This window comes from Apodemus sylvaticus, chromosome 19 (genome assembly GCF_947179515.1).
Source record: "Apodemus sylvaticus chromosome 19, mApoSyl1.1, whole genome shotgun sequence".
In the NCBI taxonomy this organism is placed as follows: Eukaryota; Metazoa; Chordata; class Mammalia; order Rodentia; family Muridae; genus Apodemus; species Apodemus sylvaticus.
In genome coordinates this window covers 45,362,753-45,651,110 of record NC_067490.1, presented here as the reverse complement: position 1 = coordinate 45,651,110, position 288,358 = coordinate 45,362,753, and the positions used below count along the sequence as shown (strand labels likewise).

General features: G+C 45.8%; 3 protein-coding genes across 6 annotated transcripts; 2 read left to right on the top strand and 1 right to left on the bottom strand.

The window, feature by feature from the left end:
* Nucleotides 1-28,493: 28,493 nt before the first annotated feature.
* Nr2e1 (nuclear receptor subfamily 2 group E member 1) lies at nt 28,494-48,073 on the top strand. Its single transcript, XM_052164171.1, is given in 10 exon segments — nt 28,494-28,518; nt 32,909-33,054; nt 36,732-36,819; nt 38,186-38,421; nt 39,641-39,787; nt 42,914-43,010; nt 43,399-43,548; nt 43,777-43,818; nt 43,821-43,881; nt 47,911-48,073. Coding segments are annotated over 10 exon segments (1,155 nt in total).
* A 26,463-nt stretch (nt 48,074-74,536) lies between these two features.
* Snx3 (sorting nexin 3) lies at nt 74,537-106,421 on the bottom strand. 2 transcript variants are annotated; one of them, XM_052163668.1, is made up of 4 exons: nt 105,946-106,421; nt 84,394-84,489; nt 76,757-76,881; nt 74,537-75,185 (listed from the first exon to the last, which is right to left on the bottom strand). In XM_052163668.1, exons 1-4 carry the CDS (start codon nt 106,105-106,107, stop codon nt 75,173-75,175), a joined length of 396 nt encoding a protein of 131 aa, XP_052019628.1. In that variant the 5' UTR covers nt 106,108-106,421; the 3' UTR covers nt 74,537-75,172. The 2 variants fall into 2 exon arrangements, with proteins under 2 accessions (XP_052019628.1, XP_052019627.1); XM_052163667.1 differs by having other exon boundaries at nt 74,537-75,240; nt 105,946-106,418.
* Nucleotides 106,422-127,228: 20,807 nt separating this feature from the next.
* Afg1l (AFG1 like ATPase) lies at nt 127,229-284,701 on the top strand. Of its 3 annotated transcripts, XM_052163885.1 has the most exons (13): nt 127,234-127,519; nt 149,981-150,204; nt 164,931-164,982; nt 172,584-172,685; nt 174,044-174,174; nt 184,088-184,187; nt 201,087-201,145; nt 233,761-233,843; nt 257,131-257,201; nt 257,458-257,558; nt 277,778-277,918; nt 280,979-281,092; nt 283,553-284,701. In XM_052163885.1, the coding sequence occupies exons 1-13, from the start codon at nt 127,381-127,383 to the stop codon at nt 283,676-283,678; spliced, it is 1,443 nt and encodes a 480-aa protein (XP_052019845.1). In that variant the 5' UTR covers nt 127,234-127,380; the 3' UTR covers nt 283,679-284,701. The 3 variants fall into 3 exon arrangements, with proteins under 3 accessions (XP_052019846.1, XP_052019845.1, XP_052019847.1); XM_052163886.1 differs by lacking the exons at nt 280,979-281,092; nt 283,553-284,701 and adding an exon at nt 257,730-257,904 and having other exon boundaries at nt 127,229-127,519; nt 277,778-277,870; XM_052163887.1 differs by lacking the exons at nt 127,234-127,519; nt 164,931-164,982 and having other exon boundaries at nt 150,118-150,204.
* Nucleotides 284,702-288,358: the final 3,657 nt, after the last annotated feature.

Here is a 288,358-nt window from a genome sequence, read left to right as displayed (position 1 = left end):
ACACAAAGAGAAACACACATATATACCGTGGAACACACACACACACAATAAATAAACCTTTTTAAAAGAGAGAAGGACCCCCAGTCTCCAAGGCATCTGTGCATAGCTCAGCACAATTAATTAACAGGTGGCCAAACCCTAGGTATTTATAATATTACTAATGAATACAATACTGTATTTATAAGTAATTTGTTAGCAACTTCTCATGGTGTGACTGGAATAAAAGACCCCTAAAAATGGAAGGCACATAGTCATTTTCTCTTTCTGATCTTTAACAATTTTAAATGAAAACAAAATAACAGTCTCTTATTTAATTGTTGGAGAACAGACTCCACTAGCTGTTAAATCTGTACAAATACAACAGTACCCACCTTCTTCAGCGCGTGTTTGAGGCTGGGTACTTTAGCCTTTGCTGGAGGCTGGATATGCCTAGCATTTGAGACATTCAAAGAAAAAGAAAGAAGAATAAGCATCAGTTAAGATCTTGTATTATGCAAATTCTTCTCACCCGCAGGGGCCGGGTTTGCCGGTATCAATCACTCTGAGTGATTCACACTTCAGGAGCTGTCTTAAGTGACTGAACTAAACCTGGGACAAATACTATTTTCTCCCTGTCCCTTGATCCAATCTGTCTGTCTAAATGGCTCTGGGAATTACTAGGTTGAGCCATACGGGATTAGTGTTGTGTCAATGGTTCAAGGGAAGCAATTTTGAGACCCAACCTAATCTTTCTCTTCTCATGATGCTGTAGCCTGTATCGAAGACAGTGAACCCTGAACCAACAACATCCAGTTCCCTCTTCTGTTAGTAAAACAATCATCTGGTTCCTGCTGAAGGACATGGTAAGAAGTGGAAGTGTCTGTCTGGGTCACGTGACTCCGACTCTCAGGGTGGAGACTGTACAGAGGACTCAGCACAGTGACGTGGGGGGGGGCACTCGCATAGCTAGCTTTGGGGTGCTTCCTTAGTCTCTGCTGATCTTCACTTCAGTGAAAAGCACAGCAGAGAGCTCCCAGCGTCCCAGCTGACTCTGGCCACTCCCACTGACTAGTTCAGATCTGGCAGAGGCCTGGCTGCTTCTGCTACATCACACCCAAAGAACTACTTCTAAACAGGTCCACATCCCCTTGTCCCATTTACCATCTTTTCTCCCCTACCTTTGGACAGTGGGCTAGAAGGGGGGGTCGAAACATTTGGGTACCATTATTAAAAGTAGGTTTAAAAAAAATCAGAGCTGGGGCTGGAAAGATGGCTCAGTGGGTAAGAGCACTGACTGTTGCTCTTCCAAAGGTCCTGAGTTCAAATTCCAGCAACCACATGGTGGCTCACATCCATCCGTAATGAGATCTGATGCCCTTTTCTGGTGTCTGAAGACAGCACAGTGTACTTAGGTATAATAAATAAATAAATTTAAAAAAATCAAAGCCTACAGTGGTACATCTTACTCCAGGGTCAGGAATTACTATTTATTTTGCTAGTGATTAGATTAGATTAGATCCTAATCACTCCTAGGAGGGATTTTTCTCTCACTAGACATCGTCTGGTCCAGCTGGGCTGCCCAGAATTCCAGCAGCTACGTGACCGCTATGGAGCAGTAAATGCACAAACCAAACTATGCACACTTAGGCACCACAGCAAAGGGAGGAACTTGGATCTTGGTGACATTGTGGTGCCTTTGCATTGAAGAGTAATGGAACCTGGACATCTCACTGTGTAAAACAATGGGTTTCTATCCCAGGATATTTGATCATAGTGTGACTCCCCCAGACAGTAAAAGAACTTGTTTCTAGTTATGGTGTGGCTTAGCACACACCTTTAATTCCTCTGGCTGGAATACAGACACACCGTTAGTACACATTTTTAATCCCAAGCAATGACATAAAGTTAGTTTGCGGAAGGAAGCAGCCCCGTCTGAAAGTGATGTCTAATTGAGTGTCAGACAAAGTGACATGTTTGACAGAATCAGAGAAATTCTGTCAAAATCAGAGAAAGATTTAACACAATAGGATATGCCCAGCTCTTAAGACAGCAGAGAGGAGGCTGGGCGGTGGTGGCGCACGCCTGTAATCCCAGCACTCTGGGAGGCAGAGGCAGGCGGATTTCTGAGTTCGAGGCCAGCCTGGTCTACAGAGTGAGTTCCAGGACAGCCAGGGCTACACAGAGAAACCCTGTCTCCAAAAATCCAAATCCAAAAAACCTAAATAAATAAATAAGAGAGCAGAGAGGAAAGGGAGGCAACTTGAGGGCTTCTGCAGTGCAGAGAGAGGAGGGGGTTGTGCCCGGACAGTTGTACAGAGACAGGTTGCAGAGAGAGAACAAGCTAGACACAGGTGAAGAAAGAAAGAGCCAGAGATCACAACAGGTGGCCACAGTTAGGATGAGGCCAAGCACAGAACAATTCAGGAGAAGCTGAGAGAAACCAGATTGAACCAGTCAGCACGGAGAAGAGTTTGAGCCAGAAAGAACAAGAAAGGGGGAGCGAGGTTACTCAGTAGCAAGTCTCAGAGGCTGAAAGCCTTCCAGGCCTAGATTCAATTGTATGGGAGACTCGAAGCTTCCAGAACTGCTGGGGCATTGGTGGGCTTAGCTCAAGGCCCCCAGCTGAGCTGTTTGCACAGGTTTCCTGAGAGCCAGCACACACTCACTCTTCTGCTCAGCTTGATTTCTGTTTTCCCGCCTGGTGTGCTAGGGACCTCCCAGGTGCCTGACCTATGGCTATGATTGTTTTCTTCCTGTTGTTTTTCACCCAGCCTCAAGCATAAATTGCTGGTCCCTCAGTAAAGCTTCTGCATTCTCCTCACCAGAATGACTCCGGTCTGTGTTTTCTGTTAATCCCCTAGGCCTAACGGATATAGATTCATCCTGGGCGCTGTCACAGGGCTGGGTCTAGGTTAGCAGACTGGGGCGGTAAACCTTGAGACTGCAATTACACCATGAGAATTAAAGTTACGTTTACAGCTTTCCTTCCTCTTTGGGCCATTCTGAATTGTTCTTCTACCGCATTTGAAACCCCAGTGATGGGTCAACCAAACGCTTCCACCTTGCTGAGTGTGACCCAGGGAGCACACACAAACACCTCTCAAGGGATTCCACAGGGATCCTCTACTCAAGATGACTGTAAGTCACAACAAAGAAATTCCTTGGGGCTGGAGGGATGACCTGGCCCAGTAGACCACAACCATCTGTGACTCCAGTCCAGAGGAGTCCAGTGCCCGCTTCTGATCTCCTCGGGCTCTTGTAACTCGAGGCGCGCACAGACATGTGTGCAGGCAACACACACACACACAAGCTGAAATAAACAAATCTAAGTGAGTGTGTGTGTAGATGAAATCAGAGCTCTCCTCATGTCTCAGGGAAAATGCAAAGGACAACTACAGGAAAACCACCCTCCTCAGGAGCCAGAAGACAGGTGTGACAGGTGCTGGTGACGGTGGCCACTTACCATGCTCATGGTTTGCGGTTTGAAAATAGTTTGGCAGATGCCCCAAATGTTAAATAAAGGGTTTTCCTGGAACCAAGCAGCATGCCCAAGAGAATCTTTTACAAAGCACCCCTCACCCCATCGCCATGGAAACCATCAAGAGTGTTCAGAGGAGCATTGCTCTACAGAGTGAAAACAAGACATAGGAAGAAGAGCTGAAGATGGAATTCGTCCGTGAAGCACTGCCCCACCACATGCAAAAATCCGAAACGAAACCTCAGCGTTAATGGTTTTAGGAGCAGGGTGCCAAGCGCTGGAGAGATGGCTCGGCTCACCGGGTAAGAGCTAGTACCCCCACACCCACACTGGTGGCTCACAACTGCTGTAACTCCAGGGGACCCGACACGATCTTCTAGCTTCCAAGAGCATCTCCCTTTCCCCAGTGCACACTCACACATACCACACAGGGGAAACGATCTGGGGTCAGGTGTGACACCTGTTCTTTTCATGTCAGCACTCGGGAGGCAGGGGTGAGTGTATCTTGGAGTTCAAGGCCAGTCTGGTCTACATAGAAAAACTCTGACTCAAAAAAAAAAAATTCTGATTTTTTTTTAAGGTGTTGCCTCGAAAGATGGCTTGGTAATTAGCCGTGGGTGTAGCTCCATTGCTAGAGTTCTTGCTAGTGTGGTGGACATCTGTGGAGAGACCCCACCCCCGGAACTCCATAAACTGGGCAAGGCGACGGGTACAGGAGGGAATAGACACACGATGCTATCCAGGCTCAGCCTTTTGAATGATTGTGGACAATTTGATTAAAAAGATGTTTCATTTTGGGTTTTGGTTTTTTTTTTTAGATTTACTTACTTATTATATGTAAGTATACTGTAACTGTCTACTGACACACCAGAAGAGGGCATCAGATCTCATTACAGATGGTTGTGAGCCACTGTGTGGTTGCTGGGATTTGAACTCAGGACCTCCAGAAGGGCAGTCAGTGCTCTTAACTGCTGAGCTATCTCTCCAGCCCTGGGTTTTGGGTTTTTTTGTTTGTTTGTTTGTTTGTTTATTTAGTTAGTTAGTTGGTTTGGGTTTTTTTTGCCAACCATGGTGATGTGTGTCTGTGATCCAAGACAGGCGGAAAGATAGGGATTCTTTTGTTGTTGTTGTTGTTAGTTTATTCACTTTATATCCCAATCGCAGCCTCCCTCCTCCCAGTCTCCATCAACAGCCCCTCCTCCCATCCCTGCTTCCCCTCTCCTCTAAGAAAGCAGAGGTCCCCAACCCACCCTGGCACCCCAAGTCACTGCAGGACTAGGCACAGTCTCTCCCACTGAGGCCAGACAAGGCATCCCTGTTAGGGGAACAGGGACCACAGGCAGGCAACAGAGTCAGGGACACCCCCACTCCAGTGGTTAGGGGACCCACATAAGGACCAAGCTGCACATGTATGTGTGTACAGGTGACCTAGGTCCAGCCCATGTGTGAGAGCCCTCAAGGGTCCAGGCTGGTCTTCTTCTGGAGTCCATATCCTGAGAGGGGGATTACTAACTGAGGTCAGAACAACACAGCAGGATGCCCATCTCAGGAAGAAGAAGAGTTGAGCTTCTCAGGGAAAGTAGTTACCTATGTGCTGCAGGTAATCTGCAGGATCATTTTCCCAATGCCTTTCTCTGTATGTGCCAGACCCTGGATTTGAATCCCAAACACCACACACACACACACACACACACACACACGTTTTCCCCTAATTTGGTTTTCATGTATGGAGTCATTTAAGCAAAACTGAACAAAAAGATTCCACCCATCAACAGACTATGTGTCCCCTGAGAACAGTGATTGCCTCTGTTCGAGCATCCGACACATTTTGCACAGTAAGTGAACAGGTGAGTTGTGATGTGATATATCTGAGCGAGCACTCTGGGTGCAGTCTCCTACACAGGCTGCATTCTTTTATCTGTAAGTTGAAGTAGAAGAGCAGTTTCTTCCCGGGAGGATGTGTGGGTTTAGAGGACAACAGCTAGGATCTGGGCTGCTCCTAGCACACAGCAAGAATAGATAAAGAGACTGTGTTATGGCCCACATCTCGATTCCCAGCATTCAGTCGGAGGCAGGTGGATCTCTGCAAGTTGGGGGCCAACTTAGCTTACATAGGTAAGCTTGGGTTACATAAAAAACTTGGGTTTTTTGTTTTGTTTTGTTTTTGTTTGGTTTTGGGGGGGGGAATTTGTTTTTTTGTTTTTTGTTTTGTTTTTCTTTTTTGAGACAGAGTTCTCTGTATAACCCTGGCTGTCCGGGAACTCACTCTGTAGACCAGGCTGGCCTTGAACTCAGAAATCCGCCTGCCTCTGCCTCCCAAGTGCTGGGATTACAGGCGTGTGCCACCACCGCCCGACTAAGTACTTGTTTTATTACACAATTTTTTTTATATGAATGGGTGTTTGCCTGCATTTAAGTCTGTGTACCATTTGTGTGTAGTTCCCAGAGTGGCCGGAAGAGGGCGCTAGATTACCAAAACTGGAGACATGATTTCAAGCTGCCTGCCCATTGCTGCAAACAGAAGCCCAGCATTCTAGAAGAGCAGGTTATCCCTTCACAGAGTCACCTCTCTGGCCCCAATTATTATACTATTTTAAAAATGTAATAGCAACTTTCAGAACTTCATTTTTTTTGAAGATTTATTTATTTATTATTTGTAAGTACACTGTAGCTGTCTTCAGACACCCCAGAAGAGGGCGTCAGAGCCCATTACGGATGGTTGTGAGCCACCATGTAGTTGCTGGGATTTGAACTCAGGACCTTCAGAAGAGCAGTCAGTGCTCTTAACCGCTGAGTCATCTCTCCAGCCCCAACTTTCAGATTTTGATACAAAAAAGTTAGAAGAAGTTCAAATTCATCAGCCTGAAGACTTCAAAACAGTTTACAAGTTTATGAAAATGTATAAACTATCAGATTTTAATTTTTATATATAATTTAGTCTGCACTACCATAATTTTCCCAGAGCCTTCTCTTTTTAGTTACTCTACTAAGCTTAAAATACTAAAATCTGGGTCAATGAGATGGCTCAGTGGGTAACTGACAGAGTTTGGTGTCCAGGATGTATATGGTAGAAAGAAAAGGCTAGAAAGGCATGCTCTGACATGCATATGGGAAATAACACACACACACACACACACACACACACAATTAATTAACTAATTTTGAAAGTATTTAAAATTAAAATACTAAGATATTTAAGAATGATGTACTTTAAAACATTAAATTAAAAAACAGACTCAAGATACTTCCTATAATGACTGGACTGTAAACTACTATCTGATTAGTGCAACATCATTCATTTCAAGTGTAATAACTGTCAGTAATTAGAGCTGGACATAAAAATTAGTGAATATATATAGATTGTAAGAGAATCTTTAGAATGAAAAATTATGTCAATTTTTGATTATTACTTCTACTAACAGTGATGGTAATTCTGTTTAAACTCACAACCAGCAGGACCATGTAATCTATAGTGTTTAGTGGACAAGGATCTTCAGGTTGGGTAACTCTAGTACTCTTAATATACAATGTTCTCTTAGTTTATAAATCCTTTAATTTGGTTCCCCAGCGTGAGGCAGATTATCTGTCACAGATAATCTTGGTTGGCAACCTGACACACCTGGCAAGCAGGATTCTCAGCTGAGGAACTGACTCCACCACACTGGCTTATGGACATGAGCATGAAGGGTTTTCTTGGTTGCTAAGCGATGTAAGTGGGTCCCGCCCACTGTGGGCGGGGTCCTCCTTAGGCGGCAGCCAGGGCTGTACAAGAAAGGCAACTGAAGAGATCTTAAAAGCAAGCCAGTAAGCAGCATTCCTCCGTAGTCTGCGTCAGTTTCGGCCCGGGTTCCTGCTGATGAATACAGTAAGGTAAAATAATCTGTTTCCTCTCCAAGATGCCTTTTTAAAATGTAATCTTAGTGGTTCATCACCGCAACACGGCAGGAAGCTAACCAGAACACAGGCTCAACATTCTGAGGTGGAAAGGGCCTTCTTTAAACGCAGTAAGAGACTTTTTTTTAAACAACTGAGATGCAATGTCCTAGAGAATGAAGCAGAGCAGATTTAACTCTGTGTCTAAAGCATGTTCTCAAATATACCGTTTACTATAAATCATTTGGGGTAGTCATTATGGCTTTAGTGTCAGAATTAGGTGAAATCTTACAGAGAGTTTACCTCTTCTAATATTAATGTCTCCTGCATGTACGCAGCATGCCATAGACAAATGAGAAATAAAAAGAAATTTTAAGAAATTTAAATCAAAATATCAAGATAAGTGACTAGTTAAAAACTACTGAAATTTGTTTGAACAAAAATATTTACCTATAAAGAAGCAAACTATAATACTGAATTTGAATAGGAGAAGATTTAAAACAAATAAAAATTGTTGGAAGTTTTAAATATTGCTAACAGTCCTTTTATCCCTCTGTCACCCTCCATCCCGACTTAGGCGCTTAACAATGTACTTGATTTGAGTATAAAACTTTGCCTGTGAAATTTATCACTTACAGCATGACTCTGGATTAAGGCGACAGTTGGGGGGGGGGGGTAGGAAGAGTATGCCTCCGGCCAAAGCTCCCCCCTCCATACACACGCTCAGAGAACCATCCTGTAACCTGCTAATGGGCCTTTGAAAAGAAAGCCCAAGCCGGGCAGGGGTGACACACACCTTTAATCCCAGCACTTGGGAGGCAGAGGCAGGCAGATTTCTGAGTTCGGGGCCAGCCTGGTCTACAGGGTGAGTTCCAGGACAGCCAGGGCTACACAGAGAAACCCTGTCTTGAAAAATCAAAAAACAAACAAAAACAAAACAAAACCAGGAAGCCCAAACAATATGCAAAGCATGAATCTGACAGGGCAGGGAATAGAGAAAGTAACTTTGGAAAGCACTCTCCCAGGTTGGGGCCATTTGAATCGCTGTAGGTTTCTGGATCTATCAATGTGCTTGAATTGGCTTCCCTACTCGCTTTTAGGGGAAAATAGAATGCCCAGGAAAAGGTAGGATGAGCAGAGAGACCAGGACATCCGTGTTCGACCTGAGTCTAAGTATTCCCGCCATAACCAGCCCTCACCTCACTGTCTGTGACCGAGACCAGAAAACAGACATCAAAGGCTGAACTTCTAAGACGTCACCAAACATGCAGTGCCCGCGGAGGCCAAAGGAGGCGCTATATCCACCAGGACTGGAGTTACCCGAGGCTGTGAGCCAGCGCGCGTGCGTGCTGGGAATTTTACCTGCAAGAGCCATCAATGCTCTCTCCCTTTTTAAATGATTACTTATCCTTATTTCTCGTGTATTGGTGTTTTGTCTGCATGTTCCTCCATGTTCCTCCTCTCTTCTCCCTCTGCTTTTTACCTACTCATTCAGCAATCTCTTGTCACTGTCCGGGAACAGCCGGTCTAAAGGAGGAGGAAGATGAGGAGGAAACAGAACAAGAAGAAGAGAAAGGAGAAAGCCAGCCGAGTCCTAGGAGGTCTTAACACACACACACACACACACACACACACACACACACACACACACACACTGCTCTGCCGTCAGTTGTCACTCTTTGTGAAGTCACCTGTGTGTGGTGTGTCCAAGGCCGTACACACTTTTCTTCTGTGCTACTCTCCTGCAGCAAGAGCTGCCCACCTTGAGTCTCTGTCCCTGAACAAGTCCTTCTGACCTTGGATTGGTTACCCCAAAGAGCTCCCGTTTTCAGATGGCCCTGTCATTCCCAAAACCAGACTACAGCCAGCCTCTGTGAGGACAGCAGGGGCTTGAATAAAAGTGACGAAAGTTGCCTACAACGTTGTAGTGTGTGTGTGTGTGTGTGTGTGTGTGTGTGTATGTGTACCTATGTGTGTGAATGCATATGTGCCTGTTTGCACATGTGTGTGGTGTGTGCGTACATGTGCATCTATGCGTATGTGAATGTGAGTCTGTGTGATTATATGTGTGCATGTGTGTGTGTGCATGTATATGTGTACATGTGTGTGGTGATGTATATATGTGTTTATGTGCGTGTACATGTATATATGTGTATGAATGTGTATGTGGTACATGCATGCATGTACATGTATGTGTATGAGTGTGTTTGTGTGTATGTACATCTGTGTATGTGTGAGTGTGTGTGTCTGTGTGGTATATGTGTGTGGTATGTGTATGTATGTGTGTATAGGCCAAGAGGTCAGTTATCTTTCTCTTATTCTTGGAGGCAGTTTTTCACTGAACCTTGGGTTGAGTGCCTCAGCTAGCTGGGTAGCAAGCGCTAGGGTTTGCCCATCTCCCTGTATCCCTGTGTCCTGGAACTCACTATGTGGACCAAGCAGGCCTGGGATCCACAGAGATCTGACTGTGAGAGGCACGTATCTCTGTATCTGCTATAAGCTTTTTAAAAAATGTACTAAAAGGTGTAGAAACTCCTGGGTGCTTACCGACAGCGCCGGCTTTTTAATCGAGAGCCGGGATCCAAATTCAAGTCCCCATGCTTCTGAGGCAGGCGATTCACAGGAGCATCTTGTGTCTCTGTGAGTGCCTCCGACGGACAAGCAGACTACAGCTTAAATTAGGAACTTAAGTATTTTTAGCAAATTGTGATAGTTCAATGCGTGTATACATTACTTAACATTTCTGAAAGTATCTAAATTTGTTAACCTGAAAAACAGATTTTTTTGTTTTTGTTTGTGATTTTTCTGTCCTGGGCTGGGAACTGAACTCAAGGCATTGTGGGTACCAAGCAAAGATTCTACCTCTGAGCTGCGAGCTCTAGGCTGAATACAAGCTTATTTGTTGAAATGGAAATAATTTATCTGGATGTAATTTTATAAAAAAAAATAATGCCTAATTTTATAGAACATGCATAAGAAAAAATCTCATTTGTGCTTAAAATAAATATTTATCAGTGTTTAAGTTTTTGCCTTGTGAATTTAAAGAGAACCTAGGATTTAAGAAAACAAAAACAAAAACAAAAAAGGACAGGTTCTGAGCGATGGCTCACAGTCACGAGCACTCACTGCTCCTGCAGAGGACCAGACTCACAGCAGCTCACGACCGTCCTTCCTGCAGTTCCAGGGGATCCAGGGCTCTGACCAACTTAGGCACGAGTCCCACCGGTGGTGCACACATGGAGTCAAAACACTCAGACACACAAAATAAAACAAACCTCAAAAAGTAAAGATAGTTTATGATTATTATAAAAAAAGTTGAAAATCATGGAAAAATAATAAAGAAAAAAATAATCCTACACCATTTTTTTTTTGTTTTTGTTTTGGACATTCAGTTTTAAAGCAATGGCTCAGCCTTTTGGATTTTTGTTTGTTTTGTTTCTGTTTTTGAGACAGGATTTTTTTGTGTAACAGCCCTGGCTGTCCGCCATCTTGCTTTGTAGACCAGGCTGGCCTGAGGCTCACAGAGCTCTGCCTGCCTCTGCCTCCTGAGTGCTTGGATTAAAGGCTTGGACCACTAAGCTTGGTTTTGTCTGTTTATTTTGAGACATCACGTGTTCTCTCAGGCCCCTTTCCCTGGCTGCCTCCTAAAAGACACCGGCACACACATCTGCCTCAGCCAAAAACATCCTCTCCTAAGAGAGTTACCAGAAAATCATCACATGACACTACTGAGTCTCCAAAGAAACCAGAAATTTCCACTTCAAAGTGCCACCTGCTTAATAAAACAAAGTAGGAGCTTATAAATGTTACTAAGTAGAGCCAGCCGCCAGCCGAGGGGCTTACTGGGTAGATCTGCTGTGCAAGCCTGAGGACCCAGGTTCAATTCCCAGAACCAGCCCGAGGACCCAGGTTCAATTCCCAGATCCAGCCCAAGGACCCAGGTTCAATTCCCAGATCCAGCCCGAGGACCCAGGTTCAATTCCCAGAACCAGCCCGAGGACCCAGGTTCAATTCCCAGATCCAGCCCGAGGACCCAGGTTCAATTCCCAGATCCAGCCCGAGGACCCAGGTTCAATTCCCAGATCCAGCCCGAGGACCCAGGTTCAATTCCCAGATCCAGCCCGAGGACCCAGGTTCAATTCCCAGAACCAGCCCGAGGACCCAGGTTCAATTCCCAGAACCAGCCCGAGGACCCAGGTTCAATTCCCAGAACCAGCCCGAGGACCCAGGTTCAATTCCCAGAACCAGCCCGAGGACCCAGGTTCAATTCCCAGAACCAGCCTGAGGACCCAGGTTCAATTCCCAGATCCAGCCCGAGGACCCAGGTTCAATTCCCAGAACGAGCCATGTAAAGGCAGCAGGAGAAACTTGAAATCATAAAGCTGTCCTGTGAAACCCCGGGACACCACAGTATGCACGTTCCCACACACAATAACAACAACGACATTTAAACATTAGCAAGATGGAGCAGGAGAGATGGCTCAGCAGTTAAATTTCTCTTTGGAGACTTGGGTTCAGTTCCCAGCGCCCACCCACATGGCAGCTTACAACCTCCGCCCCCCCATTCAAGTTTCAAGTAATACGAAGCCCTCTTCTGGTCCCTGAGGGCACTCACACATACACGCATGATTCACATACAGGCACGCAGGCAATCGTAAATAGAAAATAAAATGTATACAGAGTGAGTTCCAGGACAGCCAGGTCTATACAGAGAAACCCTGTCTCAAAAAAAAACCAAATCCAAAAAAAACCAAAAAAACAAACAAACAAAAAAAAATAAACAAAAAACAAAAAACAAAAAAAGAAAAAGAAAAAAAGAAAAGAAAATGTAAAACGAGGGGGGGGGGAGCCTGAGAAATAGTTCAGCGGTTAAGAGCACTGACTGCTCTTCTAGAGGTCCTGAGTTCAATTCCCAACAACCACATGGTGGCTCACAACCATCTGTAATGAGATTTGATGCCCTCTTCTGGTGTGTCTGAAGAGAGCAATGGTGCATTACATTACATTAACAAACAAACAAATAAATAAGTAAATAAATAGAAAGAAAGAAAAAGAAAAAAAAGAAGGAAAGAAAGAAAGATGTTAGCAAGAAACAGTTTACAAGGAGCATTTTATCAGCTCTGGAATAGATCTGGAATCGCACTTCAGGAAGTAAAAATTTCAATGATTATAAAAATTTCAGTGATTCCTCTTTAATTTGGAAGTCATTTCCCATTTATACAGAAGAGAAAAATTAGTGAACTGGAAATAGGTACATTTCAGAATACAGTTCAGAAGCAAACAGTGCAAAAAAAATTTTTCTAGAAAGCAGTCAAATATAAAAATGTGAAGAAGGTGCTAAGTTTTAATCTAATCAGAGACCAGGGAGGATTAGTAAATTGGAGAGGAGGCATTTTTTCAAAGAGATAACAGTTGACACTTCCCCAAAGTTGTTGAAAGGTACCAGGTCTCAGACCCAAGAGGCCAGGCACACACCAGCCAGGGAAACAGGAAAAAAATGCTCACAGAGAGCTGTGATTGTAAAAACACAGAAGTCCAAAAGCAGAGGAAACCTAAACTCAGCACATGAGTACCTGTGTGTGCCGAATATAGTAATACATAAGTGATATAATAAATGAAAAATAAGAAAAAAAGAACAAGGTATGGTGGCATAGGCCTTTAACCCCAGCACTCATGAAGCAGGGACAGGCAGAGCTCTGTGAGTTCAAGGCCAGCCTGGACTATATGAGTTCTAGGAGCTAGCTCCAAAGGTAGCTGACTCGACCTTAACAATAAATGAATTAATTAATTAAAGAGAAGAGATCAAAGCGGTTGTATGAAAGAATTTAACGATATAAAAAACAGTATTTTTTAAAAGAAATCTGGTGTAGCTAAACGATTAAGCCATAGAATTACTAGAAATGAAAACAACTTTTTTACCTAATTCACTAAAAAGATCCACAAATTATACACCCATATGCATCCTCAATCCTCTACTCGTTAATGTCAAAGAAAACAGGGTTAGAGCTTCCCACTCTACGCAACACTGTATCCGAGTCCTAGCCTGAGACGCCAAACAGAAAACAAGTCAAATGTTAGAAGAAATGAGAAAGATACAAACGTTCCATATGCAAATGCTGGCACTGACCATGCGTGCAGAAAACCCCAAGGAAATGAAGGAAAATTTTTATGATCCATAAAAGAATTCATCAATCAGCATATATTTAAATACAGTAAGATTGTTGATAAGAAAGTGTAATGTTTAGAAAAATATCATTGATACTGAGTGGCGGTAGCACACGCCTTTGATCCCAGCACTTGGGAGCCAGAGGCTGGTGGATCTCTGTGAGTCAGGGCTAGCCTGGTCTGCAGAGTGGGCTCCCAGACAGCAGGAGTTACACAGTGAAACCCGTTCTCAAGAAACAAAAACAAAAACAGAAGAAGAGGGAAAAAAGGAAGAGGCGGAAAAGGAGGAAGAAGAGAAGGAGGAGGGGGAATCATTATAATGGCAAAATGTATCATTTAAGTCCAACAAAAGTTGTATGCTTGAGCTGAAGCTGGTGAGATGGCTCAGTGGTTAAGAGCATTGACTGCTCTTCCAGAGGTCCTGAGTTCAAATCCCAGCAAGCACATGGTGGCTCACAACCATCTGTGATGGGATCTGATGCTCTCTTCTGGTGTGTCAAATAAATAAATAAATAAATAGTTTAAAAAGTTGTATACTGCTGGTTTAGAGAAAAAATAAACGCCATTACAAATCACTGAAGATAGCATTTAATAGTCTGAACTGAGTCAGAGGAGATGGCTCAGTAAGCAAAGGAGGTTGCGACCAAGCCCGACAACATGAGTTCGATTCCCGCAGCCCACAGGGTTAAGACTTGAGCACCAAGTCGTGCAAGTGGTCTTCTGACCGCCACACCCCTGCTGTGGCATGCATGTGACACCCTAAAATAAACTCAATCATCGAGAAAAAAAATCCAATCATTATTACTGAGAAGACGCACTAACCGTGAACAAACACAGGCCCCGCTTCCCCACTTCACACCATTTGCAAAACCAAGTCTGATTAGGGCGAGGACTCGCAGGCAGAAGGGGAACTATGGAACTCAGTAAACGATTCCGGGACAAGAGAAACAAGACAAAGTTCCAGCACTGGGGAGGCGGAGACGGACAGATCTGGTCCCACCCCCACCCCACCCCCACCCCCACCCCCGTTCCCCCCCGCAAAGGGAGGAGAAGCAGAGCGAAGAGGAGACACTGGAGGAGGGGCAAGAAAAAGAAGCAGAGGGAAGAGGAGCTGCAGGTAGAGGTGAGGCCGGAGGATGACGAGGAGCTGGAGGAGGACTACCCGGTGCTCACTAACGGTGGTAGGATCAACACTCACACCCCCACCCCCACAGCAGACATCCCACGCCAATGAGAACCTCTGTGCCACACGGAGGGACTTGCCACAAAAAACTCAACACCAATATTAAACCTACTGAGGGAAGAAAGCACAAGTCACTGAAGACCACCTCATGTTTGCTTCTGTTCTTAGAAAGTTGATAAGAAGTAAACTTCGCAGTGCCCAGGTGTGTGTGTGTGTGGTTAAAACACAAGCAGTGTGTCACTGGGAAGGGGTGGGTGATGCTGTCTCAAAGGGGCCTCCTTGTGGATACTAAAATTGTCATTTTTAACGCAACTGCTCAGGTGTGAGCATGAGGTTCATTTCCTTCTCCCTGTGTGCTTTTGTTCTGTCCTTTTCTTGGGCAGATATCCAGAAAGCATGCTGTTGGCTGGATACAGTTCACCATCAAACGTTAACTACATCTTAACCCCTGACCTTGGCTAGGGCGCCTCCTCTCCTCCTCTGCTCTGCTTCTTGGAGGGCGAGCCTATGGTAGCTTCGCTCTAGGACAGGGTGAAGCTCAGAGTTAGAGGAACCGATTGCCTCAAAGTGCAAGGCTTTGGAAAATACAAACCTTCAAACCTTCAAGGTCTCACTCCTCTCTCCTCCCTTCCCTTTCTCTCACCCCTCTCTCCCTCCCTCTTTCCTTTTTCCTCTATCCCTCCCTCTCCCTCCCTTTGCCTCCCCCCACCCCACCCTGTCTTCCCCCTCTTCCTCCTCCCCTCTCTTCATCCTCCCCCTCTTCTCCTCTCTTTCCCTCCCCCTTCCTCCCCTCACTCTTCCTCCTCCCCCTCCCTTCCCCTCCTCCTCTCTTCCCCTTTCCTTTCCCCCCTCCCCCCACTCCCTCTCTTCTCCTCCCTTTCCTTTCCCCTCTCTTTCCCCTCCATCTCTTACCCTCCTCCTTCTCTCCCTCCCCTCTCTTCCTCCTCTCTCTTCCCCTCCCTCTCCCCCACTCCCTCTATTCTCCTCCCTCTTTTCTTCCCCCTCTCTTTTCCCTCCATCTCTTACCCTCCCCCTTCTCCCCCTCCTCTCTTCCTCCCCTCTCTCTTCCCCCTCCTCTCTCTTCCTCCCCTCTCTCTTCCCCCTCCTCTCTTCTTCCCCTCTCTCTTCCCCCCTCCTCTCTCTTCCTCCCCTCTCTCTTCCCCCCTCCTCTCTTCCCCTTTCCCTTCCCCCCCACTCCCTCCTCTTCACTCTTCTTTGTCTGTTTTCATACAGTAGACCAGGCTGCCCTCAGGATCTCTCTGGGTACTGAAGGTGACTGTGGACTGATGGTCCTCCTGCCTCTGCCTCCCAACTGCTAGGTTTACAGTCTGGCCCCACAACCACCTTTCCAGTCCGTACCTGACTGAATCCAGAGGATCTTGGGATTCAGGGCTTTCTTGTTAGCCCCTGACTTTGGATTCCCGATGTGGGGCTGTGCTCCTCCCCTACCATTTCTGCACGTTTCTGGCAACCTGAACCTGCGCTGCCTGGACCCTGCTTCTGTCTTTTCAGCTGGGTTCACACTTTGAGGACCTCTGACCTCTGTGTTCTAATGATGTCCACATTGAGTAATTCCAAAATTAAGTAATTTTTTTCTAAAAGACAAAGTACTTGAAAACTTGATTTGCAGGTTAACCAAGGAGAACTGGAGAGCTGGCTCAACTGGGGTGCACCAGGTGGTAGTGGCGGCCCACACTGTGGTGGCCGCACACAGCTTTACCCCAGCACACAGGAGGCAGAAGCAGGCAGATCTCTGAGTTCTTGGCTAGCCTTGTCTACACACTGAGCTCTAGAACAGCCAGGGCTACGCAGAGAAATCCTGTGGGGGGGGGGGATGGGGAGGAGGGGGAGGTTTGGGGGAAACCATCAACAAAATAAGCGCAGACCTCCACAGACCACAGACCACAGGGCAGTGGTGGCGCACACCTTTAATCCCAGCACTTGGGAAGCAGAGGCAGGCAGATTTCTGAGTTCGAGGCCAGCCTGGTCTACAGAGTGAGTTCCAGGACAGCCAGGGCTATACAGAGAAACCCTGTCTCGGGAAAAAAAAAAAACAAATCCAAATAATAATAATAGTAATAATAATAATAAAGTGAATTTTCAAAGGAAGGAAAATTAACCAGAGAGTCACAGGGAGACCTAGTACAGCCATCGCCCTCTGTGTGACTGGACCCCTCAGGAATGCTCTGCAGAACTCCATCTGTAAAATGTAATGTCAGCAGCTAAGCCGCCAGATGCTCTTAGAGGCTGCAGCTATGAACCTCCTGCTAGGAGTCATACCCACATCTTGAGGCACTCACCTCAGTTCCCGTGTCAGTTTCAGCAGTGGGCTCTTCGTGTATCCCATAATGCATGGCTGCAGGCTTGACACACAGCATCATGGCCATGCTTGCTGATAAAGGTCAAATTCTATATTAATTTTTTGGCAGGAGTTGACTTTCAAAATAACCTGAGGGTCTCAGCGTTTATTTATTTACACTTGCAAAAGGCACCAACAACCCAAAAGAAAGCAGACTGAGGGCTGGTGGAGGGAAACCGTGGATTCCCAAATTCTCTCTTCTGGGAATTCAAAATACACAATAGCCACAGCTGCTCCAGATTCCGACCAGAAATTAGCAGAGAAGTTATCATTGAAATTCAAAGTTGTGACATCTTTAGATAAATATTTGTCCTTGATTTCTCACAGCCTCAGATTCAACAGAAATCTGGAAGGGTTCACTGTCTGGCTCAGAGATCTTTTTAAATCGACAGCTTTAAAATGTGGTTGAAACGGAGCCTAGAGTGGGATCCGCCAGCGGGTCTGCCCACCAAACCCTCGCTCTGAGGCCACCAGGTCCAGGTCTCTGCCTTCTGCCCCACCTCCCCTGCAGTCTGTTCCTCAAGATTTCTTTTACCCCTTAATGCCAGGGGTTTGGTACCTGCTATGAGCACTCTCCCACTGTGCCCACCCAGGAGTGCCAAGTTGGTAGCAGGGTGCCCTAGGAAAGAATGGTTAAAGATTTCTAAACCAAAACAGTCATGGGAGAGCAGACACAGGGCAGGGAACAATTTCCTCAGATAACCCAAGCCCTCCTGTCAGCTGTTGGCTTCAGCTCTCTAGCCACTGCTCCCCGACCCCACACACACACACACACACACACACACACACAACACAGGTAGCTCCTGCCCAGCTGGAAGGTAGCTCTGGCTGGGGAATGAAGCCTTTGCCTCTTGGCCAGGACTGGGATATTTTGTAGGGAACACCCACCTTCGTAAGCTGGGGAAAGCGTCCATTGTTAAAGGAGCTTCTGCCTCATCTCAGTGTCAGCTCAAGAGGGCTCGGCACTGCTCCCTGCTCTCTCAGCCTGACGGGAGGATACAGACCCCACGGTCTGTGGTGTTTAGCTCGTGGACAATGATGAGTCCATAATTTATGTTTGTTTTAAATCATGATCACGTCTCCAAGCATGTGTGTCTACAGAGTAATTACACATCTTTTCCCATGTCACTTCTTCCAGTTAAGTGTCATTGGTTACAGAAGGTTATGCTTCCCAGTCAACATTCATACTCCTCCCCCCTCACCTCTCCCCCTTCTCCCCTTCTTCCCCCTCCTCTCCCTCCTCCCCCCCTTACTACTCCACTCTCTCTGTTTCCCTCAGAAGCTCAGGCTGGCTTTGAACTCTCAGGATGCTGTCAGCAGCCAGCTGTGGAAGTCTGTGGTCCCCGCCTCACCTCATAGACTAACATCCCCCTCCGTCCTCCAGTCAGAACTCGGTATGGTAGCCACAGGGGTGATCAAATCTGCCAGGGCTCGAGCACCAATTGGGGCGTTTCTGTGTGTTTCCCAAGTCACCTGCCTGTACTCCTCCCAACCTGGAGGACCCTTCCTCTACCGGGTCAGTGCCACTGCTCCACGCCTTTCCTCTCAAGACAGAGCATCAAGTCCCATCCCGCCTGGCGGGTGTGGTAAGAGGGGCGGGGACAGTGGTCTGGCAGCCACACCCACGGTCCCTCTCCATCCTTGGTCCCCTTTTTCCCAGTCCCCCGAGACCCCCTTTCCTCTTGCTCCCGGGGTTCACATCTCCTGTCTCTAGAGCTCCTGTCTCTCCGTGGTCCCGCCAAAGTGCCTTGGTGGTTCCCATCCTTCTAGGGTCTCCATTACTTTAGGGGTCCCCGTCCTTTCATGGTCTCGATTTCTCTTGGGTACCGGTCCTCCGGGATCCCCACCCCAGTCCCCATCCTTCCAGGATCCCCGCCCTTCCAAGCCCGGTCTCCCCCTCCCCCGAGCAGCTCCCCCCCCACCCACCCAAGCAAGGGCTCGGCGAGAAGCGGGTGGAGAATCTCGGCGGCCTCCCCCTCCCGCGCCTTATAAAAAAGAAATTGACTTTTGTTTGGAGTTTGTGAAAAGTGGGGCTCGGGGCCCAGTCAATGGGGCGCCCCGCGGCGCGGGCTGAGTGGGGCTGAGCGCCGCGCTCCGCCGCGGCCCCAATTAATCCGCCCTTTGTGCGGCCCGCGCCGCCCCCGGCGCTCAGCCCGCGGCATTGTTCGGCCGCGCCGGCCGCGGGATTTACCCTTTTCAAACAGCGGGTTTTGTCCAGCGCAGTTCGAGCGGAAGTTTCTCACTGACAATTTGCCCCAAATAGATAGATTTGTCAGCAGCGACCTTCGGGAAGGAAGCAAAAAGCCACCGGTCTGAAGGTTGCCTCCCCCCCAGACCAGGACTCGCTGCCCCACCGGGGACCCCCGCTCACCCGGGACCTGTGGCCGGGGTCCGCGCCGCGCCTTTACGCATCTGTGAAATGGGGCGGCGATCCGGCGATCCAGGGCTCGGCTCCGTGGGCGCCCAGCACCGGGGTTTCCTCTCCTTCTCCAGCTCCCCATTTCGCAACCGAGGGCTAAAGCCTCAGCCAGACCCGAGCCACCTCGCAGCAGCCCGAAAGGTGGGTCAGCATGGCCTGCTCCGAGTGTGCACGTGCGACCCCTCTCTGCCCTTCTTAACAGAGATGTCAACCGAGTTAAGTCACAGGTGGCGCCTTTGTATGACCAGCTATTGTCTCCTCATAAGTCAAGATAGAAACGCTTTGTACTGCCGGCCATGATCTGCAGCCCTTAACTGCCCGGCTGTTGGAATCCCCACCCCCGCCCACCAGAGCCATCCTCCTGCCGAACGACCTCACTTAATAAGCAAAATTTAAGTGCAGGTAGCACGCTGTTGGTGAGAAGAATAGTTGCTGATTTCTTTACTTAATGGCGAGTCTTAAAATACAGTCACACTACACAGATTTGCAAGTGTTCCGAAGGCCTGAGTTGTGTTAATTCGGGTCGTTCATTTTCTAGCTCCCTGTGGAACATACAGAAGGTGGGGTCTCCACAATATGTTTCAACTGTACCCCAGCGATTTCCCCTCCCTTTCAGACAACGTCTTGCTTGTTGCACACGAGGAAAAAAAAAATGAGACAAAAAAAAATCTGTTTTTTTGTTTACCCATCAGGTGAATGCACGCTCCGGCACCACGCCGAGGAAACCTAGGTGGTCTTCAACAACCTTTCAGCGGTTAAGAGCTACAATTTAGAGAGATGACAATACACACACAGTGTCAACAGTATTTAAACAAACATCCCAGACAACAGAATAATGGTTATTAACGATGGTGCTTTGAGCTCCTGACAAATTTCCCATGGCTGTCTGCAGCTCAACAGCTGCAAGCATCTCCCCCCTCCCCCCCCAAAAAAAACCCAAACCTGTTTAGGAGCATCACTTAAACATCTCATTAACACTCATATGCTCCAGAACAGCCCTTTTGAGTGCAAGCAGAGAGACAGCTCCTTAGCAGCGATGAAGCCAGAGGCACAATTGTCTTCCATGCCCAGAAGGCTGTATCCACTGTGCGAGAAAGAAACGCTATCAATCTCACTGTTGGTCTATGACCTTCAATACAGGTTGGCATAGCTTCGTAAAAGGAGCTTTACCCTGTTAACACTTGCACTGTGTTAACTGTGATGCTAGGCCCTGGGTTTGATCCTCCTGGAAATCAAGCAACGAAAACTACTTGGGATGGATGAGGGCCTTTGGGATGAACTCATACCTTGGACACCCTGATTGCACACATATAATTCGAGCTAGCACTTAACTACAGTACCTGGAAATGCCCGTGCGTATGGTTTCAAATATGTGATGCGAAATAAAATTGTGGCTAAGTACACATTATTCTACCTAAGCATAAATTCGGGATTGAAGTCTGTGTATCTTCCTTGTCTCCACTGTTCTTTCGGATAGTTACTGAACTTCAACCTTAAGAAAAGGGCCCCCGAACATGGAGATCCTATCTTGCAGAGATGCCCATGAAGTGTATCTGGTAAAGGTGGGAGTGGAGAGAACTGAACTGATTTAAATAGTCTGTTCGTTAATGCTCGGATCTGCTAGGAATGTCAGACTTCACATTTCATGCCCATTCCAAGTGAAATTTTCTGGACAGAGGAGAAATTCTTGCAACTTAGTTCTTGAGTTGTGAACTCCTGTACCTGAAAGGCCAGATCCTATGCTCCCAGCAAGCAATCATCCTACGCCCTGAAGCATGAGATCTGATTACCCCTATCATCATCTTAGCTTGTAGGGATACAGATGTTATTAACGGCTGTAGTTTATCCAACCCTTTTAAAAAACGCAGCTGCAGCGTTTGACTTAGGGACCTCCTGTGAATCCCACTGGTTGACTCTTTCTTACCCAAGCACTTGGGGTTGGGGAAGGGAGAGGAGAGGAGAGGGGAGGGGAGGGGAGGGGAGAGGGAGAGGGAGAGGAGGGAGAGGGAGAGGGAGAGGGGAGAGAGAGAGAGAGAGAGAGAGAGAGAGAGAGAGAGAGAGAGAGAGAGAGGAGGTTTGCTTTGTTTTGAAGGGTGGGTTGTTTTTGTTTTTTTTTTTTAAGTAGACTTCCTTAAATAGCCAGTCTGCATCTTTGTAAGTGATGTGAATTCTGAAATTACTGAGGACAACAGAGTACTGTGAGAACTACATCTCTTGGAAACAAAGCATACTAAGATGCTGGATGTTTCTTTCCCTGTACTGGCAGGAATGGATAGTATTCTCCAATGTGTTAGCCACAGTTAAATCAGAATACACGGTTTAACATTAACAATTACATCTGTTAGTGCTAAAATGATTTTTTTTTAAAGTTAAGAGGCCCAGTTTTGTCAATCCACGCTGATCTAATTTGGTGATTGATTGTTTATGCTAATCATTGGCCTTTCCCATGTATGGTACCTTTCAGTGGTTCTCCTGTAAATTTTATCAGTCCATCTACAAAACAGAAAAAGATCTCCCAGGTTTACTATCCCTTAGGACACAAGGAATTAAGCACTGGTAGAGAGGAAGTTTGAGGGAGTGTGAGGAAGGAGGCTGAGGCCACAGAGACAATGCACTGTCCCTTCAGAATGCACAGGGCACTGCTCCTAATGGGGCTTCAGTGGGAACTCAGTGAGGCTCCTTTAATTGGAGCTTCCAGAAGCCTTTTAGGTGATGGGGGGGGGGGGCTTCCTGCTATGCAATGGGAGCATCAAGAAACCAAGATTCTTTTTTTGTTTTTGCTTTTTTGATTGTTTTGTTTTTTGTTTGTTTGTTTTTCGAGACAGGGTTTCTCTGTGTAGCCCTGGCTGTCCTGGAACTCACTCTGTAGACCAGGCTGGCCTCGAACTCACTCAGAAATCCGCCTGCCTCTGCCTCCCAGAGTGCTGGGATTACAGGTGTGCGCCACCACTGCCCGGCAGAAACCAAGATTCTTGTGTGATCTGTATTTTCTGATGAGTGACTAAGGGGTTTTGTTTGTTTGTTGTTCGTTGAAGAGCCCCAGTGTTCTCATCAGTAAAATGTGTACTGTGGCCCTTTCTGATTTGTGTGCTCTGAGAGTGTAGGGGTTACAAGAAAACCAAACTGACTGGGTAACTTACAGGAGCTGAAGAGGCTAAAGGAGAAAGGTTGGCCAGTGTCTCCCGGGAAGGAGCCTCTTCTGTGCTCCCTTAGATAGTCATCTGCTTCAGAAAGTCAAACTCTGTTGTGCCTCCTCATGTGTATGTAAGCCTCACTAGTGCTAAGCTAAGCTCACAGTGGACTGGGCAGCAGCTGCTGAGGCTTCCTCTCCTCCCTCTTCCCCCTCCTTCCCTCCTCCCTCCCCCTCCTCCCCTCCTCCCCCCCTCCTCCCCTCCCTCTTCCCCCTCCTCCCCTCCCTCTTCCCCCTCCTCCCCCTCCAACCTCCTCTCTCCTCCTCCTCCCTCCTTCCTCCTCCTCATTTGTTTTTCAAGACAGGGTTTCTCTTCATAATGCTAGCTATCCTGAAACTTTCTCTGTAGACCAGGCTAGCCTCGAATTCAGAGATTCCCCTGCCTCTGCCTCCTGAGTGCTAAGATTAAAGGCATGCACCACCCAGCAGAGCAGACACCTGTTTGAGTATTGTCCGAGCAAGGTGCCGTGAGACTCTAGAAGTCTCTCCTCTTTAATTGATTCTAGAATTGAATTTCTTCTGTCAAGTGGTGTGTGTGTGTGTGTGTGTGTGTGTGTGAGAGAGAGAGAGAGAGAGAGAGAGAGAGAGAGAGAGAATACAGAGACAGGATTTATAACAGACAACTCTTAGCAGCACTGTCCTGCACTGTGCGGAGAAAAAAGGGTCTGCAGCGCCGTGCCCACTGTGTTCTGGAGGAGCTGGGATAGCTTTCTGGATTGTTCTCTGTGTTTCTTTGCTGAGTAGAGTTAGCAGCCAAGCAATGTGTGAAGAGGCCCTTGAAGAACTGAAGAATTGGAAGCAAGGCTGGTAACAGGTTTTTCAGTCTGCCGCTTAGCAGAACATTACTGGACACCTGCTACCTGTTGGACTCTGCCATTTGACCCACCTACTGGGCGAGCCACAGCCGGGGGCTGTGTGGTAACACACTTAGAAGTAACTGGAAATCGCCTTTCTCCCTCATGCAAACAAGTAAAGGGGGAAAGGCTGAGCTTCACACCACTTCAGCAGGGCTTGCTGCTTACAGCCTCTCTGCCTCCACTCTGTAGGTCTTCTCCACTTAGAAGCAAGTGAGAGGCAGGGAAAGGAGACTCTGGCATCCTGAGGGGAAGCCAGTGGATGACGTCACATGCAGCTGCTGCCCCATCCCACCCCCAGGGACTCAGGAGAATCCTCTCCCCTGCCCCTCACAGGAATGGAAGCAATGCTTTAAACTGGATGGACAGAGGAAAGATCTGTAAGAACCGCTCTCAGAAGCAGCACCATCCGAGCCTGCGCTCAGTCCAAGACGAACTTCCCAGGATCTGTGTGTATACTTTCCAAGTGTCTCCTGCATTTACCTCAATCTACAACACTGCTTTTAAAATGCTGTTTTAGCCGGGCGGTAGTGGAATACGCCTTTAATCCTAGCACTTGGGAAGCAGAGGCAGGCGGATTTCTGAGTTCAAGGCCAGCCTGGTCTACTGAGTGAGTTCCAGGATACGCAGAGAAACCCTGTCTCGAAAAACCAAATAAATAAAATTAAATAAAATGCTGTTTTACCCAGGCAGTGGTGACACACACCTCAGTCCCAGTGCTCAGGAGGCAGAAGCAGGCAGATCTCTGTAAGTTCGAGGCCAGCACAGATTACACAGAGCAAGTTCTGACACAGCCAAGGCTACACAGATAAACCCTGTCTCAAATTTTAAAATACTGGTTTGTGTGTGTGTGTGTGTGTGTGTGTGTGTGTGTGTTGCCTGCATATTCAGTGTGCACCACATGCACAGCTGGTGCGCATGGAGGCCAGAATAGGGAGTCAGCTCTCCAGGCTCTAGTCACAGATGGTTGTGAGCGTCAACATGCATTCAAGGACTCAAACTCAAATCCTCTGCTGCAGCAACAGGCACTCTTAACTGCTGAGCCAAACCGCTGGTCCTGCCCCCCCAAGCCACCATTTCCATATGTCTGTACCCCCCCAGTCTCTTTGAGTAAGAAGGGGGAGCATACCATTACACTGTATCCCCAGGGGTCACATGGTGGGTGCTAATTATTGTTGCATGAATTTTTCTCCTGAATCAAAATGGAGTCATCCTTCAATGAGACAAACCTGGCTAGGGTAGCGGGCTTTAGCTTAGGCTGAGGCAGCAGACTCAGAAGAGGTGTAGGAGGAAGTAGACATCTTTAAGCCCCACGCTAGGTATAGGGGGCAGAGGCAGGAGGATTTCTATGGGTAGGAAACCAGCCTGTTTTACTTAGAGTTCCAGGATAACCAGATACACAGTGAGATCGAGATCCTGTGGTGAAAACAGACAGAGGCAAGAGAGGAGATAAGGGGCTAACTTTGGACGAGGGCCTGGAGGACCTCTAGATTTGACTTTTCTCTTTTGCCAACCTAAAACTTTATCTTTGTGTCTGTTAAAGATGTTCCTGCGGTAGATTATCAATCGTTTTTTCCTTAAGAGTCTCATTGGGAAAACTTAGGAAACTGGAAGCGAAACAAAGGCAATTAAAAAAAAAATAACAGTCTAAGGGTCTGAGAGGTCTAGCCACTTGCCTAAGGTTACACTGCTAGATGGGCAGGATCTGATTTCCCATCTCCTGGTTTCCTCGCTGGGCCTCAAGCAGGCCCCCTCGGGACCTCTGCCAAGGACTCCTTTAGTTCCCACATTCTATGCACCTCCTCTGAGGCGGGCAGCGTGTTGAGGCCAGTGGATGGGAAATGAAGTCAGCCTTTGCTCTGCTAAAGATTTTTCCTTTGAGCCGTGTCCCAATTAGCTTCAGTTTTCCAAAGTGTAGAGCCAGGGTCCCTGTGGCCTTCAGCCGGTTGGCGCGAGCAGAGGCCAGCCAGCCCTTGGGCTTCTCCGCGGATCTAAGAGCTGTAGAATCCTCAGGCCGCCAGCCTATTCTGGAGCTAGCTGCTGCCTTTACCACCGAACCAATCATGCCAGAAAGTCATCACGATGATTTCAGAACTGTATTGTGAATTATGCAAAGCGCGCGGATAATTACAGTCGGGCGCCCAGAATACAGAACGCATATGCTGCGGGGTGGGTAGACCCTGTGGCTTTTGCCAGAATTGGATGGTTCTCTCAGTGTGGGGTGGGGGTGGGGCGTGCGCACCCGTGTCTGTTTAGTGGGCTTCTTGGCATCTAGTTCGATTAAGAGTTAGTTAGTGGCTGGAGAAAGAACATCCCGATTTTGATGGGGAGACAGTTGTGCCGAGTTTGGGAGTATTTTTCACAAGTTTCAGTGTCTGTAAATGAGTCAGCAGGCAATGCAAGGGGCGTCTGGAATGCACTGCAGCCACTTCCCTCTACCTTCCGGACTGGGCACCTGAAAAACCGCTAGTTCTCTTCCTGCCCACAAATCCTTAAACTTCACCCGGAAGACAAGCCCATGTTTAGTTCTCACCACCGCTTGCCCTCACCCTTGCCCGAGGCAAATTAGTTCCACTCCGTTGTCCTTGACCAAGCGCCCCCACCCACCCACCCCCCATCTGCCTCCACTTCGCGATGGCGGTGCTGCCTGCGGCGGCATCAACTGGATTTCTAGCAAGGGCTAGACCTGAGGCGAGCCTGGCACCTTGTCTTTAAAACCCTAGCCAGAAATGCCTCTCCTCTCTGCGCACCGAGTTCGGATTTAAGCTGTGCTTCTTGGTAGCCCAAATTGACTGTCAAAAAAAAATGTTAATTTTTCCCTCCTTGTCATCTAAAAATTCCCACCATACCCTATACTCGTCCTTAGTTTGAAAGATCATAAAGGAGAGGAGAGACCATCACCCGCCTCTCGGTTTTTCCGGGTGGCCTGGCCCTGCGCCCGGTAGGTGCGGTGTTTGGTGCTCGGGGTTCCTTGCCTTCCAGGCTCGGGCAATCCAGAGAAAGTTGCTTTCACGTGCTGCGGCCTGAGACACGAGCGTACAGCCCTTGCGGGTTGGGACCCAGGCCTTGGACCTGCAGGGCCAAGCGGGCACACGGGGGACGCCAGCAGGCACTGCGAGCACACTGCAGCCGGGTGAGGAGGGAGCTGCGGCGAGGGTGGGCTAGCGACGAAGAGGAGGGCTGGCCACCGCTCGCCAGCCCCCAGCCTCCGATTCGGTCTGGAGAGCCGGAGGCGTGACCTCTGACCCCTGGCCGGGCCCAGGCCCCGAGGAGAGGCTGGCAAGCTCTTGTTCAACAAGTTCAAGCGGCCGGGGGAGCTTAAATAGAATTAATCTCTTAGAGATCGGAGATCACCGCTCCCTCGGCGCGCGCTGTCCCCGCGCCGCGCTGCCGGAGAGCTCTAGGATTTCGGATTGGCGGCCCGGGTGGGAAGCAAGGTGGCGGAGCTCTCCAGAGTCCCCAAGGCCTGCAGGGGGGAAGCCAGCGACGCCCGCTGGGGACCAACCGCAGGAGGGAAGGCTTTGCCTTCCAGCCGCTCTGTGCACGTAATGGAGGCGAGAGGGACTCCGCCAGCTCCGGGTTGGCCGGTTGTGCCAGCAAGAAGCTGGCGGCGAAGCCCTCCCCGCGGCGGTGCCCAAAGCCGTCACGCCAAGGCCGAGGGACCCCAAGATCCCAGCCCAGTCCCCAAGTCCGCGCACCGCGACCTCAGCTCTGGCTTTCCACAGATAGTTGCAAAATGAATAAATTACTCACCTCGGGCCAGATCCAAGTTTTACCCAACAGAAGGGGCACGGGACCAACAATGAACCAACTCACATGGCCATGTCCGGGCGCGCACAATCATACACAGACACAGCTACCCAATCTCTTCCACGAATCTATCTGTCTGGCACTCTGGAGAGAGGGGAAAAGCGTTTTGAGAGAGCCCCGCCACCCGTCCCCTCCTCCCTTGCCGTGAAATATAAAAATTCATATTTTTTTTTTTTACAAGAGCGGCTCCGTCCTCACCATCACGCACGCACGGAGCCGCTCGCCCGTATTCACACTTCTTAACTCGTCAGCTCCGAGAGCGCTTGCATTTTCTTTGGAAGCCGCTTGGAGGTTCATTAATATCATTAGCATTTAACCCCCTCCCTCTTCCCACCTCCTCCCCGCACATGGCTGACGTCAGACCCCGCCAGGAGTTGGGGGAAAAGCTAAGTGGGCCAGGGACGCCCTATTCCCCTCCCCGCCGCTGCCTGTCAGAGCGCTACTGGAGATATTATCAGAGACCCGGCCCGCAGCGACAGGCACAAAGTCACAGGGTAATGAACTTCGGGGACCCTTCAGCCGCTGCGTGAGCGGCTGTCCCCCGGAAACTCGGATCCGGCCACCTCTCCCCTTGGAAGATCTCCCAGCCATCTAGTTTCCCCTCTCGCCGCCCGCCCGGGCTCCGGCAGCGAGGAGCTTAACTGCCTCTGAGACTGCGGCTGTGATTTTCGTCTTCCCAGAGAAGATCGGAGGTCTGCAGAGAGCTGTCCACTCCGCACGCCTGTGTGGAGCGGAGCGAGAGATTGGAACCAGTAACAGGCATGGGGAAAGAGGGGAAGTTCGCCCTCGTTACTCCGTAGGAGGACCATTTCCGCATCTCCATCTCTGTCCTTCAATATTCCCCTCGCGCTGCTGTCCTCCCTCTTCAGCCTGCCTGTCCACCTCTCCATCCGTCTCTTCAAGACACATCAAGCCGCATGCCCAGCAGCTGCAGTTTTGCTAGAGCCGGGAAAGAAACTTAAGGATGCTTACACTTCCACCGTGGAACGAATTCTAAGCGCCAGGGAGAACAGGGCAGCGCGCAGCCAGTAGCCACCTGTCTGTCCCGCTCGCTCGCTCGCTCGCTCCGGAGCCTCGCAGGCTGGAGGGCGGCTGGAGAGCGGCGGCGCCCGGCGGCGACCTGGGCGCCGTGGGCCGGGAATCCGGCAGTGCCCACCAACCGCTGCGCCCCGGGACCGCCAGCATGAGCAAGCCCGCCGGATCAACAAGTGGGTACCTCTCGGGCAGCCGCGGGGTCCCGGCGCGTGGCCTGGGGGAGGGCAGGCTGGGAGGCCGGGGTGGTCCTTCTGCCAGCACCCGGAGTGGGACTCTCTCGGGCTTGTGTGTCCGTTGGCCTAGCTCTCTTAGGACTGTTGCGTTGGAGCGTTTCGTACAACCAGGAGTGCAATTTCGTTGCTTCTGGATGCTAGCTCCTCCCGGTCTCCCTAGTGTAGCAGGAAGGTTGCGACCCGACCCGCGGCAGCCCACCGGTCCGGCGAGCGGTTTCTATTTAGCTGCAGGTGCTGAGGGTGGGAGGGGTGAGCCGGGGGCGGGAACTGGGGCCGCAGCTCCAGGCTGCGGCACAAAAAAACGCAGTCGCTCAAAAACTCGGAGCTCCAGCGCGCAAAAGCAACTCTGCGAAAAGCGGATTTCGAATGGAATGCTTTCGCACCCCGTTTCCAGCTATTTCAAATAATCCTGCAAAACCGGGAAGCACAAACCATTTAAAAGTCACATTTTCCTTAATCCTAAATCCGCGTAGGTCATAACTGGGGAATGTGAAGTATGGTGAGCCAGTCTAGCAAAGAGAGGAACAAATCCCTGATCCCGGGGACTTTCAGAGCCAGAGCCCAACACCCGCAGGAGTCTGCGGCCTGCTCACTCCAGGAGCTTCTTCTAGCTTCTCCTCCCACAGACCGCACTGCTGCAGCTGACCTCTGCTGATTTCTCAAAATAAGAGTTCAGGGCAGCCGTGCGTTTGCCAGCACAGGATCTGCAGAACCTGGGAGTGCGTAGGCCTAACCCGGTGTGGAAGGCGCCTACGCGGTGCTCCCATCTCCCCGGGGCTTCCCAGTTCCCGCCTTCCACTGGCCTGGGGCTGTGAGTTCTAGGCAATGCCTGTAGTGCGCACACCCTGGGCTCTCTGGCCACCGGTGTAACATTTTTGGCGCTCTCTGTGAGTTCCTTCCCGCCCCCTCCCCCTTCACTCGCCCTCATTGTCCAGGGTCTTTGAAAGTTGGAAGAGTCCTGGTTACTTCTGGGGACTGATAATGAAGTCTCACTTAGGATGGGTGCGGTTCCCGCCTCCGCCTCTCCCCACCCCCAAGAAGTAGCTTGTGTTTTCATCTTGTGCATTTGTTTCGATTTGGGTGCTGAGTTTAAAAATTAAAGTGAACGTCAACAAAACGAGACAGAAAAAAGAAAGAAAGAAAAAGAAAACATTCAGAGCGAAGGCTGAGGGAAGGAACCTTTCGCCACAGTTTCAGTGCTCAACCGACTCTTGGGCATCTTGGGCAGGACCAAGGCTCCCGTTAGTTAGCCTTGGCCTATCCTTGCCCTGGCTGATTGAAAAAAAAAAATCTGGCTGAGTGGCTTTCCCAAGGGGATCAGGAGGAGGCCACCCCCATTGCACCATTGCATTACAAACCTCCATTGCAAGAATCGAGGTTGAAGAGCCCGGGCAGGCCTCCTGGGACGTTCGCCTTGGAACAGCCAAACCTGTCTCTGAGATTTGGGAGAGCTTGAGCTCGAAGCTTCCAGCGAACTTGAAAAGTGGGGCCTCGTAAGCGAGGGAAGGGGTGGGTGCAAAGCTGAGCTTCGGCTCTGCACCCCGGTTCTGGGAACTGGACAGACGCTGGCAGACTCGGGATTTGGGAGTCAGAGTGGGTACGTGACACGCGAAGGAAAACTTGAGTTTTCTAACTTAACAAGCCTTAGATACTGGCCCTTGAAGGCCTTGAGACTCCAGTAGGTGCCCGGTAGCTCTGAAGAATTTGCTCTCTGAGTGAGGGAGTTAGACCCGCAAAAAGTGCCGCTTCATCCAGATTTTCAGATCCTGGCTGCGGCCGGCGGAAACTCTCTGGCCCTGCGGCCCAGGCAGTGAGAGGCTGGGGGGCGAGCAGCAGGGCAGGTCTGGAGTCTGCAGCGCAGGGAGGTCTTCGTCTTACTCGCCCGGCTGGAGAGCAGAGTCTTGTTACCCGGATCCCCGCCTGGGTGGTACCAAGACCCTGGCCAGTCACCCTTGCAGCCCAGACTAACTTCTTTCAACAGCCTCTGATGGTAATTACAGTAATCGAAGCTGCCATATATCTTTAGGCAATTATGACATACAAAAAGCCCCGAGGAGACCCCCTGGGGAGGGGAAGTTAAGAACCGTTTTCCAGCCTCAGGAAACTCGCTTGATTCACGTCTGAGCTCGCTCGGCTTGCTAAAAGAGAAGAGCTATGCCGCAGTCAACCAGCTTGTCTTGTGACCCCAAGTCACCTTAACGTGGCTGGGTGGCGGGGGTCTGAGGCGTCGACCCTCTATGCCCTGGAATTTTCGCTTCCCTCCCTCCTGTGCCCCGCCCCAGCTCTCCGGCTCTCCTCTGCCTGGCTGGGGGAAGCCAGCCCTTAAACGAGACCGAGCGGCAAGCCCGAGTGGTGACAGCCGGCATCCTGACCGGTGAGCCAGTCTTCTGGGTACACTCGGCTTCTCCAGAAATATGTGACCGTAGGCTTCGATCTGGATGGGAAACCTGGGTCAGAGGGCCCACCCCTGCTTCCCCGTCGGGTTCACCCTCAGCGCTGTTGGAAAGAGAAGGGCAGTTGGGGCGACAGTGCTACTGAGCCCTTAATAGGGGTCCCCAGCGACCAGAGGGAGGAGAATTTTGGAAGACCTGAGCTCCGCGTCCACTGTTTCCACAGGGAGTGCTGGGCAGCAGGTCTCGCGGCCACGCGGTCTGAGTTGTCTGGGGAGTCGTGACAGGCCCCAGGGGGTGAAGGACAGGACCCACACTTGATTCACTGCAGTCCCTCCCTTCCCCAACACAATCTCCGCTCTTGCCCTGCGGGAGAGGGGGCGCTGAAGCGGTGGCCTCCACGCCGAACGCCTCCCCCGCCAGCCTTTGTCGTCGTCCGAATTCCCATGCTACTTTTTTGACGGGTCACTGGTGGCTCTATAGGCAGGTGCTGCGGCGGGGTTGTAATTACCCCGGCTGAGCCGGGTCCTTACCGACCTCCCCCTGCCGGGTCCCCCGCACTCCCCCCTCCACCTGAGGAGGAGGCCAGGGCCCGGAGTGCCAGCCCTCTCAGGCGCCTCGGGGTTCCCTGGTTAAGTTCCTATTTGCCTGCATCGGCTGGCAGTGTCCTCCCCTCCCCAGCTCCGCGGGCTCAGCTCCCCACTGCTGCCTCTCCCGACCCCAATCGGGGTGCTCCCACAGCAGCTGTGGGGTTCCCACGAGGCCCGAGACCGCTTGGTCCCGGCTTGGAATGTCTTTGACCAGGAGCGATGGGAAAACCAGGTGTTCATTGTTGTTGACTGTATTTTTTTTAATGATAACGTTAACACTTTTATAATATTATGCTTCCGGAAATTTGTCTTCGACTGTAACTTGCTTCAGGCACTTGTTGGACTCAAGCCTGAGAGAAAACACGGACCCCTTCCTAGTGCTTCCTAACACACCCAGGGCCGCCAGGCTTGCAGAGTCCATCGAAGTTCTCCTGCGCCGGTAGCAATCCCAGACAAATTAGAGCCGTTCTACAAACAAAAACAACTCCCCCTTCCTCCAGCAGCAGGAAAAAACGCAGAAGACGCCACCACTACGAAGGGGGTTAAGGGAAGAGGCCAGTGCTCGGGCCGGATAGGACTGGGGGTACAGGGGGGGGAGGTGACTACCTCTGGCTTCCCCCAAGGAGAAAGCCACCAATTGGGCGTCTCTGCTGCTCGTGCTCAGACCGGCTACTTCCCTCCCCCTCAACTTTTTTTTCTCTGAAATAGAATAATTTCTCAAACTCGCAGCACTAAGCATTTTTTCCATAGGTAAAAAGAAAGTTGGGCAATTACCACTACCCTTATTATCATTAATAATCTGAGTATTAGCATCACAATAATAAACCCTAATAATAACAACCGCCGGGCTCAGCTCAGAGAAAGCCCGATAGCCTTCCAGCTGCCAAGCCCGGTTCCAGTCGTGTTTGTTTTTCTTCTTTTTTCCCTTTTACATTTCAAGTTTGTCTCCTTGCGCTCTCACTAACAACTTTTTTTCCCCCTGTTAAATGCAAGAGCCGGGGAAGGAGGCAGCAGCCAAAGTTTCGGCGGAGCAGAAAGGCAGCGGCGGGCCGAGCTGCTGCCCGGGCCTGCTGTAATCTTTTATTCCAAAATGGGTCTCGGCGATTAGAGGAGACCCAAATACATGTAGCGGTGCATGAATAATGCTCATTGTAGGAAGCTGACACTTGCTCGGGGAAAAAAAGTTTGGCTATAAAATCTCTTCATTATATGCTTTTACCGCAGCTCCGATGCTAATCCCCTCAGAGGTCAGATTGCTTAGCACCCCTCTCTCCCCCTCTCCCCTTTCCTCCATCTCCTCCTCCCCGCCGCTCCCCCTCTCACCCTTTCCCCTTCTCCCTGGTCTTTCAGGCCGCATTTTAGATATCCCTTGCAAAGTGTGTGGTGACCGCAGCTCCGGGAAGCACTACGGGGTCTATGCATGCGACGGCTGCTCTGGATTCTTTAAGAGGAGCATCCGAAGGAACAGGACCTACATCTGCAAATCAGGAAACCAGGTACAAGTCAGGGTTGAGCTGCGCAGTTCCCCTCTGCGTCCGCCACCACCCCTCGGGGCCCCAGTTCTACCAAGGCTGCCTCTGAATTCCCTGACCTCGGTCCTGTTCCCTCCTCCGCCTCAACTTTGGGTGGCCCTTTGGCTCTGGAAAGGCCAGATTAGGTTAGGGAAGGCAAATGAGTTCACAGGAGAGAGCCAGGACTCCCACGTTTTTTTCTTGGTCACATTTTAACACTAAGCAAGGCCCACATCTAGTCTGAAGGCCTGCCCCAGAGAATTCAAGGGAGCAGGCGGAAGCAGGCTGCCCGCCCTTGGCATTCCGGTTCTTAGCGGCAGTTAAGCTCAGTCTAAGACCCCTGGGCGAGCTAAGACTCCAAAGGGAACGCTGGGTAGTCAAAAGCAATGCAGCCTGCCAGACACGGAGGCTGTGCAGACCCCAGGCTGTTCTGGAAGTAGGCATGTGTAAGGACTCAGAAAAGTGCAGGGTTGACTAGAAGAGAAGGCTCAGAGGAAGTTAGGATCCCAATCAAGTCGCCCTCGCTTCTTCCCTTTTTTGCTGATAGGATGAACCTGCCGAGTTGCATTTCAGTCTGGCAGGGGCCGACCTATCTCACAGACACAGGGCACTTAGGAAATATAGCTTCCATCCAGAGCTAACTCCATCCCCAGGACAGAGGCTCAACCTAATGGGTCAGCCTTCTGGCTCCACATGTGGCTCACCCTCCACTTCTCCCAGACTCCCAAGAGTTCCTTAGTCAGGTGGCCGCCTCAGGCAACCAAAATGACGAACACCCACTAGTTACTGTATAGGAGACACTGTATAGGTCAACTCACATAGTCATCTGGTGCTAGTGCATTATTGTGAGTTCTAGTTCCGGTGGAACATTTGCTCGTACCCATTCCTGATAGATTTTGACTGACAGCACAGACAAGAAGACTTGTGCGAGTAGATAAGTTATTGTGACCTCTGCAGCCCCCTCGCCTGCTTCCTTGGGTTCTCAGTGTCTAGCTCACCAATATCACATTATACACACATGGGATGGTATCCCAGAAGCTCCATCGCTTTGAGAGTCTGTAGAGTGTCAGGCGTCTACGTAGAATACTGTTGCTGTTGTTGTCGTTGTTGTTGTTGTTGTTGTTGGGAGGTCTTGGTCTATAGCTTATGCTGGCTTGAAACTCAGTCTTCTTTTAACCTCAGGTGTGGGTCACAACGCCAGGCCACATTATCTTATACATCTTTTACGTGTATCTAACAGACAGAATTGGGAAATCTGAGGTGTTGTGCTTCCAAGGAGGTGGTCCTCAATTCAAAGACATTTCTATCAGTCCACAGTAGCTGCAAAGAGGTGATAGCGAACCCATCAGGCATGTGTCCTTTCCTTGGCAAAAGGAATAAAGGTGCCAAATTGAGGCTCCCCTGCCACCTCACCGACTCCAGAGCCTTCATACATTTGATGGGACTGAAAATCCACTCGAGACTTTTTGCCTTTACGTGTTTATCCAGATACTGGAGAAGATATCATTCCAATTGGACATTCAATCATACATTTAATAATAAGCCATTTGAGGGCCGGGCAGTGGTGGCACATGCATGCCTTTAATCCCAGCACTTGGGAGGCAGAGGCAGGCAGATTTCTGAGTTCGAGGCCAGCCTGGTCTATAGAGTGAGTTCCAGGACAGCCAGGGCTACACAGAGAAACCCTGTCTTGAAAAACCAAAAAGGTGTCGGGCAGTGGTGGTGCATGCCTGTGATCCCAGCACTCTGGGAAGCAGAGGCAGACAGATTTCTGAGTTCGAGGCCAGCCTGGTTGGTCTACAGAGTTAGTTCCAGGACAGCCAGGGCTATACAGAGAAACCCTGTCTCAAAAAACCAAATCCAAAAAAACACACAAGAAAGAAAGAAGAAAGAAAGAAAGAAAGAAAGAAAGAAAGAAAGAAAGAGGAAAAAAGTCATTTGAAACTCTTCACAGTGAGCTGTATTTTACTGCTGGCCAAAGATGCTCTAACGACTTCTAGGGACTAAAAATCCAAGTTCTTCCTCTCTTGTTCTAAGACTAAGTAAATACTGTTTCAATTTTTATCAACAGCACTGATGGCATTTAGAAGTCACTATGAACATCTATCTACCTTTACTTTAAACAAATCAACATATTTTGCTTTGGGATGGTTCAGTGTGTATTCATGCTGAGTATATATGCTGTGAATTATATCCGCAGCCCAAGTCAATGTACTTTAATTGGTGACGAAAATTAGATGAGTTGCTCTTGTGTGTAATTTTCCTTATGGATATTTCAAGATGGAAATATATTCATCCCCACTTTGGTGTTTATGAATATTTAAAATTGTGAGGCAAAATCAAAATATTTTTCTGTGTATAAAATACTTATGCAGAAGGCTGGGAGTCTCACCCAGTGGAAGAGCTCTCTCAGCCCTGGACTCCATGCGAAGCTTTTCAAAACAAAACGTGTACATGTTATGTGTCTATGTACATGTCCCCGAGTAATGACACTGACAAAAACAAACAAGCACTAAAGGAAACATTGTCTGAGCTGTGGTGGTGGCAAGAAGAAGCAGGAGGATCACAGACTCAAGGTCAGCCTAAGCTCCACAGAAAATTTCAGGTCATCCTGAACTGTAGAGCGGGAAGACTCTACATGATCTGGGGATGCAGCTCAATAGTAGACACAGGCCCTGCCCTGCATCCCAAACCAACACCAAATAACTAAACAGAGGAAGAAGAAACCTTACCTCTTAATGGTTTTTGGTTTTGTTGTTGTTGTTGTTTTGTTTTGTTTTGTTTTAGACAGGGTCTCACTATGTAGTACTGGTTACCTTTGTCTCACCAAGATCTATCTGTCTCTTCCCCCTGGGTGCTGGAATTAAAGTATGCATCACCACGCCCAGCTAAATCTTCTTTTTATATACTCTCCCTCCCCTCCCCACACATAGAAAATTACATAAGACATTTGTTTGCTAATCCCTGTCAGATAAATATTTGTAAAGCAGCAACTGTTTTCCCCATTATCTGGATAGTTCTCTGTCTTACCCTCTTCTTCTAGGGCACTGTCTCCAGCATCTTCCAGTCTCTCTGGTTGTCACCTCACATTCCAGGGATGGCTGTTCCCTGTGGATCCTAGGCTGAGACTAGTCCTTAGTACCTCAGGGTTGTCTCTGCTTTGTGGCTGTGTAAGGCTGGTTTAACTACAAAAGGCAAGGACATAAAGGTGTGAAGAATAAGTGGTCAAGGTTTACCTATCAGATCAATGGGCTCACTGAGAGGTTGGCAGCAAAGGTGACTGGCTATAGGGCCTAACGTACCTCAGCTTCTGGCTGAGTTCCTGACCAGGTCGCTGTCTTCGGTCCTGAAAAAGTCAACTGCACTCTGCACAGCTACTGCTACTGTTTCCTTCTTGACCTAGAAAATCAGGAAAAAAACTTTCTCTTTGTCCAACTCCTTGAGGTCGAGGACTGATCTTCTTGTCTCAACCCTGGGAATCCCAGACCCTTACTTACCTGGTAGTGCCCAAGGTTCTCCCATTTCACTGGGTCCGGACATCCGTCCTAAGTCGGGGGCTGGCCCGAGTCCCCACGCTGGGCCTCACACCCCAGGACCAGGGTTCTGTCCCCACCTGAGGGCTATGGGGGGGGCTCTGACTGCCTGTCTTCGGTCTGTTTCAGGGAGGATGCCCCGTAGACAAGACACACAGAAACCAATGCAGGGCGTGTCGACTGAAGAAGTGTTTGGAAGTCAACATGAACAAAGATGGTAATCAGTACATGCTTTTATTCTTCTAATTTTGATTGGGTAGTAAGTAAATTATATGTACAGAAAATAGATGGTACTCCTATGCATGTAAATCATTTCCCCCAACAGAACTCTCTTCTCCAGATGCTGGGGACTGGCCTCAGGCTGTCGGTTGTAGACTCTGCCGCAGTCCCCAGCTGACCCCACAGTATTCTAGGAAGCCCCACGCTCACATGGGGAAACTCGCACCCCAAGCCCACAGTCACCAAGACAGTGCTTGGGAGGCAGGAATCCCATACCCTGTTGTATATTTCCTGCTTAGGATCCAAACCCCATTTCAGCCTCTTCTTGCAGTCTTTTGTAACCTCCCTAAGATCTCTCCATGATTGATCGCTCAAGTCTTCTTCGTGGAATTCTCCAAGCACAGAGAGAGGAAAACGGGAGATTTCAGGTCCTCATTGGCAAATTTAGTATAGCCATGGAGCTGGCCCTACGCTTTCAAGAGCCTTTTCTAGGTGAACCAGAAGAGAGAAAGGGAGGCTTGGCTACCACACGGGTGTGGCCCACCAGGGGGCCCAAATTCAAGCCAGACCCGGGCCTTAAATAAGTTCAGGATTTAGATGAGGCTCCAAGCTGCATTTTCCGGCCCTCCTTAGGTCTGGGCTTTGCGAGGACATCCCTGGGCCTGGGAGAAGGTGGAGGAGAGGCTGGGGACTCGGTGCAGTGGACCTTGCTGTGGGGGCTGCCTGTCTGGAGTACCCTCTCTCTGGCTGCTCGGAAGCAGGAGGGAGCGTCCAACCTGTTGAACTTGTGTATTGACAACTTGTCATGCTCTGCGGGTGGAAGATTGCCCTGAATTAATTTGTTTGTTTAAACTGTTGGTGGTAATTGTCACGTCTCCCAAGCCTTCCTCCAGCACATTTGGAGACAGCTCACCCCTGCCCCATCCCCCCAGCGTTCCTTGGGCTCAAGTCCTTTTTCTTTTGGTGCCTTCGAGGCCCCAAAATTGTGGGGGAGACCTGGAGGTGGGGGAAATCCATCTCTGCGGCCCTGATTGCATGAGAGCCTCCCTTTCTTGTCAGTGGGAGCGAGGGCATCTTGTTATTTCGAAGACCCCGAGGGTCATAGGTTTCCCTGAGATCCCGGGGTGGGAAGGACCGATTAGCATCTATCTCCCTCACTCTTGTCCATCTCAGATCCCTCCTTCCCACCCGTGCCAGGAAAACGTGCCCAAGCGCCCTGCAACACGTGCCCTCTCTCCTCTCCACCTCTGCCCCTTTGGTAACCTTGCGGGTCCGTGAGTAACGATCCAGCCGCAGCCCGGCTGCATCCAAATGTCACCCGCGCCCATAATCCCAGGCCTGTGTCCATCTGCTTGTCTCTGTAGCTGTGCAGCACGAGCGGGGGCCTCGGACGTCCACCATCCGCAAACAGGTGGCCCTCTACTTCCGTGGCCACAAGGAAGACAATGGGGCCGCTGCACACTTCCCCTCCGCGGCCCTGCCGGCCCCCGCCTTCTTCACTGCCGTCACGCAGCTGGAGCCTCACGGTCTTGAGTTGGCCGCTGTGTCTGCCACTCCTGAACGGCAGACTCTCGTGAGCCTGGCTCAGCCCACGCCCAAGGTTAGTTAGTGGCTTTGCTGGGTCCAAAGAGTCTCCTCTTAAGCAAAGGGAGGGGGGTAGCCAGGCTCAATTCCGAGCTGAGTCTGGGAAAGATGGAGGGGTTCCCAGATGCTCCCTGTGAGGCTCCAGTTCCTTCTGTTGAGTAGACCACCCTCTGGGCGGCACACTCCTGGGGATGGGCGTGGTGGGGGTGGTGGAGGCCAGAAACCTGCACCTTTAGGGAATGCTAAATCGGTTGGTGAGTGGAGCTGTCTAATTCCAGAGCGCAGCCTCAAGTGCTCCCAGAGGCCAGAACTGACTAGAACAGAGGTTGGCTCAACCTGGGAGCAGGAGCCTCCTGAGAGGCCTCAGGATCTATCATCTTGGATGATTTCAGAGCAAGAGAGAAAATCATAGAAATCACTGTTGGAAAGGCTGTATTTTTGTTGTTGTTGTTCTTGTTGTAGTTGTTGTTGTTCTTGTTCTGCCCGTACCCACAATAAACATCTCCCAGGGTTGATCCTCTCGGCAGGGTCACAGCCTGAAGTACCTGGGAAGGCTGCCACCTAGGGACTGCACTTCAAGCCTGGAGTTGATTCCTCCCAAGGCCCCCACTGGAGGGAGAGAGAACCTAGGATTTCCCCCAGAGGAGGCCAGCTGTAGCTGACATTGCAGAGAAGCCAAACACCTGGGCACATACACACGCACAATATTTAATATTGCTTTCTTACCCTTGATGTGTATAATAAGCTCTGGAAAGTAGTGTTATGAATATGTTGTCAGTTATGAATGGGAATGCTCTGTGAATGATTAAGATGTCTAATTGAAATATTTCCATAATATACTAATCCTTTCTAAAAATACTCCCATGCATATTTGTGTTTGGGATGCCTATTAATTTATACTTTTTTTCTCATCTATTTTTATTTACACAAATGCAAGCAGTTCTTGTCTAAATTGGGAGCCAGGCCTGGAACTTGGCTCAGCCCAAGAAAATTTTGCTGCAGGGGACAGAATAGCCAGGGACCCCTTTGGAAGACGGAAACCCCCAAGAAAGCAAATATGCCTCCCCCAGTAGGCAAACATTCCCCAAATTCTGTAGATTGAAATGTTTTGAAGGCAACTGAATGTTTAACCAGAGCAGCCCAGCCTCTGCTTACCTAGAGCATTGAGATGTCAGCCGTTTCTGCAAAGCTGAGTTCCCTCACGTGTAGCATTTTGCCTTTCTTCCTCCTCTCAGTATCCCCATGAAGTGAACGGGACCCCAATGTATCTCTACGAAGTAGCCACCGAGTCGGTGTGTGAGTCCGCTGCTAGGCTTCTTTTCATGAGCATCAAGTGGGCAAAGAGTGTGCCAGCCTTTTCCACTTTGTCTTTGCAAGATCAGGTATGACCAACAGGGTACTGAGGGGTGGGAAAGGAGACTAGGGTGCTCAGCCTTGATGTCCCCAACGCATACCAGCAAGGCAAGCATGCTTTCTGAACAAGGAGGAAGCCATTTATCTTTAACAGTATCCTTCTAGAGTTTCAAAATATCTATGGAATAATTAGTTAGAAATGTAACTATGGCCAGGCAGTGGTGGCAGACACCTTCAACCCCAGCACTTAGGAGGCAGAGGCAGGTGGATCTTCTCTGAGTTCAAGGCCAGCCTGGTCTACAGAGCAAGTTCCAGGACAGCCAGAGTTCCACAGAGAAACTCTTGGCTTGAAAAAAGAAAGAAAGTGTAATTACATTATTTCAGGGTAGCTGGATGTGCTCTAGCTAAAACACATATAGAAACACATTGTATCTTTTTAAAAGTTTCATTGAAACATCAAAATTAAAATCTTAGTATTCTCTAACACCTGCGAGGAGCCAGGGGCGAGGAAGCACAGCTGAGACCTCACTCAGTCTCCCTCAGGAGGCTGAGGCAGGAGAGCCTTGAGTTTGCAGCCAGCTTGAGCTACGAGGAAAAGCATTGGTAAAGTGGTGTTTTCTTACACTCAAGCCGAGAGGGACAGAAGGCCGCAAGGCTGTTTATTCCCTGGTGAGAGTCTGTATCTTCAACTGTCTACTCCCCACTGCGCCCGCCAAGGACAGTTCTGGCTGCTGATTTATTACTCTGTGGAACCAAGAGGTGCGGTGCACATGTCCTGTGGTGCACATGTATCTCGTTTGGTTTGTTCCTGTTGGTCTGTTTGGAGGCCCTGCTGGAGCTCAGATCCAGGGTCTCGTGTGTGTGTGTGTGTGTGTGTGTGTGTGTGTGTGTGTGTGTGTGAGAGAGAGAGAGAGAGAGAGAGAGAGAGAGTAAAAGAGAGAGAGAGTAAAAGAGAGAGTAAAAGAGAGAGAGTAAAAGAAAGAGGGAATGAGAGAGAGAGAGAGAGACACGCGCGATATTGCTGGAAACACCCCCACCCCCCAACCCCCAACCCCCCCCACCCCACCCCCCACCCCCACCCCACCCCCACCCCCAACCCCCCGCTTTCTTTCTTGACTCTTTCACTGCTTTTAGAGCTTTTGGAAGCAAAGAAAGCAATTTTACATAATTCTTTAGTTATAAAGGATGTTCAGAAGTCAGAAAATTATGCACAAGAAAACCTTGCATTTTAGCAAATCCCATACATTTTGTTGTTGGGAATATAAAAAAATATTAGAAATGTCATTATGACATAATGACATTTTTTTCTTTGTTGTTGTTGTTGTTGGTGGTGGTTTCAGACAAGCTTTCTCTGTGTAACCCTCACCGTTCTGGAACTTGCTCTGTAGACCAGGCTAGCCTTGAATTCGGAGAGATCCACCTGCCTCTGCCAACCAAGGGCTGGACTAAAGGTGTTTGCCACCACCACCTGGCCATAATTATATTTCTAACTAATGACTCCATAGGTAGATACGTCTTTGTCAATATATTTTTAATCTTAAGAGAAAGAAAGAGGTGCTGGAGAGATGGTCCAGCAGTTAGGAGCACTGCCTGTTCCCAGCCCCCACATGGCAGCTCACTCCAGTTCCAGGGGATCTGACACCCTCACACAGACATACATGTAAACAAAACACCAATGCACATAAAATAAAATAGATTATTTTTTTAAAAAGAGGAAGAAAGAACAGGGTAACCACAATTACCGGCTCTTGAGGGTACTCACAGAAATTTAGTGACAATCCTTTCCCCAAAGGCTAATGCACTTTTTTTCCTTTTCTTTTCTTTTCTTTTTCGTTTTCTTTTTCTTCTTTTGGTCAAGCCTGGACCTTTCATGTGTCCAGCGAGGGTGCAGCAAATGCCCTGCCACTGTGCTACACACAGAGCGTTCATACACAGTTCTCAAAGCGGAGAGTTCAGCTGTTTTCATAGCTAACTAATCCTAAGTGGCTTCTCCCAGATGAGGAGGGCAAGCAGTGTGCCGAGCGCATGTGCTCTCCTGCCGTGAGACATGACCACAATTATTGTTTACCTGTAATTTAAAAAATATTCCCTGTGTTCGATGCAATAAAAAATTTAAAAAGCATTTAAAAATTAAGCATTTTGGTCTAGTTGTGAATTTAGTTACAAACCTTCATGAGTCTTAGCTTTCAGAAGTAAATTAATTATTTTATATAAATCACTGATTTTTTGACATATTTCTAAACATGGAGAATTTTTCCTTAAGGTTGTAGGTCCTATCTTTGACCAGATTTACTGGTTACATTTATTCTTAGCTTCCTTCCGTGTGTGTGTGTGTGTGTGTGTGTGTGTGTGTGTGTGCAAGTGCGCTTGCACGTGTATGTATAAATTGGCTATTTTTTTCTGAAAACAAGAATTTGTAGACTCTAATCCTAATAAATTCACTTTTTGTCTGCCACTTAGCCTTTTGCTAGAAACCCTTCAATGATACGCAAACCACAGTGAAGTGGAATTCAGTGTATTCATTTGGAAAAGGAGCCAGATTTTCATTTTAAATATTCAGTAGCACATTTTTATTAGAATGAAGACGTCGGGCACCTTGATGCTGTCCACTTATGAGTCTCAGAAAAATCAGGCAGGGAGATGAGGTAAACTCAGCAAAACCTGATTAACATAATTACACCCTGATTTTCCCTCCCGCCTCCTGGGAATTAGTGAATTCCCCCCTCCCTCTCCCAGCCCTCTCAACTCTCCAGGAAGATGGGAACCATGACCTAGGAGCTTTAGTCACACAGAGTTCAGTGCCTTCCACCAGAGCAGGCCACCTGCTCACTGCTGCTGGCATTTGGTGGAGAAGCCTGGGTCTCTAGACAGTTTCTGGGTGGCCAGCAGGTAGAAGCAAGGACATGAGGGGTTAACTCTTTCCTGGGGGGAATGAACTTTGACAAGCTGGAGAGCTGACTCTGAAATGCCTGTGTGTGTCTACAAGCACCGCTTCAAATAGCAAAATGTGGGAGATAAGGGGGAAATGGATTATTTGGGGGGAAAAAATGTACCAAGACAAGCATTTAAAACTTTAACGGAAATTTACATATGGAAATTGTTTATAAATTTATAAATTACACACTATATTATATTATACATCTATTGTATGGCAGCTGATACTTTTGGAAGACGCGTGGAGAGAACTGTTTGTTCTAGGAATAGCACAATGGTCCATCCCAGTCGATGCTAACACTCTGCTGGCTGTATCTGGTAAGAATTGCACAATTTAATGACTTTGTTGTAGAAATTACCATAAAAATACATTACTGAAAAAAGAACAACATGTAAAGAATAACAAATTCCCGCTGAACAATAGAGTATACCTGTCATTTATAAATCTATATTTAAATGCAAATAATGTTGTTTCGTTGTATTCATGACTGCTTGCATTGTTATTTAAATGCAAATTACTGTGTTTGTTATCATCCAAGAGAAGATTTTATATTAACTTTCATACAATATAGCCAGTTTACATGGAACCCAGATATCTCAGAGGGACAATTGGATAGATATTGATATGCAGGATTTTGTCAAAAATCAATATTAAAACATGAAAATGCCTTCATATTAGAGTATTTATCCCAGATTTCAATTCTAGGCATGAACAGTGACAACACAGACTCCCAGAAGCTGAACAAGATCATATCTGAAATACAGGCTCTGCAGGAGGTGGTGACTCGCTTCAGACAGCTCCGATTAGACGCCACCGAATTCGCCTGTCTGAAATGTATTGTCACTTTCAAAGCTGGTAAGCAGAGACACCCCTATCTCTTGTCACCCCATTCATGCAGCTACTTCAAAGCCGAGTTCTAGATTGACCTGTGGGGGGGGGGGGGAAAGAAGGAAAGGAAATGGGCAGAGGTGACATGGTGTTTTTCAAGCCTGGAGACTTGCACGCCCATCCACCTCCCAAGTCCTGTGCGCCCACGGTGCTCCCTATGCTGGTCTCTCACAGCTTTCTGGTCTCCGTTTCTAGTTCCTACACACAGTGGTTCTGAACTGAGAAGTTTCCGGAATGCTGCGCCATTGCAGCTCTCCAAGACGAGGCTCAGCTCACTCTCAACAGTTACATTCATACCAGGTGACCGAACCGCTATTTGCTGGGAACGTATACTTAAGAAAATCGCCTCCATTGTGAATGCTCCAGCAGGCAGTAAGAAGCCAGTTCAAACGTCCTGGCTAATTATCATGTTGCCCAGCCAGTTAATTCAGTTTAGAATCCATGTCCTCACCTGTCTCTAGAGGGAGGGTGAGAGGGGCAAATTGAATTAGGTGATGTGTGTGCATTTTGGAGCATACTGCTGGGCACAGTATTCTGTGTTGGCTGAACAGGCTGACCAACCCAAAGGATGCGCACATTTGTGAGTCTGGACATGGAGAGAGTTAGAAAGCACTGAAGTCCAAAACATTAGGCTGCTAGATTAGAAAAGACACAGATTGTCCTTAGAGAGGTGCACTTCTTCACAGGACAACCCCAGCTCAAGGAGCACAGAGCTTTCTGCAAAGGCCATTTTTGCTCTGGACATGACTGTTGCCTTCCTTTTAGAGGTTGGTGTCTGCTGAGTTTATCCAGGATTTCCACCACCCACAACTTTACCTTTTGTCTAAGCAGAGCCCGCTAACTCTGATATAGAAATTGGTAGAAACTTTCCAACATGGCGGATCAAGAAAGTTTCCCCAGGCCCAGCACCAATATGGTTTTTCTCAATCTATTTTTGAGGCACAAAAAAAGGCAGGCTTCAAAAAAAAAGTAATGATCTTTAGCTCCCTAAGCTGGGAGTGTGGTGGGTCTGAGGTTGGAATAGAACCAAGACTAAGAGATAATGTTCAGCATCTTAGCAGTAGCCATAGATACCTCCATGGAGACAAGCACATGGGCAGAGGCCATTAATGCCCTTACCTAAGGGGGGGGGGGTTGTCAGAGAAATCCTGATTCAGCAGTATCCACTTAAGTGCTGGGAGGTCCCTATTTATGTTATATAACACCCCTTCAAAGTTGAGGGAATAAAATTGTACTGCATTTATTTTTCTTTTCCTTTCTTTTGTTTTTTTGTTTTTGTTTTTGTTTTTGAGACAGGGTTTCTCTGTGTAGCCCTGGCTGTCCTGGAACTCACTCTGTAGACCAGGCTGGCCTCGAACTCAGAAATTCGCCTGCCTCTGCCTCCCAAGTGCTGGGATTAAAGGCGTGTGCCACCACAAGCCCAACTTGTACTGCATTTACTGAACAAACGAACAAACAAAAAACACTGTAATGACCTGGCTTGGTAGTTTATATATGTATGCTTTTCCACTGTAAAGTGCCACGGCTGGAGATTTAAAATCCACCTTGAACTGTAGAATATAAGTCATCAGTATTCGATTTTGTAATTCAGAATTACAAAACGGAACAGTACACAGTTTGAGCATATTTCCCCCATTAAACTCTGACTTGTGTGCTGAAACTAAGTGAGCTGGGAGTATATTCAGAACACTGTGTGGAGAACATGGAATTCAGTTACTGGTGCAGCCCAGCCTTTGCTAGGTAGTCACTCTGCATAGGTGGGGTGATGCAAATTATCACCAATGACAAGAGACTGCATTTACCATTGTGTGAAGCAGACAGAAACACCACCTTCCGTTCATACAGGAGAGGGGAGAGAGGGAGGAGTGGGAGGGAGAAAGTCAAGTCAGGGAAAGAATAAGGCAGACCCAAAAAGGTCGCTAAAGAGGAGGACACGTGAGAGGGGCTTCTCATGGTGAAGGAATTTCAGTAGGAAGTGTGGGTGCAGGCCCTGGGGCAGGGGGCTACCAGAGGTGGTATGTGAAGTGCTGAGGAAGGCTCTGTGCTCCAGGTAGGGTGGCCTGGGAGAATCCCACCCCAGGTTATCACAGTCTAACCCTGGGATTGGAGTTATAGATGGACGTGAGCTGCCATTGGGTGGTGGAAACTGATCCTGGGTTCTCTTGAAGAGCAGCCAGTGCTCTTAACCACTGAGCCATCTCTCCAGCCTCTCCCCCTCCCCATAGTCTTGTCTTCTGGGTGGGTCTCTGTAGTACAAGCATCACCTGGAAAAAGCGGCTCCCTGGTGAGGGCTGGGAGCTACACTAACTATGGGTAAACAAATAAGAATTAAGAGAGTAGTTTGATAGTGTCCATTATCAACATAACGCTCGGAGGTGCTTCTCTAAGGTGTCTGATGTACTCAGCCACAGGTTCTTAGCCCAGTTAACAGTACCAGGCGTGAGTTCATATTGTGGAGTGGCCCTTAAATCCACTACACCAGACACACTGGCGCATACATTGTTTTTGTTTCTAGGTGGTACTCTACTGCATATAGAACAGGCTGTTCTTACCGACCGAGTGACCAGCTCTTTCCCAGCTGGAGAATAAATAAAAGAAGTAGAGGGGCTGAGAGGCTAATCCACTTGCAGACAATCAGGAAATAACACTTGGCTTGGGCGCCGCTCAGTAACCGAGTACTTGATGTCTGAGCACACACAAGGCAGTGGAGTGTCTGTGGTTTCTGGGTCCACCCAGATCCATCCTTTCCAGAGCGTGTTGTTTTCTGCAGTAGCTTCTTGGTGGGGAAAGTTTAGCACGTTGGGCAGATGGCACAGTCTTAGTAGAGACTGTCTAGGTATCTCTGCTGCCCCAGCTGTGCAGAGCCCTCTCTGCCCAATCCTGGAGAAACAGAACCTCAGAAAAGAGAAGTGACCGAAACCAAAGGAACGCCTAGCAGATCGCTCAGCAAACAGGGCAAACAGTGAAACTTAGCTGTTTTGCTTTTCTGTTTGTTAATGTGGTTGTTTGGTATTTTTGTTAAGTGTGTTCTGGTACCCTGTTTAGAATTTCTATAAAACTCAATACAATGAGACCCAAGCAGGGGTCAGAGTGACTTACACGCTTTATGTCTGGCTGAACGGAGTTCTTCTTTGTTCAGAGCAAAGAGATGAACGTGGAAGTTGTACTCCTAGACTCTCCTCCCTGTAGCGTGGGGCTGTTGGGTAGTTAAACACAGTTAGCAAGGTCCTGTGAAGGGATTTGATGTCTCTCAGTTTCTGGCACCTGTGGCTGAGGTGGAACATGGCTCAGTCACACAAGTGTCTCTGGAGCTCAGTTTTAGGTAGCCTTTCCTTAGCAGAGGCATGCTTTTCTGCAGAGGGTATTGATGCCTGACTCCGAACTGCTGGCTGGAGTGGGAGCAGGGCTTGAGAGGTGACATACAAGCATCTAAAGACAGAGGGAAATTGAACATGCACATCTGAGTACAAATGTATGTTGGACATCAAGTAAGGACATTGTTAAGCAATTTTTCACATCTTTAATTATATGCCAATTTCATTGACATGAAAGTTGGGTGTCACTGCCACCCAACAGAACTTAGTCTTTAATTTGCAGTGTAATAAGGGTAGAATTATTCCTGAGAGTGACAAAGTATAATGCCGGAATGATAATTTGGAGAATTGCTTAGAAAAAGAAGCCATCTTATTTGAGAGAAATCGTCTGCTCAAGAGTGTTGAGAATTTAAAAATATGAATTCCACTGCCAACTTCATAATCAACCCTATGGTCATTCCATACAGTGATAGAATTGTGTTTATTATTTGGCTTAAAATTAGCATCAGGTGTTTTAAACCTGATTTTTCTAGAAATAAAATGTACTCCCTTTGCTAACATTGAGATAGATAGATACATAGATGATGGGTGGATAGGTGGATGGATGGGTGGGTGAGTGGGTGGATGGATGGGTGAGTGGGTGGATGGATGGGTGAGTGAGTGGGTGGATAGGTGGATGGATGGGTAGATGGGTGGATGGCTGGGTGGATGGCTGGGTAGATGGGTGGATGGGTGGATGGGTGGATGGATGGATGGATGGATGGATGGACAGACAGACAGATGGTGATCGAGCATGTGATTTGGGCAATGTTATTCCTGTTTTGGAGGATTCCAGTAGTCTACCTGTGAAACAGGGACAGAGGCACTTGTCCTGAAGTCTACTGCCTGGACAATCTGTTTCTGAAGAGGCCCAGGTCAGGAAGTTCCCCAGGGGATGATGTGTGTTCATGCGTAAGATGTGAGTCGCAGCTTCCATGGGGCTCTGACATCACTTTCCCGGCTTCTCCTGTTGCAGATACCCCACCCAACCCTGCCGATTCGGGAAACTCCTGTTGCTTTTACCAGCTTTACGGTCAATTAGCCCATCCACCATAGAAGAAGTGTTTTTCAAAAAAACCATCGGCAACGTGCCGATTACGAGACTACTTTCAGATATGTACAAATCCAGTGACATCTAAGGTCTCCAGCACCCATTTTCCAAGACGGGGCAGTAACAGCTGGAACAGTCTACCATGAAGGACAAGAGCCTCAAATAACAAGACTTTCTTTCTGGAAGGAGAAACCTGGGAGGGAGTGGCCTTCAGGAAAAAAATGCTGATAGACTCAAAACAATAGCTATGACCTGCTGCTCCCCCGAAACAGGACAGCTGGGAAGGCCAGGTGGTTACAACAGTTACTGTCGCCATGCCTGGGACGGGGTGAACTGAGGTCACCAGCACAGGCCGGGCTGGGCGTTCTGCCTCTGACCTGGGAGACCCAGCGGAATCATTCAAAGCTGAAGGACAAGTCATGCTTCCTTCTCCTCTGTGGCACGTAAAGTCAGTTCATCAGCAGTAACTGTTGGTGTGACATCATCACATACTGCGGCCTTCAGGACTCTGTTGGGTTGGAACGTTTACTTAAAAAAAAAAATAATGCTTAGGTTTTAAATCAAAAGTATTATCAAATGTTTTCCTTCTATCATAATACTTCATTAAGTGGCCTTCAGAACCAAGCGAGTAAGCAAAACATAGCTTATGCTGTGTGATTTGATTTCCTTTCCCTCCTCCCCACCTTTCTGGTTTTCTCTCTTTTCTCCTCTCCTCTCCTCTCCTCTCCTCTCCTCTCCTCTCCTCTCCTCTCCTCTCCTCTCCTCTCCTCTCCTCTCCTCTCCTCTCCTCTCCTCTTTCCTCTCCTCTTTCCTCTCCTCTTTCCTCTCCTCTTTCCTCTCCTCTTTCCTCTCCTCTTTCCTCTCTTCATTCCTCTCCTCTTTCCTCTCCTCTCCTCTTTTCTCTTCCCTAGGCCAGGCAACCTCATCAAAGGAACTGACGACAAAGGCACTTCTCAGCAAGACTTCAGGGTGAACAGCATGGTGAGACACAACAAACATCTCTACAGAAAGAACCTCAGTCTAGGGAGGAGGAGTCCAAACAGCAAAACCAAATGACTTGGAGCCAGGTGATTGGGTGAGGTGGTCGCTGTCCCGTCATCAAAGTGCTGAAGCCAAAGGCCATAGGGTCAGCGAGTCACACCAGACAGTGAACAGCAAGCCAGAAAGAACCTGGAGGAGATGCGTGCTCAACGGATTCCTGAACATGCCATTGCTAACCACCTGAGACTCTTGGATGCCTTTCAGAAGACTCTGGTTTCTAATAAAGCCTCACATGCATACATACACCCCCCCCCCCAGACCATCCTATACTCTTAAGCTGCTCCTTGGGTATGAATCTGTACTTATGGAAATATAGAAACAAACAGTTTTAAATAGCTGCTGTACTTTTCACGTTTTGATTTATTAGGTACTAGCACCGAGGGGGGAATTCATCACCGGCCTAGCATAGGATGAGTCAAACTTCTCTTGTACAAAGTGAATTAACTGATTTGTGAAGTTAAAAAGGTTGTACTCATTGTATTTACAAAGAATAAAAATATATTGAATTTAAGTAATCACCGCCTGATTTTTTTCCCCACCTCTCTGGCTTGTTCTGCCCCATCAGCTACAAGGTGGTAGCATCCCCAGTTGGTGTAAAAAAAAAAAAAAAAAAACCAAAGCTCAGAGCCCTCCAGCACAGAGCAGGAAGAACTGAGCAACAAAGGAAATTCCCATTCTACAGTAAATCCCATTTGTAAAATGGCGAATAAAGAAACAAAATACAGGGCTGGAGAGGTGGTCCAGCAGTTAAGAGCACTGAGTGCTCTTCTGAAGGTCCTGAGTTCAAATCCCAGCAACTGGGTGATGGCTTACAACCATTGTACCAAGATCTGACGCCCTCTTCTATAGTGTCTGAAGACAGCAACAGTGTACTTATATATAATAAATAAATAAATAAATAAATAAATCTTTTAATAAATAAAATATGCCCCACTCTCTATGGCTCTCAGATGTAATTTTTATCTGTTAGAGTTGCTGTGTGAGGAAGAACATGGCTGGCTAACAGTCTTCATTTCACTGGGTTTCCAGCCTCGCCAGTCCTAACCAGGAGTTTGCAATCACTGTACTGGTGAGTAATGTCTGAAGGGAACCACAGGGCCATGCAGCTGTCCCAAGAGTACCAGGAGCTCTGAGGGAAATGGTCCTCCCTGCAGCACAGGGGGAACAGTGTGGACTTGGGGGGGGTGGTAGGCTAAGCAAGAGCCGTTTGCCTCTGTTCTCGAGAGGCTGAAATGACCTTGCACAGATGCACAGAAGTTCAACCATCCACACCTTGTCTGCCCTCTCTACAGAGAATGGGGAGCCCGTCTTGCTCGGGTAGCATAGTGCTAGAAGATTCATCTGTGGTGCACAGGGCTCTGGGTTCTAGACTCAGTACCCTACATGAGCAAAAGGTACTCAACTAAGTACGCAAGAGCATCCCTTCGATTCTGTTTGTATTTCACAACTTAAATGCCCATCGACAGAGAACAGACACACTGCGGCAGATAGGGAGTGATTGGGTCCTTAGGTCTCAGTAAAGGGAAGTCAGACTTAGGGAGGAGGGAAAAATGAGTTACGTGGGATATATGTGACCTGGTACCACTTATATAGTTTTGCAACCTACGGACCAAATATTCTTTGTAAGCATTTAAATATTACAGGGAACATTTAATGCAACTGTGAGTGGTATAAATGCTTATCCTCATTGTAGACAGAGGTCAGGTCTGGGAAATGGTAATATTGGTGACAGGTGACAAGAAGAACTCCTTGTGTAATGGTTTAGTTATTAATAAACAAAACTGAAAAGCACCTGCGACATCATAGGCTAGAACTGATAATACCGGCTGATGGGTCCAGGGCTGTTTAACCACAGTCAGTCCAATTTTGCTTTGTTGTTGGAGGGTAGCAATTCCCTAAGCACAAATAAATCAAAGGCTCCACCTCCATCGCTGGGTGTAAGTAATATATTACCTTATTTTAATATAATAAAGAAATATAATAAAGTAATATATTATATTACTCCACCTCCATTGCTGGGAGAAAAAAAAAAACAACTTCCCAGATTTAGAAAGCCCATTTGTCAAACGAGAGTACTGCCTTGATTTGATTGGGGCTGTTTTTACTGTTTGTTTGTTTGTTTGTGACAAGGCTTTGCTGTGTAGCCCTGGCTAGCCTCAAACGCACAATCCTCCTGTCTCAGCGTCCCCAGTACTGTGTTTACAAGCATGTGCCACCATGCAGCAACAGCACAGAGAGGGTGGAGTCTGGGGCTCCGTTCATAGAGTGCTCACCGAGTATATATGAAGCCCCGGGTTTGACCCCCACCCTTGCATAAGCCAGAAGTGTTATCCATATAGCACATGGATAACCTCTGTACTGAAGGCAGGAGGAGAGTGGGGTCATTCTTGACACAGAGCGGATTAGAGGCCTGCCTGGGCTATGTGAGAAAACTGTTTCGGAGGTGGGGGGTGGGGGGGGAAGTATGTGTCTTAGTTAGGGTTTTACTGCTGTGAGTACACCATGACCAAGGCAACTCTTATAAGGGACATTTAATTGGGGCTGGCTTATAAGTTCAGAGGTTCAGTCCATTACCACCATGGTGGGAAGCTTGGTAGCCTCCAGGCAGTCATGGTGCTGGAGAAGGAGCTAAGAGTTCTGCATCTTCAAGGAGCTAAGAGTTCTGCATCTTCATCCCAAGGCAGCCAGGAAGAGATTATCCTGGGCACTGGCAGCGCGGAAGCATAGGACCTCAAGGCCCACCCCCACAGTGACGCACTTCCTCCAACAAGGCCACACCTCCTAAGAGTGTCACTCCCTGTGGTCCAAGCATTCAAACATAGGAGTCTGTGGGGGGCCAAACCCATTTAAACCACCACAGTGTGCAGAGAAGTTCGCTTTCCATCTCGAGGCTGGATCCTGTAGATACCGTTCTCTGCTAACTGATGTTTTGGTTTGGGACTTTTGTGAAAGTCGTGAGCCTGGGTTGATTCTCTTTTGTAAGAGCAGAGAGGACCAGCAAAGGCAGTCAGTCCGGTGAGAGCCTGTGTTCTGTGGTCCGTTGCAGCAAGTCATTCCCCTTTAATGTTACTGAGACGACTTAGGTAGATCAAGATAGATTACAGTTGTCCTTGGTATTATTATGGGTTAGTTAATCACCAGTCACCTCACCTGAGAGGGAACTCCTCCCCTGAGGTTAGAGTTGACCCTGGACCTAACTCTGGCCAGTGGCAAGTATCCTGGATTGAGATTCTCAAATTATTTCATTGATAGCTCAAGGTTTTTAACCTAATTTAGGCTTCAATGTATTGAACACATTAGCCAAGATTCCTTCCTCAATCTCTTTTTCTTTGTTTTCTTCTTCTTCTTCTTCTTCTTCTTCTTCTTCTTCTTCTTCTTCTTCTTCTTCTTCTTCTTCTTCTTCTTCTTCTTCTTCTTCTTCTTCTTCTTCTTCTTCTCCTCCTCCTCCTCCTCCTCCTCCTCCTCCTCCTCCTCCTCCTCCTCCTCCTCCTCCTCCTCTCTCTCTCTTCCTTCCTTCCTTTCTTTTTCTCTTTCTTTCTTTCTTTCTTTTTTTTCTTTTTCTTTTTTGTTTCTTTGTTTCTTTGTTTTGTTGTTTTGTTTTTCAAGACAGGGTTTCTCTGTGTAGCCCTGGCTGTCCTGGAACTCACTCTGTAGACCAGGCTGGCCTCGAACTCAGAAATCCTCCTGCCTCTGCCTCCCAAGTGCTGGGATTAAAAGTATGTGCCACCACTGCCTGGGTTTTTCTTTGTTTTCAAGAGGGGCTTCCTACGTAGCCCAGGCTGACCCTAATTTCTAATCCTTTTTCACCTTCTTGAATACTGGGACCCTGGGTTTGCCCTGCCATGCCTGGTCCTTAATTACTTTTATTAAAGTGGAAACACTTCACTTTTTCCATGTGCCTGGCTGTTGCCTGGCTATTGGGGATCAAACCCAGGGCTTCATGCACCCTAGGCAATACCAAGTTGGATCTCAGCGAGTGTAGTGCCTTAGGTTTCTATTGCTGTGAGAACCACCACCAGCAAAAGCAACTTGGGGGACACAGGGCTTATTTCACCTTATAAGTCTCAGGTTACGGTCCTTCACCAAAGGAAGTCAGAGCAGGAACTCAAGGCAGGAACTGAAGCGGAGACCACGTAAGAACTATGCTTCCTGGCGGCCAGAACTACCTGTCCAGGGGAGGCACCGCCCACGGTAAAAGAACCCTCCCACATCTATCACCAGTCAAGAAGATGCCCCACATGCCCTCTGGCAGGGGCATTTTCTCATCTGAGTCCCCTTCTTCCCAAGGGATGGCAGCTTGTGTCAGGTTGACATCAAGGGGCAAACAACCTGAGCATCTCACATCATCAAGGCTGGTTCTCTAACTACCTCTTGGTTGATTGACAACTTCTCACTCTACACCAAACTATACTGCAAAGAAACACACTTGTAGGTATACTTTTTATGGCCTTGTGGGGGTATTTCCGTAGGATAAAGTCTCCCAGTGGTGTTTCTGGGTCAAAGATTATATGCATTTTTAATTTCGATGGGTACAGCCAAATGGCTCTCCAAAAGGGTTGTATCAATTTGCACTCCTGCCAAGAGGGTCTGAGAGGGCCCATTTCACCGCTCAGAATTTAAAAGTGCTTAATCAGACAAAGGCTTGATGAACACTTCAGAGGCTGTTAGAGAAATACAGAGAATGCATATGTTCCCATCATTAATATGCCTCCCATACGATGCTCTGGCTCCGGGTGAGTAGGTCTCGCCCGGCCCCCATGGTCAGAACTGCATCTCGAGGCCACTTCTGTGAACCTGACGGATTTCCATGTCACAGTGAAGGTCAGGAGAAAGTGGGTGCGTGCAGATGGAGAAGCACTGTGGCTGATCTCCTGTATCGAGAAAGATCCTTCTATACAAGCCAAGGTACCTGGGGCTGGAGTGTCACTTAGAGGTAAAGTAAGTGCTTGCTGTGTGCAAGACCCTGAACTCTGGCCCTCAGCACTGCAATAGAAACAGCCAGCCCCAAAACATCAGAGAGACCAGACTCTCCTTTAAAAAGAACATTAGCAAAAATAATCACTTCTGAAGTAACAATCCCTCTCTCCCTCTCCCTTTTCCCTCCCCCCTCTCTCCCTCTTCCCTCTCCCTCCCTCTCTCCCTCTCTCCTTTCCCCTTCCTCTCTTTCCCCTCTCTTCCTCTCCCTCTCTCCCTCTCCCTCCCTCTCTCCCTCTCTCCCTCTCCCTCCCTCTCTCCCTCTCCCTCCCTTCCTTTCCTCCTCTTCCTCATCCTCTCCTTCTCTCATTCTCCCTTTCCCTCCCCCTCTCTCCCCCCACCAGGGTTGGGGAGGAGGCAGGAGAGAGGGAAAGGGAGGGAGAACAGAATTACTGGGTAGACTGCAGGACAGCGGGCTGGGCAGTAACTCTCCTTAAACTGAGTTAACTCCAGTACCCTTACCACAAATGACAAATGGCTTATTTCCCATGTGGTCTGCATTTTGAGTAGTGCTTGTAGGTTTTTGGAACATGGGCTAGCTCTTTTGCTCCAATTGCTGCTAACCTCCACAGGGCCCGCGTGGGGAAGGCCTCGAGCTCAGCTGCACACAGCCAGCTGGCCCATCAGCAGTGTGGCACCAGACAGACTCAGATAAGGAACCAGAGTGCAGTCACATGTCCTGGCATCTTTGTGTCTCGATGAAGTGATACAACGTTCTGATGTTCTAATTAGAATGTTACAACGTTCTAATTGAGGACACCAAGCTTTGCTCTTTAGACCAGCAGGGTGGCCTTACTTGGTTCCTGGTACCTCTGCCACATGTATCATCTGGTTTCTGTATCCCAGGATGCTTGAGCCAGGGTCAGGAGAGATCCAGATTCCTTCCTCATGGAGTAGAAGACAGACACAGTTCCCATCCATCCTGGTCAGTCTGGATGTTTCCTCAACCATGATCCTGGGGAAAGGGGCCCAGGCCAAGGTCAAGCAAGATCTCAGCTTGTAGTTCCAGCCATGATACCCTCAGTCTGGTCATCTGTTTCCCTTTCTGCTCCTCCGGATTTCATCTGTGAACTGGAGTATTCAGCTCAGCAAGGCCTGACTGCACTCTTTCCAGGCTAATATCCCACCATCATTATCTTCAAGTGGGCCTAGGAGGCCACAGGAGAAGTTCTCCTTGGGGATAGGACTAATCAGATTAAGTCCATTTCCAAACGTGTTTAACCTTGGCTAGCCCTCAAATCCTTCCACTTAGACAAGTCTGTCTCCATCTTGGCTGCTCATAAGATCACCTGGGGAGCTTCGAAAACTTAATAGCCAGGCTGTAGCCCAGGCTAATTATTTAAGTCCCTCTGGGGGAAGGGCCCAGGCTTCAGGTGTGTGGGTGGGATTATGTGGATATATGTTATGTGTGTTGTATATTAGTATGTGTGCTGTATGTGTGGTATGTATATGTATTTTTTGTATGTGTGTGGTATGTGTGTGTCATGTGTGTTATATGTTATGTGTGATGTGTGTGTGGTTTGTGTATGTTTCATGTATATTTATGTGGGGTGTGTGTATGTATGTGTTGTGAGTGTTATATGAGTTGTGTATATATTATGCATGTTGTGTGTATGGTGTGTTTAATGTATGTTTTGCTTGTATGTGTGGTATGTGTGTGGTGTGTGTATGTATGTGCTATGTATGTTATGTGTTGTGTGTTTGGTATGTGTGTGTGTGGTGTGTGTGGTGTGTGGTGTGTGTGTATGTGCTATGTGTATTATGTGTTATATGTAATGTGTGTGGTATGTGTATATGTGCTATGTATGTTATGTGTTATGTGTGGTGTGTGTGTAGTGTGTGTATTGCTATGTGTGTTATGTGTTATATTTAATGTGTGTGTAGTGTGTGTATATGTGCTATGTATGTTATGTGTTATGTGTGGTGTATATGTGGTGTGTGTATTGCTATGTGTGTTATGTGTTATACGTAATGTGTGTGTGGTGTGTGCATGAGTGTTTTGTTTGTATGTGGGTATGTGTGATTTGGGCTGAACCCAGGGCTTTGGGTCAGGTACCCAGTCACTGAGCGAGCCACCAGTCTGATACAACTGTCAAACTACCGAGTGACTCCCTGTAGCAAAGGCCGCAGGCCCAGCTCAGGAAAGTGAAGTTGTAAACTGTTGGTGAGCCTCGTCCCTTGTGCCTGGTTGCTCTCCCCCTGCTCCCTAGTGACCTTTTAAGAAGTTAATTCTTCCCTCTCTTCTCCTGCTCTGGCCTGTCATTGAGCTCACCCCGCTGATTGCAGAGCCTGTGATTGAGGACCTCTTCTGACCGATTCCCTTTCCCCCAAAATTAACGTGATCATTAAGGCTTATAATTTCACTCACCAGTGCTATCAATCAAGGGTCTGTGAAAACGGAGTTAAGAGTCCTTTTGTAATTGGCAGCAGCCTGGGATCCTGAGCAGAGAATTCATGGTCGGTCTGTGGGGAGGCTGGAGGAAAGGGGGGGGCTGGCATGCAGAATAGAGCTGCACCCATGAACTGACTCCCTGAGCTCGCCGCCCCCCCCCCCCCCCCGGAGCTAGTAAGCTTCAATCTCCATCTTCTGTGGATGTCAAAAGGAGGATTCCAGGTCTTCCCACCCCTGATGTCTCTCTGTAGCATAGCAGTCTCCCTGGAACCCCTAGAATCAGAAAAATGAGTGGATTCTTTATACAAAATGGAGAACTCATGTCTGGCTGGGGAAGAGCAGTTAGTCTGGATTATCCATAGTTCAAAGTGGCGCTGAGGCCCTCAGGTCCAAAAGGTGTTTGCACATTCTTGCCTGCTTTTGTTGTGTAGGGATACCTCAGGACCACAAAGGCTACAACTGATGATATAACAAAGCATGTTGTGGTACCTCCCCATAACCCAGGTGACCCTAAGATGCTTCTGCATGTAGGAAGTGATGGGTCAGACCAGCCCAAGGAGAAGAGCTTAATTCTTCAGGGGAGAGCTTGGGTGTCTGATTCTAATTCTAACCTACGCAGTGCCTCATGGAGCACGTGATACCTATGTAGTAGGTGGCACGTGGGCCAGAGGTGAGGGGATTGCTATTTCAAATACAGCATTATGCTGCAACAGGGAAGTAGAGGTAAGAAGATCTGGAGTTCAAGACCATCCTCAGTCACACAGCCACTTCAAGGTCAGTCTGAGCTACAGAGGACCTTGTCTCACGGAAGCAAACCAAGAATAGCAGCAATAAGAAATAAAATATGATGTTCTAACAGCATGCAAGGTCTTTTTTTTCTTCTTTCGCTTCCAAAGACAACAGCAGGAAATCCTGAAGGCAGAGAAAGCTGCTTCTAATTGCAGCTCCTCAAGATAGGCATTTCAGTTGTGCGCACACACCTATGTATTTACCGTAGCTGCAATCAGCAGACATGCTTTGCATGTTGATGTCCCCACTGTCCGAGCACTAGCCTTTCCTGTTTATAGCTGTGGACTCACAGAATTTCTTCCACGCTTTGCACGATAAGTCTGCTACTCAGAGTGGGCCAGGATGCATTTGTCGTTCATTGTTTAGATAATTAGGCTTAATGAAAATGCTTGATAAAATACATGCAGAATATAGGAAATACCATGAACAAATCCTAGCCTGAATAGCATTTGAATTGTGGATTCGGGATAGAGAGACAGCTCCAAAGCTAAGAACTCTGACCGCTCTTTCCTTCTTCTTGGGAGTCATTTGATATGTGAATTGTGTCTTGGGTATTCATAGTTTCTGAGCTAATATCCACTTATCAGTGACTGTATTCCCTGGTCCTGAAAATGCTTGTTCCAGCATTGTAGGGGAATACCAGGACAGAGAAGTAGGAGGGGGCTGATAGGAGAATGGGCAGAGGGAAGAGGGTTCAGGGAACTTATGGGGAGGGGGGAACCGGGAAAGGGAAAATAATTTTGATTGTAAATAAAGAATATTGAAAATAAAAAAATTATTTTTAAAAAAGGGGGGGGGGGCGGGCAGTGGTGGTGCACGCCTGTAATCCCAGCACTCTGGGAAGCAGAGGCAGGCGAATTTCTGAGTTCGAGGCCAGCCTGGTCTACAGAGTGAGTTCCAGGACAGCCAAGGCTATACAGAGGAACCCTGTCTGGAGGTGTGTGTGTGGGGGGGGGGGGGGGAAGAACACTGGCTGCTCCTCCCTAGGACTTGTGTTGGATTCCCAGCACCTTAATCAAACAATCAGTCAATGAAGTTCACAATCAATTGCAACTCCAGTTCCAAGAAGAGGTAAGTTTCCTCTGTCCTCCAGGGGTACCAGGTATGTTTATGGTAAACAGACACACACCCAGGCTGTGAAGAGCTTTGGGGGCCCCTTCTAGAAACTTGGCAAGAATTTGACTTTAGGCTAGGACACCGAAGTTGACTTTGGGCTAGGGTAAGGAAGCAAGCTCTGGCAGGGATGTGATTTGGGGCTAGGACAGGGAAGTAGGCTCAGATAAGAATGTTTTACATTGGGGACAACACAAAGCTCAAGGTAAACTCAGGTCATGTGACATTACTTTCAACTTGACCATCCGTATAAGCCTCGAGAAACAGCGATCACCGGACTTTGTTCACTGCCTTGTTTGTTCCTTCGCCTAGAACTTAAACCTAGCACTTAAAATGGTATAAAAGCAGACTGGGAAAAATTAAACCCGCTTCAGCCTCAGAACAGGCTGGGGTCATATTACAGTGCTGTCTCATTGTCTTTTTCTTTTTAATCCTTGATCCCTCCCTGGAGAACCTGTTGACTGACTGAGCTGGCTTGGTCACCAGGCAAAATACCCATACTCATAAAATAAAAATTAAAAAAGAAATCTTTAAAACAAGACCAGTAAACTCCTGGATCCTGGTTCCTACTTCCTGAGACAAGAACTCCAGCAGAAGGTGGGCTCTGGGGATCTGTGTTTAGCCACCCTCCGACAGCTGGCTCCAGTTCCGTGCACACCTAAAACAGTGCTTGGCACTTGGGGTGACTCTCTTCTGGGGCTGTAAGTGATATCAAGAGTCATCTCTTTCATTTAGAGCTCTTCCAATCAGTACTAAGGCTGGGCACAAGAGAATAACTCTTCCAAACAGCAGGTCATGGCTGGGGAGACCATTCTCCATGGCTGGGAAAAGCTCAGAGGGTAAAGGTGTTTGCCACGAAACCCAGCTGCCTAGGATCCACATGGTGGACCAATTCCCAGAGTTGTCTGCACACACGCACACCCGCACACCCGCACACCCGCATATCCACACCTCTGAGAAGACAGTATGGATCAAGCTGGGGGGTTGACTGTATAGACTTGGGGGAGTATAAACCTGTAGCCCCTCCACTTGAGAAGTGGAAGTAAGAGGATCAGGAGTTCCAGGCCAACCTAGGTTACATATATGGGGGGGGAAGGGAGGCTAGTCAGGACTCCAGGAGACCCTGCCTCAAAAGAACAAGAAGGAAAACAACCAGGAAGTGTGAGCTGTAATGGAAGTTCTTCACCACATCTGGCTGTTGGTAGGTGTCTGCTCTTCACTCATTGTCCTGGGAGGAAGTGTCATCTGAGATCGTGCTGCCATTGTGAAGGTTCTGTCCCACGCCTCAGGAACCAAGAGTGTCGCTCCTGGTTCCTGGGTGCAGGGACTCAGCACTCCTGGGACAGGCTAGTGGATGAGAGGTGTTTCCCCTCCATCTGCTTGGAGGAAGAGGTCTGAGCAGTCAGTCTGGTGAGGGTATCAGTGCAGAAGGGTTTGGCTCAATATGGATTTCATGCAAGATGAGAACACCCTCCCCCCAGGCTCATAGTGTCAATGCGTGCTCCTCAGTTGGTGGTAGAATGGTATAGGAAGGATTAGGAAGCGAATTTTTGTGGGACATGTGGCTTTTTTTTTTTTTTTTAAGATTTATTTATTACATGTAGGTACACTGTAGCTGTCTTCAGATACCAGAAGAGGGCATCAGATGTCTTTACAGATGGTTGTGAGCCACCATGTGGGTGCTGGGATTTGAACTCATGACCTCTGGGAAAGCAGTCAGTGCTCTTAACCACTGAGCCATCTCTCCAGCCCCTGGGACAGGTGTTATTGGGCGTGAGCTTTGGAGTTTCAAAAGACTGCTACATTCCCTGTGCTGTTTCCTGATTGCTGTTTGAGATGTGAGCTCTCTGCTGCTATTAAAGCAGTCTGCCGCCCCATTCCACCATTGTGGACTCTAAACCCCTGAAACCACAAGCCCCTTCAAAACCATTCCTCCTCCTCCCTCACCCTCTTCCTCCTCCTCCTCCTCCTCCTCCTCCTCCTCCTCCTCCTCCTCCTTGTTTGCCTGCATGTACATGTCTGTGTGAGAGTATTAGATCCCTTGGAAGTGGAGTTACAGATAGTTGTAAGCTGTTAAGTGGGGGGCTGGGAATTAAACCTGGGTCCTCTGGGAGAACAGTCAGTGCTCTTAACCTCCGAGCCCAGTGCCCAGCCCCCAAATTCTTTCTTCTATAAGATGTCTTGGTCATGATGTCTTACCACAGCAATAGAAAAGAACCTTACACCACTGTGGCTCCTGGAAACATATCCTTTCCCCGTGTCCACCAAGTTCTTCACGCCAGCTTCCTTCGTCGCTCGAGCCTCACTATGATGGCCTCCTATACTGTCTAGTTTTAGGTCAACATGACACGGGCTAGTCATCTGAGAGAAGGGAAACCCAGCTGAGAATAGGCCTCCATAAGATCAGGCTATAAGGAAGCCTACAGAGCTTTTTCCTATCTAGTGATCAATGGGGAAGGCCCCGCCCCCCACCCCTGTGGGCGGAGCTATCCCTGGGCAGGTGGTCCGGAAGTTCTGTTAGAAAGCAGACAGAGCAAGCCATGAGGAGCAAGCCAGAAGGCAACCCTTCTTCATAGCCTCTGCTTCAGCGCCTGCCTCCAGGTTCCTGCCCTGCTTGAGTTCCTGCCTTAGCTGCCCTTCATAGACGGTGATTCAAGATGCGGAAGCCAGCAAAGGAGAAGCCCCTTTCTCCCCAAGTTGCTTTAGTCACGGTGTTTTATCACAGCCATAGAAACCATAACTAAAGCATCTCCGCGTGGAGAGTTACTTTGCTTAGTAATGGGACCTGAGGGTCTAGAAGAAATGTCTGCCTCGTTTCCCAGTGTTTGCATGAAACGCAGTGTGAAGACTTTTTGCTGCTGTGGCAGAATGCTAGAAATAACTCGAGAGAAAGCGTTTATTGGGGACTTATCATTCATAGTCCTTGGACCGTGGGATGGTGGTGAGGCAGGACAACATGGTATTGAGAGTGTGTGACAAACAGGAAGGAAGGAAAGGGGGGAGGGAATAGATATCTGATATAATTTTCAAGAAGATGCTCCTCCGGATGGATTTTCACCATCAAATAGCGCCATGATCTGGAGGACCAAGCTTTCACCCCAAGAGGCTGTGGGGGACACGTCAGAGTCACTCCTTGACACCCCCCCAAGCCTGGAATTGGTGCATCTGTAAAACAAAAACAAAAACCAGTAATGAGGCTGGGTTCCAAAGTGCTGGCAAACGCAGACACAGAGTGAACAGTAGCGTGCCCACTCAAAGAATTGCTCTAATCCCGCCCTGCCTGACCAGGCACTTTCAGAAGAGGAGAGAGAGTCCCTGCCTCACATAGATCCTCTGAGAAAGTAAGGCAGTGACCAGGCCAGCTACCCATAATGGCTGTAGTGGTTTGAGTATGCTCAGCCCAGGGAGTGGCACTACTAGGAGGTGTGGCCTTGTTGGAGGAAGTGTGTCACTGTGGGGGTGAGCTTTGAGGTCCTATCATTAAGCTCTGCCCAGGGTGGAAGAGACCCTCTTCCTGGCTGTCCTCAGATGAATATGGAACGTGTAGAATTCTCAGCTCCTTCTCCGCCACGCCTGCCTGGATGCTGCCCTGCTCCCTGACATGATAACGGTCTAAACCTCTGAAACTCTGAGCCACCCCTAACTGAATGTTGTTCCTTATACGAGTTGCCTTGGTCATGGTGTCTCTTCACAGCAACAGAACCCTAACCAAGACAATGGCCTGCCCTGAATTTCCTTGGTCATTCAAGCCATAGAAACATTTATAGATGGCAAATGAACATTATCCCCAGGCTTCACACATGTGTATCAGCCGGTTTCTAAAGATAGGGAAGGAACCTGCTTCCCTCTCAGCGCCTGTGTCCCCCATATTGTCTTAAGTTTCACCTCCCTCAGTTCTCACTCTCTTTCAACGCTCATTACTGCAACTTGAAGGCACAGAGAGCTCAGTGACAGCTGTCACCTCTGAAAGCCTGCAACCAGACACACCTGATGAATAATTTCTCTGCAAGGGAAATGAGCCAACTCGAGCCAGATTGAATTATGTTACAGGCAGGTTTATTGGGAAGCGGCTCTCGGATGAGTTCACTGGCCCCAAGAACAGAGACCAGGGGAGTCCCTATGGGGAGAGGGGAGGGGAGGGGAGGGGAAAGAGAGAAAGGGGGTGTGCACACATGTACAGAGAGAGAGAGAGACAGACAGACAGACAGACAGACAGACAGACACAGAGAGAGACACAGAGAGAGAGAACCACAGGGAGATCAGAATGTCTGGCTTATATAGGGAAGAGCCTCTGTGGGGAGGGCAGCCCAGCCCCCCTGGCCTGAAAGGTCAGGGTTGGGGGCAGGGAATGCTAGGTAGGGACTGAGGGATGCTGGGAGATCCTGGAGAGATCTGCTTTAGTAAATAAGATATACATCTCAGTTCCCTGTCCCAGGGCCCGAAACCAAACAACACTTGTCTGAGAAAGTCACAGGATTTCTCTCTAGGACTTTGGGTCTTTTATCTTGGGTAGGATTTTCAAACGCATATTTTAACAAAACCATTAACTTGCCTAAAGTCTACACTTGCTTTGAGTAAAGTACAACATCAAGAGCCAGCGAGCTATGGGAGTGGGAGAGGCACCTGCTGCTTGAACATTGGATTCTTGGGACTCACGTGGTAGGAGGGAGCCTTCCTTCACGGCTTGTTCTCTGAGCGCTGCAAGCGCATCACGGCATGTGCACCCCCAGCAATAAGTAATAATAATGATGATGATAATAATAATAATATATAATAAAACATATACATGCTCACCTTTCTGAGGTGATCTGCTAGTCTCTGGGTGCTGGGCGTGTCTGTGATAACCCAGGGAAGCATCCCGAGAGAGCAGGAAGTTCTGGGGAAGCAGAGCTGGCCCTTTATTAGTATTTCCTTCCTCAGAAGGAAGGCAAGGTCACCAAGGCCTAAAGACAAGGCTTAGCCTGTCTGAATTTCGAGGAAAATCACCCTAATTTCTTTCCTTATGAGCTATGTAGGAGGAACTCTATGCAGCTGCTCTGCCGACACCAAGGTCTCTCTTGGTGTCACAGAGACCTTCAGACTCTGGTGCTGAGCAAGTTGGCTGCGTCCCCCAAACCCTTGCCAGCCCACACTGCCTCCAACTTCCAGACCAGGCCCTGTCACACCCAGCTCTGTCTCAGGCTCCTAAGTGTAGCTCTTACCCTCATCAGAGGAGCTCTTAGCAGTCTCCGTGTCTGAAGATGGAGTCCATTACGGAAATCCACAGCAGACGGTGGAGTATCTAGCCCCAGTTGATACATCTACAACACAACCCCTACAGCTTAGGCTCAGGAAGCACCTTGGAAGAGGAGGGTGTGGGTGTGCCTGTAGAGGCGGAGGAGCAGGAAGTCTTCTGTGAGATAACATCTTCTCTATGGTGGGGAAGCTGCTCCCATGAACCTTTAACATCACTGTCACCTAGATGTGACCTGAACAAGCCCAGCTGATGTGCCAGCATTGATTGATTGATTTTGTGTGTGTGTGTGTGTGTGTGTGTGTGTGTGTGTGTGTGTGTGTGAATAATGGTATTAATTAAAAGAGAGATCATGAATTTGGGAGGGAGTAGAAGGGACAAGGGAGGAATACATGATTTCATTCATACCCTGTCTACAGGAGACTGGCCTTCTTGGCTTCAGAGGTATTTCTGTTTGGATTGCATTCCTGTAGAAAACAAGATGGGCCACAGGAGAACACAGGGTTGGCTCTCCTATGGGTCTTTTCTTTCTTTTTAAAATTATTTTATTTTATGTGGATGAGAGTTTTGTCTGCATGTATGTCTGTACACCACTTGTATGCTTGGTACCTACAAAGGCCAGAAGAGGGTGTGAGAAATTGAACCCTGGTCCTCTGGAAGAGCAGCCAGGGCTCTTAACCACTGAGCCATCTCTCCAGTCCCAACCTACAGCTCATTTCTTGATGGCAGGTCACAGCTCTCATTCAGAACCTCCTTGTCCCTCCTTTGTGGCAATTGTCCCCACAGGTCCAGCCTCAGCATCCTATGCCTTCATCTTTTTTATATCTTTGTTTTGGTAGTTGGTCTTTTTCCTAAAACTCTCCTGAGATTCTACAGTTTGACTCTGAGTGGCCAGCTGTTTGCTGTTGGAACCTTTGACGGTTCTGAAAAAGAGTCAGTCCGGTTTAATGTTTCCGTGCCTTTCTGAGCATTGTGTTGTCATCATTGTGTGACCTGTGCATCTGTGGCTTATGTGCTCCCCATAAGCATAGGGCTTATTACAAAGAAGGCGAGGGGGAGGTCTGATTCTGACATCAAAAATTGGTTAGGAACAAGGAGACTGACTCAGTGGCCCAGGGAGTACTTAGCATGTACTTAGTACTTAGATAGGGTTGAATCCTATCTTACTTTTCTTTTCTTTTCTTTTCTCTTCTCTTCTCTTCTCTTCTCTTCTTTTCTTTTCTTTTTTTTGGATTTGGGTTTTTTTGGGACAGGGTTTCTCTGTATAGCCCCGGCTATCCTGGAACTCACTCTGTAGACCAGGCTAGCCTCAAACTCAGAAATCTGCCTGTCTCTGCCTCCCAGAGTGCTGGGATTACAGGCATGTGCCACCACCGCCTGGCCTTAGTTACTTTTCTATTGTTGTGACAAACCACCATGACGAGGGCAACTTAGAACAGGTTTCCTTCGACTATAGTTTCAGAGGGTTAGAGCCCTGATTGTATCAGGAATAGCTAAGAGCTCACATCTTGATCTGAAAGCAGGAGACAGAGCACTGAAAATTGCCAGAGCCCCTTAAAGGCTCAAAGTCCATATCTAGTGACACACCTTCAACAAGTCCACACCTCCTAATCCTTCCCAAACAGTTCCCCTAACAGAGACTCTCTTATTGTTGCTGCGATGACATACCATGGCCAAAAGGAACGTGGAGTTTATTTGGCTTTCCTGTTAGGGAACTCTGCTGTTACAGTCACAGCCCACCATGTCTGGATAGCTCTCCAAGCTTGGTGCAAAATGGAGGACTCTGTTTCTCAGCTGGGCTCCCCCTTCCCTTGCTTGACCTTGTCTGGAGAGTGTCTCAGAGCACAGATGCCTGGCCTTGTTTGGAGGATGACCTTGTGCAGAGCTCTCTGCATGACTCAGCACACAGGGCCCGCTCTAGCCTCCCTCCCATGTGATAATCAAGTGCTGTGTTGGGACCAATCAGCCCCCTCCACCACACCCCTAAGAGCCCTCATGTATGCAACCTACCACTGCAGCTGACTCGGGAAGTTCTTAATCATCCAGCCTTCCAAACCCTGCTTGCCACTTCTGCACACTCCATCCTCAAGGGCCAGTGGCCGTGACCTCCTGACCCCTGAGAAGGGAAACACACAATACCCCTACTCATAGTCCCCTGAGGGAAGCAAAGGCAAGAACTCACACTGGGGGCGGGGCACCTAGAGGATTGCTACTTAGTGGCTTGCTCTCCATGTCTTATCCAGCCTGCTTTCTCATAGAGCCCAGGACCACTAACCAAGGGCCGGCCCCACCTGCAATGGGCTGTGTTCTCTCCATCAATCACTAATTTAAAAATGTCCCACAGGCTTTTCTACAGCGTAATGCATTTTCTCAATGGAGGTTCCCTCCTCTCAAATGACTCTAGCCTGTGTCAAGTTGACACAAAACAGTCAGCACAGCAACCAAGAGTCACATCATATGAGCCTCTGGGAGCATCCCCAGCATCCACATACCCAGGGGACGGAGGGGGAGGTTGGCTTGAGAATCGTGACAGCACACACCCATAATTCCAGCACTCAGGAAACTGAAGTAGGAAGATAACAAGTTCAAAGCCAGCCCGGGCTACATAGTATGAGGCCTTGTCACAAACACAAAAAGGCTTAAACCTCCTGTGGTGGTTTGAATAGGTATGGCCTCCATAGATTCGTGTGTTTGAATGATTGGCCCTAGGGAGTGGCACTATTAGGAGCTGTGGCCTTATTTGAGAAGGTGTGGCCTTGTTAGAGGAAGTGCGTCCTTGTGAAGGTGGGCCTTTAAGGTCTTAAATGCTCAAGCTACATCCAATGTGACACACACCCAGTTTCCTCCTGGCTGCCGGCAGAGCAAACCTGTAGCACTCTCAGCTCCTCCAGCACTCTATCTGCCTGGACACCACCATGCTTCTTGCCATGATGATAATGGACTGAACCTCTGAAACTGAGGGCCAGGCCCAATTAAATGTTGTCCTTTATAAGAGTCGCCTTGGTCATGGTGGTGTCTTTTCACAGCAATGGAAACCCTAAGACTTAATCTAATACTATTAAGTTAGGCTGTTGTTTTAAAGCTCCGAATTCTTTTCCCATGTCTTTTCTCACAGACAGAACACAGAGACTCAACCTTTCTGAATTCTGTGGTGAAAACCACTGGTCTGTGACACTGGAGTTCAGGTTTGCTTCTGGGGGACATCGAGGAGAGGCTATACCAGGAAGTCCTTTCCTTCCTCATCTTTGCAGGAAATGCTGAGGTGCATCACAGACTGAATCAGGCCTTTGAATCAGGTGGAGCATGAAGCCACTTGCACACCTTCCTCAAACCCACACTATTCCTGGGGTGGCTGTGTAGACTGACCATACATACGGACAGACAAGCAAGGTGCTAAGGCTTGGTGCTCTTGAAGCTGTGTTACAGGTGCTAGGGTCAACGTGACAGCGTGGCGTGGCAGGCGTGGCAGCAGAGGTTGACTGCTGACTCTGCAGTCTTTAGGACCCAGCAGTCAGCAAGAGTTGAAGCAAGGTCCTGTCATCCAGGGCCACCACAGGCTCTGATGAAATGTGGCGAGCAAACCACCACTCAAGACTGGATGAGTGCCCAACTGCATGGTGGGCAATCCCCAGAGACGGGGACATCTTCCTAGGACCATGAAGTCAATGGTGCTATGCCTGAGGGCCTGACACTTTTTCCACAGCAGGGACACATCTACTGACTTATCCTCAATTGCAAAGGACACCTTGGGGATCCGGAGAGCAGGGGAAAGACAGAATTGGCCTCTGGAGACCTGTACGCCATCTAAAGGGCTGCTTAAATCGACCTTATAAGATGGGCTGGAAGTTGTATTTCTGGGACAGGATCTTGCTCAGTAGCCCTTAGCTGGTCTGGAGTCCCCTGTGGTCTAAGGCCAGAGTTAGCTCAAACTTATGGTTCACTTCCCACATGTGGGCATCGTAGGTGTGACTACTGTGTCTAGCTGAAGATGTGGCCCTGGATGCTCAAACTCATAATTCTCTTATTTGATCTTCCTTAGTATCTGTCTTTTGGCATGCGTCAGCACATGCCAGCAAAATGCATTCCTTTGTAGACTCGATTTATTTTGTGTTGGGGATTGAACCCAGGGTCATGAGCATGCTAGGCTCTACCGCTGAGCTATTTCCAACCACTTCCCTCCCCCCCCCCACACATTTACTTTATCTCTAAGTAAAATTTATGAAGACTGGGTAAACATGCAGATCACCTTAGAGGGCTGAATTTGCAATTTGAACTGCATGAGGGCATTATTTAGGCCTCTTACTTTAGCTCTAAAGTGCAGGGCAAGTCATCTGAATTGTGGAAAGACAGGCTTAAAAAATAAATATCACCAGCTGTGTGCAGAGGTGCACTCCTTTAATTCCAGCTCTTAGGAGGCAGAGGCAGGAAGATCTTGGGACTAACCTGGTCTACAGAGTGAGTTCAGGCCAGCCAGAGCTACAAAGTGAGCTCCTGTCTCAAACAAAAACAAAAGTAAAACAAACAGCCCCCCCCCCAACCAAAATAGATATTGCCAAATAAAAATGTAAAGGAAAAAGGGTAGGATCATGGGTAGGTTATTTCTTGTTTGTTTTTCAAACAATCTACCATGTGAAGGGAGCAGAAGGAGCGAAGTTCGAGTGAATTCCTGAGCAAATGAATTTTGCTGACATGGGCGTGACCACGTGGAGGACTGCGGTGCTTTGAATATGCTTGGCCCATGGGAAGTGGCACCATTAGGCGATGTGGCCTTGTTGGAACAGCTGTGGTTGTGTTGGAGGAAGTGTGTCACTGGGGAGGCGGGCTTTGAGGGTGCCTCGTGCTCAAGTTCTGGTCAGTGCAGAAGAGTCCCCACCTGGCTCCCTGCCGAGACCCTCCTCCTGGATGAAGAACACTGAACTCCCATTCCAGCACCATGTCTGTCTGTAGGGCCGCCATGCTTCCCGCCATGAGGAGAATGGACTGAACCTCTGAGACTGTAAGCCAGCCCCAATTAAATGTTTTCTTTATAAGAGTTGCCTTGGTCAGCCGGGCGGTGGTGGCACATGACTGTAATCCCAAGCACTCTGGGAGGCAGAGGCAGGCAGATTTCTGAGTTCGAGGCCAGCCTGGTCTACAGAGTGAGTAGAGTATAATTGCATTTATATTCATGAGAGAATTTATATTTTTAATAACTTAAAAGGCAGTCTATTTAAAATGTCTAAGGCTGAACCACTAGCTGCTTTCTTTAGTCTTGCATTTGGTGAACTTCCGGGTATTGGAGGGTCTCAGGACATTTGCACAGTCCTTGTTTGAGGCAAGAGGAGGCTCCTTCCTTCTCGGAATCCCAGTGCAAGTCCAAGTTCGAGGAAAAGCCATTTGTCCATAATAACTACCTACAAAGCATATTGTTTGGCAGCTAAAGAGAGGAGTCTAGGAGGGCGGAAGTGGGGGCAAAGACGCACTCAGACGCCACCAGTCCTGGCTTGTCAGGTGCGAGGTGCATTTATTGGTCCTCATCTTTAGAGCTGTCTTTGGGGGAAAATGAGGGGGGGTGTCCCCTCCCTGTGGCCACCCTCCACATCACCCCCATCCTCTCTGTCAGCAGCACCTGGGCTGCAGGACTAGGGGTGAAGCAAATGTTTATTTGGTGTGAACTCAAGAGCAGTGCTTGCCCGGAGAGTTAGTTGGCGGCTGCCACATCTCTGGACAAGCACACAGGACAGGTGGAGACATCACTCGCTCCTAGGACAGGTTTTAGGGCTTCATTCACCCTCCCACAAAGAACTGCTGGTTTTTCATTTGCTTTCCAATTTTTAAAAATAGATTTATTCTCAAATTATGTGTCTGTGTGTGGGTGTGTGAGTCTATGTGCCCACTGGGTCCAGGTGTCAGCTCCTTTGGAGCTGGAGTTGAAGAGGACTCTGAAATAGGCCACTCGAGATGGGTACTGGGAACTGAACCTGGGTCTCTGCAAGAGCTGTCTTCATCCTTAACCTCTGAGCCATCTCTCCAGCCCTTAACTGTGTGATTTGAAAAGCAAACTGCTGGTTTATACAAGATGGATGGATCTTAAAAGGCTATCTTAGGTGAAGCAATAGGTTGAATGGAAGAAGCCAGACAAAAGTAATCCTGAAAACAGCTAAACTCAAGCCTGTTGGTGGTAGTGGGGTGTGTGTGTGTGTGTGGGGGGGGGGGGTGTTGGAGGCCCGCCCCTTGGCCCTCCTGCCAATCTCCTTGGGGGAAGGTTGGAGGCCCGCCCCTTGGCCCTCCTGTCAATCTTCTTGGTTTCTAGCTAAGGTTCTGGGGCTGTTGGGGGTGGTGCTTTGAGAATTCCTTTTCATATCTGAGACACTTGGTTGGGTTGTTTCTAAGATTCCTTGTGGTTCTAATGAGACTTTTTTTTTTTTACTTGTTTTTGAATAGCTAATATTCACAGTACGAAGCTTCTGAGTCTCCACGTGTCGCTGATTACAGGACGCTAAAAAGACACCACCCTCACATAATGCAGGACTTGCAGTGGAATCTGGAACAAAGAAAGACTGTTAGAAAAACTATCCAAGCTCGGAATCGATACCAGTGCCGGTGTCCTTCTTTTAACAACCGTGCTGTACTCACACAGTGGCACAAGGGGAACTTGGTGAGGAGGCCTTTGGGAATTCTCTGTTGCAGCATCTATACAATGAAAAGTATCCTGTTGCTTTCTTTTCTTTTCCTTTCTTTTCTTCTCACCCCCCCTCCTCTTCCTTGTCCTCATCCTCCTTCTTTAGTTTTTCAAGATAGGTTTCTTTGTGTAGCCTTTTTGTCCCAGACCAAGTTCTGTAGACCAGGCTAGCCTCAAACTCTCAAACTCAGAGGTTTACCTGCCTCTTTTTCCTGAACTGGCACGTGTCTCCGCCTGCTGAGTCCTTAAAAGGTGAGATCCAATGGGCACACACACACCTTTTGTCTCAGCAGAGGTAATGGGGCAATGTGAGTTTGAGGCCAGCCTGGTCTACAGAGCTAGTTCTAGGACAGCCAGGGCTACAGTGAGACCCTATCCACAAAATTAAAATAAAAAAAAAAAGGTGAGCTGGTCTCCTCTCACTCCAGTCTCTGGACAACCAGGAGCCAGTGTGCCAGTATCTGACTTAACGCAGGGATAGTCAATTAAAACTCAGGAAAATGTGTCACTTGCAGAAAGCAGAAGCTACTAGCTGCAGTGGCAAAGAGAAAGGGAGTCCTGAAGAAGCGGCAGCTACACGATTAACATTCCTACCATCAATGGCCACTGTCCCTCAGAGAGGCAGAAGGCTATTGTCTAGGATCCACAGCACACAAAGGGTCAAAGCCTCCCAGATCTGTGCCTGGGGGTGGGGGGGACACTCCACGGGTCAAAGTGTTCAGATTACGCCCAAGAAAATCCCTTTGCAGAGAGCCAACAAATCCCCAGTGCAGTTGAAGGGACAAAATTTCCTTCACCTTAGAGACACTGCATTGAATAAACCGGTTAAACATGGTTTGGATTTACTGAACATGAAAACAACTGGATTAAAGTATAATCTGGCTCGGAAGGAAAGGAAATGTACCAAGAAAGCTGAGTAAGGGTGAGGCCAGTGTTGCCCTCCACCAAACAGGAACGGCCATTCCAGTTTTAACAACTCAGGTCAGCCTGGAGAGCACTTCCCTCATTTCAGACTGTGCACAACACTCTAGAAAACTGTCCCCAAATGGCTGGTCTGTCCTTAAGGCGTTAATTGCAAACGAGAGCTGCATGGGCAAGCACCCGGGCAAACTGCGCGCACTGCGCCTGCGTAAGGGGCAGCGCCCGCTCACAGCACAGGGGCCACAAAGACTGGGGTTTCAGTTTCTACTGGCCATGTGACCCTGGGCAAAGTAAAACCTGTCCCAGCTCTTCTCTTGGTAAGAGGAAGATTCCAGGCTTTGCTCTCCGCGTTACCCACCTGCTTCTGTGTTCGTCAACCTTTTCCGTGAGATCATTTAACCTACCAGTCGCGTCTAACTTGTAATTCTACAACCTGCTGCGACGTGCCTCTCTCTGGCTTTGCTTTCTCTCTTCAGACTTTTCTCCTCTGCTCCGCATGACTTGCTGGGCACGCTGCACTTAGAACAGGCCTTAAGAGGGGCGATGCCTGGTAGATCTGGTGGGAGTTGGACTGTTTACGGTTTGTGTTGGGTTTTGTTTTTTTAACCTGCTAGAGGCTTCGCTTTCCTCTGGTGTCTTTGTTTCTGCCCGTTTTAGGTTTCCCCTAATTACTCCTTAAAGGGCTGGCTGTCAGCGATAGCCACTGTCATGTCCGGCCCCACTGGGGTACTGCCGATGCAGGAGACACTACCAATGTCCTGGTCAAATCTCAATTCCTCCTGGGTTTCGAGCATCACAAATGTACTCAGGTTGTATAGCTTTTAGCTCTGTGGTCCTTACTCCTTCTGGACAGTGGCGTTTCCTACTTAACTCTAACCCTCTGTAGACAGAAACGGGGCTGGTGCAGGGGCTGAACGGGAAAGGACTTGGTATAAGGGTCTGGAAGTGTCACTCTGAGGATCAGGGCCAGACAGGAGGTTCTGGCTCTTGCTCATGGTGGGTGTTCACTGTTTATTCTACTGCTCATTCCCACCGTTATCTGCTGGGTCTCTGTAGGCGCTTCTGTAGAAGACGTCATGGCAACCAGCAAATACACACACACACTCACTCTTAAAAGTCCTTGAGCAAAGCAAACAAGTCCATCCGACTTTTCAGGAGCATGCCCACTCTGAGGAAATTGAGACTCACCCTAAAACTCAAGGATCACAATCAACAGAATCCCAGTGAGTGGGAACACCCAGCCTTCCTGGTGGCTGTCCCATGTTTAGATGAGTGTCTGGTGACCTGTCAAGACCCCACTTCTCAGCTATACCAACCAAAAAAAAAAAAAAAAAAAATACATCCAGTGCCCAATGTCTCCATTGAGGGAGATTTTAAAAGTCATCTATACTGCTTTGCAAGAACTACTTAGCAGAGTCACTACTATTTCTTCCAGACAGGGTCTTGCTATGGCTGGGCTGGCAACTGCTATGTAGACAAGGCTAGCCTCTGCATGCCGGTATTAAATGTGTATGCCACCAGGCCCCCAGCTCCATTTTTTTCTTTTTGAAACAGGGTTTCTCTGTATAGTCCTGGCTGTCCTGGAACTCACTCTGTAGACCAGGCTGGCCTGGAACTCAGAAATCCGCCTGCCTCTGCCTCCCAAGTGCTAGGATTAAAGACATGTACCACCACTGGCCGGCCATTTTCATTTTTTTTAACACCTAATTTTGTCTGTGTGTTTAGGTATGAACACGCTACTGTGAACACGTGGTCAGAGGACAACAGGAGGTGGCAGGCTCTCTCCTACCATGTAGGTCTCAGGATCAATCCTAGAACCTCAGGCTTTGCAGTGAGCATCTTTACATGATGAGCCTTACTTCTATTCTGTATAGCAAAACCTGACAGACAGCCTTGGGCCTGTGGCTCACTGTAACCACATTTGTGTTATTGTTTTTGTTTTGTGATATGTGTGTGGGTGCACTGAGCATTTGCATATATTAATGTAGAGACCCAAAGTCAAAGCTGGGTGTCTCTGATGATTCTCCAACACACATGCACGCAGAGGATTTCACTCAGAACCCTAACTTCCTTCCTACCTGCTGGGCTTTACAAGGGTTCCCAGGCAAGCACTTTCCCCACTGAGCCACCTCCTCAGTCTCCCTGTTATTATCTCTGTATCTTTATCATTTGTTTTTATTTTAAATCATCTGTCTGACTGCAGCTGTCCGTAGAGGCCAGAAGAGGATGTTGGACAGCCTGGAGCTGGAGTCATGGGCAGCTGTGAACCAGACTGTGTATGAGAACATGGAGACCTGAAGTCACAGCTGAGTGTCTTTGATGTGACTTCTTTCCAACATGCATGCATGCACTTGGAGGATTTCACATGGAACCCCTAAGCTTCCTGTGTGCTGGGGTTAGAGGTAGTACGGACCTGTGTGGGCTTCACACAGGTTCTCGGGATTCGAACTCTGCTTCTTGCTAGATGAGTCCCATCTTCAGCCTTGTTTATATATACACTTCCCCCTTCCTTCAGTTTTTCAAACAGGGTTTGCTATGCATCCCAGATTAACTCTGGAACTCACTATACTCCTCTTGCCTTTGCTTCCTGAATGCTGGGATGACAGGTGTTCACCGCCACGCTCGGCTACTTTATAACATCTTGTAGTGTTTCAAGCAACTGGCTTTATGAAATTCTGAAATTCTGTTCTGAGCACCCGTGGCTTTGCAGCACTTGTGGTCTGCTTGTGAATAAACTAAGCTGTGTGTGTTGGCCCGTCCTGGGATTCCAGCATTTGGGAGGCAGACAAAGTAGCAGTGTGACTTTGAGGTCAGTCTGCGTTACTCCCATGTTTCCAGAGAAGATGCTCTGGGGTTGCTCTTCCTGGAATCTAATCCCCAATCCCAGCAAGTCCCAAACCACTTGGTGTACAGGTTCAGACCACAAACTTCATTCTAGCTGTGCAAGTCTGCTCAAAACGTCATGAAGCAAGGAGCTATATGTTCTGGTCTTGTGATTTCTGACATCAGACTGTCCGTCTGTGCTCTTCTCGCCTCAAAGGACAGAGGGTGCCAACAGCACAAACCAGACGATAGGGAGCAGATACCCCACACACTACACCGTCGATAGCTTCCAGCAGGTCCCTCATATGCCTGGGGAAGAGCTGCTGAGAACAGGAGGCGTGGTACTGACTTAAAGGCCTGTGGCAGAGACTTGAGACTACACAGCATTTGTCTGCACACGGTCCTTCCCAACAAGGCAGGGAAGCTCTCCCACTGCTTAAAGCCCCCTTGGAAAGCTGGCGGGGTATTTGATACCACTGGCCTTTAAGGGGGATGGAGTACAGGACGGAAGTGCCGTGAGTACACGGCCCCTCAGGAGGGGAGGACTCTCAGGGCAGAGCACAGACGCCAGGTCTGGAGGCCGTGCAACGAGAGCACACAGGAATTCGTTTCAACTTTTATTTGAAAACAACTTAAATTTTAGACAAATGATTTTAGTATATAAATTTGATTTTGTTTTTATACAGAATATAAAGATTTCCCTCATTAATCTTTCATGTGAAGGGGATTACGGGCCAGAAAGAAGACACATTCTGCACACAAAGTATACCTCGTATGTGTGGCACTGGAGACAAGTGGTGTCGTGCTCCTGCACATTAATTAGGACCAGGCGGTGACATCACACATCAAGGGGTACGGGGAGAAATATTCTAGTCAATCAGAGTCAGGAAGCAAACATGACACAGAAACTGCAACTGAGAGCAAGTGGGCAGCTTTAGTCAGGACACTGCAGGTTCTAGGGGCTGTGGGGTAGTGTGCACACAGACACAGGGGAAGAGCTACTTAGAAAGGCTGGAGCAGGGGGCTTCACGAAAGCAAATTAACTCTTGTCAACTGCCAAAACGAACAGAGTGGGAGGGAGCGTGTGTTAGTATACCCAGGCGCTATACCAGTGTCTGTGCAGCATGCTAAGGTAGGTACAACTTCTTCATTGGTGCGGATGAATCATTAATGGTCTTGGGTTTTGCTTCTTCTTGCCAAACTCAGGCATGTCTTATTTTAGATGGAGTATAGCTTTTATCTATAATTTCATCCTGTAAAAACATGTGAAGACAACGTTCATTCTGGGCCAGAGGATGACCAGCGACCCTGGAAATAAAAAAGCACAAAATTTTAGTCCATTGTTTATTAAAGATGGTGGTGGGAGGGGTTAAAAAAAAAACAAACTCAAGGCTAGGAAATTCGGACAGTTTATTAAATTCGAGCATTGCTCTGGACGACCATAGGCTATGCTATCAAACAATGGTCTTCCCTTTGGTCATGAGCGTAAACTGGCTCAGTGGGAAGGCGCTTTTGGCCAAGTCTGACGACATGAGCATGGTCTTCAGGACCCCACATGGGAGAAGGAAAGAAAGCACTCTGCAAATTATCCTCTACCCTTCACATTAGCACTGAGCAGGCGCTCTGCTCTCCGCCCCCACCCAAGCTTTCCTCTCTAACTTGCCACCAGCCTTGGGCTTCAGGCCTAGCTGTGCTTCCTTAAAGAGCATGCTCACAGAAAGGCCACTGCAGAGGGCGTGCTGGTGAACACCGTCATCCCAGTGCCTTGTCAGGGCCAGCCTGAGCTATACAGAGAGAGAAAACAGCACACACAAAGGTTGTATGCTAAGTGATAACACAATTGCAGGCGTCTGCTCACCTCTCATGGAAACCAATCATTATTTAGAATTAACGTGTAGCTCACACAACCATCTTCTCTAAGACCTGGCTAACCGGGCAGACCTCAAGGCTGGGACATAACCTCCCGGGGTCCTGTGGCAGGGTCCTGTGGCGTGCTACAGCCCAGGTACTCAAAGGCTAAGCCTGGAGGACTGGTGCAGTCCAGCTCGGGGACAACAGTCTCCCTCCCCCTCCCTCCTCCTCCCTGCAGCCCCATCTGGGTGTGGCCCTGTAACACACTTGTGCTCCGCCTTCTCAGTGCAGGAGGGGCTACACCTCTTAGAGGAGGAGAGAGAAGGAAAGAGGAGAAATTGGGGTGGGGGGAGAATACTGGTTTGAGCTTATCAATCAACAGCTACTAAATGACAATCATAAGTGAATTCTTACTTTTTGCAAAAGAACATTTTGCCATGAAAAAACTTAACATAAAACCACTACCTGCAATCAAACAAAATGATTGCAAATATAATGTACATTTTATTACTCATATGAGAATATACCTTAAATCAGAATCGCAAGTAAAACTACGTTCTGAATGATGCAATTTTAAATGTAATTTGCATAAATTACCCAAGAACAACAAAGATAAAAAACTTAGGTCAACACACAACCCTCACTACAACCACTCAAGAGTGTCAGCATTTATCCCGTGGTACTCAACGTGGGGTGCTTCCAGTTCATGTAGACAGGACAGAAAGTTTGGAATGGCTAAAAGGAAGGGCTTAGTTTAACTGTAAATGACAGGTAGTCAGGGCTGAAAATGGTTCAGCAGGTAAGAGCACTGGCTGCTCTTGTAGAGGACCTGGGTCCAATTCCCAGCGTGCATGGAACACATACAGGCAAAACATCCAAACACACAAAACAAAATACTGGATAAATGAATGAGAACTGCCCCGCGGCAGTTGTCTCCCGCCCCCAGCACCACCCCACAGGGTAAAGGACTTACTTGTTTATGAACTGTTCCAGCCCTTGCTTCCTTTCCTCGATGAAATTGTCATCAAATATTCCATCGTCTCCTCTAAAAGGAAGCTGCCGCAAAAACGCTTTCCCAGGGAGCGGGGGAACTACAACCTAAAACAACACCAACAAAGTGAGTCCGGTGATGCCAAGCAAGTCCGACGGAGCACATGGCAGGACAAAAGAACCAAGTCACAAGTTGTCCTCTGACCTCCAAATATACAGTGGCACTCATGTGGCCGCACACATTTACATGGATGGGGGCACGTGTGCACGCACACTCTGAAAAAATAAAACATAATAAAAAGAAAATGTCCAAGTCAAGGGTCAAGTGTGGTTTATGCTTTTAATCCCAGCACTTGGAGGCAAAGGCAGGCGGATCTCAGTAGGCCAGCCAGGGTTACATAATGCGATCTTGTCTCAAAAAAAAAAGTATAAGGTATAACACAAAGACAGGAGACATAGATGCCTTCACAAGGACAGCCATCTTACCCTCAAATCTGTTTAAATACACAACTGAAAAGAAAAACACAGAAGGTGGAGGAGGTAGCTCAGTGCTAGAGCTCTTGCCTAACAAGAGTGAGGCCGAGGATCAATTCTCAGCACTGTAAAAAACCAAAGCAAAAGAACAAAGCACAATAAAGACAGACAAGGCTCTGGAGCAAGATGGCCAGCTATGAATGTGGAGAAGTCACAGGACCAAGGCTCCTTCAAAGTGGGGTCCACAGGTCTCTTCTTGAACTTATCAAAGAACTATACAAAGACAACAACATCCTGTCATTTGGTACTGAGACAAAGATTCCTGACCGTCTATCACTTCTAATACTACGTGGGAAAGACAAGGCTTCACTGTGTGAGTAAACTCAAGCCTCAGCTAAAGAATAAAATGTTCTTTGCAGGGTAGCAGGGTCAGCATCCCTCTACTGGGGAACGCTGCCCATTTCTGACTTGTGTGAAGAGTGCATCCTTACTCAGCACTGTGGCCATCTTCTAACATCCCCACACTGCCTTCCTACTCTTTCTCCAAAAACTATCACTTCTTCTTTCCCACTTACTGAACGGAATACCCTGACCTTCCCGCTCAGTGTGCTGTGGGCTCAGCTTCCCTCTCAGGAAGTTTCTGACACACTCGGTTCCTTTAGCCAGCACCTCGCTGTAGAATGCAGTCCCTTTGTCCATCCTAGGGTCCCAGACCCCAGCTGGGCTCCTCCTTCACCGAAGAACTGGGATTTCAGCCAGGGCCTAGTATATGATAGATAGATAGATAGACAAGCAAGAAACTGATGTGTATCAAGAATTCAAGGCCAGCCTCAGCTACCACAGGGAGACTGAGGTTAGCATGGGCTTCATGGGACCCTGTCTTAAAACAAACAAATAAACTAAAATACCCATTGCCATGCTGTATGCAAGCAGCACCCAGCTAAGGAGCCACAGTCCCAGCCCAGGAGCCCAGCTCACCCTCTGCCCCACCTGTCCTTCCAGTCAGGCCCCTCCTGTGCAGCCCTGGAACTTATGCTCCCTGCCCCTGGCTCTGGAGTGACGACAGCAGTGTAGACATGTGCTCTGCAGCAGGTTCTGTTTCTTTACAAATGTACCCTAAAATAGTAACTCAATGAAGTTAAAAATGAAAGGCCCAGTTCAACTGCACACAGATAAGCGGCAGATCACAGAAAACAGCAGCAAGGAAATAAGACACCAGATGTCAGGGAAACTTCGCAGTCCCTTCCTAGATCGGCTCTCTGATGACTAAGGCTTCACTTCCAGAAGTCTGTTAAAACCAACACATCTCTTTCCCATAGTGGCAATTTGTTAAAAATAAACGTTAAAGCCTGCACAGACTACAGTTCCAGGACAACCAGGACTAGACAGAGAAACCTATCTCAAAAAATCAAAAACCGTGGAGACGCTCAGCAGGTCAAAGCGCGGAGCATGGAGCGCTGGCTGCTCCTACAGAGGGCCCAGGTTTAACTCCCAGAAGGCAGGTGGCAGCTAACAACTCTGCAGCTCTACTTCCAAGAGACTTGAACACCTTCCCTGGCACACAAATAAAATTTAAAAACAAAACAAAACAGCCCACTCCAACCAAAAACAATAGAACCAGTGTACTAAATAATCATCTTTAAAACAAGAGAAAATACATATGTAAGATAGCTTTGCTGTTTTTTTCTATAAGGTTTCATGTAGCCCAGGCTACCTTTGAGCTTGTTATGTAGCCCAGGATAAACTTGAATTTATGACCTCCCTGCTTCCACCTGGGACTGGCCACCATGTAGACACTTAAGTTTTCTGTAGATATATATTCTTCCTAACAATGCTCAAAATGGTCACTAGAATGGACCTTATAGGTAGCAAGCAGGCTTGATACCTACAAAAGGCACGAATGGTTTATCTAGCAAAGATCTCTTAAGCATCAAATAAACTCAGAAGACCTAGCTGCATTGGCACTGCATTGGCTGACTGATCTGTGCATGTGTGTGCTGCAGTGTGTGGTGTGGCACGGGTATGTGCACACTACTTCCTAGTGGTGCACATGTGGAGGACTCGGGTCGGCAGGCAAGTGCCTTAGTCTGTGGAGCATCCCAGCAGCAGCAGAGCCAACAATTTTTAAGAATTGTGAAAAGATTTAATTAGAATTCCTTTACTTCTTTTTGAGACAAGGTCTCATAGCCAGTCCAGGCGGCCTCAAGTTCCTTATGCAGCTGAGGATGACCTTTTGCTTCTGGCCCTCCCGTGAAGGGACTACTGCAGGAGCCATCACGCTGGTCTGTGTAGTGCTGGGGACTGAGCTGCGGGCTCTGCTGTGCATCAGAGACAAGCACTCTGCCGACTGCTACATACATTCAAAGTTAATCGATCCTTTCTATCACTCTGCAGCCAGGAGGAGCAGGGCACACTCATATGTTCTCATGGAGAAGCAGGAGGGAAGGCCTCAAGGTTATCTTTAGTTATACAGAGCTTGAGGCCAGGCTAGACCGTGAGACCCCGCCTAGAACAAACACACAAACACCTCTTGTATTTGTTTCCGTATGTGGGTTAAAAGGAGGATGTCTGCTGACTATAATGTTGACTTTTAAACAAACCATGATAACAAACAGGTACTGAATGTCAGTTTCTAGCTTAGATCTTCACGGGGAAGGGGGGGCGGCGACAAAAAACAAATAACAGAATGACCTGTGTGCTGCTCTTCACAATGATGTGAGTAAAAAAAAAAAAATCTCCAAAGAGGCTGGATCCCAAGATGCTTACACTATCCATGAGTACAAAGTAGAACGGCCCACAAAGACTGCACAGCAGACAGATCCGGAACCTTGAGTTATTGGTTTACATTTTAGACAGTATGATCTAATAAAAAGGCAACCCAAATAAACAGGCAAAGTATCTCAGTAAACATTTCTCCAAAGAGCATCCACACTCAAGGGGTACATGAAGGCCAGCGACAATCAGTATCAGCCCCCAAACCAACACCAAAGACGAGCCCCTCCTCCCCATGTGACCACAGGGTCAGATGATGAACAGAGGCAGGGAGCCGAGGAATGCCCACACCGGGCAGGGATTGGAAATGCCGTACATACTGGGACAATGGCACAGAAGATGAAAGGCCAACCTGGGCTACAAGGTGACCCTAGACTGCGCAACACGGATTTTACTTTCAAAGAGAGCAGGAGGCAATTATGGGCTGGCAAGATGGATCAGGGGTAAAGGCACTTCCGCCAAGCCTCATTTGATTGCCTCCAGTGTGAAAAGAGAGCCCACTCCTGAGAGCTGCCCTGCCACTTCTGTGGCACTGAGACTTCAGGCACACATATACATACAATGCAATAACAAAATCTGAAGTTATGCAATTCAGCAACATAATCCTAGGTTGTTTATTCAAGAACAGTAGCAACCTACACATCTATCAAATAATGCTTTGCTAGAGATCCATATCTATCCTTGTGGATGGGCATTCTTCTAACCTGTGAGTTTTTCTGTTTCATACCTAAGATGGAAAATGAAGAAAAATAATTTATGAGAGCTGGGAAGATGGCTTGCTGGCTAACAGCACCAACTGCTCTTCCAGAAGCCAGGTTCCATTTCTAGAACCCAGATGGTAGCTCACACTGTAATTCCAGTTTCAGGACAGTTGACACACAGAGCACAGACAGACAGACAGACAGACAGACGGACAGACAGGCAAACACCCATACATATAAAATGAAAAATAAATCTTTTAAAAAAGAAAAATTATTGGGCAAATAAAAAATGGTATTTCTATACAACGGGCTGTTATTTTGCAATAAAAATCAATAATGGGCTAGAGAGATGGCTCGACAGTTAAAAGCACTTGCAGCTCTTACAGAGAGCCCAGGTTCTGTTCCCACCACCTACACAGCAGCTCCAGCCATCTGTAACTGCAGTCCGGCGGACAGAGGCCCCATGCCGGCCTCCCCAGGTACCTGAGAAGCCTACACATGAGGGCGAAAGAATAAAACACGCAAAAATCTCTTCACAAGTGTGATATGTGCTACAATAGGATAAAACCTCAAGAACACGCAAATTGAGAGAAGCAACACCCAACTACATTAGGTATTCTGTGCTGCCATTTATAGTCAAGGCCATAAAGTGCGTAAATGATTGACAGGGACAGTGAGGACTTGTGGAGAAGAAACTGGTCACTACTACGCAGACACGGGAGTCCTTTTTACTGTTTCTCTCCCTTCCCCTTCCCCTTCCCTCTTCCCTTTCTCTGGAGATAGTCCGGTCATGTTGCTCTAGCTGGTTTGGAACTGTAAGTCACCAGGCCACGAGCTTTCAGCAATCCTGCGTCTGCGCCCGAGTGCCAGCATTACTTACAGGCATGCCCCAGCAGGCCTCGCAAGTTTCCTTCTTTTAAAGGATAATTGATGGTAATGCGTTCCTACACTATGGTCATGGCTGCAACTCTGAACATCTTAGGTGAATTATATCACTAACTCTATAGCATGCAAATTATCTCTTAATGAAGCAGCTACTGGGGAAAAGTATATAGTCAGCCACATTTATTAAACATTCCAGGAGCTGGAGAGACGACTCCAATTTAATTCCTAATACCCAAATGGCAGCTCACAACTGTCTGTAATTCCAGGTCTAAGAGGATCCAACACCCTCATGCATACGTACTTGCAGGCAAAACACCAATGCACATAAAATAAAAAATAAAAAAATCATTTTAAACATTCTAGTGTAGCATATAAGCTATGTTCGGGGGGGGGGGAAATGCAGTCTACAAAAATACTTCTTTATGGTCATTCAAATTTTTCTTTAATTTCCTGAATTGCGTAATTTGTTTTACTTTTTTATCATATATATACATACATAAATACATACATACATATATATGTACATACGTTTGCTTTTTGAGACATGGTTTGTCTTTGTAGCCTTAGCTGTCCTGAAACTGACTTGCCTGAACTCAGAGATCCTCCTGTCTCTGTTTCCTGAGATTACAGGCGTGTGCCACCATCCCTGGCTTTATGTTCTTTATTTCCTACTTGTTTTTTACAGTTAAATCTTCTATCTACAATTACCAGCAGCTATATATGGTATTTCTCAATACTCTGCAGATTTTTCAAAGTCTTTAACTGAATTCACCCCTCCATCAGTAAGTATTATTATATGGTTTTGATAAAGACAAGTATGGTTTGGTGCATGCTAAACATGTACTCTGCGTGAGATACACACCCTAGTCTCGCTCATGTTATCTGTGTTATAAACTAATCTCCTATAAAAACATGGGTTACTTTTAAACTACTCACTCTGCTAGTCTGTGTGCACAGCCCAAAAGCAATATAACTATAAAAGGCTTCTATACCCCAGCCGCCTCCCCCCACCCCCCACGAGTTCTAACTCCTACATCCTTAAAGTATGTTCTTGGTATCCAGGAGAACAAATAATACATGCTCAATATACCATCAACCATGTTCTGACTCTAAAGCTCGAATCTGCTAAGTGTATATAGACCTCTTGTTGAGATTCCTGTCACAACCTTTTTTAAGTGTCTTTTTCCCCCTAAGATTTATTTATGTATGAGTATACTGTCACTCAGACACACCAGAAAAGGGCATCATCAGATCCCATTACAGGTGTCTATGAGCACCATGCGGTTGCTGGAAATTGCACTCGGGACCTCCACAAGAGCAGTCAGTGCTCTTGACCGCTGAGCCATCTCTCCAGCCTTCCTGCCATGACTTTATGGATTTATAGTTAAGATGTGTTTCTTTTGAATGCAAGGCCAGTGCCTTTCTCCACCACTGCAACTTCTCTAACAGAATTTGAGTCTTAAAAGAGATCTTCATGTATTCAGAGCTGCTCCTTCGATTCCGAGAATAACAGGGTGAGTCTCAAGCTCACAAGCTAAAGCCGAGCTGTGAAGACTGCAAGCAGACACGCCCACCTGCCTTCGCCTCCCGCTTCCTCTCCCACTTTCAGGGCTTTTCTCGCATCCATCGTTATGTGAACTACAGTTTTGAGGGATGTTATGATTTACGTATGACGCTTGTCTCCCATCTGGCCATCTTTACCTGGATAAAGTTATTTTCCTTTTCTTTCTAATTTACTGAGCTTCAAAAAATAATACAATCTTTCATCGACTTCAGTCAACTTCTTTCTACTATATTCTAGTTATAAAATAACCTCACATTATTTTTTTTCTAAGAGAAGAGAATTCGTAGCAAGGTATATGATGGTGTCTTTGATGTTGTCTTTCAAAGTACAGGCAGCAATGCATTAGTGCACTATCGTCACCACTTATATCTAGGCTGGGATGTGGCTCTGTTTATACACAATGCCCTGTGCTTGAGCCCTAACATCACACGGAACTTGGTGTGATGACATATGGCTGTTCTCCAGCATTCAGAAGGTGGACAGAGACCAAGGCCAGTGGCCTCAGCTACATAGGGGCCATCTGGGTTACATGAGACTGCCTTAAAACACACACACACACACACACACACACACACACACACACACACACACACACCCCTACCTCAGGGCTTGAACTTGTAGCATGAGGACCTGAGTTCAGATTCCAAGCACCCATATTAAAGCAGGAAGGGGCAGTGCCTACAACTCCAAGGCCTGGTGCATGACGTGGATCTAGGGCTTGTTGGCCAGCCAACCTAACTGTCAGACTTCAGGGTCAGTGAGAGACCTTGTCTCAAAAGTAAAGTGGAAAGTGACAGAGGAAGACATTGAAAGGCGTCTCCGGTCTTCATGAGCATACACATGTACATCAGTCTCCTATACCCACCCACAAGCTTGTCTGAAGAGTATCGATGTATCAGACAAGAAGATCACTATTTTATAAAACTTCTACATACATGTGGGATAATAAACAATGCAGACTATGGAAAAGTATACAGCCTTTGGGGATGAGGAAGGAACAGCAGGGAGGCCTGAGAAGGCCTATTCAGATGTGGAGTTGCAAAGGCTCAACTGCACTACTGAGCAGAGAGAGGAAGCCTGAAATGGACACAGCCTGACATGGCCCCTCACATAAGCCCTGCACCGGCTTCCCCCACGGTAAGGTGCATCTGCAGATCTTAAGGTAGACCCAGCACATTACACGGTAAACCAGAAAAGCACAGCTCCACTGTCAAGAAGTCTTACCTTGCTCTCTCTTTCCAGTTCACTTCGAAGCCACTCAAAGTCACTGTATCTTCTTCTAACAGTAGATTCCTTCAGCTTGAAGATAGGAAGATTTGTCTGAAACAAAAACAGTCATTCCTAAGTTGAAGTACATTAAGACATTCAGAAAGGAAGGAAGATGTCGGTCACACTGTAAGGTGACAAACATGGTTACTGTACAAACACCATAAAGTTATTAAGCACAACACTCAGGCTAAGCCTTGACCACCCCTCACTATGTAGTCCAGGCAGGCCTTGAACTTGCTCTCATTCTGCCCTGGCCAGTGATAACTCTTCTTTTTGCAATGCTGGGACGGGTACAGTGGCTCCTCACACTAACCTGAGACTCATCTCCAGTCCAAAAATGTAACTTTGTTTCTTGTTTTCTTCTTTGAAATTCATTTCCCTTTAATGTGTGAGAGGCTGTGCAGTGTGCGTGTGGAGGTCTGAGAGAGGCAGTGCAGTGTGCGTGTGGAGGTCTGAGAGAGAGGCTGTGCAGTGTGTGTGTGGAGGTCTGTGAGAAAGGCTGTGCAGTGTGTGTGTGGAGGTCTGAGAGAGGCTGTGCAGTGTGTGGAGGTCTGAGAGAGGCTGTGCAGTGTGTGTGTGGAGGTCTGAGAGAGGCTGTGCAGTGTGCGTGTGGAGGTCTGAGAGAGGCTGTGCAGTGTGTGTGTGGAGGTCTGAGAGAGGCTGTGCACTGTGTGTGTGGAGGTCTGAGAGAGGCTGTGCAGTGTGTGTGAGGAGGTCTGAGTACAACATTTTGGGTTAGCTCTTTCCTTCTATCGTGATTTGAAGAAGTAGGGTGTCTTGTTTTAGCTGCTAAGCTGTGTAGTCTTGTCTGCCTGGCCTTCCAGCTCCCCCTCTCATCCTGATGTAGAAAGTTCGCATTAGAGAAGGCCGCACCGTGTCATCCAGCATCCAGCATCCAGCATGGGTTCTAAGAGGCTGGAAGAGCAAGCGCACGGCAAGCACTTTCATTTGCTGAGCATCTCCCGAGACCCTAAATGTTATCCTTAACTGCTTTCTTTAAAACTGTCCAAAAGGTCAGGGAGTTATAATTTCTTTACTTATTTATCACTAGGAGAAAATTAGGAGTCATACAAAACAAAAACCACTCCCGTAACATATAAAAGGGAGCTAAGGGGCTAGAAAGATGGTGCAGCAGCTAAGAGCAAGAGTCCTTTTGCAGGACAAGTTCTGGTCTCAGCACCCATGCTGGATGGCCTCCAACCAACTTGTAAGGGGTTGCAAGAGATCCAATACCTTCTTCTGGTCTCTGGCCACTGTACTCCTGGCACATGCCCATATTCACGTCTTTAAAAGATGGTGGCGCACGCCTTTAATCCCAGTACTTGGGAGGGCAGAAGCAGGCGGATTTCTGAGTTCGAGGCCAGCCTGGTCTACAGTGTGAGTTCCAGGACAGCCAGGGCTACACAGAGAAACCTTGTCTTGAAACAAACAAAGAACTGAGACTATGCCAGGCAGTGGTGGTGCAAGCCTTTAATCCCAGTACTTGGAAGGCAGAAGCAGGCGGACTGCTGAGTTTGAGGCCAGCCTGGTCTACAGAGTTGAGTTACAGGACAGTCAGGGCTGACACTGAGAAACCCTGTCTCGAAAAGCCAAAAACCAAAACCAAAACCAAACAAAAAAAGACCTGACACCATGATGCTGAGTATTTGGTGGTTAGTCAAAATGCAACACATTTTTTTGGACTAAAGGCTGCTTGTTGCTATTTCTGCCAACTTTGGGGGAGTGGGTGGGTATGGAAGGACGCCGAGACAAGGCCTCTCTGTGTAGCCCTGGCTAACCTGGAACTCACTATGCAGACCAGGTTGACCCTGAACTCACAGATATCTTCTGTCTCTGCCTCCTAAGAGCACAGAGATTAAAGCCGTGCACCACCATTCCTGATCCAGTAACGAGGCTCAGTACAGCCAGGGTAGGCAGGTAAAGGTGCACTTTCCATCAACATAACTTCCATCCCTGGAACTCCCGTGGTAGAGGCAAGAACTAATACTGCAAGCTGTCCTGACTTCCACATGGCACTGTGGCATGTCCATGCCTTCACACACAAATAAATACATGTTAAGAAACATACAAACAAGAATTGGCTTGGGGGGGGGGGGGCGGGTACAATTAGGTAGTAAAGTGCTTAACTAGAAAGCCAAGGCCCTAGATTCAATCACTGACAGAAAAAAAGAAAAACCACTAACTTCATTAGAAATGACTCATAGTTTAAAATATTAGCCGAAGAAAATATTTTAATATGCATATAAGACTTATAATCCGTGTACTCTGGAGGCAACGAGGAATATCAAGTGCAAAGCCAGATACCCTGTCACAAAGTTTACCATAGAGTTCAGAAATTATTTTTGCAGCAAATGCCGAGCTCTATTAAAATTCCACTTAATCCTATGAATCCTCTTGGGTGAATTTTATTCTTAATTCAGTATTGCACTTGGGGACCTGAAACCTGTTTTATAGCGGAGAATCAAAAATAAATAAAGAAAGGAAGGAAGGAAGGAAGGAAGGAAGGAAGGAAGGAAGGAAGAAAGAAAGAAAGAAAGAAAGAAAGAAAGAAAGAAAGAAAGAAAGAAAGAAAGAAAGAAAGAAAATAAACCTGAGAGAAACCTGGAGGCAAGGGTTTCCTGCTGTGTAGACCAAGGCACCGTGCAGAAGCATCCATGGCTGTAGCGTCCATAGCTGTGAACATTCTACTTACTAGCTTACCCTAATGCCGCCAGTAAACAGAAGAACGCCTTCTATTCAGGACCTTGAGTTCAGACTGTAGTGGTGTCAATTTTTTCCAAAGTGTATTAACTTCCATGTTGTACAGCTTAAAGCTTGGAGCCTTCTACAGATGCTACTGGGCATAACAGTGTATAGGTTTCAGGCATGAAACCAGATCTCACAAGAGGTTTAAAAGCACTTGAGTTTTCTTTCCCAGGTAACCACAACATTTGTTCATTGTATTAATGACTAGGAGCAAAATTGCACCTAACAAGACTCTTATTATACTAAAGTCAAACTTGCTGTACAGAGGAGCGTTCTCATTCCTCAGAAGGAAAAAAAAATCAGGTCCCCTGGAGAGCAGGATGATAATTCCCAGAAAGAAAGCACTGGATTATTTCTCTCTAATTTCACCCATTGGCTTTTTAACCAGGCTCACCCTTCCGCATTAAAATATTAAGTCTTTGTAAGTGTCTACAGATAGAAAGGTCTTTACAGAGCTGAGTGTTTTCTGCAGGTGAGATTTCACATTCTGAATTCCCTCCTCTCGAATTACTTTACAAAAGGGATTAACTGCTCTCTTTATTCAGTATGTTGAGATCAAGCCTGTGAAAGGGGTCCCCAAGAATTTTCATACTTCTGGGTACGGAAGTCTGTAAAGTTAATCTCTCAAACAACATATCACGCTTACGGGTGCAACGCTGAGGGAACAGAGCCAGCTCGGCTCACTTTTCCTCCCATTTTCCCTTTTGAACTTTTGACACAATCATGATTACATCTGATTCTCTCTAACTGAGTGAGGAGTGAGGGCAAAGTCTCTTCCCTTCTATATTAATTAGCTAGTACTTTTTATATTTGAAAAGGGATCTTTAAGGTTTACTCAGCTGGCTATAATTTCTCTTTTTGTACAAGTGCTACACTGGAGTTCTGACAAGGTCTAGCAGGAAACTCTGGGCTTAGGGTGTGACTGACTAGTGACAGAGAGCCCTTGCCCAGTATGCAGAGACCCTCCAGCACTGTAAGAACAAACCACAACCAGGTTATTGCTTTCTAGTAGAACACCAAGTTTGACTGCGGGTGTCTGTCAATGTTTTTCCTAATTAATTTCAGGGGCAGCTAGCAAGCCCAGCATTAGGTATGAGGATCAAAAAGTCACCCTCAGCTACGTAAGTTTGAGGCCAGCCTGGGCTATATGTCTCAAGAATAAAGTTTTCCTGAGGCTTAGTTAACATTTAGAAGCTCTGGTTACTCTTCCAGAGGACCCAAATTTGGTCTCCAGCACCCACGTGGTGGCTCACAACTATCTATAAGTCCGGCTCCAGAGGACCCAAAGTCCTCTTCTGACCTCTGTGGACAATAACACACACATTACACACATCACACACACCACACATACACACACACCACACACACATGCGCGCGCGCGCGCCAAACCCCATACACATTTTATTTTATAAGTCTAAAAAAGAAGTTGTCTTGATCATTTCAACTTCCCTGATCAAAAGAAAAAGAACCACCATGCTTTTGTTTGAACTACTGAGCTGCCACTATTTGATTATGAATTCTTGTTTGGCCACTTCCAACTTATTTAATGCTTATAAAAAGGGTCTGAGGCTAGATATTCATTCCCCCACCTCCTAACATTGGCAGACTATTATTTCCCAAGCATCTATAAGACAACAGTGCTAAATATGGAGTCATGAATAAAATGCAGGCCAATCCCTCATGAGCTCATGAAACAACAAGGAAAATAGAAATGATATAGAAATTTGACTGTGTGTGGTTAAAACACCACACACAGGACGTGGAGCTTAGTTCATCAATGGAGCCCTGCCTACACATGCGAAGCCCTAAGCCTGACCTCAGTACCCCTCCCAGGGGCACCCCCATATTAAACCAGCCTTATTTAAAGGGAGAAAAATAAACAAAAGCAGGAAACTGAGCAATCTGACCAGGACAATGACACTGTGACAGGGACTCACTGTATATAGCCCAGGCTAGCCCTGTGTCTAGCCCCAGAGGACCCAAAGTCTCCCCTCAGAGCTGTCAGTGCTGGCATTTTTTTTAAAAGATTTTTTTTCTCTTTGTGTGTGTGTGTGTGTGTGTGTGTGTATTTGTGTGAGCGTGCACACCCCCCCCCCAAAGGCCAGGGGGCACTGGATCCCTAGATCGTGGGCAGTTAGCTGTGAGCTGCACAGTGTGGGTGCTGAGAACCAAACGGCAGGCTTCTGAAAGAGTGCGGGTGCTCCAGATGCCTGGGGGACTCTGACTAGCAGTCTCTCTGATGAGAAAGCGTCTCTCTAAAGGAAAGCTAGGCCTGGCGTGGCCACAAATGACAACAATCCGTTGTAGGATGTGGGATGAATGAAGACACCTCATCAGGAACAGGCAGGGGAGCGGCTCAGCGAACACTGCACAGTGAACTACGTACAGATTCTAACACTTCAGAGAGCTGTGCAAAATTATTTTGAATGCTTTAATTTAAAAAAAAAAAGTATGTTTCAGATCTATTTAGCCCTCATTCTAACGAATATCCAAACATCATATTCAGCTGATGATATATCATTATGTAAGCATTTTTGTTTTGAGACAGATGTTCCCTCCTTAGTCTGGGCTAGCCTCAAACCACTCTGTAGCCTTGAGATGGCCCTAAATTCTGATATTTCTGCAGCAGCCTCGTGAGAAATAAGCTTACAGGTGCACAACACACATTTTACCTTAACACGTGCAATTTTTAAGAACCAGGTAAAATAAAAAACAACAAAAAGATGGACTGACAAGATGGTTTATCAGGCGGGGCAGCTGCTGCCAGCCAAGCCTGGTGACCTGATGATGATTCCTGGGACCCACATGGTGGATGGAGAAGAGAACTGAGTCCCACAGGCTGCTGTCTCATCTCCACACGTGTACACATGTGAGCACACAGGTGCATGCCACATGCATGGGCACACACGCAAATGAAAATGTAATTTACTGAGACAAGCTTTTGCTGCGGTCTGGAGAGTTCTGCCCGGCTGAACTGGAGCCAGAGCAGTTCCAGGATCTGCTTGCTGCTGTGCAGTCAGTGCTGGGGTTACAGGGTGCACCGCCATGCCATGGACGGCTCGTAAGTAGGTGCCCACCCTCTACAGCAAGCACGTCATCCACGGAGCCACCTGCTCCGTCCCAATGTGTCTTTGAATAGAGTATTGGTAGGAAGAGATGATGTAGCTCAGGGCTTGGGAGGAGGGTCTGGAGGGGCAGGCGAAGGCAGCCTGTTAATCTTTGTTTTACTTGGCTTACTTGTACATTTTAAAAGACTGTAAATGGGAACAGACAACAAAATAAAACAAAGTTACAGTATAATTCAATACCTTGTATACTGTTTCCCTCTATTTTCTCTAAGTTAGCAGCATATTTTACAAGTCTTTTGTAATAACCTAAAAGGAAGTAATTCCCACAAAGTTATAAGTTATAAGAGTTGGCCTTTGAGTCTGTATACGGGTGAGAGGAAAAGACCACTGGAGTTCATGTGCTGAGTAGCTTACTAAGGAACAGCTGTAACTGTAGCTGCGCCTTCTTTCTTCCTTTAAGCTGGCCGAGACTGTTTACCACAGTAGGGTACTGAATTATGATAAACATGAAAAAATGTGTTTGCTGCTGCTGTTGCAGTCAGTTCCAAGCAGCCCCAAATCCCCACACCTGGGACTAAAAGAAAAACACATTCTTATAATATTTGTTTTTTTCAAAAGAAACCAGAATTCCAGAATTGTCACTGCAGATATGTATTAAAATACTTAAGAATTTGGGGCCAGAGCAATGGCTTGGTGGTTAAGAGCCCAGGCCACTCAAGAGAACCCATGTTAGAGTCCCAGCACCAACATGGAAGACTACAACTGTCTGTAACTTGTTGCAGGGGCTCCAACGTTATAGTCTGGCCTCCACAGGCACTACATGCAAACTCATACATATAGGCTTAACATTCATAATCATAAAAGTAAAAATAATGGTTTGAAAAATTAAGTATAGGGGATATGGGTTTGGTAACTTATGTCTGTAACCCCAGCACTCAGGAGGCTGGAATAATGGGTTATGGGCAAACCTGGGCTACAAAATGAGTTTGAACTACACCTTCAGACCTTTACACTATAAGATTAAAAACTTGTACTGTTGGATGAGCAGCAGTGGCACAGGCCTTTAATCCCAGCCCTCCAGAGGCAGAGGCAGGTAGATCTCTGTGAGTTCAAGGTGAGCCTAGTCTACAGAGTGAGTTCCAGAACAGCCAGGACTACACAGAGAAACCCTGTCTTGAAAACCGAAAAAGCAACCACCAAAACCCCTTTTAATGTAATGGACATGCATGTGTGTCCATGTCCATGCACAAGTGTGCAGGAGCTGCTGGAGCCCTTGCACCTGAGTCAGAGCCACGTCTAAGCTGCCCCGAGTGCTGGGATCCATACGCAGAGGCCCTCTGCAGGAGCTATGTGCTAACTGCTGGGATTTCACTCCAGCCCTCCTTACTAAGAACCCAAAGGCTCAGGGGCAGCCACTTGAGCAATAACCTATGGTTGGCTTCGTCCCAGGCCATGCGTTTTGGCAGGGACACCGATGCTTTCTAAGGGCCCCACTTGATGTGCTCAGAAGGGTGCTTGGTTCACAATATCTTGTGAACCAAGACAGTCTTGGCAGATTTCTCCAACGTAGTTAACACTGTTATTCAGTCTCCTTAATCCCCCCACCTCTGCCTCCTTTTCTCCTCCCAGAGCTGGGGCTTGAGCCCAGGCTGAACACATCTAGGAAAGCAGTAGATCACCCATCTGGTCACCCAGTCTTCTCGTTCCCTCTTTCAAGCATCTCTCCCCCTCCTCCAACACCTGTCCTTTATTTAGTTCAAGACTTACAAAACTGTAAGAGGACAAAACAAATTCTGCTTCTTGGGAATTCATGTATTTGGGTGAAATTGCCTAAAATTTCTTTTTATCAGTACTTAGGACTGAACACCGGCCCTGAACACTAAGCATGGGTTTTGCTAACTACACCACCAAATCCGTGGGCCTGATTTTATCACTAAAACAGAGACTAGTTTTTTTTTTTTTTAACTGCAGAAAGGAGCCATTCCCTGCCAAATACCGTGCAAATAAACAGATTATGTTTTTTTTATGGTCACAATCTGTTGATTCAGCACACATAACATGAAGAGGTCTCATAGATGAGTTGGCAGTAAAAAGGACAGAATATCTGCCTCTGTGCAAAGGAAACCCCAGGGTGATGGGCACGGTTCTTATGTGTCACTCTTCCTAGTCATTTACAATTAATGACCGAACTCTTCTAAGCTCATGACAAAGACTACGTTACAAAAATCATGGAACACAAAGAAACTAGAAAAAATAAGTAGGCCTGATAGTGCATTCCTACAATCCCAGAGCAGGGGAGAAAGTTCAGGGTGATCCTCAGACACACAGCAAGTATCAGATACATCAGCATGGGTTACCTATGACTTGTCTCAAAAACCAAAAAGAAAAACTAGAAAAGAACAAAACCCAGAAGTATAGCACCACCTTACTCCTGTTAATGCACTTTAACACCAGAAGCAAAACGCAGCAATGTGAGGAAAGATCTGTAACCTGTACTCTTAATTTGCTACTTATAAAAAAATTGAAATCGGCTTTTTTCCCCCTCTTCCAGAACTGTACTATTAATCACATGGGTAAGACCATCAGGACTCTACACGGACAGTGTGAGGACAAATTTCTGAAGCTTTAAAAACAACAGAAATTTGTACAGCGCTCTAAACAAGCACCCCCTTCAAGTCTAGGCACAGTTAGTGGGTCTGCCATTAGTCTTAGACACTTACACCGGCTGACCTATGACAGTCATGGCTCACACAGACCCTATATGTAACCCGATTAGCACTGATACCAGGCAGAAAACCAAGCTTTAAAATGCAATCAACTGAATATAGCTTAACAACAGATAGGAGAGAAATGTTTACTAGGTGTTTCTAATATTTCTTCAGACAGTGTCACGTGTGCATTTGAAAAAAGACTGGCAACAAGATCAAAAGTACACTCGATAGACCACACTCTATTCACCAACCCTGAGGGGTGTAAGCGATGCCCACCCCGGCTCACGTTCAGCAGCTGCGTTCCTTCAAGTGTCTGCATCTAGAGATAAAGGATAAACTGCAGGCCGCTATCGCCTCTCCAGTACTTCTGATGCTTACTTCACCCAATCCGGAACAGCATGAGTAAGCAGAGATATGGTTTATAACCTAGATGAACTCCTGAATATGGCTGGACAGAAGTCACTTAAATGAAGAATAAGCTTTTAGTCTGAAGAACCTTTGAAATGGAGATCGTGATTACGCCAAGGTATTTAGTTTCATCCTTTTTAAAAACTAAGGACGTGGCCCTCTGATGATACAATTCCTCATTATTGTAAGGAAGAACGCTTTATGGTATAATTTCCAAAAAGGACAACAAAGAGTTATTTAAAGTAATTTAATGTATAAACCAACTAACTCTATGTATTCTTCCCACTTTGTTCACAGCCTTCATTTATGAACTGCCAAGAACATGAAAGGTTTTTTAAATGAACAACTTTTAACAGAAATGTATAAGAATTCCAATATAAAGGAAAATCATGTACAAATTTACACTAACATAATTCTACATACTCATGGTAGAAGAAATAGACCTAAAAATGAATATATGTTACTAATCTAACATTTTTGCACATTTTATATTTGCAAATTTGTATTTAGTATGTATCTTCCCAACTTGCCTAATCCTAAGAATTACACCTAGAAATAACTACCACCTAAAATAGCGCACCCAAATGGTCTAGGGTAGGTAGTGCAGTAGTCAGTAACTTTTCTGTTGCTGTGATAAACACAATGACTAAAAGCAATGTATGGAATAGTTTATTTGGGCTTAGGCTTAAGAGGGTAAGACATGTGTGTCATGGCAGGAAGGGGTCACATCAACAGCAGGAAGACAACGGGAGCAGGAATCTGGGTGCGCACATCTTTTTTGCTCCCTTTTCAGTTTTGAGACAGGGTCTTTCTGTATGGACCACGCTCACAGAGCTCTGCCTCTGGCTCTCGAGAGCTGGAAGTAAAGGTGTGTGCAAAGAGAATGCTCACATCTCCAACCACAAGCACCGCAACCATAGCGCTGTCTGAAGCTTGAACCTCAACGCTTACTCCAAGGGACACACTCCCGCCATCAGGCCTGCACCACCTGTGCAGAAGCCAACAGGTGACAAAGTGCACTCTGAAATTCAAAGTACCCCAGGCAGAACCTAGCCATCAGCATTTGAAAGAAGTCCTAGGGTAGAGCCAGAGTGGAGAACTATAGCCAAGACTAACGTGAATTAAGGCAAAACTCACAAGTCTCAACATAAATCGGTTTTGATGTAGCTAAGGTAAATATGAACATGTTGCCTTGGATAAAGATCCAGAACACAGGGTTGGAGAAATGGCTCAGCGGCTAAGACTGCTCTTCTAGAGGTCCCGAGTTCAAATCCCAGCAACTACATGGTGGATCACAATCATCTATAATGAGATCTGATGCCCTCTTCTGGTGTGTCTGAAGACAGCTATAGTGCATTTACATATAATAATATTTTTTTTAAAAAAAGATTCAGAACACAATAAGAAATATGAACTGGGAATGGTATGCAAAAACCACCAGGAGTTTATCTAGGATGTAAAAATGGAGAAAGACTATTAGTTAAGTGGCTCTATTCAACAATCTTAAAACTCTTAGGGAACCAAAAGGCTTTGGACAGCTAATATAATTTTGAAAAAGGAAAAAGTTTGAGGCATTACATTTTCTGACTTAAAAGTAATGAAATGGTATGGGCTAACCAGATAACCCAGTGGGTATAGGCCCTTGCTGACAAAACTGATCACAGGAGAGTGATCCTCAAAAGTCACATGATGGGAGAGAACTGATTCAGTAGGTTGTCCTCTGACCTCCACATTTATGTTCCAGCTCAGGCGCACGCGCACATGCACACGAATAAATACTTATCTTTTTAAAAAATGAAAAAAGAGAAAGGGGAAAGTCTAGTAAATAAATAGACACAGAAAAATATGGTCAAGTAATTTTGACAAAGAACAAAAAAGATACAAAGGAAAATAAGTTTCTCTTTAATAAACTGAGCCAGAGAAATTGGATTTGTTTATATAAAAGAATAAACCACTGGGCGATGGTGGTGCACGCCTGTAATCCCAGCACTCTGGGAGGCAGAGGCAGGTGGATTTCTGAGTTCAAGGCCAGCCTGGTCTACAGTGAGTTCCAGGACAGCCAGGGCTACACAGAGAAACCCTGTCTCAAAAAAAACCAAAAAACCCCCCCCAAAAAAACAAAAAAAACAACAACAACAAAAAAAGAATAAAACATGCCTGACAAGACGACTCAGTGGGTGACAGCACTTGCAACTCAAGCCTGAGGAGCTGAGTTCAATTTCTGGAACTCTGATGTAAAAGTTGTAGAAGAAGGAACAGCTGCCCCCAACCCCCACCCACATTGCTGTTCCAACAATGTGCTACTGAGCTACAGGCAAGAAGAGTGGAAGGATGTATTTTGGACCAAGACTGTAACTATCATACTAGCTCCAACTTGAACCCAGCAATGATAGAGAAAATAATGAAGTTGTATTTGTAGGTTTATTACTAAAAAGAAAAAAAAAGCATTCTTGAGAACTGAAAATTGGGGAGGCCAATACTGCAGGAAACCAAGACTGCACTTCTAAGGTAAGCAACAAACGGAGAGACCTGAGAGACCTGACGAACAGAGGGAAACAGCCATGAGGAGCCTGGATAAGAGCCGTGAGGAGCCTGGATAACAGCCCCAAGAGTGTCTATCTTCCCTTGGCTTGAAAGGCTGAGTGCACTTGCATAAAACTACAAGCAGGAGAGACACTGGGAGTTAGAAGACTGGCTATCTACAGAGCTACAGCTGAATGGGACGCCTTCCACAGATAAAGGACAGAAACAAACAGGAGACTCTTGCTAGGACAAAGTCATAAACTGCCTGAAGCTTGAGTACATTCCCCACCTACACACTCATCTCTTCCAAAGGCCTAAGTTTTCTAGCTTTTTATGGGTTTATGTATAACCTTTGACCAGTGGCTAATCAGTGGTGTAAGATGATCCAGGGGTGACCCCCAAGAGGCCAGGCTTAAAACCTCCTAAAGAAAAAACAAAAATCCTGCTCCCGAGGTTCACACTACAGACTTACAGGCAAATCCCTAAAATAAACAACGAATAGAAACAATGGACATGGTGGGTCTCTGTCAAAATTGTCTTCAGAGTTTTGTTTCCTTTTATTTTTTTTTTTTTGCCCATAGACTGACAGTGTTCTTAACTTTAATCAGAGGCTGTTTTTGCACAGTGGGCAGTATATATTACAGACTCATAAGAATAAGTGGTGGTGCACGCCTTTAATTCCAGCACTTGGGAGACAGAGACAAGTGGATCTCTGCAATCAAGGCCAGTCTGATCTACAGAATGAGTTCCAGGACAGCCTGATAGGGCTACACAGAGAAACCCTGTCTCAAAAAAGAAACAAATGCCCAAACAAGGTTATCAAGAGATCACTTAAGAGAATGGGATGTGAAGTCAATCCACACGTGAAGTTTGTCATAGAAGTACCAGACAGAGGGACAAGTAATTAAAAAATTGGAGGTCAACGAAAGTCAGAGAGCCAGGTTCTAGTACACCCTGCTTCCTTCATTAAGAGCTGTCCTGTACGTCTCAGAGGCTACCATGACTTATGATCAAATAAGCACAAACTGAACAAGCCAAAAACAATTTCTGAGAGACTAGGCAAATGGATATCTGGTAGTAGGAATCTAACATCCCAACTTAAATGATTGCTAGGGCTGGAGAGATTGCTCAGAGGCTGACCTTCTAGAGGAGCTGGGTTCAATTCCTAGCATCCACATGGCCGCTTACCATCAGCCCTGACTCTAGTCCCAGTGCATCCGACTCCCTCTTGTGGCCTCTGAAGGCACTGTATCCACACAGTGCACAGACATACATTAGGGCAAATACTCAAATACATGAAATAAAAATAAACACCCTCTGGCAAATCAAAATGATTGCTGGGTACTGTATTAGGAAAATTCCAGAGCAGAGAAGACCAAAGAACATACTCCTAAGTAACTCACCAGAGAACTAAGTGCATTCAAAACTGATGGCCTAAACACCTAAAGCTTCCCTTTTTCCTCTTTTCTTAGCCAAGTTCTCTCTACACAGGCTGGTACTCATTATGTACAGCAGGATGTTAACGGAACAATGGACATCAACTACTGAATCTCCTGTCCCTATTGAGTGCAGGGACTGCGAGTGTGTACCACTAACATGGTATGGACATTAAAAAATTCTTAAGCTAGGCATGGTGGTACACACCTTTAATCTCAGCACTTGGGAAGCAGAGGCAGGCAGTTTGAGGTCAGCCTGGTCTACAGTAGCCAAGCCACCTCTTTGTATGTCCATATGATGTGTGCATGTGTACTCAAAAAACAATTTAGTGGAATTTGGTTCTCTCTTTTCAGTTTTAACTTACAGACTGAACTTGGGGTATGAATACTTGCAGGGGGCAAGTACCTTTCATACACTTCACCCTCACACGGCCTTATGAAAAACCACTGTTTTTCTTTATCCTGCAGTCTACCTAAAGCTCAGGAAAATTGTGCTGTTACATATTAGCTAAAAAACTTTAGGTTATGTTCTGTACTTTGATACTTAGAGCCACTAGTTGCAAAAGGACTTTTCTAATGCATGCAAAAAATGACACTTCTGATTCTAGAACCTTGCTTAGTTTCTGGTGGGTCAAAAGCCTGACAATAAAGCTTGAAATCACATCACAGTTAAAGATTGTGCTTGTTTGTGCACATTGAAAAAAAAGTTTATGGAGGTCTGGGGAGATGGATAGTTCAGAGGGTCACAGGTGTTCGCCAGGCACACACAATAAAACGAACTGCGTTTGGATACTCAGAGAAGGAATACGTGCTATGTGCTTAGAGTCCCAGCACTCAAGGCTGAAACAGGAGGATCTCAGGGACTTGCTGACCAGACAGTCTACCAAGTTATGAGCTTCGGGACCTTGTTTCAAAAAATAGGCACAACACCTATGGTCAGTTGATGCTGACCTGTGGAGCTAACAGGCCACACAGAGGCACGTGTGTTTAGGTTCATATACATGCATACAATCCCAACCCCAGTAAATAAATGCCTTAGCGTTATATAATTCTCTCATTTTTCATTTCTTTCCAGTTTGTATTTAACATGAGGATGTTTGTCCATCGCTTGGACTGTCCTTGGACCAAGAAACCTGGGCCAGCAGCCTTCAGAACAGTCAGGGTTCCAGGCTTGTGCTGTGGCGGCCAGCTGACTGAGCCTAAGTGACTTGTCTCTCTATAACCATTTACATCCTGTCAGGCCGGACATCAGCTTTTTCTTTTCTTTCTGAAATGTGTACACTCCAAGTGTATGCGCATGTACAAGATGGGCTTGTTGTGTGGCCAGGCTGGACATTGTGTGGCCAGGATTGACATTGGGATGTGTTCTTCAATCACTTAAATTTTAAAAATTATGTGTATTAGTGTTTTCTGTGTATGTGTTTCTGTACACCGCTGTGTGCCTGGTAAAGCAGAAGAGCATCAGATCCACCGGAACTGGAATGATAGACAGCTGGGAGCCAGCATGGGTGCTGTGGAAGAGCAGCCAGTGCTCTTAACCATTGAGCCGTCTCTCTCCAGCCCCCTCAGTCAGTTTTCTATCTAATTTAAAGCAGGGTTTTCTCACTGAACCTAGAGCTTATCACTTTAGTCAATGCCCAGTGAGCCCATGGGGCATTCCCAGTCTTTGCCTCTCAGTGTTGGGGTTAAAGACACTGGCCACCACACCCAGCTTTTTGGCAGGTGGTGGAGATCAGAACTTAGGTCCTTATGTCTGTGTGGCAAGTGACAGTATCAAATGCCAAACATGTCAGTCATTTGGCTAACAGTCATGTGACAGAGACACCACAAAGGTAATTGAGACTGATGGGAAAAAAATTGCTGTTATAAACCAGTAAAACCAGCAGTTTGAGAGTGGTTTGCTGTACAGTGCTAAAAACATTTAGAGGGAAGTGTTCAACATCCTTGGCCACCAGGAGAATACAAATTTAAAGTGCGCTCTCTCTGGGGCCAGCAGATGGATGGCTGGGCTGATAAAAGCACTTGTCCCCACTTGACAACCTCACTGCAACCCCCAGGACCCAAACGTTGAGAAGAACAGACTCCTGTAAGTTATCTTCAGAAACCTACAGGTAAACCATGGATGTGTGCACCAATACCCCCACAAACCAAAAACTAAACAACCACAAAACCTTTATCTCACCCCAGTCAGAATGGCTATCACTTTAAAAAAAAAAAAAGTAAATTGGCAGAGTTTGTGGGAGTGTTAGAACATGGACAGCCAGTAGTATGAAGGGTCATCAATTATATGACCGGGCTATACCAGGCTTTAGGTCTAAGGAGTCTGTGTCAGCAAATCAGAGGCAGCTGTACATCCTCAATAACTGCTGCGCTATGCACAACTGCTAGTGTGCAGAACCAGCCTTGGTGTCCACTAATAGATAAACAGATAAAGAAACGCGGTACTTATAGGAAATGGAGTTGTATTCAGCTGTATAGAATTAAACTGTGACATTGCAGGAAAACAGATGGAAATGGAATTATGTGAAGCTGGGTGCAGAAAGACACATACTACATTCTCTGCCATGTACAACTGGAAACCTACTCATCTGTGGGGAGCCCAAAGAGGCAGAGAGATGTTCCAGTCGGACAGTAACAAGGAGTCTGGGGAATGGATCGAGTAGTCAGAATCCACCTAGCATAACCAGGCAGGGCTATAAACCACGATGCTGGCAGGCAGTACAGAAAACATAGGTGGTCCTTCTACTGGCCCACCTTCTGCACCCATACTCCTGGCCAGACCTGGGTTCACACCACATGTCCTCCACATTCTCACCAGGTGTGCACCAAGCTGCAACTGAACTTACCTCTTTACCTTTCCTTACCTTCAATGAGGAGGGACCTCATACACGCACGTGCGCGCACATGTGTGTGTGTGTGTGAATGCATCCAGGCACACGGGAGGCCAGTCTTGAGTACTTTTCCTCCAGATGCATCTGGACATGAGACAGGAGTCTTACCAGTCTCTAGACCTCTCAGATTAGGCTGGACTGGCTGGCTACAAGCACTAGGGCTCCTCCATCTTTGCTTCCTACTGCCATAAGGACTAGCTTTTTATATGGCTGCCAGAGGGCTATCTCAGGTCACTATGCTGGAATAAAAGTGTGTGCCAATATGCCCAGCTCCCAGGGCTCCTCATCTTCTAGTCAAGCACCTAACCAATACCGTATTTATCACACAATAGTTTATAAATGTTCTTTTATTGGCTGATTGTAAAAAAACAAACAACTGATCATAAAAATCCAGTCCTGTTTTAGGATGGTGTAAACTTTTCTATTTTTTGAGTCTCACTGAACAGGCCAGGCTTGCCTGGAGCTCACTGTGCGGCCCAAGCTGGCCTCAGACTCCTATCAACCCTCCCTTCTGGCCTCCCAAGTGCTAGGACTGCACGTGTGACCTACCATGTTTTATGACACTCAGTGTTTTGAGCAGTCTCAGTAAGGAACAGGAACCCAGAAACTACTCAAATCTAAGATTTTTGTAAAACAAGTATTCATCTTTTCTTGATTACTTTCATGTTATAAAACAGATGTGCCTAGGGATAAAACCACCTGGCTTAGGTGAATACAGTCTGGGTCTCTAACAAACGTAGCTGTGTTTTCTCAGTCTTCCCTACTGCCTGTATTCCCCAGGGAGACAACACAGTGCACACTAAGAAAAATTCCTGCTTTGGTGTCAAAATTGCCTTGCTGGGAGACTTGTTAAACTATCACTGCCCAAACCTTATCTAGTTAAGACTATCTCTAATGGGGCTCAAAAGCTCTCCACATGATGTGGATGCATGAGATTGGTAGAACAGGTATATACTCTATCAGATTTAAATCCCAGCTTCACCACTAAGAGTTAGGACATTCAGCAAGCTAATGTCCTGAGCAGGGGTGCATCTATGTGTCCACTATGTGCTGAGCAGTGTACTGTGTGGACAAGGGTGGGTACCGCAGTCTTTATCTTTTAACCACAGAGAGCCACCAATATGAAATCAGGCAACTAAAGCACACAGGAGCTAGAGCTAGTGAGGCAGGGTCAGCAGAATCTCTACAGAAGGGACATTCGGTCTCCGTGGGATGGGTAAGTCAGGAGGGCGGGAGGCTGCTGAAGGAAATCTGCCCTCTGGCATCAAGATGACCTGATTTGGGCTCAGGAGTTTAAAGCGCTTGCTGCTTTTGCAGAGAACCTGGGTGCAATTCCCAGCACCCACACAGTGCTTTACAAACATCTGAACTCCAACACCAGGAGATCTAACATCTCTGACCCATAAAGGCACCCAACATGAATGTGAAGCACAGACATTCCTACAGATAAAATAAATGTATTTTTAAAATGATCTAGTTTTCAGTTGGGCATAGTGACACATGCCTTCAGTCCCAGTCCCTTGGAGAGAGAGGCAAGTGGGTCTCTGTGAGCTCAAGGCCAGCCAGGGCTAAATGAGATCCTGTCAAAAAAAAAAAGACTTGATTTTCTAAAGTACTATTCAGGCATGGTGGTGCAGGCCTGTGAAATGTAGACGGGACAGGAATGGAAAGCTAGAGAGTCCAAGGGCAACGCTGCCTCAGAATTCACAATATAAATAATGAATGAATGAATGAATGAATGAATACACACACACACACACACACACACACACACAATTCTGACCCTTTAAAAAAATACTTCTTTATTTAGTATCAGAGGACTGAGCCCAAAGAAAAACCTAGACAGCTGGGCAGTGGTAGCGCATGCCTTTAATCCCAGCACTTTGGAGGCAGAGACAGGCGAATTTCTAAGTTCAAAGCCAGCCTGGTCTACAGAGTGAGTTCCAGGGCAGTCAGCGACAAAGAAACCCTGTCTTGAAAAAAACAAACAAAATAAAACAAAAACAAAAAACTTCTATCAATCAATGTTACAGTATTAAGTTTTAAACTTTAATGTAAATTTCAAATGGCTATTTGGTTAGGTACTAAACAAGATGGCTTCTTTTTATATCAGACTTGCCGTAAGGAGGGTAGCCTCCATGCCAAGCTGTCTCGCTGACAATAAGGTGATCCGCTTAGTAAGTCAGCGGCAGGCTAGCACACAGAAAATGCAGTTGCCCGCTGGCCTGTTTTTTAGAAGTTATTTATATTTGAAAAGGGCCAGACTTCGAGAGTGCTGGGTGCCACTCACTATATTATACAGTCCTGGGAGGCAGGTGTGATTACCAAGGACTTCCTTCATAGAAAGGAAGTAGAACTTTAATTTTTTGGTACTTCGTCCTGCTAGGAAATGGTACTTATTTTTGAACCCAAGGCTAGCTCAAACCTCAAGAAAGAATCTCAATTGGCTACAATAGTAGAGACTAAATACTCGAAAAATTCCCCAAACTATTAACAAACTTCAAACATGGCTGAATTTCCTTTTCAGCCTTCTCTTTAATATACCAAATAATCTGGGCCCTCGGCTTTCCCAGACCTTCCTCATTACAGTGCTCTCTGCTGCACCTACCCATTATGACAATTTAAAAAAACATTAACACTGTGCCAATTATTTTCAGAAGCTGAGAGATACTAATCAAGTGATCCTAATAGTCTTAAACACTGTCCTCAAAGAGAAAAGATAAATGGAGATTGGAAAACTTGTAAAGTGGCACCATCTAGATGAAATTACTCTGTGAATTGGAGCAATTTCAATCAGTCCCTGTAAAACTGAACATTTTTCTCTAAGCTAGAATTAGAGTTTAACTGTAAGATAGTTTAAGGGCCTGAACTCTGAAAAATAAAATGGCTTCCTCCATGATAAATACAATAGCAAAAGGCAAGCAGCAGAAGCAAGGAGAGGATCAGCCGTTTAGAATAGCAGTAAATACAAGTAGGGATGATAAATCCATCTCTCCTGTCCTGAACTACAGAGACCAGCCTGGCATCAAACTCAGAGATCTGCCTGCCTCTGCCACTCGAGTGCTGGGATTAAAGGCCTGAGCTACTTCCAGATCACTCCACCTTAACACAAGCTCATAATTACTCTCAAAAATCATGTGCTGCTCAAGAACAATGTCTCACTACAAGGTGCCCTGAGTTTTCAGTCAATACATTATATACTGAGAAAAAAAACTAACATGTTCTAAGCATTAAAATCTCAATTATGTTTTATTGTTGGGTACCAGTATTTCTAATTGTAAGTCATTAACATACAACCAACTGCCTTATAATAGTAATAAAAAAAAGCAGAGTAAGTATACAATTTATTTTTCTAACTCACTAATCACTTTTAAAAAGGACTGCTTCCTTTGTACATAGCCAGGCCTTAATAGCTATATCCAAATACTCACTCTGTGGTAATAAGGAAGGTCTCACATATTTTAGGAAAGAGAAGCATTACTAGGATCCCTTAACGAGGTACTCAGCAAGATAAGCACTGAGTAGTTAAGTAAGTTGAGGAAGTGAGGGCGGATCCAACTCAACTGTGACAGGAAGCTCTAGCTATGGAAGTTCAGAAACAGGAATACCAAGTTTCATGCCAACACAGGGAAAAACATGCTGGCGAATAAAGGCAAAAGAGGAAGTTCTTTTTTTGTGACAGGCCATATATTAAAGACAAAAATCATCCCCAAAGCTGAAAAGTCACCTTAAAAACAAACAAAAAAGGTAGGTAAATGTCTGTGTGCCATTGTGTCTCAAAGTGGCCAAAGGGACCAGAAGTGGGCACTGGAGCCCTGGGCCTGCAATTAGAGGTGGGTGCTGGGAACTGAACTCAAATCCTCTGCAAAAGCAGTACAGTGTTAACCACTGAGCAGTCTCCCTAGCTCCTAAAATTATCTCTTTTAAAACAGGCTTGGATAAGAATGTATTTCCCTAGGTGTGCTGGAGCCTGAATTTTGCAGTCTTTGGAAAACAAGATACTAATTTGCCTCGTGTTTTACACATCTACAAAGTTTAAAGAGTAGCTTGAAAGGCCAGGCTAGTAAGCTTAGTATCTTAAAAGTCTGATGATGTGACAGACAAGGAGACACATGACTTTTAATTCCAGCAGTTGGGGCCAACCTGGGCTACAAAGTAAGATCAGGGCCACCCAGGGGCTTACATATGAGATCCTATCTCATGCTATCTCAAAGGGGAAAAAAAGTTTGATGATTAACTTTTTTTTCAGATCACTAATTCCTTAAGAACCATTCTTAAGTTTCACAAGCTCAACATACACAGCGCTCCTGGGCCATACAACTTAAAAATGACTAGGATGGCAAATTTTGTTCACCACACCAAAAGTACTTACTTTTACTAAGAAATTTCTTCACATAAACGCTAACATTAACAGTGATCATGCCTGGCGGTGGTGGTGCACGCCTGTAATCCCAGCACTCTGGGAGGCAGAGGCAGGCAGATTTCTGAGTTTGAGGCCAGCCTGGTCTACACAGTGAGTTCCAGGACAGCCAGGGCTACACAGAGAAACCCTGTCTCAAAAAACCAAATCCAAAAAACAAAAACAAACCAAAAGAAAACAAACAGTGATCTTAACTTCTTATGAGTCCTCTAAGGCCAAAACTCTTATGATCATGACAGGGTTTCTGTGTAGCCCTGGCTGTCCTGGAACTAGAGGCCTAGACAGGCTGGCCTTGAACTCAGAAATCCGCCTGCCTCTGCCTCCCAAGTGCTGGGGTTAAAGGCGTGTGCCACCACTATCCGGCATGATTACTTTTTAATACTTAATATTTAGCAATGAATTAATTTAATAAAATTTTTCCAAGTGTGGAAACAAAAACCCTTTAATCCTGATCTACAGAGAAAAAAAAAAAACAAAGCAGTACTTTCATTTACAATTCCTCAAATCACCTGAATTACTTACTGCCCAAAAAAGCCACTAGTTACGAAATTCTAAGTGTACGTTTCTACTTCAGCCTATTCCTCTATTCAGTTGAAGTGAAAAAGCTAAATCTTAGGACAGCAAGATATTTGAGTTCCCCATTGCCAGGCAGTCCTGGATAAGGAGGTAGGTGGCCGTCCACACACCTAGTCCCTTCAAGAGGACAGCCTAGCATGTAAGGTCATCTATCTCCTCCCTGCTAACGCTTCCTTCAGCCCTACCGCAGAAATCTGACGGGCTCTCGTGAACTCCCATCAAGTTCTGCACAGACAAGCGTACGACCCAGGACACTCACTGTAGCTTGAGAAAGGCCTGGAAAGAGCAGCTAAGCTTGGCTTGACTACATCTTGGTAAGCGTCCAGGAAAAAAGGAGAGGGAGAGGGAGGGAGAGAGGGAGGGCTTCAACTTTGCATCCCCCTCCCTTTTCCTCAGTCACACCTAGCTCTCTTTTCAGAGAACAAGTGTTCTCGAAAGATCTATCTCTTCAACTCAAATGTCAAGCCCCGATCGCCTGCTGGAGAGGCTCGCAGAGCTCAACCCACGCCCTCCTCTTCCAGCACCTTCTATAGAGCCGCATAGGTTCTCATACAAACTGTCCGCGGAGAGGGCGAGCCCCAGGCTCACGCCTCCGCCAGCAGACTAGCTGCCCTGCAGGGGCGTCTGGCCCGGGCGGCCGCTGACACCTCGGGGTCCCGCGCTCGCCGGGGTCCGGCGGGGCCGAGCGGCCTCGAGCCGAGGGTAGAGGGAGAGGGGCGGACACCTCACCTTGACCCTGATCTCGTAGGTGGTGAAGCGGCCCCGGCCGACCCCCACGGTCTGCGGGTTGCTCACGTCGATCTCGAGGAAGTTGCTGGGCGGCCCGTAGGCGTCATTCAGGTTCTGCGGCTTGGTGATGAGCCGCCGGGTGTCCGCTACGGTCTCCGCCATTTCGCTATCGCCGCGGCAGCCGCGGGCTCCTCTCCACCGCCGCCGCCGCCTTCTGCCAACGCCGCCGCCGCTGCCGCCGCCGCCCGCCGCGGGGACTCCCGGCTCGCGCGCCGCGCAGCGAACGGAGGCGAACGAGCACGTAGGACGGGTGGGCGTTCGCTCCGCGCGAAGCTCCGCCCCAGGCTTCTCGGCCTTCCGCCCTTCGCCCAAGGAGAAACAGCTGACTGGCCTCGACGCCGCGCCCGGTTCGCAGGCCCCGCGGCGGCCCCGGAGGGACACTGCGGGGTGGGGCTGAGGCGCGGCGGCGTCACGGGACGGTGGGCGCCTAGGATACGGAGGGACTACAACAACCACAATGCCTCGGGCGAGCGCGCCGCCGCCGAGTGACGCGCAGGCGCAGTAGGGAGCTCTGGGAGGGCGGGGGTGTGGGTTTCCGGTTTTTCTGACACAGCTTCTCTGCCGGGAGAGACCCCGGAAACGATTTTAGCTGTCCTGGCGCATTGAAGGCTGTGGTTGGAACAGCAGGAAGGAGACAAAACTGCCTGTACTGTAAGACAGCCAATCCAGTGCTTCACTGTGATCCCTGGAAATTCATTTCTAGAAACCTTGAATAAACATCTCAAATGAATCAGAACACATCTGTAATCCTGACCTTTGGGAAATGAAGAGCAGAGAATCAGGAGTTTGAGGCCAGCCTGGACTATATGAAACCTTACCTTAAAAAAACCAAGGGAACGGATGATGTGACTCACTTGGTAGATTGATTGCCTAGGATTCATAAAGTCCTGGGTTCAATCCCCAGGAAGGACATTAATCCTGGCATAATGTAATGCCAGCCCTCAGAATGCTCAGTGGAGGCTGAGCATCAGAAGTTTCAAGGCCACGCTGTTCTACACTGATAGATTCAAAGCCGTAAAATAAGGGAGTGGAATTTTTAGAACCTGATAAGATCAAACTAAGGTCAAACAGTGCCTAGAGACAGGTCTGGTCCCAGAAAGAAAAAAAGTGGGCAAGATGAAAGCCGGATATCCTGTCTGGGTAAAGCTGCCACTCAATTTCCCCACAAATCCTGGTAAGTTTGTTTTTAAGTGTAAATTTCAAATTACACTTGGAATGCAACTTAGATAAACCTTTATACAAAATGGACAAAAGGACCTCCGGAAGACTCAGGAATGGGGAGACAGGAAGATCGGAGAATGCTGAGAACCCAGATGCCAGGAGCCCCTGCATTGTGTTGTCAGCCACTATACTTGAACAAAGCCATCACGTGTCATAGGCTGCGTCTCGTAGCTTCCTTAGAGACCCTTCCGGTCAGCCTTTAGAAACAGCATTGTAGCACAATCTTAAAGCTAGTAAGTTCCAGCGTTAGCAGGTTATTTCCAGGGTACCGGAGAATACAGATCTGAAAAGAGAAAAGAGTTGGAGCTACGGTTCACCGACTAACAGCGCTTGCTGTGCTAGCGCGAGGACCTGAGTTTGGATTCCTGGATTCATGCCACAACAAGGCTTGCCAGTACTACCAGTAACTACAAACAACACTGTGGGGGTGGCGTGGGGAGATGGGGGAATCACTGAGGTTTTGAAGGCTCTCAGCCTGGGGTGGGCTGGGGTGAGGAGGGGTAGAGAACTACAAAACAATGAACTCCAGGCTCAGGGAGAGATCATACCTCAGAGAAATAACTAAGAGTAATGGAAGAGGACATGGATGTTGGCTTCTGCATAACATGCTTGTGTGCGACACACACTCAGACACACACCATACTACACACACTCAGACACACCATAAGAGACAGAATAATCTAGAATTAAAGAGAGTACAGTGGCAAGGTGAAAGCAGTAGTTTCGTTCGTCTGTCTAGACAAACGCCTAGTTATAATGGCAACAGGAAAAAAAATTTGAAAGGAAGCAAACTCAGAGAAAACAGAGTGCACTTCATAACAATGACCAAGACGACCAAACCTCAGGACACGGGGAAAGGATGCACCCGGGCTTCAAGGACATCCTGGGGTACACACCAAATTTAGAGATTTGCAGAAGAACTTTTTCTTAAAAAATGAGTTCAAGATTTAAATTAATAAAGATAGGGTCTGAGATACAGTGTGGTTGCCCAGTATGCAACGGGGCCTTGGGGTGGATCCCAGCACCACATTAAACGGCCATAATCCTAGCACTCAGTGGAGGAAGGAGAAGCAGGAGTTCAAAGCCAGCTTGGACACCTGAGACCATGTCTAGAAATAACAGGTGCTGGGTTTAGAGCCGCATGCCTATGACCCTAGTGGTCAGAAGACCGAGGCCCGAGACGCTTCATTGGAGACCAGCTTGAGATTCATGTCTCAAAAAGAGGAAGAGCCGGGCAGTGGTGGTGCACACCTTTAAGCCCAGCACTTGGCAGAAGAAGGCAGATTACTGAGTTCAAGGCCAGCCTGATCTACAGAGTGAGTTCCAGGATAGCCAGGACTACGCAGAGAAACCCTGTCTCAAAAAATAAACAAAAAAAAAGGTAGAGAAAATTGAGAAAGTTGTAGAACTTAGAACTCCAAGAAGAGTGTTTATCTTAAACTATGTGGGAAACAACTGTATTAGTTACTCTGATTTTTTGCTATGACAAAATGTGCAATGGGAAACAACTTAAGGAGAAAAGGATTTATCTTGGCTCTTGGTTTAAGGGAGCACAGTCTGTCACAGTGGAGGGGGGGCAGGCAGGGGTACACAGCTGGGACTCCTCACAACTGGAAGGACCCAGAAGCAGAGAACAGTATATGTTGGCCTCCTCTTTACAGTTTTTTTTCTCCCCTTCCCTTTTTCCTCTTGCTCCAGCCCCTGCTCACATAGGTTTTTTTTATTTGTTCCTCATTACAGATGGTTGTGAGCCACCATGTGGTTGCAGGGATTTGAACTCATGACCTCCTGAAGAGCAGTTAGCACTCTTAACCGCTGAGCCATCTCCCTAGCCCCCCTTCTCAGTGTTTATTCAGCCCTGGGATGGGGCAGCTCACACTGAGAGTGGTGCTTCCTCCTTCCGTTTAATCTCTTGGGAAACACCTTCACACTTGTAAAGTCTATGTCCTTAGCGACCCCAAACCCAGTCCTGAAAGCAGGTGGTTTCGGGAGTCCCGGATGAGGGACTGAGGTGCACATTTACATACCAAAGCAGATCGTCCTCCAGGTTCTCCCAGCATCCCTCAGTCCTTACCAGACACACATACCCTGCCCACAACTTTGAGCTTTCCTGCCCAGGGACTGGGCTGCCCTTCCTGAGAGGCTCGCCCCTGTGTAATCCAGATGTTTTATTCTCTTGTGCTCTTCTCTCTCTGCACGCACACCCCGTCTCTCTTCTCCCTCTCCTCCCTCCCCTCCTTTCCCCTTGGTGACTTCCCTGGCCTATGTCCTTGGGGCAGTGAGCCTGACCTCCTGAGAGCAGCTTCCCAATAAACCTGCCTTTAATATAATCTAAGCCGGCTTGAATTGGGTCATTTCACGGGCAGTGAAGAGATAGCCGACCAGTCTGGATAAAAAATAGACAGCAAAAAACTATTCTAATGAAAACCCGGAGGAAGCCAGGGGCAGTGGCTCAGACTTTTAATGTCAACACTCAGGAGGCAGGTGGATCTCTGTGAGTTCAAGGCCAGCCTGCTCTCTATATAGTACAGTCCAGGCCAGCCAGAGCTACACGGTGAGACCCTCTTTCAAAGGAGCGGTGCCTATGCTTGTTGGCATTCCGTGTGACATCTGAAGAAAGGACTTTCAAATGGACGATAACCAAAAAGCGTGTGCCCAAATATTTTAATCAAATATATGTAGCTGGCAGAGGCCTAGAGCACTCCACCCAGTTTATAACTTCCATCCTAACGTAGGAGTGTGCTTTATCAACCGCCTCCTTATTTGATTAGAAGCTCTCTTCCCCAAACCCAGAAATCTTGAAAAGAAACAAAGGCAGTTGGACATTCAGAGAGTTGGGATCAGGAATCACAGGACACCTAAGACGGCCTAGGGTGGCCAAGGTCAGCCTAGTCTCTCTTCTAGAACCTTTGCCAGTTTAAAGCCCGGTCTTTAATCCTCACACCCTGACCTATCTCCAGGTTGTTCAGCATTCCTGAAGAAAATCCCTCACTGAATAGGACCTTAGCAAACTCATGGTTTCCAACTTCATTTGAGACGTCAGAAATCTCTTACTTTATCCTCTTACATCAGTGCTTTCTCACTCCTATATATATATATATTTACGTAGAGAAGTTTAAAAAAGAAAAAGGCTGAGCATGACAGCACAGAGCTGTGATCGCTGCACTTGGAAGGTAGAGACGCAAGATCAGGAGCTCAGGGTCCTGTTCAGCCACATAAGGAGCAAGAAGCCAGTCCCAAGGACGAGGAGGTCCTTGTCTTGGAACAGACGGGTTCTCGTTCTGCAAGCCTGGGCCACCTGAGTTCCAGCCCCAGAACCCAAGCAAAGGTAAAAGGGGAGAACCAGCTCCACAGAGCTGTCCTCTGACCTCCACACGCCCACGCTGGCACGCGTGCACCTGCACACACATCCCGCCCACACTAACAGTACTAAAATCAAAAATGAAAATATGGAGCCCGGTACATCCCTACTTAACAAGTGTCTCCCAGAGCTTCTCAGACCACGATGCCGTGTTAGGCCATGCGAGTCTTTTGAGAATCTGGGCGGGTTTTCTTGTTTTGTTTTTCCTTCCTACAGTATTATAGCTATGATAACTGTGCTTTCTGTAATAGCAAGGCATTGTGATATATGCTGTGTTTACCTTGCCCTCTGCTGATAGGTGAGTGCGGTGGTTCAGCCTGTCTTAGGGCTGCCTTTGCTGTGAGGAAAGAGTATGACTGGCCAAGTCTTAGGAGCTAGGCAGAGACTGGAGGAGAGTGGTTTATTTGGCAATAGTTCCCCACGGCTTGCTCTGTCAGACTTCTTAAAAGTAATTGTATCAAAAAAAAAGACCAAAAAAATAAAGCAAAAAGATTTGTTTTACATGTATAAGTATTTGGCCTGCATGTATGTATGTGCACTGTGTCCTTACCTGGTACTGGTGGGGGCCGTATCTGCTAGAACTGGAGTTATAGATGGTTGCGAGACCGACCGTGTGTACTCAGAGCTTGCCCAGAGGTAATCTGATGGAGGAATTTTCTCAATTGAAGTTCCTCGTGCTGATAACTCTAGCTTGTGTCATCTAACCAGGATGCAGTCTTCCCTTCCTACAGTGGGTCGCCTGAGTGTGTCGCACATTGGGGGTGACTGGAGGATACCGCTGTGTGTAGATGGGGGTGCTGACCTGGAAGATAAGTGTGTTCTTATAATAGAGAGATTCTGTAAAATCTAAAATTCCCCTCTCTTTCTAAAGTGGACATTTGATTACAATTTTTTTTTTAACTGAAATCTGCCTGCCTGTGACACCGAATGCTGGGATTAAAGGTGTGCACCACCACCACCTGACTCTTTAATTTTTTTTTAATTAATTAAATCTCAGGGCTTGAGAGACGGCTCAGTAGTTAAGAGCACTGGCTGTTCTTCCAGAGGTCCTGAGTACAATTCCCCGCAACCTCATGGTGGCTTACAACCATCTGTCATGGGATCCAATGCCCTCTTCTGGTGTGTCTGAAGACGGCAACCATGTATTCACATCATAAAATAAATAACCCTTTAAAAAAAAAAAAACGTTGGATTTATTTATCTTTTGTTTAAGAGTGTTTTGTCTGAACCAGTGTGCACCCTTTGTGCCTGGTGCCTGAAGGGTTAGAAGCGGCACTGGATCTCCGTGAGCTGGAGTTATGTTATTAGGAATGAAACTCTGGTCCTCTGAAAGAACAAGCGTCTTAGCTGATGCGCCGTCTCCCCAGTTCTTGACACTTGACTACGCAATGCATGGACGTGCATGTTCGTCTACTGCTTCACAAGCACGGTGTATTATCCTTTTGTAAAAAATCTTTACTCGTCTGAATGGTATCCCGATTTGAATTTTCCTCATTTTGAACGCTTGAAAAGTTGTTGTTTTTTTTTTTTTTTAACAATTTACCAACTTTTTTATATTTCCTTTTTCTATATGTTATCTATACAAAGCTTTTGTCTTCAAATCGATGGATTCTATTCCTTTTTCTTTTTTTTTGAAAGTCATACATCTCATGTGTGTGTGTGTGTGTGTGTGTGTGTGTGTGTGTCTTGAGTTGGAATGCCCTGGAAAGCAGAAGAGATTGCTGCCGCGGAAGTTACCGGCTGCAGTGAGCCACCGTGTGGGTGCTCAGAATTGAACCTGGGTCCTTTGTAAGGACAGCAAGCGTCCTTAACCACTGAGCCATCTCTCCAGACCCCGATGGCTGCTCTTTCTTAGAGGATACTTCTTTTGTAAATCACAAATTATGTTCTCATGTTCTCATTTAACTTTTGTTCATGATGATAATGATTTTTAACACCCAGTTCATTTATTTTATATTTGTTTGTTTGTTGAGACAGGATTTCACTCTGTAGCTCTTGCTGGCCTGAAACTCACAGAGGTCTATCTGCCTCTGCCTCCTGACTGCTGGGATTAAAGGTATATTCCCCTGCCCTGTCATCTTTTCTTTTATAGCTTCTGAATTGTAAAAAATGTTCAAGAGGGACAGCAAACCCACCACTACCACCACCACCACCACCAACAACAACAACAGCAACAACAGCAACAAAACCTCCAGCAATTAGTTGCAGTAGGAATGTCAGAGTCGGGTCAGACTAAAAAATAGCAAAGACAAGTGGGAATTTACAATCAGGGAAGCAGAGTCAGGGCGTCAGGGCATGGGAAACTACTGTGAGGAGCCGCCCTGATGCTGAGATTTTTGCTTAAGCAGAACTAAGGAGAAGTCTTGTCATTATCAAGCCAAAGGTTTAAACATCTGTCATGGTCAGATGATGAAACTGATCCGGCATCTCTGAGGATTCTCTCTAGACTGACTTAGCAATGGTTTACTGGGAATGGGAATGGAAGGCCAAGATGAGGAGGGCCAGCAGAGAACAGAGCTCAAGGATGGGAGGATGGTCTGGCTGAGGCGTCTGTAGCTCCATCAGTCACCCGGGCTCTTCTGGCTGCTAGGCAGATGTCCCCTCCCCCTCCCTCATTACTAGCATCCTCCTGAAGTTGCATGCTGGGTGGAGAATGGCTTCTGAAGGAGGAGGACCTTTCCTCTGGAGTCAGAATCTGTGTTCCTCTGCTAGACTGTCCCAGATAAGCTCAGAGATCAGCTGGGCCTCTGCTGTTTGTTCTTTGGGAGGGGCTGCAGTAGCTAGAGCAGACACCACCAAAGAACAGTGAGTCTAAAGCATGAACTCAGGTCTTCCTCTGACCTACCCCCTCCCCAGTTACTTAATCATTCCCAAAGCACAGGGAGATAAAAAGGTCTGAATTTTCCTTTCCCGGAGGAATGCAATTCTTAGGAAATCCCACTTAAGAAGAAAGATTAACCACCTGAGAGAGAAAAGGATAAAGGTCTCTGTTTTTGTAAGAATGGCTCCAACAGATCACCTGAGAGGTTTTATCTACTTAAAACGACCTTTGGGTGTGGGGTGGGGAGCACATGCCAATGATCTCTGTACTCAGGAGGCTGCAGCTGGACGGTCGCGAGTTTGAAGCCAGCCTAGACCTGCATAGTAAATCCCTGTCTCAAAAAAAGAAAAGCAAGGGCAGAAACTTTTGGTTAATCAGTGAAGTGTGAAGGAGAATCCTGTTCTAGGATCAACGCCCTCTTGTTATCTTGTGGCCGAGTGGAAATGTCCTCTTCACCAGAGCGTCACAAGGAGACCTGCCTCAGGTCCCCTGCCCCCAGAGACTTTTGGCTCCCTTTGGTCACTTTTTAAACAAACATATATTAAGCAGGTCGTGTAAGGCTGGCAAGTGTGAACGTGAGCCACAGGAGGGCAGGGGAGATGGCCCACAGCTGGTCAGAGGGCCAGAACACGGACATGGTCATCCCAACCTCTGGGAGGAGGAAGCCTGAATATCAGCAACTGGGCCACAGAGAACCTGCTTCAAAACAGCAGCAGACAATAAAAGTCACACAGCACAGCCCAGGGGAAGGGCCAAGGGTTCAGAAATAGAGAAACAGAAACGTGAAATTGATAGGGATTTTTTTTTCTTTTCTTTCCTCTGTGTGTTTGTGTGTGTGTGTGTGTATGCAGGCACGTGCTAAGGACTGAACCTAGAGTCTTGTACATGTTTGATTGCCCTGGAACTGATGACTGACTGGTGACTCGCCTGTGATTTGGGTGTACCTTTATGAGGGAGACACATTTCAAAGACAGGAATAAAGAGCCCAGAGTGTAGTTGGCACACACCTTTAAGCCCAGCCACTTGGGAGGCAGAGGAAAATGATTTCTCTGACTTTGAGGCTGGCTTGCCCTCCATAGTGAGTTCTAAGACAGCCAGGGCTATGTAGAGAGACCCTGTCTTAAAAAAGAAAAGAAAATGCCGGGCGGTGGTGGCGCACGCCTGTAATCCCAGCACTCTGGGAGGCAGAGGCAGGCAGATTTTTGAGTTCCAGGCCAGCCTTGTCTACAGAGTGAGTTCCAGGACAGTCAGGGCTACACAGAGAAACCCTATCTCAAACAAACCAAATCCAAAAACACCAAAATAAAAAGAAAAAACCAAAAAAAGAAGAAAAGAAAAGGGAAAAGGAAAGGGGAGGGGAAGGAGAGAGGAGGGGAGGGGAGGGGAGGGGAGGGGAGAAGATCACAGGAGGCTGGCTTGTTGGTTCACTGTAAGAATCCAGGACTTAGTGTATCAGTGTGAGTTATATGAAACCATCTCAAAAAAACAACAAAACAAAACAAACAAAAAAACCAAAACCAGACCAACTGACAAGGCTCAGCAGATAAGGGGGCTCTCCTCTAAGCCTGATAACCTGAGTGCAATTCTCAGGGCATATTAGCACAGTGGAAAGAACCAACTCCTGCAAGCTGCCCTCTGACTTCATACAAGAACCACGCACACATACACTCCCATAAGTGAGTGAGTGAGCGGAATAAAAATGAAATCAACCGAACCAAATAAAGAGCAGCAAAACCTACAAGACAAAATACATGCATGAGGGCCTCAAAAGAGCAGGCTAAATATAGCAACTGAGTCAGTCATTCGAAAGTCCTGCGGTAACCAAACTTAAACCGCTCAGCTTATCTGACTTTCTGAAGATCTAGGGAAAAGGTGAGATGGAGGAGTTATAATCTCAGCACTTGGGAAGCTGGGACAAGCAGACTGCAAGTTCAAGGCCAGCCTGGGCTAGCACACTGACAGCCTTGTCATTTTCTGTTTTTGTTTTTTTGTTTTTGTTTTTTTTGGATTTTTTTTTTTTTCCGAGACAGGGTTTCTCTGTGTAGCCCTGGCTGTCCTGGAACTCACTCTGTAGACCAGGCTGGCCTCGAACTCAGAAATCCCCCTGCCTCTGCCTCCCAGAGTGCTGGGATTACAGGCGTGCACCATCACTGCCCCCAGCTTTTTTTTTTTTTTTTGTCCTCTGATTTTGTGTGCATGCACACACTCCTTACATCATACACACTGACAATAGTAGTGGTGGTAGTAGTAGTAGTAGTAATAGTAATAGCAGTAATAATAGTCATAATAATAATAAAGTCTGGGCTGGGGATGTAACTTGTTGGTAGAGTGTTTGCCTAACTTGTCCAAGGCTCAGGATCCAATCTACAAAAGTAAACAAAGTTTAAATTGCTGACCCTGTTTTAGCCTTAGGGAAATAGACTCCAAGGCGTGCCAGGTGTGGTTCTCAGTTGCATTTACAAAGGAAGCTGTGGCTAAGTCTTCATTTGGAAGCACCTAGATAAACAGGAGGTTCGCGCGCGCGCGCGCGCGCGCACACACACACACACACACACACAAGCACATGGGAGGACGGGGAAGGGATTGGTAGGAGTTGGTGAGAGGGAAGGGACTGTAATCAGAAATGAAGAGGCCCTGTGCCATACATTCGCACAGGCACCTGTATGATTTCTGATTGTTGTACCACTAATTAAATTCTTTTAAAAATCATTCTCATCTACTTCCCCTCAAGTTGAGTTCCAGCATTCCCGCCCATTTCCTGCGTGCGCTCTCTCTCTCTCTCTCTCTCTCTCTCTCTCTCTCTCTCTCTCTCTGACTTGGGACATGAAGTCATTGCTTTTGCTCACCCACCCCTCACCCCCCCACCTCACCCCCCTCATCCCCTCCTCTCTCCCCCAGCCCCTCCCCCACCCTCCCCAGGCTCCTTGGACCTTAGAATGCTCAGACTCAGACTCCCGCCCTGAAGCCCGCTCCAGTCAGCTGTGCATAACCCTAACAGGACCTGCATATTACAATTCTAGTCTTTTTGGATTTTGTATTATAAATTTCTGATGGCTAAATTTTTTATATTTTATGTAAAAATCTGTTTAAGATGGATTCAATACTCTAAGCAAATAAAATCCTTTGGGCAGTAACTTTAAGGTAATTTATTCCTGCCCATGCTTCCTTTTCTTTCCCGCCCTCTGCCCACCACCCTTCTTAACCCCTTCCCCTCCTTTCCACAGAGTCTCAGTACACAGCTCGAGCTGGTCTGTAACTTGCCATTGGCCTAGGCTGGTCTCTGGTTTGTGATACTCTGAAGCGCATATAACACCGTACCAGGGTGAGTCTACGTGTCCTCACATACAGGTTGTGAATAGCCAGCAGGCAAATTGCCTCAAGCCTGCAATTTAGGAGGCTGTGGGAGGAAGACTGCTGCGATTTTAAGCCCAGTTTGCATTACAGTAGTAAGTCTGAGGCCAGCCATGGCTACAGAGCAAAACCTTGACTTGTGAATGAATGAAGGAAGGAACGAATGAATGAATAGGAGGCCCCGATCATAGCTCAGTCAGTAAAGTGCTCACTGAATAAGCATGAGGACTGCTTAATCCTCAGCATCCACATGACACGACAGACATGAGAGAGCAAACAGGGGCCCTGACACTTGTTAGACAAGCAGTGCGACTACATCATGAACTCTAAGAGATAGCTCAGCAGGTAAAGGCTCTTGCTGCTAAGTCTGAAGACCTGAGTTGGATCCCTGAGACCTACAAGGTGGGAAGAAAGAGAGCTGTCTCCTTTGTCTTTCAGCTTCCGTCTTCGTGCATGTGCACATATATATGCACATACATGCACATACATAAATATAATAAAAGGAGGGGGTCTGGAGAGATGGCTCAGCAGTTAAGAGCACCGACTGCTCTTGCAAAGAATCTGGGGTTGGTTTTCATATAGTGGCCCATGCTGTCAACTTCAGTTCCAGGGGATGTGAGCCACTCCTCTGGCCACACACATGGCACACATATATACATGAAGGCAAAACACTCACACACTCAAAAAAGGAAAGGGCACCCAGTGTTGACTCTGGCCTCCACATGCAGATGCACACACATATGCACACACACATGAACACATAAAACTAAATAACAAGTAAAATAGGGATGGTAAGGACTACTCCACTAAGTACCAAAGAGTGATTATTCTGAAGGCATTTGGAATGGCGTCGGACTCATGAGATCTCTATAAAAGTCAAGGAGGGCCAGGTGGTGGTGGTGCATGCCTTTAATCCCAGCAATCTGGGAGGCAGAGGCAGGTGGATTTCTGAGTTCCAGGACAACCTGGTCTTCAGAGTGAGTTCCGGGACAGTCAGGGCTACACAGAGAAACCCTGTTTCTAAAAACAACAACAAAAACAAAAACAAAAGGCAAGGAGCCTGGATCGAGCAGGAGCGGGGTTGACCAGAAGGAGCAGAGGTCCTAAATTCAATCCCTAGCAACCACAGGAAAGCTCACAACCATCTGTACAGCTACAGTGTACTCATATACATAAAGTAAATCTTTAAAAAAGTCAACGAGGAAATGGGCTTAGGTACAGAGTATGGCTCTGAGTCGTGGGTTGAGGCCTGGACTGCCTTCATTGGGAGTGACCTTGGGAGTGACCTTGGTGGAGTTTGGCATTGTCCTAAGAGGAAGACGTTGCCTGGTGCCTGAACGAATCATAGGAACACATCGCTGCTTTCTCTTGACCATAATAAACCCAAGCTGAAATCTCACAGAATGAATACCTTCATTTATTTAGCATGGTTCTAAGCTCAGAACGTAAGTTTTCATATCAATAGAATGCAATGTCAGTGAGACCCTAGACAGAGCAGTGTCCATAAAGATTTATATCAAAATGGTTTTCATTTAAGAGAGCCAAAAATGTCTAAATTCGCTTAGTTTCAAAGTAATTTTTTGATAAACCAACTTTGAATACTGCATTGTGGGTAACAAGGTTAAATAAAGGTTCTAATAAGACAAACAGTGACAATTTAAATAAATCAGATGTTTTTGTGGAAGATTACTCTGTGATTTTCTCCAATTATTCATGACATTTCACCCATTCATATTGTGATCTGCTTTAATAGTGGAATGGGGGGGGGAACCTCATGTCTCCTTGTTTATTCTTTGTTCTCAAGGAGATAAGCTGTTTATAAAAGACACGTTATTTGTTATTTAAATCACTTTTACTGAAGTTGTTTATTTCCTTGTTTCAGTTTCTAAAAATATTGCAACAATTGTAATGCTTCTTAGAGATGTCTATTCAATTCAGTGTGATTTGTACTGAAATCTTTGCTAAATGGGCACAGGTGCTGATGTGTAGAGCACACTAGCGTGAGTCAAAACCCACAGGCTGAGAGATGGGAGAGGGACTTACTGTGTCAACTTCTCAAATCTGTGGCTAAAACCGTTTTAGACCTTTAAAAATTCTACATGTTTGCAAAGGTCTGATGCTATTACATGCCATCTTGTAAGTATTTAATAATAGTAATAAAATAATGATAATAATAAGTCAGGTCTAAAGCTAAAAACACAAGCAGAAAAATTGTGCAATTTAAATCCAGAAATCTGTTTCTTAGAAAGTGGCCTTTAATCACTTTGCAGACTTTCAAGATCATAATTATTACATAAAAGTAATTACATTAAAAGATAATTTACCAGCTAGTAAAGTATCAAATTAAAGCTGAAAAGCACTGCTTATAAACAGAATTAAATATATATTTTTAAAATTGTTGGACAGCAAACATGAAATTACATCTCTCATACTTCCTTTTTCCTTGCTGTGCACAAAATTGCCAAGGAAATAAATTCCAGTGTTTTGATACTAGGAAGGCACAGGAGACTCTGCCACGTGGCCATGTTGGACATCCTACATAGCAACTTACAAACCTAAACAATGGCTTGACTTAGGTAAGCGACAGGGTTGCTGTGTGAAATCAAACCGAGTGGATTTGATGCTAGAAGGGACTTTTGATTATTTCCAAGAACGAAGAATTCCAAATCCAGCTGGGTTGATTTGTCTGAAAAGAAAATGAAGGCCACTCTCGTAATTTACAGCCTGCGTTCCTGCTGAGTGAGCCTGGGTACTGCAAACTCGGGGCTGTGGGTGCACAGCTCTCCCTATGAAGCTGATGAGAATCGCTTGTGGTAAGTGCGATGCGTGCTGGGAAAATTGGGCCCTTACATTGGTGTGGGTAGACATTAGCATGACACTTTCCTGATCTGGTCCCTCAATTTCCTCCAGTCTCGGTTTAGGTAGAAGATACTCAGCTTTGGATGGGACTTTCCTTAAATAGTATCCGTGATATCCCTTGTCTACCTCCGACCTCACTAGAGAACTTTTCAATTATCAGTGAGGTTGGATAAATAAAACTTATCTGATTTAAATCTTATCTAAACCATCTCAAGATATCCATTTGAAAAGCCTAACCAAACATCTGACTGCTTTGAAGTCTAGGCCAACTCCCTGCTAATTTGGAGTGTAGTCACCTAGAGCGGGGAGTACAGTGGGTTCACATAGTTTTATCAGGAGTCATGACGACTGGCATCGCAGGCATTGTTACTCAGTTCCTCTGGAGAAGTGGGCTCTAGAAAGACACTCAGTTCTTCTTCTTGCATGGGCAAACCCCTCAGATTCAGATGCCAGAGCTGCTATAATGGTTAGATCATCAGGGAGCAGTAATGTAGTTCTGTTTTGTTTTTGAGCGAAGGGCTCTCTATGGTTTGAGCGTGATATGTTCAGGGTTTGAACCCTGTTTCCCAGCTGTTGGTAGTCTTGGGATCTGTGGGGCCTGATGCAGGACCTGGCTATCGGAGTAGATCCTGGGGGCAGGACTTGAAGGGTGTTGCCTGGTTCCTACCTGCCGGTAGCCTCTGCTTGATCCACTGAACAACAAGATCACATGACCTAGCTACTGTAGAGAGAGCCGGTCACCTTGCTTTCTCTGTGATGATAAACAGAAACTTCTGAAAAAAAAAGTGAGTCTGATGGAATCTCTCCTCTCTCTGTTGTGTCTGGTGACTTGTGACAGCAGCAGAAGTGGAATGAGCCCCTCTTACTGCATAGCCCTGGCTACCTTGAACTCAAGATCCTCTTGCCTTAGCCAGTCAAGTGCATGTAATTATAAATGTGTGCCTCCACCGCTGAATATCCAGTTGCTGAAATCTATTCAAAATCTCACCATGGGGCTGGTGAGATGGCTCAGTGGTTAGAGGTGCTTATGTCCAGAACCCACGTGGTTTTCTTTCGAGAAAACCAACTCTAGCAAGTTGCCCTCTGGCAATGGCACATGTGTAGGTATGGGAGTGTGAGAACCTGTGTGCATGTGTGCACACACACCCATTTACCAATAAACAAATGGAAAAGGAACTAACCCTAAATATCACTCTCGCTGTAAAGATACATTTTTAACAGTGTTAACTCAGAGCCATCCAGAAGCAACAGTCAGCTTGCCTTGGGGCTCTCCCTATCCCAAAGCTTTCCTCTCTTCACCTCCTCTGTGGCCGTGTAGATGTACAAACACTAGTATACATCTCATGTCTTCTGTCCCCACACATCATTGTGAAAAGTATTCTTTTTTTTTTTTAAATCTCTGGGTGGTGGTCACACACACCTTTAGTCCCAGCTCTGGGCAGGAAGAGGCAGGTGGATCTCTCAGTTTGAGGCCAGCCTGGGCTACAGAGCAAGTCATAAGACAGCCAGGGCCGTGTGAGGTTTTGGCTGCTTATATGTGTGCGCATTACATACCTGGTGCCCGTGGAGGGCAGGGAAGGCATTGGATCTCCTACAAGTGGAGTTTCAGATGGTTGTGAGTCATAGGTGGGTGCTGGGAATTGAACCTGCAATGGCTACAAGCACTCTTGATTGCCAAGCCCTCTCTCCAGCCCCTGAAAAGGATTCTTTAGGCATGGTATACATACTTTCCAGGTCCACTTAGCTTCACTGTCCATGGCTTTTGGAAATGTACCTTGGGATCTAGCCCTTTTCTGGCTAACACGTATTTTTCCTTGATAAATTGCCCCAGGCTGTCCAGGCTAGCCTGCAACTCATGAACCCAAACAATTCCCTGCCTTGCCTCTTCGGCATCCAGGACTGTGGGCATGTGACCCGGAGCCTGGTTTCTGACAAACTGATGTAACAGCTTCTCAAAACCTTTTATTTCAGAAATTCCCAGGCTTCTGAGTTCTAATTGAAACACAGAAACTCAATGCATATGTAGTATTAAGCCTGGAAGTTTCTGGGCATTTCTCTGGAAATTTAAATTTTAGTTAGTTGTTTTAATATTTACTTAAAAAAAAAAAAACAAACCCCTACAGCTTCAGCTGCCTAAACCTGTGGTGATCTTCCTGCCTCTGGAGGAGTATTGGTCCATCATACCTGACTTAAAAATATGTTTTTCTAGCCAGGAGGTGGTGGCGCACACCTTTAATCCCAGTACTTGAGAGGCAGAGGCAGGAGAATTTCTGAGTTCAAGGCCAGCCTGGTCTACAAAGTGAGTTCCAGGACAGCCAGGGCTACACAGAGAAACCCTATCTCAAAAAAAAAAATGTTTTTCTTATTAAAAACACAACAACCCACAAATAGTACCAGAATATTATAAGTAAGGAGTTTTAGTTGATAGATTGGATTTCTATTCTACTTCTGGAATTATTAATATATAGTAATAACTATACTAAAACATAAATATAAATACAATACTTGCTAAGCCACTGGTGTCATTTTCCAAGCTGGACTTCTTTGGGTGACACGAGCAGAGACAGGAGCCATGTCTTGGTTTTCTTAAGGTCTCTTACAAAGACACAGTGTCAAGTGCGATGGCACATGACTTTAATCCCAGCATGTGGGAGGCAGAGGCAGGTGGATCTCTGTGGAGGCTAGCCCGGTCTACAGAATGAGTTTTAGGACAGCCAGAACTACATAGTGAGATCATGTCTCAAAAGAAAAAAAAGAAAGAAGGAAGGAAGGAGAGGAAAAGAAAGCAAGAAGTGCTTTATGTTTTCACTCCTTGGTCTACAGGGAGGTCCCACTAACTTGATAGCTGGAAGGGCTTTTGTTCAGTAAGGTTACAGCTTTGGAAAGATACACATACTAGAGAGGAAAGAGACTGCAGCAGCTCGGACAGAGCAAATGATAATGGGCAGATTTAAGGTGTTTAAGACAATAGGGCCGATCATATCTGAGAAAGGATTGGATGTGAGGGTTGAGGATCAGAAAGGAACTGAGAGTGGTCCGTAGGCTCCTCGTGTGTGGCTGGGTGCGATGAAGCAGAGAAGTAACCCCATCCTTGGGAGGCAGAGGCACAAGCACTATTGCTAGGGTAAGGGCATGTCAGGTTGCTCCGTACCAGCTCAGCTAAGGCTATACAGCAAGTGTGTTGGGGTCCAAGAGTCACCTCAAAAACCACGGGGACACTGATCTCAGTTAGACAGGGTTTACTGAGCATGTGCCCCAGGACTGGTTGACCAGGGCCATAGATCAAATTTGGGGACTGGACCATGATGCTAAGATCCTACACAGTATTTAAGACCCAAATCCACAAACATCTATACCAAGTTATTTCACCAATCAAGATTTAGGGATAGGGGTATTTCCTTAGGAATGTGTCTTTGTTGTACACTTATTCTGTTCCTATTGGTTGGGGTATTCAACTGGGGCAGGGGACTTGCCTTGTCTAACATTCATGTCTTAACTTGCCAACCACAATGTCAGTTGCCCATATAACATGTCTCTCTGCCAAGTAGGATGCCAGTTCCCAGGAAGGTCTTGGGAACTTAACCTGTACTTGACCTCTATAATCAAAATGGAAGTCTTATTCCAAATAGTTTCTTACATTGGAGCAGGTCGCTCTTATGTTGGGGTCCATCCCAGAGGCAGCTTATATCATAAAAGCTTATACACAGGTGCAGGAAGTGCTGTTGGGTGGTTGGTTTGGGTCCAAGCTTATTGTGGGTAATTATTCAAAGCAGTTCTGACTTCTTCTTCTTCTTCTTCTTCTTCTTCTTCTTCTTCTTCTTCTTCTTCTTCCTTCTTCTTCTTCTTCTTCTTCTTCTTCTTCTTCTTCTTCTTCTTCTTCTTCTTCTTCTTCTTCTTCTTCTTCTTCTTCTTCTTCTTCTTCTTCTTCTTCTTCTTCTTCTTCTTCTTCTTCTTCGTTTGTTTTTTTGAAATAGGGTTTCTCTGGGTAGTCCTAGCTATCCTGGAACTCACTCTGAAGACCAGGCTGGCCTCGAACTCAGAAATCGACCTGCCTCTGCCTCCCAAGTGCTAAGATCAAAGGCGTGCGCCACCACTGCCTGGCCAGTTTTGACTTCTATGGTGATTGGCTTTCCAGGGCACAGAGCATAACAGAATATGGAATCAACTTGGTATTAGAAACTTTCCTAGTAACAACAGAAATATATATGAAAGTTTCCTTATAACGGCAGGCCAGCCAGGTAACTAGGCCTTAACATTCCATGAAGACCTTAATACTTTACCTAGGTCCTAACACAGTGGGATAGTGGGAGGTGATGGGTGGGTGGACAGGTGAAGGGCTGGTGTCGTCATGGCTGGTTGACTGCACAGCTGAAAACTCCTTTTCTCTGCTGTCCCCGCTCCTTCCCCTTGGCAATGGTCACAGTGAGTCCTTACTCTATAACCCCGAGGGAGGGAAGTCCCACTGCCTCTCTGTCCCGTGGCTCTGCAAGATGAGTAGAAACACTGCACATTGTGTTCCACAAGCTTTGTGGAACCAGAGGGGATGGGGAGAGCACAGCTTTCCTAAACAGGATGCTAGAAGCCAAAGCCTGGACGATAGTAGCACTTCTGGGATGCTGGTACCCACTGTGGATGCTGATGGTTCTGGTACCCAGCGCGGATGCTGGTACCCACTGTGGATGCTGGTACCCAGCGTGAATGCTGGTACCCAGCACGGATGCTGGTACCCACTGTGGATGCTGGTACCCACTGTGGATGCTGGTACCCACTGTGGATGCTGGTACCCAGCGCGGATGCTGGTACCCAGCACGGATGCTGGTACCCACTGTGGATGCTGGTACCTACTGTGGATGCTGGTACCCAGCACAGATGCTGGTACCCACTGTGGATGCTGGTACCCACTGTGGATGCTGGTACCCACTGTGGATGCTGGTACCCAGCACAGATGCTGGTACCCACTGTGGATGCTGGTGCCCACTGTGGATGCTGGTACCCAGCGTGGATGCTGGGCTCCCTCCATGTTTCCCGGCCAGCACGCTCCTGAAGACTTGCTGGTGATGCTGCAACAACTTCCAGTCTTCCCTAACAACCCCTCAGGGTCTTTCAACAGTAAGCTTTGTATTTTTACTGAAATTACTCCTTCAGTTAAAAAAAATATTCTTAGACGCTACAGGTGATTCCAGGTTGGGGACACAGCCGTGAGCACAGCAAGCAGAGGGAGCTTCAGTGCTCAGAAGAGCAGATAATAAACTAATGACCCAGCAATGCACAGTGCCGGGGTCGGGGTCAGAGGCTGGAGTGCCACTGCCTACCTACTGTGCACAGCACCTTGAGTTCAGGTTTTCCTGTGTAGAGCACACGGTAGGTACCGTATGGTGGTGAGTGTTGTGGAGAACAAAAATTGGCAGTGTCGGGTGAGATTATAATTTTATATATAAGAGAAAATAAAACTGGGAAGTGATGTGTGAGATTTATTTATTTATTTTAGTTCTGGGCAGTGAAAGGCCTTTTTAAAAATTCAGGTTGTGAGCAGGAGAGATGGTTCAGTTAAGAGCACACAGACTGCTCTGTCAGGAAGACCTGGGTTCAATTCCCAATACATACCCAGAGGCTTACAGCCGTCCATCTTCAGTGCCAGGAGATTGGACAGCCTCTTATGGCCTCCTCAGGCACTAGACACACATGTGAAACACGGCTATGCATGCTGGCGAGACACTCATATACATAAAAACATTTAAAACCAGGTCACTTCAGCCGGGCAGTGGGGTGGTACACCCTTTCTATCCTGGTACTCAGGAGGCAGAGGTGGGGGCAGATCTCTGAGTTCAAGGCCAGCCTGGTCTACAGAGCTAGTTCTAGGATTAGCTCTGCATAGAGAAAATAAAAATAAAATATAAATAAAAAGAGAGAAATACACACACACACACACACACACACACACACAGAATATGTAAATAGATAGTAGGGAGCACAGGCACATTAGGAAGAGAAACCCCTCCTCCAAATCCATCTTTGGGGTCCTGACCTGAAGTTTAGGTTTAAATCGTAGGAAAGAGGTACAACAACTCAGCTGTCCAGGTCAGGTGTGGTCTGCCCATCACTCACCCACCATTGCCCTGCTCCACTGTGTCCTACAAGGTGGTCTGGCACATTGTCTGAACTGTGTGACGTCACTTCCTGGGAGACAAGTTTCTCCCTTTTCTGAGTAGCACGAGACTTCAGCCTGTTCCTTGTTCCAGCGTGAGAGTCTTGGGACCAGTCCAGTTTCTTAGGGCCATTGTTTCAATAGTGTAATAGCTAAAGAGAGGGACACAAGTCTTTAGACTATCTTCACTCCCATAGGCGTGGGTACACACTAACTTATTAACAGAGAAAAGTCTTGAAGTTACATTGTACCTTCCATTTCCTGTTTCTTCAGAATTCCTCTTCTGGTGACCACAATGTGGCTTCCTGGAATTCATCTCAGTGTTCACTTTTCTGGTCACACAACTGAAACTTTGTTTTCTCCTTCCTAGGAATGCTAGACTTTCTTGTTTCCCATAATTCCCAGCTAAATGTTCAGGTCTTTTAGATGTGATTAACAGTTGAAGGGTTTACTTTTCTTTTTTTAAATTTATTTGTAAGGATCTCATGTAGCCCAGGCTGGCCTATGTAACTATGTAGCTGGACCTCTAATCCTGCTGTCTCTATATCCCAAGTGCTAGTATTGTAGCTTGTGCCATTCCTTCCCAAACTGGTGAAACTCGGGCTTCTTGCTAACTAGGCAAACACTATCAACTGAGTAACATCCGACACCCCCTGGGAAGGGCTTTTGTCTTTTGTTAAAAGTTAATATTGTATAGACTGGAGAAGTGGCTCAACAGTTAAAATAATGTGTAACTTATTCAACTGACAAGGTTTGGTTCGTAGCACCTGTGTCAAGTGGCTCACAGCTGCCTTTAACCCCAGTCAGCTCCAGGGATCAATGCCCACTGCTGGCCTCCAGAAAAATCATTTCAATATAGGACACACACACCTAGACAAAAATATAATCTCCTTACTTCTCCACAACAGTGCTCTCTCCTTGATTCCACTATTTGTCTAGATGCAGTTTTCATCTAGCCTAAGGGTCTCAGACTCAAATGGGGGCAGTGTTAAATTCAAGTGTTCACACCATCCCATGACTACCACATCCACCAGTTGTTAATCTGGGCCCTTTGGTTTTCCTGTCGCATTTATAAGCTTCTTTAAAGCATGAAAACATGTGCTATATAGAAAATGATTTCTATTATTCAACAGCTCAGAGAGTGGCAGAAACACATTTCAGGTACCCTCCAGAGACACGTGTTGGACATCGAAAGAAAATTGAGGCTATATTATACCAGGTTGGACGAGGTAGGGACCCACTTGGCCACCTTCATATTATGCATTCTTAGAAGATCCACGATTGTTACTTCAAGCTACAATTGGTTTCTCAGGCCTGAAAAACTAGGGTTCCAGTGGGGGCGGGGTGGAGAGTTGGCCCCAGCCCCCTCTTAGTGGGGCGCGGCGCATCCGCGACTGTCAGACCACGCCCCCAACGCGCGCTGCCTGTCGGGACTTGTAGTCCCTGGCCCACCGGAAGGCGTGAAGGGCAGGCGTTGCAGTCTTTCTAAGCTTGAGGTCACCTCACTTTAACGCTCCCTCATTCTCAGGCGTGGCCTCCTGGAGCGCCACGGCACTCGGCTGCCCCGCCGCGTCTTCTGGGTTACAATAAAGTTTTCCTCCCTGTACGGAGCTCAAGATGGCGGCCTCCTGGTCGCCCTTGGTTACCCTGCGCTCCGCCGCGCGCAGCCGGCTGGCTGGGAGAGGTGTTGGGTGCGGGGCGCGGGTCGTCGCAATCCCTCCTCCGGCCCCTGGCCCCGGGAAACCCCTTTGGAAAGGTCAGTGACCGTGTCACGAGCGGGCCGCGCGAGGCCCTGGGGTCACCCCACTGTCTGATCTCTCCCAGCTGCTTCACAGGGCTTGAGGATCCTAGAGACTAGTTGGTGTCTATTCACCTTTTGTGCCCTGAAGGAGCTCTGCGATCTTCAGGCAGCTGCCCTGAGTAACTTCCATTGAGGGTCAGAGGTCAGCACACTTCTTTCCCAGGTACCTAAGGCCTGGAGAGGGCAGGTGTGCAAGTGCCTGGCTAGGCGGGATGGAGTCGCAATCCCGCAAGCAAGAGTGGGCTTGGTGTGTGGGGAGCCTGTAGGTACAGGACATTTGCGCAGAAACCAACAGAGCCTTTCACCCCACCTCATCTGGGTTCTTAAGTAATGGACTGTCATGTCAGTCCTGTGCCCCCTCCCTGCCCTTCTTCTCGAAGCAGTCTTAAGTTTCTAGGGGCATCAGTTTATCTCTCTCTCTCTCTCTCTCTCTCTCTATCTATCTATCTACCTACCTACCTATCTATCTACCTATCTCTCTCTCTGCCTGTCTGTTTTGCCCCTGACCTTTGATCCATTCCATCTACTGTTGGGTGTCTGTGAATGAGTGGATTATATTTTGGCTAACCAAGCTTACAGGCTTGGTGAGCTAAATTATAATCAAGTGGTCTCACTGTGTGGTACTGGCTGGCCACGAACTTGAGAACCCCCTGCTGCCGTTTCCCAGAAGTGCTAATTTTCCCTCTCTTTTCACTGAACCCGGTACTCAAAAGATAGCAAACCCTGTGTCATTATTTCTTTGGCACTTAGGATGGTGATTGGCCTGTGATGAGCGGATATGCTCAAATGAACGATGTTACTCTCCTGGTCTTCCTCATTCACGGTTCTGCTTTTCCTTTTGGCATCTCCAAGCGCCTCTGTATATACCTTAGATTATATACTGATATAATTTAACAGTACTGATGTAAATAACCGATTCTCATCATCCCAAGATAGGTTTTTTCCCAACCATTGAAGTAAATACTAGAACCGTTAGCTTTACATGCCCACTTACTTAGCAAAGGGACTTCCTGTCAAGCTTGAGTGCCATCCCCAGGATCCATATGGTAGAGGGGAAGCACCAGCACCCACTGCTTGTCCTCTCTCTCTCAACATTCCCTTCTGTTTTATAAACAAGAGAAATACTGACATTTAAATCTCATCAGTTGAGTCTGGATTACAGTTGTTGCCCCTTTCTTGATCCCCCTTCCCCCATCAAGAAATAATCCCGGGAGGGAAGGGGCGTTTAGTATTCGCACTGTTTTATCTCTATTTTTTCCCCTCTTGTTTGAAGTTTCATTTAGCAAACCATGGCTTAAACAAAGGCAGGAAGGAGGCTTGGGGGAGACTGTGAGGACAGGAAGGGCAGGATTTGGCTTGATTTTCGGCAGTACTGTGCTTTGAACCCAAGGTCTCCTGTGCACTGGGCCACCCTTCTGCCAGGGGGCTACAGCTTCAGTGGTTTACACGTTATTTTAGGATGGGGTCTAAATGGCATCCTAGGCTGGCTCTGAATTCACTCTGCAGTTCAGGTGTGGCTCGACGCCTGTGACCCTCCTTCCTCAACGCCTAGGTAGCTGGGATTGCCTGCCCGCACCACCAGGTCTGGCTGGTCAATCCTTCGTTGTTTCTTTTACACTCAATTGTGTGTGTGAGTGTTTGCCTGCATGTGTGTTTGTATACCACATGTGTGCATAGTGCCTGTAGAGGTGGGAAGAGGGTGTCAGGTCCCCTGGAACTAGAGTTAGCGAAAGTTACAAGAGGCCACGTGAATGCTGAGAACCCAGTCTTTCCTCCAGAAGAGAAGCCCATGCTTAGCCGTGGAGCTGTTTCTGTGAGACCTTTGTGTTTGCCTCCGTATGTTATTTCAATGCCGGGCCCGGCTCAGCCATTTTGTAAACTCTACCTTGAAAGGCCTATGGGTCCTGAAATGCTATTCCTCATCCGGGCCTTAGGTAGCACACTTTGAATTTCATTTTGGGATATGTGTATTTTCTGTAATTTAAGTTCTTTTGATTTTCACTACCTGGTTTCTTTAGCTCTCAATAAATCTTCATTTAATTAAAAGTTGTAAACCTTTTTTTTTTTTTTTTTTTTTGAGACAGGGTTTCACTCTGTAGACCAGGCTGGCCTTGAACTCACAGATTCATCTGCTTCTGCCTACTGAGTGTTGGGATTAAAGGCCTGCACCACCACCTGGCCAGTTTTAAACCTGTTAATAGTTAAAGAGAAGCCTTTTATCTGACAGCAAAGTGGCCTTCTGAGAGAGGGCACAGGTGGTAATCGTAACACTTATTGCCTGAGGCTAGACTATCACAGCAGGTTTGGGGCCGGCCTGTGCTACATAGTGAGTTCAGGTCTAACTCTTGTCTCTGCAAACCAACAGTTAGCCAACAACAACCAAGAAATCATATTGGCCAGTGTGCGCGTAGGAATGTGGCGACATTAAGACATCTGAAGTCTTAAGCTAAATGTAAGGAGTTGTGTGAATGAATTGGGCCCCGCCCTGGGAATTACAGCAGAATTACTGTACTAAAATTTGATAGCTAATATGTGATGAGCCCTTTCTTTTCGTTCTTTCTTAAAAAATATTTACACACATACATATACACACATGAAAACACATGCTTTTTTCTTTTCTTTTGAAAGGGGGCCTCGGCTGGGGCTGGCCGGGGACTCCCCTGCCTGGAGTCCACTAGACTCGCCTCAACCTTGTTACTTGGCCTGCCAGCCGCCCTTGCAGGGAGAGCCTCCCGCCCCAGCTGAGCATTGTCTATATTCTAGGCCAACTTCTAATCATTTCCTTCCTTCTTACAATCTGAGTTTCGTTTGTTTTTCCAGCCAAGTGTGGAGAGAACAGCCTATGACCCTTACTGGTTTCTATGGTTCTGAGGGAGAGGGGCCAGAGGTGAACCTGGGATGGAGCTGCTGTTTGGGCTGAGAGGCGCGCGCCCGGGGGGCCAAGTCCATGGAGGCTGAGCGAGAGAAGGTGCTAGAGGGTTCCAGGAGTAGATGTGGTTGGGTCTGTTTCTGGGTGTGCTCCTGGGCTGGCTGGCTGGACACGCCGGCCTTGGGGGGGACGCCTAGACTGGAAGGAAGGTCAAATCATTGAGAAGGCAGCTTGGTTACGCCTAGATATTGCTGTGGTGAAGGGCAGGGTGTGGGGAGGGAATTCAGACATGGCTTCTTGATAGAACAGACAGTCCTGCAACAGATAAGGAAGATTAGTTAATATCTGTGTGGAGTTCCTAGTTTGGGAACTTTAGGGAAACTAAGTCAAGATGGAAAAGAAGCCCAAAGGGGCAGTTCCATTGTTTTTGGCTTAAGTTGTTTTATTTATTTATTTTATTTATATGGGTACTTTTGTTTGTATTTTATTTATATGGGTATTTTATTTATATGGGGGCATGTATATCTGTATACCAGAAGACAGTATCGGATAGTTATAAGGTACCGTGTGGTGCTAGGAAGTGAACTCAGGACTTTTGGAAGAGGTGCTCTTAACCACGGAGCCATTTCTCTAGTTCCCTGTTTGTTGTGTGTTTTGTTTTTTAATTAACTAATTAATTAATTTTTGGTTTTTCAAGACAGAGTTTCTCTGTGTAGCCCTGGCTGTCTTGGAACTCACTCTGTAGACCAGGCCGCCCTCCCAGAACTCTGAAGTCTGCCTTCCTCTGCTTCCCAAGTGCTGAGATTAAAGGCGTGCACCACCACTACCTGGCCATGTTTTGTTTTTTAAATGAAACAACTCAGGTCCCTTGGAAGACTTTTGCAAGCATTTATAACCACTGAGCCATTCCCTCCAGCCCTGAGATTCAGTTTTGACTGGTTAAACTTGGGGTGTTGGTGATGGTGCTAGTTGTGGGGTGTGGGGAGGGAGGAAGGAATGGGAGGCAGGTGGAGTGGGAGAACGGAGGACCTGCCTGGACAGGTCTGCAGAGCAGAAAGCAGAGAAACCAAGTGTAATCCCTAGGAAGACTTACACAGCATGAAAAGTAGAGTGGGGAACTGGGGCGGATCCTGAAAAGGAGGGCTCTCTGGGTTTTCCAACAGAAAAACCTCCTGCCTAAAATTCTGCTTTCTTTGAGCTAGCCTAAGCAGAGTGTGGTTCATGGAGTAAGAGACTGGGAGGGTCAAGTCTCAATTTGTAGCACCGTCTTGAGGCGCGTACTGTATTTTTAGGCGTTGCTGTTGGATGGTACCCTGCTATGTTCAGCTAGCTGCAGTCTCCTCCTCGGCACAGAGATCCTCTCAACAGGAGTGGAAGTAGCTTACACAGTGAGGACTGTACTCACTGGGCTGTCTCCTAGCCTGTCGATGGACTATTTCTCAACATAGTAGTAGTAAACTGTCTTTTTGTGAAACAATTCAAATCCATTTATTATCATTAGCATTTATTATTAGAGATAAGCATTGGTCCCCTCCCCACTTTTTGTCTTTCAAGGCAGATTTTCTCTGTGTAGCCCTGGCTGTCCTGAACTCCTTTTGTAGACCAGGCTGGCCTTGAATCTAGAGCTCTGTTTGCCCCGCCTCCTGAGCACCGGGCTAATGTGTGTGTGCCAGTGCTGCCCCCAGGCCCACCCTTGAGTGTGCTTTGTTTTTTTGTTTTTTTAAGATTATTTTTTTAAAATACCATTATTCTTTTAAACACTAGTTATATTTTTAGGATAAATAGAAGGTTATTTGTAGTAGGGCTGATCTACAAATACATAATTAAAAAACCTGCAAACTTGGGGCCGAGGAGATGGCTCAGGAGTTAAGAGCACTGGCTGCTCTCACAGAGGACCTGGGTTTGACTCCCAGCACCCACATGGTGCCTCCCAATTGTCCGTAACTCCAGTTCAGGGATTCCAGTTCCAGGAGATCCAATGTCATCTCTTCACAAGTGGGGACAAAGGCATATTTGTAGGCCAAACACATAAATAAGAATTTAAAATACAAAAACAAACCCCCCACAAACTTCAGGGGCCTAGAATAGATTACTTAAAAAGAGCTTTATTCCCTTAAGTGGCTGATGAATATGCGATATGAATGTTTTAGATTTGTCTTTTTATGAAAAGAACCACAGTAACAAAAGATATCAAAGCCCTAGAATTAGTGATACAGCCTAGGGACTCTATAGTAATATGATATCTAAGAGAAAAAGAAAGTCATTATGAAATACTAGCTTCCCTACACTGGTTGTTTCTTTCTGACCTGAGACCAAGATCTGCCCTAGCTTTTCTATTTTGTTTTGTTATTTTATTGTATGTGTAAGAATGTTTTGACTTCATGTATGTCTGTATCACTTGCACGCCTGGTGCCTATAGAGGCCAGAAGAGGGTGCTTGAATCCCTGGAACTGGAGTTACAGAGGGTTGTGAGCTGCCTTGTGGGTGCTGGGAATTGAACCTGGGTACTCTGTTAGAACAGTCAGTGCTCTTAACTGCTGAGCCATCTCTCCACCCCTTAACTATTAAAGGTGTTTTCATGTGGAAGTGCAGCCCTGCTGAGGCTCAGGCTAGCCTGGGCTATTCAGGAAGACACTATTTTAAAACCCCTCTTCCCCAAACCCCCAAACAACAACAATGAGAACAAAAACTAGAAGGTTGATGAATTGGCGCAGTGGGTAATGATGCTTGCCACCAGACTGGGTGGCCTGGACTTGATCCCTGGGATATAGTGGAGGGAGAGAATCAGGTTCCTTAGTTGTCCTCTGACCTCCACATACGTGCTGTAGCATGTGTTCCCCCCCCCCCCCCCCCAGCAAAACAGCCAACAAATCAAAAAGGTAATCAGAGACACAAGGCATGCTGGGTGCTGCTCTTCCTGCTTGTCCTCCTTGGCCAGGATGGATTCTTGGGCGCCATCTGTAAATTCCATCTCTTGGACATGTCTGGCAATGGCCACACTACTGTGAGTGTGTCTGGTCTTGTATGGATTTCTCTCTATTTATTTTTAACAATTTATTCATTTATTTATTTATTTTTATGTTTATAGCTGTATGGATGGTTGTAAGCCATCATGGGGTTGCTAGGATTTGAACTCAGGACCTTTCGAAGAGCAGTCAGTGCTGTTAAGTGCCGAGCCATTTCTCCAGCCCTCTCTTTTTAATTTTTATGTTTTTGGTTTTTTCAAGACTGGATTTCTCCATGTAGCCCTGGCTGTCCTGGAACTCACTCTGTAGATCAGGTTGGCCTTGAACTCAGAAAGATCCACCTGCCTTTGCCTCCTGAGTGTTTTATGACTCTCTTAACCATATCACATTGCATTGATTATTTCTTCTTTTAAAAAAAAAACCCAACACATTAATGGCGTGGCCCACATGTGGAGCTCAGAGGACAGCGCTGTGGAGTCAGCTCTCGCTCTCGCCTTATGTGGGTTTCGAGGACCAGGTGGTCAGGCATGTGCAGCCACCGTCCTTCCGTGCTGAGCCATCCTGCTGGCCCTGGTCAGCTCTTCTGATTTTTTCTATTGTTCTCAGCCCAGAGGCCACTTATATCCACATGTTTTCTGTCCGTGTTCCCTACCAGGTGGCAGGTTTCAGTTAGGACGTTACAGACCTTGAACCTATAATTCTTTTTTTTTTATTCGATATATTTTTATTTACATTTCAAATGATTTCCCCTTTTCTAGCCCCCCACTCCCCGAAAGTCCCATAAGCCCCCTTCTCTCCCCCTGTCCTCCCACCCACCCCTTCCTACTTCCCCGTTCTGGTTTTGCCCTATACTGCTGCACTGAGTCTTTCCAGAACAAGGGGCCACTCCTCCATTCTTCTTGTACTTCATTTGATGTGTGGATTATGTTTTGGGTTTTCCATTTTTCTAGGTTAACACCCACTTATTAGTGAGTGCATACCATGATTCACCTTTTGAGTCTGGGTTACCTCACTTAGTATGATGTTCTCCAGCTCCATCCATTTGCCTAAGAATTTCATGAATTCATTGTTTCTTTTTTTTTTTTTTTTTTTCTCCCCGAGACAGGGTTTCTCTGTATAGCCCTGGCTATCTGGAACTCACTCTGTAGACCAGGCTGGCCTCGAACTCAGAAATCCGCCTGCCTCTGCCTCCCAGAGTGCTGGGATTACAGGCGTGTGCCACCACCGCCTGGCGAATTCATTGTTTCTAATGGCTGAATAGTACTCCATTGTGTAGATATACCACATTTTTTGCATCCACTCTTCTGTTGAGGGAGGGATACCTGGGTTCTTATAATTCTTTTTTAAAAGTCAAATTTTAAATGTATCATTTGACAACTTACTATATGCGTACAGCGCGTCTTGATTCTCTCTCCTCCCCCCAACCCCAGACTCTCCCAATACCTTGTTCCCTTCCGGTTTCAGTTTTTTAAAGACAGGGTCTCACTACGTAGCCCTGGCTGTCCAGGAACTTGCTCCGTAGCTCAGGCTGGCCTCAAGCTCACAGAGGTCCACCTGTGTCTGCCTCCTAAGTGCCGGGGTTCATGAACCATTTCTCCGAGGTTCTTTTCTTATAACCCACCACCTTTGCCTATGCGAGCATGGTGCAGCTGGACGCCGGAGAGCGGGCAACCTACCAGTGTGTGCACCACCATAGAGAACTGTTCTCAGTCCCTCGGCAGCCACCGGGCAGGCGAGCGAGCACTAACTCCTCAGCTAGGGGTACGGTCCTGTGGGCCCCTCCCCGTTCATGCTGGGGGGGGGGGGCTGGCTGGCTCGAGCTTGTGTATTTAACCACTGTCGCCGTGAGGTCATTCATGCAGCAGCCATGTCATAAAGAGTCCGATGTTTTCTATCATGAATCCTCGTCCTCTGGCCTTGTTGCTCTCTCGGCCCCTCTTTGGTGTTCTCTGAGTCTTGGGGGCCGTGCGGGAGTAGGTAGGTTGATATAGATACCCCGTTTAAGGCTGGTCACTTAGCAGTACCTCGCTCTCACCACTTGGAGCATTTGTTTGGGAATCTGCAGTGACCACTGTCCACTTCAGGAGCCTCTCGGACCAAGGCTGAGAACGGCACTGATCTATGGCTATACGTGAACATATTCATTTATTTATTATTTATTTATTTAATGTACATTGGTCCTCTGGAAGAACAGCCAGTGCTCTTAACCACTGAGTCACGTCTGCGGCCTCAAGTGAATATATCTAGAAGGCAGCTTGGCAGCATGACCAGCTAGCAAAACAAAACAACAGTAGTGGGTGCTCTCCCTGCCTGCTCTACTGACGCCCCGGACGGGACGGACCTGCCTCATCTTCTGTGGATTTGTAGTACCACAGTCTCGAGTCCCGTCCTGTGGAGCAAGGCTCAAATCCAGCAAGGTTGGTTTCTCCAGTGACAGTCATGCCACCACTCCTGCAGACACACCTTGTCTGGCAGGAAAGTGTTGTAGCATCCGGGTCCAGCTGTGCAGTAAGAGCACTGATGCCTTCTCCTTGGTGGCTGGGACTGCATCCAGCACTAATGGAAGCTGGCTGGCAGGGAGACACTTCTAGGTCAGTTGCCGTCTAGTTCTGTGTTGTCCTTTTAAAATCTCTTTCAGTCACGCACATCTATGGCATAGAGCACCATAACTGCACACATAGATAACAGTGTGTATTGACAATAGCCTGTCTCCTGCAGCACTCACCACTGACTTCTGCTGGGAACCCTCAGCTCCCCTCTCTGACACCTTAATAAGGTATTTAGTAAACAGTTACAAACTGGAGTCAGCCCGCTGTATTTTTTTTGTTTTGTTTTGTTTTGTTTTGTTTTTTGTTTTTGTTTTTGAGACAGGGTTTCTCTGAGCCCTGGCTGTCCGGGAACTCACTCTGTAGACCAGGCTGGTCTCGAACTCAGAAATCCACCTGCCTCTGCCTCCCAAGTGCTGGGATTAAAGGCGTGCGCCACCACTGCCGGCAGTCCGCTGTATTTTGATACCCATTACCTGGCCTTCTGACCCCCTTCATCTCTAGACTATCAGTTGCCAGCTATTCAACACTCTACTTCCATAAATCAACGTTAGCTTCCGTGTGTGAGACCATGCAGTGAGCAGCGTCCATTGTTTATCTTCTCTGCTGGGCTTGTCACCCTGGGTGGACCGCTGTCCGGCTCTACCCGTGAGCATGGGATCTTAGGGCAGTTCTCCCACGGGGTTATCCTGTACCTTATATTTTATATGTGACTCCAGCAGACTCTGTTTAAAGATCCTCATTTATATGTGGGTGAATCTATCCAGTTTGATGTAAACTGGGGCTGGGAATGTTGCTCAGTACACAGAGTGCTTATCCAGCGTGCACAATACCCTGGGTCTGGTCCCTCATAAAACCAAATGTGGTGGCACACACTTGCAGCCCTAGCACTCAGGAGGTGTAGGCGGTGGGGTCAGAAGCTCAAGATTATATTTAGCTACGTAGGGAGTTCAAGGCCAATCTGAGTCGCATGAGACCCTGCCTCAATTAAACAACACAACAAAATGATCGATCATTTTCTTTATAATTTGAAAGAAAAGAGATCTCTTTGTCCTCATTATCAAATCATGTGTGAGCACTGTGAATAGTAAGTTACTTGGTGTGCTGGGCCGTGCCTGTGATTACTTCAGAATGGTTTTATTCAGATTTTGAGGCTCTATTTTACTGATTTGTTATCATGAAATTTAAAGTAGCCCCCATCCCCCGTAACATTCTACACATCAGTGCATTTAAGATTAACTACCCTCTAAAGGAAAGGAACGGTAACTGAGAAGCGCCTAGTTTTAATTTTCATAATTTTTCTATTTAAATCAAAAGCACCCTTTTAAAGCCCCTAAATCAGCCTTTTATAAATAAAGTAAATCATCGTGCGATGCATCCCTTGATGATGGCTTATGTTGTTTTTCTAAAGAAAGAGTTTAATTAAGATTTGATTTTCTTTATTCTGCACCCTGCTTACTCGTCACCAAATCAAACTCGGGTCTTCAGTGTCACCCAGGAGGCTTGGCTTTCTGAGTCCTTTGTGACCTTCCATTTCTCAGAAAACGAAGCAGAGTGTTTATCTTTTGGGAATGATTAGAACGTCACAGAGCATGAGGAGCTGCCTCTGACCCCAGGGTACCTTCTGCCTCCATCACAGGATGTTGTTGGTCAGTGGCTACTGTTGACAGTTTGCTGGAATCAACACAAATGTACAAATAACTCAGGAATAATTTGTACACAGTATTCGAATGATGTTTAATAAATATGCATTAAAAATCTAATTACAGTAATGAAGTTTACAGCTGAAATTTTAATCCAGCCCTTTAGAAATATTAAATGTGTTTTTCCTGATTGTGCATTTTTCTCCCGGCAGTTGGGTAAACATTTTAAACTAGAAATCGAAGTGCCTTATAGAGTTTTGATTCATTTAACTAAGCATGTGTTTGTTCCCCTCTGTGAAGAAGTGAAGCTTCTTCCTTCTGTGACTGGCATTTTGAAGACTTTTCCATTAGTTCTGTCTTGGGACTGGTGGACATACGTGATGGCGGGTGACCACTAACATGTGACCTGGAGAGAGGTTGGACTGCCATCTTGGTTCCATCCTGGGTCTTTTTCCTCATCTTAGAAATGGGACCGATTAGTCTTGTGTCTTCCTTGTTCATCACTGGTGAGGCTCAGATAGCTATTACGAGACAGACAGTCCATTGGAAGCTGTCAGGAACGAATGTCTGTGCCAGCAGTAACTGAGCCTCTGCGACTGACGCTCCAGGGACAGCGGTGGTCCTTGGTCAGTGAGTATTCTAGTTCAACCCAAGACTGGTGATGCTGCTTGGATTCTAGAGAATGCTCAAGGTTAACTGTGGCACAGGGATCCACTGATACAGGGACTGCATTCACTGTGGAGACAAGGCCACTCTAGCCTCGCCCGTTGATGTGCAGTGATTCTATTCCCTTGGCCTCCCTGGTGCCCAGTGCTTGAGTGGCAGGTGGCAGCCAATCCTGACTTGGTATTTCGAGATCATCCACGGAGCCTCTGTAGAGAATCCGCCTCTTTACTTTCTTAAGACAGAGTCTTGTTATGCACATACGCTTGTCCGGAACTCACTGTGTTGTGGAGGTTGTCGTTGAACTCACAGCAATCCTCCTGTGTCAGCTTTCTCAATGCTGTACACAGGCATATACCACCGCCCGTGTCTCTTAGCAAAGAACTAAAACATGTATGCATGTTGGCTTTGATGGTTTACCAACCCTGTCCCGGGCACTTTTGACAATGGGGTTATATCACTATAGGTTTGTCTGTTTTTGATTTATGTCCTATCTGGTTATAGTCAAATGGACACAAACTGGAGAGACCTGGGAAGAAGGAACCCTATGCCTCTGGGGCATTTTTAAAATCACTAACTGAAGAAGGAGGGCTTATCCCACTGTGGGAGGCGTCATCTTTAGGCGGGTGGTCCTGGCCTGTATCAGTTGAACAAGCCAAGGGAGCAGGCCAGTCAGGAGTATCCTCATGGTCTCTGCTTAGTTCCGGCCTCCAGGCTCCTGCCTTGCCTTCCTGCTCTGGCTTTCCTTAGTGGTGGACTCTGACCAGAACCTGTAAGCCAAATAAACCCTTTCCTCCTGAGGTTATGTGGTCAGTGTTTTATCACAGCAATAGAAAGCAAACTAAACTCTGAAATATAACTCTGGATTACTCCACTGCACATTATGTCGGTGAGACCTCGCTAAGGTAATGTTCAGTAGAGAGATCCAGAATTAGTTTTTGTTTGTTTGTTTGTTTTTTCAAGACAGGGTTTCTCTGTGTAGCCCTGGCTGTCCTGGAACTCACTCTGTAGACCAGGCTGGCCTTGAACTCAGAAATCTGCCTGCCTCTGCCTCCCAAGTGTTGGGATTAAAGATGTGTGCCACGACTTTCTCAGCACTTTATAATCAGGTAATGTTTGAGTTACTTTTGCTTGCTGTGACAAAACAACATGATCAAGGTGACTTAGAAAAGAAAGCATCTCATTTTAGGTGCAGGTACAGCTCTGGAGCAGTAGCTGAGTGCTACTCTGCCAGGGAAAGGGGGAGGGGATGTAGGAGGGGGGGGAGGGGGAGGGGAGGGGGGACTGGGAATGGTGTGGGTTTTTGAACCCTCCAACAACACCTCCTCCAACAAGGCCACACCTAATCCCTCCCAAATGTTTCTTCCAAGTGAGGTCAAACATTGAAGTATATGAGCCTGTGGGGGCCATCCTCTTTCAAAGCACCACAGTAGGATGGTTACAGCCCAGGGGCGATCTCTGCCTCAGGCCCCAGATGCCATCTAGTACCTAATACGGCAGGTCAGACACGGAGGTGGGCAGTGAGTGATACCAGGGGAACTAAAGTGATGCAGGCTGCTCTGGCTCTCCAGTCAGGAGTCAGTCACTCAGCTTCACAGGATCTTTAAGCACGGGTGTGGCTTTTTTTTCTGGGAATTACAGTTTGTATGGTTGAAGTTGGTTATAATTAACCCCATACTTATATTTTGCTTATACTTAATAGACACTTGACTAGATGTTTATGACATGAAGTTTTTGCTTTGTCTAATCCCACCCTCCCAGTCCCTCTGCCCTCTCTTTCTCTCTACTTCCTGCTTGCCATGTAGCCCTGGCTGTCATAGAATTTGAGGTCCTCTGACCTTAACCTGCGGGGTACTGGGATTTCAGGTGTCACAGCACCAGCCGAGGTGCTGTTCCCTTGTTCAGTTTTGTTGTAGACAGAAAACTCTTGAAAGGTCTGAGGTTGACCTTTATGCCCTGCTGAAGATACCACGTTCGTTCCTTGGTTAGAAGCGCAGATCCTTATTTTCTAGCCTGAGAGCTTCCTGTGTGCCTCAGTCCTGGTCCCTCCAGAGCCAGACATGAATATAATCGGCAGTTTGTATCGCAGATGAGAAACTAAAGGCTCAGGAAACCCCATCTTTCTTAGGGGGTCTGCAAAGAAACCTTCCCAGCCTTTGATCTAAAGAGGAAGAACAAACTAGAATAGAACCCCACATTCTGTTTGGCAGAATATCTTTTTGGCTTTTGTGGTCTCTGTTGTGGCAGCCCATAATCTGGGCACGGGCAGTGAGCCCTGCAGAGTCTACAAACCCTCCCTGCTAAACTAGTCACATACGTTTGGCTAATAGTCTCATACGCTTGGCGAATAGCCTCATACGCTTGGCTAATAGTCTCATACGCTTGGCTAATAGTCTCATACGCTTGGCTAATAGTGTCATACGCTTGGCTAATAGTCTCATACGCTTGGCTAATAGTCACATATGCTTGGCTAATAGTCTCATACGCTTGGCTAATAGTCTCATACACTTGGCTAATAGTCACACATGCTTGGCTAATAGTGTCATACGCTTGGCTTATTTGTTTTGAATTAAAAATATTTACAGAAAATCTGGATGTGGCAGTGTGGATTTGTAGTCCCAACACTTGGGAGGTGGCGGGAGAGTGAGCAGCGGAAGGCTGTCCTTAGCTGTCAGAGTGAGTTTGCGGTCAGCCTGGGCTGTGCACAGCTCCATCTCAGAACACACAAGCCACCCTCGCCACCACCACCTGGCTGGTATTTTGGTGTGTAGTAGGGAACAGTCTAAACAAAAGCCTTTTGTTTTTCCGTTTCTGGGTGTTAGTTGTTGAATGACCTGTTGCCTCCCACAGCTTACTTCACCCACGCAACAGATGGCCTGTGCTTGTACGTTCTGCCTCTGGCGGGCACTGGGGATACGGGAAGCAGTGACTTGTACGGGTACGGGATCATCTTTAAAATGAATGACAAATGTGTAGTTATAAATTGATAAAACAAACTAACAAAACAAAAAGAACAGTGGTGAGATCTTTCTGTTCTGAGCTGTTTGGTGGGTAGAGGTTTACCCCAAGCCCAGTGACTTGAGCTATCCCTGGAACTCACAGGGCGGAAAGAGAGGCCCGACTGCCAAAAGCTGTAGTCTAATTTTTCTCCCTCCCGCGTACAGGGAAGCGGTCTTTCTATTGGAGCATTTCACCTTCACCAGCTCTTCACCGCTTTATTTCTGGGTGTGGCGAGACACGTACCTGTTTCTGTAGCTCTTGCCGGGTCTGCGAGCGAGCAAGCAAGCGAGCTGGAGGCTGGAGGTTCTGTCCCATTTTCCATTCAGCTCTCCCGTTTTTTCAAGACAGGATCTTTCATCGAACCTGGAGCTCACCGATTGATTAGCTAGCCGGGCGGTCTGGGATCAGCTGGCTCTGCACCCCCCCCCGCCCCCCCCCCCTCCCCCGGGCTAGGACTCCAGTGACTGCTGGGGACCTGACCGAGGGCCTCTTGGCTGGCTGCAGGCCCTTTACCATGAGCCACCTCCAAGGCCTCCATTATTTCCTGAGGGCTTTAGGTTAGGATTTTGGGAAAGATTTATTTATTTTGTGAATTAATTGGGAATAATTAGTAATTTATAACGTTTTTGTTTGGTTTTTTGGATTTTGTTTTTGTTTTTTTTTTTTTCGAGACAGGGTTTCTCTGTGTAGCCCTGGCTGTCCTGGAACTCACTCTGTAGACCAGGTTGGCCTTAAACTCAGAAATCCACCTGCCTCTGCCTCCCAATTGCTGGGATTACACCACCGCGGCTAATTTATAACATTTTATCTTTCCTTCTTATAACATGCTTCTTTTCTCATACTTGGTTTATGTCTTTGTGAAAGATTTTCTGTGTTTTTCATTAAGACTTTGCATATTGATTAGTATCCTTATATAGACTTTTTTTTTCCTTCCATTTTCTGACCTAGGTCCCGCTGTGCAGTCCCTGGCACCTCCTTCCACTTAGTTCCAGAGCCAAACTGGGCTGGCTTGGAGAGTGCACTCCTGACTTCCTGAGCCTCCTCCTGGCCTGCGCCGCCCTTCCTTCCCCTGCCTGAATTCTTTCTGTCTTTTTGATCTCAATGGAAGTATCATTTCCTCTCACCCTTCCTTAACTTCCTGACCTAGGCTGCTATCTTTGGCTCTGCGATCTCACAGCTTGGTCCTTCCCTCGCTGCAGAGCAGTGCTTTGTTAGTCTTTGTCAGAGTCTGTGTTTCTGAGAGTGCAGTCACAGGCCCTTGAGATCAGCGCGGACAGAGTTTGCAGAGTCGTGTGGCACACGGAGCTTTGTACTGTAGGCGCTGCATTTCTCCAGTTCTTTACGCTAACCTCTCGTAATCTTTTGATTTCGTGTTTCTTCATGGTATTAGGAAGGGAAGTGGGTCTCACTGTTTAGCCAAGCTGGTCTTGAACCTGTGCCTCAGACTTTTGGGGAGCGTTAACTTTTGAAGCTTGTCAGACTGACCCTACATTGACTAGCTTATTAATTGATTGATTGATTCCTTCTTTCTTTCTTTTCTCCTCTCTCCTTTCCTCCCTTCCTGCCCCCTTACTTTTCTCCCCCTTTCTCTTTGAGATTGGATTTCACTCTATAACCCAGACTAGCCTTGAACCCTGAGCCATTCCATTAGGACTGAAATCCCAGGGAATAGCTCAGTATGTAAAAGAGTTAGCCACACAAGACTGAGCACACAAGTTTGATTCCTGGAAATCTTCTAAAAATCTGTATGTGGGGCATGTGCCTGCAACCCCAGGATGCCTGCCTTGCAGGGGGTGGGGGGTGTGGAGCCAGGAGAATGCAGGTCTGGAAGATGCAGCAAAGCCACAGAACCCAAAGGCTGTGCCACAGGGAGGTAGAACAAGGAGCAACTCTCGGAGGTTGACCTCTGACCTGATGTGTGATGGGCACACTCATGCTCACAGTCAACACAACGCACACACACAGAGACAGAGAGACACACGGCACACACAGACACACACACACACACACACACACACCCCTAAGTACTGGGATTATAGGCATGAGCTGTCACTGATGCCTGACTTAAAAAAATAGACTACTCACAAATTCTATTCACTCTTTCTGGATGTGCACCTGTCAAGGAATGTTCTGGGGTTTTTAAAAAAAAGTTTTCTTTGCCTTGGAAATAGACATGTGATAGCTTGCTTATCTTTAGTGTTAGGTTATACATTTTTGTTTCCTTTCTTCTTATTCTTGTTTTTCCACTAGAGGGGACAGGGAGATGAAGTCTTACTATGTACCATGTAGCCCTGGTTGGTGGCCTAGAGCTCACTGTGTAGACTGGGCCGGCCTTGAACTCACAGAGACCCGCCTGCTTCTGTCTATGGTCGTATCCTGCTTCAGGTTTCCAAATAGCTGTGACTATCAATCTTCACTAGCTAAAACCTCAAGATTAGGACAAATTTCCAACATTTCTTAAAAGAAAATGCTTATTTCCTGTTGGATTTTCTCTTTTGTTTGTTTTCGTTTTAAAATCTATTCATGTATGTGTATGGATGGGTTGCCTGCATGCATGTCTGTGTACCCAGTGCATGCTCGCTCCCTGTGGATGTCTGGAGAGGGAACAACATTCCCAGAACTGGAGTTACAGACTACTGTGGGCTACTGTGTGGGAGCTGGGAATTGAACCTGGATCCTTTGGAAGAACAGGCAGTGCTTTTAACCCCTGAGCCATCTCTCCAGCTCCCTATTTGATTTTTTTTGTTTGTTTATCATTTTGCCTATAGTTCTATAGAGATAATAAATCCATCCATATAAAGACCTTTTCACAGCCGGGCAGTGGTGGCGCACGCCTATAATCCCAGCACTCTGGGAGGCAGAGGCAGGCAGGTTTCTGAGTTCGAGGCCAGCCTGGTCTACAGAGTGAATTCCAGGACAGCCAGGGCTATACAGAGAAACCCTGTCTTGAAAAAAAAAATCCAAACAACAAACAAACAAACCAACAGACAAGACCTTTTCACAATGCACAAACCCTGTGAGTTCTTTGTTGTTACTGGGCCAGCCAGTACAATTGTTTTTCAAAGCACATGCATGCATTATGATCACCTTGGGTGGGTCAGCGTGTTTCCCTTCATGGTCTTTGACAGAGCAGTTCAGATATCCTGACATCATAGGAAAAGAGTGAAGGCAGAAGAGAATGAACTCCTGTCCTGGACTCCTTCTGAAGAGGTCTGAGATCACTGTGAGCATCACTGGTGAGGGAGGTGGTCAGAGGTTGTCTGTCAGGGAAATGTCAGTTCTGTGACTGAGACCCAGAGTGGCCATGGAGTCACATGATGACACTCACCGGATCCTGATCTCCTTCCCTTAGCATCACACCTCCCTCCACACTCCCACACATGGGACGCGCTGCCCATGCCACGTCTTGACCTGGGAATGTGGACCTGTTACCAAGCTTCTCTGGGCAGCTGTTTCCTCCATTGTTTTGTTTTCTGAGACAAGGATTAATGTAGCCCAGGCTAGCCCTGAACATATTAAGTAGCTGAGGGTGATCTTGAATTCCTGTTCCTCTTGCTACCAAGTGCTGAGATTATAGCCTGTGCCACCTTGACCCTCCAGCAGTTCCCTTATCTCTGAGTCTGGGATAATGTATCTTGTAAAAGTGACTTTTATTTCCCAGATGTAATTGTCATCTTGGAGGCTTACTGCTGAAGAGCTCACTTTTTCTAGCTCTTTCGGAACTCTGCTGGTGGGTTCAACTCGGCTGTTCTGGCTCAAACTCCTCTCCAAGCTGACTGATTCAGTTGGCTTCTCTTGGCTTCTCACTGAATTGCTTGGCCTCAAACTCACTGTAGCAATCTGTTTTAATCTTCCGGCCCCTTCTGTGTTCACCTGTGTGTAGCTTGTTCTCTCTACAGTCTGCCTCTGGACAACTGTTTCAGTAAAAGCTGCCACTCATGAACTGCACGGCTTGTTAACTGACTCTCTCTTCCTGAGCTGCTGCTCTCTGATAGCTTCTCGTGAGAGTTGGGTGTATCCTATCTCGTTCTCTCAAATCTTTCTCTGACTCATCACTTTGTCTGTCCCTCAATTAGATGTAATTGTCTGGGAGTAAAGGTGTGTAATAAAGGATTCCAGCCGGAGAGGTTAAAATCTGCATTCCAGCCAGGCTGCACAGAGCTGGGTCTTTGGATGTGACCCCTTGCCAGAGCAGCCTTGCTGTTGGGTTACAATTCCTCTGTAGTATTTACCTGATAGCATGGCGGTGAAGACCAAACGAGTGAGCTGGTCTGTAGAAAGTTCTCAGTAAAGGTTAGTGGTTGCAGCTGCTCCTTTCTTAACTACCTGGTCTCTGGAAGTTTACTCAGCCTTCCGTGGTACTTGGTTCTAATCATCTATCCATCTCTGCACACACACACACACACACACACACACACACATGCACACACATAGCACACACACACACATACAAGCATGCGCACACACACATGCACACACATAGCACACACACACATACATGCATGCACACACACATGCACACACACAGCACACACACATGCATGCACACACACATGCACACACATGCACACACATAGCACATACACACACATGCATACATGCATGCACACACATGCACACACACATGCACACACATAGCACACACACATGCATACATGCATGCATACACACATGCATACATGCATGCACACACACATGCACACACATGCACACATATAGCACACACACACACACACACATGCATACATGCACACACACACACACACACACCCCACCATGTAGCTGGGATGCATGCACCCCACCCCACCATGTTTGCAGGAAGCACTGACATAAGATACAACATTGAGGTGTTTGAATGAACAACATGGACCTTTGGGCTTCCAAAATCTTCCACTTTTGTTTGTAGATCAGTGCGTGGAACTTCAGAAGGCATTTTCCCACTGTCCATTTGGAGTACAATAAGACAAATTAATACAAATCAAAATAATATGGTAGCAGCATCACATAATTTGCGTATACTGATGTCGTGACAGATTTAATTTAGTCAGTTTTGGAGAAGCCTTTTGTGTGTCAGTTTCTACAGCTGCTCTCCGGTGCTAGCCTGGCCAGGCTCACTCAGCCTTGAGTGAGTGCAGCGAGAGTCTCTCCACGGCTGCTGATTGGCTGAGCAAACGCCTGTTCCTCACTTCACTTTCAATTTCTTTTTGAAAAAAAAAATGTATATGGTACTAAGTTATTGTTGAGAACTAAAGAGGGCTAAGGTTTCAGAAGTTGGGAGCGACACAGGTGCTTTGTCCCCAGGCCTTCCTATGCACAACCCTTACAAGTGAAATATATTTTACGTGGTATATGGGGATAGGAAGCCAAGGCGGCTGCTGCTGAGTTTGGCCGAGGTGAGTCCTGGGGCCTTGTCAGGAGCCCCGTCTCATCAAGGCCTGTTATCCTGCACTGAGTGAGCAGGATATGACAGTGGCAGGAAAGGCTCCAGTGTTGAGCAGTGACAGGAAGGAAGGAGGGCGTATGTCCCTCAATAGTGGGTCCCAGGGCGCTCTGTTGTTAATTTTGATGTTTTTAAAATAGATTAAGAGTTGAGTGATAGGAAAATAAATGAGTAGGAAACCTGGTGTGGCTCATACTGATACTCCCAGGATCTAGAGGACAGAGAAGAGGGGATCGTGAGTTAGAGGATTTGTTTTTTGTTTGTTTGTTTGTTTTGTTTTGTTATTCGAGACAGGGTTTCTCTGTGTAGCCCTGGCTGGCCTGGAACTCACTCTGTAGACCAGGCTGGCCTCGAACTCATAAATCCACCTGCCCCTGCCTCCCAAGTGCTGGGATTAAAGGCGTGGGTCGCCCCCACCCAGCCAATTAAACAATGGTGCGGGCTACACAGTGAGACCTGTCTCAAGCAAAGAAAAAGAAAAAGGAGAAAGCAACTCGTAGGCAGTGCAGAGGGGAAGCTGATGAGATATTACAGTGGCTGTTAGGAACGAGATACTCAAAGAGGTACACAGAAGATTGAAACGTATCCAGTGGTGGGTGGTGGTGTGTGCTTTTGTTCCAGCACTAGGAAGGCAGGGGTGAGGGCAGGGGCAGGGGCAGGGGCAGGGGCAGGGGCAGGCTATTTCTGAGTTCACAGCCACCCTGGTCTACAGAGTTAATTCCAGGCATGTGTGGAGGTCAGAGGACAGCCTGTGAAAGTGGGTTCTCTCCATCTGCTATGCAGTTTCTAGGGGTTAGGAAGACATCATCAGGGTTGGTGTAAGTGCTTTTTCTGGGTAAGCCATCTTCCTGGCCCAGAATAAGGTTTTCATGGTGATTGTCATATAGGGACCCGCTGCCTAGCTGTACCAGATTTTCTGATTGGATGAAGGGAAGTAGATATTCAGTGAAACTACATTGTTTACAGAGCATTGCTCTTTACTTTTCTGGGTGTGATGATGATGATACAGCCCCTCCCCCACCCCCTTCCCTGCCTCCAGGAACTGTCCAGAGCCAGTCTTGGAAACAGTCAGTTGCTATCTTGATCCTTCTGTGTTAACCTTTACATGCCATTTGTATCCCAGAAGGTGGGGAAGTGGCCAGGGGGCTGTTGGGAAATGCAAGTTATGTAGGTATAGATGTGCTCCTCTCTTCCCACTTTTCTTTAATGAATTGAGGATTTTAAATTTTATCCATTATTATGTATGTATATAATGTGCATGTGTGGGTACATGTCATAGTATCTATTTATGTGTCAGAGGATGGCCCACCTTCCACCTGTGTGAGGATTCTAGGGATCAAGCTCAGGGCATGGGCTCGTCATCAGCTTAACCCTTTACGTCTTCTTGTGTCGGCTAAAATGAATGGAAGACTTCTGTATATAAAAATGTTGGCAATATGAAAAATCCCTCATTAAGCAGGATATCAAAGCTTATAGCAGGTTGCTTTTGGTTTTGTTCCTTTAGCACGCTATGAAACTAGCCTCTGCCCAACTCACTGGACTGTGGACTGAATTTCTTGGGATGCTGTGTTACTTGATTCTAGAACTGCAAAGAAGGCCAATTAAGGAGGCGTGCTAGGCAGTGTGGTGGCGGTAAGCCGAGGCAAGGGAACCCCACCACAGCCTACACACAAGATAATTAGCATGTGAGCGAGGGCGGCGGGTAGTGAAAGGGATCAGGGAATGGGCATGGGGCTGAGTAAGGCTTTTAGGAAAGACGGAAAGAAGGTGTTAGTGCTTCGAGCTTTCCTGATTTGTTTTGTATTGTTTTGTTTTTTGTTTTTGTTTTGTTTTTCGAGACAGGGTTTCTCTGTGTAGCCCTGGCTGTCCTGGAACTCACTCTGTAGACCAGGCTGGCCTCGAACTCAGAAATCCACCTGCCTCTGCCTCCCAAGTGCTGGGATTAAAGGTGTGCGCCACCACTGCCAAGCTTCCTGATTTGGCTAAACTGCAGAAAGTTAAGAGAATGAAGAGAATTCTCCTCTGATTGTGAGACTCTGAATTGTTTTTCGAGACAGGGTCTCTCTGTGTAGCCCTGGCTGTCCTCAGACTCACTCTGTAGACCAGGCTGGTCTTGAACTCAGACAGCTGCCTGCCTCTGCCCCCCAAGTGCGGGATTAAAGGTGTGTGAGGACATTACCCGGCCTCTGAGATCTTTCAATATCAGGTGCAAGCCCAAGAACCAATTCAGTGCTGACACTGTGCCCTACAGAGGACATTCTGAAGTGACAGCCCAGCCATCGAGTGAGTGACTCCCTTTCCTATGCCAGCTGCACATGAGATGGCCCAGTTACCCACATCTCTGCCCGGCAGGCTACAGGTTCAGGGACCTCCACTCCTTTCCCATCTCAGCTTTGGTGACTAGAGAATGGCTCACACAACTCAGGTGTGTGGCTCATTTATGATAAGGTCCTAGGTCGTGGAAAGCAAGAGAACTCAGGGGAGGCACACCTCCCTCTCAGTACACAGCTGTGTGCACTGACTTGGAAGCTCTCGGACCTCTCTTCACATCAGAGTAACTGTGAAGTCCAACCTCTAGTCCTCCTGCCCTCCCCAGAGTTCTGTGCATGGGGTTGAAAATTCAGTCTTCTCCTTGCTCTTTTTGGTGAACGTCTCTGAAGCTATCCAAGCCAGACAGGGGTCATTATGAGTGACAGAAGATGAACCACTCAGGGATTTGTCAAAGATGCTATTAAAAAATAAAAAGCTCTGTGTGTGGATGGATGCTTGCTTTATATGTGTGTGTCAGAGGATGTTGGATTCCCTGGTTTACACATCGCTGTGAGCGGCCTGATTTGGGTGCTGGGAACTGACCAGCAGTCCTCTGAAAGAGCAGTTACTTCTCTTAGCTTCTGAGCTACCTCTTCTGCTCCCTTTAACATTTTAGAAAAATTATGTGTATATGTGTATTACTGTATGTCACTTGAGTGCAGTACCTTCCGAGGCCAGAAGAGGGCGTGAGCTTTTTTTTTTTTTTTTTTTACTGGAGACAGTTGTGAGGTACTCCTCTGTGTGGGTGCTGGGAACCGAGCTTTGCTCTGCGCCTTCTCGTGGAATTCTGAGGCGATCCTTTTTTAGGAACCCTTAATAAGAACCAGAGTTGAGGACCAAATAGCCTGGCGTCCATCCACTCGGGAGAGTAGATGAAGGTCAAAGCTATCCTCAGCTATGTAGGGAGTTCAGCTGCTTACCCAAGACCTTGTCCGAATGAACGAATGCAGTCTAAAGTCTTGCATGTTTTTGTTTGTAGCCTACACAGTCCAGACGTCCGAGGGTGTACGCCCATCAGCCGCTTCCGAGGCCCATTCGAAAGCTTTGGCTGTTTGCCACGGGCCTCTGGACCACTACGACTTTCTGATCAAATCTCAGGAGCTGAGGGACGATGAACAGCAAAGAAGAGTGGTGCAGTGTTTGCAGAAGTTGCAGGAGGACCTTAAGGGATACAGCATAGAGGAAGCAGGGCTCTTTTCAAAGGTGAGCTTCTCGCATTTTCTAAAGAGGGTTCGGTGCTGGGGGGACAGCCATGAGGTTAAACCACATAAAGGTTTAACACGGGGTAGGCTGATCTCCGTTCCTGCTCTCCTTAGCGTCCTAAGAGGATGTTCCTTAGCTTCCTCTTACCTTCACCCATCCAAGCAGCTTCATAGCTATTAGATCCTGGATCCCTGGCTAAGTGAAGCCTCTCTGCGACCCCCTCCATCCCCCTCCGTGCCCACCCCATCGCCATCCCCATCCTGGTCCTCAAGCCCTTTCCTGGAAGGTGGCAGGGGTGGCGTGCACGCACACGCGCGTTAACCACGTCTCCCTGCTTGCTTTGCTTCATTACACTTCTGTGGGTCCAAAGAAAGGGGAAAGTATGATGAACAGCAGCGGTGGTCTTCCTGGGTGCAGTTGAACAGAAGGTGGGGCAGCTAAAAGGACTCTCTCATGGTGTCCCATTGTTTGACCACCTTCGGGTGGCTGGGAAAACCCTTCCCTCCCCTGCCTCCTGCTGAGCCCTCCTGGTGCTGCACTGGGGGATGGGTTGGTCCTTTCCGGATGCACTCTGGATCACTTTTCCTGGGTCCACTGCAGCCATAGGGAACATGATTTTGTTCCACAGCAAAACCTGCTGCATGGAGTACTTTAGTTACCCTGGATTTCTTCTTTTCCCCCTCTTCCACCTTTTTCTTTTCTTTTCTTTCTTTCTTTTTTTTTTTTTTTTGGATTTGGTTTTTTCGAGACAGGGTTTCTCTGTATAGCCCTGGCTGTCCTGGAATTCACTCTGTAGACCAGGCTGGCCTCGAACTCATAAATCCTCCTGCCTCCGCCTTCCAGAATGCTGGGATCACAGGCGTGCGCCGCTGCCACCACCCGGCTCACCTTTTTCTTAAAAAAGAAAATAAAGCATGCAAGTCTTTTGTCCACATGTCTGTGGAGGCCAGAAGAGGGCGTCAGGTTCCCAGCAATGAGGGTTGCAGATGGTTGGAAGCAGCTGTGTGGGTGCTGGGAACCGAACCAGGGTCCTCTGTAAGAGTGCCCAGTGCTTTTAACCACCGAGCCACTTTTCTAATCCCCAGGTTTGACTTCTATGGGCAAGAAGTAGGTACCAAATTGATTTTGTCCTGTGTACCCTTATATCTCTGAGGATTCACGGCAGGCTCTCCCACAGGCTCTAAGGAACCCTGCCGTGGTAGCTGCCCGTGAAATTCCTCATTCACCAGGGGAGGGAGATCTCTGTATGTCTCTTTCTCTCTCTCTTTTCGGAGGGAGATCTCTAGATCTCTTAACTGAACCCTGACCTTCGGATGCATCTACTACCCTTTCCTGCATTTCTTACCCAGGTAACAGCTTTCTGCCTCGATCACTCTTACCAATTCTCCTTTTGCCTTTTTATTTCTTATTAATTGATGGGTTAATTAATTAATAGGTTCTTGCTGTGTAGACCGTAGACCATGCTGGCTTCAAACTCTTACACAGTTTTTTTTTTTTTTTTTTTTTTTTTTCCTTCTGGCGGTCCAGGGGATTAAACGCTGGACTTTCGCACATGCGCAATAGGCACTCTAACCACTGAGTACAAGGCATGCACCACCGTGCTGGGGCTGCCTTTTTTTTTTTTTTCTTTTAAAATAATCCACATGTGGATGCGAGCTCCCGGCAGTGGATGGAACACTTGCCTCTTGTTTTCCTCTGCTTTGGGCTTTAGCTGAAATTCATCTCAGTCAGAAAATCCATGCCTCGTCCAGCTATCACCAGCTATAGAGGCCAGCGTGGTCAGGGGGAGTCACGGCAGCAGTAACAGGAGCTGTACACTTGGGAAGCTAGTTTTTCCCTAACTGAATGGCCACCATTCTGCTACTTCCCACAACCCAACCATTCCCTCACTGTAAGGGCTTTGGGAAAGGAGGTACCGTGTGACACGTAGTATTAATAGTTGATTTAAACCTCTGGTGAGATGGCTCAGTGGCTATGAACACTTTCTGTTCTTCCAGAGGACCCATGCAGGGGCTCACAACCACCTGTAACTCCAGTTCTAGGGGACCAGCTGCCCTTTTCTGGCCGGTGGGCACCCTCTCACACATGGAGTACATTCATGAAGACAAACCGTGCACATTAAAACAACAACAACAACAACAACAAAAAACCCAAACAACAATGCAAACTTAAAAGAGAAAATACCAATGAAAGTAATTTTATTATTATTTGTTTACTTGCTATTTATTTATTTATTTATTTATAGACAGCGTTTCTCTGTGTAGCCCTGGCTGTCCTGGAACTCACTCTGTAGACCAGGCTGGCCTCGAACTCAAAAATCCGCCTGCCTCTGCCTCCCAAGTGCTGGATTAAAGGCATGCGCCACCACTGCCCTGCTGAATATTATTATTTTTCTAGACAAGGTCTTAATCTGTAGCTCTGGCTAGCCTCAAGCTTGCTTTTTAGATCAGGCTGTCCTCAAACTTAGAGAGCTCTGCCTGCTTCTGCCTCCCGAGTTAATCAAAGCTGTGCAACATCACACCCAGCCAGTAATTTTAGTTTTTAAAATGCTCTTGAAGGGTTTAGGACACTAGATTTGGGATAGACTCTTGCAGGGCGTGCTGGAGACCCCTGCTTTTATCCCCAGTTCTGTAAAATATAAGAACAAGCAAAACCCCACAAATAAAAAATCACTCTTCAGTATTAAAAAATCTCTTATGCTGGCATACTGGCATACTTTTAATCCCAGCAACTCAGCCTCAAGACAGGGTTTTAGCACAGGCTGGCCTTGAACTCTGGATGATGTTGACGATGACCTTGAGTTTACTTCTGATCCTCCTCTTCCTGATAAGAGCTAGGATTATGGGCTTGTACTTTTGTGGCTGGTTCTTGGGCCTGGAATTCTGATCCTGAAGCATGCTAAGCAAGTGCTTTTCTTAGCCACACCCCGGCTGTATCCCTAATGTAACCCGTGCCTCTCATGTGCTTCTGGCATGAGACCATTCACCATAAAGGCAGCCATACCTGCTTTCACTGGAGCCAGCACCATGCAGTTTTGATGGGCAGCCTTCAAAACTGAGCAAAATAGACTTCTACAAAAAGTTAGCCTGTTTCAGGAATGTCAAGATAAGACAAAACCAGGTAAAAGTGGACATTGTGTCATACATGTGGAATTCCCAGCATTCAAAAGGCAGAGGCAGAAGGATCTGTGCCTGTGTTAGATCAGTCTGTCCCATACAGCAAGTTTTATACTGTCTGCTATATGAGATATTGTCTCAACAACAAACAAACCCAAAAACAACAATGGAGAAAAACCAAGCAAGACAGACTTAGGCCTGAATTTTCCTCATGGTTCCTAGAACTCGAATGTTCAGATACAGGTCGCGCTGACCCACTGTTCCTTTCCCTCATGGTCTAGGTGTGTGAAGGTTCGTGTACACATGCATGGAAGATACAGGTCAATAGTTGTCTTCCTTTATCACTTTCTGTGAGAATGGGGCCTAAAGATGAGGTGGACTAAAGTCTCATGAGGTAGCCAATTTTATTCAGAGCCTCAGACAACTTATACTCTGAGGATAAAGTGTACGATCACAAGGACAAGCCGTCATGGCAAAACATGTTTTCCTGCAGAGGCGTATAACCAAATAACAACAGTCAGGTAATGAATAATCTGAAGTAACCGTTCTGCTGTTTGGAAAAGCTGAGGTCACAAGACTCTTGTTTTCTTGGAGTTTTCTCACAAGCATTCAGAATTCACACTCCATGGCTTTATTCTTGGATCATGTTCTGCAACTTTCTACCATATTTACTTGTTTTGAGAGCTCTGTCTGTCTGTCTGTCTATCCATCTATCTAGTATTTAGAGATCTGTAACTGAAGCTGGAGTTTGCCTATTGGCTATTGGTCAGCAAGTCCAGGGACAGTCCTTTCTCTACTTCTCCAGCACTGCCGTTATAGACATGGAGGGAGTGCCCTGCCTGGCTTCTCTGTTGGCTCCGGGGATTCGAACTGTATAACAAACTCTTTGCTGAATGAGCGCTCTTTCTAGCCCAAGACTCAGATATCTAATATAGTTGGAGAAAAAACACGTGTAAAGCTTTATTTTTTTTTGAAGATTGTGAAAATGCTACAGACCCATCTCTTCTAAATACAATGGGGTGGGAGGGGGGGTGGGGGCAGAATGGGACATAAATCTTCCAGTTGTCATTAAAGGGACATCTGAGTGGTTGGGCCTCTCAGTCCCAGATGATGCTTGTGGCATTCTTACCGTGGTCGTAGATTCATGACTTTGAGTGTGTTCTCTGTGCAGAAGTTTAAGGTTTGATTCTCTCCTCTCCTGTCCTGTCTTGTCCTGTCCTCTTCTGTCCTCTCCTCTCGTCTCCTCACCTGCACCCTTCTGTCCTCTCCTCTCCTGTCCTCTCCTGTCCTCTCCTCTCCTCACCTGCACTCTCCCGTCCTCTCCTCTCCTCTCCTGTCCTCTCCTGTCCTCACCTGCTCTCTCTTCTCCTCTCTTCCTCTCCCCTCCCCCTCCTCTCTCCTGTCCTCCCCTCCCCTCTCCTCTCCTCTCCTCCTAAGAAAGTTTCTATAACTCTGTCCTATCATAATAGACCTTCCCTCCTTCACTTGGCCCTGCTTCCGCAGTAAGCATTTGAAGAAGTTCAGAGCATTGCCTTTGCCCCAGGAGCAGGGGACTATGAGAGTAGGAGCTCATGGACACTCTGTCACCAAGTAAAACTTACAACCAGGTTAATCCAACACATTTAATGTATGCATAATTGTTATTGTGCTGGGAAGTAATTAGGCATAAATGATAAGTAGCTCATGTAAATCACTATAATTAGAATTACTTTTACACAGCCGAATCAAGCGTTTCTGGAGTCAGGGAGGGAGAGAATTAAACAGCCTTCCCTTCTCGCTCTCCATTAATCAGGGCTGTGCAGGCTCCAGGTTTTCCATCCTTTTGGAGGAGACTTCATAGCCTGTGTGGAAGGAATTGAACCTGGGGCATCTCACTATAGCCACATTTCACGGAATAGTGCTTTGCTTGACCATAGCCTGCACTTGCCGTGGTGTTTCTGTGCCATGGTCTTGGCCGAGGAAGTCTCACCTAGTGATGTGGTAGCAAGACGCCCTGGTTTGTGTGACAGTGTGCAGACAGCAGTGTGGAAATGTAGCCCCTGTGGTTATGTGAGGCGCATTCTACTTGAGGACGGTAACAACTGTTACTTGTCCACACGGGACTCATGCACAAACAGTGGAGCTTCATGCGAAGTGAGTGTGCTGTGACGGAATCTGACTTCACACTCATCGATGGATCTAGCCATTCTCATTCCTTCTCACTCTATGTGTGTGTGTGCGCGTGCGCGTGTGCTTGTTCCCCAGTGGTACATTTTGAGGCACCGCATGGTTGCGGTGGTGTTGGAGACCTATAGTGAGAGTTTTGGTTTCTTAATAATCCAGTGATGCTACGTGAATATGTTTTTGCTTGAATCCCAGGTGTGGGATATGGGGCTGCCTCAGTTTGTCCACAGCCGCGAACTAGAATTGGTTTGTGATTAGGAAGGGCATACTTTTTTGCCAGCTGCAGATAGTTTAATTCTGGGGACTCTAGAGAGGGCGAAAAATGCCAGAGCCCCAAGAGGGGCAGGAGGCACTCCGAGAAAGAGAAGGCTTCTGCCCTCCCTCCTGCTCCTGGTTCCCGCTGCTGAAGTTTGCCAAGTGGACCTGACTACGAAGATTGGCCTTGTTCCAAGGAACACTACGTCCCTAGTCAGCAGAAGTAACCTGAAGAGAACTATGCCGGGGCTGGAGAGATAGCGCAGCCGTTAAGAGCGCTGACTGCTCTTCTGAAGGTCTTGAGTTCAAATCCCCAAATCCCAGCAACCACATGGTGGCTCACAACCATCCATTATAACATCTGACGCCCTCTTCTGGGGTGTCTGAGGACAGCTACAGCGTACTTACATATAATAAATAAATAAATCTTTAAAAAAGAGAGAGAGAGAAAAGAGAGAGAGAGAGAGAGAGAGAGAGAGAGAGAGAGAGAGAGAGAGAGAGAGAGAGAGAGAACCATGTCCTCCTCCTTTGCTCTCAACTTCTTTTTCTCCTACCTCGTCCTGGAGATTGGAAGGGAGGCAGAGATATAAGAGCCAGATGACATAGTGTCAACAATACACCAACGGAGACCACGATGGGGCTGTCTTTGCCTGATTCGCTCTTGCTCTTCTGAACTACAGTGACCCTGCTCCCCCCTCCCCCCCCCCCACCTTGTAAGTGGAGCACAGGAGGGTGGCGTCTCTTCTGTAGTTTCCTCTCATTCATCCCATTTGCCACAGTGTATCAAGACTGTTCCTAACATGTGCTACTTTTTTGTTTCTTTGAAACCAAGTCTGGTTGTATAGTGTCTACCATCTCTGCCTCCCAAGTGCTGGGACTAAAGGCATGCTACCGGTAGCACCAGCTTTAGGGGCCTTAGGTTGTCCGCATTTGCCTTTACTAAGTACTTTCTTTTCTTGGTCTTCTTGGGTCTGTAGAATCAAACTCAAGGCCTGGCATAAAGCAGGTCCTTAATGTTCAATCCACGTTTATAGAGTGAATGAGAAAAGTAAGTAACAGAAACCTCACAGAAGATGCATGAAAGAATTCTGTGTTGATTTGAAGGCAGTTGTGGTAGCTGTGGGCCTACCTGTGTGTACCTCTGATCTTGTTTCTGTGCCTATCTCTAGGGATGATTCCTTAGCAATAGCTGTTGCCGGATATTTGATCACATTGTGACCCCAAGATTGTGTTATTTACTGAAAAAAAACAAAAACAAAAACAAACCTGTTTCTGGTGGTGTGGCTTAGCTTTAGCGCACACCTTTAATCCCTCTGGCTGGAATATAGACGCTTCTAGGACTAGGTCTGGGTTAGGAGACGAGGCAGTAAGGCTCCAAGACGACCATTACTTCAGGAGGATAAAAATTACAGTTACAAATAGTTCTTAACTAGTGTAGAAGATGCCTGCAATCCCAGGGTCATCCTCCAACTGAGAATCTTCATTTCAGAGCAAGATGCCTCCCCCTCCCCCACCAGCTCCCGCCCCGCCCCGCCCCGCCCCACTTTCTTTTAATGATTTCCTGACCATTTTGAGGCTTATGCTCATGTCCTGGGTGTCGCATTGCTTAGTGGGAGATGGGGGAGGGATGGAGGTGGGGACAGAGGGAGGGGCATGGTGGGGGGCATGCCGAAATCAGTTTCAGATAGGAGCAAGAGGCCATGGAGGATTTGCTGGAAATTTTTCTTCTTGTCACTTGTCTCCCAGTGGCACGTGGGAGTACTTAAAAAGACTTGTTGCGGGACCTGAGTTCCCAGCACTAGGGATGGAGAGGAAGAAAGATGGAAGTCTGAAGCTAGCTTAGGTTACCTAGCAAAACCCTGTCTTAGAAAAGTTGAAATCATTTATGTCTGTCTATTCTGTTATCAGAGATTGAGAGGTGTTCTGCTTCCTCAGTGTAGACAGGGTCTCTCTCTGCCTGCCAGGCTGGTCTCCAGTCCTTGGCCCCTAGTCAGGGGGCTTCCTGAGTAGGTAGAATTATAAGTGAACACTATCATGCCCTCCCTCCCTCTCTCCTTCCCCCTCTCTTATCCTTCCTTCCTCCCTTCCCTTTCCTTCCTTCTCTCCCCTTCTGTTGGATGCTTAAATCCCAGTTTATTAAATTAACTTAAAATATAATACGGGAGAATCGGTGGGGAGATGGGCACATTCTGGGCTGTGTCTGCACGAGAGGAGCACTGTGCGGGGGTGGTGGTGGTGGGGTGTTGAGCTATGCGCTCACGGTGAGTTCACCATGTCCTGTCAGTAGCAGCAGGGGCTTTTCTCAATGACAACTTTAAGCCAAGAGGACTGGGTTTGAGCAATGACTGAAGGGTCTGGGGTAGGTGACACATCCCTGTTCTACCTACTGCTCCATGGCTGGCTGCTAGCTGCTGCTCTGTAAGCCATTTCTTGTGTGTTGTAGAATCTGAGAGCCCCTTTATTTAGATACTTAAATACGCTTAATTATACTAGTAAACTGAGCAAATTGATGTACTTTAGGTTAGGAGGGCTCTTTTGAACATCAGCTAAAGCCATTAAAGAAAAGCCCGTTTTCATTTAAGGAGAGTTTATGGATGCTAACATATAGTTCTGTTGTTTCCCCCCCCCCCCCCATTTTTAAAGATCTTTAGAAACCTGAAGGATGTACTTTTATCAAAAGTGGTCTACGTGGAGAATGCTGTAATGCCAGTTTTTTTTTTTTTTTTTAAAGATGTAATTATGCTCCGCATTCCAGCTGGAATCATTGTCTCTGATTCCACCATTTGGGGAGATAATAATGCAGTCGTGGGGAAATGGGGAGAAACAGGAAAAGTAATATTCCTGCATTTTAAACAAATTGAAAACAATACTTTTTATCTTAACAGCAATACCCTTATTATCTAGTTGTTCTAAAGGAAACTGTGCTGGAGTAGTAGGGTGGGTGATCCAGAAAGGCAGAGAGTGTGTGTGCGTGCGTGCGTGCGTGCGTGCGTGCGTGCGTGTGTGTGTGTGTGTGTGTGTGTGTGCCTTTTAGTTTAGAGCATTAATGAGAACCACCATGGATCATTATGGGTAAGATTTTTTTGTTGTTGTTTTTTGTTTTTGTTTTTGTTTTTTTGGATTTGTTTTTTTCGAGACAGGATTTCTCTGTATAGTCCTGGCTGTCCTGGAACTCACTCTGTAGACCAGGCTGGCCTCGAACTCAGAAATCCGCCTGCCTCTGCCTCCCAGAGTGCTGGGATTACAGGCGTGCGCCACCGCCGCCGCCACCACCACCACTTGGCTATGGGTAAGATTTTTAAAAACCTTTATTTTTTTGAGACAGTGTCTTGCTATGTATCCCAGAGTTGCCTGGCATTTGACATCCTCCTGCCTCTGCCTTCTGCGTGCTGGGATCACGTGGGTATATTATGTGCTCAATACCTTGGATTATTCATTCTTTTCTTTTTTTTTTTTAAAGATTCATTCATTTGTTTATTATATGTAAAAATCAGACACACCAGAAGAGGGTGTCAGATCTCTTTACTGACGGTTGTGAGCCACCATGTGGGTGCTGGGATTTGAACTTCGGAAGAGCAGTTGGTACTCTTGCCCGCTGAGCCATCTCTCCAGTCCCTTGGATTATTCTTAATGTTAAAATTTTAATGACAGAGAGAACAAAAGACAAGGTCTAAGTCATTAAATGTAAGTTTCTAGGGCGGTCATTTTGAGTTTACAACAGTTAAAGGAAAGGAGTGGTTTGGAAAGCAGATATCTAGAAATCAATATGCAGGTGGGTTTTTCTGTCGTCTGTCTGCTTTTTTTTCTGAGACAGGATTTCAAGTACTTTGAGCTGGTCTTGAGCTCACTGTGTCGCTAAGGATGGTCTTGAACTTCCGGTCTTTTACCTCCCTTAGGAGCTAGTGTAGATGTGAGTTTTAAGAAATATCTTTAGAGCCAGGCCTGCTGATGCTTCCGTTTAACCCTAGCAGAGGGAGAGGAGGATCTGAGCTGGAGGCCTGCCTCAGCTACATAGTGAATTCCAGGCAAGCTCAGACTACCCTGAGAATTCACTTAAAATTTCTGAAGAAAGAGATTGAGCAAACACTAGAAAAAATGGAAAGACAACCCGTGTTTACAAATTAGTGGAATTAACATTGTGAAAACAACTATCCCACCAGAAGCCATTTACAGTGCTGGGGTCCAGGGATCGCCCCACAAACCCCCCAGACACTGATCTCAGGCACACTGGGAGGATTTATCAACCGCACACCCTGGCTGTGGTTTCACAATGGAAGACACCTTCTGGTTTCTCTATGCAGAAGCGGGAGCCATTATCTGGAAGTGACAAGGGTGTAGGTCAGCTTCCAGGAGACTGAGAAGGTTCCAGAGAACTGTCAACGAGAGAATAGACTAACTAGGAGTTCTGGAAAGCTTTGCTGGGTTGGTTTAGAGTTCATTTGTGCTGCCCAGAGTTGAGCCCAAGGGCTTGTGGGATCTAGGTTGCTGTCTGCTGCTGAGCTGTAGCCCCAGGCTACATACAGATCCAAATTGCTTGAGCTTACTAACCAACTGTATTGTCTAGATGTTTGGGGATTATTTTTATTTCCTGTGCATGAGTGTTCTATCTATCTATCTATCTATCTATCTATCTATCTATCTATCTATCTATCATCTGTCTGTCTATCTGTCTCTCTCTCTCTCTCTCTCTCTCTCTCTCTCTCTGTGTATGTGTGTGTGTGTGTGTATGTGTGTGACATAATGCCTGATATGTGAGGAGGCCAGATATGTGGAATCCCCTGGAAATAGAATAAATAGGTGGTTGTGATATGTTGTGTATACTGGGAATCAAACCCAGTGTTCTGCAAGAGCTGCCAGGGCTCTTAACCTCTAAGCATCTCTTCAGCACCCCCACTCTGCCGTGCAAGTTTTAAATAGTTTCACTATAGTATGTTTTATGTATTTATTATTAACTGTTATGACTAATATCTTTTTTTAAAATTTTTTTTATTCGATATAATTTATTTACATTTCAAATGATTTCCCCTTTTCTAGCCCCCCCACTCCCCGAAAGTCCCGTAAGCCCCTTTCTCTTCCCCTGTCCTCCCTCCCACCCCTTCCCACTTCCCCGTTCTGGTTTTGCCGAATACTGTTTCACTGAGTCTTTCCAGAACCAGGGGCCACTCCTCCTTTCTTCTTGTATCTCATTTGATGTGTGGATTATGTTTTGGGTATTCCAGTTTTCTAGGTTAATAACCACTTATTAGTGAGTGCATGCCATGATTCACCTTTTGAGTCTGGGTTAGACTAATATCTTATCAATAGGCCTATATAGGAAAGTATGACAGGCATGGGGCTCAGGAGAGTCCAGGCGGACCATGCTCCCTAAGGCTAAGGGCAGACTTGCGTGTGACATCATGTACGGGCCTGTGGGAGAGCTTAGTGGTATTACTACCAGGCTTGGTGACCTGAGTCTGAGCTCTGGGACTCACATGGCAGGCAGCTGGGGAGCACTGACTCTCAACATAAACCCCGTCATCCACATAAATGCTGTGAAAGGCACACACCCACTCTGCGCGCGCACACACACAGAAATACAGAACTGCAGTAAAAACTTAAATGCTATTTAGATAGACTCTGATTAACCTTTATCAGTAGACAGTATCTAGGTTTATTTTTATTTAAAACCATTTAAAAACTCAGGATCTTTTTGCTTGAGCCTCCAAGCGCTAGGATTGCTATGGATACCTAGCATTATCTCTTTATCACTTAAAAACATATAAGGTAGGGCCTGGCATTGTGCTACAGCCTCAGTGCAGGCACTCAGAGGCAGAGGCAGGAGGCGGGATGCAGGAGGGAGGCAGAAGGGAGGTAGGTAGAGCTTTGTGATTTTAAGGCCAGCTTGGTCTACATAGAAAGTTCCAGGCCAACCAGGACCATTACATAGTAAAGCCCTCTCTCAAAAACCAAAACATCTTTGCCCCCTAAAAATTCCAAACCAAGCCCAAATTCAATTTAATTTCAGAAGAGGAATGGGAGGTAAATATGAATTTTCAAAAAATTAATCAAGTATATTTTAAAATATATAAAGCAATGTTATATAAACTGTAGACGTAGCATACAAAAATCGGACAGGTGTTCTTTCTAATGCATATGGGTTATTGAATAGGAATGGAAAAAAAGAAGACAGGTTTGTAAGTGCTTCTTCCTGAAGTACTGAGCATGAAGTCCCAGCCATTACATTTGCCAGGAAGCGTTCTGCTGTTGAGATGTCCATCCCATCCTCAGTGCTACGTTTGCTAGAAACACTGAGCCCCGACAAAACCCTTCTTCCAACTTTGTTGTGTTTTTTAACTTAAATTTTGCTTTTTTATAAAAGATTTATTTATTATATGTAAGTATACTATAGCTGTCTTCAGACACCCCAGAAAAGGGGGTCCAATCTCATTACAGATGCTTGTGAATTACCATGTGGTTGCTGGGATTTGAACTCAGGACCTTCAGAAGAGCAGTCAGTGCTCTTAACCGCTAAGCCATCTTCTCCAGCCCCTAAATTTTGCTTATTTAGTGGATATTGATAGCATCATGTGAACAATACTGTTGAGAATTGCCACACAAACCACTCGACACCGATCTTAGTCAAACAGAGCTGGTTCATTGACTGTGCTCCCCAAGACTGACTGATTGATCGGGGATGTAGCCTACGGGGAGATGTCTGTGGCCAGGAGTGTTTCTCAGGGCGAAACCCACAATGAACGCATGTGCAGGTGCAGGAAGTGCTGCTCAGTGGTCGGCTCTGACTCAGGCGCTTTCGGGAAGCTAGACAGACAGTTCTAACTGGCCTTTGTTCTGACTGGTCCTAAGTGAAGCTTATGGCTGTGGAATTTCTTAGGATTAACAAACCTCCCAACATAACAGGGTATGTGGTCAGCTTGACCCTGCTCTGAGTCAAGCTATTTTTCTGTGTCAGTAACAATATGAAATGACCAGCAGGCATGGAAGAAAATGGCTGCAGCTATGCTGGGGGAGCCGGCTTCAACACAAACCAGAGAAAGAAAAACTATTCCAGGTGTGGTGGCTTGCACCTTTAATCCCAGAAATGGGGACCTCTGAGTTCAAGGCCAGTCTGGCCAACGTAGCAAGTTCCAGGCCAACCAAGGCTATACAGATACAAGGCTGTTCTGCCTTAAAAAAGAAAAACAAAAACAAGAACCCATACCAGAGCAATAACAATAAAAAATATTCTTACAGAATGTATTTTGAAGAACAATGAACTACAACACCACCCCCCCACACACACACACACATTGGGGTCCAGGAGTCACCCCACAAACCATACAACACCAGTGTCAGTCAGACAGTGGCAGTTTATTGAGCATTCATCCTGGCATTGATTGATCAGGGACTTGGGACCTAAACCATAACAATGAGTTAAGAGCCTACAGAGTTTTTAGGCTCCAAATCCACAAACTTCTGAGCCAAGTTACTTTACCAATCAGGATTTAGGGCTAGGCGGCTTCCTTAGGAACATGCCTTCAGGGTACACTTACCCTGTTCTCCTTGGTTGAGGTATCCAGCTGTGGCGGGGACGTCCCCTGCCTGTCGTTCCTGCTTTAACTTGCCAGCCAGGAGGATGTCAGTTCCCAGGAAGGTCTTGGGAACCTCAAACTTTACTCGACCCCCACTCAAAATGGAAGTGTTTCCCAAATGGGTTTTAAGTAGGCGCAGGTGTCTCTCTTATGTTGGGGTCCATCCCAGGGGTAGTGTATATAGGCAAAAACCATAAAAACTCATATGCAGGTACAGGAAGTGCTGTCTGCTGGTTAGTTTGGGTCTAAGTTTATTGTGGCGAACTATACAAAGTAGTTCAAACTGACCTCTTGTGATTGGTTTTCAAGGGCACCAAAGCACAGAACATAACAGAATATGCAATCAACTCAGGCATGAGAAAGGTTCCCAGTAACGGTAGTAACAGCATAAAATGGCTGGCTAGACACCCAGGCCTTGGCATTCCAGTTCTCCAACACAGAATTATTTTCAAAAGATTTCTAGCTGGACAGTGGCTGCATACCTTTAATCCCCATACTCAAGGAGGTAGAGGCAGGCAGATCTCTGTGATTTTGAGGCCAGCCTGGTCTACTGAACAAATTCTAGGACAGCCAGAGCTACATAGAGAAACCCTATCTAGAAAACCAAAACCAGACCAAACCAAACTAAACCACCAAAAAACCCTCCAAAAAAACCAAAACCAAAAAAATCAAAAGAACAAACCCAAACCCGAGAGAAAGAATGAGAGAGAGATTTCTAAAATTCAAATCATGATATTGTTCTAAAATTGTTTAAGGGTGTAACTCTGTTTTTGGTTGGCAAGTTGAAAACAGAGTGATACAATGTTTCACATACACAAAAAAGAAAGCAAACCTCAGGTGTTGGCAAGTGTGAATCTGTTTCCAGCTGTGTCTTAGGAGTAGTGACTTGCAGGGGACATAAGGAGTCTGTTCACATGTTGGAATCAAAGTGGAAAACAGTGGCTTTCCTGGCCTGTACCAGGGTGTGGCCTGTTCCAGGGTGTGGCCTGTTCCAGGGTGTGGCCACATCAGGAGATGGATTTAGTGGAGTTGTGAGCCCATGGGCTCTACAACAGAAACAAGAGTGTTGTAGGTTGGATTCTGAGTTGCGGTGTCAGGTTTTGCCCTTTAAAGCACAGTCAGGTTGTTTAGTCCAGACATCCTCCTGCTTCAGCCTCCTGTGTGCTAGGATTATAGGTGTCTGACATGCTAGCCATCTTAATCACATCTCACTACACAGCTCAGCAGTAATAAATATAGACATAGTTCTCCGTATTACTGTATCACTCCTACCTATCTCTTCATGTTACACAAATGGGACCTGTATCCCCTGAACAGTGATTCCTCGCCTCTGCTCCACCCAGTAACACAGGTCAGAAGTATTTTATCTTTATGTGACTAGCTTATTTTATTAATACAATGTCCTCAAGATTTATCTGGGTTGGGGGTCTATCAAGAATACCACCCTTTTAAAGGCTGCATAATACTTTGGCTTTGCAGACTTTCACACCAAGTTTTTTCTACTTATTGTATCTAATTGCCCCCTTGTTGTCCTATATATAGCAGAGTTGGGAACATTATGTATATATGATTATATGCAATTATTTGCATGGTAGAAAATTTGTAATTTGTTCTTAATTTGCAGCTTTTGTCAAGGAACAAACCTCCCAAGGGCCTGTATGTTTATGGAGACGTTGGTAAGTGTTAAGTAAGTGCTGGGCGGGCTAGTCAGGAACTCTGCTGCTTTCCCTCGGGGGGTCAAAACTTCCCCATCCACACCTCTCCATCCCAACCTGGAGGACAGGAGGAGGGGTCTGACTTGAGAAGGAGGGGCAGCCATCAGCCTATGATGCTCATAGGCTGGGGCTGCTGTTTAAGGCAGAAGTGGTGTCACTGAAGACTGCAAATACACTTTACACTGGGGCGGCCCATAGGACGGAAGTCCTCTGTAGGCGACTAGACAGCCAGGGTCTCCTCACACTGCTGCTCTCTGAGCCTCCTTTTAAGATGAACTTATTCCTTTTCACATTTAATTTTTACGCACATTTCTATTTATGACCTAAGCCTTAGATTAACGACCCGGTTATTGAAAACCTAATCTCCCCAGGGCCCCAGAAGCAGGGTCTTATGAACTCCAGTGGTCCTCCTGCCTCAGCATCACCCTGCAGTTTCCCTTACACCAGTTAGTAGACACCGTTAGGGTCTCAGTGGCAGCAGTTCCTCATTCCTGAGTTCCGTGCATTGGGCAGTCTTGCTTTTTCTCAGCGCCTCTGCAGGTCTTGTGAGTTTCCAGATGGGTGGTGCTCCTCCTCAAGTATGGTGCTCCTCCTCACGTATGGTGCTCCTCCTCACGGGTGGTGCTCCTCACTGTTCTGTGCCAGGGCACTGCTCAGGGCCCTTACTCTGGCTGACTCTGGTTCTTTGGGAGCACATCACAGTTCCTGAACATTCCCTTTCATGTTCAGTCATTGCAAAAGCTCTGTTCTTTGTTGTTCCTGTTACTTTAACCACTGACCATAAATGGAGATGGTTAGGGAAGATTTATACAGAAGCGCCTGACAAACCAGACAGGTAAAGGTTGCTGGGAGTGTCTGACTGAACAGAGATACACTGTGAACAGTGCATCAGAAGTCTTGAAAAAACTAGCCAGGAAGGAGGAGGACCTGTAGTCCTAGCACTCAGGAGGCTGAGGTAGGAGGAGTGTGAGGCTAGCCTGGGCTATGTTGTAAGGCCTCATCCCCAACAAAACAAAGAGAAAAGGGAGGGAGGCAGAGAGAGAGAGAGAGACAGAGAGACAGAGAGACAGAGACAGAGACAGAGAGAGACAGACAGACAGACAGAAAGACAGAGTCAGAAAGAATATAAATATAATTGGGGATGTTTGATGCAGGCTGGAGCCTATACTTGTTGGTTAAAATACCTTTATATACAGAGGGGAAGAGAAACCAACCTTGAACTAGGAAGTGAGATAAGTTGTTGGCCAGAGCCCATTCAGGATACTCAGAAAAGGGATAGTAATAAAAGGTGTCACGTCTTCATTTTGGGGAAGCTTTCTGGCTAGGAAACCAGTCTCAGAACTCCCAATTAACTCTTGTTCTTCACCCTCCCATTTCAGACTTGAGAATCAGATGTCAAATCTAAGGAGGTCCACGGGGAAGGAGGGTATCTGCTTCCTCACCCTACTGGCTATGTTCGGTCCACCACTGTCTTGTGTTCTGTGGTACATGTGTTCTGTGGTACATGTGTTCTGTGGTACATGTGTTCTGTGGTACACGCCTGCCGTGTGCTCTTTATTCACAGACGGGCAGAAAAGAGTGACTTGGTGGACCCCCCACATCCACGGAACCTCCACAGGATTGGTTTCCATGTTAACATTGCAGCTCAGCCTTCAAGAAAACTTGTTGTAGTGTGTTTTATTCTCAGTCAGGGGGTTCTACACCAGCTTTGATCATTCAGTTCCCAGATAAAAGACACAAAACCGTTATATTTATGATATACCTTTAAAGCACTAGGGCTGGGCAGATATCTACCCTCTAAGCTATTAGCGTCTACTTCCCTATCAATGACCCTGAGTTATGACTTCCATGTTTTATCTGGACTGCTCTTAAATCCAATTGAGCCCTCACGGCTATGTTTTCATGACTTACCCACTCCATAGTGTCTTCTCCGCTCCCCACCTTCTTCTTTTAACACCCCCCTGCCACCCTCCTCCTCAGACCCCAAGCCCAGGGATCAAAATACTACCTACCTCTCTTCAGCCCAGCTATAGGCATCTTTATTCAACCAATAATTTTAAATTAAGGAGCAAGGTTACTGTCTCAGTTAGGGTTTCACTGCTCTAAAGAGACACCATAACCGATGCAAGTCTTTTTTTTTTTTTTTTTTTTTTTTGAGACAAGGTTTCTCTGTGTAGCCCTGGCTGTCCTGGAACTCTCTGTAGACCAGGCTGGCCCTGAACTCAGAAATCCATCTGCCTCTACCTCCCAAGTGCTAGGATTAAAGGCATGCACCGCCACCACCACCCTGCTGAGGCAAGTCTTATAAAGGACAACATTTAGTTGGGGCTGGCTTACAGGTTCAGAGATTCAATCTGCTGTCATCAAGGCGGGAGCATGGCAGCATCCAGGCAGGGTTACAAGGAGGTTAGGTTAGAGATAGGTGTGGACTCTGGATAGCTTTCAAATGGACTAAAAATAGCGGAGATAACTTAGCTCTGGTTTGTAACATTTTAACACTCCCTAATCTTGAGGTTTAGTCATTTAGCCTTGTGGAATCTGTATCACAGATGTAGCTTTCCCTCCCTCCCTCCCTCCCCTCCTTCCTCCCTCCCTCCATACTCCCTTCTCTTCTTAATTTTTTTGTTCGGGAACTTCAGTTCTCACTGCAGTGGTCCCGGCAGAGTCAATGACCTGTCTGGAGTATGAGAAGAGAGTTTGAAGCGTCTTACCGGGAGCAGCCTGGGAAGCCACGTCCTATAGTCCTTACCCAAGTGCTTTCTGCCCTCACGCTGAGTTCCAGAGCTGGTGAGGCCGGGGCTGGAGGGGTGTGGAAGACACACTTACAGCCTTGTCTGCGGGGAGGAGAAGGAAGCAGGAGGGATATTCTCCAGGAGTTGTTTCTGACTTCTTACTCTAGGGTTTGCCTTTCTAAGCACTCAGAGCTTTAGACTGTCAGTTGATCCCCTGGCAATACTCCTCCCTCGAGAAAACACCAGGTTCAATTTATGAATCTTAGAGAAGAAAGCAACATTGTGAGCTTGATAGACATGAGTGTCAGACTCCTTCCATTTCTCCCCAGGTCCCCTGGCCTCGCCCTCACCACGGGCGTTCTGTTGAGCCGGCCAGTGCCCAGCAGTGTGTCGCTTTGGGAACGTAGTGCATAGACAGATAGATGAGCCATTGCTCACTTGAAAGTTTATTCCTAGTTTCCTCTTCCCCTATTTCTCCTCTCTTCGGGTCCCTGGAGACCACTGTCCTCCTTGTGCTGTGAGTCTGACTACTCCAGGCTCCTCATGGAGAGGGAATCACTTTCACATCTGGCTTATTTTATTTAAATATTTAAATAGTTTATTAAAATATCTGCAATATTTATCCATCTTGTCCCCCACCCCAGAATTTCCCCACTAGAGTCTTTGTTTTTCATGTTCTTTCCCATTTGTAAGCCATCAGCGTAGTTTAAAGTAAACTTTATAAGCTATTAGTTTGAAGTGAAGTAATTTGAAGAATGTATCATGAATAAACTAAAAATATTTTTCAGGGGCAAAATAAGAAAAGTCTAATCACATGTGAATTTTCTTCTTCTTCAAGGCTGAATAATATTCCCTCACCTTATCTGTTTATCGGAGGATGTTTTGAGCCATTCCATCTTCCGTTATTGTGAATAATGCTGTTGTGAACATTAATGCATAGACCTTTGTTTGGCTTCCCCTTCCAGCTATCCTGTATACCCCAAAGTGGAGATGCTGGGTAACGGTTGTATTGTGTTTAATTTGGGAGCCTGCCATACAGTTGGCTGTGCCATTGTTGTCCCCATCAACAGACATAGGAGTTTGGTCTTTATTTCGCTGTGGCTTTGGTTTTTGAGATGAGGTCTTATTTAATCTCAGTTAGCCTCAAACTCAGTGTGTAGCTGAGACTGGCCTTGGGGTCCTCAGATTATAGGTATGTGCCACAGTGACGTGTGGTTGAGTGCCTCTGTGTCCCCTCCCCTTCCCTCCCCCTCCCCCCAGCCCAAAGGCCCCTCACATAACTGGCTGGAGCCTGGCTGGAGATGACATTGAAACCAAACACTTGAATATCTACCAGAAAAATGTCTCCAAGTTCCCTTAGGGAAACTCATATGAGTCACATGCTGTGTGCTGCTGCTTCTAGCTTTGCGTTTCCTCTCATATATTCATATATATTAAATGTATATATACACATATGCTTTATTAATGTTTATTACTTATTAATTATATATAATTATATCAATCATATAATTATATAGTTAATTATATAACATATAATATATACATATTAATATAATATATATGTGAATATATAGGTATGTATGTATATGTGTTTATATATATATATATATATTAATGTTTTTAGTGATTTAGCTTCTGGTTTATTGATTTCCTAATTTTTTAATTTTTGTTACATTTCCTTTCCACTTGCTGTCTTTTCTGACTTTGTGGAATAGGATAAATTGCTGTTGATTTTAAAGTGTTACAAGCTAACAGAAGCGTTTCATGAAATTACCGCTAAGCACTGCTGCGGCCTTTCAGGTCTCATTCATCTTGAAGCAGGGCGAAAGACAGGAAGTGAGGAGGCTGTGGGAAGGGGGAGGGGGAGGGGGAGGGGGAGGGGGAGGGGGAGGGGAAGGGGAAGGGGAAGGGGAAGGAGAAGGAAGGAACCCCTCTGAGATAGACCGCGGCACTTCCTGCTCCTCAGCCTACTGTGGGCTGGGATCCCAGGTGGGCTGCAGTGCCCAGGGTTTACAGCCTTTTCCATGAATCGATTCTCTTAGTCGGAGGTTGTTCGTTATCCCCGAGTCCTTGTCCAGTTTGTCTGCACATATAATTTGTCTAATTCATACAATAACTGCAGCTTTCTTAAGAGGAGTGCTTGTGGGGCAGGGCTTCTCAGTTTTTCTTTTATTTTTTTTTAATTTTTGAGAATTAATGAACTCAACATGTTTGAGTGTTCTGCCTGCATGCATATCTGTGTATCACATGCATATAATCCTCAAGTAGACAGAAGATGGTGTTAGCTCCACTGAAACTGGAGTTATAGATGATTGTGAGCTGACATGGGTGCTGAGAATCGAACCAGGATCCTCTGGGAGAGCAGCCAGTGCTCCTAACCTCTGGGCCACCACGGAAGCACTCAGCTTTTACTGCTGACTCATGTGTTTAGGGATCATGAAGGGGGTCTTCGGTTTTTACTTTTGCTCATTTCTCTCAGCGACTTGGGCTGGCTTCTACCTCACATGATGACCTTGCTCTGTTTTACGCCCATTTGGAAGAGTTTGCAGCCATATCAAGTTCAAGTGTGTGCTCCTCACAGTTTTGGTTAGATTATTCAAGAGCTTTTCTGAGTTGATTTTGAAAGTTTACTGCTTCACCCTTTTCGGTAAATGTAGTGATTGAGAGTCCGCTGTTGCTCATTCTAGCCAGAAGTACTGTACTGAAGCTTTTGCCAAGAGTCACATTTCGATTTAAGTGAGCCTTTTAATGAAAAGTCTGGCTGGGAGTTTCATTTTCACATACAAAAAACCCTGGCGTTGGAATGGCATGGGCCTGATGTTGTCTGCAGTGGAAGAAAGCCCCAAGATGCATCTGTGCTTTCCCGCGTGCTGAGCTGCCTTTGAATGAATGGATCTCCTGATGTGTATATGTAGGGGGTGGCGAGGAGCGGGAGAAGGAGAGAGAGAGAGAGACAGAGAGACAGAGAGAGACAGAGAGAGAGAGGGAGATGGGGAAAAGGAGGAGGGAGGAGAACGGAGAGGAAGAGGAGGAAGGGAAGAAGGGGAGGAAGATAAGGAGGATGGAGACAGGATCCCTGCATGCTGGTTTGGCTGTCTCTGTCCACCATTACTAGGTTTTCTACAGACAAGAAAGAAACAGTTTTGCGCTCGCCCATGTCAGGTGACTGGCATTCAACTGCTGGCGCACTTTTTCAAGTTTGAAAAACTGGATAATTTAATTCTAAAGACGGATAATCAGAGTTCCTGCAGTGGGGATCAGTTTTGAAAAACATGTTCTTAGAGTTAAATAGAATCAAGTATTATATTTGATCATTTCCTCTGAATTTATTGTTTAACTTTTCACTTCCTTAAAAAAACTTATTTGTATCTATTATTTTTAAACATGCCTGATACATGTGTATACAGGAGTGGTGTGTGTGTGTATGTGTGTGTGTGAGTGTATGTGTGTATGAGATTATATGTGAGTATGTGTGTGTGTAAGTATGTGTGTGTGAGCGTGTGTGTATTTGTGTGAGTGTGTGAGTGTATGTGTATGTGAGTGTGTGTGAGTGTATGTGTATGTGTGTATTTATATATGTATGTGTGTGAGTGTATGTGTGTCTGTATGTGTATGTCTGTGAGTGTATGTGTATGTGAGTGTGTGTGAGTGTATGTGTATGTGTGTATTTATATATGTATGTGTGTGAGTGTATGTGTGTCTGTATGTGTATGTCTGTGAGTGTATGTGTGTGTGAGTGTATGTGTGTATTTATATATGTATGTGTGTCTGTATGTGTGAGTATGTCTGAGTGTATGTGTGTGTGAGTGTGTATGTGTGTGTATATGTGTGTGTGAGTGTGTATGTGTGTGTATATGTGTGTGAATGTGTGTATGTGTGAGTGTGTGAGTATATATGTATGAGTGTGTATGTATATGTGTGTTTATATGTGTGAGTGTGTGTGAGTGTATGTGTATGTGAGTGTGTGTGAGTATATGTTTGTGTTTGTTTATATATGTATATGTGTGAGTGTGTATGTGTGAGTGTGTGTGAGTGTGTATGTGTGTGAGTGTGTGTGAGTGTATGTGTATGTGTGTGTTTATATATATGTGTGTGAGTGTATGTGTGTGAGTGTGTGAACGTGTATGTGTGTGAGTGTGTGTGAGTATATGTGTGTGTTTATATATGTGAGTCTGTGTGTGAGTGTATGTATATGTGTGTGAGTGTGTGTGTGTGAGTGTGTGTGTGAGTATATGTGAGTGTCAGTGAGTATGTGTGTGTTTATATATGTGAGTCTGTGTGAGAGTACATGTATGTGTGTGAGTATATGTGAGTGTGTGTGTGTGTGGGTATATGTGAGTGTGAGTGAGAGTGTGTGTGTGAGTGTGTGTGTGTATGTGTGTGTGTGGGTGTGAGAGAGAGAGAGTGATCAAATGCAGAGCATTAGGGTTGCATTAGCTCACCTGCTGAGCTATCTTGCCAGCTACCTTGCTTGCTATTCTTACTTTTAATTTCTGAATTTCCCACCCTTCCCACTCTGTAGTAACAGCGATAGATTAATTTATTCTAGTGTCTTTCAGAAGAGAAGCCAGATAAACAGCCCTTGAATCATGCCAGGTTATGGGCATACCTCTTAATGTTGACTACCGACAGGAATGTGACAAAAAAGAGACAATCAGAGTTTGAGAGCCCGTGTGTAAGCAGGGAACACAAGCCTGGATCAGAGCTACAGCCTCTGGCTTCCCGGCGGAAGAGCGGTCTCATTATCCCAGAGCTAATGAACAGTCATTAGCGTAATCAGCACATGCTGTTCAATGGTATTCCTAAATTTTTTTTATTTTTATTTTTAAGGTACAGGAAAAACAATGGTGATGGACATATTTTATGCGTATGTGGAAACGAAGAGGAAAAAGCGGGTTCATTTTCACGGCTTCATGCTAGACGTGCACAGAAGTAAGTCCAGGGCCCCGAGCGAGCGGCGATTCTCAGTGCAACAGCAGCATTCGCCTTTCCAGTGAATCAACAAACAAGCTATTAAAAAAAAAAAAAGAGGCTTTTGCTTGAAGTGAGGGTTTTTTTTTTTTTGATATCTTTTGTTTTGTGGTATAAGGAAAAAGAGAGGGACTCTAGGGAAAGTTCTTAAGACCAATTCAGAGCTCTATAATTAGAGCGAGAAGTTAGGCTTGGCGAAGGGGGAAAAGTCACCTAGGGTTCAGGAAGTTCCTTGTGGCTACTTACTGTCTGCCCTGCCCTGGAGGCACGCAGTCTGCTTTGGTTTTTGTTTTGTTTTGTTTTGTTGTTTTGTTTTGTTTTGTTTTCCCCCCAGACAGGGTTTCTCTCTGTAGCCCTGGCTGTCCTGGAACTCCCTCTGTAGACCAGGCTGGCCTCGAACTCAGAAATCCTCCTACCTCTGTCTCCCAAGTTCTGGGATTACAGACATGCGCCACCACCGCCCGACTGCACTCAGTTTGCTTTTGCATGTAGAATTATAGCTTCGTTTACAGGTCTGTCTCTCTGTCTTTCTTGGGTTTTTTTAATTTAATTTAATTTCGTTTATTTGAGACAAGGTTTCTCTGTGTCGTCCTGGCTGTCCTGAAACTTGATCTGTAGAACAGGCTGGCCTTGATCTCAGAGATCCACCTGCTTCTGGCTCAGAGTTCTGGGATAAAAGGTGTGCACCACCATGCCAGACTGCTTATTTACTTTGTGAGACGACTAGATATAATTTCTGATCCTTCTGCATCACCTTCCATTGGTGGGATCCAAGTGTGTGTTTGCAGATGGTTTCATTGTCTGTGCCATTTGCCTGTCAGCTGTAGCCCCCTAGAATAAGAACGTTGCCCCCCCCCATGACCCCACCCCTGCCCCGCCCCCATGCTTTTAGAGTTTGGTGTAAATACAGTGACAAAGCAGGGATGGCTTGAGCTTTGGGTTGGAGACAAGAGAACATTCTGATCAGATATGCTGGACGAGATGTGCGCTTTCCAGGCCCCAGGGCTCTGCCCTTCAACCTCAGGACCATCCAGTCCGCAGATGCCTGTCACTGCTACCCATACGCTGATTCCACAATGAAACCAATGACTTTGAATATAGTCTTAAGACTAAAATGTTTGAGATCTTTTGTTTTGAAGTAGATATAATGCAACTCCTTCCAACCATCAAATTGGAGTGATTAAACTCCAACGCCTGTGGAATTTAAACTTAATTTTTATGTCCAAGTTAGCCTTCATTTAGGGATTAAAAATATGTTCTGGTTCCTTAAATTTTTCTATTAATACAACATTTTGCCTGTTTTATTTCCAACATCGAAGGGATACATCGCCTTAAACAGAGTTTGCCAAAACGGAAGGCGGGATTCATGGCCAAGTCATACGACCCGATAGCTCCCATAGCCGAGGAAATCAGCCAAGAAGCTTCTCTCTTATGTTTTGATGAATTTCAGGTAAAGTGGGGATTTTTTCTTTTTTTTTTTTAGATTTATTTTTATATTTTAAATTGTATGTGTACATGTGCTAGTGCATGTGTGTGCACACGCACAGGTGGGGATGTGTCTATCAGTATGAGTGTTCACCAAGGCCCGAGACATTGGGTCCCCGGGACCTGAGTTTACAGGTGACTGTGAGCTGTCTGGCTTGGGTTCAGGGAACCGAACTCAGGCCTCTGCAAAAGCGGTGAGTGCTCTGAACGGCTGAGCTGTCTCCCCAGCCCACAGTGGCATATTTCATGACTTAGGAATATTTACATTTTTGAATGTAATACATATTTGAATATACATATTTGAAATACATATTTGAATATAAATTTACAATTTATGAATCGATTTCACATATTCCCTGTTTATACTTCATTTTTACTATCATGTTTAGAGTTTCATAAGCCATGGCCTACTCAGGATAAATTGGGCCCTGCTTCTGTGTGGCCACTGAAGAAAGAAAGGCTTTATTGTGCTTGAAGACCTATTTTCTTATTTATTCATTCATCTGTTTGTGTGTGTTTGTGTATGTGTGTGTGTGTGTGTGTGTGTGTGTGTGCACCCCAACCCCCATGTACACCCTTGTGGGTGGTCCTGGGGGCCAGAAAAGGGCGTCAGATCCCTGGAGCTGGAGTTACAAGTGGCCTTGGTACTGGGAACTGCACCTGAGTCCTCTGTAAGAGCAGCAAGAACCTTAGCTGCTTAGCCATCTCTCCAGCCCTGGGTTTATATTTTATGTGGTACCTGAAAGAAGAAAGAGGAAGAGGAAAAGGAGGAGGAAGAGAAGGAGGAAGTAGAGGAGGAAGAGGAGGAAGTAGTGGAGGAAGAGAAGAAGAAAAAATAGAACAGAGAGTCCATGTGGTGTGGAAAGCCCGAATACTAACTTATCTTAAGAGGTGTGCCGACTTGCGAGTTACAGTAAATGACGTGTCTCCTTTCTTCTGTACCAAACGTAATACAATTGTAAAGTAGTGCTTGAGTTTTAAAAGCAAGCGATTGACACATCTCATTTTAGGCTTGGGGTGCAATATGTGCTAAAGTGTGGTGGTTCGAATGAGAACCATTCCCCTAGACTTGTGTGCTTGAATATGGTGGTGGAACTGTTTGAGAAGGATTAGGAGGTGTGGTCTCATCAGAGGAAGTATGTCACTAGGGAATGACCTTGGAGCTTTCAAAAGCCATTCCCAGTTAGCTCTCTGTGCCTTCCAGCAGATCAAGATGTGACTTCTCAGCTACTGCTCTAGCACCCTGCCTTCCTGATGCTATGCCTGGTGCTTGTGAACCCTAGCCTCTGCAGCCATGCCTACCCTAGCCTCTGCAGCCATGCCTACCCTAGCCTCTGCAGCCATGCCCACCCTAGCCTCTGTACCCATGCCTACCCTAGCCTCTGCAGCCATGCCCACCCTAGCCTCTGCAGCCATGCCTACCCTAGCCTCTGCAGCCATGAACCCCAAACCACTTGGGGAGGAAGGATTTTTCTTCTCTTTCTCTTCAGTCTTTTCACTTGGCAATTCACCCTTATGGTCTAGAGTGACAAAGGTCTCCTGAGACAAGGCTTCCCAGAAGAGCAAGTACTCCTTGCACCTCTAAAGAGCTAAATTAAGCATGCTCATGCATGCAGGAGGAGAGGATCTCATTTAGCTGTTCTGAAGATAGCACTGCATTGAACAGTTACGCTGCTTCTAAGAGTGTCAGCCCGTGATGGTTAGTGCATAGTTAGGGCTTCTGTAGCTGTGCTAAAACACCATGGCTAAGGTGACTTATAGAAGAAAGGGTTTATTTGGATTGCCATCCTATAGGAATGGCCTGTGATGGCATATTGGAGGTGGCAGGTGGCAGGCAAGCAGCTAGTGTGGCTGCTGTGACCTCACATTTGAACCCCAAACAGGAAGCAGAGAGCTAACTCAAAATGGCACAAGTCTTTTAAAACCTCAAACCCCACGCCCACTCAGTGACATACTCCCCCCCCCCACTAGACCATAACCCCCCACCCCTAATGACACACTCTCCCCAGCAAGACCATATATTCTAACCCTCCCCAACAGTCACCAACTAGGGACCAAGTTAGTATTCAGATGCCTGAGACTTATGGGAGTATCTCACTCTAGTCACTGTAGTCAGAAAGGCCTGTGTCTTCTCATTTTCCATTATTATCCTCTTAACTAACATAGTTCTAAATATGTTAGTCTGTGTAGTTAAGTTTTTATTTCACCTTAAAGATCTGTTTATTTTATGTGTCTGAGTCTTTTAACTCCATGTGTGTAAATACATCATGTATGTGTTGTGCCCATGGAGATCAGAAGAGGGCATTGGATCCTCTAAGATTTGAGTGATAGATGGTTTTGAGCCTCCTTCTGGGTGCTGGGAACTAAACTGAACTGAACTAAGATAAACTAAGCTAAACTGTTCTTTTGTGCAAGAAAAACAGTTGCTCCTAACTGCTAGGCCATTTCCCCAGACCCTTTTATTTTCGTTTTTTACATTTTTTTTTTAAATCAAGGATATGTTGATATGCAATCTTTGAAAAATGACTCATGCTTTAAATTGTTTTTATGTCTGTGTTTAGCTCAGTAATCTAATTGCCAATTTTCTTTTCTATTATGAGATGAGTTTCCAGAGGTATTAGAGTTTCCCAGGTACCTTTGGTCTGTGAGCTGGCTCTGCAGGTAAAGACCCCTGTGCTCAAACCTAGTGATTCGAGTTTACATTAATAATAATCCATAACATTAAAAAAACAGAGTTGTTCTTACCATCAAGCCCTGTGGCGTGAGCTTGGCTCCCAGCACCCATGCGGTTGTCCTCTGACATCTACATGTATACCTTGACCTGCACATGTACACACATGATAAATAAATACATACAGAAAGAGACATACTTCAACAAAGAGCTTTAACTTTAAACCTATTTAGTTAAAGACATCCAGAGAGGATGCTGTCATGTTCCTCTGGCATGAGAAGTTTGGAAAGGCAACACCAAGGAAGCTAAGGGGCCCTGCACTTTGGAGGTGCGAGGCACGTGACCCCGAAAAGGCTCCGTAGCTCGCAGCCCTGATGAACCGTTGGCCCAGTGGGCACAGTGTCTGGGGCCCACGACACCCTGGGGAACTTGAAGATGTTTTAACTCGGTTCCTTTTAAAATTCAAAGACTGAAATAAATATGTAGTAATGAAAAAAGGCTGTATATATTTATATTCATATTATATTTATTTCATTTTGTTTTTATGTGTGTGTGTTTGTCTGTGTGAGTTTATATGTACCGTGTGTGTATAGAAGGCCACCAAGATAGGAGGGCACCAGATCCTTGGAAACTAGAGTTATAGGCAGTTGTGGGGGCCTTTAGGAGATGAGAGATGAACTTAGGCCCTCTGTAAGACTATTAAGCATCCCTAACCACTGAGCCATCTCCTCAGCCCCCTAAATCTTGTAGTATGTATGTATGTATGTAATGTGTATATATATATATATATATATGAATTTTTCTTTTAGTTGTATGAGTAGTTTGCCTGCTGGTATGTGTGTGCATTGCCCACAGAGGCCAGAAGAAAGCAGCAATATTTCCTGGAACTGGAGTTACAGACTATTGTGAACTGCTATGTAGATGCGGGAACCAAACTGGGTACTGTGGAAGAGCAGCCAGTGCTCATAGCCACTGAGCCGTCTCTCCAGCCCTATATCTGTTTTTATATCAACACAGTTACAGATTTTTGTTGTCTCTGATTAAGGAAGGCTCCCATGAAGACATATGTCCTAAGGTTCCTCAAAATTACAACGTTCTACAAATAGTCAAGTCCTAATAGGAGCTTGGCTGTCTGAGTACTCTCCGTTAAGTTTATATTTGAGAAAGTTGACTGATGGGAAGAAGAAATCAAGAAAAATGTCTGCCTCGGCATTTAAAACAAGCCGAGTCTTCTCAGAGAGACACAGGTAACAACACGGGTTACCTGTGCCTTGGTGCAAAGTGAGTGTCTTAGTTACTTGTAATTGCTGTGAAGAGATACCATGACCAGCTTATAGGAGAAAGAATTTATGGGGCTTGGCAGGGTTTGACAGGGTTAGCCCATCATCATGATGGTGGGAGCATGGAGGCAGGCGGACAGGCAGGCATAATGTTGGAGCAGTAGCTAGGAGCTTACCACCATGGGGTAGAGAGGGACAGTTAATGGGAAATGGCCCTGGGTTTTAAAACCTTAAACCCCACCCCTGATGACACACCTCCTCCAACAAGGCCACACCTCCTAATCCTTCCCACGCAGTTCTACCAACTGGGACCAAGCATTCAATCCATGTGAGCCTGTGGGACAATCCTGTTCAAACCACCACACCAAGTGAGAGAGGGTTTTAAAGATGCTTGCCTTCCTGCACTAATCACGGAGGTTGTGTCATCTCCTGTCTCATTCAGACTTGCTTTGATAGTTATCCCAGTTGCCTGGCTCCATATCACAGGCCCGGGCCTTTTCTGTCCCACAACTAAATAAACTGTGCTTGTCTATAAGTAGCTAATCTACAAGCTTGCCGGGAACCTTGGGCTTATGTTTCTTATGAGTTTGATCTAACTAGGGAAATACTAGTCTAGGGGACATTGTTAGACCAAGGTACCTCATTGTCCCTATCTGTTCGGGCACTACTATTTAGGGACTGTATTTCCAAATATATTTTCACTTTTCATTTGGAACCTTTGATGGTTGAGGTCTTGCATCAAGGCATCTTTCCCATGGTCCCAGTCAGGATTTGAGGATTCTCTTTAACAGTGTTCTCTTTTAAATAGTTACATAGTTTTATCCACACCATATCCACAACTTTATTTATTTATCTGTTTTGAAACAGGGTCTCACTCTATAGCCCCAAATGGCTTGGGACTCTACATAGATCAGGCTGGCCCCAGACTCACAGAACTCCATATCTATTCTGGCCTCCCGAGTACTGGGATTAAGGGAGTGCATACCACAGCTGGCTCTTTATTTATTTCAGATGTTATTTATTGTATTTTATTTGCATAGATGTTTGCCTGAATGTGTGTCTGTGTATACAGACTTGGTGCCCTCAGAGGTAGAAAAGGATGTCAGATCCCCTGAAACTGGTGGTAACGGTTATCGTGAGCTGTCATGTGGGTGTTGGGAATCACACCCAGGTCCTCCGGGAGAGCAGCTAGTGCTCAACCATTGAACCATCCCTCCAGCCTCCCCCGCTTCTTTAAAGATTTATTTTTATTTTAAGTGAATGAGTATTTGCCTGCATGCATTTAAGTCCACTGCATGTGTGCCTGGTGCTTGCAGAGGGCACCAGATTCCCCGAACTGCAGTTATGGATGGTTGTAAGCTGCTACACGGACGGTAGGAACCAAACCTGGGTCTTCTTCAAGAGCAACGAATGCTTGTAATTGAGCCATCTCTCCAGACCCTTGTCCACAGATTTACAGGTGCTCACATTGTTTTCTTTGCCTAGTTGAACCTAATTTTTATCTTTTACATCTGCCTCTGTGTTTTCTGCTCTGATTTCTCACCATAAACCTGGCATCAAAAACTAACCGTGTCGCAGTTGAATGCTAGGCTGGCTTGACTTTCCCCCTACCACAAATTAAAATTTATAATTTTTTCAATTGTTTACTCACTAGTTAAATTAGTCTTTTATGAAATGTTTGAGGTGTTGCATATTTATTTATTGGGATGTTATATTTTATCTGCCTTATGTATTCTTTATCTTTTTGTTGTTTTTTGGTTTTTTTTGTTTTGTGGGGGGCACTATAGAGTGTCGCTAGGGCCTCCTTCATGCAAGGCAACTCATCTACAAGCTGCATCTCAACTCCTTATATGTGTCCTATAATGCTGGGTACTGTTTACTGGGTGTTCTCTATGTGCCTATATGGTTTTGTTGTTTGTTTTTGTTTTGTTTTGCTTTGTGACAGGCCTCTCAATGTAGCTCTGACTGTTCTGGAACTTGCTTTGTAGACCAGGCTGGCTTCAAACTCACTCTTGTCTGGCCTTGATGATGATGATGATCTTCTTCTTCTTCTTCTTCTTCTTCTTCTTCTTCTTCTTCTTCTTCTTCTTCTTCTTCTTCTTCTTCTTCTTCGTCTCCGTCTCCTTCTCCTTCTCTTCCTCCTCTTCCTCCTCCTCTTTGTCTTCCTCTTCGTCGTCCTCCTCTTCGTCCTTCTTTTAAACAAAAGCTTTATTTTAGTTTTAATTGTATACATGTGTGCACATAAGTTGGTTGTCTGTGAGAAAGAATCATGGATCCCCCGGAGCTGGAGTTATAGGTAGCTCTGAGCTTCCTTGCCTAGGTTCTGGAAACTGAGCTAGGGTCCTCTGGAAGAACAGGAATCACTCTTAACTGCCAACCCTAATGCCTATTACTATACGTGGTATCTGTTCTTCCATTTACAATCAAGATTCTATAAGATTCTATATAACAATGCATTACTACTATGGAGTATATATACCACATATATAGATAATAACCCTAGCTAATGTTTCTTGAGAGTTTAACATATGTCTTTCTAAAGTTTTGCAACAAAGTGTTGTTGCTGCTTTCATTATATTGATGAGGAAATAGCCAGAGAGGTGGCCCCAGAAGTAATGCAGCTTAAATCCAGCATCCTTGCTCTGACTCCGAACAGCTAAGTTATGTAATTTCCTTAGTATTCAAAGTCTTGTATTATGTGCTTAGATATCTAGTAAGGTGGGGTTTGGGTCGATGGTTTAATACAGAGCCTAATGGTCACCCTTCAACCTAGTATGGTACTTGCTGAATTTATGAAAGGGGAAATTTAAGGTGCTTTATTCTTTGTGACAGTGTGTCTGCAGCTGCCAATTCCCTCTTAAGACTGAACCATGTCATTCATTAGTGTTGCTGGTTTCGATCTATGTGATTGACCCTTGGGGCGGAGGGGATGAATATAACGCCTACTTTATAGGGAGATAACTGGGAATTATTGCTGCTTAGAAGCCAGGATGCTTCCACCTGAGCTCCTGAATTTAAGGAGGTTTAAGGTGCTATTTCAGCAGCATTTACCTCACATTTTGCAGAGCAAATTCTCTCTTCGTCATCCTTGTCAAGTGTGACACCCCACACACACACAGGTCTTAGCTTGGCCGAGGGATTTGTCTTCATAGGCTTTTTTCCTTAAGTGTGTTTTACATGCCGAAATAAAAGAACACCTCGTTTTTTAGGTTTTCTTTCAAATATTTGTTGTGTTTTCTTTGACGATGTTACCTGCTAAACCACTTATTATTTGAATATGCTAAACTGCTCATGATGCCGAGAGCTTCAGAATCCTGAGGGAAAACATGTCTTCCTAATAAAGTGTTTTTAAAAAACATTTTGATGAGCAGACCTCTGTGTAACTTCTCCGTAAGCTATCAATATCCTTCAACAGATACTGTTAGCGTTTTTTTTTTTTTTTTTTTTTTACAAAACAGGGGCGCTATTAAAAACTGCTAATAAAAAGTAGGTGCTTGTTTTTGTGCTAATACTAATTACTGATAATGCACGCTTATGTTTGTCAGTCACTCCGTGGCGTGGTACCAATCAGTGGGTGACTGAGACGTAGGCACTTATACATGGAAATGAATTACTTTTTTTTTAAGTGAGTCAGGATGGAAGGCAAGTCTAGGTCATAAAGATCTCTTCTCTTTAATGCTAATGAAACGTCTCCACTCTCCCGCTCGCAGACTGCCCTTATTGGTAATCTGTAGCCTTGTCTTTTGTTCCGGATGGTAATGAAATGCTGGGTGCAGAACACCCTAGCTCTCCAAGAATGTGGGGCCAATTGTCTTCTGTTCACTTACACTGTAAAATTACTGTTCCCCAGCAAGGCAGGACAAGTGCAGGGCCCAGATCAAAGCGTCTACACTGGCATCCAGCTGCACTGGGTGACTCCTGCTTTATTAATTAGTCATAGTTCCTCTAAGTTAATTTTCTCAGCTAGCAGAAAAAACATTCCATAATGTAAAAACAGCTAAGTGGAACTCAACCACAAACCCTGACTGTCTCTTCCATCCATTTCTGGCTTAAGCTTCTGTACCGAGTTACCAGCTGAATATTCTGCCCTGAACCTCGGGGCACAAAAGCTGTTTTTCCTTTTTTTGTTGTTCCAAAAAAGCACCCTGGACTTGGGCTTCATCAAAGGACTGCCTTTGTTTTCCAATATTGAGTCACATTTCATTGCTTTTCACTGTAAAGTAAATGTATGGAGAAAGCTAGACCTGGCTTCAAAACTGAATTTAAAAGTTCAGTTACTGCTGAATTTTGCAAGCTCATTCTGTCCCCTCATCAGAAATGCCACTGGTGTTTAAGCATTTGAAAAGGACCTTCTCTATGAATGTTTTTGTGAAAGCAAAATCTGTCCATGATCTAAGCTCCCTGAGTCTCTTTATTCTTCAGCAAGCACTTGAAGTCCCAGGAGTCTTTCATAGGAGGCAGTTCCAGCAGTTTCTCTTAGGTAATATGTTTTTAAGTCATTGCTTGAGACAAAAAGAACCCCTGCTTGTCCCGCTGTTCCTCCTGGTGTCCTTTGGTTCAGGTAGGTGAGAAAATCTTCACTATCAGGAAGATCCAGGCCCTGAAGAGAGAAGCAGGTTAGCCCTGTACGGCTCAGGTTTGACCAGCTGTGTTATCAGGGGTCAGTTGGTAACCTGTCGTTTTTTTGATCAAATAGGAAGGTTCTCATGCACTTCTGTACCCTGAAACAGAGGGAGAATTTTAAAAGGTGAGGAGTAGCAAGTAGTACATGGAAGGCAAATGTAACTGGGATTCTTTGAGATGCGCTGGGAAAGGAAGTCCAAGTTGTTTTCTAGCGGGTATCTCAGAGCCGTTCAGTAGTTACAGTGGTCAGCTGTCTTCAGCAGTAGGTTAGGCTGCGTGCGGAGTTTCCCCCTCTGATTGCTGATTTCTTTATGAACTGTAACGGCCTTACGTGGACTTTTTGATTATGGCTTTGAACAAGAAATAATATCAGAAGAGGCGAGCAGCTGTGTTCTGTTGCCTGACACGGTTCCCCTGCCCTGTGTGTGCCTTGTTTTATCTGCACGTGTGTTTCTTGTTTTGCCAGAGGCTGTTTTAAAGCACTATGCTGAGTATCCTGGTAAGGGATGGGTTTATTTCTATTTTTTTCAGCAGGAATATTTGTGTTTGGAAGGTTAGCAGAGGCTGGCATGCTGGAAGTGACTGCAGTGCCTTTGGATTATTCATGGACAGTAATAGAAGGCACTTAAAAAGAACAATGAAATTGCTTATTTCTGTGATGGGCCATCTGTTGAATTGTTTTGTGCAACAATTGCACAATAGTATCTATGTCATATCATTCTATTTTCAACAGCAGCTGATTATGTCTCACTGGCTACTTGTCCTTATTTCTGAAGTCCCATGATCATTAAAAGTCACCTTTCCAGGGACCTTTGCCAGAAAGGTATTAGGAATTGCAAATAGCCTGTATATTTTAATGTTGTTATTTTACTCCCTCACCCGTGTGTGTGTGTGTGTGTGTGTGTGTGTGTGTGTGTGTTCACTCGCTCTCGTGTTGGAAGTGGGGATGGTAGGGGGTGGCAGGATAAGGAGAGAGCTGGTCATGTTCTAGTTAATTGGATTTCCTCAATGCTCTGGACATGTTTTCTACATGTGCCTGATGAAGAAGTTAGCATAGAACCACTTGATAATCTGGGTGGCATGATTGACTGGCAGCACAGGATGTGAGTTTAAAAGACTGTTCGCTGGCCTTTCGTGCTTTTAATTATCTACTCTTTTCCTCAGGACGATAATTAGAATTTTTTTCCTCTTGGAATTCGCTTCCATCTTAACAACAACAACAACAACAACAACAAAAAAGCCATTAGCAAATTTGTTAGAGCAGAAGTGAAATTAAAATAAAACAAATGTGTTGTCGTCCACAGGTCACTGACATCGCCGACGCCATGATTCTGAAACAGCTTTTTGAAAATCTGTTCAAAAACGGGGTCGTCGTTGTGGCAACATCCAACAGACCACCGGAAGGTAACGGAACATCGCGCTCCCTATCCAATTAGTTGGAGACTTAGGAAGCTTTCGAGAACTCGCGTTTCTGTAGTCTTTCTCGTACTGGTAAATCTGATGACTTCACCTACCCTTGGTTTTATAACAGGCTCAATCTGAAAAATTAGTCTGAATTCACATTTAAAAATATTTCTGTTTTTTTTTTAAAGCAATCTGAGCCCCGTTGCTTCCCGTGTTGGCTAGTGTTCCCCCAACACTGCACACGTGATGCATGTATATAAAAACTTGAGTCTTTTTAGCTGCTTTTTATGCCATGAAAGAGAGCCCCATGAAATGAAAAACTCTTAATTAAATTTTAGCAAAAGATGAAGCTCACTTTCATGAGTAGTTTTTTTTTTTTTTTTATCACTACTTCACTTAATTTATCATTTCTAAAAAGGCACTTGTGGCTTATTAGGAAAGTATTTAAGAATTAAAATACAAGTAGCAGTTAGACAAATGTAACACATTTCAAGTCTTGTATTTTCTTTTCTTTCTTTTTCTTTTTCTTTCTTTTTTTTTTTAAGCTCATCAAGTGGTCAGTTAAAGATGTGGACTCCAAAACAATGTTTCTCAGGGGACTGTCAGATTCTTGCTTAGAAGCCGTTCCCCAGGGCCCCAGGCCTGTCTGCCTGATGAGGTGCAGCCCAGCCCTCCTACCCTGCGGCACTTCTGTTTACCCTTCTCTCTCTCTTTTACCACGTGGCATATATGTCCCTCCATATTTAATTTACATACTGTATTTTAGGCTCATTGTCCGCCCCCAAGCTCTCTGAGCGCACTGATCAGTTGGCGTCTTTATCTCTGTGCGTGCGTGCGTGCGTGCGTGGTGTGAGTCTGTGCTAACACACCGATGGATCTCAGTCAGTGGCCTCAGACTGAATGTAGAATGTCTGCATTTCTGCAAGAATCTCTAGCTGCAGTGCGGAATGGCTGGCAGAGCTGAGTGTTTGAGACTGGGAGTAAGGACTGAGAAGGCTGTCAGAGGAGGCGGAGCTGTGGTGAGAAATGCCCGGATGCTGTTTCTATTATAGGCCGAGTCCACAGGGCTGACTGATGGACTGGGTCATGGGGAATAGAAAAACAGAGACCAAGCAAGCATTCGACCACTGGACTATCGCCTCATCTTTCAAGAGTGTGGGAAAGGGCCGGAGAGATGGCTCAGCACTTAAGAGTACCGACTACTCTTCCAGAGGTCCCGAGTTCAATTCCCAGCAACCACATGGTGGCTCACAGCCATCTGTAATGAGATCCAGTGCCCTCTTCTGGTGTGTCTGAAGGAAGCTATAGTGAACTCATAAAAAGAAATAATTTTTTTTTTTAAGAGTGTGGGAAAGCTCTGTTAGTTAAGAAGTCTCCCACTGACCGACAGCCTTCTGGGGTGTGGTGGGTAATGGAGGACTCCTTGTTAACAGGTTTTTTCCTCTGACCCTGTCTGGGGAGTTTTAAGTCCCTTACACTCACCTCTACCTGAGGAATGTCGCATAGCCTCAATTAGTTTATAGGATTAGTTTCTTTTCTCCTGACAAAACCTATTTAGCCAGTACCTGGGATTCTTGAAATGCTTCCCCATGCTAACGAGTCATGCCAGGTACCCTAAGCACCCAGCCAGTGACCCTTGCCCATCTTGGATGTCTCTGCCCTCAGTCCCCCCAAACTTTATAAGCCTAAATTACCCCAAGTTAAGTTGCTCTGCCTACTGACAAGCAGTCCGGTATGGTCGTTCACCATAGCTACTCGCAGGGCTTCTGAACCTCTCTCCCCCACACTCAATGTCTCTCTTCCCTCTGCCCATGTGGACCTAAGGGTTGACAGTCCACGGGGACAGGGAAACCCACACAGGAGCTTCTTTTAAAAAGAATAAAATTCCCGTCTGGGCATGGCAGGGAGGTAGAGGCAGGCGGATCTCTAAGAGTTCAAGGCCAGCCTGGTCTACATACTGACTTTCAGGCTAGCCAAGGCAACCTAGTGAGACCCTGTCTTAAAAAAGGAAAAACAAAAACAAAAACAAAAACAAAATAAAGAAAGTGGGGCCACTGATTGCTGTGGTAGTTTGAGGGATAATGCTCCCCCATAGACTTGCATATTTACATGTTTGTTTTAGAGTTGAACTGTTGGAAGAATTAGGGGGTGTAGCCTTGTTGAAGGAGGTGTGTCACTGGGGGTGGGCTTTGAGGTTTCAAAAGCCCACACTAGACCCAGCGTCTCTCTTTCTACCCATTGCCTGTGGATGAGGATGTAAAGCTCTCAGCTACTGCTCTAGCACTACGCCCGTCTACGTGCCGCCACCCTCCCTGCCATGATCACGGGCTAACCCTCTAAAACCGTAATCAAGCCCCCAATTGAATGCTTTCCTTTATAAGAATCGCCTTGGTCATGGCATCTCTTCAGAGCGATAGACCAGTCACCAAGACAAGACAATAGAGGAAGTCAAACGATACGGACCTATGGCCTCCACACATGGATGTATTTTGGTGCACATGCTCCCCACCACACGTGCATATGCAGGTAATACCACACACATACAAATACTAGATTGTTCAGCTAAGTGAGACTGATGTCTGCCTCTACTATAACTGATTTAATAATGCTGTCAGGATAATCTTTGCACAATGATAATGCTGTGCTCATAAGTAGCAGGTGCTAGAATAATCTAGGAAGTTCTAGCAAGATTGCTGAAGGACAGCAGTGTTTGGCAGCGTGGCAGAGCAGGCAGGCAGTCCCAAGGACAGGCTGAGGGACACTTGGCAGCGTGGCTTGTGTAGGCACGGACAAGATCCCTGGTCTGTCAGATAGTGCGCTGAAGGTGAGCTGGAAATACCCTTTGGAGAAGACCCAAAGCAAATTCAAGGTGCAGGGTTGCAGCAATTGGACTCTAGTCAACTTACAGCCCTTTTCTCCACAGCTCTAGAATCTCTCTCACTAGCAGAAGAAAGTCATCTTAATATTCATCCATCCATTATCCATCCATCCATCCAACTATCTATCTATCAATCAATGGATCTATCTATCTGGCGATAGGGTGTCTCTGTGCAGTTTTGTCTAGCCTGAAACTCACTACCTAGCTCAAGCTGGCTTGTGTTTATTTATTATTTATTTATTTTTGTTTTTCATGACAGGGCTTCTGGCTCTCCTGGAACCCACTCTGTAGATCAGGCTAGCCTCTGTCTCCCAGCGCTGGGATTAACGGTGTGCACCACCACCACCTAGCCACCCGGGCTGGCTTTCAACTTGTGGTCTTCTTGTCTCTTGCTTTCTGGGTGCTGGGATAAAAAAGCACAATGCTTGGTGCCAAGGCATGGTGGCATTATACCTGTAATCCTATCATCCAGGAGGCAGAGTGTGAGTTGAAGGGCAGCCTGGGCTATGGTGTGAGTCCTAGGTCAGCCTGACTGACAGGAGGAGACTATCTCAACAAAACAACAAAACACTCCCACCCCACCCCTCCAATTAAAAAAAACCTTAATGCAAAGAATATGACACAATATGAATGTGGATATACTTATTCATATGTGTGAGTCCATTCCCGTGTACGCATAATTTCATTGGAGAAGAAAAAGAATGTTGACATTAAGGGAAGACATAGTGAAAGGAAGAAGGATGAACGGGGGACTGCAAGCGAGTGTGCACCAGAGCAAAGGGAGAGTATTTCTCCATGGATTGGCATCGTTCTGTATCTTGATTTGGTGGTTGATTTTGTGTTAAAAGTCACGCAGCAGCTGCATGCCACGAGCTAATTTTATTCTATATAAATTAACAAAAGCCTGCACTGGCTGCTTTCTTCTCGATGCTTGTGGACGATTGTGGTTAGCTGATTGTGGTCTGGCTGCCCCAGTTAAAGGTTGTTCTCTTTTCCAACCATGAGAATACACACAGGTTTTCCTGCAGATTACAGCTTTGATCCAAGGCCCCTGATGTGCTCTTATTGAAAAGATAGAAGTGGCCATTGGGCCGAGCAGCACGTGCCTGTCATCTAACACTGGGGTGGCAGGGATAAGAGGAATGGAGTCTGAGGCTAACTTAGCCCACATAACAAGTTCCAGGCCAGCCAGGGTTAAACGGGAGACCTTTTCCTCTTCTGTCCCCCGAGATAGCAGACTCTCAGATGGCTTACCAGCTGGGGAAAGAAAGTTCTTGGCACAGAACTGGGTCATGCTAAGTGGCCAGAAAGAGAGGAGTGTACCAGAGAGCTCAGAAGACAGCGGTGACCAGAGAATGGTCTCTATAGGATGAAGCCGGAGGCAGGAGCTAGCTTCTGTAAGGCAGCAATAAGGATTTTGAATTCTGTCATAAGAGATAATGTAAACCACTGATGCTTGCCTCGAACAGGACTGACAAGATTCCAGTTGGGAAGATTGTGTTGGCTATGATTGGAAGATGGGCTTGTGGGTAGAGTGTCTATGTGAGGGACCCAGGTGGGCCTGCTAGGACACTACTGTGGATTACTAGACAAGAACTGGCTATATCTTGGTAGCAGACAGCACTTCTCTGGTGGGGACTGTTTGGCTTGAAAGATATTTAGCAGTGTCTGGCTGTTCTACCCAAGTGAGGGGTGTCCTGGCAGGCAGCAGGGTTGGGGCTGGGACTGCTGCCAGAGACATTGTTAGTGCAAAGAGCTATTCTTCATGCAAAGAACCACGTGGACAAACATGTCAGGAGCGTGCAGAATAAGAAACCTGATGTAGGGTGCTGACGGCTGTGGATCTGCAGGGAACAACTGGACAAGAAACCCATGATTTAAAATTTCACACACGTAATTCTTATGTTTTATGTTCTGAATGGAAGTTTTTCTGTTTTCATAATACTCCCAAGTTTTTCTAGTTTCATGATATTCCAGTAGGGGAGAAAAATAGAATTAATTGGATGGCGACCCAACAAGTGAACAGGTCAGGAGATCAAATTAGTTAAAAATTCAAAATTAACTTAATGATTAAACTTGAGAACTCTATTTAAAAACAGGAATACAGTGTTAAAGGGAAGGAGACTGGGTAAGCTGGGTGACTGCTCTTCACTCTCAGGATAATTTGGGCCACTGAAAAGAAAGTGGCCCCCAGGATTGAGCCTAGAGCTACATGGAGGATGTTAGAATGTGGGCTTCTTTCCTTTTTAAAAATTAAAAATATTTATTATTATTATTTTATGTGTATGGGTATTTTGCCTGCATGCATGTCTGTGTACCATATGCATGTCTTCTGCCATTATTTATTATTATTATTATTATTATTATTATTATTTTATGTGTATGGGTATTTTGCCTGCATGCATGTCTGTGTACCATATGCATGTCTTCTGCCATTATTTATTATTATTATTATTATTATTATTATTATTATTTTATGTGTATGGGTATTTTGCCTGCATGCATGTCTGTGTACGATATGCATGTCTTCTGCCATTATTTATTATTATTATTATTATTATTATTATTATTATTTTATGTGTATGGGTATTTTGCCTGCATGTATGTCTGCACCACACGCCTGTCTTCTGCCGTTCAGGGCTGGGAGAGGGCAGTGGATCCCCGGGAACTGGAGTTACAGATTGTCGTGAGCCACCCTGTGAGCGTAGAAGACCAAGGTCGTGTCCTCTGTGAGAGCAGCCAGCGCTCTTAACTGCCGAGCCATCTCTCCAGCCCCCCAGTTATTTTAACATTTAAAAAATTTAAAATCTTATGTATGTGTCTGTGTGAGCACACATGTGCACAGGAGTGCACGCCATGCAGAGGTCTGTGAACAACTGGTAGGAACTGGCTCTTTCCTTCTACCACATGGGTCCCAGGAATTGAACTCAGGTCATCAGGCTTGGAGGAAGTGTCTACCCACTGAGACATCTGGCTTGGTGGCTCAAATTTCTTTCCCTGTGTAGCCCTGGCTGTCCTGGAACTCACTCTGTAGACCAGACTGGCCTCCAACTCTGAAGTCTGCCTGCCTCTACCTCCCAAGGCCTGTGCCACCACTGCCCAGCACCTGTACTGTTTGTTACATTGATAAACGCATTTGGTGGCATTAGAATAACCCGAGAATGAATTGGAGAATACATTTTCTCAGATCACCAGGCAACAATGTTATGTGATTTTTATTCACTCCAGTATATTCATTGTAAACAAAGGAATAGATAGCACTGTAGGTTGACAACCAGTAGGTGCACACTCACATTTGTGTGCACACTCACATTTATGTGCACACTCACATTTATGTGCACACTCACATTTATGTGCACACTTGCACTTATGCTATTTAATTACTTAAGAGTAAAAAATGTAGCTGGATGTGATGGTGTGTGCTTTAATCCCAGGCTTTGGGAGGCAAAGGTTAACTAGAGCTCTGTGAGTTTGGGGCCAGCCTGGTCTACATGGCAAGTTCCAAGCTCTTCAGAACTAAACAGGGAGACTGTGTCTCAGCAAACCAAAAGAACAATAACAGTAACTCAGTGGTCATTACTACAAAGGCTGGAAACACATTTGGAACAATCTAATACCTTTCAGAAAATGTAATTAGGATTATGTTTTAAATATGATATCAGATCTATGTGTTTTATTTCCAAAAATGTGTATTTTTTTAGAATTACATTTAGCAGTGAAATTATATAACATTTCTAATGCAGTGATGAGCTTGTCGGGGTCTACAAATATAGATTTTTTTAAAAAGTTAATTCTTTGAGAATTTTGGGTAGAGTATTTTGATCATATTTACCTCTGAAAGGATGAGAATTACAGCCTAAAAATCCCCAGTGCCTAATTCTGAAATGACCCCAAGAAGTCAGAAGTTTAAAATGCTATCTCGTTCCAAAGTAGCTCTAACTCCAGCCTTCTAAGGAGCCCCAAACACCTCAAATTCCTTGAGTCCGCTCTTTGTTAGAAACTAGGTGAAAGGTCTCATTCAAGAGCCTGCCCTTTGTTAGGATCTAGGCAAAAGGGCCTTGAGTATGTGATCCTGGTAACAGGAAATGAGCTAACTAGCTGCTTTTCTTGCTTCTGTAAACTGCTTACACCATCACCCCTACCCAGGAGCTCATGCAGCTATGGACCTCCGAGAGAATAGGAAACTAATTGGTCCACGGAGCACGGGCTCGGATAATTTAAACTGATTTGCCTTGAAACTATGGAATGGTACAGATCGATTGGCTCACACTGTGCGGGCTCGATGCTAAGAAATAATTGGTTTTTGATGAGTGGACTTTGTTGTAAACCTATAAAAGCTGTCTCGATTCTGCGCTTGGGGTTCCACAGTCCTCTATCCCTGCACAGGTTACGACTGTGAACCCCAGAGCCTCTGGAATAAAAATCCTCTTGCTGTTGCATCAAGACCATTTCTCTCGAGCGATTGGGGTGTTGCCTTCCAGGGCATGGGGCACTAGGGCACCCTTGTTTTTTGGGTCTTACACCCCAACTCTTCCCTAACTCTTCCTAGATCTGCCTTCTCCTCGGCCTCTCCCCTGAACTTTGTGTCCTATTTTAGATGACAGATACAGATTGGCTCCAGTCTGTGCTGCTCGTAGATTTCTGAGTGTAGGGCCTGTCACTGGAATGCAGTTGACTCATCATGGGTCACACCCTTAAAGAAAACAGACTCAGCTTTAGAAAGAGCCTTGTGCCCAGCCCAGCATCTCAATTAGGTGGAGTAGCTTGTGAACCCCTTTGGACTGCTTGTGAGAATCCTGGACGGCTTGATCTTGTCACGGGCCTTGTGCCGGCATCCACCCCACTTTGGCTCTCTGAGAGCAGCCGTTCTGTCAGGCCCAGAAGACAAGGCTTTGCTCTCGTCTTCCCTGACCTCTGCCTCTTAGGGTCTTCCCACCCCTTTTCTGTGATGACCCCTGAGTTTCGAGGAGGAGATGTGATTCATGGCGTACTGGTGGCTCAACACTCCAGGAAACGTTTTCTCTGAATTCTGAGCAACAACAATCACTGTTTAATATGAAACTAAATTATAGACAGGGAGAGAAAAAAAAATGGTGGGTAGTTAAGAAGAACCGTGCCAAACCGTGTAACCTATCTGAATTCCTGAACTACATGAAAACATCATCTGAACTGCAGAGACACACGGTGCTTACACATGGCACGGTTTGTTCAGTCCTGCACGGACAGAAAGCACTGTAGCATTAGAACAATAACAGGGACTACAGCATTAAATATGGTGGCTAAAGGCAAGAAGCAACAGCTTTGTAAGACAGATGAGCAGCCAGAGCAAAGAGAAGTGTGTCTCAGGAAACTTCTGTTTCATGTTCTTTGAAAGTGGATATGGCGGTCCATGCCAGTAATCTAAGCCTCAGGCAGGCTGAGTGCGGAGGAAATTGGGCTTGGTGGTCCATGCCTATAATCCCAGCAGCTGGGCCCGGTGGCCCATGGGTACAGTCCCAGCACCAGGCAGGATGAGTCAGGAGGGTAGTAAGTTTGAGGCCACATAGACTACAAAGCAAGATTCTGTCTTGATGGAAAGAAAATAAGGACAACATAGACTGTATAAAGAAAAAAGATTAATATTATTTATTTTTAAAAGCAACAAATTGAGCTGAAATCTTGTTTGCTGAGAGAGTGTCTCGGATAAAGAAAGCCAATGAAGTAAGAAGATGTTAAACCCATGGATATCAGTCTTACAGGCAGCAAAGCGTAGACATGAAACTATAGAAAGACTGGATTGAGATGTTTGGCAGAATATAGGACCAGAGCACAGAGAACAGGGCCATGAAGAGGACGTGGGTCCCTGGAAGAACAGCATGCAACAGGCTGCGCTGACGAGAGCTGTTTGAAGTGAGGAAAATCACCCCAACAAGGGGTTGGATGAGAAGGTAATGGTGGCGCACGCCTGTAATCCCAGCACTTGGGAGGCAGTGGCAGGTGGATTTCTGAGTTCGAGGCCAGCCTGGTCTACAGAGTGAGTTTCAGGACAGCCAGGGCTACACCGAGAAACCCTGTCTTGAAAAACAAAACAAAACAAAACAAACACCAAGGAAGGTAATCCTGACCCTGCTGCAGGGTCGCAGACACAGAGTGGCATTGACATCATTTCATGTGGCCTAGGACAGCCTCACATGGTGAGATCCTCCTGTCTCAGCGCTCCAGACACTCCATTACAGACCTGAGGGCTCTGTCCAGCTTTCTTTTAGAATTTAAAATCAGCATTTTACTTTCTACATTGTTAGAAAAGAAAGAAGAATTAAAGACTGCTTCTCAGAGCAAAATCTATATATAGATCAGCCCAGATCTATGAATAAAAACCATGCAGCAAGATCAGTCAGTTCAGTGACAGGACACGCTGTAGGTGGCTTTTCTCTACTAAGTCCTTGCTGAGCTCAGCACACTGAGCTAAGGGACCCTCTGACAGAGAACAGTCAGAAACTCTGAGTGCAGTACTCAGCACATTTATCTGGTGGTCCTGGAGAGTGGGAAGAGTTGATGGATTCCAGAGAGACAGAACTCGGAGAAAGGCCCAGTGTGGGCTTTAGGGTCCAGTAAAACCATTGCCGCATTGGCACCTGGGGTCCTGTTTGAAGACCCACGGGTCTTTTTGGGATGAAAAATCACATTAAAGAGTTTGAGGTGAGGAGGTCTGCTCCACAGAGAACTAGACCGAGATAGCCCCAAGTTCTGTGTACACATCCTGCCTGGACCTGAGACTTCCAAACCACACACGGCAGCATGTCTCCTCTCTGTTCTCAATGTGATTTGCCTGGATGCATCTACAGATTGGAATAGCACATCTCTGAGTCTGTCTATGCAGCATTCCCAGAGGTAATTAACTAAGGGGAAAGAGCTTCCTGAGTTGGGCAGAAGCATCCCAAAGCCAGGGGCCCAGCTGACATAAATGGGGAAAGGGGCAATCTTGGAGACTCACTCCTCCATCATTAGCTGCCCTGCTGGGAGTGCACCTGATGTGCCACACCCTCCTTGTCACCACAGGCTGCGATTTCTAAAATATGAGCCCAGATATATCTTCCCTTCCTGATGTCATTTTTCTTATATGTTTCATTATAGTGATGGGATATAATGCAGAAAATTGGTTTTAAGAATGGGGTCCTTGCTGTGAGTTTGTCTTGTGATGTTCTCAGGTATTCTTTGGATTTCCTGAGGAACTTGGAAAAGTTCAGTGATGTAGGTCATAGAAGTTCACGAATACTGCAAGAACAATACAGCTTGCAAGCGTGGTGGTTTGAAGGAGAAAGCCCCAAATGCTCGCTCATGTGTGCCTGAATGCTTGGTCACCAGGGAGTGGAATTGTCTGAGAAGGATTGGAGCTAGGAGATGTGGGCTTGGAGGAAGTGTGGCACTGGGGATGGCTTTGAGGTTTCAGAAGCCCGTGCCAGACCCCCTCCTCTCCTCTCCTCTCCTCTCCTCTCCTCTCCTTCTCTCCTCTCTTCCACCCTCCCCTCTCTTCTCCTCTCCTCTCCTCTCCTCTCCTTCTCTCCTCTCTTCCACCCTCCCCTCTCTTCTCCTCTCCTCGCTTCTCTGCCTGTGCAGTCATGGACAAACCCTCTAAAACTGTAGAAGCCCCCAACCAAACACTTTATTTTATAGATTGCTTTGGTCATGGTATCTTCACAGCAGTGGAGCAGTGACTCAGAGGGGTGAGGCTCAGACACTGAGCATAGGTAGGAGAGTGGACACTGAGGAGTGTGTTTGGGGATTTCAAGTAGGAACTGGAGTAGAGTATATGTCATACTGTGGCAAAATACTGGTCTACATTTTGTGGAGGTGGAGGGACTTTTTTTTTAAGTAATTAATTATTGGGCATGGTGGTCTACAGCTTTTGTCCTAACACTGGGGAGGCAGAGGCAGGTGGGTCTTTGAGGCCAGCCTAGTCTATGAGTGAGTTCCAGGATAGGCAGACTACACAGGGAAACCTAGAAAAATCCAAGAAAAAACCCCAAAGTGTCGTATAATTACACACACACACACACACACACCTGTGTGTGAGTACAGACATTTGAGTGTGGCTGACTTCAGAGGCCAGAGGCATTGGATGTCCCCAGAGCTGGAGTGACGGGCATCTGTGAGCTGCTGACACCAGGTCTGGTCTTTTGTAAGTGTTGTGAAACATTGAGTTATCTCTACAGCCTCTGGTAGAGCTAATTTAGTTTATAGTAAGAATTGTGACCAACAGCAGAGCAGCTAGGTCTGAATATTTTTCCATTTGCCTAGAAAATAAAGGGCCCAGGAAATACAGTCACTGAAGAGCTTCAGGCCGAGCACTCGGCCTTGGGACATAGAAAAGGACCTCAAGCTACGCCTCCCCCTCCCCTTCTCTGTCTCCCTCTGTCTACTCCCACCAGAGCCCACACCCCAGCAGGCTCTCCGTCCTGCCTCCTGATCCCATGTGCTGGGATTCCAACACACATCCCTGTAACCTCAGCACAGTGCCTGGCTGTCACTACAGCTCAGAATCAAAAGAAAAACTTAATCTGCTATACTATTTACAGATTCAGCAAAATATTGTTTGCACTTTAGTTTTATTAGTGAAGAAAACCAAATATTAGCTGTAGACATTGGGAAAACGTCTTCCAGTTTACTGTATGACCTGACATTTGTACAGAAATTTATAGTCAGTGCAGATGAGATGCACTGTATAAAATATGTAAGGTGTTACCTATGTGGGTGGATTACACAAACTAATAAATAGTGAAAGAGGAAAGCTAGATTGCTGTTACTGCTTAAATGGTCTAAAGGTGTCCATTAAAAAAAATCTATGATAAAATAATAATATCTTAGAAAGGTAAATCATATTGCCCCATGGAGCCACATAAATATTTTATGTCAGGAAATATGTTATTCCTATTTTCTAGGAAAATTCATTTGAATTCTCTTTCTTCAATGCCTTTCATACGCTAAGCTAGTTTGTACATATACAAGTAGGCATTCTTCATCATCTTGGTTTTGGATGTTGAATCTGCTGTCCGCATGCATCTCCACAGTATGGATGTGTTTGTCATTGCTTTAAAAGTCCTCTAAGTGTTGTTACCCATTCTTCACTCCGGAGAGTTTGGAGGCCCTCCTTCTGTTCTCTACAAATGAGTGTCCATGACCCCACTCCACTGTCTTATACAGCCAAGTGTTCATTTGGCTCTGTTCAGAATCACTGAAAAAAAAAAAAAAAACCCAGGCAAGAGCAGGCAAATTTTAACTGATATTTAGTATATAACAGCAATTGTCGACATAAGTATAATAGAAACCTTTGTCTCTAAGTGTAAGGGGCCATGATTCGCTGAAGAATGATACCCCAGCTCAAATGGTATATAAACGCAAAGAGTGTTTTGCTTTGCATAAGTCCAGCATTCTGGGGCCCACCATCTACAAAGATGGAGAGACCTCAAAGTGACCCAGCAGGCCTGATTTAAAGTACATTAGGGGAATTCCGAGGAGGGGTAAGTGACCTCTATCTTAATCTTGGCTCTTTCTCTGTGGACATTCCAGAACCATTGCTGGGGGCCTGAGGGGGTGGGAGGTGGGGGTGGGGGACAGGACTTGAAACTGCTGTTGAGGAGGTCTTGAAACTGCCGTTGAGGAAGTCTGGAAACTGCTGTGGACCCCTCATACTTGCCTCAGGCCAGGTGGTGAGGAAGCTTCTAAGGCCTGGACTTGTCTGGACTTACCCAGTTCTTGGAGACAAAGATTTAGGCCAAGTCTCCTGAACTGCTAGTTTGAAACCTGTCATGGAGTCAGCCTAGCCTTTCTTATAAGAAAGTTGAAACTAAATGTGAAAAACTTTGTAGCTAAATAACATTTCAGGAGATGGGTCTATTGTATTGAAATTAGCATAATATTTGAATTGCAGAGAAACTCTTCAATTTGATGATTCCAGCCCCTCTTCCATTAGTGTTAAATAAAAGCCTGAAGATTTTCAAGCCAACGATTTCTGCTTAGGATTCTCTTCAGAAAATGCCTCTCAGAGCATAGCGTTTTAAATCACATGTTTTTGAAAAGGCACAGTTTTAAAAACTTAACCCTTTGAGACATTAAATCTGTAAGACTTAACAGCCATTGTCGTTTCCCTTTAACTCTGCTGATGAGTGGAAATCTTTTAATCAAGAACAGGTGATCCTCCACTATTTCCATTGGTCTAAACATCCCAGTGTGCATGCGCGTCAGCTGCACAAGGGAGTCCCCTGTAAGATTTTAAAAAAAGACAAAACAGATGTGGCGGTGCACGCAGCTTTAATCCCAGGACTGCTCGGGCAGAGGCAGGCAGATCTCCGTGAGTTTAGGCCAACTTGGTTGGCATGGTGAATTCCAGGCTAGTCAGCTGCATAGATAGACCCTGTCTCAAAAACAAAGCAAAAAGCCGAAATTAACTTAAAATAATACCTTGGCTTTGTTCTAGTCTGTTGTGCTCAGAGATAGTCACTAACGCTGGTTATGCTTTTATAATGGTTTCTGATATATAATAGAAATGTGTTGCCCTGCTAATTAAGGTTGACATGTACCATTGTCAGGACAGCCTTCTGAGCTCTACGCAGTACAGCAAGGTCTCTGTATCGTCTCTCAAAGTCTCCCATCGTCTCTGACCTTGTCTGGGGAGTTATAAAACCGACATGCCTCTCCCAGCAGAACGTCTCATAGCCTAGATTAAGGTTACTGGCCAACTTCCTTTCTCCAAATGGATGGAGCTGGAGAACATCATACTAAGTGAGGTAACCCAGTCTCAATGCACTCACTATATGCACTCACTAATAAGTGGATATTAGCCTACAAAATTGGAATGCCCAAGACATAATCCACACATCAAATGATGTACAAGAAGAACGGAGAAGTGGCCCCTGGTTCTGGAAAGACTCAGTGCAGCAGTATAGGGCAAAAGCAGAACAGGGAAGTGGGAAGGGGTGGATGGGAGATCAGGGGGAAGGAAGAGGGCTTATGGGACTTTCCGGGAGTGGGTGGGGGGGGCAGAAAAGGGGAAATCATTTGAAATGTAAATAAAAAATATATCGAATAAAAAAATAAAAATAAAATGAAAATAAAAGAATCTACTTAAAAAAAAAAAAAAGAACTGGTTTAGCTAGAGCCTGAGATCCCTGAACTGCTTCCCCATGCTAATAAGGCATTTCCGTACCTTAAGCCTTCAGCCAGTGACCTTGGTCTGTCCTGGATGTTCTGACTCAAGTCCTGGATCCTTTTGTCACCATTCACTGTCCTTCTCCAGGCAACAGTAAAGTTGCTTTTGTCACTTTAGGTGGGCTTGTCCTTGCTGTAGTTGTATATGAAGAGAGCTACCCAGTATATATTGTTTTGGGTCTGGTTCCTTTTGAGATCTGCCTGTTGTACATGTAGTTTACCTTTTTATTACAGAATAGTATTCCATTGTATAGTTACCACGCTGCACATTTTTTGGATTGCTACCAGGTGGGGGACATTACAAATAAAGCTTAAGAAGTTGTTTGTTTGTTTGTTTGTATGAAGCTGCTAGAATATGGGCTGAGTTTTAGAAATTCTTATTTTTACTTTTACTTACTTCCTGTCAATCTGTCTGTTATTTTATTTTTTGTGAGTGGGATCTGGGGATTGAACTTGGGCCTCATGCATGCTGGGTAAACACTTCACCACCGAGGCAGCAGTCCCCAGTGATAAAAACTACATTTTTATCACCTTTACCAGCCGTGTTTGCAGTTGGTGAAGACTGTGGGAATACTTACTTTTAAACCCACTTCTTGTATTTTCTCCTTGTTAATCAATAAAGGTATGGATTATAGCAAAGAAAAGATCCCATGCTGGACCTAGCCAGCATTATCTTACCTTTTGTGATGTCCTTAAAGCAAGATGTTAGGTGAAGTGAAACCACGCCTCTCCCTCACCACAGAACAAACAAACGAATGAATGAATGAATGCACGAACGAATGAATGAATGAACGAACGCACGCATGAATGAACGAATGAACGAACGAACGAATGAATGAATGCATAAATGAACGAATGAATGAACGCACAAATGAACGAACGAATGAATGAATGAACAAACGCCTGCCCTCCCTCCACTGTGAGAACGCTGTGATTAGTGTTTCTAAGGAGAATAAATGTTTTCTAATGACCATTTTATTTTCATAAAAACATGGCAGTTGAAATCTATCATACTTACCAATTTTTCTTTAAACAAGGAACTACAGAAAAGATCCTAGAATGTTATACTTTGAAAAACCTGATGTACAGTGTAATCTAATTTGTGTTTTTCACTATGGAGGAAACTGTTTTGCTGATTTCCACTTTTAGAATTTATAAAAATCCAATAGCTTAATAAAACGCCTGTCAAAGACAACTGTTGATGCAATAAGATTTCAAACTCTTAAGAATTTTCTTCAAAGGAGCCTCCCTTAAAAACATTTTGTGGTTTTAATAGTGTTATAGTTTATATGTATATATGTATGTATGTATGTATGTGCATGTGTTTGTAAGCATGTGCATGAAAGTGTGTCTGTAGATGCCAAAAGAAGGCATCGGGTCCCTTGGACCTGAGGTTACAGACCGTGGTGAGCTGCCTGACACTGTTGCTGGACACTGTTGCTGGGAGCGGAATTCTGGTCCTCTGTAAAAGCAGCAAAAGATGCTCTTATAACTGAGCCATCTCCACAGCCCCCGCTTCCTTTTTCAAAGACTTACCTTATTGTTTGTTTATGTATGTGGGTGTGGGTATGTGCACATGTATATGTGTGTGCGTACCCAAGGAGGCCACAATATGTTGTGGGTGCCCTGGAGCTAGAATTACAAGTGCCTGTGAGCCCGTTCTGATTTTTTTGTTGTTGTTTGGATTTGCTTTTTTCGAGACAGGGTTTCTCTGTACAGCTCTGGCTGTCCTGGAACTCACTCTGCAGACCAGGCTGGCCTCAAACTCAAAATCTGCCTGCCTCTGCCTGCCAGAGTGCTGGAATTACACGCATGTGCCACCACTGCCTGGCCCTGTTCTGATTTTTTTAAAGGCAAAGCTATTCTATATAGCGTAGGCTGGCCTTAACTAGAATCTTCTGAGCATTTGCCTCCTGAGGACCGCAGTTACATAGTGTACCTCCTGAAGAATGCAATTACACATGTGTGTCACACTGTTTGGCAAACAATTTCTTCCTTTAAAAGAAAAATATAAAATCCTTAAAGTATGCTGCCATTTTCTTTTTGTTTGCTTCTGAAAATAAGTGTATTTATGTATCTATATTTTGTATAAGCATACATTCACGGTGACACATACACGTGTTGCAACGTATCTAAGTAAGAAAATATTGCCTATGATACAATTACCTGATGTCTTAGGTTATTAAGAAGAACATTTGGATTTTTAGACACTTCATTTATTCTGGCCTTTTTGGCAAATATGTCACCTTGGTACAAATTCAGGAGTAGTTTTTGTCTGATGACGTTTCTTTTTAAATGGTTAATTTTACACAACTCTTAGTTAATCACTGAGAACTTACAGGGCAAGGAAAGATGATGAAGCCTTTCCTGATGCAGTCCTCTGTTCAAGGACCAGACGCTTTTAGGTGTGTCTTGTCTCCTCCTCTTCCTTCTATTTTTGTTTTTGGTCTTTTTTTTTTTCCCTTGGTTTTGGTTTTCTCTGTGTAGAATCAGGTTAACTTTAACTCAGTGATCTGCCTGTCTCCCTGTCTTTGACTGGCATGCACCACCGTGCCCTCTGTAGGTCCTCTTTCTACGCTGGGTCATTGACTTGGGATTCTTAAGGCTTTATGTTCTCCACAGCATCTTCCTCCCACCGGGCATCTTTCCATAGCTGCTAATTTTTTTCTTCTATGAAAAACGTAGTGGGTCTTGGTACGGTATGAATACAAATAATTTTGGTGATTTTTTTTTCTTGCACCCCCTTTAGTCAGTCGAAAGCTTCATTAGCCGGGCTCAAGATAAAGTATCACTGTCACCCACGCTAAGTAAAAAGCTCACGCGTTTGTGTGTTTCAGATCTCTATAAAAACGGACTCCAGAGGGCCAACTTCGTGCCATTTATAGCTGTCCTGAAGGTAAGGGGTAATCTTTTTTTCATCCACTGACTGACTTGTAGGAAGACTTTTTGTCTTGCACCAAGCAGAATTCATCTTCCTATTTTAGACAGAGGTAGTCAGAGACAAGAGCAGGTATCTTTTTAAATACTATTGCCCCATGTGTACACGGGAAAAATTACAAAATATAGTCCAAATTGTCCCCTAGCTGAAACATTTGATAGTTTACATTTTATAAATCTTAATTTAGGGTTTCCTCATAAATATTATAGCAGATAATGTTTAAACTTATACATTTATTTCTGAAAAAAAAGTGTTTGGTGTTCTTTGTTTCCTTCAGGCTAATGGCCATTATTAACATGTTTTCCTAGCTATTAAAGTTGCTATTCTAGAACACCATTATTACAAAAATATTCTAATATATTTAAATGTGATTGCCATCAAGTTATCATGAAATTATGTCAAGTTGAGGCACATAAATAGTTTAAATATTTGTGTGTATCATTGCTGCATAGAGTTTAAAATAGTCTTCATTACAATATCATTAAGGATAAAATAGCCTCCTCTCTTTACTGTTAATTTTAAGTAATTTTTGCATGATTATTCACTAATTCTATAGCTTACTAATATTTCTTGAAAACCTACTCTGTGCAAACTGCCACACTAGTCATAGTGGGTAATAGAATTATGAAATAGGTGGTTTGTATCTTTATAATCTTGTTGAGAATGCAAAATGTACACAAATACTTAACGCAGAAAGCAAAATATATAGTTCCCAAATGACACACAATTATGTGCCAAATGTAATTTATCTAATTTTAGGTATGCAAATGTTCTTGATGCATATCAACATATTCAAAAGAGAATAAAGTTTTATTTAGCAAAAACTAAACTTCAAATTTTCGTGCAAAGAAGGAAGAGTTGAAATAGCTTCAGATACTCTAAACACATAGTCAGACAAGTTCTTTGACATAACACTGAATTATTGTTGGTGCCTATACTAACTTAGAAGAATTCAAACATCTGTTTCCCTGACCAATTTTAAGTTCCCAGGGATCTTAATTTCTCCGAGATATTTATAGACGTGAGGAAAGTGCTTTCAGAGGTTCCATCCTGTCAGTAATGTGTGCCTTTGATATTCATGCTTCACACATGGGGAGAGGTGGATTTGCAATGTTTCTGCTAAGCTCCAAAGTAATATACTCTACAAAGAGACCACAATACAAACAAGGAATGAAGAAAAATTGTGCCCAAAATAGTATCTTCATACGGTGCTAATACATGAGCTATAGAAAAAGAAGGCTCACAGAACCTTGTCTATATACTTTTCTGGGGGGAACTTAAGCCTTTTATCCCTCTTTGGCCAGTAATTTATCATAATTCAATATACAATACCAATGACAGACAACTAAATTGACCCGTCAAATTTCCTTTCCTTCCCTTTCTCTGCTCTTGATTTTTCTGAAGAGAGAACATCATCCAAGATGAATAATCTATCATTGCAAATTGACCATGAGCTGACATGTCCAAGAATCAACATAAGGATTACATTAGAAAATATCTAAAATGTCCAGTTCATTGCAAAGATTTCTCATATGTAACAGAACACCGTTCATTGATGGGAAACTAGATCTGGCTCGGGTGGAGTTAGCCCGTCTTTGTGCTGTTTGGTGTTTGGTCACCTGACAGACAAGAGCCTCTGGCATGAGGGTAGGTCAAGTGAGACAGGGTTCTACTGGCTGGGCTGGGGGCTCTGTCTTAATGGCTAATTGATATAAGAGGCCCAGCTTACTGTGGGTGGCACCACACAGTACCTTAGGCTGGTAGGGCCTGGGCTGTAGAAAAAGCCAGTGTGGAAAGCAAGCTAGTAAGCAGCCTAGCCTGGTCTCTGCCTCAGTTCCTGTCTCCAGGCTTACACCTCGAGGAGCTTGGCTTCCCACCATGATAGCAAAATAAACCCTTTCCTTCCAGCTGGGTGGTAGTGGCACAAGCCTTTAATCTCAGCACTTGAGAGACAGGCAGATTTCTGAATTCGAGGCCAGCCTGGTCTAGAGAGTGAGTTCCAGGACAGCCAGGGCTACACAGAGAAACCCTGTCTTGGGGGAAAACAAAACAAAACAAAACAAAACAACAACAAAACCCTTTCCTTCTGTAATATGCTTTGGACAGTGTTTTATCAAAGCAACAGAAAACAAAGTTGGGCAGTTTGTATGCATGAAGACTCCTTTGTAAGTAAAGATGGATTCATATTTAATTGAAAGCCATCTTGCCCGCGTACAGATGATAACATATGGTTTTCATCTTGGCCCAGGGAAGAGAAATATACTGCAGAAACCAAGCATGTAGTGGTGCTGATGACTAAAGGGATAGAGGGACCGGTGGAGGAGAGAACTAACGGACTCTCAGAAATGGTTCTCTCACTTCTACACACGTGCTATGATATGCGTGCAGACACACACACACACACACACACACACACACACGTACATAAACATGTTCTCTCTAAATAAAGATATAAAAATAATGGAGTCTTATTAGTTTAGTAAAGAGAAAATTAGAATTTATTGAGGGAAACGGGTCTTCTAAATACATTTTCTTTGTGCTTCTCCCTAGTAAACAGAATTTATAATTTACCACAGAAGCTTGTAGTTTATTGCTTGATGTATTGAAAAATAACAAGCACTTATGTAGGTTATTAATAAATAATGACATTTTCATTAGATAATAGGGGAATTGTGTGATTATAAAAATCTATGTTTAGAGACAGGTGGTGGTGGCGCACGCCTGTGATCCCAGCACTCTGGGAGGCAGAGGCAGGCGGATTTCTGAGTTCGAGGCCAGCCTGGTCTACAGAGTGAGTTCCAGGACAGCCAGGGCTATACAGAGAAACCCTGTCTCGAAAAAAACAAAATCCAAAAAAACAAAAAAAAATCTATATTTATTAATAAATATGGTATAAATGTATATAAATAAAATATAGGCTATATGTTAAAATAGTATACATATATATTGGAATTGTATATATGTATGTTAGAATAGTATACATATGTATTAGGACAGTACACATATATATTAGAATAGTATTCTGCTGTAACAAGGATTGAAATTCTGACTTAGAGCTATAATGTGAATGAATCTTGAAAACACTATACAAAGTGATACAAGCCAGGAACAAAAAGGATACATGTTTTGAAAGGACAAATATTGTTTAATTTGTTTATGTGAGTTACCTAAAGAGACAAGGTATAGAGAGCCAAAATAGACTGGAGGGTACCAGATGCTGGGCAGAAGAAAGAATAGATAGTTATTTGTTTTATATCTATGAGTATCTTGTTGACATGGAGGTCTGTGTATCGCAGGCATCCGGAGACTGGACTCATAGATCGCTGTGAGCTGCTATTTGGGTGCCGGGAATCGTAATCAGATTCTCTTTAAGAGCAAGAGCTCTTAACCACTGATCTATCCCAGCCCCCCAGAGGAATGGATACTGTGTTTACTGAGAACAGACTATCTGTTTGGTGATGTATCTATTATGATGAAAAGTTCCCGAAATGGATACTGATGATGAAGAACCCCATGGATATGCTTAAGGTCAGAATTAAGGTGATACATCTGTGTTAGGCATATATTTTCTTTTTCTTTTTTTCTGGATAGGGTTTCTCTGTGTAGTCCTGGCTGTCCTGGAACTCACTTTGTAGACCAGCCTGGCCTTGAACTCAGAGATCGGAGTGCTGGGATTAAGGTGTGCACCACCATGCCTGGTTTTACGTGTGTGTATGTATGTATGCATGTATGTATGTATGTGTATAGATATATGTATGTATCATATGTATTATGTTTTATAATATTTATACATATACTATAAAAATCTAATTAGATAAGCTTCAAGTCTCATGACAGATTACAAAAATGTTCTCAGGTTTCAGTGATAAAAACATTCCCACCAAAGACCAGGAAGATCTCAAATTAGTGTGAAAAGACCTCCTGACAGTGACATCGATCAAATTGATAGAGATCTTAGAATTATCCGATAAAAAATTAAAGTAGTCATAGTAACAGTGCTTCCACAGGCTATGTGTATGTGCCTGGTGTTGTGGTATTAGAACACCGTGATTCTAGAATGCTTTATTAGCAAGGGATGTTTAATCATTTCAAATCCATGTGCCATATAAGCATGGCCTCCAAGCATGTAAGGCAAACAGCAGAAGCATCAGAGGAATAGATTCACCTAGGAGAGGATGCTTCTCACAGGATCCTTCTACAGCTGTGAGGAAACAGCAGCAGGATCTGAGCAACCCTGTGAGCCAGTCTCACTATAACCTTGCAAGACAGACACCAGGTCGAGCACAGTCTCTGGACGCAGTGCTCAGTCACCCACGAGCAGCGTCATGACAATATGGTAAGTCAGAGCTTCTTGTTTGCAAATGAAGACATACACTTCCAGACAGCACTCGAGTTACAGAAACCACTGGGGGACTGAGGGCGTGTATGTACAAAACACTTGTTGTGCAAGCATGGAGGATCAGAGTTTGGAGCCTCAGGATCCAGTAAGGGCAGGAGGCAGAGACAGGCTTTCAGAGCAAGCTGGCCCAGTAAAACAGTCCTGCACATAGAAGTATATAAAGTAGAGAGCAATTAAGAAAGACAGCCAATGTCAGCCAGCAAATGTTATGTGCACAGTACACACACACACACACACACACACACACACACACACACACAGAAAAAAAAAAGAAGTCACATAAGATAGTAGAAAAATTAGTGTTGTCAAAGTCTATCCATGTGGTCATGTATCTGAATATTTTGTTCTCTGTCCTCTCCCTACTTTTTAAAGACAAAGTTTCACTGTATAGCCAGGCTGGCCCTGAACTCCCACTCCTCTTGCCTCAGTCTCCAGAGTGCTGGGATCACAGGCTTGTACCACTGTGTCTGGTCTCTGCTCTCATGAATGGAGTGATAATCATCTATTATATACACACCACATTTTGTTCACCCAGTCCTTTGCTGATGGCTATCTGGGATAGCTTTACCTTTTCCCTGTTGTGAATGAAAGCCACCATCAACATTTTTGGTGCAAATACATGTCATCCCAGGGAGGGTTTCTGTTGCCGTGATAAACACCAGGACCAGAGAAACGTGAGCAGAAAAGGACTTGCTTGCCTTTCATGTTCTGATCACTGTCTGTCGGCTGAAGGAACTCAGGGCAGAAACCCAAGGCAGGAACCTGGAGGCAGGAACTAGAACAGAGGCCGTGAGGGTGCTGCTGATTGGCTTGTTCCTCTTAGCTGGTTCATCCTGATTTCTTAGAGCACTTAGAGGACTGTTTACTGAGGGGTGGCATTGCCCACCACCTGCGGGGCCTTAGCATATCAAACATTTAAGAAAACGCCCACAGGCCAGTCTGATATAAGCGTTTCCTCAGTTGAGGTTTCTCTTCCCAGATTACTAGTTTGTATCAAATCGGCAGAAGTCTAAGGAGGACACCCAAGTCCTTTGGAGTTTATGTCTAGAAGTGGAACTGTGGAGTACAAAAACCCAGGAAAGGGGAAATAATTTGAAATGTAAATAAAGAATATATCTAAAAAAAAAAAAACCAAACCAAACCAACCAAACAAACAAACAAAAAAAACAAAACAAAAACAAAAAAAAAACCCCAGGAGATTCCAATTCCCTTGACACTGATGTAAAGTCCAGAGGCACACTAGTTAAGTTTGTTCTTGCTGTGACAAGAGGGAGTTAAGGAGGGCAGGTTTCTTTTCCCTCTGCAGTTTATAAGGCATGCAGTTCAGCATGGCTGTGGAGGCGGGGCAGCTGGAGTGTGAGGCCCCGACCAGTGTGTGCTCAGCCGGGAGAGAGACGGCAGGCTGGGCTTGGCAGTCTTCTCTCTCTGTTCAGTCTGGGACCCAGCCCATGGGACGGTGAATCTTCTTGCTCAGTTCAAACTTTCTGAGGACTTTGTCATAGACCCACTTGTGATGTGTTTCCATAGCAACTAGTCAAGGTGACAATGAAAATTCACCATCCCATGTGGTAATTGCATACTTCGCTTATTTGAGACATGGGTGTACTGCTTTCTATGGAAGCCCTACTATTCTATGTTCCCACCACCGAGACTGTAGTGCCTCCGCATCTTTGCTAATGCTTGTTTCTTTGCTTGGAAAACAAGCAAACCAAAACCAATAAGCATCCCGCTGAGGCTGCGGTAGGATCGCATCATTTCTCCCTTAGAGGTGGACAGTAGACTTTATCGGTGACATATGATACTGTATGGCCTTCCGCTCTTCCTCTCCTCTGGGGAATCCACCGTGGGAATCATGTCAAGGCGGGGAGCTAACCGTTGTATCGAGGGACTGAGTTGGGTAGAAATGCACAGGTCGCTAAGGCCCTTTCTTTTGGCTGGTGTTCACTGGGGCTCAAGATCAGAAGACTCGACTCCTCGAAGTCGTAGAGGTGGCTGTACTCTTCATGTAGCCAGCCATGGAACACCAGGACATGGACTAGATGAGAAGTTGTTGGGGGTGAGGTGACGGTGACACTGAACAGAAAGCCGTGTCCTCAGTGCCTCGCGGGGTGCCCTTCAGGCTCCAGTGTCTCTGTCATCATGTTCCTGATATTATTACATCTGACCCCTCCCTCCACATGCAGGGCGCATCCGTGATATGCTATGGGTGGGTACACAGAAACCATGCCAGTGGGCGTCCTGCTCAGCTAGGGCTGAGCTTGTCCACACAGTGGCAGTGGCAGTTCAGGGAATGGATTTCTGGCCAGTCCTATGGCGACTGTGCCACAGTTCCCTGGGGAAGGCACCTGTAGACTTCTGGGTGGTGGTGATGATGTGGACCAGAGTCACACGGTCCATGGATGTCTTTGGTCAGAGGACTAAGCCATTGATGATGTTAGAGGCACTGCTGCCAATCTTGAGAGAGTTAACCATACATATACATATACACATACATATACATACACACACACACACACACATATATATATCTATATATCTATATCTATATCTATATATATATTTAAAAGACATGATGAGAATCACATAGATAGCTCAGTGAGTAAAATCATTGACCTGAGTCAAATCCATGGAACCTATGTGGTAGAAGAAGAGAAATGACTCCTGGTAGTTGTCTCATGACAACCGTATATGTGCCATGGCATGCCTACACACACAGAGCACATGTCCCATCTCATCCTCTCACAATCAATCAGTGTAAACACACACACACACATGCACATGCACACATACACACATACACACACATACATGCATACACACACACATGCATACACACATAGACATATACACACATGCATACACACACATACACACACATGCATGCACACACATGCACACACACATACACACATGCACACACATGCATACACACATGCATATACATACACACATGCATACACACATACACATGCCTACACACACATGCATACACACATACATATACACACACGCATACACACATGCATACACACATACACACATGCATACACACATACATACACACATGCATACACACATACACACATGCACACACATGCACACACACACGCATATATACACATACACACACATACACACATACACACATACACACACATGCATACACACACACATACACACACATACACACATACACACATACACACGCACATACACACGCACACACACATACACACACATGCATACACACACACACACACACACACACCCCTAATCGTAAGTCGAGCTGGCACTGACTGGAAGCACGGTTGGATTGAGGATTATGATCTACCACATGCCTCATGGAGAAGAGGAATTTAATTCTCTCATGGAGAATTAAAGAAGTCATGTCACTAGTACAGTAAAGGAGATGAATTGAATATAAGATCAGAAGAGAAGCAAGTGGGCAGAAATAAAGTCAAAGAGAAAAATTCTGCGGTTAAAGACTTTTATAGAGATGACACCAGATAGGGAAAGTGGGTCCAAGTGTCACTGTTCCCTCGATTCGTGTGCCTGTTCGTGGGTCTGTGAGTGTGAGAAGGTTTTCCAGTTTCGTTCATGTTGGTCTTGAACTCATTATCCTCCTGACGCAGCTTTCTGAGTTACTGGTCATAATTCATACATCTGAAGAAAACAAAGGACCTAATGATAAAAGAGAAAATAGGTTTCATAAATAGAGAAGTCCAGATCTAGTGTTCATTTTGTTTTTGCCTAACTCCACTAATAATATATTTTTCTGTTGTGTAATTTGACTCTTGAATAAAGGAAAACTCTCTAGTCAGTAAGAAAAGAAATGGGGAAGATCCCCAACTTGATCTGAGAGTTGTCCATTCCAAGTAGATCCCATACATAACAAAGTAGACTTGTTCCCACCGTGTCAGGGCTAGAGAGATGACTCGGTTAAGAGCACTGACCACTCTTTGGCGGGTCGTGTTTAATTCCCAGTATCCAAATGGCAGTTAGCAACTGCCCAGAACTCCAGCCTCGTGGCATTCAATGCCATTGTCTGCCTTCCAGGGGTACTGTACACACATTCAAGCAAAACACCCATACATATAAAGTGAAATAATTAAACAATAAATGGTTTCTGATCGCTTAGATCAGTGTGCACATTTAACCCCCCAGACATGCCAAATGTGGTGGCAGATTCCTGGGATACTGGCAGGTTGAGGCAGTAGGATCTCATATTCGAGGCTAGCCTGGACTACATTGTGAGACCCTGCCCCAAATAAATGGGCCAGTGTATAAATACATAAATAAACCCCTCTTACATTTCAGAGGGAGTTAAAGAAAAAATACCCACAGATATGTACTTTTGGATACATGATAATGTAGGAATTACAGTCTTTATAAAATTTCCTGAGTGAATTACTTTTAAGATTTCATAACCACCAGTCAAAATGAATAACTTATAAATAGAGATATTACAGGAAAATAATTGGTGGTGGTTGAATTGAATCTGATTAAACATTTCAGGCAATAACATTCTCATCGTGTCATGTGAGCACTTCTGTAATTGAATTAAGTACGAGATGCTGGAATACATGGCACAGAGGTGCAGCTTGAGCAGAGAAAGCACCAGAGGTCAGGATTCTCCCAAAGAGTACACGGTACTTACCTGGAGGCTTAAAGAGTCAAAAGTTACTAGGAAAACCCGAAAGACATGATCATGAAGGAAGGCTGTATAGAAAGGATGAAACCATGAAGGCCGTAAATTTAAAATGTGATTAGTAATTAAGTTCATTAATATTTTATGAACTAATCATTACTATTCTTCCATTTACTGGAGGCTTTTCGCATTTGTATAAAACTTAGCTTTCCCCCTCCCTGTCTCCAAATAAAAGCAAGATGTATTCGGTGCATGCAAACAGAAAGGACTGTGTTGGCACTTTCTCTTATACAAAAAAGATGGTATTTGCTATAGGTTTTATATGTTGGGTGATATTTCTTTTTTTCTTTTTGTTTTGTTTTTTTTCTTTTTTTTTTTTTGGATTTTTTTTTTTTTTTTTTTTTTTTTTGGATTTTTTTGGTTTTTTTGAGGCAGGGTTTCTTTGTATAGCCCTGGCTGTCCTGGAACTCACTCTGTAGATCAGGCTGGTCTCGAACTCAGAAATCCGCCTGCCTCTGCTTACCAGAGTGCTGGGATTACAGGTGTGCACCACCACCGCCCGGCGGTGATATTTCTAAAGTATGTGCACCAATAAAGTTGTTAACGCTTTTGCTGGAATCTGCACAAGATCATTCTTTACAATTACACGTATCTGTCTCAGCCTCTGCACTGCAGTAGTTTACAGAAAGAGACTAATCTGTTACCAAGGTCAGCATATGTAGGCAGTAGCCAAATCTGGCCTGCTACCTACTTTTGTCAATAAAGCTTTACTGAAAAGCTTTGCGCTTCTTTTTTTTTTTTTTTTTTTTTTTCTGTCTGTTATCTATAGCTCTTTTCATACCACAGCTACAGGGTTGAGTCCCCACAGCAGAGACTAATGGTCTCAAAAGCCTGACTGTGTCCTTTCTGCCCTTTCCCAGACGGTGTGTGGATGTCACTGATGAAGCACGCGGGGAGTGAACTTATGCGTGAACATATTAAGATCATATGTGTGAACAGCACATTTTCATGTGACAGGAACCCCATGCTAGGGTAGACTCAGTAGTAGCTCTCAGAGAACATGTTACCTCAAAAGCTGGAGAAATGCTTAGTAAAAGGAGGGAGCTTGCTAGGCCAAATTCTAAGACGGTAGCCATGTTAAGTTCCAGCTGATTCAGTAGCTTGAGATTATTGGCTTTGTTAGAATCAAGTGAAAATGTCATTTTCACATGGGCATACATGCATACATGCATACATGCAAACGTACAAGTATGTTATGTATGTGCAGTCTTGGAGATTGAACCCAGGCCCTGGTCAACTATTGGTCAGATGTCCTCTGCCTGAGCCCTGTCTGTAGCCGTCCTTCCTCTTGGCTGCGTTGTTATTCATGTAGAAACAGTCTCACTTGGTCTGTATGACAGGCTCACTGTAACTCAGGCTGACCTCAAACTTGCAGCAATCCTCCTGCCTTGGCCTGAATCCTGGGATGCGAGGCATGAGTCGTGCTGCCCAGTAATTTTATACACAGTGAGAGGATAACGGGCCTCGAGTGTATAATGATTGAGTAATATCCATTCCACACAACCTGTGTGATCATCAGTATTTCTGATGGTTGTAATAAAGGTATAGAGCACTAACTATGATTTGTCAGAAGAATAGTTTTTTTTTTTGTTTTTTAGGCTACTTCCAATATTATCCATGAGGGTTGGATTGGCTTGTAATTATTTCTCTTCCCATCTGATCAGGTTCTGGGGACAGGTGACATGTTAGGGCTCTCTTTTATATTTGGGTAAAAATCCTGTTCACTTCACTGCCGACAGACTGTTCTGTTTGATTTTTTTTTTCTGTAATGAAAGAAATGCTGATCGTAGATGTTGAAGTGAAGAGTCAGCACGAATCCCACTTCCTGTGTAGGACTTTGTCAGTTGAACTCTAGAACAGCTCTAGAGTAACACTCCTTGGGAAGTGTCCTGGGCATTAGCCTATGCCTTGCTCCTCACGCGGATGTGGCGTCACCAGTGATGCAGTCAGTGTCTGCACAACCACAGCAAGCCACCTCATTTTGATAGTCCTTTATTTCCCCGTAAGAGCTAAAATGTGAGTGACAGGTTACTGGCACAAGAGCTGCAAGCTGGTGGCCAACAACCCGCAAAGCTGTCTACCGGTATAAGTCTCTCTTCTGTTAACGCCGTTTAGAAAATGAAATTGGAACACAGTAAGGTCTCAGCATTGGCTCTTAGGAAATTTCCATTTCTGACAAAACGTTGTTCATTTGGAAGTAGTTTTATTATGATTTGATTTAGCATGAGTTAATTTTAAATATGCAATGTATAGATACTTAGTAATCAAAGAGAGTAACAGTTTTGTTGTTACCAAGTTTGTACTATTTAATATTCAGGAATGACTATTCATCTCCTTGGTAATATTTCTAGACTGTTATGTTTTCTTGATCAAAAACGTTAAAGCTGTATCCTGGTCTTTATTATTTTCTGAGAACCTTTTCTGAAGGACTCTTAGCCTGTTAATGAACACTTTGAGAATGTTCTTACGCTGTGCTCTTCAGTGGTAAACTTTAGGAAAATTGTTTATGACTTTAGGCAGACCGCCGAAGCATTTATCTTTTGTCTGGTACCGGTGCTAGGATTTCAGAGTTGCTAAACAAGTGGATCTTGCTCTCTGTCCTGCTATGGTTTTCACAACTGCTAGGAACTGTTTGCTGCTGTGTTCCTGATGCCGTTTGGCATAGGAACTCAGTGTATTGAATCATCAGAATTAGCCTCGTGGCTGATGTCTGCTGGGCTGTCCCCCTCCCCCAGTCTGCCTTACAGGGTGCTATCGTCCTTTCTTAGCATGACAGTGTCTTTCCTTAGGAGCTGCCTTTTCCATACTTAAAACTGAAAGAAACAAAGGAGAACAGAAGTGGCAGACCAGACTCCTGGGTTCAAGAGCCTCTGGCTTCCCACAAACTAATATTAGAGTTCACTTGAGTCCTGTAGGGTGTTTGATGTCTTATGATCATTTGATATGTATTTCTGTGATAAGTGTCTCTTAAGGATAAATTAAGGATAAATTAAGATAAATAAAATAAGGTGGTGTCACCTATGAACTTATTTCATATAAGCTTGAAAAAAATCTACTTAATAAAAAGTACATTGATAGAGGAATGAAACTTCGCCGGTAATCATGTTCTTGTGCTTTTGAAGTATATAAATAGGATTAAAATTTTTAAATTTTTGTGAAATAATTTTAAGATATAATTCTTATCCATCTTCATCCCCAGATGAATACTTTGTGTTAGACAGCCTATAGGAAAATAATTCAGACTATATTGTTTTAAAAATATTTTTCCTATCTTGTAAAGTGAAAGCAAAAATTTACTGTAAAATATATTAGTTATGGACTTGATTTTAACTGAAATACAAGCAGCTGTGGCTTACATGAAAATATATAGTGTAAGACATGAATTTTTGTCCTTGAATAAATAGTTATTTTCAATTTAATTATAAGGAATCGGTTCTGTGGCTATAAAAATGGTTTAAAGGAAGTGTGTCTTAAATATGAATTAGTGGCTTCTTTGAATCATGAGATAAATTAGTTTAATTACACATGGCAATTTTCTTGGCTAGTGATGTAATGTGAAATACAATTCTCCCTTTCCCTTCCCTTAAAACGCAGGCCAATTAAAAGAACTTTTAAGCTCTTTGTCACAGGCCACCATGGAGGGCTGCAGAGAAGAACTTTAATCCAATAAACATTTCATTTGGATCATGAAAAGCGAAGCTGAGGAGATGATCTGATAGAGGCGGGGTTACTATGATCTACCCATGAAGAGTTGTGAGGGATTTGCCAAATTAACCAAGAGGTCCTCATATTTAATGCACAAACGTGTCAAACTAACAGAATCATTATTTAATTTGCTTGAACTCTACATTGAGGGAACTCTGAAAAGCCACAACTGTTTTCTTCAAAGCCTCCACTGTGGGGCGGGATGGACAGGGCAGAGGGAGGTTGTGAGAAATCCAGATAGCATTTAGCCCTGGCCGGAGCTGGTCAGAAAAGGGAATAGATAATTAGGCATAATTAGCGTGTATGAATCCTTGTCTCTCTGCCCTTAGCTTGAATGCCTTTGATGTTGGAAGAGTCATTGTGGCTTGGCTGCAGACAGGCAGTGTTTTATGCTTTTGACACAATGGTTGTGGTACAGAAAGACTGAATGGACCCCCGCACCCCCGGCTGCTTTATACCAAGGACTTTTGGATTCTCTTGAAACAAAAATGCATCACAAGTTTTCGGTTGTCCTTAATGAGGTAGCGAACCTCATCAGCCCTCTGAGGGAGCCATCTTTAGCTTTGTTTAAATCTTAATCACACTTTGTTTTCCCCCCCCCTGGGAAATCTGGGAGGTTTTTTGTTTTGTTTTGTTTTGCTTAAAACAAAACAAAACTTCCCACTCCTTCGCTTGCACCTCCTGCACCGGAGAGACAACCAGAAAAATTAAACCAAATTTATCACACAGAAGACAACATACTTCTACACTTCTAATTCCTCCAAATCAGTAACATTCTAGTAAGATTTATAAGAAAGATAATAAGAAAGATGATAAGATGTTTTATAAGTAATTTTAGGTTGCTTTTGCAAAGAACTTACCTTAAAATGGAAATGGCACTAAGGACAATGGAAGTATGTTATTAGTTATAGGATTTAAGTTTTTAGATGAGATCAGCTTAGTTAAAATATCCCTCAGAATATTTACTGTAAACTTCATTTTATTCTTGAGCGAGATTCACATCCTGAGAACCTGGCTGTATCTCCACAATGGTCTATGCACAGTCATCTCCTTCCTGGGAAGGAAGAGCTTCTTTTGGAGGAAGTCTTGCATTTATTTTTAAATTTTTGACTGCTCAGAAACAACCAACTCACCTAAAATCCAGCATTCATTTATTTTGCTGGTTGATTTATGTCCCCCTGGATGGCCCAACCTATTTTTTCAAATTGATCCCCAGCAAAAATAAATTAGTCAACTGAAAACTCAGAAGTAACCTATCTGTTTTGCAAGGGTGGAGGGAAGGCCACGGTGGGTAGACAGACTTCTCAGCCTCAGAGCAATGCCCTGCAGAAAGTCTCCTGTTTCTGACACATTTCTAACCGCCCCCATCAGCGATGTGGCATCGCATGAAAAAAAAAATTCCCCTTTAGATCCTAAGTGCCGCACTGCACTTCCCGAAGTCCCTCCTTCCAGCACCTCTAAGGTGCAATTCAGTCACAGCCATCCGTCCTTTCCTCGCGTGCCGTCTACGAATCAGTGACTGTTAGTGTCACTGCTTGAGGATAGCTTTCTTATGACGTTGTGATTCCGAGTAGACTTCTTTCAAGCCACAATACTCTGAGATGCTTTTGGCTACTTAACCCACTTTGCATATTGTACCATTCGTAGAATAAAGTAGCCTTTTATACTTGAAGTTGATTTGAACTCTGAAAGGCAACACCTGAACATCTCACAAAGCTGGGTAATTACGGTTGATTGTGTTCTTCAGGTACAGGTCACAGGAAATTCATTTGGGGTAAAGTATGTACAAAGCTAAGAAATATGCAGATCCCCTGTTGTAGGACTGTGTAAAAATTATTTACAGTTAATACTTGCATAAAGGTTAGAAAGGTTGATGAAGTGATATTTAGTTTGCTTTACTATTCACTGCATGTCAGAATGTAATTATGACTGATTCATGAAACTGTCTTAGAAACGAACCATCTTTATTAAAATGCTGATCAAGATAAGAGCTGACAGTAATAAAGAATAGAACATTTTAGTCTTGTTGCTTTTGAATGATTGCTAATTACCCCAGAGGTCATGTATAGTGCTTGGTAGGATTCATTGACATTATTTCTTTTAAGTCTGCTGTTTCAACAACATCTGAGCGTGAAGACACAAACTGCACAGTGAACAATAGTTTGGCTAAGTTCTCCAGGCTCTACATGCCTAAGACGTGTGTTTTCCTACTATGTGAATTTACTTTTTCTCTGTCAAAATCACTATTATACTAGGGGTGTTGGGCACAAAGTGCTCAGTGTGTGCGTGTGCTGTGGGCTCTGTCTGTCTCTTTGTTGCTTATGTTTAAGTTGCTCTCCTGAATTCTCTATAGGCTACGGAGATAGCATTGTTTCATTTTATATATGCATATAAAATTAGCAAAAGCCAGTCTATGCATTGCTCCATAAGTTAGAATCTGTAGAAAGGCATCCGAATGCATACTTAGAATATATTCTTATTATCCATAACTAGTGCTTAGTTTACTTCTTTGGTTTTATTAAAAAAGAACTTTGTCATTGTCTTCAAAGATGCTTGGGAATCTATATATTCTATTCCTTAGCCTAAAATGCTTGGTAGGATACATATATTAGTAAACTTTGGTTATCTGGCTAAACTCTTTCATGATATCTAAAGTAACCTTTAAACAATCTTTACAACCCAAAGCAGTAATGTGTGTATGTGTGTGTGTACACCACACAACCATTTCAATCATCCCACACATCTGTGTAGTTTCCATACAGCAGAAAAACCAAGAACTTCTGTAGGTCATCTTTAAATTGTGCTGTTATTTTCCTTAAGATTGTCCAGCTAGTGTGTGTGTGTGTGTGCGCGCGTGCACATGAGCTCATTATATTTGCATATTTCATACATTACAACCTTTGGATAGAATTCATTCTTTTGCATTTTTTTCAATCAAGAATTCTTTATCTTTGTTGTGTAGAGATGGAATCCGCCTTACTCATCTGGCCATGGTCTTATAATCGGTGAGTTGGGTAGAGTGAGATTCAAAACTTGTTTTTAGCTAACAGCTTAAAGCTCATTCCTCTGGTGCACGCCTGTAATCTCATCACTTGGGAGGCAGAGGCAGGTTGATTTCTGAGTTCAAGGCCAGCCTGGTCTACAGAGTGAGTTCCAGGATGGCCAGGGCTACACAGAGAAACCCTGTCTCGAAAAACCACAAAAAAAAAAGAAAGAAAGAAAGAAAGAAACAAACAAACAAAGAAAGAAAGAAAAGAAAAAATAAAGCTTATTTCTCAGAGACTTTCTTTTTTTGTTCTTGTTCTTGTTTTTTTGTTTGTTTTGATTTGATTTGGTTTGATTTTCCAGACAGGGTTTCTCTGTGTAGCCTTGGCTGTCCTGAAACCCACTCTGTAGCTCAGACTGGTCTCGAACTCAGAAATCCGCCTGCCTCTGCCTCCTGAGTGCTGGGATTACAGGCGTGCGCCACCACCGCCCAGCGCTCAGTTTCTTTTAATAGGAATAAGTATTGGACTGATTTAAGCTGTCTCTCTTCATCGTCAGAGAAAAGTGCTAATGATCAATGGCAGAGACAAAGTTGAGCAACTAAAATTAAGAAAGAGAAGAACTGGAGTTTATAATTTTATAAACACTATGTTGGATACCATAAACTATTATTGATCAAGTGTACAGAGAAGGTCAGAGGCTGGTCTTGAAGCTAAATATTTTATTGAGATTTAGTTAACTCCATGATTTCTGAATATGACTATAAGGTGTGCTGTGACCCTTATACATTTCCAATACAGCTAATGAGGTATTGCATTCTGTTCATTTTAGGTGGGCAAGTTCTTTCTTACCTTGGCTATTTGTATTGAAGAAGAAAAAAAATCCTTTAAGTAGATTTTTGGTTGTGAATAATCTAGATTTTTTCCCAAAGTGACATTTACTCTGGGAGGTTCCTGTTATCCTGGAAGATGTCTTGCATAGTTTCTTTTTGTGGGAGAAACTAAAGATTAGTTTAATGTTTGGTAGGACAGTTATTCCACAAACTTGTCTCAGGTCCATGTTTGAACTGCTGTATACCTGTCCTCCATCACTGTGCCTTTCTGTTTTCTGTCAGGATCGAGGACACTGGTTGTCCTGGATAAAGTCAACAGTAGGTAAAGACTGGAGTCCTAGCTACAGGTGTGCACTAAGACAGAGCTGGCAACACGTAATGATTGGGATTCCAGGAAGACACAGCTATCAGCTTCATCTCAGCATTGCTTTTAGGAGAAAACACCCAAAGCACTTGAAGGAAGATCTTTTCTCTTATAAAATTTTTTTGGTGGTAAAGAAATATCTCCTGGGCTTAAGAGTGTAACCATGATGTAGTGTGTGTGTGTGTGTGTGTGTGTGTGTGTGCTAAATAACAGAATCCTCCTTTTACCTCTTTCCTCTCCCCGTTTTACTCACTTTCCACACTACTTCATGTCTCCTTCCTTCCTCAGGACGAGTCACTATTAAATTTTAGTTGAAAGTATTTTGGAGTAGATTCATGTGCAGACATATCTGTATATATGTAGTTTTATTTATGTCTGTGCATATATAGTTTTTATTTTGTTGTAATTAATGGGATTGTAGGTATGTCATAATCTGAGTTGTGTTTAAGAGGCTGCTGTAAATTTACTTTAACATATCTTGTTAGTGTGTGTGTGTGTGTGTGTGTGTGTGGGCATGCTGCAGCTCATGTGGAAGTCAGAGGACAGCTTATAGGACTTGGTTCTGTCCTACTCTCATGTTTTTCTCTGAGATTAAATTCAGGCCCTTTGGCTTTGAGACAGATGCATCTCACCAGGCCGTGTAAATTAACTCCTTTCAATTCTGAAAACAAACCAAAACAAAGCCTATTTTAATGGAATTTATTTTTTTTTATTCTGGGAAGGCATGCCATGGCTCTGACATGGAGGCCAGAGACAACTTGTGGGGGTCCATTTTCTTTTTCTGTCACACGGGACCAGGGAATCGAACCCGGGCGTCAGCCTTGGAGGCAGGCACCTTCACCTGCTGAGCCATTGTCTGGGTTCATAAATGAACTCCTTGAAAACTGAGTGCAGTTATTATTTTGGTTCCTCTGTGAGGATGTTAGAAGTATAACCATGGCTGTGGAGTGTCAGTGGCACATCTGCGCTAAATGGAAATGGGACATCCTACAACTAGAAACGCATACATTCTGGGTGCCTTTTCTCCTCAACTATTTCCACTTTTCTGATGAACAGAAATAACCTTCATATTAACTTTAGAAATCTTTGTTTTGTTTTGTTTTTTAACCCCTGTGATAAAGTAATTTGAATGGCATATATATTAGTCCCTCTCCTGTCTACAGGGTTACAAAGTACCGTACACTTTTTTTAATACTGAAGAAAAGTTTTGCTTGGGTTCATGGACCTTGATCTATGGGCAACATTTAATGAGGGTCTTTTTGCTGGTCTTTCTGAGGTAGTGCAGTGTGCTGGCTGGTGTTGTGTGTCAACTTGACACAGGCTGGAGTTATCACAGAGAAAGGAGCTTCAGTTGGGGAAGTGCCACCATGAGATCCAACTGTGGGGCATTTTCTCAATTAGTGATCAAGTGGGCAGGGCCCCTTGTGGGTGGTGCCATCTCTGGGCTGGTAGTCGTGGGTTCTATAATAGAGCAGGCTGAGCAAGCTAGGGGAAGCAAGCCAGTAAGAAACATCCCTCCATGGCCTCTGCGTCAGCTCCTGCTTCCTGACCTGCTTGAGTTCCAGTCCTGACTTCCTTTTGTGCTGAACAGCAAGATGGACGTGTAAGCTGAATAAACCATTTCCTCCCCAGCTTGTTTCTTGGTCATGATGTTTGTACAGGAATAGAAACCCTGACTAAGACATTTGGGTGTGACATAGCAAGAGACTGGTGCCTATATGTGCATATATGTACATGCTGCAACTGTGTGTCTTCTAATGTCAGTATTCAGTCATGGGAGCTCAACTCCGGTGACATACACTAATCCCAACTGCCTTCCAAAAGCTGCACCTCTCAATACCTGTAGGACTAATGTCCTGTCTGTTAATAACTCTACACTGGGGAGTTATTAAACTCTGATTGATTAAACTCTAATGAGGGAAGAATCAACCAAATGAAATGTATGAAAATCGCATTTTGAAACCAGTTATTTTCTAAGCCAACCTTACAAATAAAAACAAAATATATGGATAAAAAGAAAATAGCATTGATATATGACTTCACACCCATCCAAATTACTGAAACCATCAATCAGTCAACCAATCAATTAATTGCCAGTGTATGACTGTAGCAGCATATGGACAATGTTTTATCATGTCTGACTAGATCACCTGTTTGGCCCAGGGAACTGAAATGGTCTTAAGTGGCATTCAGGGTTTTAAAAAGCTGGTTTAGGTTTTCTACAGTTCTTCCTGATATTTTAAAGATGATCAATGAAGTATTTTTGAGTCTAAATATTATTTATTTATTTTATTAAATTTTATTTATTTATTTATTTAGTGCGTGATGTTTTGCCTGTATGATCTTAAGTGCATCACATGCGTGCAGTTACCTCTGACTCCAGAGGAGAGCGTCAGATCCCCTGGAACTAGATGAAAGTTGTGAGCTTCCGTGTTGGTGCTGGCAACCAAATCTGGGGCCTCCACACGAGAGCAAGCAAGTGTTCTTCTATTCTGCTCACCCTTCTCTCTGGCCCCCTGAGCGTTACAAAGGAAGTCAGTTTATCTAGATTAGAAGAACATAAATCATTAGCATTCCAAACAAGGCCTGGTAGACAACGGAGTGGCTCCAAGCTGGCGGTCTGTCTTCTGTGGACGGTGGCAGTGGTGGTGTCTGAAATGTTCTTCAGCGTTCTGCCCACAGAGAGACTCCTCAGTGTTGAGTGTGGAGTCTGATCAGCTATGCCAGCCACCTCTGATGCTTTGCCCTTTTGGAAAGAATGGAGTCTTGGCTACCTTGCACATGTTTTTAGTGACATATGTAAAATCTCATTGCTTCAGAAGAGTGGGTGTGTGCACACCTCTGTTGTGCTCACAACCTCAGCTGGACTCCTGGAGTGTGAGTTGTTGAAATCCCTTTCTGTTCCAGACCAGTTGGCCTAGCACCAAGGCTCCTCTCAACACTTTCCTAGTGGCTTTGTCAAGTCCCCTTCGTCGATAGCTCTGGCTTCATCAATGTGTTGTTTCTCGGCATGTCTACTCCTTATCCATTCGGATAATTCTTGACAACCCAGATAGATGCTTTATGTCTTTTGCTGCCACTTAGAATGAGGATTTTTTTTCCTTGTTGTTTATTTAAATGTAAAGAAGAAGTCCAGGCAGTCGCAATGACAGAAACAACTTAGGGGAGGGCGGGTTTATTTTGGTTTATATTTGATGATCAAGGTTTCAGAGGGTTTCAGTTCACCTTGGCAGAAAGTCCTGATGATGGACCAGGACACAGGACAAGGCTTGAACCAGGGACAGGTACAACCTTCAAAAGCCTGCTCCCAGTGACCTCACACAGCCTTCAGAACTGCTGCAGGCTGGGTACCAAGGACTCAAACAGTGAGCCTGAAGCGGACACTGAGTATTCAAATCATGGCATCCTGGGCTTCGAACCCAAGGGTCAAAGCTCTCTCATAGTGCAAAAAAACTTTAAGCCAGCTTCAAACGTCCCATAGACTTAACAGATCAGACACTATTCAAGTGTTTAAAATCTTCTCTGAGACTCACGGCAGTCTCCTAGCTGTGAGTCCTTACAAAATCAAAACTACAAATTCCATATTCCTAATCTACAGTGGTACAGAGCAAACATTCCCAATCCAAGAGGGAGGTTGGGCAAACAACAAGACTGGGCCAAAGCAACCAAATCGGGACAAACTGTAAATTCCATAGCTCCATACCCAGCATCCAGGGCACACTGGTTATGACTGGAGATAAAGCCAGCTAAGGCGGCTCCATCTCTAGGGTCCTGATGTTTATAACACATGTGGCTCCTCTCTTGGGCTGGCTTTGCTCAGTCCTGGTCCTGGGCTCCTCCGTCATTTCCTTACTCCCCACTTTGAATTAATACATATTGATTATTTATATCAGGTTTCATCAAGACATTATCAAGACCTTCATAGGCTCCCATGAAGCAATGGTCCCTAGCCTCGGCCTTCTGACTGGGTTTACAGGACCAGATATGAGTTCCTGACTGTGGAGCAGGACTCAAATCCAACCCTGAAGTGGCACATCAATCACCTCCAGATCAGAGGCGCCATTGTTGTAGAGCATCTTGCCTGGCTGGCCGGTGGTACTGCAAACAGGGTCTGTTGTTGGTGATAACCCTGTCCCAGCAGCCTGCACAGCATCTCCAGCACTATGAGGGCTAGCCAGCAGGGAGGAGCTTTTCAGAGCTATCCTGGCTTGACCTCTCTATGTCTTACAGCCCAAGTGCGGTGTTTCTTCAGCAATAAGGTCTTGTCATTTGGTGTCGGTGGCGGACCAACAGCAATGGCGGTATTCACTTACACCTTCCCCGGCCCTGGGACTTTTAGCTGCCTGTGCCTTCTCACAGCAGTGTTGTACACACACACACACACACACACACACACACACACACACACACACACACTTTTGGCTTATTCATACATCATCAGTTTTGGTTGGCCTCCAGGTGCACTCTCCTAGTCCCATCTCTCGCCTCCCTCCCCACGTGTACCCCCACTCCACAGCCCCCCATTTTCATATCAAATGTGATGTATGACCCTGTCTCCACAGCTCTCAGAAGTTATTCCAGTCTTCCTGTATTCATTGAAACGTGTGTTGTGTCCTAATACTACATGATCTAATGTAGAGAAGGGTTTGTGGGCTCCTGAGTAAAGCTATAATTTGCAGTGTTTGGACAGAATACTCTATAGATATCTGTTAGGTCCTTTGACCTATGATGTCATTCTCACTATAATATTTCTGTTTATTTAATTATTGTTTGATTGAATGACCCATATGTTGGTGGTTATAGAGTATAGAAGTCACACACCAATGACTTTATATCTCATAGAATTTGCTTTATAAGGTGGGTCTACCCATGTTTGGTGCGTGCATGTGTAGAGCTGTAGTGTCTTCTTGAGGGGTTTCTCCTCAATCACAGTCAAGTGCCCTGTAAAGACTCTTCTCACTAGTTTTGGCTTGAGTCCCTTCCCAGGCATTAGTGCTGTGATGCCTGATTGCGTCCTTTCTCCATCCATCCTACCTGGATGCTGTGCTCCATCCTTTAACGCTAATGCTGTGTCTGCCTTTGGTTAGTCTGTTGTTTAGAGGCAGAAAATAGATGGATCCTTTTTTTTTTTTTTTTAAAATCCAACTAGTCTATGTCTTTTGTTTCAGGGAATTTGGGCCATTGAGAGTTAGTACTGAGAGGTGTGTGTTAATTTTAGAAAGAGGAGAAATTCTGAAACATCTTATTGAGAAGTCAATTCCCTTTATTGCAAAATAAAAGAGAGATAGATAGAAAAAATTGCACAACTAAGTAATTAGCAGCAGAAATCAGCTTATCAAATTGGAAAGTTTTCCAATGGTTGGGATGAAAAGAAAATGAAAAGAAAATTCACCTGAGGTGAATACCTGAATCTATCGGACTGTCTAAGTCGCCCATCACTAACTGCCCGGTCACCTGGACGGCAGCTTACAGTGAGAGCTCCCTTGTATTTGTTAGGCAGATCCAAGATAAGTACTGAAGTTGGCAGGTACTTGTTGAACTGTGAGGGCACATTTTGCGATATAAAACAGCATGGCATATTTATGAAACATGAGACGATTTCAAGGAAGTGGTCTCCATGTTTAAGAATTCAGTCGTGAGGGGTTGTGGAGTTAGCTCAGCGGATGAAGTTCTAGCTGCACAAACGCGATGGCCTAAGTTTGTCCCCAGAAGCCTTTTAAAAGCCACATAGGTGTGATGGCTGCCAGTGATCCCAGCACTTGGGAAGCAGATTTGGGGTCCCTGGAGCAAGCTGGCTAGGGACACTGGTACGGAGTAGCAGTCTCCAGGCTCAGCGAGAGGGCACACCTCAGAAAGTAAAGTGGAGAGTGGGCGAGCAAGCATAAACTTCAGGCCTTGACACTCAAAGGCATGCTAATGTGTACCATACATGTGTGTACATGTATGCGCACGCACACACACAGACACACACACACAAACACACGCAGACACACAGACACAGACACCAACTATAAGCCAATGGTGGTACATGCCTGTAATCTCAGCATTTTAGAAGCTGAGACAGGTGGATCACCAGTTTGAGCCAATGTGGGCTAAGTAATGAGTTCAAGGCTATCCCAGGCTACATCATGAGATTCTGAAATATACAGACAGGTTTCATTATAATCCCAGCAGCAGCGGATAAACGGGGTGTTCACACACCACCGGTGTGAGTGTGCATCAGTACAGCCATCTTAAAAAGCTGCTGATGGCCCCTGAAACCAAGCATACATATTCTCATTGTGTGGTCCAACGGTTCCTGTCGTGGGTCTGTCTAACACGAGCATGGACACACCACAGCGGAAATCACATGCAAGAATGTTCGTTGCTATGTTACCGGTAAAGCTAAATAACTGAAGCCTCAGATGTCATGAACAGTGGAACAAGCTGCCCTCTGTGGAACATACTGAAATCCCAGCCTCTGGAGGCGGAGGCAGGGGGATCAGGACTTCATGATCATTTTCATTATATGGTGACTTAGAGGTCAGCCTGGGTTACAAGAGAGCCTGTCTTGAACCAAAACCCAAACCAATAAATAAATAAGCAAATAAATAAATAAACAGAGCCACAGGAGTGTGACTGTTCTGGCAGACTCACAAAACACACATGATAGAGCGTCAGATAAATTAGTGACGGGATGCCTGGGAACAGGGATCTCACACGCATGAGGGAAGACCCGTGCAGGAGGGCATTCTGTATGGTTCTGCTACATAAAGCTCTAAAGCCAAGCCAGAGTCTGTGCTGCTGGAGTCAGGGGTCTGGTGCCTGTGTGGAGGTGGAAGTGACACTGGACTGCAGAAGTTCGGAGTGTTTGTATGACATCTTAATGACAGAAGCGAAACAATGCCGAAGCTATGTATTTTTAATCATTGTTGCTGGAGAGATGACTCAAGTATGAGGAGTGCTTGCTGTCCAAGTGGGACCCGAGTTTGGATTCTTAAGACTTGTATAAAAATCTAGGTGTTTGTACCCCCAGCAGTGTGGGAGATGGAGACAGGGAGATCCACAGGACACAGCACCTGAGAACCAGTCGGCTCCAGCTCTAGCGAGAGACTGTTTCAATGGAGTTAGCCGGAGAGTCACACAGCAGGACACACAATCACACCCCAAACGTATACACACACGTACACATGCACACATGTACATGTACACACACACACACATTCTTAAGCTTTAGAAATAGTAGGACATGGTTTATCTCCAATGAAACTTAAGCCGTTGGAACGAACGCTGGCTTAGAAAGTTGAAGCCGTGTCCACTCCTCTTCCTGGCCCAGCTTGCCCCTGGCACTTGCTCCCTGCCCATGGAATTCTGTTCTTAGCATAAAAGGTGCTAGAGTCTGCATAAAGCATTGCTGTGTTTATACCCAGGCTTATTTCTTCTCATAAAACTTTCAAGATATCAAACTAATTGAGCTTAGGATCGCCTGTACAGCCATCTGTTTCGCAGCCGTTTGGACACAAGGTCTCACACTCACTGTGTGGCTGAGTCTGGCTCTATTCTTCCAGCTCTTCTGTCTCTGCAGAGTGGCTGCTGGAGTTGTGGGCATGTGACACCACATCTGGTTTTATGTGGGGCTGGGGACAGAACCCAGGGTTTCCTACACCCTAGGCAAGCACTGTACTAAGTGAGCTCCATCCCCAGCTCATCTGCCATTTCTCATTGCATTCATGCTGTGTGTGTGTGTGTGTGTGTGTGTGTGTGTGAGTGTATGTGAGTGTGTGAGTGTGAGTGTGTGTGAGTGAGTGTGTGTGAGTGTGTGTGTGAGAGTGTGTATGTGTGTGTGAGTGTGTGTGAGAGTGTGAGTGTGAGTGTGTGAGAGTGTGAGTGTGTGTGAGAGTGTGTGAGTGTGTGAGTGTGTGTGAGTGTGTGAGTGTGTGAGAGTGTATGTGTGTGTGAGTGTGTGTGAGAGCGTGAGTGTGTGTGTGAGTGTGTGTGAGTGTGTGAGAGTGTGTGAGTGTGTGTGTGAGTGAGTATGTGAGAGTGTGTGAGTGTGTGTGTGAGAGTGTGTGTGAGTGTGTGAGTGTGTGAGAGTGTATGTGTGTGTGTGAGTGTGTGTAAGAGTGTGAGCGTGTGTGAGAGTGTGTGAGTGTGTGTGTGAGTATGTGAGTATGTGAGTGTGTGAGTGTGTGTGTGTGAGTGTGTGTGAGTGTGTGAATGTGAGTATGTGTGTGTGTGTGTGTGTGTGTGTGTGTGTATTTTGCTTGCGGTGTGTCTCTGCACCTCCTATGTGCCTGGTGCTCTCAAAGGCCAGGAGAGAAGTTCATATCTCCTAGAACTGGAGTTAGACAGTTTGCATCATCACGTGGGTCCTGGGTGGGGATCTCATCCTCAAAGAGCAGCCAGGACCACTGAGGTCTCCTCATCATTGTTTTGGCTTAGCTCATCATCATGGTTGAGCAGTGGCTTAGCTCCTCGTTATTTTGTTATAGTTATTAGCGGACATTTTTAAGGGACTAGGATATTTACTTAATTTTTTAAAAATTTTTTTTCTGGAGACTAAAATCTCACTATGTAGCCCTGGCTGGCCTTGAACTTACTATATAGAGCAGGCTGGCCTGGAGCTCAGAGAGATCTGCCTGCCTCTGCCCCTTGAGTGCTTATATTAAAGGCATGCATGCCTCTCTATGCCTGGCCTATTGTTGCTTTTATGCCTTTAAGTAGAGGCTGAGGTGGGCATGTGCTTGTGTTTGTGCGAGTATGTGCTCATGCTTAATAGTAAGAATGGAATGAATCACATATTTGGTTCGGAAAGATACAATTTTGAGAAGAATTAAGCAGTAAGAGGTATTGTAATACTTTATTTTCTGAAACAGGATAGTCTCAGCTATTTTTCTTTTTGTTACTTAATAATAGGTAAAACCAATGTAAAGCTCATGGTTTCATCCCTCAACATTCTATTTAACATAGTCACCTAGGTAACATAAGAACCCATGTCAGGGGGCCGGAGAGATGGCTCAGTCATTAAGAGCACTGACTGCCCAGGCCGTGGCGGCACATACCTTTAATCCCAGTATTCGGGAGTCAGACGCAGGCAGATCTCTGTGAGTTCAAGGCCAGCCCGGTCTACAGAGTGTGTTCTAGGACAGCTAGGGCTACACAAAGAAACCCTGTCTCAAAAAAACACCAGGGAAGAGCAGTGGTTGCTCCTCCCGGGGACCCAGGTTCAATTCCCAGCACCCACATGGCTGTAGTCGGAGGATCTGACTCCCTCACAGGGACATGTGCAGGCAAAACACCAGCACACAAAACAAGCATGAATAAATTAAAAATACCCAACTTGTGCTGCTGTTTCCCAACGTTCATATTTTCTTTCATTTTACAGTAAGCTATTACTTTTTAAATAAAGTGTATGTGAAGCAGCATGGGCACATCGTCTCATGACCTTTTCCTTAGAGGTCAATATGTTGTGGTTTTAAAAGTTTCTCTACTGTGTTTGTTGTTCCCTTGTTCAAACTGGGAAAACATGTATGGCTTTCCCTTCCTGGTCCCGAGGAAGGGCCTAGCGCCTGTCGAGTGCACATTGGGCAAGTGCTGCTCCTCTGAGCTCTGGCCCCAGCACCGACAGGGAGTGAAGCAGAAGCCATAGAAAGCCACTAGGAGACCCTGGTCCCTAAGGGCTCATCCCGAGTTGAAGTTGCTGTAACTATGACAGGGGTTGGAGGACAGCACCAGTGACTGAGGCACAGCGACTTTATTCAGAGACTTTTCTTTCCAAAGTCAAAGGCCTTTGACTTGTGCTCTCTGCTATACGAAATCTCCCTCCTGTTCTCCCCCAGATTTTCCTAATTGCATTTTCAGATTATTTAATTGTATTTGTCCTTTGTACATAAATACACAAGCTATTTGAAAATAAATTTCACTTGGAGGCTGATTAGTATAGTGCTTATGCATGAAAACCAGCGCTGTTAAGAGGTCTCGGGGCTAGAAAGGGTGCTGGGAGATTAGGGGCCGACCTACAGGCTAGGTCCTTTAGGTTTGTCCTCAACTTGGAGAGAGTGTAGCTTCCAGCCTCTTACACCCTTCTGCAAAGCGCTTTGAAGAATCTAGGCTAGCTTAAGTGCAAACAATCTGAAGATTTGACGTTTATTTTTCCTCTAAAAATATAAACTGGGAGTTAATCTCCTGCAGACAATTAAGAGCTCACATCCCGGGGTTTTGGTTACAGATCTTAGCTGCTGATTAGGTGTTCCTTGGTGGTGATTACAGAAAGTACAAATGCAATCATAGCTGCGGCTTAATCACTCACATTTGAGAAGTTAGCTACCCAGGAAGAAACTGAAGCTCGTACAACTCCCATTAGCCTTATTTTAAATACCGAAAAAAATAATAATAAGGAAAGAAAGAAAAAGAGAGAAAAGGAGAAGAAATTATGGCTAAATTAGGAATATTGGGTCATATAGGGTAAATTGTAGTCAAGAAGAGATACAGAACCTGGCAGGTACATGGCCCCGCACGGACAGGCTCCCTGGGATAATGCTGTCTGCAGCGGAGGAACAGAGGAATGGCTGCCCTCGCCCATAGTCCAGGATGGCTTCCTCAGAGAAGCGGAGGAAGACCAGCTCTTTAATCATGCTGGCGGCTGAGCGCTCACTGTCACAGGAGGGGTAAAGAGGAGGGTAAATCTCTTTCCTCGGGCATTCCACAGTATTCAAAGTAGAAGAGAAGAGAGATGGAGGTAGGGACCAATAGATGAGCATGGCTCTTCTCATTTATTTTCATTTTTAATCGGTCCTATGTAGCAAGGCAAGAATGGGATGGTGGGCTTGCGCCATGCTGCGCCTGCGCCATGCTGCGCCTGCGCCATGCTGCGCCTGCGCCATGCTGCGCCTGCGCCATGCTGCGCCTGCGCCATGCTGCGCCTGCGCCATGCTGCGCCTGCGCCATGCTGCGCCTGCGCCATGCTGCGCCTGCGCCATGCTGCGCCTGCGCCATGCTGCGCCTGCGCCATGCTGCGCCTGCGCCATGCTGCGCCTGCGCCATGCTGCGCCTGCGCCATGCTGCGCCTGCGCCATGCTGCGCCTGCGCCATGCTGCGCCTGCGCCATGCTGCGCCTGCGCCATGCTGCGCCTGCGCCATGCTGCGCCTGCGCCATGCTGCGCCTGCGCCATGCTGCGCCTGCGCCATGCTGCGCCTGCGCCTGCGCCATGCTGCGCCTGCGCCTGCGCCATGCTGCGCCTGCGCCTGCGCCATGCTGCGCCTGCGCCTGCGCCATGCTGCGCCTGCGCTTGCGCCTGCGCCATGCTGCGCTTGCGCCTGCGCCTGCGCCATGCTGCTCCTGTGCTTGCGCCTGCGCCATGCTGCTCCTGTGCCTGCGCCATGCTGTGCCTGCGCCTGCGCCTGCACCATGCTGCTTTCTTTTCTGCAGTGATGCGTCACAGGCAGTACTGAAAGTGAGGCATGGAATGGATTTAAGAGATAAGGCCCGGGTGTCTATGACGGCAGTTAAGAAGCCACAGTCTTGTTAGGTTCAGGGGTCGTTCTTGGAACGTGTGCTGCTAAGGCTCTGATTCCTTCAGAGGTCCAGTCGCATGGAGCTTATTTTATGCAAAATAAATTTACAGTGGCAGTTGTATAATGTTAATACTGCCCATGTACCTACCCTCTAATCTAGTTTTCTGGATCTCTGCTCGTAAGTCAAGATTACCTAGACTATACTGATATGTCCCGAATAGGCTTCAGTCGCGAAGAAACCCCTCAACCTCCGGCTCACTGGTCATCCTGAGGATGGGTTCTTGTGGCCACTACGGGTGGTGGTCTTCTGCCCTGGGCCGTTGAGATGGAGCCCTGTGCCTCTCTACAGCAGTGCACCTTGGGAGAAAGAAAGATGCTGCCTCCCAGGTGTGCCCAGACCGTATGTGTGCTCTCATGACTCATTGGTGGACAGCCCATGTCTGTAACACGTGCAGGCTTAAAAGCAGTTACTTCCTATAGCCCTTAGTTCTAGTGGGCTCAGCTGTTCATCCAACTTCCTCAGCACCGTGGTGATGGCCGTGGTGGGAATGGCTGGGGACCTGTCAACATGTCTTCATGTGATTGCAGATCCAGCGCAGGATCTTTTCATGGAGAGCATAGGTTTATTGTGGCATGGTGACCTCTGGGCAGTGCGACACTTACCTGGCACTTCAGGGTACCCGAGGAAATAGTCCAACTACTAGCTAGGAAGGTGCTGTGGGCGTCATGTCCAGTGTTTGGTATCTATCATTAGTTCCATTTCTTTCCTCCTTTTTTCCCTGTTACTAGAGACTGAGTAGATGGCCTCCTGCATCTAGACAAGCCTTGTATCACAGAGCTGACCCTTAGCCTTATTTATATTTCGTATTTTGAAATAGTCTCTCCCAAAGTCCCCAGGTCCAGTGTTTAGGAGTTCATTTGCAGGGTCTGTCTCTGCAGCATTGCCTGCCCTAGCACTATAGCCAGGTTGTTCTTAGATGCATAACAGCCCTCATACCTTAGACTCCTGAACTGTGCCTGGGTTGATAGCAGGCCCTGGTGTGCCCAGCATTCCCACCTTCTCATGGGCCCTGTTTCTTAATGGTTGACATATCAGCAACACATTGTAAGAACATGTAAGGGTAAGAGGTGTTTGAACTGTTCTGGAAGTGCTGTCTGTTCTCAGTATCTTGTCCTAAGAGATTTGAAAGTGCAGTTTTTATTAATAAAAAATATAAAGTCAAAAAGATACTTTTCCTCATCAAGGTTTTGAAAATTCACTTTTTGTTTTTAATACAAACTAAAAGGACATGCTATAAATATTTCTTGATGTGTCCTAAACACCCTGGATTAGTCTGCTGCTCAGTAAACATGTATGTATTGTATGCACGTATGCACATATGCATGTATGTTTATGTGTATGTATATATGTACACACGTTCCCTCCATCCCACAAAATCCTAATTAATGCAGGTAGGTGTTGCAAAGTTCATGAGTTTTTGCAATAAGATATTTGGAGTGGTATGTGTGTGTGTGTGTGTGTGTGTGTGTGTGTGTGTATGTCCGTGTGTCGTGTGCGCACATGCATGTGTGCTCGTGTGTTATTTACATGTACATATTCAGCTGAGAGGATGGAAGAAAAGATTATTTGGGTGAAGAAAGGGTTATTGATGCAGGATGATTCAGGTTGAAGGAGACTTCTAGAACAGAAAAGGACACTGACAACTTGATGGCTGGGAGGAGGGAGGAGAGAGGAGGGAGGAGGGAGGGACTGGCATATATTCAGGATGAAGGTGGGTCTGCAGAGAATATCACTTGAGTGTGGTCATTTGGTGTTAAATGTCAGCACAGCTGCTGTCTGTCAGAGCAGACTGCTTGTCTTCCACTTCTGGGCTGAAGTATTCTTTCTGGTAGCTTCTACCTTCTTTTCCAAGAGTAATAGAAATTGGCTATTCTTAGAAAACTGCCAAATCTCAAATGTAGGAACTTGGGGAAATTTACCAACAGCACAGATTTGGCAAAGCTTCAGAAAAACATAATACAAAACTTACTTTTAAATTGTTATTTTATTGGCATTGTATATATTTTTCAAAAGAGGTGCCACCTGCCTTGGCTTCTTTTGGTGAAGGGTTCCTGAGAGAAGGGGTGTTTGAGGGCATCAAAAGAAAGCACTTGAGGCCAAGTTGTATGGTACAAGCTGACAGCCTGTTTTCTGCTGGAGACAGGTTTCCAGATTGCTCTCACTTGCAATTCTAATAACTCTCTGGATAGCTCATCTCTTGCAGATCAAAAGCCCAGTCTTTCATTTACATATCAATTCAGTCATTACCCCAGGTTCCCTTTTGATTGTCCCATGAATCAACATCCCATCACCCCAGCCCCTTGATTCTTGGAGACAGCAAGCACATTATTTTAAACACTGCAAATGAATTCAGAGATCTTCCTGCCTTTGTAAGCAAAGACAGTGATCTAGCTGGGTGGGATCCCGTCCTAAGATCACCATTTCCCCCTCGCCTGGGCCCAAACCAGCTCTGTTCCAGGCTGACCTTGAACTCAGGAATCTGCCTGCCTTTGTACCTTTCTGACAAGATGGCTCATAGTACAGGTGCCTCTGTTTCAGGTTCGTGCATTCCCCTCATACAACTCATATTGTATCCTTATATTTTGTACTGTTGAGAAATTATATATTTATGAACTCATATTTTCAGAGTTCTTTCTCACAGCCTTGAGGGCTGTTCTTCTGAGGTCTCAGAGTTTGCCATTCTGCTGAGACACAGATGCACCCTTGCCTCCTGGGCTCATTCTGCTTCTAACCATCATGGTGTTATTAGCCTTGGCAGGGAGAGCATTTCCTGAAGAGAACATGAAGATATATATATTTATACAAACAAATCTTATGCCCCCAGTGACCATTGACACTCGGAGGCCCACACCCTGCTGGCTCTGTTCCAGGGGCAGGAACTATGCCATGCCATCCCTGGCATGGACAAGCTGGACTTGGCAATATTTAATGTTGCAACTTCAATTTTATGAATCTTACATGAGTTAAATTGTTTTCTAAGTTCATTATATTATTTCATTGAAATATCTCAGGAACCACAGACACACATACTCACACATATGTATACATACACATACACTCGCATACACATACTCACACATATACACACATACACACATACATACACATAAATACACACACACACACATATATATACACATACACACTCATACACACACACACACACACACATTCCTTAGGGAATTTTCTGTTTTTCACTTGTCAGGATCATTTTTCCAAAGCATTTTTTAAATTTTATGTTTCTAACAACAAAACACAACAAAATAAAGTATAATAAGGTAAAACAAAAACCACCAGATCAAAGTTGGACAAGGCAAACCAACGGAAGGAAAAGAGCGGAAAAGAAGCCACAAGAATCATAGACCTACATGGTCATACACTCTGGAGTCCCATAAAAACACTACACTGAAAGCCACAGTCTATATGCAGAGGACCTGGGGCAGGGCTGAGCTTGGTGCCGCATCTCTGAGAGATCACATGAGCTTTGGCCCAGTTGGTTCAGAGGGAGTTCTTCTCCTGGTGTCCTCTGCCCCCCTGTTTCTTACAATCTTTCTGCCTCGTCTTCCGTAGCTTTTCCTCCCTGATCTCTTAGGGGAGGGCTTAATGGAGACATCAAATTTAGGGCTGAGTGTCCTAAGGTCTCTCTCCCCCAACCCGTGTGTGTGTGTGTGTGTGTGTGTGTGTGTGTGTGTCTGTGAGTTATCTGGCTGTGTGTCTCTGTATTTGTTCCCATCTGTTCCCATCTGCTGCAGAAGGAAACTTCTCTGATGATGGCTGAATAAATCTCTAATTATGAATATAGCAGAATATCATTAGGGGGTCATTAAATCATTCTTATTTTTATTGTTTTTATTTTTTGAGACTGTTTATTTGGCATTTGCTTGTTATTATCCCTGGGCTATCTAGACTCTGGTTCTTGGTCATCCAAGCAGTGTTGGGTATGGGTTCTACCTCATGGAGTGAGTGGGCCTTGGGTCAAATCTGTTTCTGGTTTAAAAGATGGGTTTTTTTGTGTCTGCATTCTAGGAATACTGCAATACGGTCCAGCTGGATTCTGGGGTGGATTATCGGAAAAGGGAACTCACCCCTGCAGGAAAACTCTACTACCTGTAAGTGTACTCTCTCTGTGTATGGTTTTTAATATTTCAAGCATGATTTGATGACTTAACAGGGAAAGATTAAGAAAATAAGTGCTTTATTAGAACCCGAAAGACTAATCTGAATTTCATAATTTTTAAACAAAATGTGGTGATGTTAACTTCTCTATACTGCTTTACCCATCCACATTTGCATCCTTTCTAATGTGTGATTGGGTGAAACCTTAATTATGTTTTTGGGGAGGAAATGACAGATGGTCAGGAAGTAATGAGTGTCCCCTCAAAAGAGGCTGCGATATTAAGAGGGTATCTTCAATGTGCTAAAAGAATTAATTATTTGTGGACATCTCTGACAAATGTTCCCTCCCTGTCCCCTCCAATTGCTGCTGTATTTTCTTAGACAATCTGTCTATATTTACTGTTGTTGATTGACTCCCATGCGTAACTGATACGAAATGTATCCTATATGAAAATACAACAGATTATATTTTGAAGTCCTTTAAAAGATTTTCCTGAGTAGGAGCAATTTATAATAATAGATGTATTCAGCACATGCGGTTATTGCTTAGAAAACAAATACAGCCTGTTTGAAAATGTCACTTGTGAGAACCCCGGGCAGGAAAAAGTGCTTTCTAGATGCAACTGTTGTTCAGTATCTGCCAACCGTGTTTGGCGCATAGTGGGCTCTCAGGAGCTACATCCCAGGGCTAATTGTAATTTAACTAAAGGGCATGTTTCTGGTAATTTAAATTTTGATGACAACGTGCCTAGGAGAGGTTGAGAAAACTTCTTGTCTTGCCGCCTTGTAAGCAGAAGTACTTACTGTTTTTGAAGCAGAAATTAGCCAGGAAAATCACATAATTAAAATTGCATACTTTATAGCATACCAAAGGGACTGATGCAGCTTATATTCAGATGCTAGTGATTATTATAGATGCTTCTTCATCTACCCTTAAGTACTTGGTCTGTAAAGTGCTTTATCATTTATGACAATTCTCCGAATGCTATTGTCTGCTTTCATATGGACGCTTTCTTCACAGTTTTCTTGAGGTTTTCTGGGTCTTTTATGTTTCTGGTGTTAATAACCTTTCCCTGACTCGCCGTGGCCTATTTCACGTTTGTGGTACTTGTCAATAAATGGTTATTTCCTTTATTCCTTTTTCAAAGGAGTATTTGTTGTTCTTAGGCAAAGTATTATGGAAAAATTAAAATATTTCTTAGTGAGGAACTGCTCAAGTGAGGAAAATAGGCTGGAGCCGAGGTCAGGCTGCAAAGTGCTCGCCGTGCAGGTGTGAGGCCTGGGATTTGGTTCCCAGCAGCCGTGGAAAAGCCGAAGGAGGCAGCGTGTATCATCCATTGACCCAGTACTAGGGCTGTGGAGACCTGAGGCTTCCTGGCCAGCCAGCATGGTCAGATCTCTAAGCTCTAAGTTCAGTGAGAGACACTGTCTCAAAAAATATGAAAAAGATGATTGAGGAGTTACCAGACATCGACTTCTGGCACACACACACACACACACACACACACACACACACACACACATGTGCATGTACGCAAGGCACTTACTTGCATATGCACAAGTCTGTGTCATGACATCTTTGTCATGGTGCTAACACAGCTCAGTAGAGTTTCTTGAGATAAAAAAAAAAGCTGCTTCTTCCTAAAGCATAGACATTTTGCCTAATCCTAGGATATCCAGTTCTTTTCCTTATAAAATCAAGGTGATTTTTGTTTTGTTTTGTTTTTTGTTTTTTCAAGACAGGATTTCTCTGTGTAGCCCTGGCTGTCCTGGAACTCACTCTGTAGACCAGGCTGGCCTTGAACTCAGAGATCCGCCTGCCTCTGCCTCCCAAGTGCTGGGACTAAAGGTGCGCATCACCACTGCCCGGCAAGGTGATTTTATTTTATTTTTTAAGGTTTCTTTTTCTTTACTTTCTTGTGTGTATGTATGTGGTTACATGTTTACCTGAAAGCTCACTCACTCACACACGTTTCTCAGGGACACATGTGGCACTCATGGGAGCTGGCTCACTCTTTCCACTGTGGGTTCTAGAGATCAAAATCAAGCGGTCAGCTTTCGGTGCCCGGAGCCATCTCCTCCACTTCCCGCAGAGCAGGGCAGTTCTGGCACAGGGAGACTCAGTTCCTCAGACGTGCAGTATGGAAACTCACACCCACGCTAGCATCTGGAGTCCAGGAAACCCCGATGTACAAAAGAACCCTGAGATATGGCAGGCAGGGTCAGAGGCTCAGGGCGTACCCCTTATTTCCTCGAATGAGCCCACAGGCAAAACTCCTTCACAGCAGAGTAAGAGAAAATCCCCTTCAGTCATCACAAGAGTTCTGCTTTAACTGGATTTTTTTTCTTTCTTTTTGTGGTATTAAAGATTGAACCCAGAACCTCACAGAGTCTGGGCAAACACTGTACCACTAAACTATACCCCAAGTCCTAGGATTTTACTTTTTATGTATTATTTATTATTTATTTTTAAAAGACTGACTTTTATTGTTTTAAACTATGTGTACGGATTTATCAGGTGGTGGCAGGTGTGTGTGTGCGCGCGCGCGTGTGTGTGTGCATGTGAGAATGAGCTGGAGTTACGTACATGAGTCACCTGACATGGTGCTCGCAGCAGAAGAGTCCAGGTCCTCTGCTACGCAGCCGCGGCCTCCGGGCCGTCCACCCCCTCCAGTTCCTGGACTTCTGTTTTGAGACTCTTACTCACTTATCCAACGTAGCCTTGCCTTGTCTCTGAGACCAAGCAGCTCTTGAACTTGTGAGCTTCCTGCCTTATCCTTCTGAGAATCCGAGATGGCAAGCCTGCGCCCCTCCCCCAGCTTATCTAATAGAAAAACTTAGTACATTTCCCTTTATAACAGACTCTTGTGTGCTGAGCTGTTCTCTTGCCCTGTGAAACCGTGTTTCCCTCCATTACTCTCTGGGCAAAATCCGTTTCTAAATATAAGGCTCCGGCCTCTGCCTGTCAATTTCACTAGAGTCCACCTGCCTGACAGGCAGAATCCTAGTTTCTCCCTCAGGGGGAGCACCTACGGTTAGTTCTCTTACAAAAGAACATTTTCCTATACATGATCATTCATTAAATAGAGATATTCAGATGAGAGAGTGTGTTCTGGCTGGGGTGGGGGTTGGGGTGGGGGTGGGGTTGGGGTGGGGTGGGGCTAGACTACACATATTCATTGGCTCAGCTTCAGGTTTCCAAAGGCAATGAAGGACGTTCCAAGCCAGAATCCAGGTCATACTAAAACTTACCAGAGAGTTCATTCAAACAGCCTGCACAGCTGCCCCGGAGCGAGCAAGGTGGACAGTTCAGAATGCCGTCTGCTTCCTGAGAACCGGTTCACGCAGACACTGCCCTTCTGCTTATCGTCCATTTCAGCTTGTGCCCGTGCCGTGGCATGCGTGTGGAGGTCAGAGGGCAGCCCCGGGCATCAGCCCTGGCCTTCTGATGTGTTCCAGTCAGTGTCTTGTTTGCTGCTGAGACGCCCGTTCCAGCCGGGCTGGCCCTTGAGCTTCCGCTAGGTTCTGCTGTCTCCACCTCCCCTGTTGCTGTGGGAATGTTGGAATTACAGGCGCCCATCGTCATTTTACACTCACTTCACACTAGTTTCCAGGGATCCAAACTCAAACTTGTGCAGAAAGCATATTTATCTTTTGAAATATCTCCTCAGCCTTTAGAGTGTCTTTCTAAGTAGGTTTCAGAGTGGGGTTTTTTGTTTTTGTTTTTGTTTTGTTTTTATTTATCCCAAGGAGTTTTTAATCCTACCTTTGCTAAACTTAGGTCAATGTTAGCAAGTTGTCAGCAACAGAGAGTTAGAGTGTAAATGCTCAAATTCGCACCTGGCTGAAACCAGCCCGTCACTGTGCGGCTGTTCCTTCTGCAGTATCTGTTGTACCTTCAGTGCTCAGACAAGCACAGTTTCTTTCTGGATGCCTGCTGAGATGATCTGTTAAAACCAGCAGGTCGGTTAAGTTTTGGATTTCCCATTTGTATCTGGATGTCCGCTCAGACCACCGACTTATTTTGAACTTCACGGAGTTTGTCAAGCATGACCTTTGAACTTCATGGAGTTTGTCAAGCATGACCTGCCTCGCACCTACCCAACAATTTAATTTGCCTCAGATTAGCTCTTTGGTAATCTGGCTGGTAATAGGAGAGAGTATCCTTTCTATATGCAATGAACATGTCTGTCCAGCAGGGGGCACAACTGTGGCGGTGGCACCATGGACGCTGCCCTGGCCATTTTGCTGTCTTTCCTACAACAGGAGGGCCCACTGGTTTCCTTTTTAGAATATTTCTGTGGGTTTTTGTTGTTGTTGTTGTTGTTGTTTTTTGGATTTGGTTTTTTTTTTTGAGACAGGGTTTCTCTGTATAGTCCTGGCTCACTCTGTAGACCAGACTGGCCTCGAACTCAGAAATCCACCCACCTCTGCCTCCCAGAGTGCTGGGATTACTGGCGTGCGCCACCACCGTCCGACCCACTGGTTTCCTAAAGAGAGAATTTCTGGTCACCTTAGTCTCACGTTTCTGTTTGTTTTTCATTTGCTTTTTGGAAGTGATAAGTGTGAGGTTTTTCTGATAAGTCTGTGGAAGGATCTAGAATGGGATGTTCTTAGGCACACAAACTTACCTACAACCTCCATTCTCAGCACAGCAGCCATGGCCTCACGGGAAGACTTGATTTCATTTTCTTTTAAATTGTGTGTGTGTGTGTGTGTGTGTGTGTTTAGTGCAATGAATTTGTAAGCACATGGGTGCTGTCCTAGTTACAATTTTATTATTCTGAAGAGACACCATGACCATGGCAACTCTTATAAGGGACAACATTGGGCTGGCTTACAGGTTCAGAGGTTCAGGCCATTGTCGTCAGACAATGCAGAAAGCATGGCAGCGTCCAGGCAACAGGGTGCTGGAGAAGGAGCTGAGAGTTCTACATCTTCATTCAAAGACAGCTGAAGGGGATTGTCTTCCAGGCAGCTAGAAGGGTCTCAAAGCCCACCCCCATAGTGACACACCTCCTCCAACAAGGCCACACCTCCTCCAACAAGGCCACACCTCCTCCAACAAGGCCACACCTCCTCCAACAAGGCCACACCTCCTAATATCACTGCAGGTGCATATCATGTGTGTGTGTGTGTGTGTGTTAGTATGCAAGTGTGTGTTAGTATGCAAGTGTGTGTTAGTATGCAAGTGTGTGAAGGGCAGAAGTTGATGCTAGTTGCTGCTTATTTTTTAGTTAGAATCTTTCTTGCTGAACCTGGGCTGTAGCACCTCCACTAGAATGGCTGGCCAGCAAGCTCTGGGGTCCTCCTGTCTCTGCCTTCCCTCTCCCCAGTGCTTGAGTCACAGACTCATACCAAGGCACCTGACTGTTAATGGTTACAGGCCTCTGAACTCTGGTCCTCAGGCTTGCACAGAAAAACACCATATCGCCTGAGATATGGTGCTTTCTGCTCATAGGAAGAGTCTGAACCCAGCAGGGGCAGGTGGCAGACCTGGTATCTTTTTTGCTTTTCATTAATTTATTTATTCACTCAATATTCCAGTATCATCCCCCTCTCTCCTCCCAGTCCCCGCTCCCACAGCTCCTCCTCCTATCCCCTCTTCCCCTCTCCTCTGAGAACCACAGCAACCCTGGCACATCAAGTCAGTGCACCCTCCCCAACTGAGGCCAGGCAAGATGGCCCAGCCAGGGAACTGGGATCCACAGGCAGGTTACAGCTTTAGAGACAGCCTTCACTCGAGTTGTTGGGGGCCCTTCATGAAGACCAAGCTGCACATCTGATACATGTCTGTGTGTGTGTGTGTGTGTGTGTGTATGTGTGTGGGGGGAAGTAGTCACAGCCCATATATGCTCTTGGATTGGTGGGTCTGTCTCTGGGAACCCTAAGGGTCCAGATTAGTTGACTCTGCTGGTCTTCCTGTGGAGCCCCCAACATTCTCAGTCCCCTAATTCTTCTCTCAACTCTTTCCTACGACCCACCAAATTCCATCTAAAAATGTTGTGGGTCTCTGGGTCTCCATCTGGCTGCTGGGTAGAGCCTAGGGGACAGTTATGCTAGGCTCCTCCCTGCAAGTATAACAGAGTATCATTAATAGCATCAGGGTTTGGTTCTTGCCCAGGGGATAGGTCCCAACGTGAGCCTGTCATTGGTTGGCCACTCCCAGTGCCTCTCCTCCATTCCTGTCCCTGGACATCTTATAGACAGAACACATTCCGGGTTGAAGGTTTTGTGCGTGGGTTGCTGTCCCCATCCCTCCACTAGGAGTCTTGCCTGGCCACAGGTAATGGCCACTTAGGCACCATATCCCCCCCCCCTTAGAGACTCAGCTGGAGTCACCCCCATAGACTCCCTGGGGCCTCCTTCCACCCAGGTCTCTGGTACCTCCTAGAAATGCCCCCCACCTTCCCCCCTGCCAGTTTCTGTTGTCTCTCCCCTCCACTCTCCCTACATCTGATTCCCACTCCCTGCTCCCAAACCCCATCCTCTCTCCCATCCAGTTCCCTCCCTCCATCCTCCTCCAGTATTTGTTACTTCCCCATCTGAGAATGATTCAGGCATCCTCCCTTGGGCGGGTCTGTGGATTATGTTCTGGTTTTCCTGTACTTTAAGGCCGTTACCCACTTATACGTGAGTGTATACCATGTTTATCCTTTTGGGTCTGGGTTACCTCACTCAGGATGATATTTTCTAGTTCCATCCATTTGTCAGAAGCATTCATGATGTCCTTGTTTTTAATAGCCAAGTAGTATTCCATTGTGTAGATTGTGGATACATTTTCTGTATCCATTCTTCAGCTGAGGGACATCTGGGTTGTTTCCATTTTCTGGCTATTGTGAGTAAAGCTGCTATGAACATAGTTGAGCAAGTGCCTTTGTGGGATGGTGGAATGTCTTTTTGGGTGTATGCCCAGGAGTGGTATAGCTGGTCTTGAGGTAGAACTAGTCTCAATTTTCTGAGAAAACAATAAATTGATTTTCATAGTGGCTGCACAAGTCTGCACTCCCACCAGCAATGGAGGAGTGCTCCCCTTGCTCTGCGTGCTCACCAGCATGAGCTGCCTCTTGGAGTTTTTATTACCTTAGCTATTCTGATGGGTGTTCTTCTCTACAGACCTTGAAAGAACAATTCTGAACGTCATATGGAAAAACAAAAACAAACAAACAACCCAGGTAGCTAAAACAATCCTGTACAATAAAACAAATTCTGGAGGTGTGATGACTGTTCCCAGTAATCAGCTTGACTATATCCAGAATGAACTACAATCCAGAAATGGACTGCACACCTGTGATCCAGATCTTGAGGCACAGTGGCCTTGAAAAGTTTAAGTCCAACTTAAAAGTGGTGTACACCTTTCGTCCCATCATTCTAGAGCCAAAGCCATGCACATCTCTGAGTTCAAGGTCAATCTACAGAGCAAGTTCTATGACCACCAAGCTTAGCTAGGGAAGGAGCTGGTAAACAGAAATCTGGAAATAATTTAATGGAATAAGGGGAACATGTTCCAGCCCCAGCAAGCAGTAGAACTTGGCAGCTTCAGCCATGTGGCTCTGGCTTTAGAGTCAAGAATAGAAGGAACTACTGGGACAATTGATGCTGGTTAGCTGGTGCTAAGAAATTAACGGTGATTTAGGCAAGACCAGCATCATTGAGGTGAAATCTGGGAAGTGTTTTTCTGAGAGCACAAAGAAGCTGTGTTCCAGAGATAATCAAGGTTGTACCTCATGCTGCACCTGCACTTGGTAATGTGTAAGAATCCCCCAGGTGGTACTAGTTTTGAAGATATAAAGGGGTCATGGAGAGCAGCTGAGGCTTTGCACTGTGAGAGGCCATAGGAGGCCATTGGTGAAGGTGCAACCTCAGTTGCAGTTGGTGACCCAGGACTGAAGGAGTCACGCAAAGGAGCTGAGGCTTGGCACCATGAAGAGAGCCAATGAGAGGCACAGGGAATCCTATGCAGAGGAAGACCTCAGAATATTGGAGATGCTAACACCATGGGATGATCACCAGGAACCGCAGCAGCAGTGGGGTGGAGTCAACCAGAGCCTATAATGCCAAAGAGGCCAGAGCAAGAAAAGTGATGCAAGCTCTTTGGAGGAGTCCAGAATATCACACCTGGATCCCAGACACTGGAATAAGAAGTTGTAAAGTTGACTTTACCTTGGAGACCTCAGGATGGTAGAGATGCCAGAGCCACAGGGTGCCTGCTGAGGAAAGCTGCTAACCAGGAGTGGAACAAGTCCAAGAGAAAGAACGGCGTTGCAGTCATCAAAGCCGAAAGGAGTTGGAGATCAGACATAGAGATGTAGAGTTTGCAGTCTGCCCAGCTGGTGTGTACTATGGCTTTGGTCCAGAATTTCCTCACGGTGACATTTTGGAATGGTAATGTATATATCCGGTGATGTTCAAAGTATATGATCTGCTTTTTGGCTGTATAGGTGATTACAGTTAAGAGAATCTTGGAAGAGAATTTGAATTTTGAACTTTTAAACACTGGTGAGACTGCGATAGACTATGGGGATTTCTGAAGTTGGACTAAATGTACTTTGCATTAAGCTATATGTAGGTGTGGCCCCTATGGACTTGAATATGCTTGGCTCATAGGAAGTGGCATTGTTAGAGATTTGGCCCTGTTGGAGCAAGTATGTCGCTGTGAGGGTGGGCTTTTTACTAGCTGCTTTTTAAATCAAGCTGTCTTCTCCTGACTGCTTTTTAATCAAAGATGTATAACTCTCAGTTGCTTCTCCAGAACTGTGCCTACCTGGCCACTGCCATGGTCCTCCTGCCTTGATGATAACAGACTGAACCTCTAAACCTGTAGGCCAGCCCCAGTTAAATGTTGTCCTTTATAAGAGTTGCCTTGGTCATGGTGTCTATTCATAGCAATGGAAACCCTAACTAAGCCAGGAGGTAGCCCATCTCTGACTTCAAGATGTACTACAGAGCAATAGTAATAAAAACTGCATGTTATTGGTATAGAAACAGACAAATTTATCAATGGAATCAAATCAAAGACCCAGCAATAAACTCACACACCTGTGGACACTTGATTTTTGATGAAGAAGCCCAAACCATATAATGGGAAAGAGAGAGCATCTTCTCTCTTTCAAATGGTGCTGGTCTAACTGGATGTCTGCATGTAGAAAAATGAAAATAGATCCATATTTATCACCCTGCACAAAACTGGAGTCCAAATGGATCAAAGACCTCAACATAAAGCTGGATACACAGAATCTAATAGAAGAGAAAGTGGGGAAGAGCCTTGATCTCATTAGTATAGGAGACAACTTCCTGGAAAAAAAAAAACCAGAAAAAACAAAACCCTAGCTCAGGTACATTAATTATTAATCAACAATTATTAATTATTATAATATAATATCATATTATAATATAATAATTAACAATTATTAATCAACAATTAATAAATGGGACCTCATAAAACTGAGAAACTTCTGTAGGGTAAAGGACACTGTCAATAGGACAAAATGGCAACCTACCGATTGGGAAACGATTTTCACCAAGTCTACATTTAACAGAGGGCTAATATCCAAAATATATAAAGAACTCAAGAAGTCAGATACCAACAACCCACAAAACCCAATAAAAATGGGGTACAGAGCTAAGCAGAGAATTCTCATCAGAGGAATCTCTAATGGCCAAAAAACACTTAAAGAAATGTTCAGCACCCTTAGTCATCAAGGAAACGCCAATCAAAATGACTCTATGATTCTGCAGACCAGGGGTTTTCATGTTCTCTGCTTCTGAGTTCACAGATTGCCTCCTCATATTTTATGGATCTTGGCAGAAGAAGTGTCTTAGTCAGGGTTTCTATTCCTGCACAAACGTAATGACCAAGATGCAAGTTGGGAGGACAGGGTTTATTTTGCTTACACTTCCACATTGCTGTTCATCACTAAACGAAGTCAGGACTGGAACTCAAGCAGGTCAGGAAGCAGGAGCTGATGCATGGAGGGATGTTCCTTACTGGCTTGCCTCCTCTGGCTTGCTCAGCCTGCTCTCTTATAGAACCCAAGACTACCAGCCCAGGGATGGCACCACCCACAAGGGGCCCTCCCACCCTTGATCACTAACTGAGAAAATGCCCCACAGCAGGATCTCATGGAGGCATTTCCTCAAGGAAGCTCCTTTCTCTGTGAGAACTCCAGCCTGTGTCAAGTTGACACACAAACCCTGCCAGTACAAGAAGCAAGACATCTGGGTCAGAAAGACAGGATTTTATTAGTTTGGTACAAAGAGCACCCTGAGTATTAAGATATGTCATTCCTTCCCTTGTGCCCAGGTCCCCAGCGGTGGGAGGGAGTTTTCCTGAGGCCTGGATGATTCCAGAACGGGCCTTGAGTCCTGTGTCGTGAGAGGAGCTCTGAGCTTGTGTGGAACCTATCATTTTCCAGCCAGCAGAAAGCATGTCTGCCTTTTGTCTCACGGGAAGCACTGTCTCATCTCAGTACAACCTTGAGGAGAGGGAAGGCCTTGCCTTCTCAGCAGCCCAGCTCAGTGTATAGGAGAATAAAGACCACAAAGGCCTCTAGAAGTCTGTCTCAACAGGCCGCTTACAGTGTTGGGAACTCCCAGACCTGTGCCACCGGGACATTACTGCAGCAGCATCCATGTGGCACCACTGTTGGTGGCTAGGGGTTAATGGCTGTCTCACCTGCAGGTGTGCGGGGAGTGTGGGACCTTCCAAAAAGGAAGACATATGACTTAGACTACTAGACATAACCTATAGTCATCAATTTTCACCTGGCATATATATGTTTGTGTGTGTGTGTGTGTGTGTGTGTGTGTGTGTGTGTGTCACATCCATCCTTTGAACAGATTTCAAAAATCAGTTTCTTCTGAAATACTTCTTAGTGAAATCTTCTCACAGCCATTCTTAGATTTTCTCTCCAGAAACATTTCTTCCAAGAAGAGAATAATTTGGTGGCTATCTCTTTGAATTCCAATTCTATTTTTTGTTTTTTGTTTGTTTGTCTGTCTTTATTTTTTGAGATAGGGTTTCTCTGTGTAGCCCTGGCTGTCCTGGAACTCACTCTGTAGACCAGGCTGGACTCGAACTCAGAAATCTGCCTGCCTCTGCCTCCCAAGTGCTGGGATTAAAGGCGTGTGCCACCATTGCCCAGCTGAATTCCAGTTCTTAAAGAGCCACAAGTAGTTGGCACAAAACGCTCCCTGTGCTCTCAAGTCAGACTGAAGGATGAAGCTCTTATTCATACCCACTTTGGCACTGCTGAAACAGCCCGTTTCTCTCCTGCGGCGTCTCTATAAAGGCCTCTCTCCTGTCAGTCGTGAGGTCCACATCAGTAATGGTTCACAGCTGCATTGCTATCCCTTCCCACACCTAAAACCTTGACATTATATTTTTAGACAAAAATCTTAATTAACTTTGTAAGTGTTTGGGTGTTTTCCTCCATGAATGTCTGTGTATCGTGTGCATGCCTGGTGTTCTTAGAGGCTAGAAAGGGTGTCTGATCCCCCAGAACTGGGGTTACAGATAGCTAGAAGCTACCATGTGGGTCCTGGTTATTGAACCTGGGTCTCCTTGAAGAGCAGCCTGCGTTCTTAACCACTAAGCCATCTTGCCAGTCGCTTAATTTTGATTTTGAATCATGTGTTTGTGTGAGTCTGTCTGTGGGTCTGTGCATATGAGTGTAGTGCCTGCAGAGACCAGAGCATCATGGTTAAAGTGATAGGCAGTTGTAAGCTGCCTCACAGGGCAATCCAACTCAGGTCCTCTGCAAGAGTATGGGCTCTTAATAACGGAACCATGTCTCTGGTCAAACGTTGACGAAATTGTAGCTCCTGCTGAAACGTTGCCACTTCCTGGTTTGGAAGATATCTGAGACATGTTGGCACCACTTCACCATACCACATAATCATAAGTCAGATATTTCTCCTAGATGTTAGCACTTGTATTTTGAATCTCACACTGGATGTCACAGTTAGACAAGCCTCTTTATTTTGGTCTTTAATCTCTTTCAACAGTGCTTTGTACTCTCCAGTATACAACGTGCTTTAACTATCTTCTGTCACATAGCACTTTATTCTTTTTTATGCTCTGCAAATGAATTCCCCCCCCCAATTTTATTTTCAATGTCTTTATTACTCTTATAAAATGCAATGGGTTTTTTCGCATATTGATCTTGCTGAACTGATTTATTAGATTCTTAGTAGAGGTCCTAGAATTTTCTAAATACGAGATGATGTTATTTTCAAGCAAGCTGGACATCTTTTATTTATTCTTCTCGTCTAACTTTCCTTCTAGTAAAGTAGTAAGAACAGATGAAAGACGATAATCCCTGTCTAGTTTCTGGCCTACATCGAATGACTTCAGTTTGGCCATTACTTAAACCATTGTCTGGCTTTTCATAGATGTCTCTTACCGGTTAATCCTAATCCTATTCTTTTCCTGGTTTGTTGAGCACTTTGTGATGTTAGATTTGGTGAGATGGATTTTCTGCTTTTGCTAAGATAACTGTGTGATTTGGGTCCATTGTTATATGTACACACTTCATGCCAGTAACTGATTCTTAGAATTTGAGGTTAGCCTTGCGTTTCTGGCATAAATGCTGTCTTTCTGGTCAGCTTTCCATCCCTCAGCCACGCATCTGAGTTAAACACTTCAGCAAGAGGACAGTCCTCTTTCTGCCCATGGTGTCACAGGGTCCCATCCAGATGCAGTTGGCACCCACTGCCTTAGGGCTGTGTGGAGTGAGGGTGGACTTTGTGGTTGGCAGTGCGGTGGGACAGAGGTGGCCAGAAAACCGGAAGGGGAGGGCAGGAGAGAGAGGGAGCCAGGGTAGCAGAGTCTCTATGTCTTACTCGAGGGTACCCCCCCTTACCTGACTGCCTTCGAGTAGGCCCCTAAACGTCCTCTCCTCCCCATAGGCTGTGAGCTTGGAACCACTCCTTTAGCGTAAGTTTAACCCCAGTGAAAGAGAGCGTGTTTTGAGGGGGACACTTCAGCTCAAAACTGTAATAATCATAGTGCACAACCCCATTATGCTCGGTTAGGTTTGCCGGGGCTTTATTGGGGAGTCATATTTTTATAGACAGAAGAGATATTCCTCATTGACTTTCTTTTCTAGACATATTTTAGTCTGGTTTTGACAGCAGGTGATGCTGATCTCACAAAACAAGTGTGGAAGAACCCCCTTTTCTTCCATATCCCCTTCTTGAGTCTGCTTCAGTAGTCTGTATCTTTCCAGGAATTTGTATATTTCTCCTGGGCTAGCCCATTTGTTAGCTTGCAGCTGTTCATTAGACAGGCTGAATGTTCCTTATGGAGAATGCTTAGAAGGATTTCGGATTTCAGAGTTGTTTGCTGTTTTTGCTTTGGAATGTTTGTGTAAAGTCTAAGATTGAGCACACCTAAGCTGAAATCTAGACTTTCAGATTAGAATTACTCATTTCATTTTCTTATAGTCCACTTTATTTGATAATAACATCATTTCTTTCCCTTCTTCCTGCTGATACAAACATACAGCTGTATATTACAAACAGCAGCTTCCTGCTTTATATCCTGTAGAACATAATCACACATAGTGTTTTTCAAGTTTCTAGCTGTTAAAATCCAATAGAAGTATTCTAGTTGACATAATTTGGATGTACACTTAAGTAGTAATTAATCACACATTAACTCAAGGGCTACTGAATGAGAAATTAATACCAAGTGCGTGACACTGCTTGAAATTCCACCTAACATATGGCACAGCAAATTGGAACCAGAGAAGCCGGGTCTGTCTGCTCGGCGTAGCTCTGTCCTTCTCTATTGAGCTGCATCTGACAATCTCACACCACAGAGGCAGGCTGCTCCATCCTTCCCAACTTAACCACACTGACAGAAGTACCCAGTGTCGATGACGGTCTGCAAACGCACACCGTGTGAGCGGGCCGTGTGCACACAACCTTCAGTCTCCTTATCAGTAGCTTCCCCTGCCACAGGGTTCTGCTGAGCCCTGAGTGTACTGTGCAGCCCAGTCTGCCTTTGCACTCATGCAATCCCCCTGCTTCAGTTCCTCCTATCTTGGGATCACAGGTGTGAGCAGTGATGCCCGGCTCAGGTTTCTTAGCAATTTTGTGTGTTTGTTATTTCATCCTCAAAGAGATAACAGTTTAAAGTCAGTCACTAGTGTAAGAGCAGCTGATCTGGCAGGAGTACCAGGCCCTTAGTTACATATGTGGACTAAAAAAAAAGCTCTTAAAACTCCCCTGGCTCTTTTCCTCATGATTCAACTGTTCTTCTTTTTCTTTATTGTTTTTTTTTTTTTTAACTTTTTGTTCATTTTGCCTTTCTGAAATTATACAAGAAGGAAAAATTTTAGAAATGTCTCAGACTGAAGCTCCACGCGTTAAGCTACCGACTTCTCTTAGGGAAATGTGACATAAAAAATCAGTAGGAATTTTATCTGGGGAGGAGAGGGGCGAAGCCCTGCAACATGAGAAAAGGCCCCACTTTCCGCGTTACACGCAGGTCAGCGTTAATGGAGTCAGGTAGTTATTCCGCAGGTGACTGAGGAGGGTGGGAAAGTACAGGCTGAAATGCATCTCTGAACAGTCAATTAAGCCCTGCGTGATCGAGGAGATAAAGGGCGGCTAAAGCTCCCTTTGGACGGCTGATTCCGTTATGTAAAACACACCTACAGAATTTGAAAGGCGACCAAGCCTGTTTTATATTAAGGCAAGTATAAACCAACTTAATTTTAGACCTGCCTCCAGCCCCAGATTATCTTTGGTGTGAGGACAAAGAGCCAGACAGCGTGAATGCACAAGGAACGTGCAAAGACTCTGCCAGGAAAGTTTGGCACCGAACCCCAAGAGGAAGGAGAAATTTCTCTGTCAGATCAACTTTGGCTCTCTGGCATAGAGCACTGAGAGCCAGGGGCTGAGGAAAGCCAGCTCCAGAATACTTGTTGATACCTTAACAAGCTGTTGATTTTTGAAAGAGGACAAAGGAGCAAAGTGCGGTTAGCATCCCTCCCCGTGTGTCAATCTTAATGAAGTGGGAGAGTCTTGAAAAAAAAATGAACTTCCATTTAAATTCATGCCTGACCCTCTTCCAGAACCCTCCAAGTGTTTGGGAATTTTTGTTGAGAATTTTAAATGATCCAGTGCTAATAAGCTCCCTTTTCCAACGTGGTCTGCTTCTTTGAGGCTAAGTTTTACGTTGAATGCCCCGTTTCAGCTGTAAATTTTTTTTTCAAAACTGGAACGACTGATTCTTTTCTCTTCTGTTTAATGTGGAAAAGACAAACATCGTTCTCCTACTTGCAACCAAGCTTTAATCCAGGTACTGCCCTCCAGATTCCTGCGGGAGCTGGTGCCAGATTTCCTGGCAACTCAACAGTGCTTGATTCCAGGCTTTTTTGACTTAAAGACACAGTGGTTCTGCTCAGCGGGGGAATGGAAAGCACAGTTCCTGCGAGAAATGAAGGTGACTGGGCGAGATGGCCTGGCCGGGTTTCAGGGCCAGGCAGAGCAGAAGAAAAGGAGGCTGTGCTGTGCTCTGGCTGCCCCGGCCCTGGGAGGGAAGAGGTGGGGAGTGTGTGGTGGGGAGGAGGCAGCTTTGGAAAAAGAGTGACTTTGCCTCAGATCAGAAGCAACCCTAATGCTCCTTTTGTGTCAACTTTTGATTGGCCGTGGACAGACTTTCTTTTCTTGCATCGTATCCACACAAAGGCCTAGTATATAATAGTGTTGTTCCATGAGCCGTTACTCAAGAGTCCAGCTGTCTCCAGGGGACTGCAGCAAGTCAGTTGATTCTCACAGGGCTGAGGATCACACCAGGGACTTTTGCGAGCTTGGCAGGCGCCCTGCCACGGCACCCTTTGGCACCCTCGCTCCTGCTCTTTGGTGCTTCCTTCAGGAGAGGAAGGTAACACCATTCACAGCATTGGCCGCTGTCTCCTGGTCTTCTGGCCATTTTGGTGCTACTCCAGGATATGCCTCTTTATGGTTGGAATGGAACTGCAGACAACTGACTGCAATATCTGTTTCATTGCTACATACATTTTTGTGGCTCCCAGAGAAAACTCAGAATTAAACTCATTTTGTGGGAGTATGTGGTTAGGTGTGTGTTCATATGTTTGTACAGTTGCACATGCACATGTATGTGTGCACACATGAGAGCCAGAAGTCCATGACAGGTGTACTCTTTGGCCTCTATCCATCTTTTTTTTTTCTCAGACAAACCACTCACTGGAAATGGAGATCACCAATTCTGCTGGTTAGCAAGACCCAGGGGCCTTCGTATCTCCAGCCCCCCAGTGTAGGGATTTCCGGTGGATGGCCTCATACTTACGTCTTCCTATAGATACTGAGCCATCTCTCCAGTCCCCAAAACCTCTTGACTAAGCTGTTCTGAGGCTGAGCTCCCAGCTGTCTGTCATGGAGACTGACCACTGGCCTCCTACTTATATAACCTAACCATTCTTTTGTTATAAGGTCTTTAGAAAAAAGGCCCTGAATAACATGTATTCATAAAGGTTTATTTAAAACACTTGTGAAGGTCTGGGGAAATGTCTCAGTGGTTAAGATCATTTGCTGTCCTTCCAGAGAACCCTAGTTTGGTTCCTAGCATCCATATGGGGTAGCTTACGACCACCTGTAATTCCAGGTCCAAAGGGTTCATTGTCTTCTTCTGGCCTCTGGGAGCATTTTTCCACAAACACACATCAATACAAACAATAAAAATAAGTCTTGCAAAACCCCAAACTTACTCAACAAAAACCTATCTAATCCTTGTCCTCTTTAGAGCTACGCAGGTCGGGTTACGTTTCTGAATAAAGAGTTTTGGTTTCAGATAATGTTCCTCTCCCTGACGTGAACTGAGATGAAGCTATTACTGCTCTGGAGTGTGCCACGTTCTCACAGTGCACCACGTTCCCACAGTACGCCATGTTCCCACAGTGTGCCATGTTCCCACAGTGTGCCCATAGCTCGCCATGGGAAATGTCATGCTCCCTTCTCTCTCTCTCTCTCTCTCTCTCTCTCTCTCTCTCTCTCTCTCTCTCTCTCTCTCTCTCTCATTTGTTCATTTGTTATGTTTGTTTGTTTGAATTTAAATGTATTTTCTCTGGGCTGAAGTTTTGATAATAATGTTGTACACTTGAAATTTTCTGCTTAAAAGCAGCCAAGGGCGAGGGCTGGAGGGCTGGCACAGTGATTGATAGCACTGGCTGCTCTTCTAAAGGACCTGGACTCTATTCCCAGGACCCACATGGCAGCTCACAACTGTCTGTAACTCTAGTTCCAGGGTATCTGACGCCCTCTTCTGACCTTTGCAGGCACTGTACACATGTGGCACACAGACATACATGCAGGCAAAACATTCATACTCATAAAATAAAAACAAATCTTAAAAATTAAAAAAATTAGTAAGGGAAATCTTAGATGTTTTGATATGTAATTTTACATATTCTTTGTATAATCATGATATTTTATTAAAAATTCTGGGAAAAAAAGAAAATATGTCTGGCTTAATTGTTTCATTAATTCAATTATATATGATTTTTATGTTCCACTCATACCTAGAAAGAATTTGAAGCAACTTACATTGAAGTAATTTATACTATACACACCATAATCATTACAAAAGAAAGAGTTGCAGAATTCTAGGTATTGACATTGAAGCCACTGATAATGCACACATCATAATCATTACAATGGATCAAGAGCTGCAGGATTGTAGGTATTAGTAAGGCTGTGGAAGGTGTGGACTTTCCTGTGCACTGACAGTTGCCAGTTGAAGTATAAACTACCGTAGTATCTACCACACTGAACGTTGGTATTGTATTACTTACCCATTGCTGTGATAAAATGCCACAGGCAAGACAACTTACGGAGAAGGAGTTTATTTGGGCTCATGGTTCCAGAGGGTTAGAACCCATGGTGATAGAGCAAAGGCGTGGTGGCTGAGCAGCATCTAAAAGGTCCCATCTAGAACCCCCCAAATGGCCATCTCAAGGCCATCTTCCAGTGACACACTTCCTTTTTCACAAGCAGTTATTTTTTTTATAATATATATTTTTATTTTCTATATTCTTTGTTTACATCCAAAAGCTTTCCTCTTTCCCAGTCCACCCCCCATATGTCCCATAAGTCCTCTTCTCTCCATCCATTCTCCTGTCTTTCCCCCTCCCTTTTCTCTGTCCTGGTACTCCCCTACAATGCTGGATCAAGCCTTTCCAGGATTAGGGCCCTCTTCTTCCTTCTTCATGGGAATCATCTGATATCACAAGCAGTTATTTTAACAAAGCTCGTCTCCCTGTCATCTGTCTTTAGGGAGCATAACCAGCTCTCTCGAGAAGAAGGAAAGGGAAAGGCTGTTATTAGACCCTCTGGCCACAGCGGGCAGCGACTCTTGATCCCCTACTCCTCTTTATGAAGACATCATGGTGTGTGGAAGATGAGGAATGGTAGAGGAAGGTGAAAGGGAGCCTCTAGAATTGCCTCAGCGAGAGTTGAAGTCAGTTATTAGAGGCTTGTTGACATCTTTAGCAATGGCAAGAAGTTAGCAATTCTCCGAACTTTGTGAGATTCATAAATGAACAAACCAAGAATAACAGAATCCTCAGCTGCTTGATACTCCATTTGATAAACGAATCTAACTAGTTAATCAGATTCCCCATCACTGAATGTCTATTTAGATTTCTTTAGTTTTTGTGTCACGGTGAACCTCTCTCCCAGGAGTTAGCTGTTACTATTTCTTAAGTGTTGTCCTACGAATGGAATATTTAAGTGTAAGAGGTCCTCATAGGCGCATGTGTTAGCTCTCCGCTGTTGGAGGTGGTGGATGTTTTAGGAAGTAGAGCCTGGCTGCAGAAGTGGGTCTCTGTGGGCAGGGGGAGGGGCATACACTAATGTGAGCTCTCTGCTCACCAGCCACCACTAGGCACCCAACACCACAGACATTTAGGGAGTGGTTCTAGTCCAATTGACTTCAGGAATAGATCAGCTGACCAGCCCGCCTCTCAACATTGCCATCAGTGCAGTCACTGAGCTACTTAGATGTCACATCGCTGTGACACATACCTGAGAGAAACATTGAAAGGAGGAATGACCTGTTCTGTCCCATGGTCCTGGAGGCTTCTGCCCACAGTTCTTGAGTCTGGTGCTTCTAGGCATCAGGTAAATCAGAAGGCCATGGTGGTAGGAACCTGGACAGGCAGGTTTATCTCATCATATACTTTCTCCAACCAAGCCCACAGTCTAACGTCTCTTCCTCACTCTCCCGATGCACTAATCTGTGAAGTCCTTGTACTCCTCAAATGCCTGCCTGCTGGCAACATACCCCAACAGCAGGCCATTTCCTGTTCCACCCCTCCCCATTTAGAAAATGCCTTTCCCTATCTTCTAGCCCCTCCCCATCCTTTAACCCCTCCCCATCATCTAGCCCCGCCCCATCATCTAGCCCCGCCCCATCATCTAGCCCCGCCCCATCATCTAGCCCCGCCCCATCATCTAGCCCCGCCCCTTCTAGCCCCTTTCTATCCTCTAGCCTCCACTCCCAAGGGCGGGGATTATAGGCAGGCTACACACCTGCATGGATTCTTTTGCATTTATTACTTGGTAAGATGGAACAATGGGTTCTTTACCAATTTAACCATTTTTTTGTGAAGGTTTTTAAGGGTCCTTTGACAGTTGTTTTGTGGAAGTTTTTATAGGATGATAAATTTGTATATGCTATGATACAGATATTACCACAGCCCTTCCACTTTTGCCGTATTCATGTTTTCTATCATACAGAAAGTGTATGTCTCTGCATATTCAGATTTGATAAGGGACATAGTTCTGAGTATCTGCCTTCTCTTCTGTGAAAATGTGGTAGCACTTATGGCGAGATGGGAATCTCGTGTTCCTCACCACGGCAGAGGAGTCCAGCGAAGGGTCGCTTCTGCTGTTCCCCTGGCAGCACACCGAAAAGTCTAGAATCGACCAGGGTTTCTGTGGCCAGTGCAAGATGTACTCAAAGCTACTTAGATTTGGTTTGGAAATGTACTATAGGTAACTGGGCCCTTTAGGCTAATGTACGTGGGTAGTTCTCTCTCTCTCTCTTTTTTTTTTATATATTTTTTCTAATGCTCGTCTTTACGAAAGCGAATGCAGACTGACAGGATGGCTCAGTGGGTAAAGCATTTGCAACACAAGCCTGGGGGACCTACCTTTGATCCTCCAAATCCATGCAAAGGTCAAGGGGAAGAGCAGACCCACACAGTTGTTCTCTGGCCTCAGCATGTGCTCTGTGGCCCACGTGTGCCTGTACATATACATCCTATCTACATATGTGATAATGTACATAAAAATACTGGGGTCTAAGTAGAATATGGGAAGATAAAGGAGGTAAAAGATTATTTGTTAAGGAATTTGAGAATATGTATTTATGGTAAGAATTCCCTTCCTGCTTGCCTGTATTTTATATCAATCTGGTTAAGTCTGAACACGTCAAACTGTGCCATAGCCGCCCTGGCCTGGCCTCAGCAGTAAAGCTTGCTCCTATGCCCAAGTGCATGCTAGCTTAGATGGGCAGCAGTCACGAGCCGCATAAACCACTTATAAGATGCTTTTGGCTTTGGACCACCTAACACTAATACCTTTTTTCTATTTTGGGACTTCAGCGAATCTGTTTACAGTAGGGTAATAAAATCCTTATAAGGCAATGTTAAAATAAAAATAATTTTGTGCTGGGGGTGGTGGTACAGTTCTACAATTTAGCGCTCAAGAGACGGAGGCAGCAGGATTGCAAGTTATAGACCAGCCTAGAGTACGTGGCTGGCAGGACCCTCAAAAAAACAAAACAAAACAAAATAAAATGCAACATAAAATACTAACCATGTTGTAAAGGAGAGGTCGTCTCTGTATGTGGCGTGCACGCATGCTTGAATGCGTGCGTGCGTGTGTGCGTGCATGCGTGCGTGCGTGTGTGCGTGCGTGCATGCGAGTGTGCATGCGTGTGTGCATGCGTGTATGCATGCGTGTGTGCATGCGTGCATGTGTGCATTAGACAGGTATTAACCTGATGGACTCTGCCCTCTCCTTGCTCCATTCTATATACCACGACAAGTATGTCAATTAGGACCAACGAGATGTCTCAGTGCGTAAAAGTATTCACTGGGAAAACCTAATGGCCTGAGTTCAGTTCCCCGAACCCATGGGAAACTGACAAGGCAAATTTGGTCCCCACACGCACACTGTGGCACATGCACGCCCCCGAAACATACACTGATAATAATAAGTAAAAGTAATTTTTAAGTATGTCATTACCTGGGGACTCTAGAGGCTAAGGCAGGGGCAACACAATTTCCAGGTCAGCCCGGGGCCGTGTAGTGTGTGTAGTGTGACTTTTTTTTTTTTTTAATCAGGGTTGGGAAGATGGCCCAACTGGTAAAGTGCTTGCCATGCACAAGGCCGTGAGTTTGGACCGACAGCATCCATAAAAAAGCCAGGTGCAGAGGCAGGCTCCCCCAGTCTCAGTGGTGGAGGCGGGGCAGCGGGGTGGGCGGGGTTGGTGGGAGGGACTCAGAGACAGATGGCCCTGGAGCTCTCAGCCAGTCATTGTAGTGAACTGAGGAACGACTGAGAAAGACACCTGAAGTCAGCCTCTGACTTCCACACACACATGCGCTGCATACCTGTGTATACATACGTGTGCTTGTGTGTGCTCGTATGCATGCATGCACACACACAAACACAGATAAACACACACACAAACGCGAGCATGCACATAAACATAACTTCTCAAAAGCATTGCGTGTATATATAACTCCCCTGCATGGTAGGAATTGTCCTATTGAATCCCATGCGGTCGGTGTGACATCAGGGTGACTTTGAGGTTTCTCGATATATTTAAGCTTGCTTTCAGGGCTGATAAAAGCGCCGCCAAGCCTTAGGACCAGAGATGAAGCTTTCTACCCCACAGGATAGAAAGAGAGCGCTAACTCCCATAAGTTTTTCTCTGGCTTTCACATGGAACGCAATTGTAATTTTAAAAATTACTTAAAAAAAATTTTTTTTGGCGATTGTCTCTTTAAATCTTTCTTTCCATAGTGTCATTTAGTTGCTTTAATGTGGTGTAATCTGAAGGTCTTCTAGGCCTTATGAAACTCAGGCAGCACTCCCTATGCTGTCAACCATGGCAAATTATATTTTTGAAACCTGCAGAGGTGGGTAGCCCCTTCCTGCTGTGCATTAAGTTGATGCATTTGCTACAGTCGAGGAATTCTGTGGTTGTAGTCTAAACTTTATCTTAATGACTAGTTTTCAATAACATTGAACGGATGTCAGTCACTTCCACAATTAGCTAAGATTGATTTGTGTCAAAATTAAGCATATTGTCAGGTCATCTTGTGTAAGTTTGTATGTGGGACCGGAGGAAACTTAGATTTGCACTTGAAGGGTTTTTTTGGAACAGCCTTTCTTCTACCAGTTATTTCTCCTATTGACTGTTAATTTATCAACCCTTCTTTGAAAAAAAAAAGTGAGAAGAAAAGAGGCCACAGCACTATCACATCTCTATATGTGAGCTCCTTAAACCATATGGTGATTTCTAATTAGAATACAAAAGATTGTGTGGTAAGACTCACTCCATAGCAGTGCAGTGAGGGCCTCACAGAAGAGGGGGAGCTGGGAGTGGGAGTCCAACAAGGACACTTTGGAGAGAAACTGTGGTCCGTTCTTGTCCTTATCCCCAACAGCAGGCTGTCCTGTATGTGTTCAGATGCATAGACGTCTGATAAAGTTTCTGAGGTGCCAATTAAGTTGATATTTGGAAGCTAGTGATCTCATTCTGAGCGCTCCTTCCTCTCAGCCGGTGGCTTGACTTGGTTTTTCTCATTCTAAAAACACCCTCAATGTTTAATTTCACGTGTACCCTCTCAGTGGAGATTTCAAAGGATGCTTGCTGGATGCTTGACTGCCTAGCCTGTTTGCTCTTGTTTTGCATGCAGGAGAGAGCCCGAGGCTTTCTTCTCATTGTGTACACATAGTATTAATGGCTTTACTCCGCCTGTATCCTCTCATTACTGGAAACATGTAGAAGCTCAGAAGTCTTTCAATGTATGCAAATAAGGCAGGATCGGCTACCTGAGAGTTAATCTTCTCTGCTTTTAAGTGTATTCTAAATCTAATGTTTGTGTTTAGAGTATAACATCCTGTTCTCCTTTTTTTTTTTTTATGGGCAAAAAGCTAAGCAGGCTCAGGCAGCTGTTTGATGTTGGCTTCAAGTGTTATTAATTTCATATTCTATTATTCTTTTCACTGTAGCACAAGTGAGGCTGATGTGGAGGCTGTCGTGGATAAGTTGTTTGATGAGCTGGCTCAGAAACAAAATGATTGTACGTAAGTTAATTTCTCTTGAAAGAGAATACATTTGGAACACAATGCCCAATCTCCACTGACCAATTAATAAGTTCCATTGCTGTATACGGGTTGATGCCACACTCAAGTGGCCGTCATTGTATCAGCATTTTCTCTAATTTATGTGTTGAATCATGTGCTATTATTCATCAAGCTATGCATTTCCTATCTGTAAGAGATGAATTTTATAGTAATTATCCAGACAAGATTGAGTCTTTGTTCATGTTCCCATAGTAACTAGCCCAAGGATTCTGAAAGTGCAAGGCAGAGAGCTGCGGCTGAATAAGGCCTGTGGAACCGTTGCCGACTGCACATTTGAAGAACTGTGTGAGAGAGTAAGTACCAGGCCTGGCCAGACTCACTGACCTTTTCCCGTGTTAAAATACTTGATGGTTTCCCCTCAGCCCGCTTCAGATTTTAAAATGCCATTCACAGAGTCAGAAGGGAGGCAGAAATCTCCATAAGGGAGACATTTTCATCCATTTGCCAAGCAATTTTTTTTATAGGTACTGGCACCAACTCTGCTCTCTGAAGGGCTTTCAGGAAAAATCAGAAATGCAGAGACGCCTGTCAGCCGTTGCCGGAAGCAGGAGCAAAACCAGCGTCCTGTATGGCTCTGTTGTGAAAGTCTCATGTGAGGGAAGTGAGGAGAGCGGAGGTACGGGCTGGCGAGATGGCAAGGTGGGTAAGGGTGCTTGCAGCCAAGCCTGGCCACCTGAGTTCTATTCCCCATGGTCCCATGCAGTGGAAGAAGAGAGACTGACTTCCGCAGGTTGCTAACAAGAAATTAAAAAAGGAGGTGAAATTAGCAAGATAAGCAATTTTACTGTGATCTCAGGAGACATGGCATAAAGAACTGCGTTCTTCAGATTCGTTGTTCAGCTGCCGTGCTCTGAGCCGCCTGGGCCAGGTGGAAGAACATCAGTTTCTAAAACTCTGAAGTGTGTGCACAGACCCCCACCCCCATATATCAGAAAGTCTTTGACCACAAATCCTCTGTGGATATGAAGCCTGTCTGTCCAAAACGTGGCGTTCTCAGTAGAATACTTACTGTCACTAGCCTATGTACTATCCCCGCTGGAGACGGTCAAGTAACTTTCCACAGAGCTCCTCAGCTGAGCATCCCTGCTCCCGATTTTCCCTGCTTTTCCGCTGATCCAAGCAGAGCTGTTTTGAGGCACTGCTTCCATAGCTTGCTCTCATTTATACCTGCTGAGTGTCAACAGAGCACACCTCTCACAAGCCTCCTAGCAGGCAAGAATTTGTCACCTTTAAACCACAGATGAGTCCAACCCGCAGTCACTTAGCTCTTTAGAAGGAATACAATTAGGATTAATTAAGACTCTGGTGGAGAGGCAGCCTCTGATCCCCACTGTGGCTGACAGGACTCCGCCCTCCTCTCCCAGTCACCTGCACTTGCAGGGAGAAAATCTGCTTGGGCTTTCGCTCCAGTTTTGCCGTCTTTGCTAAGACAGACTCTCTTGGATGAAGCCCTCCTCCCACTGCAGGAGGACCCCAGGGAGGTGAAGGAGCAGGCAGGCTGTGGGGCCTGGAGGAGGCCAGGCCCTCTTGTGGAACAGACCCTGAGTGTTTGTATCTCTACATGAGGCTTGTTAATTCTGGACACTTGGTGTCAGAAAGAAACTGTTCAGAATCCAAAATCCCATACCATCTTTTTTTTTTCTTTTCTGTGCAGTGAGGTTGGAGGGAAGAAGGTTAATCAGGATTTAATATTGAAAAATGAAAATAATTCCAACACAACTCACCGTTATTTGACCAAAGTTTGGGCCACATGACAATTATGAGCCAAATTCTCAAAATTAGCAACAACACAAGATTTCCATTTATTTTGGCATAACCAATCCACGATTATATCCTTTCACTTTGTTGGTTGGTTGGTTGGTTGTTCAGTTGCATTAGGAAAGACTTTCTATAAAATATTCCAGAATTTCTTGACTCCTTGCTATCCTTTATTGTGTGAACATTCTAGTTGTTTTTGTTTGGAGTTTTGGTGGGGTCGTTACCACAAAATACCACTTCCTCTCAAGCCTTTCCTTCCTCTAGTAGATAAACCCTTCGTTTGCCAGTTACATGCACGGGCAAGTCAGCATTTATTCTGTTGTAGCCGGGATGGTTTTGCATCAGACAAGCCCTGACAGGACGTTGGCTTGAGGGACTCATTTGTCCCCAATGTTAAGCTCCCTGTGGAGAACGCCTGAGGAAGGGCTAAATTTTTAAGTGGTCAGTTCCTGACTACCATTTTCTTTATTATGGTGGTTTTGCATTTCTTGGCAGCTCTGTAATTGTGGCAATTCAGAGACTGAATAGTTACGAGAAGAGGATCCTTGAGATCAATCAACTTCAGATTAAGCCTAAAACTCTTAATTAGTTATGATCATCTTAGGAGCCAGACTCCGTAGCTGCCAAAAGATAGTCAGGAAAGATAAAAAGTACACATCCAACCCAGGTATTTGAGTAAACAGTGGGGGGCTGGGTCCAGCTACACAGTGTAGTCTCTGGACAGCCTAAGACCCACTCAGCTGCCACTACAACACCATCAGGAGAAAATAATCCCCCAAGGAGCAAACAGGCCACACTGCAATGATTAGTTTTGAGCCATGGGGGCGGGGGGATAGTATTTTCATGGACTTTTAAGCGGATAGCAACCTGTCTATCCGCGTGTTAATTACTAAGGTATGGGAAGGTTTTGACTTGAAGTTCTTGGCATGCTGCACATGTAAACCAGAAGGCCCAGGGCATCCCACCCTACACATCCCTCTCCCCTCCATGCTCCAAGCACAGTCTCACATCTGTAACCCTGCAGATCACCGTCTGCTTTCTTGATGCCGTAGCAGTCTCTGTTCTCTCTCTTCACAAGTCTGATGCAGCATTGCTTAGAAGACCAGTCCAAAATAGGACCCCTCGGCACCCATGTAAAAACAACAGCTAACAGAGCCGTGCATAAGGAAGGCGTCATCAAGTGTTCTTTATATAGTAGCTTATTTAATGCCACGATAAATAGGTGCTATTATTGTCCCATTTTACAGATGGGGAAACGGAGGCATTTAGATGTTAAGTAACTTTCATTTGGTCATATAGCCAGAAAATAGCAAAAGGAAGACTTGAGTTCCTTACTAGTTTGAGGGTTAGATGCTACATTCTTTACCTCTACGTGATGGCCTGGGAGTTTCTGGGCAGGTTCATTAATAGAATTCAAATTCTGCCGTGAAATCCACTCAGATCCCTTGCACATTTCCACATCTGAGGTCAGCTTTGAGACACAGAGCATGACGCTAGTTGAGGAAGCAGACACCGCCAGTCCCGAGAGGTCCTTAACACAAATACTGCTGCTTCACCAGGGTGTCCCCAAAGAAAAGTGAAGCCAGAGAGGTGCTGCCCCTTCTGGGTCCAGGGCCGCGGCACGTCTCATAGTTATTCACATCAGTGATTTGTGTGCGCAGGGGTCCCTGTGAGCCCCCGAGGCTCCGTGACCCACATTCCCTCTGTGTGCAAACCCTGGGGCACTCTGCTCTTCTCACTGCAGTGAGATTTCCAGCAGTGGTGCTACAGAAATGACAGGTACAACCTGCTGAAAGCAGACGGGGACACCAGGCCGTGCTGTGCCCTTCAGGGCTGGGTTCTCACAGAGGAACAGACAGCAAAAGCTAAGGTGTGGTAGGGAGAGAGAGAGAGAGAGAGACAGAGACAGAGAGAGACAGAGAGAGAGAGAGACAGAGAGAGACAGAGAGACACAGAGAGAGACACACAGAGACAGAGACAGAGAGAGAGAAACAGACAGACAGAGAGACAGAGAGTCAGAGACAGAGACAGACCACATAGGGTGGTCGAATGAATGACTGGTATTGTAAGTTTCAACTTTGAGAACATGTATCCTTACTTTATTTGTGAGGATGGAAGGCCGACTTTATGAGACACATCTGTATACCAAATACCATGGCTGCCTTAAGGGAAAGTTCTCAGCTTTTGGGTTTTTTTCCCCCTCCCTTAAAGATTACCAGTTCTTTCATAGAAGACTGAGTGACAGAGTGTGGTTATTCCTCTTGACAGACATTTCCCCACAGTGTTTGACAGACATTTCTTGGAAATGAGTGGAGACTGTCATTTCAAGTTAAAACAATGAGCAGAGTTTGTCACCAGTGTTGAAGTCTGAGCAAAGGAGTAAAAGTTAAAATCTTGGCACTTGTCTCTGCCATCATTGCCCCAGTTTTTGAACCTTTCCCTTACCCCTCTGGTGAAATTGATGGTGGCATCAACAAACACAGAATTTCAGGAGTCTAGGGGGAGGAGGCGGGACTAGAACACAGTCCCTCTCTATGTGATTTAGCTGTCCCTGAGTTCCTTGTCCTCCTGTTCAGTCTTCTGAGGTCTCAGTTCACAGGTGTTTGCTACCATGTCTGCCTAAATGTTTTGGAAGTTGTATAATTGAACATTTCCACATTTGGTTATTAGTTTATCAAAACGACACTTCACAATAACCAGTGCATACTGTTGTTGTAAAATCACACGTGACAGAAGAAAAATGCAGAAAGACTACTAGAAAATAATAATCCAAAATGTATAAGCTGGGTATGGTGGTATGTGCCTGTAATCCTGGCACTTGGGAGGCTGAAGCAGGTGGATTGGGAGACTGAGGCCAGCCTGGGCTACCCAGCAGAATCTTCCTCAAGCTGGGGACAAGGGTGATTATGACAGTTCAACACTCAGCCACCAGCCTGCGGCCTCATTTGATTTCACACATCCCATAGTCGAAAGAGAGAACCAACTCCAACAAGCTGTCCTCTGTCCTCCACACACGTGTGACACATAAATAAATATGATTTTAAATACACACACATACAAACACACATGCATACACACACACACACACACACAAACACATGCATACATACACATAGCAGAAGTTGTTTCAGATTCTACCGTGAAATTAGCATTTTAAAATCTATATCTTGTCAACGTCTTTAAAAAATTTAAATAGGCGGGTCCAGCATCTCGCCCAGGCAGCACAGCAGACCCCAGTAATGGGGGCTTTATTAGTGATCCAGCCCCAAGGGTATAGAGCAGGAGAGCCTGCTGACCAGCTCAGGTTCCTTAGGCCCCGATCCAGGGCTTTGAGTCTGCCCACCCCAACACCTACCCCATCGATGAACTGCTGGAGCGCATGAAGGGCGGGTCCTGTGGATCCAAAACCACAAGATCTCCACGATACGGGGCTACAGCAGGATATCGGAGGAGTCGCAGTGAGGGTTCAGTACTGATAGAATAGCAGAAGCCAGAGGCCTCCAACCAGACCAATGAGTAATTGCAATGAACATTTGCAAGCAAAGATATGTGGACAAAAGGGTACACTGTGGGCGCACTGTGGGTGCACTGTGGCACAGTACGGCTTCCCACCTTTACTGTGGGAAAAAACAAAAACCGAGAACTTTCCCTTAAGGCAGCCACGGTATTTTGTATACAGACAAGTTTTTTCCTCTATTGGTGGGAAGGTTGCAAGGTAGGAAAGCAGGTATGAGGGAAGGTGTGTGTGTGTGTGTGTGTGTGTGTGTGTGTGTGTGTGAATGGGTCTAGCATGCATGATATGAAATTCACAAAGAACCAATAATTTTTTTTAATTTAAATAAACATAATTTTTAGATCAGTTAAGGTTTATAGAAAAAAAATGAGAGGAAGCAGTATGTGGTTGCTCATACCTGTAATCTCAACAGTTAGAGGCCGAGGCAGGAGGATCACTGTGAGTCTGAGGTGAGTTTAAACTACACACTTTGAGGTCAGCCTGGGCTGCGGGGAGGTGTTGTCTCAGAAAGCTGAAAAGAAAGAAAAAAGAAAGGAAAGAGGAGGGAGAAGAAAAAAACCTGAGATCAGAGTACAGAGAGTTTACATCTGCTCCACATCTAGGTTCCCTTATTATTAGCATCTTCCATTAATATATGTTGGCTACAGTTAATGAACACGTGTTGGATACATTTCTCCATGGTATTATTATTTTGCCAGCAGTGTACACTGGACTCCTGAGCTGATACAGTGTTATTAAGTTTCTACTTTATCCACACTTCCTTATCGTGACCTAATGTCCTTTCTCTGTCTGGGATGCCGTGGATACCTGAAGCTATCATCTTCTTAGTCCCTAACGTAACAGTTTCTGAGACTCTTCTCGGTTTTGATGATCTTGACTGTGTTGAGGGATCCTGGGCAGGCATTTGACAGACAGAATGAGGTCTGGGCAGGCATTTGACAAACAGAATGATGTCTTTCTCATAATTACACTGGACTGATGGGCCAGGCGGTGCTTCCGGTTCGTCATACCCAGGTCTGTTCTGTCACCAGGCTCAGCAAGTCTCCCTGTAAGCCGTCTTCACACTTGACCTCCATAGGACCAGTCAGCTCTGCCACAGGAAGGCTGTCCTGTCCCCAGTCTGTAGTATCCTTCTTCCAAAGGAGCTTCCTGTTGTGTCTGTAGCATCAACAGATAATCCTGTAATTATCTGGAAAAGTTGTTTCCAACCACGACACTGTAACCAGGCTTCCCTAAACTGTCCAGTCAACGTTTCTCACTTGCAGGGATTGCATGTGGAAACAGATGAGGATTAGCCATTTTCTATTGAGCCAAACATTAAAGGGATTTTCTTTTCAAATGTAAAACAGTGCCACCCTTATCATGACATTATTTTTATTTTGGAAAATACTAGTTTTTAAATGTTATGAATTTAATATAATTTTTTTACTATTGTAGATTCCAATGGTTATACAATTTAAGTTTTCCTTAGTTTGAATTTCTAATATATTAATCACAAAGGTTAGCGGAGAAAGCCCATGGGAACCAAAGCTCCTGGGGTACCTTGGTTATTCTTAAGAGAACTGGGGGCCGGGAACCCCAGCACCTGGGATCCACTTGCGTTACAGTTACACTTTTGTGACCCAAGAAGGAAAGAATCGTTTTCAGAGAAAGCAAGCCAAAGCTGAATCCTAAAGGCCTAATGAGGAAACTGGCTAGTCCGGAATTTTCCTTTTGAGAAATGTAATTTTTACACCTGCAGAAAATTGGTTCCTCAACTAATAACTGTGCTCACAGGTAACTGTTTGCAAGAGCACTTCATTATTTGTGATTTTAAAATGACAGGTGGCCAGGTGTGTTTGCGGAAAGTCTGGGCAGAAAATACGCCCATCAGTGCACAAGCATGGCGGTTGGCAGTGTGCACTACTGCTGTCCTGTTCTCGCTCTCCCCCTTCCTCTCTCTCCCTCCCTTCCCTCCTTTATCCTCCCCTCCCTCCCTTCCACTCAGTTGCTTGCCCTTGGTGCTCAAGGTGAAGATGCCCAACAGAATTAGAGTGATGTATTGGCCTTCTTCTGCCTCAGTTAAATCATACTAGCTTATACACTGTTAAGCTACAAGTCTTACCAAACAGGATCTTCTAGAGAATTCTTGACTGGAACCCCAACCCCCCATCCACCTCATGCTTTATTTGGTTTTATTCCTAATGAAACTACTGGTTGGGAACTGCTCCATCAGGAAGTGCTAAAGGATGAACAGCTTTTATCTGTGCTATTTGGCCAGGATGGCTGCAGGTTGTCTTTGGATGCCCCAGTGGTAATTAGCATCAGGATGGGGACATTTATGAGCAGGCTGAGGCAGTCCAGGAATCTCCATGGCCCTCTCTCTTCCCAGCATCAGGACCATTCTTGAGGAATTCTTCTCTTACCTATGCTGACTCCTGACAGAGCCATGCTCTGCACAAGGCAGCCAGCCTCCCTAAAGCGGAGGCAGCAGGGAAGCCTCAAGTGACGCCATGAATACCTTAGTGGGAGATTGCTCTGGTTTTTGTGGGAGTATGAATCCAGGGCGGTGTTTTGTTCTCGGTCTTTCCTGCTGTCACCCTGGTCGGCTCTGTCAAGAGGCACCGTTGTGGCGTCAGAAGGCACCCTGGTACCTCTCTTGCTTGTGTTGTGGTATACATCGTGTGTAACCACGGCCTCCACTTGTCCTGTGGCTTCACTTTGAGGATGTACTTGGACCCGCAGAGAGGAAGGGAGGCACACTCCGTCAGAGTCACCCATGTGTGCTCTTAGAATGAAGAGAGAGAGTGGCGAGTGTGTCAGTCGGCACACCCAGCAGAGCTGGCTAAGCTCAGCACCACAGCACGCACAGGACCAGAAGCTGCAGGTGAGGGGGCGCTCGGCCTAGAGAGCTGGGAAGTTGGGTGTGAAAGTGCAGGGCATGCAGGGTCGAGAGGAGATAGACGCTCAGCCTGGAGGACCCCCCTGCCTCCTGCCTCCTTGGCCTTATGTTGCTGAGAGGAACAGAGCTGGAGATGATGGAGTTGATTCAGAGGACGCTGGAACCAGGAGGCTGTTATACCTCTACACTGCTGGGATAGCTTCTATGCAGCCTGCTTGCTAACCACGTTGTAAGTCCTGGACAAGAATCTCAAGAACAGGGCTGGAGAGACGGCTCAGCGGTTAAGAGCACTGGCTGCTCTTCCTGAGGTCCCCAGTTCAATTCCCAGCAACCACATGATGGCTCACAACCATCTGTGATGGGATCTGATGCCCTCTTCTGGTGTGTGTCTGAAGACAGCAACTCTGTACTCATATACATAAAGTAAATAAATACTTCTTTTTTTTTTTTTTAAAAAAGATTCTTTTAAAAAAAAGAAAGCACAGAGAAACTGGGGTGCAAGGTTGATGAGCTGCATTTATCAGTTGTATAGTCTTTTGATTAAAGGCAGATCACAGCCTCTTATAGTTACCTAAATCTCAGGAGAATCCAGCCAGGCTTCTGGTCTGAGGAGCCACAGTGGGGCAGATGAGTATCACAGCGGCCAAAAATCCAGAAAAGGAGAAAAAAGTCACAAAGGAATAGCCTGGAAAACCTTTTTCAGACAATCCTTAAATCTCAGGCTTGCCTATGGACATAGCAAAGGAAAGGCAAGAGCCTGGACAGAGGTTTCAGAGCTGTCTCACAGCAGACGGAGCTTCAAGTCTGAGGCCACCTGAGTTAATTATCTGCTAAAGTAGAAGCAGTGAACTAAATCAGTATATTTAATAATCCCGCATCCGCAACATGCCGTGCAACCCGAAACCGCTAGGTGTAGGCAGGTGCCAGAGAATGACCCAGTCTTGAAAGAGCCGGTGTGGTGGTTTGAATATTCTTGGCCCAAGGAGCAGCACTATTAGGAGGTGTTCCCTTGTTGGAGTGGGTGTGGCCTTTCAGGAGGAAGTGAATCACTGTGGGGTTGGGCTTGTAGACCCTCCTCCTTACTGCCCAGGAGACAATCTTTTCCTGACTGTCTAAGGAACAAGATGTAGAACCCTCTGCCCCTCCAGCGCCACTCCTGCCTGGCTGCTGCTGTGCTCCCTGCTGACAGAACGGACTAAACCTCTGAGATTGCGAGCCACCCCTAACTGAATGTCGTCCCTGCAAGAGTTACCTTGATCAATAGAAACCCCAACTGAGACAGACGGTAACCAGCAGAGACGTGCCCTGAGATGATACAAATATCAGAATTATGGATGATATTTTTAAAATTACGCTTATTTATCAGTGGGAGTGGGGTGGGGTGATTGCATGGCATGCTATGTATGGACACCGGAGGGCAGTGGAGTGAGCTCTCTGTTTTTACCACATGGGCCCCAGAAATCGAACCCAGCTGTCAGGCTTGGGGGTAGGTGTCTTCACCCTTTAAGCCATCTCACCAGCCCTAGACAACATTTGCAAAGTAGCTTGAGGCAAACAGATTTTTGTGAGTTCAAGACCAGCCTGGTCTACACAGCAGGTGTTAGGCTAACCAAAGTTGTTTCATAAAGATGGGTTTTATATGTATGTCCAAATGTATAGAGGAAAATATACTAGTAGCAATGAGTGAAAAAATAAGAAACCTTAGAAAAGAATTTGAAAATATAAAAAAGAAACACATGGAAATTTTACACTTAATAATTCTAGACCCGGCACTAGAGAGATGGCATGGTGGTTGGCCACACGGCTGTCATTCAGGACCCAAGTTCAATGCCCAGTTCACACCAGGCAGTCCACAACCACCGTCTCCCACTTGAGGGGATTTGACCCCTTTTTGGCTTAGAAGGCAGCTGCGTTCACATGCACATACTAGAAACTCCACTCCACTCCCGAGCATGCATATAATTAAAAATAGAAATTAACCTTAAAATATTCTCAACCTAGGGCCTAGAGTCCCTTGACCAATGTCTCGGAAGATAGAGCTTCTTGCCACATGTGAAGACAAGAGTCCAGTTCTGACTCTGTTACCTATGTAAGGACTAGTGGGTTTATAAACCTTGCATTGTGGAGAAGGAGGCATGGAACCCCAAGACAAGCTAACTATCTAGACCAGCTGAGCCTGAGAGCTCCGGGCTCATCAGGAGACTGTACTTCAGTAAACAAAGTAGAAAGCTGTTGAAGAAGACGGCCAGAATCTGCCTGTGACCTCCACACATGAGCATGCACACAGGTATGTGCACTCCCACGGATGTGTGACACACAGATGTGCCTACACACATACACATCATTATAGACTTAGTCCTTTACAAAATACGTGCTTAATACCAGATTTAAAATGACAGGACAATTACTGATAGCCAGCATGGTGGCACCCGCCTGCAGTCCCAGCTCTTAAGTGGATGTAAAGGATCCTGTGGTCTGTGGTGTGGCCTGTGGTCTGTGCTGTGGTTTGTGGTCTGCATGGTGAGTTCCAACTCCACCAGGGCTATGTAGAGCCTCACCAGATGGTCTCAGAAACACACAAACAAACAAAACAAACAACAACAAAAAGAAAAGAAAGGAAAAGTACATAGTCTTGAAACCTGGGTAGGCTGCGGTAGCTCAGTAGAGCGCTTGCATAAGCCCAGGAAGCTAAGGTTACCCCTAGGCACTCATGTCAAAACGCCAGGCTCGGTCCCAGCAGGAAAGAGGCAGAGACAGGCAGGCTCGGGGGCTCCCTGCCTGTTCAGTCCGGGACCCCAGTCATGGAGTAGCACTGTCCTTGCTCTGGGAGGCTTTCCCACCTCGGTTAACTTCATCTAGAAGAATCCCTCAGAAAGCTGGAGCTGGGAGGCCCAGGCGTCCCACAGGTTTGCATGCCCGTACATCTCTCAAACCAGGAAAAGCTTTAAGTGTTTGAACGGGTAGGCTAAGGCTGTGCGTGGGTTCCTTGAATCTTTATCTTTTGATGGAGTGAGTTATTCTATTCGCAGTGTTGTTGTTGTTGATGTTTGAAGGGTTTGGACTTTGTCTACTCAGCAGCGCGGCGAGGCGCTCAGCCTTGCTCACATGTTGGGCATCTTTACCCAGTGCTTTGATGACGTGGAAAGCAGAAGAATGGGAGGAAGTATAATAACTCAGCCACTTCGTTTCCAGGACCGATAGCACTTTTCAAACATCTGAGCTCAAGAGGACTCAGTTTGTCCCCAGTGGCTCTCAAAGGAAAACCAAAACAACAGCAAAAACCCAAACCATCTAGCTGCAAACAAATCACACGGAAGGAGACCTCCGCACAACTTTGCCATGTGCAGACATTACAGTCCTGGGATTTAAAATAAGCTCATTATCTGCCCTGCATTATTTCCCTGCCCTGCACAGCCCTGACCCCCACAGTTGACATACCTGTGCAAACCCTCTGCTGGTGGGGCCGGAACCTGGTCTTCCTTCCTGTGAATAGTCTCCCAAATTTCTGGAAAGATCCCAGAGCCAAACACATTTACAGTACTGGCCTTCCATCTCACAGACAGCAGATGCTGCCCCCTGCTGAGGGATGATCAGGAGGCCCCATTATATAAGTGGATGTGTGCTACTCTGTGGGGACTGACTTGTCCTTTGGGCAGAGACACAGCATTGCCAATTCCTTCAGCAATCTCTATAGATGTCTGGCTAAACGCATTCTATTTAAAAATGAGCAGGAGAAAAATAGAAACATTTCACTGTTGGCCGTACAATTTGTCATCTTCTGTACAGTCAAATACCATTGTCCTCTGTGAGAGACATTCGTAAAAATGGTTAGATGGCTGATAAAATATTTTTCTGAGTGAAAAAGGAAGGAATTGTTATAGGGTTACTTAAATAACCGAGTTTATGAAATAATTCTAGCACATTTGGACTGTTTTTCTTTCCCTTGCCAGTATTTTTTTTTTTTCAGTATTTGCTTGGCTGCTAATATCCAGATTCGTATATTTCAGAGAACTAGTTGGCTTGTGTGGCTAGCTAGTCTTTTATCACATTAAAGAAGTAGCTCGGCGTGTTGAGCAGCTGAGGATCGTGTTAAGCTGCCTTTAGACCACTGTCTTTAAGGAGATTAGCTGGAGATGCTCCACAGGAGTAGACCACCTGCAAGGGTATGCTTGTGATTCCCCACTCTGCCTGGTCCATCAATAAAACTCAGACGTAATGGCCCTAGCCAGTGAGACCAGGGGAGCACACCAGGCCCTAGATTGAGCCCTGTAACCACATTCCACACTTTCAAACACCACCACTCACCCCACCCCACCCCACCCCACATGTACACACACACACACACACACACACACACACCAGGAATAATTACCAAAGCAATCACATATAGATGGTATGTCTCTGGAAAAATAAAAACCAAAAAACCCCAAGGCTTGTTACCGGTGTTCCTGATGTAGGGGACACATAAAACCCTGGGTATTCCCATTTTCTGGAACCTGGCTGGCCTGAAGAACAAGGGAGCCAGGAGGAACAGAATCTAGACGTCCAACATCTTCTGGTGGCTTCTAAAAACCTGAAAGAGAACACCTTAACTGTAAACTTAAGAGCACAAGAGCTGGCTGGACTGTGTGGGAGGCCACTCAGCTCCCCAGGAGGGGTCGCCTCCAGCCCAGGCTTAGCTAGCCAGCGTCTGAGAAGGCCCTTACCCACCCACCTACTCACCCACCAGTCTTACAAGCAGAAGAGGTGGCCCTGTTGATCAAGTACTCCATGCTGCCTACTCACTGTGCCTCACACCATAGCTGAAAACCTGGGTAGCTTATGAACTCCCCCAGGCAGAGCATTCTTACAGTTGATGTGTTCAGAGTGCCCTAGTGACTGTCTCTGAGCCTCAAGCTTACACTAAGCCAGCCGCCATTTTCAATCTGTACTATAGATGAACATAGCTCCTTATGCTTCCAAAAATTTTAGGTGTGTATGAAGCACCTGAAGACCCCATCCTGGTCAGCTGACTGCTTAAGCAACTGTAGTCTGATGTACTCGATCCCAGGCTGTTCCTATAACCACCCCGTGGAGCTGCTTCTGCTGGTTTTATGGGTTGTACTGGTGTTCAGTGATTCTTAATAGTAGTTGTGAGTCTACTGATAATGGTTTCCTATTTCTTCATATTCCCTTTTAAACGACTATTTTGTTTATGAGTATCTGTGTGAGTGTATGCTGTTTGTGTGTGTGTTCCCATGGAGGCCAGAAGGGGGCGTCAGATCCCCTGGAGCTGGATTAACGCCGCCTCATATGAGCGCTAACTGCACTCTGGACCCTGGGAAGAGCAGCAAGTGCTCTTTGTTGAGTCTCTCCAGCCCTTCTTCCTGTTCTTCCGATGCTGCTTCTAACAGCACTGCATCTTCCCTCCCTCCCTACCGCGGGCTGTGTAAGCCAACTGCTTCCTGCCAACCACTGAACTCTCTACTCTCTCCTCCCCCAGCTAAGCCGGAAGTACTCCCAGGACCCGAATAAGCACGCTTATCACACGGGAGGCTCTTGGCAGGGCTGCCTGGTGTGACATGTGCTATGGGGGGGTTGTCAGTCCCAGAATCTCCAGAAATTAGGCCCCTGCAGAATTTGGAGAGAGCTCTGTATTGCCCCGGGCTCATTCAGGGATGCAGGTTTATGCTTCTACTGGCTTACTGTTAGAGTGTCACTCCCCGGAGTCCTGCGGTAGGCACTTGGAGGGGCTAGATCTGGCAAACTTCCTGCTTGCCTCCCAGCCTTGAAATGACTTTCACAGAGGAGGGTGAGTTTTTCTCAGCGCTCCTGAGAACACCCTTGGAGAGAATCCCTCAGGGTTGGCACAGTGTCCTAGCGTGGTAAGTATTCCCTCTCTGGGTCTTAAGGTCTCATGTTCCTGAGATTCCTCCCGTCTGACTCTTGGGGAAATACTTTACTAATAGATTTCAGTGCTTTGTTTTCTAATTTCAGATTTGGAATTCGACAGCTATATGTCCTTTAATAATGTCAACTCATGTAGTCTTTTGGTTTGTTCTGTGAAGGCCACATACACTCTAACTTCCATCAAATATTGTTCCTAGGGTATTTTATGACCCGAGGCGTGGCCATTCCTGTTATAAACAAAGCAAGATGCCATGCGTACTTGTTTAAGGAGATGCTCTCCAGGGTACTGCTGTAAGGGGGTTATAAAGCAAAGGCCAAATGGATGAAGAGCGACTCGTGGGATGGTATAATCTAGACAGAGCCTGACATGGTAATAATCCTACTTGAGCAGAATAAGCTTTATAGTAAGGCCGGAAGAAAGACCCTCAAGCTGACAGCTCCTGTGCGGATGAGGATGTGTGGACAGCTGCTTACTGTAGGTCGTGCCGGGCGCGGGGCAGGGAGAAAATCCCCACTCCTGGCACCAGGGTCAAAGCCAAAGCAGACAGCTGTGCTGTTCCTCTCGCAGGAGAGAGATGCCAGCAAGCGAGGTCTTTATTCCTCAAAGTTTGCCGAGAAACCGCTACGTGTGATGCAGCTGTGCATCCCGGTAATTAAGGAAAACAAACGCTCTTTGCAAACTCATTATAGATTTAAAGTTCCTTAAGTTTCCATCAGGTTTCCACAGAAACAAAGAGTTTGAGACAATAGTGGGGAATGCATAAACCATCGAATAAGTGGATTTTAATTGTTCCTGTCTCGAAAATTATCCAGATAACCAGCCGCATCAAAGACTATTAAACTTTTTAATTGTTCAGGTAGAAAGACGGAGAATGTCATCATTATATATCAGAAGAACCCACTGTGGATAATGCTACCTGAATAACACACTCAAGGATACGACTAAGTGAAGCGCCATTTAGTACTCAGAAGGAATCACGGGCTTTAATTATTCATAGGGCACACTGCATGAATTCACAATATCAGTTATGGTTTCGGGACGTATCCTATCTACGGCGCACTTACACAGGAGCATGAGGCACTGCGGAATGAAAGCACAGGTATCTCAGCTGCCACGGCGTCCCCTGTATGCCAGTTAATTTTATGTTACTGTGGTCAGGTCAGTGCGCTTTTGGAGTTCTTATAGGATTTAGTATTATTCCTCATCCAAGTTGTCATTGATTTAGAAGTCTTTTGTTTGTATATTATTTTTAGACAGGGTCTCACCTGACCCAGGTTGGCCTCAAACCTACTATGTATCAAAGAAAGACTTTGGACTCCTAATCCCCTTGCCTATACTGCCCAAATGCCGAGGTTATTGGCCATAATGCACAGCTGGAGGAAGTCTTGTGTGTATGACTTACATAAAATGCACGCCTTTGTTCCTTTCTGCTAGGGACTGAAGGGGGTAAGCTATCGGTGACCCTCCGAGTCTCCCAGGCTCGTACAGTGATATATTAAGGTGGCAATGGCAAACCTGAAGAGATTTATAACCTTTCCAGCTTTTCAGTGCAGTCACATACTTCTTAACGTCAGTATAGGCTCAGAGAAATGCTCCAGTAAGTTTTGTCAAGCGAACACCATTGAATGTGCTCAGGAAAACACAGGCTCAGTGGAGAATCTGTTGTTCCCGAGCTATGAACCTGCACAGCGGATCACCTCACTGGATACATAGCAAAGATGCTTGACACACAGGAGTGAGTGAGCGTGTGTCAGTGTAGAAAGGGTTCAGAAAGTTACTAAGATATAGAAAATTTTCAGCTCCATTATAATTTCATGGACCCCTGATGTATATAGCCCACCGTTGACCAAAAATGTCATCATGTGGTGTGTATTTGTGCTAGATATTTTACACATTGACTTTACATTAGTACTGGAGAGTGTGCAGCGGACTGGGTAGCTGAAACTGTGAGGTGGCATAGGAGGTACTACAGGTGAAGGCACTGTGAGCCTGGAAACCTGAGTCTAATCCCTGGGACCATGGAAAGGAGGAAGGACAGGACCAACTCCACAGCTGGCTCCTGACTTCCACTTGGCTACTCAGACACAACACGCATGTGCATGTGAGCATGCATGGACGCACACACACACACACACACACACACACACACATAACACACACCACTCACACACTCACACACACACATACACACACACACACACACTTATAGTGTTAAAATTATAAATAGGAATTAGTAAAGATATTTAGCATTGCTTAACATCACCATTCTCTTTTATTCTCTTTTGTCATAATGCATTTTGCTTCTTTTGTAAAATATACAATTTTTTAAATGCAGCTCTTTAAACACAACTTAGTGTACTTGCAGGTGGCAGTTGGTCCCTTTCCTACTTATATAGTTTGGGCAAAACACACATCTGAACACAGTTGTAAACTTGCAGTACACTTCTTTCACTCATGTTTCTCATGAGTGCGTTTCCATGTCATAAAATATGTTTTATGAACACCGTTGTTGGCAACATCCCCCACCAGATGTCAAGGTTGAGTTTGGCAACACCGAGCCAAGTGTCCCTGTGCACACACAGCTCCAAGTATCCTTGTGCACACACACATCTCCAGTGTCTCCGTGCACACACAGCTCCAAGTGTCCCCGTGCACACACAGCTCCAGTGACCCCATGCACACACAACTCCAGTGTCCCCGTGCACACACAGCTCCAGTGTCCCCGTGTACACACAGCTCCAAGTGTCCCCGTGCACACACTGCTCCCAATGTCCCCATGTACACACAGCTCCCAGTGTCCCCATGCACACACACAGCTCAAGTGTCCCCATGCACACAGCTCCATGTGTCCTTGTGCACACACACAGCTCCGTGTGTCCCTGTGCACACAGTCTTTTGTTGGGTCTCAATTACTTTGTCCTTCTGTTTTCTAGAAGTGACTGGGTCGAGTTCATATCTTGTAAAGGGTTCCTCACTGAGTCTGACATGTTTTCTGGAACAACTGAATGAGGTTACTCCTCAGTGAGCTGGGGGAGTGTCACACACTCACGCGCACGGAGCAGCTGTTTATTTCCTTTGCAAGCCCAGGATGTGAGCCATGGCCCATCGATGCCATCGTCCTCTTGGGCGATACGGACCTTCCTCACTTGTCTCGCAGCCTTAAACCTCATGAGATTTCCCATTCTGCAAACTGTCAGTTCAAACTCCACATTCCCATTTCTGCCGGAGTGCTCTTAAGATGCTATCTCCCCTAACGCCCTCTTCACGTCAATCCATTCTTTCCTTGCAACTCTCTGCTTTCAGTCAGCCGCTCCCAAGTCTTCCTGCATCCTGTGGATGCTACATAATTTTCTAACTTGTCTCCTGTGCATAGTAATCATAAGCATTATTTCTGGAAATAAAACGTATACTAAGGCATAAAATCTTAAGTCAGTTCAGGAGTCAGAGGCGCCAGGTAAATCACTGAATATATATTTACATACTTTTACCCGTAATGTAAAACTAAAAATTCTAGACCATATTTTTGTACACGTACTGAACTAGTTATCGATAATGAGAACATAGAGTTCTGTAGTAGCTCTCCCTAGTGAGAATGGTTCCTTTAGCTACTGCTGCATAATAACTCATCCCCAAGCGCAGAGGATTAAAACAATAAGTATTTATTCCTGCCCTCTAGTGTCCTGGTCAGCTGGGACGTTCTTTTGATCTCTGCTGGACTGGCATTGGCATCTGCAGTTTTGCTGATCTGAGTTGGACCCTGGTCTGTTTGGGGACCTGCCAGCTTTATGCTGGTCCAGGGTTCATCCTCATGGGGCAGTCGCCGCCTGTGCGCTCTGCAGAGTGGACCTAGGTATGCAGAAGCCTGAGGGGCTGAGGCCGAAGCCGACAGCTCGAAACTGTCTTATGCCTCTTTCTGATGGCCCTGCATTACAAACCCGGGTTCAAAAGTAGGCAGATCCCTCACTTCATATCTTAATAAGATAGCTGGGGAGCCACAGCCCAGGCAGGATAGACAAGCAGGAACACCTGGAGCCGTTTCCAGGCATGGGCCACCCCACGTGGGCATTTCTCCAAAGACATGTCAGATGTTTTAACTTGTGATTTTTAATTAATACGTTGAATGGTTCCAAACATTTTAAACACTGACTGCTAGAAGCATTCTGTGGCAGCATTACCTATGTATAGCCTCTTATAGTCTCCATGATGGCTGGCAGATACCAAAACTGATACCACTTGTTTGGCCTACAGCACTATCAGCAATATGTGGTTCAGTGAAAACATCTAATTCTATATGTTATATAATGAAAAACAGTTATCAGGTAGCTAGGCGTGGTGGCGCACACCTTTAATCCCAGTGCCTGGGAGGCAGAAACAGATGGATCTCTGTCAGTCTGAGGCCAGCCTGACTGAGCAAATCCCAAGTTGCCATAATACATAGTAAAATCTGGTGTGTGTGTGTGTGTGTGGTGTGGTGTGCGGTGTGTGTATGACATGTATGTGTGTGGTGTGTGATGTGTCTGTGGTGTGTGGTATGTGTGTGTGGTGTGTGTGTGTGTGTGTGGTGTGTGTGTGGTATATGGTGTGGTGTGTGTGTGTCATGTGTGGTATATCTATGGTGTTTGGTGTATGTCTGTGGTATGGTGTGTATGTGTATATGTGGTATGTCTGAGGTGTGTGTGTGGTGTGTACTGTATGTGTGGTGTGTATATGTGGTGTATCTGTGGTGTGTGTGTGTGTGTGATGTGTTTGTGGTGTATCTGTGGTGTGTGTATGTGTGTGTGTGTGTACATGTGTGGTGTGTTTGGTGTGTTTGTGGTGTGTGTCTCTGTGTGTGTGTGCGTGTGTGGTGTTTTTGTAGTGTGTGTCTGTGTGTGTGTGTGTGTGTGGTGTTTTTGTGGTGTGTGTCTGTGTGTGTGTGTGGTGTTTCTGTGGTGTGTGTATGTAGTGTGTGTGTGTGTGTGGTATGTGGTGTGTGTATGACATGTGTGTGTGTGGTGTGTGATGTGTCTGTGGTGTGTGGTATGTGTATGTGGTGTGGTGTGTGGTGTGGTGTATGTGTGTGGTGTATGGTGTGGTATATGTGTGTGTCATGTGTAGTGTATGGTGTGTCTGTGGTGTTTGGTGTGTGTATGTGGTATGGTGTGCATGTGAATATGTGGTATGTGTATGTGTATGTGTGGTGTGTGTATGTTATGTATCTGTGGTGTGTGTGTGTGGTGTGGTGTGTGTGTGTATATGTGGTGTGTCTGTGGTGTATGTGTGTGTGGAATGTAGTATATGTGTGGTGTGTGCATGTGGTGTATCTGTGGTGTGTGTATGTGTGTGTGTGTGGTGTGTTTGTGGTGTGTGTATGTAGTGTGTGTGTGTGTGTGTGTATGTGTGTGTGTGTGTGTGTATGCTTGGAGAGTTCAAATGAAAGAACTGGCCTCCCCTGGCAGGCTTGCATGTTATCAGTATATCACTCTACTGATTCATTTCATAAATATTAAGCACTTCCTACAGCCTATGTACCATGTTACTGCAAACATAGTGCAGGCCTGGGCTCCGTCTCTGGCCATGCATTGAGGACAAGGTCTGATACAGAAGCTGTTTGTCACCTGCATATGACTCCTGGGCAGAGGCCATGTGCAGTGTCGTGGGCAGCAGTGTCCTTTCCTGGAGGACAGACTGGCTCAGTACAGCTCTTCACCCACTGAGGCCACCCCACGCATGAGCTCACAGAAGGATTCCCGAATTGTTACTAGGTCCTAGCTGCGTGCTGAGGAGTGTCCCACATGCCCTCGGGGGTCTATATGTGACTGGCATTTCCTGCACATTTACTCAGTAGTCAGGACGTTGAGTCCTCAGGACAAGCCTGCAAGATAGAATCTCCTTCACTGGGGAAAAAACCCAACTTCAGAGTAATCTGCTCAAGGCCGCCTGACTGCAAGGAACAGGGCCAGCGTCTCCAACCCCTCATTGCCTTGCCAGATGAAATGTAACACTTTTAATTAATAAACACTTCTGTAGTTCATCAGATTCAGTCCTGAATTTTTTCTTTGAGTGTTATAGACATTTAAACAACAAAGCCACTATGTAAACTATTTACTAAGTAAAAGCCCTCGTTGTTTTCTTTTTTGTTGTTGTTTTTGAGACAGGGTCTCTTTCTGTAGCGCTGGCTGTCCTGGAACTTACTGTGTAGACCAGGCTGGCCTTGAACTTCCCCTACTCAAAGCCTGGAACTTTCCATGGCTAAAGAAAGTACTGTGGCTTCCGCCAGGGTTAGGCACAAGGTCTGGGGGTGAAAACTCCAACCAGGGAAGGTTGGGAAGGGCGTGGTCCCCAGCTGTTTGCTATGTCTGTACCTGTGTATAGACATAACCTGGCCTCCAGTGCCCCTGAAGTTACCATCTAATCCCTCTGTGACAAGGGTTCCAATGAAATGAATCCAGGGACGACCACAGTTCCCCGCTCTCTGTTTTACTTACAGCCACTTGGAGCAAGTGACTATTTGGAATTATCGAAGAATTTTGATACAGTAATCATACGAAACATTCCACAGTTTTCACTGGCAAAGAGGACGCAAGCGCGAAGATTCATCACCCTCATTGATAACTTCTATGACTTCAAGGTAAGGATGGGCGCCATTTTCATCAGTCACAAGCTGCTCCCTGTATGTCCCTGTCCCTTTATCCCACGAGTAGACTGCACATACCAGACGGAGTGCTCGGTGCTCAGACGACAGCCCGAGAATGATGATTGGCCCTTTGCCTTGTGGAAACACTTCCTTCAATCCCCCAGCGCCACCCAGGAACTAACCAGCAAGAGACATCATGGTGTTCTGCTTTTAATCCCCAGGTTTTAGCCAGGTAGGGCAGAGCCACTGCCTGCCCACAAAAGGTGATGTAGCCTAGTGGTTAGGGAGCAGACCCTGGCACCAGGGTGTCTGTCCTGGAGACTGGCCCAGCCTCTGAGATTTGGCTGACTTCTGTAGAAGTGAAGGGCAGTAATGATACTTGCATGGTTTTGTGAGGAAGAAGTGTAGCAGGCTGCCCCCCAGGCGAGCCCCCTCTTCACAATGTATGCCCCCAAAGGAAGATACCCACAGGAAAAATAGTTTGCTTTTTTAAACCACTCAAGGTCTCCCTCCATAGTCTTTGCTCAGAATCAAGCAGTAATTCTAAAACTGGGGGGATTTTGTAGGAAAGGGAGAAGGAGAGGAGGCTGAGAGGAGCTTCGTTTGCTCGTCTGTCCGATGGTCTCTGAGACCCTGAGGAAGATGCCAGGCTGACAGACAGTGGCAGCTGGCACGGTGGTTCCCGTCCTGGAGCCCAGGGCGCAGGGCCCAAGCAACATGAATTTCATGTCTGTGGAGATCATGTGCCATTACTAGTTCAGGATGACCACACGGAAAGAGGTCTCTGAGCCTTGGTGTCCAGGACTAGTTGAGAGAGGCCCATCGAAGTCTCCTGTGGTTGCATCAGAAACATCATGGCCACTTAAAATCCAGATTCCAGAGCCACTCCAACCCCACCCTAGCTAATGAACCCTGGGCACGTTTGCAGGGCAGAGGGTAAAGGGCTGGCTGCAGGGCAGGAGGGCTAACCTGGGACGGGCATGAAAGGCAGCCCGCAGGCTCTGCTGAAGCAGCTCAGGAAAGCCTGCAGCAGCACGCGGCAAAAGCCATCTGAGCAGGGCTCAGGAGCCGCAGGCAGGGACGCCAGGGAGCGAGGCAGAGGCTCATCCAGGAGGCACTGCCCTGTGCTCATGGGCACCCCCAGGTGCATGTGTCCACCCCCAGGTGCTTGTGTCCACCCCCAGGCGTGGCCCACAGGGCTGGAGGGTATCGACGGTTTTCAAAGGGCAAAGGCTCCTCAGGAAAATAGCGGAGGTGGCACTGGGATAGAGGGTAAAGGCCGTGTGGTTTATGTTATGCCTTCAAGAAAATCTGCTCCCCAGTTCTCAGCCGTGACTCGGTCGCCTCAGCTTCTCCCTCATTTAAAGGAATAAAAGCTTTACCTGGCAGTGTGTGACAAAATACTCCAGCTACCCTGACAGTTATTCTAACTAAACCACTTATTTAGAGATTTTATTCTCTTTTAAAGTATGGTCAGAATTATCTTATTTCAGAAATTGAGAGCTTTAAGCAGACATTATTCTAGAACGTATTCATGAAGATTTGTGAAATAGGACATATCCACTTAAGTGATGGAAGAAGTGCCAATTGTGATTGAAAGATTTTTTAAAATAAAATGAGAATGCGGGTCCCGAAAGTCAACATGTTGTTTTAAAGCCTTGATTATTTACTTGAAGGATGATTTTTGAAAGGCTCACAACAAATCTGGGTTCTTTAAACATCAGGAGGGATATGTTTTGAAGCTGGGCATGGAATACATGCCTATAATCCTGGTGCATGGGAGGAAGAGGCAGGAATATAATGGGTTAGGGGATAGCCTGAGCTACATAGTGAACATGCTTATAATCCTGGTGTGTGGGAGGAAGAGGCAGGAATAGAATGGGTTGGGGGATAGCCTTAGCTACATAGTGAACATGCCTATAATCCTGGTGCATGGGAGGAAGAGGCAGGAATAGAATGGGTTGGGGGATAGCCTGAGCTACATAGTGAACATGCCTATAATCCTGGTGTGTGGGAGGAAGAGGCAGGAATAGAATGGGTTGGGAGATAGCCTTAGCTACATAGTGAACATGCCTATAATCCTGGTGTGTGGGAGGAAGAGGCAGGAATAGAATGGGTTGGGGGATAGCCTGAGCTACATAGTGAACATGCCTATAATCCTGGTGTGTGGGAGGAAGAGGCAGGAATAGAATGGGTTGGGAGATAGCCTTAGCTACATAGTGAACATGCCTATAATCCTAGTGTGTGGGAGAAAGAGGCAGGAATAGAATGGGTTGGGGGATAGCCTTAGCTACATCTGTCTGAAAGAACAAAATGACACAAAGGACAAGTATGATAAACTAATGGACAAAAAAGACGTAAACTGTTTTCAAGCCATGATCACGTCTGCCCACTCGCCTGATACTGAGATAATGAGGGGAAGTTGATGCCATTGTCTTTGAAGAGTGCCCTGCAGGATGCTAACAGAAAAAAGGTCTGGAGACCGCCACAGCTCATGGCTCCACAGCTCAGAATGAGTGCGAGCGGCTCTTCCCGAGAACTGGCACCCACGCTGGGCACTGACTCCAGCTCCAGGGATCCTACACCCTCTTCTGAGCTCCACAGGCACCCTGCACACACCCACACAGACACACATGATCGAAAATAAATATTAAACAGAGAAAGGAATTCAGGCAGATCTTTGTGGAGTCATCATGACCCCGATGGCCCCACTCTTACTAGTCCTGTATTGAGAGGTTTTCAACGTGAGCTGTGGAGGGGCCTCGAACATCCAAACCAGAGACGAAAAGGAAGACCACTGGCGTAGGACCCGGGGTCCGGACTGAGACTGCCCAGGCCTGGGGTCCCCTGTATAAAGCTGGTGTTGTTTGCTTCACAGTGTGGTCTCAGCTGTGTGGAAATGCTTTGGTAAGTGCTGTGTGGTTTTCAAACATCACGCAAGTACAAATGACTAGGAAAAACCCACAGACATTGTAAAAGCAGAGACCCAAGCTCCTTATGTGACAGACAGGTTTATCTTGTGAGTGGAGTCTCACTTCCTCTCTTCCCGGTCAGGTGCGCACCATCTGCTGTGCCTCAGTTCCGATCTCGAGCTTGTTCCTGCAACAGCCTCACGACAGTGAGTCGGACCAAAGCAGAGTGCTGATGGACGACCTGGGGCTGGGCCAGGTAGGTGATAGTAGCCTCATTTCTTCGTATTATAAAATGGCGCAGCGGTTTAGGGTTTGAGGCACGCCACATTTTGCAGAAGGAATGCAATGTATAGTTAACCATATAGTTAATGGCGGTGCCGTCCAGCCATTGAGAGAGGCTCATCTCGGAGCCCCCATTGATCGTCTAAGCCTTTGCTTCATTTCCCGTAGCAGAGTCAGAGTCCCATAGAGAACCTAGCAAGTCCCCAGCCTAAATAAGAAATCCCTGCTTTAGTCCCGGACTTTCCATTAAGGAAACACAGAGCACCCCAGGGATGCTCTGTAGGAAACGGACTGCTATGGTCTGGGTTTTTTCTGGAATTTGAACTCTGGATTCATCCCAGGTCAATCAGAAGGATTCCCTTCTTTCCTGAAAGCATTAGGGGAGACACTGATCAACTGTGAAACCACTGACCTATTAGTCAAAAGTTTAACTGTCAGCACTGGGGCTGGAGAGACAGCTCAGCAGTTCAGAGCACTGACTGCTCTTCCAGGGGACCTGGGTTCGATTCCCAGCCCCCACGTGGCAACTAACAAGTTCTAGGGGGTCTGACGCACTGTTCGGGCTTCCACGATGCAGATTGCATAGACACACGTGTAGACAAGACACCCACACATGTAAAATAAAAAGAGAATTAAATCTCAAAAAAAATTTAACTGCCTCCATTTGACCCCAAGAGTAGGGACCACATTCTTCCAGGCCTGACAGAAACTTCTTGCCGACTTGATTAGGCTTTATTCATCCTTGGGTAAACCTTGAAAACATGATCGCTGTAGCAAAATACCATAACGTATACAGCCATATACGTTATAACGAATATAACTAATGTATCCACCACGGAAGCTGTCTCTCACAGTTCTGAGTCTGAGATCCAGTTATTTTGTCATATACCTCACGTGGCAGAAGGAAGGAAGGGAGGGAAGGAGGGAGGGAGAAAGGGAGGACCATCCTGGGCCTTCTTTTATGAAGACACCATTGCTGTTCTTGAGGACCCCGCTAATCAACAGAGCCCCAAGGCTCTGACACATAGCGTCACTCTGTTGAGGGCTAAGGTTTCAACACAGACATTTTGGAAGACTCCAACATCCAGACTATAGCAGTGTAGGATTAACTGTTTAAAAACTCCTGTGTGGTGGGGCTGGAGAGATGGCTCAGCAGTTAAGAGCTCTGACCACTCTTCCTAAGATCCTGAGTTCAAATTCCAGCAACCACATGGTGGTTTGCAACCATCTGTAATGGGATCTGACACCCTCTTCTGGAGTGTCTGAAGACAACTACAGTGTGCTTACATATAATAATAAATAAATCTTTAAAAAAAAAAAACCCATGTGGGAACCACAGCAATGGTCCCTCTCAAAGTGCAATGACTATTGGACTTGGTCATTGGTCATTGACCTCATTAATTTCAAGGGATGTACCTGAGGGGCTAGTCAGTCATATTGGTCTCTCAGCAGAGGCTCAACATTTTTGTAAGAGTCAGGGTTTAGACATGGGCCCAGGTGAGCTCAGCCCATCATGGAGAAGTCAGAGAATGTGACCTCAGAGTCCTAGAGTCACAGGGACCCAGTGGGGAAGATGGTATTAGGACCATAGAAATCTTCTCTGAAAGAATTTAAGAGCAAACTCCCAAGGCAAGAAGTGAAAATCCAAAGCTGTCCTCATGACCACATGTCATGTTGATATTCCCAGTCCTGGGGGTGCTGTCTGGCCTCACGCGGAAGGTTCCCCAGCTACCGCTCAGCAGATGCCGAATACCTGTAACTGAGGACCACAGTAGTGCTCTACTCTATAAAGTCAGATTTCAGACAGGTTCTCCAGGGCCAGGAACCACAGACCCTCCCAGTCTCTCAGTCTAGAAAGGGCACCTTAAAGATTGTCCTCAGGAGTTTCTGAAATTATTAGAAGTGTTGGGTGCTCTCTCTCTCTCTCTCTCTCTCTCTCTCTCTCTCTCTCTCTCTCTCTCTCTCTCTCTCTCTCTCTCTCTCTCTTTCTCTTTTGGGGGGGATAAGACAGAGTGTTGCTTTGAACTTATGATCTTCCTATCTTAACCTATGGAGTTCTGGGTTTAGAGGGTAAATCACCGTGCCTGGCAAAATTACCATTTTGCTATTGGCTGCTTTTGAAAAGAGGTTTCTTTCTAGCATGGTCCTTTAGAGTTTGCAGCGGACTTCCATTATGAGCAAAACCTTCTGTACTTGGCTTTGATCTGATATTTTTTATCTTTTTTCTTTCTGGTTCTGTTGATTATCTATTAGTTTAGATGAGCTGACACTTTAGTCTCATTTGAGAGATGACCTATGGAAAAATATATTATCCAAATCGATGAGGGTGAAGGTTTCTTTAATCGGGGATTTGTTTCTGCAAGTCTTCCTTCAGAGCAACGGTTTTCACAGGGTCTGGCTCTATCTGTCTGTCTGTCTGTCTGTCTGCTCACAGGACTCAGCGGGGCTCTCCATGTTCACGGGCGAGGAGGAAATCTTTGCCTTTCAGCGCACCATTTCCCGGCTCACAGAGATGCAGACCGAGCAGTACTGGATTGAAGGGGACAGAAGCCGGAAGTGACTGTCACTTTCACAAGAACAATAAAAAAGGTGGCTGGCTAAGGGGAGACAGCGAGATGTGACAGGATCGTTTCCTCGTCAGTTATGCACTTTGCCCTCTGGTCTGCTGCATCTGAGGCAGTGGACAGGCACCCTGAAGAAGAGCCATGGTTATTTATGAAGTAGAATCATGACTCTTGAAGATTAATGCAAAACCTGACATGTTGGCGCCCGACTGAATCGTGAACGTATAGGCAGGGAATGCAGGATGCTTGTGCATCTCCAAGCCCCGGCTGCACCGTAGTCACGCCTTAGAAATACATCCGCCATAAGAAGCAGGTGGAATCCTACTTTTTGGGTTAAAACAAAGCTTTCTAAACATAAGCTGAAGGGAAAAGCATCTTCCATTGGCCTCTGTATTTCTCTTTGTTGTTGGTTGTGAATGGCAATAAACTTCAGGCCTCCAGGTTTCCTCATCCCTAGAGAGAACCTGTGTCTAACCGGTAGATCTGGGTTGGCAGGTAGTACCTGACCCCGTGAGGATGTGGGTTACAAAACCATCAGGTAAGGAGAAGTGGAGATGGCTCAGCGGTGAAGAGCACTGACTGCTCTTCCAGAGGTCCTGAGTTCAATTCCCAGCAACCACTTGGTGACTCACAAACATCTGTAATGAGATCTGACGCCCTCTTCTGGAGTGTCTGAAGAGAGCAATAGTGTACTCATATACATAAAACAAATAGCTTAAAGAAAAAAAAAGGAGCAAGTGGAAAATTCCAACTTATAGGCAGGTCACCCTCTGATAGACAGCCAAAGTGGGACAGGTACCAGCATCCTGATGGGTAGGAATGCTGGAGGAGGCAGGGCCCCAGCCCCAGCTCCAGCCCCAGCAGCGTGGACCACCCCATCCCCCGGGGTTCCCACTCTGTTCACCAGCTTCTGCTTGCACTACAGAGTCACTCACTGTCCTTGATCCCGAGTTGCAGTTTCATAGGAAACTGGAAAGGACACTTGACAAATCTGTAAATAAAAGCTGATTTCTCCTTCACTGAGTGTGTCTGATTCGTTTAAATAAATCCCATCTTTGCTAAGTTTTATCACCAAAGGGAATTGGGTTCTAGTTATTTTTAAGGGCTGGAGAGATGGCTTGGTAGTTAAGATGTGTGCTGATCTTGCACAGGACCAGAGTTCAGTTCCTAGCACCCATGATGGGTGCCCATGTCCCTATAACCACACACACACACACACGCACACGCACACGCACACGCACACGCGCACACGCACACACACACACATATACACGTACTTTTTTTGTTTGTTTAAAATTTTTTTATTCGATATATTTTTAATTTACATTTCAAATGATTTCCCCTTTTCTAGCCCCCCCACTCCCCGAAAGTCCCGTAAGCCCCCTTCTCTCCCCCTGTCCTCCCACCCACCCCTTCCCATTTCCCCGTTCTGGTTTTGCTGAATACTGCTTCACTGAGTCTTTCCAGAACAAGGGGCCACTCTTCCTTTCTTCTTGTACCTCATTTGATGTGTAGATTATGTTTTGGGTATTCCAGTTTTCTAGGTTAATATCCACTTATTAGTGAGTGCATACCATGATTCACCTTTTGAGTCTGGGTTACCTCACTTAGTATGATGTTCTCTAGCTCCATCCATTTGCCTAAGAATTTCATGAATTCATTGTTTCTAATGGCTGAATAGTACTCCATTGTGTAGATATACCACATTTTTTGCATCCACTCTTCTGTTGAGGGATACCTGGGTTCTTTCCAGCATCTGGCAATTATAAATAGGGCTGCTATGAACATAGTAGAGCATATATCCTTATTACATGCTGGGGAATCCTCTGGGTATATGCCCAGGAGTGGTATAGCAGGATCTTCTGGAAGTGAGGTGCCCAGTTTTCGGAGGAACCGCCAGACTGATTTCCAGAGTGGTTGTACCAATTTGCAACCCCACCAGCAGTGGAGGAGTGTTCCTCTTTCTCCACACCCTCTCCAACACCTGCTGTCTCCTGAATTTTTAATCTTAGCCATTCTGACTGGTGTAAGGTGAAATCTCAGGGTATACACATACATTTTTAACAGTAAGAAGGCTCAGCGGACAAAAGGGCTTGCTGTCCAACCATGACAGTGTGAGTTCAGTCCCCAGAACCCATAGCTGGAGGACTGAACCAGTTCCTCAGTGTTGTCCTGACTGCCATAGCCTGGACTCACCACACACACACACACACACACACACACACACACACACACACACACACACACACACTCACTAAAAAATAATTTTAAAGACCTTAATTCCTCTTCAGAAAAGAAAAACTCCCCAGTGAGGTGAAAATCGTCTGTCTGGGAGAGTGCCATTCAGGCTCAGGACAATGTAATGACATTCCGTGAGGCCATTTGTCATTTCATCTGTCCACGTTGTTCTGTTTTGGATATTCACTCTTTTATGTCAGGCAGATAGATGAGCAGAGTAGCCAGGCATTGGAAAAGTCTGAATTAGGGCTTTAAGTGTGGTGTAGCTGTGTGTGTGTTCACATGGATGGATGGATGGATGGATGGATGGATGGATGGATGGATGGATGGATGGATGGATAGATGGATAGATGAATGGATGGATAGATGGATAGGTGAGTGGGATGGATAGATGGATGGATGGATGGATGGATGGATGGATGGATGGATGGATAGATGGGTGTGCGGGTGGATAGGTGGGCAGATGGACTTTTGTGATGCTGACTACCAAACTCAGGGCCTTCCGCTATGCTAGGCAAATGCTCCAACACTGAACTGTATCACTACCTGAAAGATATTTTTTTCTAAAGTGAGATACCGAATTCCAAAGAGAATAAATGGAGACAAGATGTTTCTGAGCTGGACAGAGGCTCAATGGCTTGGAGTGTGCACTGCTCTTGCAGAAGACCTGGGTGTGGTTCTCAGCACCTACAATATATAAATCTGCTCTCTTCTAGCTTTCAAGGGCACCTGCACACACATGTACATACATACCTAAATGCATATAGACAGACAGACAGACCGACACATAATTGTTAAAAAAAACCTTTTGAAGAAAATAACTCACTATGTCCCAAGTTAATACTAGATTAGTTATCTCAGTTTTAAAAATAGACTTACAAAGAGAGATCAGGAAACTAAGGCTTAGGAGAGTGAAGTCTCTTGGCCAGAGTTCACATCTCACAACTATGATTCATGTCATTTTACCATTTATAAACAGAACCCTGTTTGATCATGACTTGTGGTGAGTATCCATGCACTAACAGCACAGCTGCTGTTCTGAGCTCAAGTAGAGACAGCTTAACTTCACTTTTAAACCGTGTGTGTGTGTGTGTGTGTGTGTGTGTGTGTCACTGTATCTCTGTATCTCTGTGTGTGTCTGTGTGTCTCAGTATATCTCTGTGTATTTGTATATGTGACTCTGTATTTTTGTATATCTGTGTGTGTGTCTCAGTGTACCTGTGTGTCTGTATGAGTGTCTCTCTATGTATCTGTGTGTCTGCGTGTCTCAGAGTATGTGTGTGTGTGTGTATGTCTCAGTGTATCTGTGTATTTCTGTATATGTCTCCCTCTGTGTGTGTGAGTGTATCTGTGTGTATGTCTCCCTCTGTGTGTGTGAGTGTATCTGTGTGTATGTGTGTACCTCTGTGTGTGTCTCTGGGTGCAGTGCTGGGGATTCTACCCAAGACCTCATGTGACAGATAAGGGTTTACCACTCAGCCACTCCCCAATCCTAAAGCTTAGTTTTTGCTTTTCACATTTTTTCTTATATTTAATAAAAAGGCAGTGTGGTTGGATAGGCAGACGGACAGAGGACTGACAGAAAAAGGAAATGTCCCCGAATGTGTGGTATCGGTGGCACCGTGCCTCCGTTCCAGTTTTTGTTCAAGGTCCAGGTTTGGATCTTAAAAGCTTGTTTGGAGATTGCTGCAGAAAGACTCAGCACTCTGTGCACACGTGACAGCAAGGTGGGCCCCTTTGTGGCAGATAACACAGCCAGATCATCCTCAGGACCGAGGGCAGTTGTTTGGAAAACAGTTTCTTTCTTCACAGATGAGTGATGTAATATCAACTCCTGATCATTCTGCTTCTAAAGAGTTTAGACAGCCTTTAAAAACAGTGTCTGCAAGGTGAACTCTAGTGTAAGGCTCTGCCTGCATTTCTGCCTGCATTACTGACTGCATTTCTGCCTGCATTACCGCAGGGTGTGCGTCTCCTGTTCCCTCTGTCCCTCCAGACCCCCAGCTCCCCAGGCCTTGTGGGGGAGGCAGTAGTGGAAGGGTCTGCTCGGTTGAGTGGGGTTCAGGGAGGAGGGCTGGAAGGCCCTTGTGAGAGGGTTCTGCCTCTATATCAGGAGGCAGGAGAATGGAGTTCACACCTGCTGGAAATGGCCTATCAGCATCCTCTTCTCTTCCCAAGGTCTGCCTCACAAATCAGCAAGAAAAGGAGAAACCCAGAAAACAACATGGCAGCCAGACCAAAAGGAACACAGTTGTTGGGGATCCTTCAGCAATCACAGCCGCTCAGGGCCAGAGGGGCCGAACACTGACTGTTCCTAAGACTTGGGGCATTTGTATATTTATAATGAGGTATCTTTGGAATGAGATTACAACTTAAACAGAAAATCAATTAAGATTCGCACACGCCTTCTACAGATAGCCCCAAAATAATTTTATATG

Bases quoted from the DNA above. Each gene is read 5' to 3' on its own strand.
- Snx3 (XM_052163667.1), bottom strand. From the start codon at position 106,107: ATGGCGGAGACCGTAGCGGACACCCGGCGGCTCATCACCAAGCCGCAG. The intron at 76,882-84,393 runs GTAAGACTTCTT...GTGTTGTTTTAG, and splicing joins AACTGGAAAGAGAGAGCAAG to GTTGTAGTTCCCCCGCTCCC. The intron at 75,241-76,756 runs GTAAGTCCTTTA...TTTTATTTCCAG, and splicing joins CTGGAACAGTTCATAAACAA to GGTCGCTGGTCATCCTCTGG.
- Afg1l (XM_052163885.1), top strand. From the start codon at position 127,381: ATGGCGGCCTCCTGGTCGCCCTTGGTTACCCTGCGCTCCGCCGCGCGC. The intron at 150,205-164,930 runs GTGAGCTTCTCG...CTTAATTTGCAG, and splicing joins AAGCAGGGCTCTTTTCAAAG to CTTTTGTCAAGGAACAAACC. The intron at 233,844-257,130 runs GTAAGTGTACTC...TTTTCACTGTAG, and splicing joins GCAGGAAAACTCTACTACCT to CACAAGTGAGGCTGATGTGG.